The sequence below is a fragment of the Pelobates fuscus genome, chromosome 1, assembly GCF_036172605.1.
Source record: "Pelobates fuscus isolate aPelFus1 chromosome 1, aPelFus1.pri, whole genome shotgun sequence".
NCBI classification, from domain to species: Eukaryota; Metazoa; Chordata; class Amphibia; order Anura; family Pelobatidae; genus Pelobates; species Pelobates fuscus.
This window is the reverse complement of record NC_086317.1, coordinates 239,789,313-240,077,670: the sequence shown is the minus strand read 5'-3', so window position 1 is coordinate 240,077,670 and position 288,358 is coordinate 239,789,313. Positions and strand designations below refer to the sequence as shown.

General features: G+C 44.0%; 2 pseudogenes; both read left to right on the top strand.

Annotated features, from left to right (window-relative positions):
* The first annotated feature begins 107,172 nt into the window (after positions 1-107,172).
* LOC134611671 (antizyme inhibitor 2-like) lies at positions 107,173-172,181 on the top strand (annotated as a pseudogene).
* A 7,890-nt stretch (positions 172,182-180,071) lies between these two features.
* Positions 180,072-278,554, top strand: LOC134611678 (antizyme inhibitor 2-like; annotated as a pseudogene).
* The last annotated feature ends 9,804 nt before the right edge of the window (positions 278,555-288,358 follow it).

Genomic DNA, 288,358 nt, shown 5'->3' with positions numbered 1-288,358 from the left:
CGCCCGTCATGATCGTCGTTCTAGACACATGAGTGAGCAGACTGGTATCATTGTGCCCCGACCCGTGAGGTCCACGGCTCCAGTAGCTGACCTTTGGTCCGACCAGCCTGGTCCCCGGCCGCGGGTTACACGGTGGCCACACATGCCGCAGACCTCCCACAGGGCTCCTTGTGACCCGCCGAGGTCTCTGTGTTTGCTGTGCATCGCATCCCCTCTCCCCGCTTGCGATCACGGGGGAATCAGTGGGTTTGCATATGCGGCCCAGCCTCCAACTAGCGTACCCAGAGTACCCATGCGGTCCGGCTACCAGCGCGCCCCCCTCCCCCTTCCCCCCCAGCGAGAGAGGCACGGAGGGCTTTGGACACAGAATCGCCAACTGCCCCCCCCCACTTACACAAAGGGCACAGAGGCATCGCTGGCTCCCAACCCCCTGCCCTAATGGTGGGGACACGGAGAGCCCTTGCACCGTTTTTTTCCAGATCCCAAGACCCCTCCCCTAAGGTTGAGAGCCCAGAAGACCTTCGCGCCGGCCTCACCGGCTCCCAACCCCCTTCCCTGACAGTGGGGACACGGAGGTCCTTCTAGACCGCCCCGGCCACCCCCCCCCCCCACGGAGGTTCACACCGGCCTTGCCGCAATCGACCTCCCTCCCCCCTCCTATTGGTTGGGGAAACGGAGGCATGGCACAGGCGGCCCGACAGGCTCTTCCCTCCCCTCCCCCCCCCCCCCGACAGCCAGGTCACGAAAGGGGTTACTCAACTGTCCAAAGTACTCTCTTTCATGGTCTGCAGCTCCCTCCACAGGTGCAGGTCTGCTGTCGGCCGGCAAGCACGATCAAGTACAACACTGCAACCGCAAAGCAAGCTGTACACTCAAACGTCATTCTAACTCACATCACGCTCAGATATTCAAAATTGAATTACAAACATGTGGCTGGTTATAAAATAAGAATTATAATATGTGGCTGGTTTCATATAAGGTAGATAGATATATAGATAGATAGATATATAGTCCAGGTTGGTGCACAGCACTACGCCACCTGGTGGCCATGCTGCACTTAGCCTTCAAGTAACATCATACCCCTGCATATTTAATGTAAATTATAGCTTACAACCAATCTCTGCCTGCATCATTATGCAACGGCAGAAGGGCGATACACATGGGAACACCAAGCTCACCACTCTCAGCCATTTGCAGGCCTCATAGAGTGAGTGAGTATTAAATCGGCAAGGGGTTATCCAAGATGTATTAACACTGCCCCAGGTTCACCTATGGCTCCTTTTTTCTGTTTATGTTTAATCCATTGTCAGCGTTTAATAAATGTGGGTTTTAAAATTCGCCTGCCTATTGAAGTCTATGGCCGTTCGCCCGGTTCGCCCGTTCGCGAACGTTTGCGGAAATTCTACTGGTATAGTCAGGCAGTATGGGAAATAATTGTCCAGGTCAGAAGGTTGTATACTCATGCCAGTATTTTGTACCACAACTTATTCTGACGTGTTAAACTCAAGACGTCAAGCCTAGACAGACTTGGCCATCAGAACCTACATGACATACCAGGAATTCGGACGTCATCCAAAGATATAGGCCTTCCCCTTAGCAGGATCTCAGTCTACTGCAGAACAACCAAGCATACATATTTTATACAGGTACGTTTCTCCTGTTTCCTTAATCATTGATTTAATACAAAGATTCATTCCACAAAGACAAATTGGTACGGCCACCTAGGTATTTTCTGAAGAAGCCGTCGTCATGGTGTAACGCATCATCACGCATGCCAATGGAGGAAACCCCGCCCCCGGAAGCATTGAGTTGTACCAGCGACCTGATCCCGGCTTGTGTCAGGACTCTGGGACGTACTAGTGACTCTGCCCCCGTGAGGAATAAAGGAGAAGGGTCCTTTCAGTTTGGACGGCTGCTATTGAAACAAGGTTTCTTTTAACAAGATTTTTAAACAAGATTTTTTTGTGTGCAATAAAGTTGTTTTTATCTGGACTAACTTTGAAGCTTTGCCTGCATCTCCATTGGGATTATTATCAGAGGCCATTACAGTCAGAGCACTCATCTGCTCTGCGCTTGTGAGTGTACAATTTTATTCTTTTACAGTATACTCCTGTTTTAAATTTTATTACACTACATTCTCCTCCCTGTTTGTCCCCTCCCCCTCCCCCTTTTTTCTCCTTATTAAGATATTAGAATACCGTTGTTTCTGCCATTAGGAGACCAGCTATTGTGGTATAAGTATTATTTTTAAGTCATTTGCACGTTTGGCATATTTCACTTATGCACAGTGCACTTTTCCACTTAAATATATTTATTATTAAGGTGTGTATAATAGTGTGATATAAGGGTTATATTAATTGCTTGTAAAAAAAATATTTTATCACACTTGCACCTGTGAATATTGTATATTTAAAGACACAGCGCACGTCTTATAAATTTAAACAGTAGGGACTCACCGGTCACCAGTCTAACGAGTTTTTTCGCCACTTCGGCACTAGTTAAAACATCAGTATACACCCTTAAGAGAAACTCACAATTCCTACACATATATTTCACTATGTCCCAAGTTCCAGAAGAAAGAGATGACATTTCTATTCCAAAGTACTCCAACTAAGAATGCCACCCCTACAAACAAAGGGGACACAGGCAGTCCATCTTCAATTTGATCGTGGACCATCCCACAAATCACGGACGAATTACGGAGGGCAACATACCCTTACAGCTACTGCCCGCAAAATAGAACTATTCAGGCTAATGCAAGCAAATACAAAAAATCAGACACAAGGGAAGGCACAAATGGCACAAGCTATGCCAACTAGTATACCAGGACTGCCTCTATAGTAACATCCATGAGGCAGATGAACGATAGAATAGAGAGACTGGAAGCCCATAACTGTCCAGTCGTGACACCATAAACCACTCGCACTGATATTCCGGGCCCTCCCCATTCCCAACCCGGTAATCCTAACACGCCCATCATCTTAGGGCCTCAAGTCATTATCCCAACCGTATGGTACCGGCAAACCTAAAAAGACATCCTGGAGGTTAAAAACTTTAATTTCTTCTCGCTTCTCATTGCCTCCCAGGATGTCACAGAGTACCGCTCATACACCAGGGCGATAGCTCAGTGGTCCTTGAGGCCAGAGATACAAGACGAAAAAATTATTCATCAGTATAGTTGTAAACCTTCCTGGTCTGGTGTCAGTACAGACATTTCTGCATTCCACATGTCTCAGCCTATATTCTTGGTAATTATGTCCTGTACGTCTGCCCTCAGGTCATTGGACTCAGCTGGTATGTAGCATATTTAGTCGTTGCATTTTGGTACCTCTATCATGTTCCCCGTATAGACCCTTCAACCATCATATGTTACACTGCAGGTTACTGTACGATACCAGTATGACCATATTTCAATTATGGCTACGCTGTCATAACCAGTAGCTTTCAACTGATCCACAATTTAAAATAAACCACAAACCCCACCCCAATAAATTCCACTCAGACTTATGTTACCTCCCAGTACCACAGGAACTACAGTGGGCTGCGCTTAACCTCTTATGCATAGTCCTCACACAAGCCATCTATGGACCGTTGGCAACATAACTCAGGTAACCTTAGGGGACAAATACGTCCTATTTGCAATCCGCATTTGGGCACTAAGTTTACATACAGCTGAATAGGAATGTATGTGTAAAGTGCAGCTATCCCACAGATTTCTACCTGTAAATCAAGAAGTCTTATAGTATTATACTTCTGCTATATCTTGCACTGTCCACATACGGCCACGCAGTAGCTCTCCTCACGACTCTACCTACACGACCTACTCCTGGCCAAACACACAGAATGTAATTCCCTCATAACAGACCTCTCACTGTACTACTTCAGTCTAGCATATTGGCAATTTATGACGCGTGCAACACGCCACATACATACGTACTGTAGTTATAATGTGGGTCATTTAAGTTTCCCGCGGTCGACCTTACTAGCCAGCCACCACTGGTCTTACATAGTAAATTCCATACTGGACTATTCCCACATCACCACTGCGTATTAGACCAGTTCATATACATCATGGTATACTGTCCTTACCACTTTCCTGGCTATTTGACTGCTCTGGCAACCAAGGTACAAGTTACCACATTAACCATGCACGTGCAATGCCTATTGTACGGCCTTACCCAACATCCAGGCTGTTGAGTAATTCCAGCTTACAGGGGCAACCATGACCTTAGCATACCACAGCCAAATTTATTCAAAACCACACTTTATACGTTGCATACGACCCACAAAAGGGCTATCCACTATAGCATAATGGCAGCCCCTCATTCGGGCTATTACATACGGCATAGGAATTACAATTTTGACTTAAGTATGCAATTTTGTTACAAACTACCACAACAGGCCTCTACACATGGCCCTCACTAGGCCATCACTCTCACGTTACATACGACTCACGGCAAGCAATCCACTATAACTCAATTTCGGCCCACAGGTGGGCAGTTACATACGACCATGGTCTCGTTAGACCACTAAAATCCTCCCTATACGACCTGGCTCAGCATTTACAACTCCAGTCACAGACACTTACGTGAACTCCAATATTAGTTCCCGCTGGTATACTAGAAATGTCCCACATACTTCATACATATTTCAGGTTCTTCTAGTGGACGGACGCCCAGCGGGTACTCACCTAGGCACAATATATGTAGGTGTCTCTTCCCTATACACATGTATGTATGTATGTATGTATATGTCTTTAACTAGGGTCATCTACATATGTAGTCAACTCGATGCAGCGGCTTACACAGGGCTTGCTGCAATCCGAGGGGACAGTTGACTATGGGTTAGGTGGCTGGGGAAGTAAGCCAGATCGAAGGGTTCCTTAAGAACTCTGCACGCTTCAAGGCTATAAATCGTAGCCGCAGCAACAACATGGGCAAGCAGACCGGTTCGAGGTCTAGGACAATTTTATCAATTGGCCACATCATAAACAAGTCCGGTCTTGTATCCCTTATTATAAATTCATCAGACGACTAACGTAGGAGAAGCCTGTCACCAATTTTATCTGGTATGTTACCACATACCACAATACAGCTGCTGACCAGTTATCTAGTCTTCAGTTTCAGGCATTCAGGAGGTCCCTAACAACAACTGCCTCAAGGATAGCCACGATCGCTCCCCAGCTCCCAGCATACCTATGGAATAGAAGAGTTGCTAAATCACAGTAGGAATTCACACAGTTTGCCCTCAAAGAAAACACATACTGCTATGACAGAGCTCACTGCATACATCAAAGTTCATGTCAGATCACCACCTTACAAACTGTTTCAAGAATACAACGTTGGGGGCTTTCGCCACTTTTTGCCACATCAAAATAAGGTCACACAACACTATTAAGTTATATCTCCCGGGCATATATATATATATATATATATAGGAAACATGGGGGGATGGTTGCACTCACCTAAACATGCTTAAATGGGGTGCTGCTGGGGGCCATATTATACAATAAATACACAAGATCCAGCGCACTCTCCCATCCACCAAACAGCAACTTCAATGTCGACAGACTTTATTAGTCTGTAAAAGTTTTTTTTAAAAACACCTAATCTAGGCAAAAAAATGGGGATTTAGTTACATTATATGATCATACATTGCATAAGCCTGCCACAACGTCAATGTACCCCATCTTTGGCAGGTCCTACTCTCACAGTCTAATGTCTGCTCTTATGAGATTAACCACTTACTTGGGAAAAAATTCCATCTGAGGCTCTCTGCAGTACAAGGCTAAATAGGGACCTGAGATGAGGCACCTGTAACAGGGAGGGGTGCAGAACCAAGGAGTTGGCTAGACTCCCAAATATATATAGGAAACATGGGGGGATGGTTGCACTCACCTAAACATGCTTAAATGGGGTGCTGCTGGGGGCCATATTATACAATAAATACACACGATCCAGCGCACTCTCCCATCCACCAAACAGCAACTTCAATGTCGACAGACTTTATTAGTCTGTAAAAGTTTTTTTTAAAAACACCTAATCTAGGCAAAAAAATGGGGATTTAGTTACATTATATGATCATACATTGCATAAGCCTGCCACAACGTCAATGTACCCCATCTTTGGCAGGTCCTACTCTCACAGTCTAATGTCTGCTCTTATGAGATTAACCACTTACTTGGGAAAAAATTCCATCTGAGGCTCTCTGCAGTACAAGGCTAAATAGGGACCTGAGATGAGGCACCTGTAACAGGGAGGGGTGCAGAACCAAGGAGTTGGCTAGACTCCCAAATATATATAGGAAACATGGGGGGATGGTTGCACTCACCTAAACATGCTTAAATGGGGTGCTGCTGGGGGCCATATTATACAATAAATACACAAGATCCAGCGCACTCTCCCATCCACCAAACAGCAACTTCAATGTCGACAGACTTTATTAGTCTGTAAAAGTTTTTTTTAAAAACACCTAATCTAGGCAAAAAAGATGGGGTACATTGACGTTGTGGCAGGCTTATGCAATGTATGATCATATAATGTAACTAAATCCCCATTTTTTTGCCTAGATTAGGTGTTTTTAAAAAAAACTTTTACAGACTAATAAAGTCTGTCGACATTGAAGTTGCTGTTTGGTGGATGGGAGAGTGCGCTGGATCTTGTGTATTTATTGTATAATATGGCCCCCAGCAGCACCCCATTTAAGCATGTTTAGGTGAGTGCAACCATCCCCCCATGTTTCCTATATATATTTGGGAGTCTAGCCAACTCCTTGGTTCTGCACCCCTCCCTGTTACAGGTGCCTCATCTCAGGTCCCTATTTAGCCTTGTACTGCAGAGAGCCTCAGATGGAATTTTTTCCCAAGTAAGTGGTTAATCTCATAAGAGCAGACATTAGACTGTGAGAGTAGGACCTGCCAAAGATGGGGTACATTGACGTTGTGGCAGGCTTATGCAATGTATGATCATATAATGTAACTAAATCCCCATTTTTTTGCCTAGATTAGGTGTTTTTAAAAAAAAACTTTTACAGACTAATAAAGTCTGTCGACATTGAAGTTGCTGTTTGGTGGATGGGAGAGTGCGCTGGATCTTGTGTATTTATTGTATAATATGGCCCCCAGCAGCACCCCATTTAAGCATGTTTAGGTGAGTGCAACCATCCCCCCATGTTTCCTATATATATTTGGGAGTCTAGCCAACTCCTTGGTTCTGCACCCCTCCCTGTTACAGGTGCCTCATCTCAGGTCCCTATTTAGCCTTGTACTGCAGAGAGCCTCAGATGGAATTTTTTCCCAAGTAAGTGGTTAATCTCATAAGAGCAGACATTAGACTGTGAGAGTAGGACCTGCCAAAGATGGGGTACATTGACGTTGTGGCAGGCTTATGCAATGTATGATCATATAATGTAACTAAATCCCCATTTTTTGGCCTAGATTAGGTGTTTTTAAAAAAAACTTTTACAGACTAATAAAGTCTGTCGACATTGAAGTTGCTGTTTGGTGGATGGGAGAGTGCGCTGGATCTTGTGTATTTATTGTATAATATGGCCCCCAGCAGCACCCCATTTAAGCATGTTTAGGTGAGTGCAACCATCCCCCCATGTTTCCTATATATATTTGGGAGTCTAGCCAACTCCTTGGTTCTGCACCCCTCCCTGTTACAGGTGCCTCATCTCAGGTCCCTATTTAGCCTTGTACTGCAGAGAGCCTCAGATGGAATTTTTTCCCAAGTAAGTGGTTAATCTCATAAGAGCAGACATTAGACTGTGAGAGTAGGACCTGCCAAAGATGGGGTACATTGACGTTGTGGCAGGCTTATGCAATGTATGATCATATAATGTAACTAAATCCCCATTTTTTTGCCTAGATTAGGTGTTTTTAAAAAAAACTTTTACAGACTAATAAAGTCTGTCGACATTGAAGTTGCTGTTTGGTGGATGGGAGAGTGCGCTGGATCTTGTGTATTTATTGTATAATATGGCCCCCAGCAGCACCCCATTTAAGCATGTTTAGGTGAGTGCAACCATCCCCCCATGTTTCCTATATATATTTGGGAGTCTAGCCAACTCCTTGGTTCTGCACCCCTCCCTGTTACAGGTGCCTCATCTCAGGTCCCTATTTAGCCTTGTACTGCAGAGAGCCTCAGATGGAATTTTTTCCCAAGTAAGTGGTTAATCTCATAAGAGCAGACATTAGACTGTGAGAGTAGGACCTGCCAAAGATGGGGTACATTGACGTTGTGGCAGGCTTATGCAATGTATGATCATATAATGTAACTAAATCCCCATTTTTTTGCCTAGATTAGGTGTTTTTAAAAAAAACTTTTACAGACTAATAAAGTCTGTCGACATTGAAGTTGCTGTTTGGTGGATGGGAGAGTGCGCTGGATCTTGTGTATTTAATATATATATATATATATACATATATATATTTGTAGTCGGGCAATATGATAAGGTAACATAGCATATGATGACCAATAAACATATTTTAAATGACACCAGTCGGTTGTAGTGTGCCGGAACCGACAATGCAGTAGGCCTGTAATAAAAGAGGGCAAAAAGAAGTGTACCATTCAAAATGTATTCATATAAGAAACATTGTTTATTTGGACAAGTCACGAAAAGCTTGCCATAACTCTTTAACTGGGTTCGGAATATAAAGAGTATAAGCGGAAGATTTCCAGCATCCCATAGCATTGATGATATGAGCTGGAATGTGGTTGGAGGAAGCTGAAGATGCTGCCCCTATGCGGAAGGAATGTCCTGAGAAAAGGTTTGCATTTAGGACGAGCCTAGTTAACAGTAAGCGAACATAAAGCATGAATTTAGACGTAGTAAGGATGGAGCAGTGACGTTCTTATAATGGTTGGTGTTGTTGTTTTTGGAAAGTGTTAAAATAAGTGTCCAGAACTTTTACAGGGCACCATTTGTTGTGAGTAGGGAACAGAGGTATATTGACTGTATGTCCCATAGGGATAGTTTTAGACTGATGAAGTGATAGAACATAATTATCTAAGATTTTGTGGATATCAGCAGTTTTCATGTATCCTGTGGCAGTTATATTTCTAGCGGTAAATTCTTTTGGACGTAAAAACCCATAGAACGCTAGGTAGATGGTAGTTTTTATTACCATATTGGTCATGTATTGAAATAAATTTAAACAGAGAGAGCATGTCAGGTTGCTCACAAGTATGGATGGTAACTAGAGTTGAGCGAACACCTGGATGTTTGGGTCCGACGGGTTCGCCGAACTTTGAAAAAAAGTCCGGGTTCAGGCTCGAACTTGACCCCGAACCCGAACCCCGTTGAAGTCAATGGGGAGCTGAACTTTTAGCAACAAAAATGGCTCTAAAAAACTCCTGGAAAGAGCTATAGAGCTGCAAAAGGAAGTAAAATGGGGGTAAGAGTAGGACAAGTGCCCTGCAAACAAATGTGGATAGGGAAATCACTTAAAATAACATAAAAATTCAAAATACAGTTGAGCCATAAAATAGCAATAGATGGAATCTTTGATTTTAGCTTAGGAAGAACATAAATCAAAATTTAAAGCATGGCTGTCAGGAGGATCACCAGAATTATCCATTTGAGAGGGGGTTGGAGTGCAGGGTATTCTTTCATTGTTCAAACTGAGCTCAACTCCTGATGCATGGAGAAAAGGCCTTCACAAGTCTCTGCTAATGTGTACATAGTTTATACTAAGTGACCCATAGGTTGAGGAGGCTATGACCGTGGCGTTGTAGGTGGAAGCAGCGGTGGAGGAGGTAGCCAACAATTTATATATAAATAATTGTTTTATTTTTTTTAATTGGGGTAGCCCCCCAAATATTGTGACATATAAAAAAAATAAACATTTGCGGCCTGCGGTGCATTTCTTGCAGTCCTGATGCATGGAGAAATGTTCAACTCCCGATGCATGGAGAAAAGGCCTTCACAAGCCTCTGCTATTGTGTACATAGTTTATACTAAGTGACCCATAGGTTGAGGAGGCGGTGACCGTGGCGGTGGAAGCGGCGGTAGTAGCCAACACTGTTATATATATATCTCTTTTTTTATTTTAATTGGGGTAGCCAACAAAATATTGGGACGTATAAAAAAAGAAAACTGTTCCGCAGAGCGACTGACCCGTGCGTCCTGCATCTGAAACTCCACTATCTCCTGCTGCTGCTCGCACAGTCTTATGAGGCGGTGAGCGGGAAGGCCGAAGTTACGCTGCAGCGCAGACAGGCGAGCAGCAGCAGTTTGGGAACGCCAAAAGCGCACAGACGACCAGCACTTTTTGCAGCAGCTCTGCTATATCTGGGTATACACCGTGGCATCACAAGGGCCACCAGAACTGGCTCAACTCCCATCAAGCCAAGTTCCCGGAGGAGATCACCCAGCTCGTCATGCTAGAGCACTTTTTCAATGTGCTCCCCAACGAGAAGGCAACGACGCATTCGTATGTCCATCCATATCAACCTTCGATTCCATTGACTGCGCCTACCATGGTGACCACGGGTAACGGGGAATCAGGGTTCGATTCCGTACAGGGACCCTGACAAACAGCTACCACATGCAAGGAAGGCAGCAGGGGCGCAAATGACCCACTCCCGACGCGGGAAGGTAGTGACGACAAATAACAATACAGGACTCTTTAGAGGCCCTGTAATTGTAATCAGTTCACTTGAAATCCTTTAACTTTGATCAATTGGAGGGAAGTCTGGTGCAGAGCCATGCGCAGGGCCAGCCTTAGGCCTTTGGGCGCCCTGTGCAAGAAATCTTCACAGCGCCCCCCTTCCCGTCCCCCTCCCTCTGCCCATGCACCCTGTCACACACACACACAGGCAGACAGCCATACACACGCACACACACAAACACACGCAGGCAGTCACACACAGACAGCCACACACAAACACACACACACAGACATAGAATGTGACTGCAGATAAGAACCATTCGGCCCATCTAGTCTGCCCAGTCAGTCACACACAGGCAGACAGCCACACACACACACAGGCAGACAGCCACACACACACACACACACACAGGCAGACAGCCACACACACAGGCAGACAGCCACACACACACACACACACACACACAGGCAGACAGCCACACACACAGACAGGCAGACAGCCACACACACACACACACAGGCAGACAGACACACACACACAGGCAGACAGCCACACACACACAGGCAGGCAGCCACACACACACAGGCAGGCAGCCACACACACACAGGCAGGCAGCCACACACACACACAGGCAGGCAGCCACACACACAGGCAGGCAGCCACACACACACATGCAGGCAGGCAGGCATACAGACACACGCAGGCAGGCAGGCAGACAGACACACGCAGGCAGGCAGACAGACAGACACACGCAGGCAGGCAGAAAGACAGACACATGCAGGCAGGCAGACAGACACACGCAGGCAGGCAGACAGACAGACACACGCAGGCAGACAGACAGACACACGCAGGCAGCCAGACAGACAAACACACGCAGGTAGGCAGACAGACAGACACACGCAGGCAGACAGACAGACACACGCAGGCAGACAGACAGACAGACACATGCAGGCAGGCAGACAGACAGACAGACAGACACACGCAGGCAGACAGACAGACAGACACATGCAGGCAGGCAGACAGACGCAGACAGACAGACAGACAGACAGACGCAGGCAGGCAGACAGACAGACAGACACACGCAGGCAGGCAGACAGACACACGCAGGCAGGCAGACAGACACACACAGGCAGGCAGACAGACAGACAGACACACGCAGGCAGACAGACAGACAGACACACGCAGGCAGGCAGACAGACAGACACACGCAGGCAGACAGTCACACACACGCAGGCAGACAGTCACACACACACAGGCAGACAGTCACACACACGCAGGCAGACAGTCACATAGTTACCTCTGTTCCTTGTGGAGGCAGACATGCAGTGCAGCTCCTGGATTCTGGTTGTTGGGGGAAGCAGGGACTCCTTCCTGCTTCCCCTGCAGCAGTTAGACGGCATTTTAGCTCCGCCCCGCCGCATACTAAGCCCCGCCCCCGACACATTTTTTTATCCCGCCCATTTGTGAGCTGTGCGGCCGCAGACACACACACGCAGGCAGACAGACAGACAGACACACGCAGGCAGACAGACACACGCAGGCAGACAGACAGACACACGCAGGCAGACAGACAGACACACGCAGACAGACAGACGCAGGCAGGCAGACAGACAGACGCAGGCAGACAGCCACACATGCAGGCAGACAGCCACACACACAGGCAGGCAGCCACACACACAGGCAGGCAGCCACACATGCAGGCAGGCAGCCACACACGCAGGCAGTCACACACACACATGCAGGCAGTCACACAGACAGACACACGCAGGCAGGCAGACAGACAGACAGACACACGCAGGCAGGCAGACAGACAGACACACGCAGGCAGGCAGACAGACAGACACACACAGGCAGGCAGACAGACAGACACAGGCAGGCAGGCAGACAGACAGACAGACACACGCAGGCAGGCAGACAGACACACGCAGGCAGGCAGACAGACAGACAGACACACGCAGTCAGGCAGACAGACAGACACACGCAGGCAGGCAGACAGACACGCAGTCAGGCAGACAGACACACGCAGTCAGGCAGACAGACAGACACACGCAGTCAGGCAGACAGACAGACACACGCAGGCAGGCAGACAGACAGACACACGCAGGCAGGCAGACAGACAGACACGCAGGCAGGCAGACAGTCACACACACGCAGGCAGACAGTCACACACACGCAGGCAGGCAGACAGACAGACACACGCAGGCAGACAGTCAGTCACACACACGCATGCAGACAGACAGTCACACACATGCAGGCAGACAGTCACACACAGGCAGGCAGACAGTCACACACATGCAGGCAGACAGTCACACACACGCAGGCAGGCAGGCAGGCAGTCACACACACACAAGCAGACAATCACATAGTTACCTCTGTTTCTTGTGGAGGCAGACAGGCAGTGCAGCTCCTGGATTCTGGTTGTTGGGGGAAGCAGGGACGCCTTCCTGCTTCCCCTGCAGCAGTTAGACAACGTTTTAGCTCCGCCCCGCCGCATACTAAGCCCCGCCCCTGCCGCAAATTTTTTTTATCCCGCCCATTTGTGAGCTGTGCGGCCGCAGGGACACACACCAGCAGGCAGGCAGACAGACAGACGCAGGCAGGCAGTCAGACAGACGCAGGCAGGCAGACAGACAGATGCACGCAGGCAGACAGACAGATGCACGCAGGCAGACAGACAGACGCACGCAGGCAGGCAGACAGACGCAGGCAGGCAGACAGACAGACGCAGGCAGGCAGACAGACAGACGCAGGCAGGCAGACAGACAGACGCAGGCAGACAGACAGACAGACGCAGGCAGGCAGGCAGACAGACAGATGCAGGCAGACAGACAGACACAGGCAGACAGAGAGACGCAGGCAGGCAGACAGAAAGACACAGGCAGGCAGACAGAGAGACGCAGGCAGGCAGACAGACAGACGCAGGCAGGCAGACAGACAGACGCAGGCAGGCAGACAGACGCAGGCAGGCAGACAGACGCAGGCAGACAGACAGACAGACGCAGGCAGACAGACGCACGTAGGCAGACAGACACAGGCAGGCAGACAGACAGACGCAGGAAGGCAGACAGACGCAGGCAGGCAGACAGACAGATGCAGGCAGACAGACAGACACAGGCAGACAGAGAGACGCAGGCAGGCAGACAGAGAGACACAGGCAGGCAGACAGAGAGACGCAGGCAGGCAGACAGACAGACGCAGGCAGACAGACAGACGCAGGCAGGCAGACAGACAGACGCAGGCAGGCAGGCAGACAGACGCAGGCAGGCAGACAGACGCAGGCAGACAGACAGACAGACGCAGGCAGACAGACGCACGTAGGCAGACAGACACAGGCAGGCAGACAGACAGACGCAGGAAGGCAGACAGACGCAGGCAGGCAGACAGACAGATGCAGGCAGGCAGACAGACAGATGCAGGCAGGCAGACAGACAGACGCAGGCAGACAGACAGACAGACGCAGGCAGGCAGGCAGACAGACAGATGCAGGCAGGCAGACAGACACAGGCAGACAGACAGACGCAGGCAGGCAGACAGACAGACGCAGGCAGGCAGACAGAGAGACGCAGGCAGGCAGACAGACACACGCAGGCAGGCAGGCAGGCAGGCAGACAGACGCACGCAGGCAGGCAGACAGACACACGCACGCAGGCAGGCAGACAGACACATGCACGCAGGCAGGCAGACAGACACACGCAGGCAGGCAGACACACGCACGCAGGCAGGCAGACACGCACGCAGGCAGACAGACAGACGCAGGCAGACAGACACACGCAGGCAGGCAGACAGACGCACGCAGGCCGGCAGACACACGCAGGCAGGCAGACAGACAGACACACGCAGGCAGACAGACAGACGCAGGCAGGCAGACAGACAGATGCAGGCAGACAGACAGACAGACGCAGGCAGACAGACAGACAGACGCAGACAGACAGACAGACGCAGGCAGACAGGCAGACACATGCAGGCAGACAGACAGACACACGCAGGCAGGCATGTAGACAGACACACGCAGGCAGGCAGGCAGACGCACGCAGGCAGGCAGACAGACAGACACACACGCAGGCAGGCAGTCACACACACGCAGGCAGACAGTCACACACACGCAGGCAGACAGTCACATAGTTACCTCTGTTCCTTGTGGAGGCAGACAGGCAGTGCAGCTCCTGGATTCTGGTTGTTGCGGGAAGCAGGGACTCCTTCCTGATTCCCCTGCAGCAGTTAGATCGCATTTTAGCTCCGCCCCGCCGCATACTAAGCCCCGCCCCCGCCGCAAATTTTTTTTATCCCGCCCATTTGTGAGCTGTGCGGCCGCAGGGCGCCCCCTGCTCCATGGCGCCCTGTGCAGCCGCACAGCTCGCACACCCCTAAGGCCGGCCCTGCCCATGCGTGCTGTAGCTGAAACTCCACTATCGCCTGCTGCTGCTCAGACAGTCTCTCCAGCATGTGCAAGGTGGAGTTCCACCTTGTGGGCACGTCGCATATGAGGCAGTGAGCGGGAAGGCCAAAGTTACACTGCAGCGCAAAAAGGCGAGCAGCAGCAGGGTGAGAACGACGAAAGCACGCACAGCCGCTACTGTGAATGTCACATCCTGTTCCAAGTTGCAGATCAGTCTGGTGATGGCTTCTGGTATCCAGTACTCTTTTTACTGAAGCTGCATCAGGGTCCTGGTATGTGACCGCACAAATGCTGGTGCTCAACACCAGGGGGCATGCGTTTACCCTGCACCAGACCCTGTTAATCCATTCCACACTGTGACTCCTAACTTCAACATCAGGCATACTGGGTCCCAGTCGTCCGACCGCTGCCCAGACAGTGTCTGGGTCCCGGTCGCCGGACTGCGAATGGCTCGTTAAATCTTTTATCATTCTTTTTATAGCTTCAACTGCTACTTGGTTAACTGTGGGAATTCTAAAGCTAAAACATGCCGGCGAGCGATAGGGGACAGCCACTCTGCTTTTGCACCCTGCTCCCTCTTATGCTGTGCTAGTGCCTCTGTGCGACCAGCGCCTCTTCCTCCAAACTGCACATGTCACTCGCATTACCTGATTCTATGTGGGGTCTAGGACCTCATCATCCTCCACATCATCTTCTACCCACTCCTCAACCCTGCCCTCCTTGCCGGTATGCACACTGCAGAAAGCCACAGCAGTTGGCACCTGTGTTTTTCCAGCATGTAAAGTCTGCAAAGGACATATGGAAATTGTTTTAGAATTGTATCCAGGCAACAGTTTTCTCTATAAACTGACCTCTCAGTTTGACTTGTGAGGGTATTGCCCCAGAATTACCATATTGTTTAAGTACCTCTTAGCTATTGATAACTGGTTTAAATATAGCTTGTTATCTGGTAGTTTCTAGTGTAGAAAATATCAATCTGTTTTTAGGTGTGAAACAATATTACAAGTGACCGATGTAGTAAATTCGAATCAAAGTTACGCTTCGATTTGACTCTCAGATATGAAGTGCAGGCCCCAAAATGTACTATTTAGCAGATTAGCTGCAAAACAATTAGAATGTTTACCACTGCACTGTAAACACACTATTAGACACTTCTATTTGACTCTCAGATATGAAGAGCAGACCCTAAAATTTACTATTTAGCAGATTAGTAGCAAAACAATTAAAATGTTTACCACTGCGCTGTAAGCACACTATTAGATGCTTCTATTTGACTCTGAGATATGAAGCGCATCCCACTAATGTACTAGTTTGCAGAATTCTTTCCTAAGCTGTCCCTCACAGCTGCAGCATCCTCTCCCTACACTAATAAGAGCTCACGTGCGTGCAGCGCTACGCAACTCCAGCTTATATATAGAGACTGGGTCACATGCTGCACTGGCCAATCACAGCCATGCCATTAGTAGGCATGGCTGTGATGGCTTCTAAGCATATAGCACACAAGCCAAAAACACTTGTTGATTGGCTGCCTGCAGCCTTTGAAATGCGCCATTAAAACACCGAACTCCAACTCGAACATACAGTGATATGTCGGGTCCGGGGTCCAAAAAACGTAATGTTCGGTACGAACCCGAACTTTATAGTCCGGGTTCGCTCAACTCTTGTGGTAACCCCTACACAAAAGTACATAAATACAATGATTCAAGGGGAGACTGAGAGGGGAAACTATTGATACCTCCCACAACTACCCTTGACAAGGAGGAAAGCAACCCCTTAAGAAATAATATTATTAAAACATTACTTTTAATAAATTGTCTTAAAACCAAAGTCAGGGAGTGAAAAGTATAATAGTCCAAAAATCTATATAATAAATGTAGGTTAACAAAAAAAATACAGGCTTAAAATGAAAAAAAACTGTTGCTGAGTGTAAAAAAAAAAAAAGGGGGTGAGGGGGAGGCAAAAATTAAAAATCAACCTGTCTCTTTAGCCATGTCGGGGTGAGTAGGGATAAAGTCAAAAAGGGGTCAAATAAATCCTAATTAGCTTGAACCCTGTCGTGCCTTCGAAGGCATCATTTAAAAAATCTAGAACTCCACTAAATCTCCCCATACCCACAAGAGAACTTCCACATAAAAGGGGAAGTCCTACTCCCAACACCCTCAGTCACACTCAGGGCCGGCCTTAGGGGTGTGCGAGCTGTGCGGCCGCACAGGGCGCCATGGAGCAGGGGGCGCCATGCGGCCGCACAGCCGATTTAAAAAAAAAAAAAAAAAAAAAAAATTTTTTTTTAAATTTGCAGCTGGGGCGGAGCTTACCGTGCGGCGGGGGCGGAGCTAAAAGCGCCGGAAAACTGCTGCAGGGGAAGCAGGAAGGAGTCCCTGCTTCCCCACCAGGAGCTGCACTGTCTCCACAATTAACTCCACAGGTAACTGTGTGATTGTCATGTGAGTGTGACTCTCTGCCTATGTGTATGACTGTGTGTGTGTGTGTGTGTGTGTGTGTTACTGTCTGTGTGTGTGTGTGTGTGTATGACTGTCTGCCTCTGTGTCTGTGTGTATGACTGTCTGCCTCTGTGTGTGTGTCTGTGTGTATGACTGTCTGCCTCTGTGTGTATGACTATCTGCCTGTGTGTGTCTGTGTGTGTGTGTGTGTGTGTATGTGTATGACTGTCTGCGTGTGTGTGTGTGTATAACTGTCTGCCTCTGTGTGTATTACTGTCTGCCTCTGTGTGTTTGTCTGTGTGTATTACTGTCTGCCTCTGTGTGTGTGACTATCTGCCTGTGTGTTTGTCTGTGTGTGTGTGTGTGTATGACTGTCTGCGTGTGTGTGTGTGTGTGTGTATGACTGTCTGCGTGTGTGTGTATATGACTGTCTGCCACTGTGTGTCTGTGTGTATTACTGTCTGCCACTGTGTGTCTGTGTGTATTACTGTATGCCTCTGTGTGTTTGTCTGTGTGTATTACTGTCTGCCTCTGTGTGTGTGACTGTGTATGACTGCCTCTGTGTGTATGACTGCCTCTGTGTGTATGACTGTCTGCCTCTGTGTGTATGACTGTCTGCCTCTGTGTGTATGACTGTCTGCCTGTGTGTGTCTGTGTGTGTCTGTGTGTATGACTGTCTGCGTGTGTGTGTGTGTGTGTATGACTGTCTGCCTGTGTGTGTGTGTATGACTGTCTGCTTGTGCGTGTGTGGATGTCTTCCTGTGTGTGTATGGCCGTCTGACTCTGTGTGTGTGTGTGTGTCACATACAACCAATACACGCATATCACACACTGTTAATATACCCATTACAAATATCACACATAGCATACATATCACACACAGTCATCACACGTACTATTACATACACAGACAACACAAACATAACAGCATACATGGATGACGGGGGGGGGGGGGGGGCGCTGTGAAGATTTTTCGCACAGGGCGTCTAAATGCCTAAGGCCGGACCTGGTCACACTAATATTTAATTGTAGACAAAAATTAAAATAATAAATAAAATAGAAATCAATCTTAGCGAAGTGGCAAATCTTGTTGTAGTGAGGGTATTAAAGATAATCTCCCTAATTTGAGTGCCAAATTCTCCGCTAACTAATAGCCAGACGCGCGTTTCACCAAGTGCTGGCTCTTCCAGGGGAAAAGTTGTTATGAAAATCTGACGTTTAAATATCCCGCCCTTTGCAATGATTGGATGTTGGTTCAAATGCTCCATGCAATGGGTGGGACTGACCCTTAGATAATATTAACCCGTGGTATGCCTGTAAGAACTGAAGAAAACCTACGGCGTACATGTTTATTGAAAAATTGTTACATTCATCAGGAGTAAAATTAATTAATTAATCAGAGAAATGAGAAAAATTATAACACATGTCAGATTTATTGCGGTCATATTGACAATAAACGGGGTAATAGACCCCTAATGTAATAAAAGTAATTGTAGGAAACCTTGAATTCCTTAATGAATATTGCCTGCAGAAAAATTATTAGTGAGTACAATACCCACATGATATATAAACTATTGCCCCAGTGAATTACTTGTGAGGCAATACTAACCAGTGTTTGCAAGCTTACAATACACTTAAAATATAAATGTCAAGAGAAAAGGGTGAATGAGTCTGTGTGTTTTTGGCATGGTGAGGGCATAATCTCCAATCATTAACAATTGTATCAGTTTGCATTCCGCAGTGAGTGAATGACAGATTCACCAGCCTAACCGGCAACAAAGTATAGGCTTTGAAGGGCCAATGTATCTCAAAAATAATAAATAACTACAACCTATTACTTCACTGATATGTAATCAGTGTAAGATAATATAATGATAATAAATAAGTTACACAATCCAAAAGGACAATAAATTAAGAAGTAAATAATTTCCAGAGGAATAGAGGTTCCAATATATTGGAACGAATATCAATAATCTTATGGTTACGACTGTTAAAAGAAACAGGAATGGTTTGTTTAGTCATGAGTATAATGAATCCCTTCTTGCAGCCAGATGCCTAGAATAATCTGATTATCCAGATGTATAAAAAAAATATATATACACATATATATATATATATACACACACAAGTTGGTCCTAATAGCCGGTCAGGGTATAGCTTTGAATAGAGGAAAGAGAAGCTAAAATATACCCAAAGAGGGTGATAGTGCTACAGGAACAATTTCAAGACTACGAGTCAAAATATATATAGTGCCAATTATTTGAGATCTAAACCAGGACAGACATTAAATTACTATATCTCCAAGGGAACCCATATTTCGAAGGATATTTCTGAATACCCCATAAATGAAAAGGTACAACATTATAAGTGTATATAATGTATTACAGTCAACCTGGAAAACTTGTATCTCCTGTCATTCACTCACTGCGGAATGCAAATTGATCCAATTGTTAATGATTGGAGACTATGCCCTCACCGTGCTGAGAACGCACGGACTCATTCACCCTTTTCTCTTAACATTTATATTTTAAGTGTATTGTAAGATTACAAACACTGGTTAGTATTGTCTTACAAGTAATTCACTAGGGCAATAGTTTATATATCAAGTGGGTATTGTACTCACTAATAATAATTTTTCTGTAGGCAATATTCATTAAGGAATTCAAGATTTCCTACAATTACTTTTATTACATTAGGGGCCGATTACCCCGTTTATTGTCAATATGACCGCAATAAATCTGACATCTGGATGTGTTATAATTTTTTTTAATTTCTCTGATTAATTTTACTCATGATGAATGTAACAATTTTTCAATAAACATGTATGCCGTAGGTTTTCTTCAGTTCTTACAGGCATACCACAGGTTAATATTATCTAAGTGGCATCAGTCCCACCTATTGCATGGAGCATTTGAACCAACATCCAATCATTGCAAAGGGTGGGATATTTAAACGTCCGATTTTCATAACATCTTTTCCCCTGGAAGAGCCAGCACTTGGCGAAACGCGCGTCTGGCTATTAGTTAGCGGAGAATTTGGCACGCAGATTAGGGAGATTATCTTTAATACCCTCACTACAACAAGATTTTGTTGCGGTCGCCGGCCTGCCGAGTCACACAGCCGTGCCCGACCAGCACAGCCTCACCGACAACACGAGCTTACCTGCTCGTCGGCGAGCCGGCAACCGCTCCCCCAGGTCTTCCGGGCATCGCGCCCAAATCCAAGATGGCGCCGACCCCGTGGTCGCGTCCATCTCTAGCTCCGCCCCCGAAAATTATACTAACGTGTGCGTGACGTCACGACGTCAACGCACACGCACGTTTTGGGGTCAGAGGTCGCCCTCTGACCAATCAGAGCATAGAGAGGGATATTTAAATCCCTAACTCACCCCAGTACCTTGCCCTGTCGTGGTTTCCGTTTCCTGAGAGTGCTCTATATTCGTGTATCTGATTTCCTGGTATCCTGATCTTGGCTTTTCCCTGGTTATTCTAAATTCTGGTTTCCCTGACTTGGCTTGTGTTTACGGTATTGTGTATTTTCTGGCTTCCCTGACTTCAGCTTTCCCTTTGACCATTCTCTGTCTCTAGCGTATTAGTCCAGCCATTCTAAGGTCCGGTTTACGCTCTGTCCTTTTATTTCCCTTTCCTTGTATATGTTTACATAGTTTCTGCGTGCTGGACCACACTAGTAGTCGTGACAGATTTGCCACTTTGCTAAGATTGGTTTCTATTTTATTTATTCTTTTTTGTTTTGTCTACAATTAGATATTAGAGTGACTGAGGGTGTTGGGAGTAGGGCTACCCCTTTTATGTGGAAGTCCTCTTGTGGGTATGGGGGAGATTTAGTGGAGTTCTAGGTTTTTTTAATGGGTGCCTTAAAAATGCCATGGGTATTTTCTGTATGGTGTTTTGTGAGCTTGTACACTCTTAGGTGCTGCTCTACCTTTTTATTTTAGTATTTGTACTAAAATATTTTGCACTTTTAGCGCCTTTTTTGCTTGTTTTTTTTTTTGATAGTGTCATATTGTAAGTAAAATTCATCGGAGGGTATAAGGGAATTAAGGCTGGGAATAGTGGAGGAATGTGGTGCTGATAAGTCTATGATTAGTCTGGGTTTAAGTGAAGCATTCCCTGTGACAACCCCTATGGGGTTGGTTCTCCAAGATGTGAAAGGTGGGGAACTGAAAGGCCCTAACAAAAACCATTGATCTACTTCAGTCCTTATGAGTGCTCACACTAACTCTGGGTCTGTTAAAGTGGTTTGCAAATTGTTGCATTCCAGTATCACAGTTGGCAAGTGTACTAAACCCGTGTGGAACCCCTCAGACAGCCCTTCGATGATACATTTAACCAAATGCTGTGAGGGATGGTGTTGTAACAGTGCAGCCAATAACGTGACGTTGATGCAACTGTGGTAAGGTTTAGGAAAAACCTTATTCGGGCACATGGATTTTGCATGAGCCCGGAAACAATGAGAACAAACGTGTAACAACCTACATTAACTAAAACTACAAGTGCCGGCATTAAAATTGTTGCAAATTTGTGATTTGCCCAGGAAGACAATGTCCCTACCCAGCTTATCCTTCAGGATTCTGGTAGATCTTGCCGAGTTTGGGACAGTGACCCTGCTCAACTTCTGCCGTATTAGGGCAAAAGTTTGTACTGTGTGCCATAGATGCACAAACTGCACAAGCCGGAGTCCTGAGGCCTGCAAAATGTCTGCAGAATAACTCAATGTCCAGCTTACTCCATGTATGCTGTAATTGAACTGAGTCAGAGCTGCAGCCACTTTTGCAGAGAAGGAACGGTGGTAGTCATAAAAGGCAGTACTACCGTATTTGTGCCCCTGATCCACCAACTTGTGCATATAAACATCAAATTCCTCTCTTTTCTCAGGATAAACCGAGCAATATATATCCCAAAAATTCCCGAAACCCAATACAAATTCAGGAATGGATAATTTCTTATTTAACCTGGGATCTCTTGCCCTTAGTAGCACGGAAATGTCCCCATACGCAAATGTCCTGTTCTCAAGAACATCCTGAGAGGCAATGAGAAGTGAGACTAGGTTAATGTCCTTGCCTTCCAGAATGCCCTTTTTGAGATAGGCTGGGACCATGTGCGATGGGTTGATACTCTCAGGGACTTTTATTGATGCCAGAGTATTACCGGGCATGACAACCATTCCTGCGTCATTAGAAATAAGCAGGCCTGCAGGAACCTGGGAAGAAAACACTGCTTCTAATTTCTCCAGGCTGTCACTAATAGTACCAAATGGATGACATTAAAGACGTCATCATGGCATGAAGAGCCGGCATCTGAGACCCACTAGGCCCTTCCCCAGCATCAGAGTTGTCGGTATTAGTTTTTAACAGTCTAAACAACTCCGCTTTCCTAGCAGTAGCTGGGAAAGGAATGCATCTTCTCCGTAGATCAGCTGTGAGGCATGGGATAGTCCATGACCTCAGGGAAGATGGACTAGCCACATCAGCTCCTTGGGCGTGGGTACCGGATGTAGCGGGGGTGCTGGGAAGGGACAGCTCCTCAGGAACATCAGGAACTTGAGACATAACTGAAAAAATATATATGCCACTTGATTACTATTAGTGAGACAAAGTGACCGCGTACTGGCAGGCTAGCTAGATGTCAAGCGGCAAAGAATTCTGCTATCTTAACGTGACAGATGAGTCCCTACTAGTTGCCAAGCGGCCTGAGAGGCGCTAACTATGCATTGGCCCGAGGGGAGTTTGAGGCCACCGAAACGTTGTGGTGGGGTGTTGGCCTCTCGGTGGTAGCTAGAGCAAAAGATAGAATGAGAGTGACATGGAAGGCCCTCTCTATGCGACAATGCGAGGTGGCTAACTATGATTTGGGCCGAGGGAAGGATGGGTGTTGGCCTCGCGGGACCACTAGTTTATGGATTAAGACCGGAAAACAGAAACCTAGTTGGACAACCTAAATCTCGAAAAATAGCAAAGGTGCGGGGTTGTGAAATCGTACCTGATAAAGTTTGGGTCAGGACAAAATTCTATGCAGAAATATAGGAACAAGAGGGTGTCATTAGATACGTGCTGCAACCTATAGATAAGATGTTATGAGTATCTGTGCATATAGATTTATGTGAGTGGGCCAGATAGTGGGCCCGAACAATAAAAGGAAACCTACCAGAAACTATAGATGAGCAGTGAAAATATGACAGAGGCAGATGACGGAATTGTAGTGCTTGTAAATCAACCGTCTTGTTTAACCAAGGCACCTAAAGGAATGCGAGATGTTAATGCCAACTATAAAATAAAACTTTCAATGAGTACAACCTTAAACCAGATTATCAACCTAATAAGGCCAAGTATTGAAAAAGTTGGCACAAATTCTTAAGCTTAATTTTCCTGTAACAAAACCTGTGGAAACAACGTCATAACAAATGTCAGCTAAAAGATAATTAAACAGCCTAATTCAGTATATTTAAAATAGTCACAAATAATATCCATTTAAATATAAACTGTAATAACCTTTCTAACCGATAGGGGCATATGACTTAAAACCAGGCTAATCGACTGAATTCGTGAACTAACAAAAAATCAAACAAATAACTGCCGAAAGGGGGGAATCCCCTGTACAGAATGCTTTCACCATAATCGTTCGCCTGTTTCCTACTGATAGGAAAGGAAAGTTTGTATGAAAATGGCTGCTTAATGAAACATAAGAATGCAATGTGAGGGGAACGAAACGAATGACTGCGCTTGTGCGTTTGTAACCGAAACATATCTATATCAATGCATGACTTAAACAAATGAACCGTGCCGAAGCACCTAAAAAACAAACAAATGCCAAATCAAATGAACATATGAAGACATGAATGCCTTAAGGTAAGGGTCTTGACTTACGGTTAGAACCACGCGCCGTGCCGAGACCAGGCTCAGAGGAAGCCGGAAGGAAGCTGTCAGTTTGCAACTTTTTGATGAGCGGTCAGGTAAGTGTAGAACAGGAGCCAGGAACCAGGACCATGAGGGACAGCAGGTAAGAAACAAGATGGCGATTTGACCGGAAGTAATCCTCTCAACTCGTCAGACCAACAACGGTAAGGTGGGAGAGGATTGGCAGCTCTTTTAAGGGGGATTAAAGCCCCTCCCATAACTACAGGCCAAGGCCTTAAATAAATATCTAAATAAATTATATATATAGATATAGATATATATATATAGTGGAGAATGCCTTTAAATGTAATGAATAAAACAGTTACAGGACATCTTTTGATGATATACCTATAAGTCAGTCTCTTGATTGGTTGTTGTACTGGCAAGATGTTGTGCAGCAGCCTCATTCCTGCACTGGTGTATTACAGTGGTTGTGGTGCTCTCATCCATTTCAATGTCTCTTGCCCAAGTAGTTTATCTCTGCAGGCTTGTAATCAAGGCTGGCCTAATATATATGCAAGCTTGCTATATGGCAAGTGGACGCACTGTACTTGTGAAAACTGTGGGGGAAGCAGGAAGGAGTCCCTGCTCCACAGACACCTATACACATGGGACTGCAGTGCACCTGCCCCAACAGCCAGCCCATAATAGAAAGAGGTAACGGTGTGTCTGTGTGTGAAAGACTGTCTGTAACTCTGTATGTGACTGTGTGTGAAACTGTCTGTAACTGGATGTGTCTGTCTGTACCTCTGTGTGTGTGTGTGTGTGTGTGTGTGTGTGACAGAGACTGCATATAACTGTGTGTATGTGACTGTCTTCCTTTAACTGTGTGTGGTTGTCTGCCTGTAACTGTGTGTGATTGTCTGTCAGTTACAGGCAGAGAGTCACACACAGTTACAATGTGTGTCTGTCTGCATGTAACTGTATGTACAACTGTCTGTCTCTGACTGTGTGTGACTGCCTGTACGTGTGTGTGTGACTGACTACCTTTAACTATGTGTGTATATGTGGTTACCTTTAACCGGGTGTGACTGCCTGCACCTGTGTGCGTGTGTCACTGTTGGCCTGTCCCTGTGTGCATGACTATATACCTGTAACTGTGTGTTGGGACTGTGTGCATGTAGCTGCACAGTGTATGTAAATAACTGTGTGCATCTGAATGTGGAACTATATCCATGTGAATCTGCAAAAATACACACAGCTATACAGGGAGTGCAGAATTATTAGGCAAGTTGTATTTTTGAGGATTAATTTTATTATTGAACAACAACCATGTTCTCAATGAACCCAAAAAACTCATTAATATCAAAGCTGAATATTTTTGGAAGTAGTTTTTAGTTTGTTTTTAGTTATAGCTATTTTAGGGGGATATCTGTGTGTGCGGGTGACTATTACTGTGCATAATTATTAGGCAACTTAACAAAAAACAAATATATACCCATTTAAATTATTTATTTTTACCAGTGAAACCAATATAACATCTCAACATTCACAAATATACATTTCTGACATTCAAAAACATAACAAAAACAAATCAGTGACCAATATAGCCACCTTTCTTTGCAAGGACACTCAAAAGCCTGCCATCCATGGATTCTGTCAGTGTTTTGATCTGTTCACCATCAACAGTGCGTGCAGCAGCAACCACAGTGTAATGATATTGATGTTACAAAGTTTTGGAGTCCAGTAGCCAGATCAGAAATGTTTTCTGCCAGAGGTAGCCACTCGTTACCCAGGTGGTTGAGCCCCTGAGCCTTGAGTGGCCTTCTGGTCTTAAGCAGAGATGGGAGACTGGAACAGAGAGATGATAATCGTAGTGAGGCAAGCCGAGGTCAGTGGGAAGGAGAAGCAGCAAAGTCAAAACGGTCCAAAATCAGCAACAGCTAGGAGAAACAGGAACAAGCTTGATTAGAGAGTACAGGAACCACAATAATCTGGCAAAGGTACAGAGACAGGAAGTGGCTTTTATAGGCCAAGAACCAGACACATGACCAGACACAGCTGAAGAGACTTGTCACTGATACCAATGCTTTAGAGTCAAGGTTACCAGATCTCAGGTACATTTGCAAAAGGCAGGCTGGTTTACTGGTAAGGAAGAGGTTTAGCAGCATGGAAACCAGGGTTCGAAACCCAGCAGAGTCAGTTCCTCACATTACTCCCACCTCTACAGGCGCAGCCTCTGGATGCCCTATTTCCTGGTTTAGCAGGGTACTGTGCATGGAAAGACTGAAGAAGATCAGGAACATGAATATTTTCCACTGGTTCCCATGATCTATCTTCTTCACCATAGCCTTTCCAATGAACCAAATATTGAAGCTTGTTGCGGAATATCCTGGAGTCAAGAATTTTTTCCACCTCGTATTCATCTTCACCATCCACGAGGACTGGTGGTGGGGCAGGCAGGGCTCGACCAGGGAAAGTATTTTCATGAAAAGTTTTAAGCAGTGCAACGTGAAACACCGGATGTATTTTCATGGAATCTGGAAGTTGAAGACGGAAGGTGACAGAATTGATCTGAGCGATGATCTCAAAAGGTCCCATGAACTTTTGACCCAATTTATGAGAAGGAATCCTAAGCTTAAGATTCTTTGTTGACAGCCAAACCTTGTCACCAACATGATAAACTGGGGCCTCCTTTCTATGCCTATGTCAGGGTACCTGTAGTCTCTACCTCAGAGGAGGTGAGAGACTTAGACGTTTATCCTCCCAGAGGGGTTGTTTCTTCCGTTCCTCGCGGTTCTCTCGGCCATTTACAAGCCGACCGCGAGGGATCCACTTCCTTATATGACGCGACGCTCAGTAGTCGACGTCATGACGCCAACCCGGGTCGACCTGTCAGTCAAGTCCCGAGCACTAATCAGGACTCGTCGGGGGCGTGATTACCCTCTAGAATCAAGGTATAAAGTAAGGCTTTCGGCATCTGCTCATTGCCCTGTCGTGGTTCTAGCCTGTCTAGTCACTCAGTGCTCTTGTATTCTAGTTGTCTCTTTGGTTCTGACCCGGCTTGTTTGTACTACCCTGTTTATCTCTGTTACCCTTTGACTCGGCTTGTCTCTCGCTTACCTGTCCTCTCGTTCCCTCGACCTCGGCTTGTTCCTAGACCATTCTCTACTTACTCTTTACGTTAGTCCGGCCATTCTAAGGTCCAGTATACGTACCTACCACCTGTTTGTACTCTGCGTGTTGGATCCCTGTCCCGATCCTGACATTACGACAGGGCCAATGGATCCTGCAGGTACAAACACTCAGGTTGGTCCTTCTGACTCTAGGTTCGACGCCATGGATCACAGAATGGACCAGATGGCTCTAGCACTACAGGCGTTACTATCTCGTTCTAGTAATCAACCAGAGGAGATGCGTAATACTTCTATCTCTCCTGTGAGTTCAGGTCTAGAGGTAGCCACTGTAGGTGCTTCTTCCCGTATCACTCCACCTGTACGTTATGGTGGTTGTCCAGAGAAGTGTCGTGGTTTTTTAAACCAAATAGGTATCCATTTCGAATTACAACCCCGCTCCTATCCTACAGATAGGGCGAAGGTTGGATTTATTATCACATTACTTGTTGAGAAAGCTTTGAGATGGGCCAATCCATTGTGGGAAAATGATAATCCGTTAGTATATAATTATAATGCCTTTGTAGCTGCTTTCAGAAGAACTTTTGACCCTCCAGGTAGAAAGGTCAATGCAGCTAGATTACTGTTGCGCCTTAGACAAGAAAACCGAACACTTGTAGATTATGCACTAGAGTTCAGATCCTTGGCGGCAGAGGTTAAGTGGAATGAACAGGCTTATATAGATGTATTTTTAAACGGGTTATCAGACATAATCCTTGACGAGGTTGCTACTAGAGAGCTTCCTGAAAATTTGGAGGATTTAATTTCTTTTATTTCTCGCATTGACGAACGTTTAAGAGAGAGGCAGAACACTCGAGAGAGAAACCGTAGACCTTCCTGTAAACTAGCTCCTTCATTTCAAAGTTCTGAATCCACAACCTCACTTTTTCCAGAACCTATGCAGATAGGCAATACTCGCCTCTCAGAAGAGGAGAGACAGTACAGGAGAAGGGAGGGGTTGTGTATGTACTGTGGAGTCAGAGGTCATTTACGCCTAAATTGTCCTAATCGCTCGGGAAACGCTCGCACCTAAGTTTCTCTAGAGGACAGGCCTTGGGTGTTTCTATTTTGTCCTCTAATCTTAATTATAAAGATCACAGGCTTCTGCTACCCGTTTCTTTAATTTGGGAGAAGGGAGTACTAGAAACTATGGCATTGATAGATTCCGGAGCTGCTGAGAGCTTTATCGACCAAGTTTTTGTTACCAAACACGCTATCCCATCCCAGTTAAGGGAGACACCTTTGGCCGTTGAGGCCATAGATGGTAGACCTTTAGTTGAGCCTGTTATTTTCCGTGAAACCATACCCGTTAAATTAACTGTTGGTATCTTACACGAGGAAGACATATCTTTATTGCTTATTTTTTCTCCTTCTGTTCCCATAGTCCTGGGGTACCCTTGGTTAAAAAAAACATAACCCTATTATTGATTGGGAATTAGGGGAGATAATCTCATGGGGTCAGGGTTGTCAGGACAGGTGCTTACGGACAGTGTCACCGCTTTGCGCAGTTAACACACCGATTAATTCTACCTACTCTACAGAGGTACAAATACCGCCCCTGTACCTGGATTTAAAGGCAGTATTTGACAAAAAGAATGCTGATACTTTACCTCCACACAGGTCTTTTGATTGTAAGATTAATCTACTACCTGGTACTATGCCCCCCAGGGGTAATGTATATCCTTTGTCCACTAAAGAGAACTTAGTCTTAGAGGAGTATATTCGTGAGAACCTTGAAAAAGGATTCATTAGGAGATCCTCCTCTCCTGCCGGGGCTGGGTTTTTTTTTGTTAAAAAGAAGGATGGTACACTAAGACCTTGCATTGATTATCGAGGTATGAACAAAATAACCATTAGAAATGCCTACCCAATTCCTTTGATTACCGAGCTCTTTGATCGTCTAAAAGGCTCCAAGATTTTCACCAAGTTAGATCTCAGAGGGGCGTATAACTTGGTGAGAATTCAGCAGGGACACGAGTGGATGACGGCGTTCAATACCCGTTATGGGCACTATGAATACACAGTAATGCCTTTTGGCCTCTGTAATGCACCGGCAGTATTTCAGGACCTGATCAATGAAGTTCTTAGGGAATTTCAACATGACTGCGTTATTGTATATCTGGATGATATACTTATACACTCTAGAGAGATTGAGACTCACCACAGACAAGTCAGAAGGGTATTGCGCAAGCTTCTTCAACATGGCCTGTACTGCAAATTGGAGAAATGCAGCTTTGACCAATCCCAGATAAACTTTCTTGGTTATGTGATTTCTGGGGAAGGGTTTAAGATGGACCCGGATAAGCTCCAGTCCATTTTGGATTGGCCTTTACCCAGGGGCCTCAAGGCCATTCAGAGGTTTATTGGATTCTCCAACTATTATAGGCGCTTCATTAAGGGTTACTCTTCAATTATAGCTCCTATTACCAATATGACCAGACAGGGGGCTGACACTAAGAACTGGTCTACTGAAGCCCTTCTTGCCTTCAAAACACTCAAGGAACTGTTTGCTTCTGCACCAATTTTAGTTCACCCTGATACGACTCTGCCTTTCCTACTCGAGGTAGACGCCTCAGAGACCGGTATAGGTGCTATCCTGTCCCAAAGGTTAGGTGTGGATAAGCCCTTACATCCATGTGGTTTTTTTTCCAAGAAACTATCAGGCCCTGAGAGCAGATATGACATTGGTGACAGGGAACTACTAGCAGTTATCATGGCTTTAAAGGAGTGGAGACATTTATTGGAGGGCACCTTACATCCTGTTACTATTTTGACAGACCACAAGAACCTGTCCTATATTGGGGAGGCCAAGCGCTTGTCCTCCAGGCAAGCTCGTTGGTCTTTATTCCTCACGCATTTCAATTACGTGCTCACTTATAGACCTGGTTCTAAGAATTCTAAAGCCGATGCTTTGTCTCGACAATATGAACCTTCTGCGATATCTGAGCCGGTTTTGTCTTCTATAGTACCCAGGTGCAATATTATCGCCAACACGAGTCTTAAGATTCACTCTCCGTTGCTTGGTCAGATCATGAAGTTGCAGCATCTGGCGCCTAGACAGACTCCTGGGGCAAGGCATTTCGTTCCTCCTGAACTCCAACTGGAACTCTTACAGTGTTTTCACAACAGTAAGGCGGCTGGGCATCCGGGTATTCGCAAGACATGTTCCTTGACCTCTAAAGATTTCTGGTGGCCTTCTTTACGGAAGGATATTAGGGATTTCATCGGAGCATGTGAGGTCTGTATGAAGACTAAGCAACCTCATACGCTTCCATGTGGGTTGTTACATCCCTTGAACATTCCAGAGAGACCATGGTCCTGTTTGGCTATGGACTTCATTGTAGATTTGCCTGTTTCTAAAAAACAGACTGTGATCCTCACGGTGGTTGATAGGTTTACTAAGATGGCTCATTTCGTGCACTTAACTAAACTCCCGACTTCTCCTGAATTGGCGGAGATATTCGCGAGAGAGATTTTTCGCTTACATGGGATACCTTCCGAAATTGTTTCCGATAGAGGTTCCCAATTTGTTTCACGTTTTTGGAGATCCTTCTGTTCTCAACTAGGCATCAAATTGAATTTTTCTTCTGCCTATCACCCTCAGTCTAACGGAGCTGCTGAACGTACCAATCAAAAGATTGAACAATATTTGCGTTGTTTGTTTCTGAACACCAGGACGATTGGGTCGGTTTGATTCCTTTGGCGGAGTTTGCACACAATAATCTCGTTTGTGATTCTACTCGTTCCAGCCCCTTCTTCATGAATTATGGCTTTCATCCTTCCATTCTTCCCTCGGTTTCTCCTTCCCAAGGGGTACCGTCGGTTGATGTTCATGTTGCCAATTTGAGGAAGTTGTGGGATCAGACTCGACAAATTCTCCTACATAATTCCATGTTGTTCAAGAAACACGCTGATAAGCACAGAAGGGCGGCTCCGGTTTTTTTTTTTGGTTTTTTTTTTATTTAATAATTTTTATTGTTTTATAGTTTGAAAATAAACATACATTGTTAAAGCGAGTTTACAACATAGTAGAATATAACTTATACAGAGTCAGGATTAAACAAGTTGACAAAAGGTTACATTAAGGGTGAATCTAGTAACAATTACTGTATTTTTCTTATAGATTAGTGCAATTAGGGATTATAAAGTCTCTGGAGATTTAGTTCGATGTTTCTTCGTTTATCTTTGTATTACTTGTAGTTAAGTAGAGGTTCCATAGTTACATACCCATTATATATCAATATAATGCAATATGAATTGGAGTAGAGCAAGATAAGGTAATTAAAAATAAATTTATAAAAGTATGTAATGTTAAATAAAGGTAAATTAAAATAAATTAAAGTAAGCATAAGTAAGCAGAAGTGAGTGAAGGTAGAACAACGTAAATTAAAGTAAATAAAGGTAGATAGAGGGCTGTAAGACCAAGTTTTTACTTGAGGGAGTTACTGATGTGTGTTGTTAAGACTACAGAATAGTCTATTTGTTTATATGTTCAATAGCCTATGGTGTGCAGTTATTGTATTCATTCCAGGGGTTCCAGACCGCTCTGAATTTGTTAAGTTTCCCTAATTTGGGCGATGTAATTTCTTCCATTAGTTTGATCTCTTCAACCTTCTGAATCCACTCCCGTATCGTGGGAGGTTGAGGTTGTTTCCAGTATTTAGGGATGAGTTGGGTGGCTGCCATAGCTAAGTAACAGTACAGGGTGTGTTCTATCTTTGAGAGTTCTTGTGGTCTGAGAAGAAAGATGTAATATTCCTGTGAGCAGGTAAAGGTGTTTAGGTAAATTAGTTGGACAATTTTGTGAATTCTCTTCCAGAATTTCTGAATAATTGGGCATTGCCACCAGATGTGAGCATGGTGTGCATTTGGGTTTTGACATCTCCAACATAAGTCTGGTGAATTAATGTAGAATTTGTGGAGTTTAGCCGGAGTGTTGTGCCAGCGGGTTATTCTCTTGTAGTTACATTCTTGTGCATGAGTGGATATTGATGCCTTATGAATTGAGGTAAAGGCTTTTTTCCATTGGATACTTGTTAGAGTAGTTTGAAATTCATTTGACCATTTCAGGGTGAAGTTGAGAGGTTGTTGTGGAAGAATTTCTCTAAGTATAGAGTGGATAATTGATAAAGTTTTAATTCTTGGTGGGTGTTTAGAACACAGAAGTTCGAAATCTGTTAGAGGCCTATTTCCCATCGGTAAGAGAGATTTAGTATTAATGAAGTGTTTCATTTGGTCATAGGAAAATAGTTGGATTCCGGAGTATTTATCTGAGCCCGTAAGTTCTCGTAAGGTTTTTAGTTCGTTCTCCTTAATTACGTCGCTGAGTTGTAGAAATGGGCCTTTGAAGTGTAGGCCTAGTTGTACCCCTGCGTTGCCTTCCAGTAAGTAGGGGTTGTGAGATAACGGGTATATTGGTGGTGGATACGGTGCTATCTCTGTTTGTGTTCTTAGTTTGAGCCAAGTATGTAGGGTTGGGGAGATTGTTGGGTGTTTAATTAGTTTTCCCATTCTTTGGTTATCGATGAGGATCCAAGGAAGTATATAGAGCGGAATATCTGTGCAGCTATTTTCGAGTTCCACCCATTGTAGAGTGTTGGAGTTGTTCGTCCATTCGTATATCCTTTGTAAGTGGGTGGCTTTGTAGTAATTTTCAAGGTCTGGAAGGTTTAGGCCTCCTTGTTCGCGTTTCTTTATTAGAGTTTGGTAAGCCAGACGGGGGGAATTATGAGCCCAAATAAATTTCAGGAGTAATGATTTAAGTGTGGAAAAGAATTTATATGGTATGTGTAGTGGAATTGTTTGTAGCAGATATAGGATACGTGGGAGGATATTCATTTTGAAAATGTTAACTCTGGCTAGCAATCCAAAGCATGGCTTGTGCCATCTAGAAAAGTCTTTAGTGATAGAATCAATTAGAGGCGGGAAGTTTAAGGAGTAAGTGGAATCTAATTTTTTGGGTATGTGTACGCCTAGATATTTAATGGAGATAGGAGACCATTGAAAGGCAAATTTGGATTTGATCTCTTTACTCAATGTATCTGGTAGAGAGATTGGCATCAGATCGCATTTGTTGAGATTGGCTTGAAAAAATGAAATCTTCCCATAGAGTTGCATCTCGTTGATGATGATGGGAATGGTTCTATGTGGATCGGCCATTGTGAAGAGAAGATCATCTGCGAAAGCTGTGACTTTATAGGTTTGATTTTTGATCTGTATTCCCTTTATTAGGTTATTGTCACGGATGCCCTGGAGGAAGGGTTCAAGTACTAAAATAAATAAGAGTGGTGATAGGGGGCATCCTTGTCTTGTGCCATTTGAGATCGTTACTGAATTTGATAGCTGGCCGTTGATTCTCAGTTTCGCAGTGGGTTTTGAGTAGATGGTGTCTATCCATTCTGACCATCTAGGACCAAAGTTGAGAACATTCAGTGTGTGTTTTAGTAGCGACCAGTTGACTCTGTCAAAAGCCTTTTCTGCATCAATGGCTAAAAGTGCGCTTTTGATGTTATGAGTTTGGGCCCAGTGGATAATATTTATGATTTTCGTGGTATTATTTTTGGCCTCTCTTCCAAGTATAAAGCCCGCTTGATCTGGGTGTATTATTGTTGGCATAATTGGTTTGAGTCTTGTGGCCATGATTTTGGTCAGTATCTTCAGGTCTATATTGATAAGTGAAATAGGTCTGTAGTTCCCACAAAGAGTTTTATCTTTCCCAGGTTTGGGGATAATAGCGATAGTTGCTTCAAGTGCCGAGTTTGGGATAGAAGATGATAATTGAGACATATTGTAAGCTTTAACAAATGGTTGTGCTAATATGGACGATAGTTCTTTGTAGTATTTCCCGGTATATCCGTCGGGGCCCGGGCTTTTGCCCAATGGTAGGGATTTGACTGTCAGTCTGAATTCTTCTTCAGTTATTGGGCTATCTAGAAATGCAATTTCGTTTAAGGGAATCGTGCGTGTAATCCTAGGTTTAAGAAATTCTATTATTTCTTCAGAAGTTGGCTTAATATTAGTGAGATTATAAAGTTGAGTATAGAATTCGTGAAAAGCAGAAAGTATATCCGGCATGTGACAGGTTTTGGTTCCGTCCCGTTTCTTAATTTCAGAGATGAATGTCGATTGTCTTTCTAGTTGGATAGATTTGGATAAAAGTTTGCCTGCTTTGCCACTTTGGGAGTAATAGGTGCTTTTTGTTAAGGATAGTTTCCTTTTCGCTTGAAGCTGTAAGATAGATGCTAGTTCCGTTCTTTTGCCTAAGAGCTTTTTGTATTCATCTAGGGAAAGATTGGATTTATGTTTGCTTTCTAGGTTAGTGATGTCTCTTGTGAGATTTTCTATCTGTTTTTCCTTGTGTTTCTTGAGGGCAGCTGCTGATTTAATAAGTTCTCCTCGAAGAACTGCCTTGTGGGCTTCCCAAGTCATGATAGGAGTGGTGTCATTGGTGTTGTTTTCTGAGAAATAATTTGATGCCGCTTCTCGTAACTTGTTTAGAGTTGTTTTGTCATTAAGGAGTGTATCATTAAGTTTCCATTGGAAGAATGGAGTTGAATTGGTAGGTAGGGTGAGAGTAAGTGTCATGGGAGCATGGTCTGACCATGTAATTGGGCCATATTTGGCTTCTTTAATTAGTGGGAGATATCTATGTTGTAAAAAGATAGTGTCAATTCGTGAGTATGTGCCTGCAGGTGCGGAATAGAAGGAGTAGTCTTTTTCTGTGGGGTGGATGGATCTCCAACTGTCGTATAGTTGTGCCTCATATAAGGATTTTTTAATGAGGGAACGTGGTTGGGATTGATATTCTCTAGAACTTGAGGTGGTGTCTAGTGATTCATCTAACACTATATTCATGTCTCCTCCCATAATGAGGATTCCTTCTCGAAAAATTGAAAGTTTATGTAAGATTTTTTGGAGAGTGTGATTTTGTTTTTTATTGGGCAAGTAGATGTTGGCCAGTGTGATTTGTGTATTACCTATTTTGCCTTTGACGAATATATATCTTCCGGAATCTTCAACTAGTTGTTCTTGAAAGGAGAATTGTACGTGTTGACTTATGAGAATTGCCATTTCTTTAGATTTCGCTTCTGAAAAATGACTATAATATCCTAGAGGAAAATCCTTATTACGTAGTTTGGGAGCAGAGTCTTTTCTGAAGTGAGTTTCTTGTATAAAAACTACCTGTGCCTTATATCTTTTGAAATCAGTAAGAGCAAGGGATCTTTTTTCGGGAGAGTTCAAACCCCTAGCGTTTTGAGTGTGGATAGTGATAGTAGTCATATTCGCCTTGGATGATGAGATAAGGATAAATTGACTCGGTATTCTGGTTGATAAGGAAAGTTGAGTGAGCGAGTAGGAAATATAAGTAGGTCTGTATGATGTAGTATAATTTGATTTGATGAAGGACAGAGGTTGATGTTAGGCCTCCTTTGATGAGGAGACAGAAATGGTGTATGAAGAGGGATAGTTGTTTAGTTTTTTAGGATGGAGTATTAAAGTTAAGGGGTTTTGGGAAGTTAAGAGAGGGAGGTATTACTTGGCCTTACAGCACCTGTGGATAGATCTGAAGAGTCAGGTATTAATATAGAAGTTTTCAATTACAGTAATTAACTGGAATGGTTAAGTGGTATAACCAATTATCAATAGCAATGTAAACAACAATATCAAACAATGTATAAAAAATAATAAAACTTTTAACAATGGTTAGAGATATTGAGACCCTCTGGAGAAACAGAGGTTGAATAAGCCTGTCTAATCCTGGGTGGATTAAGAGTACTCGCTAGGTGTGATTGTCCTGAAACTATAGGTTCAGGGAGAAAGTGAAATGAGGGGGAGTGATTGAGAATAGGAAGAAGGGAGATAAAGATATATAGAGGTAGGAGAAGGAGGGAGTATGGTGAGAGGAGAAACAAAAAAGAGAAGAAAGAGTATGATAGACAGAGGATTTAGAATTTTTTCCCCTGAGGGAAATTCAGTTCTATATCGACGCTAAAGATAGAACCAGGTTTTTTTGGGGGTTGTGGACTGGATCTGAGGCTGGGGACTCAAGTTACAATCTCAGAGCTTAATAAGTAGTGATGGAGAAATTAGAAGGTGTCTAAATTGCCAGCATTATAGATGTGTGCAAGTAAGTTGAGGTGTCTGTTTAAGAGTGACACATTTTACATTCAGTAAGTTTTAACGAAATCTCTGGCTGGAGATTGGGGGTTTGGAGGTCGTATGTCTTTACTGATGTTTAGAGGTATTATTAAATAGGGAGAGTTGTCATGTTATGGTTTGTAAGTAGCTGGTGGAATAGTCTCGGTACAGCCAGGTAGTTTAGTACATATTTCGAAAATTATTTGTAATTATTGACACTTATGTTCGCCTCAATCGTGATTGAGTAGTAGTTATCTAGGAAGTTAAGGATGTTATTATATATCTATATAGGTAAAATTGCAGGAATGTATAAATGGGTTATATAATGACATTAGAATAAGAACATAGCGGATGTAAGAAGTTTGGTTTCTAAAATATATACATGTTACTTTTGTTAGCATTAGATTATATTAGTTACAGTCTATTAATACAAGATATGCAGGTTTAAACATGACTAACATTACTATTAAACTGTAATCAAGAGTTAATTATGTAAAGAATGCAAGCTTAATAAAATCGATATACGACCTGTTACAGTGGAGCTTTAACGAAAGTTCAGCATGGATTAAATAAATCAAAGGATGGATGAATGTTTGATTCCAATGAATTGGAGACTTATGAAAACGGCAGAGTAAGAGCAGATTTCACCAACTCAAGAGTTCATAAAAGTCTTGTGCGTAATTATCAACAGATCATCATGGGAGATTGTCTGTGGTGTTTTGCCTCTGCGGTGTGTTTTCGTTGAATTTTTGTTGCCTTTGGTTGGGAGACTGGAATCTTCGGTCTGTGCGTCTTTTCCTCGCTGGAGTAGCCCATCTTTGTCTCTGGGAGAGCGGCATCATGGAGTCTTGGTTAGGAGGTGGGTTATTCCAATTTACCACTGGTGTACTCGGTAAATCTAATGCTTGGAGGAATGGAGGTATATCAAAGAACGTTGAAATAGAGTGGATAGTACCTTTGTTAGATACTATCAGAGCAAAAGGGAATCCCCAACGGTATCTTATATTTCTCTTCTGTAATAGCTCTGTGATGGGTTTGAGGGCCCTACGCGCCTGGAGTGTGTACCACGATAGGTCTGGGTATATTTGGATCGTGCATCCGTGAAATAGAAGAGGTTGATTTGTGTCTCTTAGAGCTTTGATGATATTATCTTTGACGTTAAAGTAGTGTAGCCTACATATAATAACTCTCGGGCTATCTTGTGACAAGCTTCTAGGTCGTAGGGATCTATGGGCTCTATCAAATAGGATTGGATTGCCCGTGGGATCACCCAATATTAGATTAAAGAGCTCTGTGAGGAGTTCCATAATATTTTCCCCTTGCGTTTCTGGCATACCTCTAATCCGGAGGTTGTTTCTCCGACTTCTATTATCGAGATCATCGATGTGGCGTTGAGTAGAGGTCCAGTTCATTATTTGTGAGTCAAGTGTTGTCGCAATGTTTGTAATTTGCGTTTGCATCATGTCTCTTTCTTCTTCCAGGTCTGATACTCTAAGGTTTAGCTGTTGGACGTCGGTGCCCATCGCTTCCATTTTGGTTTGGAAGGACGCCTCCATTTTGTTGAACATGCGTTGAATATCAGCTATCGATGGTAAGTTTTTAACTACTCGTTTTAAATCTATGTTGTCTTGATCGTCGTGGTTGTCAGCTTGTTGAGAGCTTTCAGAGTAGCTGGGACTGCGTGGTGGCATAGAGTCTGAGCTAAGTTCCGTTTCTAGAGTACTCGAGGCCGCGGCTGGGGCCTCCGATGGACGGTCAGAGTTTTCCTTAAAATATCTGGTTAAGGAGCCCGATTTAGCTATCGGTGTTTTCCCTGATTGACCTTGACCATTCTGGTTTTTCCTTTGGTTACCCATCTTCTTCTATTTTCTCCGATTGCGGTGGATTGTAAATGAGTCCGGAGCAGGAGGATTAATGTGCGTCCATTAGGTTCGGCAGTCGGCCACGCCGGTTTTTGTTCCAGGTGATAGGGTATGGTTGAGTACTAGAAACATTCGTTTGAAGGTTCCTTCTATGAAATTCGCTCCTCGTTACATTGGCCCTTACAGGGTTCTGACTCGAATTAACCCAGTTGCGTATCGCCTAGCTCTTCCAGCTGCCTTACGCATTCCTAACTCCTTTCATGTTTCTTTACTGAAACCACTAGTCTGTAACAGATTTTCCTCCACTATATCCTCTCCTCGCTCTGTTCAGGTTGAGGGTCAGGAGGAGTATGAAATCAACTCCATCATCGATTCTCGAATCTCCCGGGGGAGGTTACAATATCTTATTGACTGGAAGGGATATGGTCCTGAGGAGAGGACTTGGGTACCTCAGGAGGATGTACATGCTCCTCGCCTCCGCAGGGCTTTTCACTCCCGTTTTCCATCTCGTCCCGGTTCCTTCCGCCCGGTGGGCGTTTCTGAGTGGGGGGGTACTGTCAGGGTACCTGTAGTCTCTACCTCAGAGGAGGTGAGAGACTTAGACGTTTATCCTCCCAGAGGGGTTGTTTCTTCCGTTCCTCGCGGTTCTCTCGGCCATTTACAAGCCGACCACGAGGGATCCACTTCCTTATATGACGCGACGCTCAGTAGTCGACGTCATGACGCCAACCCGGGTCGACCTGTCAGTCAAGTCCCGAGCACTAATCAGGACTCGTCGGGGGCGTGATTACCCTCTAGAATCAAGGTATAAAGTAAGGCTTTCGGCATCTGCTCATTGCCCTGTCGTGGTTCTAGCCTGTCTAGTCACTCAGTGCTCTTGTATTCTAGTTGTCTCTTTGGTTCTGACCCGGCTTGTTTGTACTACCCTGTTTATCTCTGTTACCCTTTGACTCGGTTTGTCTCTCGCTTACCTGTCCTCTCGTTCCCTCGACCTCGGCTTGTTCCTAGACCATTCTCTACTTACTCTTTACGTTAGTCCGGCCATTCTAAGGTCCGGTATACGTACCTACCACCTGTTTGTACTCTGCGTGTTGGATCCCTGTCCCGATCCTGACAGCCTATCAGCAGCTCTTTTGTAACATTCCTGAGCCTCCGAAAGAGTCTTCTTCAACAGTTCTTGGGAATCTCGTAAGGCGGTTAGCCGGTCAGTGACTGCAGGAATGGAAGTAGTAATTGGGAGACTCACTAGAAAGGGTGGATGGTAACCATAATTAGCAAAAAATGGGCTCAGAGAAGTGGAGCAGTGTTGGGCATTGTTATAGGCAAATTCCGCTGTGGGTAGAAAATCCAGCCAGTCATCCTGCAGGTAACTAATATAGCACCGCAAATATTGTTCTAAAGTCTGGTTGGTTCGCTCAGTCTGTCCATTACTTTGTGGATGAAAAGCTGACGACAGATTTACACTAATACCTAGAATAGAACAAAAATATTTCCAAAAATGAGATGTAAACTGCACTCCCCTGTCAGAAATTACTTCATCAGGCACTCCATGCAAGCGAAATATTTCCCGAATAACTAGGTCAGCAGTCTGTTTAGCTGAAGGGAGACCACGAGCTGGTATGAAATGACTCATCTTAGTTAACTGGTCCACAACAACAAGAATGGTAGTGTGTTCTTTAGAGGGAGGTAGTTCCACAATAAAGTCCATGGATATAGATCCCCAGGGACGATGAGGAATAGGAAGAGGCTGAAGCATGCCAACAGGGGATGAGCGAGGAGTCTTATGTCTGGCACATACATCACAAGAGGACACATACTTCTTAACATCCTCATAATATTTAGGCCACCAAAAGGATCGGGTAAGTAGTTCTTGTGTCTTTCGGATTCCTGGATGACCTGCTGGTTTTGAGTCATGGTAGAGACGTAAAACGTCCAGTCGCACTGATTCTGGAACAAACAGACGTTGTTGAAAAATCCAAAACCCATTAAGCATGGTCATATGAAGATCACGAGGAGGATCACGAAAAACTGGATCTTCAGCGTAGCCCTTTTTAATGCGAGACATTAGATCAGAAGGAAAGGTAACTCCTAAAAATCTACTCTCAGGCAAGATGGTGGCTTTGGTTACTGTAGTATGGAGGGGGTCAGCTATCCTAGACAAGGCATCTGCCTTGCCATTTCTGGAACCAGGGCGGTATGAAATCAAAAAATTAAACCTTGAGAAAAATAGGGACCAGCGTGCTTGTCTGGCTGACAGTCTCTTAGCTGATTGAATACATTCCAGATTTTTGTGATCTGTGAGGACAGTAATTGGATGGGTGGCTCCCTCCAAGAGATGTCTCCATTCGGCAAAGGCAGCTTTAATAGCCAAAAGTTCTTTATTCCCTATGTCATAATTTCTTTCTGCTGGTAACATCTGGCGGGAATAGAAGGCACATGGATGTAACAACATCTTAGGTCCAGTCCTTTGAGACAGTATAGCCCCAACAGCTGAATCAGAAGCATCTACCTCTACAGTAAATGGCAATTCTGGCTGAGGATGTACCAGGATAGGGGCAGATGTAAACAGAGTCTTTAATCTGGAAAATGCAGTGTCAGCCTTATCGGACCACTGAAAAGGAGTCCCTTTACGTGTAAGTTCAGTGATCGGTGTAATAACGGCAGAGAAATTCTTAATGAAACGCCTGTAAAAATTGGCAAACCCCACAAATCTCTGAATATCTTTTTCATTCTTGGGGATGGGCCAGTCCAGCACAGCTTTAATTTTACTTGCGTCCATACTTAAACCTTTAGGAGTTATTACATATCCCAGGAATTGAATTTCTGTTTGTTCAAACTCACATTTTTCCAGTTTAATGTATAGGTGGTGGGTACGAAGGCGCTCAAGAACAATGCAGACCTGTTTTCTGTGATTTTCAAGATTATCAGAAAATATCAGGATATCATCCAAATATGCCACAACAAACTGATCCAGGAGATCCCGTAGTACATCATTGATTAGATGCTGAAAAGTTGCAGGGGCATTACAAAGCCCAAATGGCATTACTAGATATTCGTAATGTCCGTACCTGGTTCTGAAAGCTGTTTTCCATTCATCATTTGGTCTTATGCGAACCAGATTATATGCCCCCCGTAGATCAAGCTTCGTAAATATTTTAGCTGAGCGAAGTCTCTCCAGAAGTTCAGGAATGAGAGGCAAGGAATAGTGTTTTTTAACAGTGATTTTATTAATGTCCCTGTAATCGACACATGGCCGTAGACTGCCATCTTTCTTTTCTACAAAGAATATAGGAGCTCCTGCTGGAGAAGTAGATGGTCGAATAAAGCCTTTGGCAAGATTTTCTTGTATGTATTCACGAAGTGCTTTCAATTCAGGCTCAGAAAGGGAGTATATGCTCCAGGTAGCAGCTCTATGGGGCAATCATAAGGCCTGTGAGGTGGAAGCTGATCAGCATTCTTCTTATCACAGACATCTGCAAAATCCCGATATTATAAGGAAGCTTAGTTAAGTTTGTATCAACCATTTCATTAATTGTTGTGGCAACAGGTGTTGCCTTAGAGGGTTGACAATTCATTAAGCAGTGTTCTGAAGGAAAGGACAAAGTTCTAGTCTTCCAATCAATCTGTGGGTTATGCAGAGCAAGCCAGGGTATACCCAAAATCACTGGAAACTGTGTTGAGGAAATTAGGTGGAAAGATATAGACTCATGGTGATTCACTTCCAGAATCAATTTTAAGGGCACAGTCTCATGTGTAACCGGGCCTGACGTAAGTGGAGAACCGTCTACTGTTTCCATTAACACGGGTGAAGATTTAGGGATAGACTGAATTTTATTTCCTGCTGCAAATTTAATATCCATAAAGTTTCCGCCTGCTCCAGAATCTATCATAGCTGTAGTTGAAATTTTATTATCACCATATTGCAAAGTGATAGGCACCACCAAATGAGGATGTTGAGTCATCATACCCTCTTCACCCTGAGCCAGAGAAAACAAGGGTTGTGTGACAGAATCCAGTTGGTCTGAAATCTGGGATTTAAACCATAAAAAGTAGGTGCGCAAAATACATATATCACTTCAACAAAAGAGTGTGCAAAACATGCAGATTTATCTTGCAATTAGCTGTAAAATCGCAGGTATATTCACATGTTGGGAAAACAGCATATATCAAGTGATTGGTGACAAAATCGTAGGTGTATATATATAATGGGAAAACACCATATATCAAGTGACTTGTGCAAGCAGGATACACACTGATCAAAGATAATACATAATTAATACTTGCACAGGTCTGCTTAGATGGTCCGATCTGAAAATATAAAAAGACACAGACCTAGTGCAGTATTGTGGAACAGATAAATACAGCTGAAAAGGAATATTCCAAACTCACAATTGTGGAGTGGTTGTAGTACCACTCCAGACTATCTGGCTCTGGGGGGATCAGTCCCCTGTGGTCGTGGGATCCGGTAGGTAGATAACTGGGAACAATCACTCGGTAGCCGGTCCGGTCAGAAGTAAAAATCCATTTTATTTCAACATAAAAATGTGTATAAAAATAACTTATAAAATATAAAATATAAAGTAAGTCTTTCTGTCGCTAGTGTGAGAGTTCAAAAGGTCCAGAGTTGCACTTTCCGAGTAAAACGAAAACGAAAGTAGTAGTTCTTTTACTCTGTCTCCCACGCTCCCAGCCAGCGAAGTTACTTCCGACTTCCGGTTTCCGGTATCACGCAACGCGTTTCGCCCCGCCTCTTGGGGCTTTCTCAAGCGTAAGATGTGAGTGGCTCCCAATGTCCTTTAAATAGTTTCTACCCAATTAGCCCAATTGGCATCTTTGCAAGCCTCAATACTTGAGCCTGTTATATCATACATATAGAGTGCAAGTGTATTTCAAAAAACCAACTACCAATGTATCTTTTAGTTTGGTTACAATTAGTTGTGGATACATACATATGCTAAAATGATATCTAAAAAATGTGGGAAGAAAATATATTAATACTTTAAAAAAATGTTTTATACTACAAACATATATATATAAAAATAAAAACAACGATAATACTTGAAACAAAATCAGAATGGCTTAGCATAATGTCTAAGTACATTTTAAATGAATACATCTTATAGAAAAAATGGAATTTATACATGAGCATAGGTAGAATAAAGACAGCCTGAAATATATTAAGCTATCATCAATTATTCAAAGCCTAAGAAAGGGGGGATATCTACTAAACACATACCCATCTAGACACATTATTATCTCTCTATTCAGAACTAAATAAATGCTAAATATTAGCCATACTGATCTTATGACCGGAATAACTGTCAGAGAGGGTTACACACTAGAGGAAATAAGAGGGTTAAACACTAGAGGAAGTAAGAGGGTAAAACACTAGAGAAAGTTAGAGGTAATTATACTGATCATCTGTCTCAAATATACTGATCCTATGTCCAAAATAACTGTCAGGGAAGGTTAAACCCTAGAGGGGGTTAGAAGGTTAAACTGTCAGAGAAGGTTAAACACTAGAGGGGGTTAGAAGGTTAAACACTAGAGGAAGTTAGAGGAAATTATACTGAACATATGTCCCAAATAACTGTCAGAGAAGGCTAAACACACCAGGAAATTAGAGGGTGAAACACTAGAGGGGGTTAGAGGAAATTAAAAAGGTCAAAATCGATATTCAGTCCCATAGGGGATAATGTGTCCATATAGTAGGCCCATTTCATCTCCTCCTGCCCGATTTTCTTAATGAAATCACCCCCTCTCCAATCTTTGTACACTCTTTTAATCCCTATAAACGAAAGGCCTACAGGGTCTTGGTTGTGCATCTCCTTAAAGTGATTGGAGACACTGTGGCTTGTGACCCCCTTCCGAATATTGTATACATGTTCACGTATTCTCACATAGAGAGGCCGTGTGGTTCTCCCAATATACTGCAGACCACAGGGACATTCTAAAAGATATATTACATCATTTGGTCTTATGCGAACCAGATTATATGCCCCCCGTAGATCAAGCTTCGTAAATATTTTAGCTGAGCGAAGTCTCTCCAGAAGTTCAGGAATGAGAGGCAAGGAATAGTGTTTTTTAACAGTGATTTTATTAATGTCCCTGTAATCGACACATGGCCGTAGACTGCCATCTTTCTTTTCTACAAAGAATATAGGAGCTCCTGCTGGAGAAGTAGATGGTCGAATAAAGCCTTTGGCAAGATTTTCTTGTATGTATTCACGAAGTGCTTTCAATTCAGGCTCAGAAAGGGAGTATATACGGCCAAATGGGATAGCAGCTCCAGGTAGCAGCTCTATGGGGCAATCATAAGGCCTGTGAGGTGGAAGCTGATCAGCATTCTTCTTATCACAGACATCTGCAAAATCCCGATATTATAAGGAAGCTTAGTTAAGTTTGTATCAACCATTTCATTAATTGTTGTGGCAACAGGTGTTGCCTTAGAGGGTTGACAATTCATTAAGCAGTGTTCTGAAGGAAAGGACAAAGTTCTAGTCTTCCAATCAATCTGTGGGTTATGCAGAGCAAGCCAGGGTATACCCAAAATCACTGGAAACTGTGTTGAGGAAATTAGGTGGAAAGATATAGACTCATGGTGATTCACTTCCAGAATCAATTTTAAGGGCACAGTCTCATGTGTAACCGGGCCTGACGTAAGTGGAGAACCGTCTACTGTTTCCATTAACACGGGTGAAGATTTAGGGATAGACTGAATTTTATTTCCTGCTGCAAATTTAATATCCATAAAGTTTCCGCCTGCTCCAGAATCTATCATAGCTGTAGTTGAAATTTTATTATCACCATATTGCAAAGTGATAGGCACCACCAAATGAGGATGTTGAGTCATCATACCCTCTTCACCCTGAGCCAGAGAAAACAAGGGTTGTGTGACAGAATCCAGTTGGTCTGAAATCTGGGATTGGTGTTGAATCTGTGCACCCTTAGCAGTCATAGCTATTGTTCTTTTAGACTTGCTAGGGCAATTGATGGCATAATGCCCTGCACTACCACAATACAGGCATAAATTGTGAGTGCGTCGCCACAGTTTTTCTTCATTGGATAATGACCCTCTTATTAGATCTACCTGCATAGCCTCAGGTTCAGAGTCTGTAGGTGTTTGTGGGGTCGGAGTAGAAATTCTTGAATAGAAAGTAGGAGTAGCACTTGGTTTAAAAGAGCCCTGTCTTTCCAATCTTCTTTCTGAAAGTCTCCGATCAATACGGATAGCCAACCGCACAAATGCATCAAACTCAACAGGAAGATCAACACGAGCTAGCTCATCTTTTATAGCTTCTGAGAGACCCCTTCTGAAGTTGAACCTCTGGGCTGATTGGTTCCAAGTAGTATCAGCAACCCACTGTCTGAATTCAGCAGCATATTCAGCCACAGAGCGCCTCCCTTGATGTAAATGAAGGAGAGTGGCTTCTGCTGTAGCACAGCGATTGGGGTCATCAAAAACTAGGCACATGGCCTCAAGAAAGTCTTTTAAATTTCCCAAGACTGGACTGTCCTGTTCCAGAAAAGGGGAGCCCCAAGCCAGGGCTTCATCTTTGAATAGGGAGAAAATAAATCCCACCTTCTCTCTTTCAGATGGAAAACGGTTAGGTAACATCATGAAATGCAAACGGCATTGATTTAGGAAACCCCTAAATTTTTTGCGGTCTCCTCCAAATTTTTCTGGTAGAGGCAAATGGGCATCTTGTGCAGATGTAACAGTAGTAGCAGCAGCAGCCGCAACATCATGTGCCCTGTAGCTGGTAAGCTCACTATGCATTGATCGAACTTCATTTTGCAGTTCAGCTACCTGATCTTGCAGCACTTGAATGGTCTGTGCCTGGGTCTGCATAGTTCTTGCATTATAAGCAACCTGCTGGGCCAATGCAGAATCTGATCCGACGGTCTCCATGAATGGGCCAGATTATTCTGTAATGATATTGATGTTACAAAGTTTTGGAGTCCAGTAGCCAGATCAGCAATGTTTTCTGCCAGAGGTAGCCACTCGTTACCCAGGTGGTTGAGCCCCTGAGCCTTGAGTGGCCTTCTGGTCTTAAGCAGAGATGGGAGACTGGAACAGAGAGATGATAATCGTAGTGAGGCAAGCCAAGGTCAGTGGGAAGGAGAAGCAGCAAAGTCAAAACGGTCCAAAATCAGCAACAGGTAGGAGAAACAGGAACAAGCTTGATTAGAGAGTACAGGAACCACAATAATCTGGCAAAGGTACAGAGACAGGAAGTGGCTTTTATAGGCCAAGAACCAGACACATGACCAGACACAGCTGAAGAGACTTGTCACTGATACCAATGCTTTAGAGTCAAGGTTACCAGATCTCAGGTACATTTGCAAAAGGCAGGCTGGTCTACTGGTAAGGAAGAGGTTTAGCAGCATGGAAACCAGGGTTCGAAACCCAGCAGAGTCAGTACCTCACACACAGCCTCCCAGACACTGTTCAGAGAGGTGTACTGTTTTCCCTCCTTGTAAATCTCACATTTGATGATGGACCACAGGCTCTCAATGGGGTTCAGATCAGGTGAACAAGGAGGCCATGTCATTAGATTTTCTTCTTTTATACCCTTTCTTGCCAGCCACGCTGTGGAGTACTTGGACGTGTGTGATGGAGCATTGTCCTGCATGAAAATCATGTTTTTCTTGAAGGATGCAGACTTCTTCCTGTACCACTGCTTGAAGAAGGTGTCTTCCAGAAACTGGGAGTTGAGCTTGACTCCATCCTCAACCCGAAAAGGCCCCACAAGCTCATCTTTGATGATACCAGCCCAAACCAGTACTCCACCTCCACCTTGCTGGCGTCTGAGTCGGACTGGAGCTCTCTGCCCTTTAACAATCCATGCATCTGGCCCATCAAGACTCACTCTCATTTCATCAGTCCATAAAACCTTAGAAAAATCAGTCTTGAGATATTTCTTGGCCCAGTCTTGACCTTTCAGCTTGTGTGTCTTGTTCAGTGGTGGTCGTCTTTCAGCCTTTCTTACCTTGGCCATGTCTCTGAGTATTGCACACCTTGTGCTTTCGGGCACTCCAGTGATGTTGCAGCTCTGAAATATGGCCAAACTGGTGGCAAGTGGCATCTTGGCAGCTGCACGCTTGACTTTTCTCAGTTCATGGGCAGTTATTTTGCGCCTTGGTTTCTCCACACGCTTCTTGCGACCCTGTTGACTATTTTGAATGAAACGCTTGATTGTTCGATGATCACGCTTCAGAAGCTTTGCAATTTTAAGAGTGCTGCATCCCTCTGCAAGATATCTCACTATTTTTGACTTTTCTGAGCCTGTCAAGTCCTTCTTTTGACCCATTTTGCCAAAGGAAAGGAAGTTGCCTAATAATTTTGCACACCTGATATAGGGTGTTGATGTCATTAGACCACACCCCTTCTCATTACAGAGATGCACATCAACTAATATGCTTAATTGGTAGTAGGCTTTCGAGCCTATACAGCTTGGAGTAAGACAACATGCATAAAGAGGATGATGTGGTCAAAATACTCATTTGCCTAATAATTCTGCACACAGTGTATTTACCTACAGATACATATAGGTGAGAAATACTCTTATAGGTATGCAGGGGGATAGCTATCAAAAAAGGTCCCTATGACTACCTAGGTACACCATAAACCAGAGGGTGCATCTACAATCAGTGAGAGGCAGGTGGAAAGAATCCATAAACGCAATGGAGGACAGGGACAAAGAGCAAAGGTAAAATATATATTTGCAGCTAATGCAAAGGTAAGCTATATTTACATATAGTACATATGAGTGGGGAATGATCCTACTACTCATAAAGGTATACACCTAAAACGGGCCCCTATAATTACCTCAGTGCACCATAAAGGAGAGAGACAGGTGGAAAAATCCCTAAAAGCCAAGGAGGATAGGGATAAAGAGCCAAGGTAAACTATAAGTTTACAGCTAATGCAAAGAGAAGATATATTTACCTACAGACAGGGGCGGACTGAGAGCCTTTGGGGCCCCCGGGCAAAATTACATCCCAGGCCCTTTGAATGCACAAATATATGTGCATTAAATATATGTTAAAGGATCACTATAGTGTTAGGAAAACAAAGCAGTTTTCCTGACACTATAGTGCCCTAAGGGTGCCCCCACCCTCAGGGTTCCCCTCCCGTTGCGCTGAAGGGGTTAAAACCTCTTCAGCAGCTTACCTTCATCCAGCACCGGGCTCCCTCGGTGCTGGTGACCTCTCCTCCCCCGCCAACGTTAGCTCCCGAGTGGAGCGAAATGCGCATGCATTCAAACAAGCGCGCATTCAAACAGTCCATAGGAAAGCATTTCTCAATGCTTTCCTATAGACGTTCTGCACGTCAGGATGATACCCACTAGAGGTTTGATTAACCCTGCTAAGTAAACATAGCAGTTTCTCTGAAACTGCTATGTTTACATCTGAAGGGTTGAAACCTGAGGGGCCTGGCACCCAGACCACTTCATTGAGCTGAAGTGGTCTGGGTGACTATAGTGTCCCTTTAAATATAACTCTCATATAATACAGCATTCCTTTGGATGTGTATATTGTGAGTCAATGTGAATGCACTTTGTATTTGAGTCCGTGTGAATGCACTTGTGCATGTCTGGATGACTACATGTGCTTTTTTGTATATAGTGTCAGTGTGAATGCATATGTGACAGAGGGTGTGAGGGAGAGGGTGACAGGTGGCAGAGTGTGGGAGGTGGTTACAGGTGGCAGAGTGAGGGGGTACCTGGAGGCAGAGTCAGGGAGGGAGGGGGTGACTAGTGACAGAGTAAGGGAGGGGGTGACTAGTGACAGAGTAAGGGAGGAAGGGGGTGACTAGAGTGAGGGGGTGACTAGTGACAGAGTGAGTGAGGGGGTGACTAGTGACAGAGTAAGGGAGGGAAGGGGTGACTAGTGACAGAGTGAGGGAGGGAGGGGGTGACTGTCACTAGTCACACCCTCCCTCTGTCCCTAGTCACCCCCTCCCTCCCTCGTCACCCCTCCCTCACTCTGTCACTAGTCACCCCCTCCCTCCCTCTGTCACTAGTCACCCCCTCCCTCCCTCTGTCACTAGTCACCCCATGCCTCCCTCACTCTGTCACTAGTCACCCCATGCCTCCCTCACTCTGTCACTAGTCATCCCCTCCCTCTATCACTAGTCACATCTTCCCCCTCCCTCACTGTAACTAGAGTGAGGGGGTGACTAGTGATGGAGGGAGGGGGTGACTAAGGACAGAGTGAGGGAGGAAAGGGGTGACTAGTGACAGAGAGAGGGGGTGACTAGTGACAGACGGAGGGAGGGGGTGACAAAGAGAGGGGTGACTAGTGACAGAGGGAGGGTGGGGGTGACACAGGGAGGGAGTGATTAGTGACACAGTGACACGGGAGGGAGTGATTAGTGACACAGTGACGGAGGGAGGGGTGACTAGTGGCCGTGAGGGAGGGGGTGACACAGTGACAGAGGGAGGGTTACTAGTGACAGAGTGGGGGTGACTAGTGACAGAGGGAGGGTGACCAGTGACAAAGGGAGGGGGTGACTAGTGACAGAGGGAGGGGGTGACTAGTGACAGGGGGGGGGTGACTAGTGACATAGGGAGGGTTACTAGTGACAGAGGGGGGGTGACTAGTGACAGAGGGAGGGGGTGACTAGTGACAGAGGGAGGGTGACTAGTGACAGAGGGAGGGTGACTAGTGACAGAGGGGGGTGACTAGTGACAGAGGGAGGGTGACTAGTGACAGAGGGGGGTTACTAGTGACAGAGGGGGGGTGACTAGTGACAGAGGGACGGGGTGACTAGTGACAGAGGGAGGGTGACTAGTGACAGAGGGAGGGGGTGACTAGTGACAGAGGGAGGGTTACTAGTGACAGAGGGGGGTGACTAGTGACAGAGGGAGGGGGTGACTAGTGACAGAGGGAGGGGGTGACTAGTGACAGAGGGAGGGTGACTAGTGACAGAGGGAGGGTGACTAGTGACAGAGGGGGGGTGTGACTAGTGACAGAGGGGGGGTGTGACTAGTGACAGAGGAAGGGTTACTAGTGACAGAGGGAGGGGGTGACTAGTGACAGAGGCAGGGGGTGACTAGTGACAGAGGGAGGGGGTGACTAGTGACAGAGGGAGGGTGACTAGTGACAGAGGGGGGGGGTGACTAGTGAAAGAGGGTGGGTGACTAGTGACAGAGGGAGGGTGACTAGTGACAGAGGGGGGGGTGACTAGTGACAGAGGGAGGGTTACTAGTGACAGAGTGGGGGTGACTAGTGACAGAGGGAGGGGTGACCAGTGACAGAGGGAGGGGTGACCAGTGACAGAGGGAGGGGTGACAGTGACAGAGGGAGGGGTGACAGTGACAGAGGGAGGGGGTGACTAGTGACAGAGGGAGGGGGTGACTAGTGACAGAGGGAGGGGGTGACTAGTGACAGAGGGAGGGTGACTAGTGACGGGGGGGTGACTAGTGACAGAGGGAGGGTTACTAGTGACAGAGGGAGGGTGACTAGTGACAGGGGGGGGGTGACTAGTGACAGAGGGAGGGGGTGACTAGTGACAGAGGGAGGGGGTGACTAGTGACAGAAGGAGGGTGACTAGTGACAGAGGGGGGGTGACTAGTGACAGAGGGAAGGTGACTAGTGACAGAGGGGAGGGGGTGACTAGTGACAGAGGGAGGGTTACTAGTGACAGAGGGGGGTGACTAGTGACAGAGGGGAGGGGGTGACTAGTGACAGAGGGAGGGTTACTAGTGACAGAGGGGGGTGACTAGTGCCAGAGGGAGGGTGACCAGTGACAGAGGGAGGGGGTGACTAGTGACAGAGGGAGGGGGTGACTAGTGACAAAGGGAGGGTGACTAGTGACAGGGGGGTGACTAGTGACAGAGGGAGGGTTACTAGTGACAGAGGGGGGTGACTAGTGCCAGAGGGAGGGTGACCAGTGACAGAGGGAGGGGGTGACTAGTGACAGAGGGAGGGGGTGACTAGTGACAGAGGGAGGGGGTGACTAGTGACAGAGGGAGGGTGACTAGTGACGGGGGGTGACTAGTGACAGAGGGAGGGTTACTAGTGACAGAGGGAGGGTGACTAGTGACAGAGGGGGGGTAGTGACAGAGGGAGGGGGTGACTAGTGACAGAGGGAGGGGGTGACTAGTGACAGAGGGAGGGGGTGACTAGTGACAGAGGGGGGTGACTAGTGACAGAGGGGGGGTGACTAGTGACAGAGGGGAGGGGGTGACTAGTGACAGAGGGAGGGTTACTAGTGACAGAGGGAGGGTTACTAGTGACAGAGGGAGGGTTACTAGTGACAGAGGGGGGTGACCAGTGACAGAGGGAGGGGGTGAATAGTGACAGAGGGAGGGTGACCAGTGACATAGGGAGGGAGGGGGGTGAGTAGTTCCTACCTTTCTCTCTGCTCCCTCTTCTCTCCCAGGCTGCTGCTCCTTGTCCTGCTGATCGCTCTGTGTGAGAGGAGAGTACAGGAAGTGATGTCACTTCCTGGTCCCGCCTCTCCCATCACACAGAGCCGCGTGGGACAGTGAGGAGACCTGGCAGAGAGCTGGTGAAGCTGCCAGGTCTCGGGTGAGGGTGAGAGGGGGGTGACTTACAAAGCGGTAGGTTGCTGGGGCCCTGTACTCCATCAGGGGCCCCAGCAACCTAATAAAGGAAAATATTTTTTTTTCGTTCCAGTTGGAGAGATCTCTGATCTCTCCAGCTGGAGCATGGCTGTGCTGCCGGGCCCCTGGCTGTCTCGGGCCCTCGGTCCATGACCGATATGCCCGAGTGGTCAGTCCGCCCCTGCCTACAGATATCTATGGACGGGGAATTATCCCACTATTCTTAAATGTGTACAGGGGAAAAGCTACCTAAAAAGGTCCCTATGACTACCTCAGTGCACCATAAAGTAGAGGGCAAATGAAACACAATTTAATATGAATACAATGTTAAAAAGTGATAAATTAAGACATTTTGTTGTTTTCCAAATTCTGTGTGTAATTTTAACTGGGATTTTCATAAAACTATCATAATACTTTTAGCTTTCATTGCAATAAAGCACATGTGTGTGCTGTGATGTCCCACGTGTACAACTATGCACCTCATGTACAGGTTTGATGGTGTTTTGGAAAGGGGTCAGGGTCAAATAAAGAGCTTGCCTGTTTCAGTTTTTACACATTGAAATTTACCAGATTGATTTGCTGGGCCTATGTTGCCTTTGAGACTGTATAGGAGCCCAGAAATAAAAATTACCTCCATCATGGCATCCCATTTGCAAAAGTAGACAACTTAGAGTATTCAAAATGGGGTATGCCCGGACTCATTTAGCAGCCACTTAGCCACAGACCCTGGCCAAATTTAGTGTTTGTTTTTTGCATTTTCCACACAAAAGCTGCAATATTACCGATGCTATCAACATTACACTTTTTACTTTTTACACTTTTTACTTTTTTACACTTTTTACTCATATTTGTGTTCAGCAATGTCTCATGAGTACAGTAACAGTAGAACCTCCATGTTCAGGTTTTATGGAGTTTTGGAAAGTTACAGAGTCAAATATAGGGCTTGCCCATTTCAGTACACCAGATTAGTTTGCTGGGCCTAAGTTGCATTTGACACCATATGGCAGCAGAAAAAAATGTGTGGGAGTAAAGTGTGTGTGTGAAAAGAGTGAAAGCAATGGAAAGTTTAGACAGACACTGGGAAAAGAGTGAATTGGCTAACAAAAAGTAAACTATATATTCACAGTTACATAAAGAACACAAACATTGCATATTGCATGTACTGTAGTATTCTGAATCTGATTAAAACATACCTCATATATGAAAAAACACTTGACATATGCATAGTCGCCTTTTTCGGCATATGCGGTATAAACATCCCCCCCAAAACCCAAGGATACTCGGACACCTTATGTTTGGGAAAATTATCACAGCTTTATTAATAAATACAATATATATTAATTATTAAAGGGCATTGTTAACATAACGTCTCAGCCCCAAATCTTTTAACAATTCAACCCTGACAATGACCCCCATAAACAACAATATTAACATATATTAACATAAATAACAACTTCTAACCACTTAAACCATTGCCATATGTATGCCAAGATACACCCTACAAACACCAGGTTCGGAACTACCGACGAGCTCGAATCAACCAAAATCTAACCAAACCTAATGGTTTTTAGCGAACTAAACTATGTTACACCTGTACAAACAACCTATACCCCAACTTGTTTATCTATCACCTGCTGCCGTGACCAAACGGGATCCAAAACCTACTTAAAGGGAGGGAGGGAGGGTGGGACAAAACAGGTGAGGGAGGATTAAATTAAGATGGCCCTTGATCTAAAATGGCCACTATATGTACTCCCATAATCTAGAACCCCACCCCCACATTCTATAGCCAAACCCCCACATTAACACCTCCTATGTCTGTCCCTAGCCTTGTCAAGGCCCATTCCCCTTAGCTGCGCTGCTCCATAGGCTACAATGTTCTAGACTACAGTGAAAACCCAAACTAATACAAATAATATTATTATAAGTATACCTAATAATACTAATAAAAGAGCTAAATATACAAAATATATATATATAGAAAAATGTTAAAGTATGTGAACCCTTTGGAATGATATGGATTTCTGCACAAATTGGTCATAAAATGTGATCTGATCATCATCTAAGTCACAACAATAGACAATCACAGTCTGCCTAAACTAATAACACACAAAGAATTAAATGTCGCCATGTTTTTATTGAACACACCATGTAAACATTCACAGTGCAGGTTTCTTGCAACTGTATCTAAATTTTGTCAAAATGATATGCAAATATTGCAAAAACCTATAATGCATCAAAAAAAATCTGAAAAGTATTCTACAAAATGTGAAAATACGATTAAAAAAATGTATACAAATACAATGTATGAACATAAGATAAAGATAAGATGTGATGCATTTCAAAAAATATACCCCCATAAAACGTCACGTGTATATGAAAAACATGTCAAACAAAAATAAATGAAAAAAACTATAAATATATAAAAACATAAGAAAAAAATATATAAATATATTTCATATATATGAAAAAAAATAATTGTATATATACACACAAGACAAACTATACTATGAAAAAATAATTAAAAAAAATATTCTTTATAAACATGGAATAAATTATATTCTTATGGAGTCCTTTAGGAGTGACTGTGTCCAAAAAATTGATCCAATAAGGTGTTGTAATAGTTTTTTTGATCTGCACCTCCTTAGGTCGATGGGGGGACATGATCAATGGCCATAAATCTCAAGGTGGACAGTTGATGTTGTGTCACATATTTTTTTCGCCAAGGGTTTAGCAGATTGCTGATCCCGAAAGGCTGTGGTAATTCCTGAGTGATGTCCTCAGATTCGATCTTGAAGAGTGAGGTGTGTCTTTTCGATGTGATTATCATGTGGCTGCATGCTACACATCCACTACATTTTAAAAATGCCTTCATCCCAACTGTGGGAGTTTTCTTATAACAATGTATGGGATCACTGCGTACTAGCAAATACCCAAGATTTGTATTTCTCTAACTCACTCGTGGGTAAATTCTTGTCAGAGCTTAGAATGTCCCAATGTTTATGAATAGATTTCTTGGTCTTCATTGTACCTGTGCGGAAAGGTAAAGGTACAAATGTCTTCTGGACTTTTTTTTTCTTTTTCTTAATGGGCCTCAGAAGACCACAGTCTGTTATATTTGAGGACCCTGAAAAACTATGATATTGGAAGGGAATCCTTTAAATGCTGCAGATGGAAATTGGTGTGTTGCAATCCATTTGTTTTTGGTGTAGTGTAATTTTCCATTAGTTTTATAGGTAGCAACATCAAGAAATTGGATCGAATACTGGTTCCAGGTAGACACCAATATATATATATATAATATAAATATAACAGTCTTGCACTCCAAATTGTAGGTGTACTTGACCAGTGCTTGTCAGCATAAATTCAAGAATTGTTGTCAAGATAGCACTCCAGGGACTTAGAAAATGAAATAAAACTTTTATTTGCTCAAAATTAAGAGATCAGTTTTTCAGTTTGTAATCCAAACTTTCATCAGTCCCCATTTTGGACTTTCATCAGGATCGAACGAACAAGGCATACATAAAGAGCATATTTAATTGCCTTACCGCAGGTGAAGTTTGTGTCCCCGCCAGCAACGGGACATGCGTGTGCATGCCCTGCCCCCATGTCCCGTGATGATGCACAGCGTATTGCCATAGCAATATGATTGCTATAGAAACCAAATGTAAATATAGTGAAAAGACCAAACTAGTGTCACCCGTTCTTATGGTGATCGGCAATGTAATAGGAAACCTATTCCTCATACAAACTATATAATCATTGAACAATAAATAAAAAAGTTATAAACTGCTGAGCTGCATAAAGAGTGGAGTATGGATAATAAAGATTGTATAAGAAAGTTAGTACAATAATGTGCATATAAGTGCAACATGGTCATGAAAAAAGGCAAAGTGCTGGTGCTATTGCTGTGTGTATATAAAAAAGTGCAGTCTCTGTGCTAATATGGTATAAGAAATGATTGATACCTGTGCCATAGTAAAGGAGTATACTAGTGCAATGTGTCTAAAATATGTATAGTGCACTCATAGTGTACAAAACACTACACTACTATAGCTCATAGACATTAATGTAATAAAACATTTGATTAAAAACAAATTCTGCGGGGGAGCTATAAAAAAATAGTGATATGATGTGGTTTCGTTCAATCCTCTGGGAGATACAGTATCCAACTCCAAAATCAAGAATGTCTCTCTTTTAAGTCAAATTTTTTCTCGGTCACCTCCTCAGCTGGGTTGCGGAATGTGGTATATACTGACAAACATCAATGATGTTAAGGAATGTTGGTACTCCAAGAAATAATTTGCAACAGGTTTATCGAAATAACCATCTCTATAAGTGGTTCTAATGCTGGACCTATAGTTTCTGATCCGTTCGCATAAAGGAGTCTCAGCTTTGTCAATATATGTTAACACGCATGGACAGGTAAGTTTGTATATTATGTAAGGGATCTTGCATGTAATGGTGTGTCTGAATATTTTCTATTCTTGTGTGGATGATTGAAGGTGCGAGATGGCACCATATGTAACACAATCTAAGCACCTCACGCTGCGTTGGTTTTGTATCCTTGTGTCTTGTTCATAGCTTTTCAGTGAATCAGTGTGTACTACTAAGTTCTAAAGCAATTCAAGGGTGGTTCTTTGAATACGTTGGGAACATTGTCATCACTGGAAAACATTTTCCAATTTTTCTGCACAATTGAAGAGACCTTTGGGGCAGACTGATTGTAGGTCATCAGAAAGACCATCCTTGGTGTCCTATTCGTCTCCCTTGTCGCACATGCACACTTTGCTTCCTCAAGCACTTTCAATAAGGTTTGACGTTTGTAACCACGTTCAAGGAATTTTTCAGTCATTTCTTGGAGCTGTTGCTCCATTATCATCTCATCCTAGTTATTCCGAATAACTTTTAAATTCTGTGCCTGGGTGTTACAGAAACACTAGTGCTAATTATGTACCTTTAAATTACTTGGGAACAGCATTGCAATATTTGAACTGGCACTTCGAATACCGCCGAAGTGCCGAAGCCGTCGAAGTACCTGAGGTAGTCGAAGCAGCCGCCATTACAGTCGAACACGTGGCGGCGGCCATTTTAATGCAGTCAAATGCGGTCATCGGTAACCAGTGTCTTCTCCGACACTTTGACACGAGCCGAAGTACGTTCGAATATTCGAACACCAGCTTCGGATGGAACTTTACCGATTTTCCGGCCGAACATCAACCGACCACACAGCCTGAATCTGTGGAACTGGTTCTGGACTTGCAAACAGGCGTGCGGTCGGTCCAAAAAGGACTTTTTAATATCTTTTGAACTACTGGACGGATTCGCACGAAATTTGAGTATGTTGTCCCCCACTGTATGTTGTTCACAAAAATACAAGTTTTATTAATGTGCTAGGTAAAATAAGAAAGTTATAAAAATGTATAAAAATGTATACGTTTTAGCTTGGAGATAATTGAGTAGATACAGTAGGAAACTCAATTATCTCCCAAGCAGAGGGGAGGGCATCAGGGGGCTGTACTATGCTGTTATTGGTTATTTTATACCTCCCCCTGGGAGGGGTCTGTGTGTACCTGATTGTAATAAAAAGCAGGCTGGGTGTTCCAGACCTCAGTTCTTACTTGACCCTCAAATCGCTGCTTTGACTCGTTTTGTGGGCAGAAAGGTATCCTAGCTATGCTATAGCTAGTGGGATGATTCTACACTTACAGGACTTGTATGGAATACTATGGAAATCAGCTCTCCCCTCTTCAGCAACTAGGAATCCAGACGACTAAACGGTCCAGCTCTCAGCAAGCCTAAGGGTAACCGTAACATTTGGTGGCAGCGGTGGGATGATTCTGGATGTCCTAGGAGAGGTACGGAACGGATGGAGAGCACCTACACGAAATTGAAGCGTACAACCCTGAAAGATTTACTGGAAAGCAGAGGAGGGTACGCCAGCAACCGGCCAAGGAGGGAACTAATCGCAGAATTGACAGAACTGGATCAAAGCTCCACAATGGCGGAAACACCAATCACGGATGATGATGAAAAGGCAAGAATTGTTCGGGGGAGGCTCCCCTTATACGGGCCAAACCCATCTATAGAACCAATACAGCGATTGATGGCGGAGGCAGACGAGGATATACAAAAGGCCCGAGCCTACAGAATTGAACTAACAAACGCACAACGCAATGCTGAAGCCCCGCAGGTAATCGTTCCTGTCGAAAATGCTGGGAAGCCCAAAATACCCTTTGCGGCATTCCGATCCTTCCTAGAGAGCGAGACAGGAATTGATGAATACTTAGCGGACTTCGAAAGGCAATGCGCCCTGCACCAGATTCCCACCAGAGAGTGGCCCACGATCCTGTCTGGGAAACTATCCGGGCGAGCCCTGGAAGCTTTTCGTACCTTGGGTGCTGAGGAAGTGACACAGTATGAACGAGTTAAAGAGACTCTGCTAAGACGATATGCGGTAACTCCCGACACGTATCGCCGGCAGTTTCGGGGCACGAAAAAGAAGCCTAACGATACCCATATGGAATGGGCGCACCGAATGCGGAGAGCGGCAAATCACTGGATGAGCGGAAGTAAAGCTGTGACGGGTGAGGAAATTTTACAATTGTTTCTCTTAGAACATTTTTATGATGGCATGGAACAACAGGGGAAGGAGTGGCTGCGAGACAGGCGACCTTCCACCCTAGAAGAAGCGGCCAAATTAGCTGATGAACACTATGATTCACGTATTCACGAGTCAAAGAACTACCGGGCTCCAGCACGGGTTGAGCCCAGAGAGGTTTACCGTGCACCTCCTCGTACGGAGTTCCGAGCCCCGGTACCCGCAGGGCCCCCCAGACACTCAGGGTCACACAATAACAATTTTGATCGTCCCAGACCCACTTGCCACCGATGCAAGCAACCAGGACATTTCATGGCTAACTGCCCTCTTAACACCCACCAGACGCCCAGGAATTACAATTACCCCTCTGGGCCATACCGTCCTGCCCGAGCCCTTTGTGTTAATCAAGAGGCCTCTATGGAGGAATATTTGGGGCCGCTTCACGAGGCAGACCCTGTATATGCTGCTTCGGATAACCGCCAGCACCATCGGCAGAAGGTTTGGCTCGAAGGGCGATCTACCGAGGGGTTGAGAGACACAGGGGCTACCATAACACTGGTACAGAGTCATTTGGTGCCAGAACACAAGCGGTCAGGGCAGATCGTGGCCGTCAGAGTGGCGGGAGGGGATGTGTACAAAGTTCCGACCGCTAGAGTACATCTTGATTGGGGAGCGGGAAAGGGGGCTGTGAACGTGGGTATAATGGACCATTTACCTGCTGAAGTACTACTGGGCAACGATTTGGGCCCCATGACTTCTGCCTATGCTCCAGCCTACAACAACGAGGCGAACCCAGTGACTACCCGAGCACAAGCCCGGACGGACCGAGAACCCTCACCAGTGCGGGAGACCCAGGTAAGACCAACCCCGACTTCTCTTGACCTGTTAGGCCCCATACCCTGGGACACCCCAGTTACTTTCGAGACCGAGTCTAAGACTGACCCGACGTTACAAAAATACCGGGAACGAGCAGAGACCGGGGGGAGCGGGGCAGACAACGAAACGTTTCTATGGGAAAAAGGGAAACTATACCGCTTGACAGAGAAAAAGGGACAACGTAGGCGACAGCTGGTCGTACCCCACAAATACCGTCGAGAAATCCTCAAAATAGGACACGACATCCCCTTGGCAGGTCACCTAGCTATAACACGTACGCTACACCGCATCACCCACACATTCTTCTGGCCAGGAGTACACGCTGATGTTAAGAATTACTGTAATACTTGCGATGCATGTCAACGAGTAGGAAGGCGAGGCGATCACCCTAAAGCCCATCTAGTCAATATGCCCATTGTAGAGGAACCCTTTAGCAGGGTTGCTATTGACCTAGTAGGACCCCTGGCCACCCCTAGTCCCTCCGGTAAGCGCTACATCCTTACCGTAGTAGACTACGCTACCAGGTACCCCGAGGCAGTCGCCCTATCCAACATCCAAGCGGATACGGTAGCGAATGCACTGGTACAAGTGTTCTCCCGGGTAGGATTTCCAAAAGAAATTCTGTCGGACCGAGGCACCCAATTTACAGCAGAATTGACCCAACAACTCTGGCAGGTTTGCAAAATTAAATCCCTCCTGAGCTCCCCCTATCACCCCCAAACGAACGGACTTTGTGAGAGGTTCAACGGAACCCTCAAACAAATGCTCAAAACGTTCACGCAGGAATACCGAGATTGGGAACGTTTCCTGCCGCATCTCCTATTTGCGTATCGGGAGGTGCCCCAGGAAACGACAGGGTTCTCTCCTTTTGAGTTGCTCTACGGACGAAAGGTACGGGGCCCCCTAAACCTGATCCGGGAGCACTGGGAGGGAGAGACGGAAACGGACGGTGTCCCCATTGTGCCATACGTGTTGGAACTCAGAGACCGCATGGAGCAGCTAGCCAAATCAGTGCAGGCTAACCTCCAGTCGGCCCAGAGAAGACAGAAAGTATGGTACGATAGGGGGGCCCGAAGGAGAATCTTTACCGTAGGACAAAAGGTGTTAGTACTTAAGCCGGTGAAGACAGACAAATTACAAGCATCATGGCAGGGCCCATACCAGATTGTAGAAAAAAGGGGCGACACCACTTATGTTATAGCTAGTTGTCACGACAACAACCTTAGGAAGACATTCCATGTAAACATGCTCAAAGAATACTTGGAGCGGCCCGAGAATGTGACCACCGTATGTTGCCCTCCCCAGGAAGACCCCGACAGTCTACCCATTCCCGACCTCCTAGAAAAGAGTCCCCCCCCCGGGGTAGTATCCCAGGTTCAGATAGGAGACCGACTGAGCCCCACTGAAAGGGAGCAGCTCAATATACTCCTCCAGTCCAAGCACCTCACCTTCTCTCAGAAACCAGGGTACACCACCTTAACCACCCACCAGGTCGATACCCCCGGACAAACACCCTTACGCCAACCCCCGTATCGCATCCCCGAGGCAGTTAGAACCGGAATGAAGAAAGAGATAGATGAGATGCTCCAACTCAGGGTGATTGAGCCCTCCGATAGTCCCTGGGCCTCCCCGGTTGTCCTGGTACCCAAGAAAGATGGGACAACCCGGTTCTGTGTAGACTATCGCTGCTTTGACTCGTTTTGTGGGCAGAAAGGTATCCTAGCTATGCTATAGCTAGTGGGATGATTCTACACTTACAGGACTCGTATGGAATACTATGGAAATCAGCTCTCCCCTCTTCAGCAACTAGGAATCCAGACGACTAAATGGTCCAGCTCTCAGCAAGCCTAAGGGTAACCGTAACACTGGGGTAATACGTTTTTTTTGTGCCAGAGGATGTGCACTATCAAAATGAAGTATGGTGTTCCGGTCAGTTGGTTTTGTAAAAAGACAAAACAAGACCTTGTGGTCTGTAACAGATTTCTAAATCAACCTATTGTACTTTATCAGTGTGACGAAGTGCCCTTTGCCACTTGTGCCTGGAGAGGACTAATTGCCAGCCTCTTGCCCTCTGACTATGGCCCTGGGGTGTATGGCCCTTTAAAAACAGTATTTGTGCTTATTGGATTTTGGGACACTTTTTCTGCTCCTTTGAATCCATGGGAAGCTGTGCCTCTCCCACTCCCCCGTTTCCTGTCCCATTGTTCTCCAGCAGGGCATTACCCCAGGGACACTGCCAGACCAGTTGGAACTGACTGCTTTGTCCCTCCTCGATCTCTCAACTAACTTTTAAACCACTGGAGGGAATGGTCTGATTTTTGAGTATGTTTGTATTTGGAGTATGCTGAAAATGTAAGAATTATGTGAATGTGATGTATACTTTTAAAGTTATGAATATTGTGTAAAACTGTGTATTTTCCTGCCTGTGATAATTACGTTAGCCTATTGTGTTCAGTAATTATATCACAGGCAGAGGGGAGGATTTTGCTGTAATGAATGGTAATAACTGTATTGTACGTGTTTGGCTGATACACAAGACCATGTGGGTGGTACTTTGTGTGTAAAAACTTGCATAAAAGAACGCCCTTTGTGTGCATTAAACAGATCTGCTTGACCCTTTCTTGAAGCCTTGGCTCATGCTTGGGGGATGGGATAACTACACTCTGGGGATTGCTATAATCACACTATACTCCCGAGGGTAAGCTCTTGTAAGAGCTGTTCTTGTTCCTGCTACGCTCTCTGGAAGAAGAGAGGTCTACCCACTGGAAGCTGGATCCTGGCCTTGGGTCCAGGGTGGGTGAAGGACGGCGAGACCCCGGCGCAACTGCATCGTTGGAAGTGGGGTCTGCAGTGCTGATGGTGTCAGTTGGAGTGCTTGGAGTCCTCGGCAAGCACTAGGAGCATCAATTGGTGGAGGTACTCGGTCAGAGTGCCAGCATTCCGTCACAATCAATACTCACATAACCTAATGGGTGTTGGAAGATAATTTATATATTCCACCATAGCATGAGCTTCAGATATGCTTCCCCTCTAAAAGATAAGTTGGCCATTGATATACCTGAAATAGCCTTGAATACAATGTTGGAATCATGATAGTTTAAACTCTTCTTCGAAAATATACATGTACGCATTAGCTTGCATGGGGGCCATTGCCACCCCCATAGATGTACCCGCAACCTGCAAGTACCATTGCTGTTCAAAGCAAAAGTTTTTGTTTTGTAATGTAAGTGCCAGAAGTTCTAGGGTGAATTCTATGTGGGGACACTCATATACTGCAGACTGTGTTAAAATGGTTCTCATGGCCACTATCGCTTGATTGTACGAGATGACTGGGTAGAGACTACTGACATTTATCGTAATAAGTATTGACAAAAGAATGGTGGGCACACCCGGTTGTCAGCCATATGCAATGGATTTAAGCGATTAATATACAGGTGAGGGTGCTCACTCAAAGCCCTATTTCCAAAAGGCTACTAATACAATAATATAATACTGAAAGAGGAGCACAACCAACTAAAATAGAAAACACTTTATTGTACAGGAACACAAGTAGCAGGTTTCACCACTATCCAAAATATACATTAAAGTATAAATATAGTCATACATATACAATCAATATGCAAGCTCTGACTAAAACAAAAAATGGAGATCAGGAATACACAATCTAGAATATGCAGACTAAGTGGTATTACCACAAATGCAAAAAAAGAATGGATACCTATATAGGAATGTTAACCAAAAAGTACATACCAGAACCAATAGAACCTGTTAAAGCAGATGAGAGGAGGGTGAAAAAGTCACAAAATAGCCCCCAACGTTCTGGCGCTGTACGCCTTTATCAAGGGAGCATGTGGTGAAAGAAACAATATCCCCTTTATATACCAAGACTTAATAACCAAATAAATGACACCTGAGTGATATGGGTGGCCACCCACAAACGATTGGAAACCTCACAGCCATAGTCACATGACAATGGTTGTCATGGCAACCAATAAATAGGAAATTAACTCATCACATTATAATGTACATAAAATAAAACTTCATTGAGCCCAAGCAAAATTATAAATAATGGAATGAAGATGTAGTATGGATTTAAACTCAAAGCAGTTTGTCAGCTCACACTCACTCTGCAATGAATAATGTCTCACAATAAAATTCATCAAAATTTAACGCCAAGGCATACAGACATCGGCACAGTACCTTAACCCCTTAACGCCGTTACGGCGTTTTATGCCGTCCCCGTTTAAATGGGCTTTAAAGCCGTTACGGCGTTCTATTGCAGCCCCAGGAGCCTCCAACTACTCACCTCCACCGCAATCCTCTTCGGGAGGACTGCCTGACAGCCCCTGACAGCCCTCCCCCGGCAAATCAGACCCCCGGGAGCCATGTGATCGCTGTCAAAGAGCGATTACATGGCCTCCTATAGCTGGCTGTGGATCTGCCAGCAGGCGGACTGTCTGATATGTACCCCTGCTGGTGGGAAAGTAAAGAAATTATAATTAAATATGTTTTAAAATAAATTAAAAGTATATATGTATGTGTGTGTATATATATATATATATATATATATATATATATATATATATATATATATTCTACTACCTAGGCAACCTGTTCAAAAACTGTTTGTAAAACCTCTTTATACTTTGACCTATTATTTAGATGCAGCTAGCACTTAGGCAACGTGTGTGACTTTTAACCGGCTAACTGCTGCCTGTCAGCAGTCCTTCACAGCTGAGCTACTACTTTGTGCTCTGCTGTGGTCAAGCATAAGATAACATCATTCAGTGCAGGCAGCCATTGTTACACTAGAATATACTGCTAGGTATCTTGCAGAAAAAACGGAGCCAGTTCAGCAACCCCTTATTTTACACTTTACTGCTTGACAGCAACCTTTAAATTTATTATCCATACGCTGCTATGATCTAGGCAGCTTTTGTGATATTTAACTGGCTAATCGCCGTCTGTCAGAAATCTGTCTCAGCTGAACTATTATCTTTGATCTTTCTCAGGTTAAGCACCATAGAACATGATCAATTGTTGTATGTGGAGTTAACCCATGTCGTTAGTTGTACTATCATGTAGGGATTTACTTATCCATAAATCTTTTAACTATTGACAGCACTGGTTTAGCAGTCGTCTTATCTCCCCCCTCTTGTTACACCTATTAGTGATATATAATACAGTATCACTTCTATTACTTTGGAATACACTGATGTTATATTGTAGCAAAACAGTATTGCTTCAGCATTAGTGTTATTATGTATACACTTTTACAGTTTATATAAGTAGTCAGAGTTTTACTCGCTGTATAGTCTCCACTCACTCCTGCTGTTCATATTATTTTTCTTGTCTATATTTTTATTCTAGATGTATTTATTAAAAGTTACTTTTTAAGCCTATAATCTTCTCAGCAAATCATACACAGGTAGAATGGCATTTTTTTTCTTTTTTTGTTTATTCTCTATGAAGCAAAGATTTTAATTTTTCAAACGCCTCTTTTGCTTCCTTAGGCCATGAATTGCAGTTAGCTCCTTTTCGGGTAAGGTTGGTGACAGAAGCAATAACAGATGAAAAACCCTTAATACATCTGCAGTAGTAATTTGCGAATCCTACAAAGTGTTGTAGAGCTTTAAGACCTTTGGGCAGCGGCCATTTCAACACTGCTTCCAGTTAACGTGGGTCCATTTTGAAAACAGAAGGGGATGTTACATATCCAAGGAATTGTATTTCAGTCTGGTCAAACTGGCACTTTTCAAGCTTACAATATAAGCCGTTCTCTAGCAGGGTTTTTAACACGATTTTCATATGTTCGTGGTGAGTATCCAGGTCTGGGGAATTGATAAGAATGTCATCTAGATACACCAGTACGAACATGTGGAGATATTCTCTAAGGACATCGTTTATAAAGTCCTGGAATACCGCTGGGGCAGAAACACAAACCCACGGTGAAGGCCCCAACAGAGAAGCCGCAGAAGCAACCAACGACACTATCAGCGGCTCGGAGGCGGGGACCGACACGCAGCAAGCCCAAGACAAGCCAAGGAGAGACCCAGCTCTGATCGCCGAAACACACTGCCTCTCTTCTGAACCTCAAAGCTTGGAAAGCCCCAGTACAGGCAGGGACTACGCTCTGCCGATACAAGGCATAGGGTGACTGGGGGCTGTGGTATGGGGACTGCAAGGGGTACCATCAGCCTTAGTGTGCTAGTTGCGGAAATAATGTTTTATTGTCTCCCTCCACCTCCCGCCCTACTTGCTCTCTGAGCCCAGCTAGGTCTGTTAGTGACTTACCCGATGCCCTATATTATTTTCTCTATAAGTGGTCTCCCAGGACCGGGATAGTGTACAAAACACTGGCTGAAACACACTAGGCCCCGATAACTACAGCCATCGGCTTTCTTGTTTTATTTTGCAGCAAATTATGAATATTCATACTTGTGCATTTGCCTGCAGGTCACTGCTAAGTTTACTTACACCCAAGTGTACCTACCCTCAGGCAGCTGCTGTCAATACCAAATGTAACACCTTACTCGAATCTTAAATCAACCAGCGTAATATTATATATGTCGCCCTGCTCTCCAGTATTGAGCATCCATGAGAGCAGCACCCATGACATGCAAGCAAAGTTAATGATCTTTTTTTAGTTAATCACACTTAATTACATCATCCTGTACACTTATGGTAAATGTACAGCTTAACTCTGCCAAGCTAAACAAGCTAATACCCTACACGACCAAGCTTGAAATTATCTAATTTGTTGTTTTCATTATTCAGAATGCATCTTAGTTTAAAACGTATAACATTCGTGATTCTTACAAAAATGTGCGCAGTTCTGCATAAGCCACCATTGTTCAGCTTAATGTCAAAACTTGTCTTGCTGTTGCTGTTGCTGTTGTGGCAAAGTGAGTGCCTGTAACTCACATCAAGCACGTCAAAAATAAAGAATACAAAAAAAATAGGAAATAAAAAGGATAGAATGTAAACCGGTCCTTAGAATGGCCGGACTAATATGTTAGAGACAGAGAATGGTCAAGGGATAGCCGAGGTCAAGGGAGCCAGAAATACACAAATACCATATAACAAGACAGGGGAACCAGAAATCAGCGTAGTCAGGAATAGCCAAGGTCAAAATACCGGAAATCACAATAACAGCAAGGAAAAATGCACTCTCGGGAACCAGGAAAGGAAACCATGACAGGGCAAGGTACTGAGGTTATTCAGGGATTTAAATATCCCTCTCTAGGCTGTAATTGGTCAGAGGGTGACCTCTGACCCCAGAACGTGCGTTGGCGCCGTGACGTCACACGCACGTTCGTATAACCCTGGGGGCGGAGCCATTGATGGCTGTGACCGCATGGTCGGCGCCATCTTTGTTTTGGGCACACTGCCCAGAGGACACGGAGGAGCGGTTCCCGGCTCACCGCTGAGCAGGTAAGCTCAGCTTGTCGGCGCGGTCGTGCCGGGTGGGCACAGACGCGCCATGCGGCGAGCCGGGAGCCGTGACACTGTTACTGCTTGAAGAACTCAAGCAACTGACGTCAGATGTGACCACACATGAAAAAAAAATGCATGAGTCTGCTCCCCACTACAAGAAGGGAAGAAAGGGGATTGTAGATACTTATCATAAGGTCGTCGTCCAGAAGGCGCTCCTCAGATGCCACTAGCAACCCAGGGTCTGCCTTAATTCTGGGAAAAAAGCTGGTGTTGACTTTTGCTCCTAAAAACTAGCACATCCTGAGAAGGTTCTGCCTATATGAACCTGGCTACATACGGCCGGACAGATGGCTCCTTGTTCTTCAAACCCTGCCAAATAATTTGGAGTTGAAAATGTTTCTCTTATTATTTTGGGTTTTATCTAAAGCCATAAATGTATGCACAAATGCTGCTAACTTCTTTACAAAGGAGTCACCAGCCAGTAGCCCTTTAGCTTGGGCACCTGGCTCATTAAGATATAAATTTGCTAGCTTGGGCAAAATGTTAAGCAATATGGACTTGCGGCACTCAGTAGCAAGCACGGTATTTACATTGCCGACTAGGAACATAATAGATTGGTTCAAGCCACGTATGATGTCTTGATCCAGATCCTGGTCATCCTCAACCACATCAAAAATTTTGTCAACAGGACATAAAATGTCAAAATCTTTTTCCTGACAGTCAGTAAAAAGTCCAAACCCTTCTTGGGTTTTCACTCAGTTTTCCCTAAAAATTGAAAGATCTTAGGAGCGACAACTGGCATTTTACACATATCATCAGTGACAGTGGGGCAAGAGCATTTAGACTGTAATTTGTTCCATGTAGCTTTGTCCAAGGATTTACAGACTCTGGAGGAAATGTATTTCGCCATGTGATCAGAAGGAAACCCTTCCACTGAACGCGGATGTCTAAATTCTTCCATATCAAACAGGGGTAAATCACGAGGATCCAACATTTTGGAATCATCCCCAGAGCCCGACACACTTACCTGCACCCTGCAAACCAGAGCTAGGAATGTGCTGTGAGAGGAGGTGGTCGCCTCTCTTTCTGCACCATCAGATTCTGGTTTAGACTGTATTTCCAAAGCGTCCATAACGGACTCATCAAACTCCACCCAATGTCGCTGAGATCAGACTCAGATGAATCTAGTTGGGGTCTTGCCTGTTTCCATAATCTGAATCGGAAGTATAATTGAGTTATAGAGCAGGAAAATATTCAAAACACATGAGTCCACCTCAGAATGGCTCAAAAGAAATAACATTAAGGTTTTGAAGTCCTGACTTGAAACCCAAATGAATTGCCGTGGCAGGTCATTACCAAGCAGTTCATGCTCAAATGTCACTAAACTACAGCAATTCTGCAAGGTATCATAAGTGGGCTGACATTTTTGCATGGTGATATGATAGACTGCTCTCCAATAAAAGGAAGCACATGACAAAACAAGCAGTGACTAGCAGGAGACATTTACTTTTTCACATGCGGCCAGTTGTGTTGGATATCTTTTATCCTTAGGTGAAGAAAATTGATCAAGATCCACTCCAGTTGTAAAAGAGGAAAAACTTTTCAAAGAATTGCTAATGTTTTGGTGTACATGTACTTATATATTACATATTTTTCTATTCATACATTTTGTTATTCTTTTGGTCTTTCTCCACTCTTCACGGTTCACCACAATAGTAGTGAACTGGTTACTGTAATAAGCTGAGTGTGTGCCTGCCCTGGCTATTTCAGTCATTTACAATACCAGCAGGGGGAGGGGGATTGTGGTAGTCAACAGTGAAGTTAGACATTTACTAGAAAAGCTCTGAAGTGACAAGGTGAGTTACAGGACACTGCTTAGAAAATTACAGGGCTCCTTTTTATGTGGGTGACATGTAATTGAAATGCTTAGGTGGTTGTTAAATATAAATCTGATCATTTTTATCCAAACAGCACAGTCATCATCAGGGCCGGATTAACATAGGGGCTGATGGAGCTGCAGCTCCAGGCCCAGGCCCATGGAATAGGCCCATTGAAAAAAAAAAAAATTTTTTTTTTTTTTTTACATTTTTTTTTTTTTACACACACACTACTCTTAGGTTTGCCACCTGACTGGTATTTTACTGGCACAGCCGGTATTTGAGACTGCCTGACCGTGCCGGTATTGCAGTAATACTAGCAATACAAATGCAGGTATTTTTCTCAGAATAAGTGGAGATTACTCTGCAATACCAGCACCGGCCAGTAGGGGTCACTGTGTGTGGACCCCTACAGGGATAGGAAGTTACAGCATATCCCCATAGACATATAATACCTAGACGCCGCATTGACCTCGGAGGGCCATGAAATGCGGGCGCCATTTTGGGCCGGTCACCCGGTGTGGTATTATATGTCTATGTATTAGGACTTCTGTCCCTAATTTTTTTAATTTACTTTGCCTTAGTGACAAATCTCACTTTAGTAAATAGTGATGTGATTGTTTGTTCTCCTATTCTCTTTATGCTATCTCCATGCGCAGGGCCGGATTAACATAGGGGCTGATGGAGCTGCAGCTCCAGGCCCAGGCCCATGGAATAGGCCCATTGAAAAAAAAAAAAATTTTTTTTTTTTTTTTAAATTTTTTTTTTTTTACACACACACTACTCTTAGGTTTGCCACCTGACTGGTATTTTACTGGCACAGCCGGTATTTGAGACTGCCTGACCGTGCCGGTATTGCAGTAATACTAGCAATACAAATGCAGGTATTTTTCTCAGAATAAGTGGAGATTACTCTGCAATACCAGCACCGGCCAGTAGGGGTCACTGTGTGTGGACCCCTACAGGGATAGGAAGTTACAGCATATCCCCATAGACATATAATACCTAGACGCCGCATTGACCTCGGAGGGCCATGAAATGCGGGCGCCATTTTGGGCCGGTCACCCGGTGTGGTATTATATGTCTATGTATTAGGACTTCTGTCCCTAATTTTTTTAATTTACTTTGCCTTAGTGACAAATCTCACTTTAGTAAATAGTGATGTGATTGTTTGTTCTCCTATTCTCTTTATGCTATCTCCATGCGGACTTCAAAGTGCAAAAGACAGAGCTCACAATAATAAAGAGTTGTAAATATCTAAATTTTATTCTGCACAGTTCCAAAATCCATATTAGTTAAAAATAGGTGAAAAGTAAATACATTACAAATCAGGCAAAGATCCAGTCCCAGTTTAAAACATGTATATTAAGATGATAGATTGTGGGGTTAGTTCACTAAACTTTTAATTTTAGCAAACCTAAATCCAAATGCAACGCATAGTTTCAATCTGGAAATTCAAATAATTTCAATGTATTGAGTAAACTTAGTCGATAACGTAAATAACCACAGAGGTCTTAAAGCAGCAAATGTCAGTTAATTTTATTTAATATCCCAGGATTAAACATCATGCTACTGGATCTATACACCCTCCAGGTGGATTTTAAGACTAACCATGTTTACTTTGAGGACCTTGCTTTGCAGATATTATATATATGTCTATGCTGCAGATCACACTGTGACCGATCCAAGATGGCGGCCCCGCGGCTCATCAGCGCCAACAGGAAGTAGCAGTCAATGCGGCGTCTAGTATTTTATGTCTATGCATATCCATGCCTCTCTGTACTACTCACTGATCCGTGGGGACCAGCAACACAGCACAGAGTCCAAACAGCAGCTCTACAGCTCAGATAAGTGAGGGATGGGGGGGAAAGGCAGCAGGGACACATGGGGACACTGACACACTGGGTGACTTGCGAGACTGAGACACTGAGAGCAATCCATCTATACAGCAGAATCAAACTGTGAGTAGTTTGTTGGTGATTTTACAGAATTTTCTCTGATGTCACTCCTTGTGATTATACAAAGGATTAAGGCTGGTATTTTGTTCCAAGAAAGGTGGCAACCTTAACTACTCTTCACATACTCTTGCTTAAAGTAGCACTATAGGGTCAGGAACACAATCATGTATTTCTGACCCTATTATGTTAAAACCACCACCCTGCCCCCTTCTTGCCTCCCTAAGTATAGTAAAATATAACTTGTATTCAAGTCTGCAGCTGCTGGCTCTGCCTCTGAACTGACTGTCTGCTGACATCATCAGAAGTGGTGGTCTGAGCAAATTACAATACTTCCCCATAGGATTGTCTGAGACTGTCAACTAGGCAGGTCAGGGGCAGAGCCAGCACAAGTCAAAGGCCTGGCCAATCAGCATCTCCACATGAAGATAAATTGAATCAATGCATCTCTATGAGGAAAGTTCAGTGTCTGCATGCCGAGGGTGGAGACACTGAATGGCAGTGCTGCACACTAGGCAGTACTGCCCCAGGAAGCACCTCTAGCAGCCATCTAAGGAGTGGTCAGTGGAGTTATTTTCTCTGAAAAGACAGTGTTTACTGCAAAAGGCCTGAATGGAATGATTCTACTTACCAGAACAAATACAATAAGCTGTAGCTGTTCTGGTTACTATAGTGTCCCTTTAAGTTTGGAAGCTTAAGAGGGATGTATCGGAACAAAACTTGTGTGGACTGGCTGACAATAAAATTAGTTTAGGTAATGCAGATGCTGGTCTCTCTAACACTGTGGCATGTCCCTATTCATCTACACTCACTACATACACCTTTTATCTGTCTCAGACTATATACCAGGAACTTCTGCCTGCTAGTAAGAAGGTAAGAAGACAAGTGGACCAGCGAGTGCTAGGGGACAGTCCTTAGAAAGCATTGAGTGAGCGCATCATTAGATGCATTTATGTCAAGCTCAGGGTGCTGCCTGCATAGTATGCCCTTAGTTGGACAGCCTGCATGATTGGTGGGCAGCCTGCCATGCATTCATGCCAGGCTGTCCTTCAAATTCTTTGGACAGGCATGCCCCCTTTTTGGGCATGTTCTCCCCTTTTGGCAGGTCTGGTCACATGATTCGCACCAGTGGCCACCCTTTTACCCCGCCCATTGACTGCCTGCTTCACTGGACACTGCTGTTAGGGTTATGGATTTAATTGAAAGATTAAAGATATAAATTAGAGAGAGATTAGCATAGAGTATGTGTTTTCTTATAGCTGCATCCTATGAGTTACCCTCCAGCACCATCTCCATCAGATACATGACGCTTGGGAGGTATGATTGTTTTAATGTTTTTGGTCGATAAGATTCCGTAATTAGGCCCATCATAATTGTCAGCACCAGGCCCAGTGTGCTCTTAATCCGGCCCTGGTCATCATATGTAAGCTTGGCCTTCAACACCTGAAAATGTACCAATATTATCTACCAGTTACAGTGCTAAGCAGTACACTGGCACTTTGTACACAGTAATACAATCGTTGATTGGGCTACAGATCTTGCAGGTATATGTAATGAATGAAAGCATAGGTTGGTCATCGACAGTCTACAGTTTTGTTTGATGTTAGCAAATGCTTATTGTGCCCAAATATTAGACCAGGTGTCCCAGTGGGAAGGGTTTCCCAAGTAAGTGGTTTAAGCTCATAAGAGCAGGCATTGGCGTTGTGGCAGGTTTATGCAATAAGTGATCATATGCTGCATCTAAATCTCCAGTATTTTTGCCTTAGTTAGGTGTGTTTTAAAATAAAAACTATTACATTTTATGAACTTGGTGTATAGAAGTAGGTGTAAAGCAGGGCCAGATTGGGAAAAAAATTACGAGAAATTCAGTTAGTCTGGTGTACAAAACTCTCTCGAGGATCTTGGAGGCAAATGGCAGTAGCGAGATAGGGCGGTAGTTGAATGGTGAGTTGGGGTCAAGGCTGGGCTTTTTCAGAATCAGGGTTACAGTTGCATGTTTGAAGGGTGAGGGAAATGTGCCAGAGGAAAGGGAGAGATTGACCATTTTAGTGAGAGGCAGAGCAAGAGAGGGAAACAAAGTGCGGATGAGATATAAAGGAATAGGATTGAGGGAACAGGTGGCAGGGGACCGGAGCAGAGCAGAAACCTCTGTGTGTGCTGGCAGCTCAATAGACTCCTATTGTAGCCATGTGTTTGCGTCTGTGAGTGTGTATATGAGTGTATGTGTGTCTTTATGTACGGGTGTGTGTGTATTTGTGTGTGTCTGTATGTATCTGCATGTGTATCTATTTGTCTACATGTGTGGGTGGGGCGGGGACGTGTGGGGTAGGAGAAAGATGTATGGGGGGGGGGCTAGGGCAATTTTGGCACTGGGGAAATGTGGTATTTAGTTACGCATCTGGCTTATACAGTCCCCCTGCTGGCAGCTCCATAGACTCCTATTGCGTCCATGTAATCATGGTGATGACATGGCCCTGGAGGGCCAGGGTGGCTGGAGCTGCTGTATAGGCAGGGACGGGCTGACAGCTTTCTGGGCCCCCGGGCAAAATTACATCCTGGGCCCTTCAAAGACCAAATATTAACTATTAAATAGGACACTATAGTCACCAGAACGACTACAGCTTAATATAGTTGTTCTAGTATCCACAGCCAATCCTTGCAGGCTCTTTTATGTAAACACTGCCTTTTCAGAGAAAAGGCAGGGTTTACATTACTGCCTAGGAACACCTTTAGTGGGAGGCACTGATGTTCAACGTCTCCACGCTCTGCCTGTAGACTTGAACACTTCCTATAGAGTTTCATTGATTCAATGCAACTCTATGAGGAGATGCTGATTAGTGCAGCGTTGTGTTTTGCTGCGCATGCGCAATTGCCACTCAATTCTCTCTTATAGGAAAGCATTGGATTGGCTGATATCATGCAATTTGGATGGAACCAGCTGCAACGAGATTGGCGTGGCACTGGAATAAAGGTGAGCAAAAACGCCTTTTACTTCTCTGATGGGGGGCTGGCCATCGAAATTATGTTTTCAAAACTATAGAAATACACATTTGTATTCCTGACACTATGTTAAATATAACTTTCAAAAAACACTGTCCGGATTATTCTCTTTAATTTGAATTGCTGGGAAAAGTTAATTTCAAATTATAGGCCTAAATAGTTGTATTAGAAAAATTCCCCAAGTCAATTTTGTTGCTCAATTTCATTATATAGGCATTCAATTTGTGTAGTGCCAGATAATGCAGACGTGTATGCAGCGTAAATGCATTGTTCTATGAGTGAGTAGAGCAGATATTTGTAAAAGCAGAAGTGTATTTGTATGCAATGTTTATGTGTGAATGTAAGGGTGTTATATGTTGAATGTGAATGCAGGAGTGTATTTTTGTGGAGGACTTGTGTGTGAACAAAGGGGAGTTTTGGTGTATAAATGCCAGTGTGCATTAGTGTGGTAAGTCTGCATATGAATGCCAGGATAGATTTATATGGATTGTCAGCATGTGAACGCAGTATGTTTGAGCAGTGTGTATGTGAATGCTGGAGTGTATTTGTATGTGTGCAGAGTGTAAGTGTGTGTGTGTGAATGAGGGATGTATCTAAAATCTGTGTCAGAGTATGCGGTTGTATTTGAAACTTGTATCAGTGTGTATGTGAATGAGGAGTACATCTGAAATCAGTGTCAGCATGTGTGTAATGAGGTATATTTATATGCTCCAAGTGTTTTTGTTGTCTTTTGACTCTCCATCTTCTTCGGAGTTTGTCTCGCTCGATCTTCACCAATCTGTATGTGTGTCTTCCCACTGACTCCCTCTTTTATATGTCACTCCTTGCCTCCCCTTTTGTTACTCTCTAACAACAGTTGTCACCCATCTGATCAATTTCTGTCCCCCTCACAACCCACTCAGTTGTGCCTGTGCTGCACCTAACACTTCTTCCCAAATAACCCACATTTGTCTTCCATCTCAATTAAAGGGACACTATAGGCACCCAGACCACTTCAGCTTATAGAAGTGGTCTGGGTGCACTGTCCCAGGTCCCTTGAAGGGATCCTATAGTGCCAGGAAAACAAACCCGGAATCCAAACGGACTTTTGGTCCATTATCTGACGCTGGACATCCTCACAGACCTCCAGTGTCAGATTTTCCCCATAGAAAAGCATTGAATGTTTTCCTGAGGGGAGGTTTAATGTGCATGGTCGCACGCGCATTAAACCTCCCCTCAGGAAAACATTAAATGCTTTTCTATGGGGAAAATCTGACAGTGGAGGTCTGTGAGGATGTCCAGCGTCAGATAATGGACCAAAAGTCCGTTTGGATTCCGGAAGCCCTCTAGTGGCTGGTAGACAGCCACTGAGGGCAGACTTAGAGCTGCAATGTAAACATTACAGTTCTATGGAACTGCAATGTTTTACATTGCAGCACTAAGTGCAATAGGGAGAGAGCACCCAGACCACTTTAATGAGCTATAGTGGTCTTGGTGCCTACAGTGTCCCTTTAAACATGTAAAGGTAATTATTGCAGTATTTAGGAAACTGCAATAATAACCTTTGAAGGTTAACTCCACCTGTAGTGTCTGTCTACTAGACAGCCACTAGAGGGACTTCCGGGTTGTTAGGCGTCTTTTGGTCGCCTGACACTGGACGTCCTTACTCTATGCATGAGGACATCCAGCAACATAAGAAACCCTATAGAAAAGCATTACACATGCTTTCCTATGGGGAAAGTACTAATGCGAGCACAGCCATTGCTGCACATGTGCCTTAGGTCTCAAGAGTGGAGGCGGAGCCTGAACTAGCGTCGAGTGACATAGGTGCTGGAATCAGGAAATTACAGGGTTGGAAACCTGGCACTAAAGTTTCCCTTTACATTTTTAACCCACCCCATTAATTTTTTTTTTTTTTTATTTCATCTTGATTCAATTTTATTCATGACACATTTAAATATTCATAAGCATAGGGAATACACTTAAACAGCAAAATAAGCATTATATAAAGGCTTGTACAAAAGGCAAGCAATCAATATCAGGTAATGACACCTTAGTTAAAGGGAAACTCCAGTGCCAGAAAAACGATCCGTTTTTCTTGCACTGGAGGGTCCCTCTCCCTCCCACCCACCAATCCCCGGTTACTGAAGGGGTGAAAACCCCTTCAGTCACTTACCTGGGACAGCGGCGATGTCCCTCGCCGCTGTCTCCGCCTCCGCGACGCTCCTCCTAGTGATTACGTCGGCCGGTGGGCGAGACTAATCTCGCTCACCGGCCGAGGAGACCTAATGCGCATGCGCGGAAATGCCGCGCATGCGCATTACGTCTCCCCATAGGAAAGCATTGAAAAATCATTTCAATGCTTTCCTATGGGGTTTTGAGCGACGCTGGAGGTCCTCACACAGCGTGCTGTGCTAGAAACTAGGAAGTGACCTCTAGTGGCTGTCTAATAGACAGCCACTAGAGGTGGAGTTAACCCTGCAATGTAAATATTGCAGTTTATGAAAAACTGCAATAATTACACTTGCAGGGTTAAGGGTAGTGGGAGTTGGCACCCAGACCACTCCAATGAGCAGAAGTGGTCTGGGTGCCTGGAGTGTCCCTTTAAATAATAATAAAAAAATCCCCTATAAGTGGAAAACTTACTAAACACAAAAAATACGAAAACATTAAGAAAAACAACAAAATAAATAAACAAAAAAAACAAACCCCTGAGGTGTCTCACCAACATCTTACCCACACCTCTATAAACCCCTGTGTGCCTCTGCCCTGTCTCACCCCTACATATGTTTCTGCACTTTTAACCCATAGCTTGCTTACCTGCACCAGCTTGGGAGGATCTGCTGTGCCAGGCTCCTGTTCTCAGTCTCCATCCATGCTGTGCTGTGAGTGCTCCGTGTGAGAGGGGAGCAGGGGGTGTGATGTCACTGCCTGCCCCCTTCCACCCTCACACTCAGCACTGAGCACTTGCTGGAGGGAGAGAGAGAGAGGAGACCTGGCAGTAAGAGCAGGTAAGCTGCCAGGTCTCACACTGAGTGGGGGAATTAATTTGCTGAGCGATATGTTGCAGAGCCCCCCTGTATCATCCTGGGCCCCTGCAACCTTCTTTCTCACAGTGGAGATCTCTGATCTCCACTTCAGAAAGGTGAATGCAGCCGGGCCCCTGACTGCCTCGGGCCCTCGGTCCATGACCGATCTGCCCGAGTGGTCAATCCGCCCCTGTGTATAGGGACTGCTGGGGTCTCCGGCAGTCCCCCCGACCATGATTGCCGTGGTTTACCGCGGCTCGCCGGTCCAATTAATATTAAAATACACTTTTATTAGGTGTATGTGTGTTTATGTGCATGTAAAAGGTAAAAGTACTTAGATTTTATATATATATATATATATATATATATATATATATATATATATATCCATGATTAAAGTAATTTTTATGTACTTTATACTTTTTTTTTTTTTTTTTACTTTTATTAACTTTTTAAACTTTTTTTCAGGCACTAGTCTGCCTGTCTGAGAGCTCCGGCAGGCCCCCTGCAGGCACTGCACAAGCAGGCTGTTCTGGCCATGTGATTGCGAGGACCACGCGATCACATGGCCTGGGAGGGCCGGATCGGGCAATGGGGGTCTGCCTGAGCTCCCACTAGCCTTAAAGCACAGTTTACTCCCACATACCTCTCCTTTCCTTTCAGTAACAGCTGCATTAGAATGTAAATAAACCAAATCATCTACAATAAAAATATCACAGATAGTGTAATAAAATGTAAACACTATATAATAAAAAGGTGGACTATTGCACTCGCAAACACTGGTAGTAAGCAGCAGTGGCGTCTCTAGGATTCATTTTTAGGGGGGGCACATGGTGGGCCAGGGACAAAAGTAGGGGGGCACATTTAACCCTGCCCTCACCACAGTTTAACCCCGCCCCTGCTGCATGTTAAGCCCCGCCCCGACACAATGTGTTTTTTTTTGTGTTTTTTTTTTTTTAATAATCCCTGGTGGAGAATTCATTATTTTCCACCAAGGATTATTTAAAAACAAACAGACTTCCCTTGATACAATCCATACACACATACACGCACACAGACTGCTGAGTCCATACACGCACACAGACTGCTGAGTCCATACACGCACACAGACTGCTGAGTCCATACACGCACACAGACTGCTGAGTCCATACACGCACACAGACTGCTGAGTCCATACACGCACACAGACTGCTGAGTCCACACACGCACACAGACTGCTGAGTCCATACACACACACACGCTTCCTCACTAGCAGACAGACAGAGACACACACACAAGCACATTAAGCCTACCTGTCACTGGAGCCTGTTGCCAGGGCCGTTTGAAGGGATTTGGGGGCCCCAAGCAAAATGGACATGGAGGCCCCCCCCAACACTCCCCACACATACGCAAAGCCTACAGGAACCACAGCATAGCCATACAGTTTAAGTTCACCCACACTTTATATAAATAAAAAAGGTTTACAGTGCAAATACTGCTGTTGTATATAATGTGCATAAAATTTGAACATTTTTCACAATTGAACATTTGCAAAAAACACCACTGTACCATAAAATCAAATATAAATTAAAAAAGTGCACAATAACTAAATCCCAACATACTAAAAACACACACACACATACATGCATACATACATACATACACGTTTTTCAGTTCTCACAAACGTGCAAATTATCTATAACTGCTGTGCACTTAGTGTGAAAGAGCTCCCTGTCCTGCCCCCTGTCCTAGAGAGCTCTCTTCTGTCCCTTAGAGCTCTGCCCTGCCTCTTGGTGGTCTTTCCTCTCCCCCCACCCTCCCCTACCAGTCTCTTCTCACCCTCCCCCCCCCTGTTGTCCTCATCTCCACTTCTCCTCACCCCCCTCCCTGTGTTCTTCTTACTCCTTCCCCCCTCCCTGTGTTCTTCTTACTCCTTCCCCCCTCCCTGTGTTCTTCTTACTCCTTCCCCCCTCCCTGTGTTCTTCTTACTCCTTCCCCCCTCCATGTGTTCTTCTTACTCCTTCCCCCTTCGCTGTGTTCTTCATACTCCACCCCCCTCCCTGTGTTCTTCTTACTCCTTCCCCCCTCGCTGTGTTCTTCTTACCCCCCGTGTTCTTCTTACTCCCCCCTCCCTGTGTTCTTCTTACTCCCCCCTCCCTGTGTTCTTCTTACTCCTTCCCCCCTCGCTGTGTTCTTCTTACCCCCGCGTGTTCTTCTTACTCCCCCCTCCCTGTGTTCTTCTTACTCCCCCCTCCCTGTGTTGTTCTTACTCCTCCCCCTCCCTGTGTTCTTCTTACTCCTCCCCCTCCCTGTGTTCTTCTTATTACTCCCCCCTCCCCCCCATGTTCTTCTTACTCCCCCCCCACCCTCCCTGTGTCCTTCTTACTCCCCCTACCTGTGTCCTTTTTACTCCCCCATGTTTTTTTACTACCCCCTATGTTTTTTTTACTCCCCCCTCCCCCTCCCTATGTTTTTTTTACTCCCCCTCCCTATGTTTTTTTACTCCCCCTCCCCATGTTTTTACTCCCCCCTCCCCCTCCCCCTCCCCCTCTGTTTTTTTACTCCCCCCTCCCCCTCCCTATGTTCTTCTTACTCCCCTCCCACCCTCCCTGTGTCCTTCTTACTCCCCCTACCTGTGTCCTTTTTACTCCCCCATGTTTTTTTACTCCCCCCTATGTTCTTTTTTACTCCCCCCTCCCCCTCCCTATGTTTTTTTTACTCCCCCTCCCTATGTTTTTTTTACTCCCCCTCCCCATGTTTTTTTTACTCCCCCTCTGCCTCCCTGTTTTTTTTACTCCCCCTCCCTATGTTCTTTTTTTTACTCACCCTCCCTATGTTTTTTTACTCCACCCCCTCCTTATGTTCTTTTTACTACCCCCCTCCCTCCCTCCCCATGTTTTTTTTTTACTCCCCCCTCTGCCTCCCTGTTTTTTTTACTCCCCCTCCCTATGTTCTTTTTTTTTTACTCCCCCTCCCTATGTTTTTTACTCCACCCCCTCCTTATGTTCTTTTTACTACCCCCCTCCCTCCCTCCCCATGTTTTTTTTACTCCCCCCTCTGCCTCCGTTTTTTTTACTCCCCCTCCCTATGTTCTTTTTTTTTTACTCCCCCTCCCTATGTTTTTTACTCCACCCCCTCCTTATGTTCTTTTTACTACCCCCCTCCCTCCCTCCCCATGTTTTTTTTACTCCCCCCTCTGCCTCCCTGTTTTTTTTACTCCCCCTCCCTATGTTCTTTTTTTTTTACTCCCCCTCCCTATGTTTTTTTACTCCACCCCCTCCTTATGTTCTTTTTACTACCCCCCTCCCTCCCTCCCTATGTTTTTTTTTACAACCACCCACCCCCTATGTTCCTCTCAGTTACCTCCCCTTTCCTGCTGCGTGGCCGAGCTCCTCTTCCTCCTGGCTGTCAGTCCGGCCGGGTACCGCGCGGTAGAGGAGATTCAGTTTCCTGTTCCCGGCCGGACTGAAAGGAAGTGAGCACTCAGTGTGCTCTTCCAGTCAGTCCGGCCGGGAACAGGAAACTGAATCTCCACTACCGCGCGGTACCTGGCCGGACTGACAGCCAGGAGGAAGAGGAGCTCGGCCACGCTACAGTGAAGGGGAGGCAACGAGAGAGGAGTGCGGACGGGGAAGGGGAGGGGACGAGAGAGCGCTCAGGCGGCTGCAGCCTTATAGGAAACACCGTCTCTGCTTGGGGCCCCGGGCCAGCTCGGGGCCCCAAGCAATTGCTTGGTTTGCCTGCCTGCTAGTGACGGGCCTGCCTGTTGCTGGTGATCAGGCAGCCATCTTCCATCCTTTCCAGCAGCAGCATGGGCTGCTGCTTAATGGTGGGGGCGCGGGGCTTTGTTTGGGGGAGGGGCCTGTGCTGGGGAAGCTGCTGGGTGTTGAAAACACCCAGCCAGCTGCTCAGTCCTGCATTACCTGGGCTGTAACAGGCTGTTAGAGTACGAGGGAATAGAATTTAAACACATAGCCAGCAAGTTGCTGGCATTTGGGGGGAGGCCAAAGGGGAGGCACAGCATGATGTAGGGGGGGCCATGGCCCCTTCTGGACCCCCTTTAGCGACGCCACTGGTAAGCAGGCAGAACAAATAATCACTGCGTCAGGGATCCATGAGTGTTCCAGCTCCCAATATTCTCAGTAGTACAGAAATGGGAATAAAGTGACAACTATAGGGAAAAACTGTATAATATTAAAAACAAGAACTTTAATAATATTGCACTCACAAATTTCCAAATGATTAAAGGCACATCTACAAGGTATGATTGTTCACAGCAAGGAAAACTTCTCCTACGCAATGTTCCCGATGATAAGGTCACTTGGGGAATCCCAGCATACAGCATAAACAATATAAAAAAAAATATATAAAATGTTGTCAACCCTACGCATTTTGTCCGCTATTGCGCGGACTTCCTCAGGGGTATTTCAGTAAATCTGCGGAAGAAACACCTTTTTTTATCATATGGAGTTTACGTTTTATTATACTCTATGTGATATTTATAATGTAGATTTTTGTGGTTTATATGCTTTTCAGAAGACATAGAGGAGTCTTTATATCTACAATAATTAAGTGGAAAGGGTAACATGTTTGATCAATTTTTTTACCCCCACTGCTTTCTTTCGTTTACAGTTTTTCTTTATTCTAGATACTTGTCTTTGTGCCCTAATGTAAAGATAAGCAGTAATTCCTAACAGAAATTATGTTAATTTTAGGACAAGACAAGTGACCAAGTGCTCTTCATTAATTCATTAATAAAGTTCATCAACAGCACTGCAACTCTAATACAGCTGTAAAAGTTACAGAACCACCTTCATGGATTCACATGTGTACCATTGCAAATTGTAGGCCAAATGTATTTACCTACGATCTAGTGAGTCTTTCTTTATAGTAAACGAGATAGCTATTTATACTAACTATCCACACAAAAGCTTTTCTGCCACTTTTATGCTTACTGAACTAAGAATTAACTGAATTTTGGGGGATTATTTCATTCAATTTTATCTTATATTTAAATTTTTTATTGGTTATAGTGTTTATATAACAATTATGATTTAAAAAAGTGTTATTTTTTTTGCTTGTACCAGACACATAATCTAGACAAGAAAATACCAATAAGCCAACACATTCATATTTTATTTTAGATTATTTTAATGTTTGAAAGACCGCCTTACAAAAAGTCACATAAGTTCAGGGAAACAATGTAACAAAGACTTGGTGTTCACATTGTTAATTTACACAACTGCTTAGAAATACTAGAACAGTAGAAGAGCATGTTGATAATTTTCATGAAGTACTTAGATTGGACCTGTGGCCTTACATGATAGTGAATGGGTTAGTGTTTGGTGGTATGCTTATGTTTATTTTATTTTTTCTAATGTTCTGTATCAAACTTTTGCTAATAAAGCTGTGTGCTCAAATGGATCCTAGCAGTATAATACCTTTTCAAGAAGGAACTAAATCTCCTGACTGTGATATATTACGCAAGGACATTGTGTACACGGTATTCTCATGATTGTTCACTATTCAGTTAATCAATACGGCCTAATCTCATTGCCATTGCCGACATGGCACATCCAAAGTTTTTGCAAACTCTTTTTTTTTTCTCTAATTTTTTTTCTCTAACATTTTTCTTGTGTAAAATGCTTGTTTCACCAACAGTATGTATTGTTCTTAGATAAGGATGCTTCCCATGTCTTTGTTTGGCTAAACATCCAGAAAAGTCACGGTCTAAAAAGTCTAATTTTGAGTAATAGCGCTTTTAAATAGAAAGCCGGAAGCAAATGCTATATTTTTATTGTTGGCCTAGATTTGCTATTTAATTTAGGAAACTGCCTTATTGCCAAATGTTCCTCAACTGTTGCTAGAGCACCCACACCTCTCTTATATGCAGATGTGCAACCTTTACTCCTTCCAAAATTCTAAGACCATTCCCATAACTTTTTTCCTTATATCCCCTGCCCTATCCTAAACCAGGTTACACTCCATCCTACAGTTGGTTTAAAACTGACCAATGGGAAGAGGCCACAGACAGCATCCACTATCGATGGGAGCACCTGCTACTTTGTTGACCATCCCGGCTGTAATCTAATGTCCCTTTTTAAAACGTAATTTTCCTTTTTGTTATGTGCTATTCTTTCAGAATAAAATGAGGAATTGAAAGAGTTAAATATATTTAGTGGTCTTTCACTAGGCTAATGCTTGCTCTAACCAGTTTACTGCTACGTAAGCTTCTTAGATAAGGGGGGGGGGGGGACTACAGTTTGTCAAATATGTAGAAACTTCTAGAACAAAATAAATTCCCCTTATTATGATAATAAAAATTACTCTGCCAAATGATTTGACAAAACATCTTAACCTGTTAGCTTAATTATGTACACCCCTTAAAGTCTCAAACTTTCTGTTAGCAAGCTTATATAAATCCTTGCTTTGTTATAAAAATTTGGAGTACTTATTCGGCTTACTTCATGATGGTCTGAGTTTGTTGCTCCACAAGCACTTGAGGGTTTGACCGGACCTCACCATAATAGAGGGAAAATCTGCAGCACAAGAAAAGTCTCCCCTGGTCAAGCAGAGGAGCCCCAACACCCATCTTCACCATTACGTAATTAATGATATCTGATTCCTCTTCTGTGTTTTCTAACAGTTTATCTTTTCACAATATTTTCAAAATAGATGTAGTTTCTTCTCTGTTTCTGTACAGGTTAATGTTCCTCTATGTTCTTCTTGCTCAGGGCAGGTTCTCATTTCTTTCATTCATCCATAAATGCCTGATTCTATCTCAATGTTTGCTTGGTGGGTACATCCGCTTCTATCCTTTGCGGCTGTAGATATCTCTTTTTTGGAGCTTACTCAGTTGTGGATGTTACTGCTTCTACATCCTTTTCTTCCTGTGCTACTCTGTTTGACATCTTCGTTCCATGGATTATGTTATGTGTCTTTAACATTAGACCTTCTTCTTATGCCTGTCACGGGTGGCGGTCCAAAGAGAGGGACCCCTGTATACCTGATGATGATATTAGTCTCAGACATCCTAAATCTGGATACGGAGGCTCTGAAGCAGATCTGTATCCAGTACTAGAAACAAGGCAAGACTAGAATAGGCACCAAACAAGAAAACAAAACGAGACTAGGATAACCCAGAAACGGAGCAGGACAGAAAGCAGAACCCAGAACAATGCATGAGGGAAACATGAACAGGACATAGACAGGGCAGGACAGGACAGGACAGGATTGTACATGAACTGGAGATACAAGACAAATTAAAACAAGACAGGAGATACAAGGCAAAACAAGAGGAGACATAACTAAGTACTATATATGTAATAAACATTGGAGATTTAGACATACATAAATGGCCAAGATGTATGCAGCGCACCACTGCGTCAAAGTACTCCAAGTACGGTGGGTCCTAACTGCCTAGATATGCATGACTAAATAAACAACAATAAAACACACACAGTACTTACCTGCAAAGAAAGGAGCAGAGGAAATGAGACCACTGCTTGCAGAAACAGACTGAAACAAAAAGTATTAATTGGCAAAGGAACAGGTGTGGCAGCAAAAAACAAATATTTAAAGGAATCCAGGAGACTGGGAATTCCAGGAACGAAAGGAATGAACCCAGAAAACCCAGCATAAAGAAAACCAGACATAGAATAGAAAACCAGAAAAACTAAACAAGAATTGTAAACAGAGTACTTGATATCAGAAGTCAAGACAGAAATGATACGCAACAGGAGCAGGATGTGACAATGCCTCTTTCTTTCTTTTTTTTTTTTGAGTGTTAAAACAGCAAAATGTGAAGCCTCCTGTTATGTAATAAAATTGTAGCTAGCTTTAGTGTACCTCTAATCTTAAATTCATTAATGACAGGAAGTGAATATTTTTCTTCCCTACTTTATTGTTTTGTTCTCTTTAGTTTATGCTATATATTTTTAATATACTTATTACAAAACTCTGTAAAGTAATACAATGTGGAATATAAAAACACCTACACACACACAAGTGTAATAAGACAGCAGTGGGGGAAAATAAGTATAAAATATATTACCCTTTTCCACAAATTAATTGTAGAAACAAAGACTCCTTTATGTCTTCATTAAACCATATAACCAAAAATTTACTATGCAAATATCACAAATAGTGTAATATAATAAACACTGTATAACAAATAATGGGCTATTGCACTCACAAACCTGTGAATCATGTAGCCCCAAGAAGAAAGCGCAGCTTAGCAGAGGGGGCCTTGACAGGGCTTGGAGGCGGGCTTGGGTGAAGCAGGGGCGGTGATTGACATATCAGGATTCTGGGTAGGCTGATATAAATGGCGGCCATTTTAATAACCCTCATTGCTAATTGACTTACCAGGCTGAATTGGTCCCTCCCTCCCTTTAATGTTGTTTTTTTTTATTCTGCCCACTTGGTCACAGCAGTGGGCCAGTGGAAGGAAAGTCAAGGGGGTAACGGGCCTGCTTAAGGAAGAGAAGAGCAAGATTAGTGAGTTGGCTGTTTTAATATGGACTGGTTACCTGTTGGTAAGATGTTGGTGGTTTCAAGAACCCAGGTGGTGAAGGGGTATCAAGGTATACCCCTGCCAGGATCGTGTGGAAAATGTTGGATCTTTATACTTTTGGATTGTTATACAATGTTATGTTAAATATGATGGGTCATTGCCTTGCGAATTCATATGTAGAAAAGTGATAATGTTGAATGTCTGAGGATTTGGGGGTGGGCAATGACTTTTTATGTTATTGGGGATCCATGGCAAAACTCCCATGGAAAATTACATAGTTGATGCAGAGTCTGGTTTTAATCCATAAAGGGCATACATCACCTAACATTCCTAAATTGTTTGGAATAACATGCTTTAAAACATCAGGTATGATGTTGTATCGATCAAGTAGTGTAAGGGTTATGCCCGCTTCACAGTGACAGACCAAACTCCCCGTTTAACGCACCGCAAACAGTCCATTTGCACAACCGCAAAATCCCCATTTGCACAAGGTTGGATACCAAGCTAGCCATGTCCCATTCCTTGTCCTCACTGATGTCATTGAAGGTCTCTCTTCCTCCACCCAGGAAGCGGGAGATGGAAAAAGATGCTTGGTCGGTCCTCCTACTTCAAATTTGGGGCACTGCGCGTGCAATCTAATGTGCCACCAGATAGGAGTGGTGTGTTAAGTAGTACTATTCTTATCTGTTTAATCCCTGTTACATCCCCCTCATCAGGCCTGTTTTAGTCGAATGTATCGCCCACTGTCAGTCCCTTCGGGATCCATCCCTCATTCATCTTAATAAAGGTGAGGTAATCTAGACTTTTTGACCTAGGCGACTTCTCTTCTCAGTGACAATACCTCCTGCTGCACTGAAGGTCCTTTATGACAGGACACTTGAAGCGGGGCAGGCCAGAAGTTCTATCGCAAATTGGGATAGCTCAGGCCACAGGTCAAGCCTGCACACCCAGTAGTCAAGGGGTTCATCGCTCCTCAGAGTGTCGATATCTGCAGTTAAGATGAGGTAGTCTGCTACCTGTCGGTCAAGTCGTTCTCTGGGGGTGGACCCCAAAGGGCTGTGGCGATGCGTAGGACTTAAAAAGCTCCGCATGTCCTCCATCAACAACACGTCTGTAAAGCATCCTGTCCTTGCCGGCGTGGTCGTGGGAGGAGGAGGATTACTTTCACCTCTTCCCCTGTTAGATTCCCGTTGTGCTATGACATCACCCTTATATGCTGTGTAAAGCATACTTTTTAATTGATTTTGGAACTGCTGCATCCTTTCCGACTTGCCGTAATTCGGTAACATTTCAGGCACCTTCTGCTTATACCGGGGGTCTTCTAGCGTGGACACCCAGTACAGGTCGTTCTCCTTCAGCCTTTTTATACGAGGGTCCCTCAACAGGCACGACAGCATGAAAGACCCCTTTTGCACAAGGTTGGATGCCGAGCTACTCATGTCATGTTACTCATCCTCAGTGATCTCTCTGAAGGTATGTTCTTCCCCCCAGCCACGTACAACACCACGGGTACCAGATAGGTGACAACGAGCACCCTGGGATGCCTGTTGTGGTTGGTCTTCCTCCTCCTCCTCAAAGCCACATTCCTCCTCTGACTCCTCTTCCTCACAATCCTCTTCCAGCGTTGCTGCAGGTCCAGCAAGCGATGCTGATAAGGCTGTTTCTGGTGGTGATGGTGACCAAAACTCTTGTATGGTATGATGTCGCTGATGGTGCCTTCGGTACGACTGACTAGGTTTGTCACCTCCTCAAAAGGACGCATGAGCCTACAGCCATTGCGCATGAGCGTCCAGTAACGTGGCAAAAAAATTCCCAGCTCCGCAGAGGCTGTACTAGCACCCCGGTCATACAAATAGCCGTCAACAGCTTTTTCTTGTTGGAGCAGGCGGTTGAACATTAGGAGTGTTGAATTCCAACGTGTCGGGCTGTCGCAAATCAAGCGCCTCACTGGCATGTTGTTTCGCCGCTGGATATCGGAAAAGTGCACCATGGCCGTGTAGGAACGCCTGAAATGGCCACACACCTTCCTGGCCTGCTTAAGGACGTTCTGTAAGCCTGGGTACTTATGCACAAAGCGTTGTACGATTTGATTACACACATCTGCCATCTGTACATGTGTCAACTTGCCCAACTTCAATGCCGCCAACAAATTTCTTCCGTTGTCTCAAACCACTTTGCCGATCTCCAGTTGGTGCGGAGTCAGCCACTGATCCACCTGTGCGTTCAGGGCGGACAGGAGTGCTGGTCCGGTGTGACTCTCTGCTTTCAGGTAAGTCAACCGCAAGACAGCGTAACACTGCCATATCCGGGATGTGGAACAGTACCTGGGGAGCTGGGGGGGTGCAGTTGATGTAGAACAAGACGCAGCAGCAGAAGAGGACTCAGCCGAGGAGGTTATGGAAGAGGATGGAGTAGGAGGAGTAGAGGAGGTGGCAGCAGGCCTGCCTGCAAGTCGTGGCGGTGTCACCAACTCCTCTGCAGAGCCACGCATTCCATGCTTGGCAGCCGTCAGCAGGTTTACCCAATGCACAGTGTAGGTGATATACCTGCCCTGACCATGCTTTGCAGACCAGGTATCAGTGGTCAGATGGACCCTTGCCCCAACACTGTGTGCCAGACATGCCATTACTTCCTTTTGCACAATCGAGTACAGGTTGGGGATTGCCTTTTGTGCAAAGAAATTTCGGTCGGGTACCTTCCACTGCGGTGTCCCAATAGCTAAAAAAATTTTGAACGCCTCAAACTCCACCAGTAAAAGCTGGCGGGCTAAGAGTTCAGTCAAGCCAGCTGTCAGATGCCGGGCAAGGGGGTGACTTTGTGACATTGGCTTCTTACGCCTTAAACATGTCCTTGACAGACACCTGACTGTGGGCAGATGAGAAGGAACTGCTCAAGGCGAGAGATGGAGGGGCGGATGGTTGAGAGGGGGCAAGGAGGACAGCAGTGGTTAACGTGGCTGAAGATGCTGGACCAGGAGGAGGATGGCGGCTTAGAGTAGGCGTGCTGCTTGTACTCATGTGTTGATCCCATAGGCGTTTGTGATGTGCGATCATGTGCCTTCGCAAAGCAGTTGTACCTAGGTGGGTGTTGGACTTCCCACGACTCAGTTTCTTTTGGCACAGGTTGCAAATGGCATCGCTGTTGTCAGAGGCAGACACACTAGAAAAATGCCACACTGCTGAGCTCTGCAATGACGGCATTCTGGTGGTGGCAACAGCATGCATTGATTGGTGTGCTGTCTGGCTGACCCCAGGTGCCGATGCATGCTGTCTGACTGTGCCACTAGCTCCTTGCGACGACCTCCCCCTGCTTCCAACTCGTCTCCTCCTCCTCCTCTCTGTCTCCCCATCTGAACTTCCCCCTGTTCTTCTTCTCTTCTAGCGGGCACCCACGTGACATCTACGGACGCATCGTCATCATCAACCGCTTCACTTGTATCTGACAACTCAGCAAAGGAAGCAGCAGTGGGTACAACATCATCATAATCACACCGTACGTGTGTAATGCTGCCTGACTGAGACATATCCCTGTTATCTACATCCTCTGGCAATAATGGTTGCGCATCACTCATTTCTTCCAACTGATGTGTAAATAACTCCTCTGACATACCAAGTGAAGCGGCTGTGGTGCTAGTGGTGGCGGCAGGCGGGCGAGTGGTAACTTGAGAGGTGCCCGAAGCTAAGCTGGAGGAGGATGGTGCATCGAGGTTCCGAGCGGAAGCTGTAGAAGATTGGGTGTCCTGTGTTTGCCAGTCAACTATGTCCTCAGAACTTTTCAAGTTCAGGGTACGTGGCCTCTGAACACTGGGCATTATTCTAGGGCCAAAGGGAATCACAGCACCACGACCACGACGGCCCCTGCGGGGTGACCTGCCTCTGCCTGTCATTTTTTTTTCGATTAGTGGTACTATGCATGCAAGCTACTGTGACAACAGATATGAGTGGCACTGGTGTGACACTGTGCCCTGGCAGGCCCTGAAACGCACACTAGTGAAGGAAACTGACTGCTATTATATTACAGTCCAAAAAGTTTTTTTTTTGTTAAATGCAAGCTATTGTGGCACCAGATATGAGTGGTTGCACTGGGCAAGTGGGCAGAGTATACGCTGTGAGCCTGACACACACGCTGGCAGACAACTAACTGCTATTCAATCTATTACAGTCAAAATTGTATTTTTTTATTTTTTTTTTAAATGTACACTACTGTTACACCAGATATGAGTTGCACTGGTGTGACACTGTGCCCTGGCAGGCCCTGAAATGCACACTCGTGAAGGAAACTGACTGCTATTATAATACATGAATGAGAGAATAAATAGTTGCGGCGCACTCAGACTACAAAGAGAACAAAGAAGGCTACTAAAATGCCTATCTAAGTATAAATATGGGGATTTGGTTCCACCATATGGCCATATGTTGTTAAGCCCACCACTACTTTGAAAGTACCCCATTATTGGTAGGTCCTACACTAAAATGTGGGGGGCAAATAAATAGTAATAGTATTAAAAATAAAAGTGTTAAATTAAATACTGGTAAGAGCATAGTGAGTATACAAACATAAGTGATGAAAGCAATTAAAAACAGTGTTAAAACTAAATAGTTAATGTGTTTGTGCTAAACTGGGTATACTCACTATTGCAAATAACTGTGCTAGCTGGAAAAAATAATAAAAGTGAACTGACTATTGATAAAATGCCTATCTAAGTATAAATATGGGGATTTGGTTAGTGGTGGGCTTAACAACATATGGCCATATGGTGGAACCAAATCCCCATATTTATACTTAGATAGGCATTTTAGTAGCCTTCTTTGTTCTCTTTGTAGTCTGAGTGCGCCACAACTATTTACTCTCATATTCATTAAGTTTTGGTCACAGCGGCAGCACCTTTCATACAAAAGTAGGTCTTGGGAGTGCCCCCTATCCTCTCTCTGTTCATATTATATTTGGAATCCAGACCAGATTCCTTAGGGGTTAAGCACCCCGCCCAGGCTCCCCCAGCTTCAGAGTCTCCTTTAGAGGTGGCCACAGGTGTGTGTATATATAGGAGGAGTTTATCAATAGTCAGTTCACTTTTATAATTTTTTCCAGTGAGGGGCTGGACGGGGTGCTTAACCCCTAAGGAATCTGGTCTGGATTCCAAATATAATCATGCAATTAACAAAAAAATTAAACAAAAATACATCAATACATTAATCCATAAATAGCTTACTTTTTAGTTTTTATTAATGGATTAGTGTAATGATGTTTTTTGTGTTTTATTGTTATTTGCCTGATTTGTGTTAATTACCAATGTAAACGAGATGTGTAAGTTAATAATTGGTTGACTATTTTGCACTGTTTGAAATATATACACTTATTTTGGCTATGTGGTGTTAGCTTGACCTCATAGTAGGTTGAAACGTTGCTGCTCCTTTTCTTATTCTATTAAAACTGCCTGCGGCTTCAGTGCCTGGAGCATTTCTTTTTTTTTTAATAAAAGTTTTTTATTCGTCTTCAAATAAGCATATACAAGTAGAATGCAGTGTACATCGAGAACATTTCTTCAGAAGTTACACAGTGTGGAAGCGGCAAGCAACTCAGTACATTTATAGGTTATCATGGTTACATAGAAACTGATGGTAATTGCAAATTACAGAAGGGCAATAATCAGTAGACTAATTTGTCCGTCAGTGGCATTACAGCGCCTATGTCTGGGTTACGGCCCATGTACCAGTATGGTATCTAATAATAATAATAATCGCGGTCGGGAAGTAGACTGGACATATTCTGGAACAAGTCCGGGAGAGGGGTCTTAGAACATTGTCAAATATATATACCGGTATATAGATAGGGTGGAAACGGAGGGGGAAGGGGAGGGGGGGAAGGGAAACAACGGTATAACCCGACAATACTTGGACAAATTGCGTAAGACCCAACAGTGTTGTGTGGTACGACCTGTTCGGAGCCGGTCTCATCACTTGTGTCATCTCTCTGAAATCATGCCCGAGACCAACTCTGTGGGGTCAAGTCTCTTATACGCCTGTTACCAGAAAATGGGGTTGGATGGATATGTCCCTTTAGCTCATCAGATAGCCTGTAAGCTCTTGGTAGTGGAAGGGATAGTCTTAGCATTTAAGTCCGATCCTGTGTCTGAGTCCAGGGCTGCCGTGTTTAGAAGGATGGGGTAGGGGTAGAGATTGTGGTCGGGCTTGCATCCATTGCAGAGAGCCCTCCTGCACGTCAAAATCTGTTATACCTTAATTCGGGAGTTTAAAGCTCCCGGCCGGGATGATTGTAGTTTTCTCCATGGTCTTGCGGCTGTCTTCTATTGGGTGAGAAGAATCTATTTTCCGGTCTCCTCTTTTTCAATGGGGTATAGGCTTGTTGTATCTGTGGGAGGGAGGTTCCTTCTGCACCTGAGGGTGACTGGTTCCAATCCATCACTTGCGTGTCAGGCAGATCTAGTGCCCTCAGAAATGGTTTGATATCTATATGTGAGGTTATAGATAGCGTAGATCCCTTGTGTGTCACTATTAGGGCAAATGGAAAACCCCCATCTGTATTTGATGTTGCGTTGACGTAACAATTCTGTTACTGGTTTCAGGTATCTCCTGGCTTGGAGTGTATACCAGGTTAAATCAGGATATATCTGCACTGGGGAACCATGAAACAGTAGTGGTTGGGTGGTGTCTCTAAGCGATCTAAGGATCTCGTCTTTGACCGTGAAGTAGTAGTCTACAAATAATATCTCTGGGGACGTCCTGGGTAGCACCCCGTGGACGAAGGGACCTGTGAGCCCTGTCTAGTAATACAGGATGGTCTCCCGGTTTGTTCAAAAGTAGGTTGAACAGTTCGGTAAGTATCGAGACAATGTCCTCCCCTTGGGTTTCTGGTAAGCCCCTCACTCGTAAATTGTTCCGCCTGCCCCTGTTATCAATGTCATCCACATATCTTTGGAATCCCATGAGAGCACTAGTTTGGGCCTCCAGTGATGAGGAAAGGTTGGTGATTTGGGCCTGTATTACGTCCCTCTCTTCCTCTAGGTCTGTAACCCTATGGGTAACCTGTTACACTTCAGCAACAATAGCTTCAATCTTGTGTTGAAAAGACGCCTCCAGCTTACTCAGCATAGCAGCTAAGTCTGCTTTCGATGGCAGGTTTCTAAATAGGTCCCTAATGTCTGCATCCCTCCTCGGATCTAGGGATCTGTTGGAGCTCTCTGGGAGTTCGCTGGGCTAGATGGCCCTATGTCGTTTTCGGATTCCATCGCGGCCATCTTGGATGCCTCTACTCTGGCCTCATGGTCTGTTGGTTCCCGGAAGAAACGGGTTAAGGAGGTCGGTTTTCGTACCGGGGTTTTCCCGGGCTTGTCGTGGTTACTCCCGTGACGTTTGGGGTTCCCCATGTTATCGTTTCGTCTCCGATTAGTGTGGTTTCACTGGCAGGTAGAACGGAGCTGGCTTAGTGCACGTCCATGCCGCTCGGTTGTTGGCCACGCCCCCCGCCTGGAGCATTTCTTGTGTTGTCTTATCATTGTGGGATTGCAGGCAGGGGTGGATCCAGAACCGAATCTCAGCAGTGTGTGTGGATGGGGGCAGTGTGTGTGCATGGGGCAGTATGTGTGTGTGTGAAGGGGCAGTGTATATGGGGTAGTGTGTGTGTGTGTGAAGGTTCAGGATGTATGTGTGTGGACAGTATGTGTGTTTTGGGGGGAGGGGGCAGTGTGTGAGAATGTGTAGCTTAAAGCAAATATAAAAAAAAATTTTTTTAAATAAAATAATACCAATAATTTTATATTCCCCCTGCCTTCTTATCTTTACTGAGGGAGGGGGCATATTTTTTGCAATCCCTTGTGGTCCTAGTGGGGAGTAAACTCTAGCCTGCAGCTCCTGAGGCTATAATTCACTCTCGCGAGATTCGGAGCGGCAACGATCTGTGCTTATGAGAGGAGGAACTGGATGAGCTGCACCTCCACTGTCCATTTTGAGATACGTTTTATGTGTTTTCTCTTCTGTTTCAGTCTGGTTTCTGGAAGTGGTTTGACCTATGAAGCGTTTGAACTGACTTCAAACCTTCTGTTAGTTTTACGGTTCCTGCCATTTCTTATTGTTACTTCTTGTTTGTTTTTTATGTTTATGCTAATCCATTGTAATTGTATTTTTGTTTCATACTTGCATCAAAAACCAAGAGGTGGCTTTGCTGTCAGTGGCTTATATTACCTCCTATTACTTTTCATTATACAACTTTTGATTGGTTGTTATGTTCTTATCTGTATTTTGCTGCTGTGGTGTTCAGTAAAGAAAGTAAAGCAAAATATTTGCCTCCTGTCAATAGAAATTCTCAGATTTTACTATTAGCATGACGTAAAGTCATGATTTTATTAAAGACACGGAGGCGAGTATTATGCATATCTCTTTCTTTATTACTCTCAGCAGCAAAGATAGAGAAATATAAATATATCAAAATGAAAGAAAAAACTGCATAGGCACACAGGCAACCAATCACAAAACAGAGGAAGTGACTATAAAAGGCCTGTGTCACCCACAATCCCCCTCTTTCTTGCGAACCGAAGACCAGGAAACATGAACCGACATCACACACCGGTAAGAACAGGAACGGCAACAAACCGAACTCCAAGCTACAAAAGAGAGAGAAATATGGTAAAATCTAAACTCCAAACTGAAACTCAAATAAATTCGTCAGGAGCAGTCTAGGAAACCAAACCTATAGTAGGAAAAATTACCATTAGAACCAAACCATGGAAAATTGAAACTTCTTTAGTAAATATACACAATAAATACATACAACAAACAGACTGGATTGCCACATACCTGTAAGTCCAACAGCATCTCATCCCAAACCCAACACCGGGAAGGTGGGCGTGAATAATACTCGCCTCCGTGTCTTTAATAAAATCATGACTTTACGTCATGCTAATAGTAAAATCTGAGAATTTTATTAAAGACACGGAGGCTCCTATTATGCAAGTTCAAAGCTGAGCCACCATATGAGATGCAATGTGATCAATCGGTCTGGAATATAGAGTCACGAAACTCAACACTCGCCACTGGAGAACAGCCCGTAGTGTATCCTCCAAACGACAACCGCCCTCCAAGGCCCCGTATGTCATACCCTCGTGTACCAAGTGGGATGCATCAGACGACATGTCGATACCAGCCAACATAGTAGTCAGGAAACCCATCTTGACAATGTAAGAGTGGACACCAGTAGGTGGGGAGCGTTGAAAGGAAAGAACAAAGTGCACGATCCGGAAAACGTAGTGGCTGTGTAACCTCCAGGTAAGTTCCCAGACACCCCACCGGCCATAGCGTCAAAAAACGTCCTGAACGTATGGTAAAAATGTATGCTCCAGTTGACTTAGTAAGGTGAATCCTCTACATAGATCATCTACGAAGGTTGTTGACCGACCAGGAAAAATCCCATACGTAAAAACCTCGTTAACGAGGTGTAAAGGCAAGATGGCAATAGATCCACCTCGAACTGCTTCCACAACCGTTACAAACTGAGAAAAAACGCCATAAACTCTTGAATAAACTTGAAGTCCAAGTGGACCTAGAAGTGTCCAGGTGGAACGTGTTCAGCTGTCACCGAGACCCTGAAGGCAAAAAAGCACCAGAATCAGTACGCTACGATTAGCCACGTGTGCGCCATGTGCCCCTTAGCTGGTCAATGGAACCCATCGCCGACATATAGCCCACTCAAAACATAACGTAGTCGTATGCGTGACCGGGGCAAAACCGCGAAAACAAAATGTTCCCGCCAAGATTTACAATAGTCAGAGTGCAACATCTTCTCGATTTTGGACCACTTGTCCCTGGGAGAAAAGATTCACGGCTCACAGAGGGTCCCGCTGATCCAGGTCTACCTATGAGCCAAGCCTTGAATCAGATAGATCCTGGAACCGTCGTCCAACTCCCGCCTTGCCTCATAACAGTGACCCGGACAGAGATAGGAATCCTACTGACTTGAAGGGGCTGAAAGTGAGGTGGTCCTGGAGACATAGCCTGGATGGAAGCCATTGGCAGGTCTGGCACCCTCACTAAATGCCCGACCACCAGGACCACTGTACTAAAAGTCTACATGACAAACTTCATAATGGTTTAGATCTCGGAGCCAGGAAGGAACGGGAACAATCTGATAGAGTTCCACCGTTAAACCTAAGAAAAAACTCCATCGACCGTGAGGACTACATAAAACTGGCTCCTAATCGCTCATTAATAAATGGAAAACCCGAAGCATCGTGATCGGACAGTTGACACGCAACCGTAACTGGTACCTGGACAGGGATATGACCAGGATGTCGTCCAGGTAGACATTCAGATGGGTACCCCTAGCACCTCCTGGTGGGACATCCAGAAGCCGATGAGAGACTTAACAGTAGCCCTAGCAAAAAACAATCTCGAACGTTTCCTTCGCCAGGCAAAACAGGGAACCCCCCCCCGTATTCCGTGTTCATAGTAACAATAACAAGATAGTCTGTCAATTCCAGATGGGCCAACCAAACCTACTCCTAGAAATGATCCCGGAGGCAATGGAAGCCCATCAGTTGAAATGGTGGTACCAAAGGGAAAACAAAGAGAGGTCGGGGAAGTAGAATGGGGCGAACCCCTCCCCACCGTTTAGGTACCAAGACTATACTGATCTGAAGATTGGTAACCCCAGGGTAACCCTCGAATCTTCCCTAAGGCGAGCAGGTCGTGGATCTCCGTGGAGAATCACGATACCTGTCCCCCTGACAGGCAAGTGCAATGGGGCCAAAATGCCAACAGGTCAAGACAGAAAAAACACTAGACGGTAGCTCCGTACCGCTCAGAAAAACTACTAAGGCAGCATCTTTAGCAGAAACTGGACCAAACCTGTCCGCCACCCGTCCATAAGGAGGAGGGGAACATAGGGTATCCACCAGAAGGGAGTAACCACGGGGTGGCAGGGGCTTAATATATTCTCCCCCTGGATGGGGAGGAGTGGAGTCTAGAGCTCGTGGAAATCCCGCATAGGGAGTAAGGAGCTTGGCATTCTCGGAACGAGTCCCGTAAATCACGGCCAGACGGGCGGCTCCCGTCACGCCCGGCCCCACCAAAACCATATCTAATTACTTGGGGCTTAGCAATCAACGTGAACGTCTTCACTTATGAAACCCCGGTTCCATGACAAAAAGTCTGCATCTGAACAGCCTCCCTTCAGCTTAGGGCCGGTGCGGAGATGGCCATATTCGGCAATCAGGGTGAACCTTCAAAGAATCGCCTTCTGGCGTCCGGTCGTTACGACCATAGAAAACTTGCCAATAGTGCCAACAGGTGATGCACCCGGGCGTTCATATTCACCGCCGTAGCGGAATCAAGTAGGACATACATTTGTACAGAAAAAAGGGAAGGGGGGCCCATCGCTCTCATAAGTAAATTCTGAAATTCTCCAGGGAGGAACCAAGAGGTATCAAAGTATCAGCCCGATTCGTTAAAGAAAACGGGGCGTACCCAGAGGACCCAAAAGGGGTCGTACCCCTAAAACCCGCCCGAGCGGGAGCACCTGATAGGGTAGTAGCCCCAGTAGGGGTCGCCATAGGAAGGCACCTATTCTACACCTACCATAACCACATAATCCTTCTCCTCACTCCGGTCGGTAACCGACCTCTCAGTACGGTGTCTAGTCCGTATCCACATTGGTCTTTTTAGCCCGACCAGGGGCTCTTATGCGCGGTGGGAGCGCGCCATCTTTGACCGCCTCAGCGAGTCCGTCATATCAGGCAGGATCTGCGTCAATGAGTGGGAGTTATGAGGTGATAATCCTCCGCCGTAGCCTTATGGGCCCCGGCGAGGCAGGGCAGCGGGGGGGGGGGGGGAGGGTCCCATACCCAGTAGAGCAGAGGTAGCCGCAGGGGGCATTAAGGGAGTTGCGTCAGAAATACTGGGAAAGCGAAGACGACTCAGCACCCAGGATAAAGATAAAAATTCATGGCATGGGATACGACATATAGGAGACTATTAATGTCTGACAGTCAGCTCTGCTGCCCCTGATGAAAAATCATGAAAAACGTCTCTCAGGCTCATCACCCTCAGCCATCATAGGGAGAGGGTTGTTATGTAAAACGAAAATGTATTGTCCATTAGATAAAAACAGATTTGAGAAACTGCAATAATATATAAAGGGAATACATAATCTTGAAATAAATAAAATAAATAGTCAGAAAGATCAGGTCCCTCTGGGACGTAAAACAACTAGTAGAGTAAAGGCCCATGTGATCTGGACACATTCATGCAATTCCCATCATTAAATATGGCAAAATACAAAGGCATAACAGGGAGGTAGTATGAGAAAACTGTAACAACACATTAAGAAAACCAAAAGCATAAACCTAGCAGGACAGGGAGAAAAGACCCATAGGAGAAAAGAAACGGTTAATTAGGCATAATAATAACATTAAACATAACATTAAACAGAGTACCTGAATGGTGGATTGCCCAGGAAAAGAAGAAACCTCAGAGGCCGACAGAGCAAGGGGAGGACGGCCGGGCAGGAGGAGAGGGAACCCAGGAAGCCTGCAGGAAGATCGCGGTAAAACCACGATCCAAGATGGCCGCCGCATGAGGTACAGGCACCTCGGGAGAAGCAGAAAGTGCAGGGGAGGGACGCGTGTATGGTACACATGCGGTCCGGTCCGACCCGACTGCACCCAGGGAGCCACTGTCGCGAGGAGCGGAGGCACGCAAACACCTCTCCAACTGCAGCACCCATGGCCACCCACCAGGAGGCCACCCAACGAGAAGAGGAGAGGGTAGGAGAGGGTGAGGACGGCGGGGAAAAACCGACCGGCCGGCAGGGGAGAAAAATTAAGCAGGGCACACCACGCAGGCACAGGAAGGGGCAAAGGTAAGCAGAAGCCCCAGAAAAAATATAAACACATAATAAACAACCAAAGAAATTCCATAAATAACACATTAGACAGAGAGTGAACAGAGAGTACTTATCTGGTCTGAGAGCAGCAAAGAAAGAGGGGGATTGTGGGTGACACAGGCCTTTTATAGTCACTTCCTCTGTTTTGTGATTGGTTGCCTGTGTGCCTATGCAGTTTTTTCTTTCATTTTGATATATTTATATTTCTCTATCTTTGCTGCTGAGAGTAATAAAGAAAGAGATATGCATAATAGGAGCCTCCGTGTCTTTAATAAAATTAAGATTATAGGTACACTAAAACTAGCATCATTTACAATAGTATTTTATTTCTTTTTTTATATATGGTTTTGTAGTTTGCAATAAATATCTTACTTCTAAGAAACACATTGTGTTTTCCCTAAAACATGACCTAGATTAAAGGGAAATATGTTTACAGGTATTGCAATGCAATCTGCTTTTTGTGAAATATGTTTAATTTATGCATACATTCTTTTATTTTCTTCTGTCTCCAATACAGCCTATAACACAAAACGGCATCAGGCACATTCTAGAAACCATTAGATTGTAACAATGCCAGGTTATATCCAGGAGTCTGATTTTATTATGTTGGAGGAAGGGTCTACTGCCAGAGACCTGATGGATAAAATGATTGAGGATTTCTCTCAGTCTGTAAGTATCAAGTTTATTTTGCCTAGCACACTTTCTATTTCAACCAGGATTAGTTGCTAGAGAAATGACCAGATTTGTTAAAATTGTGGGATAACTAGCTATAGCATGCTCAACATGGCACCAGCCTATACCTCTACCACTCCTGTCCTCTTTAAGTGTAATTTTTGGTGTTCTAGTTTATAAAAACATATTTTCATACTATAATAGTGAGCCACACTGTTAACATAACATTTGGCTTCATTTCTCATGGTAGTTCTATTTGAAATAGAAATGAACTGTACAATAAAGATGGTTTGCATCTTTCTCAAAAGGGAACAAATGTTCTCAGTGAGCAGTTCAGAGGGTTTACTAGGAAGTATTTAAACTAGGAGGGTTGTGGGGGGAACAAAAGGGTGATAAAACATTGATCCAATTGCCCCCCAAAACAAGGACAGAAAGTAACTGTAGCAAGTGTGTTAAAAAATGATAAGCTTAGAGTCATGTCTACAAATGCTCGCAGTTTAGGGAATAAGATCCATGAACTTTTGGCAATAAAGGCAACTGATAGTGTAGATTTAGTCGCTGTTACTGAGACATGGTACAATGAGAAAAATGACTGGGACATAGCAATACCAGGGTACTCTTTATATAGAAAAGACAGGGAAGGTAGGAAAAGGGGAGGGGTGGCCCTGTATGTGAAGGATAGCATAAAATCTAGCCTAATAAAAGTTAGTGGGGCAAACATAGAGTCAGTTTGGGTAACGTTAGAATTTGGTAATCACTCAGTAACTCATGTAGGTGTGATTTGTAGGCCCCCAGGACAAACAGAAGAATTAGATAATCTACTACTTGAGGAAATAGGTAAAATGACAATGAAGGAAGGAGTTATCATCATGGGTGACTTTAATCTTCCTGATGTGAACTGGAAAACCAAAATAGCTACTTGTGCCGGGAGCACACATATTCTAAAATCCCTACTAGGATTGTCTCTAAAACAAGTAATTGAGGAGCCAACTCGTAAGGAAGCCATATTAGATTTAGTGTTAACAAATAGAGATTTAGTATCAGATATTATTGTAGGTGAAAGTTTAGGATCTAGTGTTCACCAGTCAGTGTGGTTTAATATAAGAAAAGTGCCTGAGTTACAGCACACAAAAACAAGACAGACTTTTAGAAGGAGTCAGGCAACTAGAGCACAGTAAGCCTTACCTCAGTAATGGAAACCATGTTAAAGGATAGGATTGTTGAACATCTAAAATCACATGGATTTTAAGATCAGAGACAACATGGGTTTACTTCAGGGAGATCATGCCAAACTAATCTTATTGCTTTTTTTGATTGGGTAACTAGTGATGTCGCGAACACAACATTTTCGGTTCGCAAACGCGAACTTTCGCAAACGTTGGCGAACCGGCGAACCGCCATAGACTTCAATGGGCAGGCGAATTTTAAAACCCACAGGGACTCTTTCTGGCCACAATAGTGATGGAAAAGTTGTTTCAAGGGGACTAACACCTGGACTGTGGCATGCCGGAGGGGGATCCATGGCAAAACTCCCATGGGAAATTAACCAGTTGATGCAGAGTCTGGTTTTAATCCATAAAGGGCATAAATCACCTAACAATCCTAAATCACAATGGATATGGATTGACACCTGACATATGACATATTGACACCTTGACATATGGATTGACACCTGTCCTCAGAGACCCTGATACACACTGACACAGAGCAGAATAGAGACTGTTCCCCCTACATAGGGTCACTTGGCAGATCTGGATTGACACCTATCCTAAGGATCCCTGATACACACTGACACAGAGCAGAATAGGGACTGTTCCCCCTACATAGGGTCACTTGGCAGACATGGATTGACACCTGTCCTCAGGGACCCTGATACACACTGACACAGAGCAGAATAGGGACTGTTCCCCCTACATAGGGTCACTTGGCAGATATGGATTGACACCTGTCCTCAGAGACCCTGATACACACTGACACAGAACAGAATAGGGAATATTCACTAAATGCCAAACATTGTTATACAGGGGAATATTCAGTAAATAAGGATAAGGGGGGGCCTACTGTCCTCCCCCCGGCCCCCACCCCTGCGCGTTGAATTGGGGCCATAAATCACAATGGGGAGGACCTACTGTCCTCCCGCCCGCCCCCACCCGTGAGCGGTGGGTGGGGGCCATAAAAATAATGAGGGGGGGACCTACTGTATGATGTTGTATCGATCAGGTAGTGTAAGGGTTACGCCCGCTTCACAGTGACAGACCAAACTCCCTGTTTAACGCACCGCAAACAGTCAATTTGCACAACCGCAAACTCCCCATTTGCACAAGGTTGGATACCAAGCTAGCCATGTCCGTTCCTTGTCCTCACTGATGTCATTGAAGGTCTCTTCCTCCACTCAGCCACGTACAACACCAAGGGTCCCTGAAAGTATGCTAATAAACTGAATAAAGAAAAAAATCTCCCAAGAAGGAGATCTAAAACTGGCATAGGAAAAGGTTAGACAACTATAATAAAGTGATACCTACAAATCCTAGTGAGCATAGGTGTATAATAGAGGGAGAAAGGGAAAGCAGAGTAATGCTTCCTAATACCGTGGTTAGTACCCTTTGTTAAAGTAAATTGAGTAATGGACAAAAGTCTTTATTGTATCATTTATAAATAACAAAGGGATACTATACTGATTCCCCTATAGTGGCTAATTGTGTAATAATGGTAATACTATTACCTATTATATAATATTGGCAGGGGCAAGGGAATTCCCTCTAAATAGATGGATGGAGAAGTATGGAGACCGGAGTGATAAAGTGTCAATAAGGTGATATAAAGTTAAATGTATCACAGACACACAGCCACCCTTTCTCTTAGCTAGTTTCCAGAAATGCTGGATAGGTAAATAGGTAGAGAGGTCTAAGAAGAATCCTCTAAACTAGCCCTAATCTCCTTAAACACCTTCAAGGGTGTTCTAAGCTAAAGCTCAATCTAAACGTTTAGATGACTGCCTGATTTCCCATCACAGATGCTGGCTAGGAATAACAGTGTGCAAGACAAAGAGTGGGTCTAAGTGCCCATAGTGCAGTAAAGTATCCCTAGTGAAGTGAAAAAGAGAATAACGAGCTGGCGCCCAAGAGAATAACGAGCTGGCGCCCTTTCAGGGGACGTGTATATGGCATCGATTTTAAGAACCGGGAGATGGAAAAAGATGCTTGGTCGGTCCTCCTACTTCAAATTTGGGGCACTGCGCGTGCAATCTAATGTGCCACCAGATAGGAGTGGTGTGTTAAGTAGTACTATTCCTATCAGTTTAATCCCTGTTATGTGCCTTTTTTTTGGTTTGGTTTTTGAAGCCACAGTGCAGCACCAGAGGCCCGAAAAATTAGGCATGTACACATGCCTGAACAATTAGGTATTGTTACTGTAGCAGCGGCCAGAAAAATTGATGTTTGTTTCCCAGGCAGAAAGTGCCCTAAAACATTGCGGATGGAACCCTAGTTGGTGGCGGAGAAGTCACGCAAGTCAACCGGCATTCAGAGCTAAAATACAGCAGCGTGTGGACTATTTTTAGCCCAAGGCAGCTCATCTCATCAGGCCTTTTTTAGTCGAATGTATCGCCCACTGTCAGTCCCTTCGGGATCCATCCCTCATTCATCTTAATAAAGGTGAGGTAATCTAGACTTTTTTGACCTAGGCGACTTCTCTTCTCAGTGACAATACCTCCTGCTGCACTGAAGGTCCTTTCTGACAGGACACTTGAAGCGGGGCAGGCCAGAAGTTCTATCACAAATTGGGATAGCTCAGGCCACAGGTCAAGCCTGCACACCCAGTAGTCAAGGGGTTCATCGCTCCTCAGAGTGTCGATATCTGCAGTTAAGGCGAGGTAGTCTGCTACCTGCCGGTCAAGTCATTCTCTGAGGGTGGATCCCGAAGGGCTGTGGCGATGCGTAGGACTTAATAAGCTCCGCATGTCCTCCATCAACACATATTTAAAGCGTCCTGTCCTTGCCAGCATGGTCGTGGGAGGAGGAGGATGACTTTCACCTCTTCCCCTGTTAGATTCCCGTTGTGCTGTGACATCACCCTTATACGCTGTGTAAAGCATACTTTTTAATTTATTTTGCAAATGCTGCATCCTTTCCGACTTGTTGTAATTTGGTAACATTTCAGCCACTTTCTGCTTATAACGGGGGTCCAATAGTGTGGAACCCAGTACAGGTCGTTCTCCTTCAGCCTTTTTATACGAGGGTCCCTCAACAGGCACGACAGCATGAATGACCCCATTTGCACAAGGTTGGATGCCGAGCTACTCATGTCCCGTTCCTCCTCCTCAGTGATCTCAATGAAGGTATGTTCTTCTCCCCCAGCCACGTACAACACCACGGGTACCAGATAGGTTACAATGAGCACCCTGGGATGCCTGTTGTGGTTGGTCTTCCTCCTCCTCCTCAAAGCCACATTCCTCCTCTGACTCCTCTTCCTCACAATCCTCTTCCAGCATTGCCGCAGGTCCAGCAAGCGATGCTGATAAGGCTGTTTCTGGTGGTGATGGTGACCTCAACTCTTCCTCTTCCTCTTCACGCTCATCTACGGCCTGATCCAGCACTCTTCGCAGGGCACGCTCCAGGAAGAAAACAAATGGTATGATGTCGCTGATGGTGCCTTTGGTGCGACTGACTAGGTTTGTCACCTCCTCAAAAGGACACATGAGCCTACAGGCATTGCGCATGAGCGTCCAGTAACGAGGCAAATAAATTCCCAGCTCCCCAGAGGCTGTACTAGAGTCATACAAATATTCATTAACGGCTTTTTCTTGTTGGAGCAGGCGGTCGAACATTAGGAGTGTTGAATTCCAACGTGTCGGGCTGTCGCAAATCAAGCGTCTCACTGGCATGTTGTTTCACCGCTGAATATCTGCAAAGTGCGCCATGGCCGTGTAGGAACGCCTGAAATGGCCACACACCTTCCTGGCCTGCTTCAGGACGTCCTGTAAGCCTGTGTACTTATGCACAAAGCATTGTACGATCAGATTACACACATGTGCCATGCACAGCACATGTGTCAACTTGCCCAACTTCAATGCCGCCAACAAATTTCTTCCGTTGTCTCAAACCACTTTGCCGATATCCAGTTGCTGCGGAGTCAGCCACTTTTCCACCTGTGCGTTCAGGGCGGATGGGAGTGCTTGTCCGGTGTGACTCTCTGCTTTCAAGCAAGTCAAACCCAAGACGGCGTGACACTGCCAGATCCGGGATGTGGAATACTACCTGGGGAGCTGGGGGGGTGCCGTTGATGTGGAGCAAGACGCAGCAGCAGAAGAGGACTCAGCCGAGGAGGTTATGGAAGAGGATGGAGTAGGAGGAGTAGAGGAGGTGGCAGCAGGCCTGCCTGCAAGTCGTGGCGGTGTCACCAACTCCTCTGCAGAGCCACGCATTCCATGCTTGGCAGCCGTCAGCAGGTTTACCCAATGCGCAGTGTAGGTGATATACCTGCCCTGACCATGCTTTGCAGACCAGGTATCAGTGGTCAGATGGACCCTTGCCCCAACACTGTGTGCCAGACATGCCATTACTTCCTTTTGCACAATCGAGTACAGGTTGGGGATTGCCTTTTGTGCAAAGAAATTTTGGTCGGGTACCTTCCACTGCGGTGTCCCAATAGCTACAAATTTTTTGAACGCCTCAAACTCCACCAGCTTGTATGGTAAAAGCTGGCGGGCTAAGAGTTCAGTCAAGCCAGCTGTCAGAGGCCGGGCAAGGGGGTGACTTTGTGACATTGGCTTCTTACGCTCAAACATGTCCTTGACAGACACCTGACTGTGGGCAGATGAGCAGGAACTGCTCAAGGCGAGAGACGAAGGGGCGGATGGTTGAGAGGGGGCAAGGAGGACAGCAATGGTTGACGTGGCTGAAGATGCTGGACCAGGAGGAGGATGGCGGCTTTGAGTTTGTGTGCTGCTTGTACTCATGTGTTGATCCCATAGGCATTTGTGATGTGCGATCATGTGCCTTCGCAAAGCAGTTAAACCTAGGTGGGTGTTGGACTTCCCACGACTCAGTTTCTTTTGGCACAGGTTGCAAATGGCATCGCTGTTGTCAGAGGCAGACACACAAAAAAAATGCCACACTGCTGAGCTCTGCAACGACGGCATTCTGATGATGGTGACAGCATGCGTTGATTGGCGTGCTGTCTGGCTGACCCTGGGTGTCGATGCATGCTGTCTGACTGTGCCAATAGCTCTTTGCAACGACCTCCCCCTGTTTCCAACTCGTCTCCTCCTCCTCCTCTCTGTCTCCCCATCTGAACTTTCCCCCTGTTCTTCTTCTCTTCTAGCGGGCACCCACGTGACATCCACGGACGCATCGTCATCATCAACCGCTTCACTTGTATCTGACAACTCAGCAAAGGAAGCAGCAGTGGGTACAACATCATCATCATCACACTGTACGTGTGTAATGCTGCCTGCCTGAGACATATTACTGTTATCTACATCCTCTGGCAATAATGGTCATCACTCATTTCTTCAAACGGATGTGTAAATAACTCCTCTGACAGATGAAGTGAAGCGGCTGTGGTGCTAGTGTCTGTGGTGGTGGCAGGCGGGTGAGTGGTATCTTGAGAGGTGCCCGAAGCTAAGCTGGAGGAGGATGGTGCGTCAAGGCTCCGAGCCGAAGTTGCAGAAGATTGAGTATCCTGTGTTAGCCAGTCAACTGTCCTCAGAACTTTTCAAGTTCAGGGTACGTGGCCTCTGAAAATTGGGCATTATTCTAGGGCAAAAGGGAATCACAGCACCACGACCACGACAGTCCCTGCTGGGTGGCCTGCCTTTTGGATTAGTGGTACTATGCGTGCAAGCTACTGTGAGACCAGATATGAGTGGCAATGTGCACTGGCAGAGGTTGGCAGATTACACGCTGTAGGCCTGACACCCGCTTGAAGACAACTAACTGCTATTCAATCTATAACAGTGAAAAAAAGTGTTTTGTTTTTAAATGTCAAATATCCACTGTGAGCCTGACACAGAAGCTGGCAGACAACTAACTGCTATTCAAGCAGTGAAAATAAAAAAAATATTTTTAAATGTCAAGCTTAAGCTATTGTGACACCAGATATGAGTGGTGGCACTGGGCAAGTGGGCACTGTATCCACCCTGAGCCTGAATCAGAAGCTGGCAGGCAGGCAACTGCAATTACATTACACAGAAGAAAAAAAAAAAAAAAAAAGAAGCAGACTGATGTTCTAGCCCTAAAAAGGGCTTTTTGGGGTGCTGTTCTTACAGCAGAGATCAGATGAGTCCTTCAGGACTGTAGTGGACACTAAATACCCTAGCCTAGCTATTTCCCTATCTAATGAGCAGCAGCTACACTTTCCCTCCTCTCACTAAGAATGCAGCTTCAGAATGAATCTAAAATGGATGCTGGGAGGGAGGTGGGAGGGTCTGGAAGGGGGGGTCTGCTGCTAATTTGCTGGAATGTGTCTGCTGACCGTGAGGCACAGGGTCAAAGTTTGCTCAATGATGACAAATAGGGGGCGGATCGAACCGCGCATGTGTTCGCCCACCGTGGGCGAACAGTTCGGTACATCACTACTAGTGATGTGCTGTGAGAGGAGGTGGTCTAGACTGGTCAGATTCTGGTTTAGACTGGTTTTCCAAAGCGTCCATAACAGACTCATCAAACTTCTCCCAATGTTGCTGAGATCAGACTCAGATGAATCTAATTGGGGTCTTGCCTGTTTCCATAATCTGAATCTGAAGTATAATTGAGTTATGGAGCAGGACAATTGTTCAAAACACATGAGTCCACCTCAGAATGGCTCAAAATAAATAACATTAAGGTTTTTAAGTGACCTAATCAAAGTCCTGACTTGAAACCCAAATGAATTGCCGTGGCAGGTCATTACCAAGCAGTTCATGCTCAAATGTCACTGAACTACAGCAATTCTGCAAAGTATCGTAAGTGGGCTGACATTTTTGCATGGTAATATGAAAGACAGCTCTCCAATAAAAGGAAGCACATGGTGCTTCTAAAATTGAGACAAGCAGTGACTTTCAGGAGGCATTTACTTTTTCACATGCGGCCAGTTGTATTGGATATCTTTTATCCTTAGGTGAAGAAAATTGTTCAAGATCCACTCCATGTAAGAAATGAACAAAAATAGGAAAGACATAAAAGAGGAAAAACTTTTCAAAGAATTGCTAATATTTTGGTGTCTTTCTCAGTAGTGTTCACCACAATGGTAGTGAAATGGTTACTGTAATAAGCTGAGTGTGTGCCTGCCCTGGCTATTTCAGTCATTTACAGTAACAGCAGGGGGAGGGGGATTGTGGTAGTCAACAGTGAAGTTAGACATTTACTAGAACAGCTCTGAAGTGACAAGGTGAGTTACAGGACACTGCTTAGAAAATTACAGGGCTCATTTTTATGTGGGTGACATGTAATTGAAATGCTTAGGTGGTTGTTAAATATAAATCTGATCATTTTTATCCAAGCAATAAAGTCATCATATGTAAGCTTGGCCTTCAACACCTGAAATGTACCAATATGATCTACCAGTTACAGTGCTAAGCAGTACACTGGCACTTTGTACACAGTAATACAATCGTTGATTGGGCTACAGATCTTGCAGGTATATGTAATGAATGAAAGCATAGGTTGGTCATCGACAGTATACAGTTTTGTTTGATGTTAGCAAATGCTTATTGTGCCTAGATATTAGACCAGGTGTCCCAGTAGGAAGGATTTCCCAAGTAAGTGGTTTAATCTCATAAGAGCAGGCATTGGCGCTGTGGCAGTTTATGCAATAAGTGATCATATGCTGCAACTAAATATCCAGTATTTTTGCCTTAGGTTTTTTTTTTAAATAAAAACTATTACATTTTGTGAGCTTGGTGTATAGAAGTAGATGTAAAGCAGGGCCGGACTGGGAAAATAATTTGGCCTGGGCATTTTTAAATTATAGCAGCCCACTGAAAAGGGGCAGGGGCCATATAGGGTGTGTATTGTCATCCCCAATGACAAGCACACCCCATCTCAAAGTGATGGGTCAATGCTCTTCCAGGGAAGACCATGCACAGAGCTCTGCTGAAGAGCTCTAACATGAGAAAAAGGCCCTGTATTTGTTCTGCACAGTGCAAGCAAATTTAATAATATGCTTGCACTGTGTTTGCTTGAAACTTGTCTCTGATGTCTCCATAAATGGGATACCAGGAGACAAAAATCCAGGAAAGAGTACTGTGCATGTGTTTGGTGCCTGCTTATGGAATTGCGTGTGTGTAGAGTGAGCTGATTGTGGTGTGATTTTGTGTTAATAGGTTGGTTTCATTCATGTTGAGTTTGTGATCCAGAGTGCGTATGTCAGAAATGTAGTGTGTGTTTGTGTGTGTACGTGTAGGGGATCTAGTGTGTGTTTGAAGGACCCAGACTGTGTATAGGAGATCTAGTGAGTGTGTGTGTGTGTGTGTAGAGGATTCAGAGTGTATATAGGGATCTTTACATGTGCACAGTCGTTATTCGGCATGTGCTTAACCTTTACTTAAATAACACTCGGACACCAATTTATTCTGTTGGAGTATAAAGTCCACAGCTTTATTAATTATTAAATATTTAAATTAACAATTTGGGTCATTGTCAACAGTAATAACTTTGTTCCGCTCTATCCCGCACAATACCCCTGACAATGACCCTACCAAAGAACAATACTAAACATTATAAATAATACATAACGTATAACACACGGCCTACCAAAGAGGCCCCACATCCATTTGTCTAACTGCAGGGGTGTACCCAGACACCCCTACACCCCTTGGTTCGTAGCCACCGAGGGGCTCAAACCTACCAAACACTTTAACTCCGCATACTCCAGCTTAGACCTTGGCATAACAATTTCCTAACCCACCAAAATTCCTTTTTAACCAAGCCCTTTTTCCGTCACAGCGCATGACTTGACACCCTTAAGATCATGTGCGACCCCCACCACACCTAAACAGGGCTTGAGCTATACCTTCCTGGAAGCCTAAGTTAAGAAGATCACAACCCACGTCAGACAGGTGCACTCCATCTGGTCTAAAATATCCAGGTAACCTCTCCAATTCCCGGTGTCGTACCACTACACCCCCTAACCTGCGAAAAAAAACAGCCATGGTCTTATTAACCTTACCCCGGCATCGGGCTACCACAGCTGTGTCCCTGGCATGCCTCCAACTTAAACGAGGCACCACCTCAGACCACACCACTGTCATGCCAGGAACCAGCCCCCACAGCCGATCCACATCCCTCTTCATTCGCCTAACCAGTTCACGTAGCGGAACCAACCCCAAGTCGTTACCCCCGCCGTGAACCACTACCTCATACAGCAAAGCCCCCTTTGCCACCTTATGAAATAATTCCATACTTATGTGCTGCCAATCAAAACCCCAATATCCAAACCAAGATAACGCCACCCGCTCCATAGGAAAACCCAGCTGTGTTCCGTTCCTTCTAATTGCGGCCCTCTTCTGAGCCCAATAAATGTACGAATGTCCAATTATCCATGCCGTCCGACCTGCAAGAGACAAAACAGTGATAAAGCAGCGCACTCCCCCTGGGCCGCTGTTCCCCAACTTCCTCCGATTCACACCAGCTTGGCCGGCCGCACGTATGAGCGGAACCGTAGCGATTCCCACCGTCAAATACGCTTAATCTGCTCCTCCCCTAAACCCAAGCGTGCAGCTTCCGTGGCAGCCCCAATACGGAATGAATGCGTTCCAAATTGCATGGGCTCTAGGCCCATCTTCTGTAACCCCAACTGAAATACCCTTGTGAACTGAAAGCGCGACAGTGCTGTGCCATCAGCGTGAATAAAGAAACATCCCTTGACCTCTGGCCGGAGCTCCATTAACCCAGCCCCACAAGCAACTGGGCACAACCCAGACCCTGGTAATTCAAACAGCATAACCGAACAACCCTTCCCAAAGACGTCGGTCTTCGAGCGAACCAGCCTTATCCGTACCCTGTCCGTACCCACCGCCACGTCTTCCAATCTCAACCCGCCAACCCCCTGCTTTGTTGGTGCTAACCAATTCCCCTATCCGAAACGCCCCCAAAAAGGCCCAAACGAACACTGCCGTAAACAACCCAAACCTTCCAAACCTTGACATATGATGACTAAGTGCCCGGTGCCAGCAAATTTTTTATACACTCTCTAAGCAGTATGTCCCAAGCTGCCACATCTCCTCCGGACAGGCTTGCCCCGTTGCCCTTGCCTCTGGTGCCGCTTCCCAAAAACGGTCCCTCTGAAAACGAGACAGCGCATCAGCCACTACATTCGTCAGTCCCAGAATGTGCCTAGCCCATACACAACAGTACCAACTGCCTCAGTAACCATACTACCGGCAGCGATGATATTGACAAACCATTAATTGCCTGCACTACTGCCATATTATCCGAGTAGAACACCACTCTCTTGTTGGCTAGCTCCAGCCCCCACAAGGCCACTGCCACCACTACTGGAAAAAACTCTAAAAACGCCAGGTTCCTAATTAGCGGGCTCACCTTACAGGCCTCCGGCCACTCCTCCGTGCACCATTGTCCCGCCAGGAATGCCCCAAACCCGACGCTACCTGATGCATCTGTGAACAACCCCACATCCTCCGATGACCCCACTGGTTCCCAATAAAACACCCTTCCATTAAAATCCTGCAGAAAACGCGCCCAGACCCTCAAGTCCGCTTTCATCTCCGCTGACACTCTGATATAATGAGACGGTTGCCTCACCCCGCTTGTCGCGCGTGCTAGTTACCTGCAGAAGACCTTCCCCATGGGAATCCACCGGCATGCGAAATTAAAGCTCCCCACCAATGACTGAAGCCCCCACAACGTTACCTTTTTTGCTCTCCCGACCATGTCCACCAGTTGCCGGAGGACGAGCAGCTTATCCGAGGGCAACCTGCATTCTCCGAGCACCGAGTCGATTTCCAACCCTAAAAAGCTGAGGCACGTGGTGGGCCCCACCGTTTTGTCCGCTGCCAGTGGCACCCCACCCACTGAAAGACCTGCAATACTTGGCTGCAGCGCTCCGTTCCCGGCGGGTCGACGCACAAGAAATCGTCAAAGTAGTGTACCACCGCACCCCCGGCCGACTCCCGCCGCACCACCCATTCCAAAAAGGTACTAAAATAGGCACATGAGATAGCGCAGCCCATAGGCAGACATAGGTCCACAAAGAACTCCCCCTCGAAATAACACCCCAAGAGGTGATGACAATCCAGGCGTATGGGAAGCAGCCTAAACGCCTTCCACATCCACTTTCGCCATCAGCGCCCCGTGACCTGCTCTCCAAACCAACTTGACAGCATTGTCGAATGATGTGTAGGATACAGAACACAGGGCCGCGTCGATATCATCATTTACCGATGCCCCTTTTGGGTACGATAAATGATGTATCAGGCGGACTTTGCTTGTTTCCTTCTTGGGGACCACCCAAAGTGGAGACACCCTCAACTCCCGCCATTCTCCCCAATTGTACCTCTTTGTGCAACTTCTCCCGAACCACCCCAGGATGCTCCAGCATCGACTTAAGATTCCCGCACAACATACCCGGACCCTTATCCTTGAATGGAATCACGAATCCCTCTGTGAACCCCTGCCATAAGAATCTAGCCACCTCTTGGTTAGCGTATTGCTTTAGCTAAGGCAGCATCGCGCCTACCTTCACCGGCGATGCCCCCCGCCACAGTTGCGGTGGCTGTTGTCCTGGTGGTTCCCCCTCCTGCGTTGGGTTTTCCTTTCTTGAAGCATCTGGAGACTCCATGATTACCGCCGCAACCAGAGCACTCATGCTTGAAAAGTACCCCACTTGCACTGACTCTCATTGAAGAGGCAGCAAAACTCCTTCTTCTGTCCTGCCGACTCGTTCCCGCTCGGGCCCGCGCCGGCCGCACCGAGAAAGGGGGCACTTTTCTGCGCCATCATCAGCCTCATCCACAATGGCAGATCCATCTGGTCCCACCGCATAGACGGATTTGCTGCCACCATGCAAGTCCCCCGTAGGTTCTGTAGGCATCCCCTATTCCGTCTAAATAACAAAAGAGCTGCGAGCAGCGCTCCGGGCACTTTTCCCCGATCACGCTTGCCAATATGCAAAAGGCCCTTAGCCAGTTCCCGAATGTCTTGGGTATCTTCCGATACCTCCGCCTCTTCTCCTCTTCCTCTTTCTTTGCATCCTTCTTGTCCTCTTCTTTTAAGTCTAAAAACTCCTCATGGGGAAGAAGGGAAAATATTTCCACAAATTCCTCTTTTCCCATCCTATCCTTAACCTCCGCCTTCAAGTGACACCCCAGCGGCCCTGCAAAGGAAACATGCACGTTCTGCCGCGCTGCATCCGATATGTCCCCGCACCGGTCCACCAGCTCACCTGCGCTGTCCGTCTTTCCCGTGACTGTGTCTGAGGCACCCTCACTTGCAACCCACTCGTTGCCGCCCCTGTGGGTCTAATCCCCGTAACCAGACCGCCGTCCACAGTCCACACCCTCCCGAATTGTGTAGCCAACCCCGTAACCCCCGACTATGACTCCAACAGCAACTTTAAACACCCTAACAGATTCCCTGAGTGTGGTGCAGGTGTTGACTCACCGTCTGAGCCCCCGGCCGCGGATGGCCATGGAGGCGCTGTCCTTCCGACCGCCTCGACCGGCTCCAGAGTATCCAGGGGACGCTGACTCCTGCCCGCCTGGCCATGTCTAGATCTTGTAGGTGTCCCACTCCGCGACCTGCAAGGAGAAGGTGACCTGGGTAGTCTGTTCGATCGCAGCCTCACCCGCCCTTCATTTCTGCGCTCTGACCCGTCATTCCAACTCCCGCTCCTATTCACAGCCTGACCCTCCCGGCCGCTTCTGCTCCTTCTCTGCCCTGCATATCCCCTGTCAGACGACCCTGACTCACTGCGACGGTACCTCCTCCTCTTGTCCCTGGAAGTGGACCTCCTCCTACTGTCACGGCTCCACGCTGGACTCCTATCCCTGCTCCTGCATCTCTCCGCGGATCCACCAATGCTGCCGTGCCTGTCCCTCTCACTGCGCTGTCTACCTCTATCGCCCCTTCTGCTGTGGCTCCTCCTATCCCGCTGATCCTGGGAGCGACCCCTGAAGGCCTCCCGTGCACAGCCGACCCGTGAATCCTCATCCTCATGGCCTTGACCCTGCTTCCGCCCTGCATGTGCCATGCCTGTATTCCAACTCGCCTGGGCCCATTCCATCCCTCCACTCCTGAATGATGGCGCTCTGCTCCCTCACCCCTCCGCTGGACCTGGACACACTCCCACTCCTGTGACTCCCCTCCACTTCACCGCCCTCAGCTCCTGCAAGGGCCACCCTTTCCTGTGTCCTCGCTGCTGTCTGCGCTCCTACCCGACGCATTACTGTGTGTCCTTCTCCCCCTCCGGTCCTCCGTTTGGGAGCCACTACGCGGGATCCAGCAGCCACGGGAGGCCTCTTCTCTTCTCGACCTCCGGCTTCCTCCTGCCTTCCAGACCCTCCAGCCACGTCTCCTGCCCGCACTGATGGGCTTCTCTGCCTCTGCACCGCTGGTGCCGCTCCCAGGCTGAGCCACTGGGGCGGCCTTGCTCTTTTCACCGGCCTCCGATCCGCAGCTGCGTTGGGGGTTGCAGATGTGCTCGGGACCCCCAGTTGCTCCTGCAACCACACCATGCCTTTCTCCCTGACCACCGACCGGACGCCTGCCAGGATTTCTTCGAGGGAAGCCATGACCTGTAAAAGAAGAAGAGAAAGAGAGCCACGCTGACCTGAAACAACTCACAGGTAAGTGCAGCTCAAATTAAAATGGACCCTAACTAAGATGGCTGCTATTTAACTTCCTATACCCCCTCCCCATTCATTAACTTAAGCCAACCCCTTGACCTACAATTCACCCGCCAACTCTCTGGCCCTGTCAAGGCCCACTCCTCCCCTGCGTTGCTCTGTGGGCTTCAAGTGTGTGTATATGTGTAGATGATCCAGAGTTGAGTAAGGGATCTAGTGTGTGTCTGGCATTTAATGTGTGTAGGGCTGCAGTATGTGTGTGAGGGGTTCTGTAGTATATACACATAAGTATTGTGTGTGTGTGTGAGTGGTGCAGTGTGTTTTGGGGGTGGTGTGTGTGTGTGAGAGGTGTGCAGTGTGTGTGTGAAGGGTGTAATGTGTATTTGTGATGAGTATAGTGTGAGTGTGAGGAGTGCAGTGTGTGTGTGTGAATGCTGTGTGTGAGGTGTGCAGTGTGTGTGTTGCATGGCTCTGTGTGTGTGTGTGTGTGTGTGTGTGTGTGAGTGAGGGTGCTGTGTGTGTGTGTGGGTGCTGTGTGTGCTAGGTTGCTATGTGAGGGTGGTGTGTGTAAGGGTGCTATGTGTGTGTGAGGGTGCTGTGTGTGAGGTGTGCAGTGTGTGTGTGATGGTGCTGTGTGTGTTAGGGTGCTGTTTGAGGGTGGTGTGTGTGTGTGTGAGTGAGGGTGCTGTGTGTGTTAGTCTGCTGTGTGAGGGGAATGTGTGTGTGTTAGGGTGCTGTGTGTGTTTGGAGGGATTGCGTGCTTGGGGAGGCATGTTTTTTTAATAATATGTATTTTTTTTTTAGTTTTTTTTAATAATAAAAAAGCAAACAAACAGGCATTGTATCCCCCCTTCCTTCTTACCTTCAGCCTGGGAGGGGGGATCGTGCTGCCATCCCTGGTGGTCCTAGTGGTAAGTGACCTCTAGTTTACTGTGAACTAAGTTTACTGTCGCAAGACTCGGAGCGTTGCCATGGCAATGCTCCGGATCTCGAGAGAGGAACCCGACGGAGCTGCACGATAGTCCTCCAGGTCCTCTCCACATGAAATTGCCTGTGTGCCGGTGAAGGAGATCTTTGATCTCCCCACAGGCCCGTCATGGAACACAGCGGGGCCGGTGCTCGGATAGTGCTGGCCCTGCATGGACCAGCCGGGGAGGTCCTGTGACCTCTACTTGCCGGCCTCAGCCATTGGCCATCGCGGCACACCGCATTTGCCCGCGTACAGTTAGTAAGTGCCCTGGAATTTGTATGTTGTATGAATTGACCCCAGCATGGGGGGTGGGGGATAAGGACTTGCTAGCAGTTCAGTTCATATGCTTTCTTGAAGAAGATAGTTTTCAATGATTTTTGAATGAGTGGAGACTGGGTGAAATTCTTAAGGAGAAGGGAAGGGAGTTCCACAGAGGAAGTGCAACCCTGGAAAAGTCTTGGAGGCGAGCATGAGATGTGGGAGTACGGACAGAGGATATACATCTCTGGCAGAGCGTAGGGGCCTTGATGGGACATACTTGTGTATTAGGGAGGATAGGTAGGTTGGAGCAGCATTATGTAGGGACTTGTAAGCAAGCACCAGAATTTTAAATTGAGCCCTAAATCTAACTGGAAACCAATGCAGGGACTGACAGAACGGGGAGGCGTGGGAGATGCGAGCGGACAGGAAAATGTGCCTTGCCGCTACATTCATTATAGATTGCAATGGTGCAATCTGGGAACACGTAAGACCACTGAGAAGAGTATTGCAATAGTCCAGGCGAGAGAGAACAAGAGCATGGACCATCACCTTAGCCGCATCCGGGGTTAAATAGGGGTGGATGTGCGCTATGTTTTTGAGATGGAAGCGACAGGATTTGGCGATTGATTGGACATGAGGGGTGAAGGAGAGGTTGGAGTCAAAAAGAACACCCAGACAGCGAGCCTACGAGGTAGAGGTGATGGTAGCGCCGTTGACTTGGAGGGAGACAGACATAGGAGTAGTAACACTTGAGGGAGAAAAGACCAGAAGTTCTGTTTTGGACAGGTTGAGTTTAAGGAAGTGAGAAGCCATCCAGTTCGAAATCGAGGAGAGGCAGTCAGAGACACGAGTCAAGATGGGCGGAGAAAGATCTGGAGAGGACCAGTAGATTTGCGTGTCATCCGCATAGAAATGATAACGGAAGCCAATGGAGCTGATGAATTTACCAAGGGAGGCAGTGTAGATAGAAAACAGTAGGGGGCCAAGGACAGAACCTTGGGAGACGCCGACACAGAGTGGTTGAGGGGGAAGAGGCAGAGTGTCTGCATGTGTATCTATTTGTCATGTGTGTGTGGGGCGAGGACGTGTAGGGTAGGAGATAGATGTATGGGGGGCCCCAGGGCAATTTTCGCACCGGGCAACGTGGTTTTTAGTTACGCATCTGGCTCAGATAGTCCCCCTGCTGGCAGCTACATAGACTCCTATTGCGGCCATGTGATCATGGTGATCACATGGCCCTGGAAGGCCGGGTGACCGGAGCTGCTGCATAGGGACTGCTGGGGTCTCTGGCAGTCCCCCGGACCGTGACCACCGTGGTTCACCGCGGATCGCCAGTCCAATTAATATTAAAATACACTTTTAAAAGAGGTGTATGTGTGTTTATGTGCATGTAAAAGTACTTAGATCATATATATGTATCCATGATTTAAGTAATTTTTATGTACTTTATACATTTTTATTTAACTTTTGAAACTTTTTTTCAGGCACTAGGCTGCCTGTCTGAGAGCTCAGGCAGGCCCCCTCTGCAGGCACTGCACAAGCAGGCTGTTCCGGCCATGTGATCGCAAGGACCCCACGATCACATGGCCCGGGTGTCAGGGTACCTGCGGTCTCTACCTCTGAAAGAGGTAGAGACTTAGCTGTTCCTCCATCCAGACGGCCTGATGGCTCCCTTCCCCACGGTCTATCCGGCCATGCAAGGCCGGCCGCGAGGGAGTGACTGCCTTTTACAGCATCTAGGCAGGAAGTTGTCATCAGGACACTCCTCCGGAACGACCTGTCACTCAATTGCTGCAGGACCAATCAGGACGCCTCGGAGGCTTGGTTACTGCTCTGAACAGGGTATTTAACAGAGCTTCGTTTATTAGCTCATTGCCCTGTCGTGGTTCTAGCTTGTTCTAGTCACTCAGTGCTTGTGTATTCTATTATCCCTTTTGGTTTTGACCCGGCTTGTTTACCTTACTCTGCTTATCTCTGTTACCCTTGATTCGGCTTGTCTCTCGCTTACCTGTCTTCTGTTACCCTCGACCTCGGCTTGTCTTTGACCATTCTATACTGTACTACTTACGTTAGTCCGGCCATTCTAAGGTCCGGTATACGTATCTGGCTACTGTTTGTACTCTGCGTGTTGGATCCCTGTCCCGATCCTAACACCGGGAGGGCCGGATCGGGCAGTGGGGTCTGCCTGAGCTCCCAGGATCGCGATCGCTGACGGGGAATGCCAGGGATTAGGTAAGTCCCGATTTACTAGATGACCTACCAAGTACGTCCGCGGTCTTTAACAACTGCTTTTTGGCGGACGAACCTGGTATGTCATCGGTCGGGAAGGGGTTAATGGTCCTGTTTTAGTACCCTTGTATCCCAAATTTGGAGACACCAGGGAATTGTGCCCAGGCAGCGCAGCAGGCAGTAAAAACATGCACGGAGCACTTAAGCAGTGCTTTCTGCATGGTCCTGAAGGCTGGTGGCAGGGTAGAGAACATCTATTTTCTGAATGGGTCCACCCATTTTCTGGGAACGTCTGCCTACTATGGGTGTTGCTAATGACCTTGGATGCATTACTGATGACACTCCCTCAGGGCCCCACCAACTCTGTCCAAATTCTCCCCCCCCCCCCAGTTGTTGGGATGAATGCCTAAGAAGAAGAGAAAGAGAGGGGCTACTCATACTGAGGACGCCTACTGGCACTTTTCAAGTGAAAATGCTATTTTTACATGTAGAGCAATGGATAAGTCACTGCTTTAGATCTGGGAAACCCATGTTTCTAGTCAGACCACATGACCATTAAGTGTCCTTGGGCATTCCCAGTTCACAGTCTGCTAGGGGTGGAGCTTTAGGAAGGGATTACCAAATTGTGTTATTTTTTTTGAAAGAGTAAAGGCCAACCCTCAGACTGAATAAGGAGGGGGGAACATGACTGCTGGCCGGAGTAGTTGTCATGGTAACACAAAATTGTTACAAGTTATGTTACAGGAGCTAAGTGCAAGGAACTCTGGGAGTACTCACCATTCTGCTATAGCACAGCCGAGGGATCCTGGTGGTGCTTTTTCTGTGTGCAGTTTCCCTGTCAGAAATATTTATTAGTTAATTCTCATTTTACAATATTCCTAGTTATTGTATCCACTCTGCAATGGCTGGTGAAGCTAATATGTCTAGGGAGACTCTACTTACCCTGCTGCAGTCCTTCCATAGGACCCATGGAGCTGATTCCTATGCCTCTTTGCTGGAGGGGGTCCTTCCCGATCCTGAGCCCATGGTACCGGTGACTGAAGTGGATTCCCCTCGTGCTGGTAGGCGTACACGTTGTTCCAGGCCTCCTTCCAGACTGTCTCCAAGTCCTGTGAGGCGTCCTAGGGCTGCACCTGTGGCTTCCAGGAGTCAGGAACCGAGCGATGCTGGTTTGCGGCATGACTCAATGAAATCCGGTGGCAGAAGGAAAGCTGGTAGAGGTTCCAGGCATCGGGGTTCCAGGCAGGTGATTTCTTTCCAAGATGGCTGTCCCAATCGTCAAGATGGCGCTGGAGGGCTGGAGAGGTCTCGTAGCCCGTGCTCTTCTCTTCCGGTTTCACAGGAAGTGACGGAGGGGTGTGCGGCCGCACACTCTAATCGGCGAACTGGAGTTCGGCAAAGTCAACGGGGCGCGTACATGACGTCCGTTCGGGAGTCTTCACGTACGTCACATGCCCTGGTTGTAGACGCAAGTAGACGAACGGATGGTGTTCGGGCGTTGGAGGTTCCCGAACGGGTAAGGTCGGAACGTGTTCGGGAGTTTCAAAGTCCCGAACGAGCTGGTCGTCAGGAGGTTCGGGAGATTGTCAGTGACGAACGGAGCCGAACAGAAGGTGTTCGTGAGTTGGTTCATGCCGAACGCAGACAAATGGATGGCATTCGTGAACTGGATTCTGTTTGTTTGACGAACTTCAGTGAATCAGACAGGGATTCGCTTGATGGGGCCCATTCGGGGGCGGAACGGGGAAGATCTACAGGAGTGCACTGGTTGGCTACTCCTCACCAACAGGATTCACCAACAGATTTACATCCAGATCAACTTAGACCCCAGGTTTCGGATGAGAAAACCCGCCGAATGTCTGCGACAAGTGCAAGTCAGCCGGGTGAAAGGAATACTATGCTCAGGTCGGTGATTCAGAGGATTGATGGGCCGAACTCTCTGCTTCAGGCTCGTGAGTATGATTGCGCTCGCCCTTGGCAATCGGCACAGCCACAGTCAGGGTCGCAAAGCGAAATCTTAGATTTGCTTGAAGCTGTACTAGATAGATTGTCCTCTGGCTCAGCGCAGGCAGTTAGCAGCGGACCATTAGTGACTCAAGCTAATTTGTGTTCTTTAGGCTCAGAGTTCAGTTTGCGAGTTGTTTCTGTTAGGCCTTCATGTTTCAGCAGAGGTTAAGGAGAAACTAATTAAGGGTGAATTTGTTGACCTTCTGTCCCTGGTTCCTTTGGATAAGGAAACAGTGGACATACCGCGTTGCGGCGATTTAGTAGAGGGCAATAAGGGTAAGCAGCTCCCCCGTTCTTTTGGTAATTGGCTTCAGGGCTTTGCTACCTTTACTAGCATTTTATCCAGTAAATTCCCAGAAAAGGCCTCTTCTTTATTTGCTTATTTGGACTTAATATGGGGGGCCTATAAGATATACGGGGGTCAATGTTGGTTCAAATATGACTAACAATTCAGGCAATTCAGACCCCTGCTGGAGGGTCGGCGGGACAGAAAAAAGGCATTTGCTGGCTCTTCAACGAGAGCCATTGCAGATGGTACAGTAGCTGCCGTTTTAAGCACGAGTGCTCCCAGTGTGGAGGAGAACATCCAGCGGGGAAAACTGTTGCCTAGAGTGGCCCCCAAGGATGACTTTCCTAGGCGTGAGGACCCCTGTGAAGGTGGAAAGACTCCGTCCATGGCTCGTGCGGTATCATAAACACAGAGAAGCAGAGGTTCTTTGGGAGGGTTTCACAGTAGGTTTCATTATTCCATTTACCGAATCTTCGGAGACTACGTTTGCGCCTAATTTAGTGTCGGTTAGAGGTAAAGAGGATATTTTAGCAGACAAATTGAATATAGAAGTTAGTTTAGGTCAGATGGCCGGCCTGTTTTCTGTTCCTCCTTTTCATAATTTAAGGGTGTCGCCTTTGGGGTTAGTTCCTAAAAAAGATCTGGGTTCTTACAGGTTGATTCATCACCTTTCCTTCCCCATGGGGTCCTCAGTCAATGATGGCATATCCAAGGATGATTGTCGAGTTCGATATGCCTCCTTTGATAAAGCTTTAGAATTGGTTCGTCTAGCTGGGCAAGGGGCCCTGCTGGCGAAATCTGATGTCCAGTCTGCTTTTCGTCTGTTACCCGTTCATCCGGATTGTTTCCACCTATTAGGTTGCCAGTTTCAAGGTGATTTCTTCTATGACATGTGTCTGCCCATGGGTTGTGCCATTTCTTGTTATTACTTTGAGTTGTTTAGTTCTTTTCTGGAATGGGTGGTGTCCCGGGTGTTGGATAGTATCTCTCTTCTTCATTACCTAGACGATTTCTTGTTTGTTGGTCCTGCGGACTCTACAGCCTGCCTCTCCCTGTTAGTTCACTTTCAGGATGTCATGAGGGATTTGGGAGTTCCGGTTGCGGAAGATAAAACGGAGGGCCCTAGCACAGTTATTTCCTTTTTGGGTATCGAGATCGATTCTGTTCTACGCGAATTTCGTCTTCCGATAAGCAAGGTAAGGATATTGTCATCTATGGTGAACTTGGTTAAGGGTTCTCGTAAAGTCCAGCTTAAACCGCTTCAATCTCTTCTGGGACATTTAAATTTTGCATGTCGAGTCATGCCGATGGGCCGGGTCTTTAGTCGTCATCTCTCCTTGGCAACGGTGGGTATTCGGCTTCCTTTCCACTTCATACGCATAACGCGTAGTTTAAAAGCTGATTTGAGCGTGTGGAGTGAATTTCTAGCAGGGTACAATGGTCACACATATTGGCGTAGCGAATCGGTCTCTAACTTGTCCCTCGAGCTCTTTACGGATGCTTCTGGGTCTATTGGGTTCGGTGCATATTTCCAGGGTCACTGGTGTGCAGGTCGATGGCCCGCGGATTGGTGTGATGGGACTTTGCTCCGTAACTTAACCTTCTTGGAGTTATTTCCTATCGTTATAGCGGTGGAACTGTGGGGTTCGGTTTTCGCTATTACTCAGGTCTTGTTCTGGACGGATAACATGAGTGTAGTTCATGTGGTAAATTGCTTATCGTCAGGGTCCCCTCCAGTCTTAGCTCTCTTGAGGCACTTAGTTTTGCGATGTCTAGAATTCAATATATTGTTTCGCGCTGTTCATGTCCCTAGAGTTAATAATTCAATTGCGGATTCCTTATCGCGACTGCAGTGGGATCGTTTTCGGGAGTTAGCTCCGGGAGCCGACGGGACGGGTTTGCTGTGTCCAACCTGCTTATGGAACCTCGATTTCGGAATCGAGGGGAACTGTTCCAGGGATCTTTGGCTTCGTCCTCTTGGCAGGTGTATGGATCGATATGGGAGCTCTGGTTTTCTGCTTCGTCTGTGGAGTTTGACTTGGAGTCATCGACTGGTAGGTTGTGCGCTACTCTATATTTTCTGTCCACCTTGCGTTCCGCGCAGGGCCAGATTAAGAGCCCAGTGGGCCTGGAGCTGACAATTATGATGGGCCTAATTACAGAATCTTATCGACCAAAAACACTAAAACAACCATACCTCCCAAGCTTCATGTATCTGATGGAGATGGTGTTGGAGGGAAACTCAAAGGATGCAGAAAACACATACTCTATGCTAATTTGAGTCTAATTTATGCTTTCATATTTCAAGTAAATCCATACCCCTTAACAGCAGTGTCCAGTGAAGCAGGAAGTCAATGGGCAGGGAAAAAGGGTGTGCCACTGGCGCGAGTCATGTGATCAGACCTCCCAAAAAGGGTTAACATGCCCAAAAAGGGGGCATGTTTGTCCAAATAATTGGAATCCTATGGGGAAGCATTGTAATTTGCTCAGACCACCACCTCTGATGATGTCAGCAGACAGTCAGTTCAGAGGCAGAGTAGGCAGCTGCAGACTTGAGTACAGGTAAGATTGTACTATATTTAGGGAGGCAAGAGGGGGTCAGGGGGGCTAGATGGTGTTTTTTACATAATAGGCTCAGAAATACATGATTGTGTCTCTGACCCTATACTGTTCCCTTAAGCAAGAGTATGTGAAGAGTAGTTAGGGTTGCCACCTTTCTTGGAAAAAAATACCGGCCTTAATTATGTGCATAATTAATTAGTTATGCATGACATCACATGATGTAAATCACAAGGAGTGACATAAAAGAAAATTCTGTAAAATCATCAACAAACTACTCAGTTTGATTCTTCTGTATAGATGAATTGCTCCCAATGTCTCAGTCTCCCAGGTCACCCAGTGTCACTATGTATTACAGTGTCAGTGTCCCCATGTCACCCAGTCCCCCAGTCTCCCAGTGTTTCAGTGTCCCCATTTCTCCAAGTGTCCCCATGTCTCAGTGTGTCCCCATGTCACTAGGATACTTGGGGACACAGTGAGACATGGGGACACCGAGAGACCAGGGGACACTGGGAGCACTGAGACACTTGGGGCACTGAGAGACCTGGAGACACTGGGAGCACTGAGACACTTGGGGACACTGGGAGACATGGGGGCACTTGTGAATACAGACATGGGGACACTGGAAGACATGGGGACACTGACATTTGGGGATGCTGGGAGAAATGGGGACACAGACACTGGGAGACAAGGGGACACTGAAACATTTGGGACACTAGGGACACTGGGAGTCATGGGAACTCTGGGAGACATGGAAACTTGGGAGACATGGGGGCACTGGGAGACATGGGGGCACAGACACTTGGGGACACTGTGAGACATGGGGACGATTGTGGACATAGACATGGGGACACTGGGAAACATGGGGACACAGACATTTGGGGACACTGGGAGACATGGGGACACAGACATTTGGGGACACTGGGAGACATGGGGACACTGAGGACACTGGCTGGGAGACATGGGGACTCTGAGAGACATGGGGACACAGACACTGGGAGACTAGGGGAAACTGGGAGCCATGGGGACACTGAGCCACTAGGGGCACTGTGTCACTAGTGTCTCCTTGTCCCAATGTCCCTATTTCTCACAGCGTCCCCATGTCTCCCAGTGTTCCCAAGTATCTGTATCCTCAGGTCTCCCAGTGTCCCTTAGTGTCTGTGTCCCCATCTGTCCCCTAGTGTCTGTGTCCCCATGTCTCCCTGCTGCCTTTCCCCCATCCCTCACTTACCTGAGCTGTAGAGCTGCTGTCTTGACTCTTTGTGCTGTGTAGCTGCTCACCCAAGGATCAGTGAGTAGTAGAGAGAGGCAGGGATATAATGTAACTTCCTATCCCTGCTTCTCTCCACACACAATGACCCCTACAGGCCGGTGCTGGTATTGCAGAGTAATCTCCGTTTATACTGACAAAAAATACCTGCATTTGTATTACTGCAATACCGGCATGGCCAAGCAGCCTCAAATACTGGCTGTGCCAGTAAAATGCCAGTCAGGTGACAAACCTAAGATTAGTGTGTAAACATTTTTTTTTTATTATTTTTTTTATAATGGGCATATTCCATGGGCCTGGGCCTGGGCCTGGAGCTGCAGCTCCATCAGCCCCTATGTTAATCCGGCCCTGGTTCCACGGGAGCTTCAGTGGCTTAGGTGGAACGGAGTTCATGAGAATGGATTGGTACTCGCGCGCGCAGTTTGCTAGTGTTTTCAAGTTAGCGCTTCGCGCTCTGGGCATTCAGGATAATGGTTATTCCCCCCATTCGTTCTGCATAGGTGCAGCGATTCAGGCTAGCAGACTAGGCTTTACGGATGCCGCTATACAGAGTTTGGGTCGGTGGGACTCTCAGAGGTTTTGATTATATGTGCGCCCGCATCTATTGTAAGGCACTAAGGGGGGGTCTGTTAACTTCCTTTTCTGTTTTCCAGGACCGGTTTGTTTTCTTTGGATACTAGGGCACTCATCTGTTTACTGGGCAGCCCGGCAGGCAGAGGAGAGATCATACGGCAGAAATCTGGAATTTTCATACGATCAGGTCAGAGTAAAATGGAGAGCGATAAGGGGTCTCAGATGGCATCAGGTTTGCCCGTAATGCGTTGCTCTTAGGCGTTTTGTGTCAGGCCCAGTGACTTTACTCATCCATGCAGGTGGCAATGATGCAGGATGTGGTAGAACAGTGGACTTAATCCACGCCATTAAGCATGACTTGGCGCGTTGCTTTGCCGTATTTCCTCATTTGGTCTTTGTAACGGACCGTTTCAGCAGACAAGGGGTTAAAATCATTTAGGCGATAATCCCCTTTTCACAGACAGGCACAGCTACTGCAGAACACCAAACACCTCGAACTGGATACAAAATAGCACTCCAAACTGGAACCTCACGAATAGCTGCTAGCAGACGAACAGGAAAAGCATACATCAGCTTACACTTCTGGCAATCAGTCTCCAACAGCATACAGTGAATCCCCCCAAGAACGAGACAAGGCTCCGTGTTGAGGGTCAAGCAGTGGTCTCAGGTGCTGGCACACCCAGCCTGGTTTTTATTACAGTTGTTGCAAATACAGGTCCGCCCACAGGGAGGTATAAAAACAACCAATCACATCACAGTTACATCCCACATATTCCCTCCCCTTATCCTGAGGGGAAACTCAATTACACATGGTTCATTTTAAAGCAGTGTGGAGAAATCTACACCTAACGTTGTTTAACATAGCCTGTAACTTACTAATCGGATGATCATATAGTAACTACTTAGCTAAGCATATATAGCCCAGCTATAAAACGTTTTATACACATGTACCAAGCCTAGACTAAGCCTGTTATATCTATCTAAACAAGAGCACCTTAATTCTTGGCGCATCTACTACATTTAATCCTTGTTAGCAAGCATGCCATTAGTTTAAATACTGCTACCATCTTGTGTATTAACTCTTGGTTGTTTATCAAACTTGTTCTGTTATCTTTTTCTTGTTTCAACACACTAGGCACAAAGCCATTTGTCCTCGACTCAAGATGTTTTAGCATGACCTATACCCCTACCTTTCCCTAAACCACGCTATCAATCGGTGGGCAAAGCGACTGTTCCTTCTAGGTGGTTAAGAAGTATACGATATAAACCTGTTTGTTTATTCGCTTTAAAAAAAAAAAAGTGCAATGTCTCTGATGCCATGTAAACATATGTGAATGTCAATCGATCTGCACCAGCTATTGTGGCATTGCAAATCGCATGTTTTATCTCTGCACGAACAAAATAAAGAATAAAAAAAAAAGACAGATTTCAAATCTGTCCTGTTACAGCAAGTTTGCACATGCCTATTCTCCTTTAAAAAGGCATTTCAGGGGACCCCATTAAATTGCCATTTCTGCAGCAGAGCCAGTTGCCCACAAGTGGAGGCATGCTATTGGCCTCTCTATTCAGGAGCCATCATTGGCTCAGTTGAATTTGGGGAAACCACTGGAAGCATCTGTTGTGTATGGCTATTTCACTTGCTTTTTTTTTATTTGCTCATTGCGAACAGCTGAAAGTCTACATTTTGACAATAAACCTGATTTGCAATGGGCGTTGAATAATTATGATTACAACTTTATATATTGTGATCTAACCCTTAGTTAGTGCTCTTTCCACTTCTACCGCTCCTTGTTACTGTCTTTTTAGACATTTTCTTGATGCCTCTATATATGTCCTAATAGTATGTCCCTTTTCCCTATTGCCTCTCTTTTACTCTCTCTGTGATTGGCTAATAACATGTTGGTGGTGTTTTAGCTGCATTTCTGAACTTACAGAGCTCCTTAAGTATTTTTACACTGCATTATGCTGCTAAGCACAAGGAAAAGCCCCCATAAATATTACTTCATTGCTTTAACCCCTTAAGGACCAAACTTCTGGAATAAAAGGGAATCGTGACATGTCACACATGTCAAATGTCCTTAAGGGGTTAAACTTCTAAGCACAGTAGTGAGCCTCCATGCAGTCACACTTTTACATTTTTTGCCTTTTTCAGTCTTACCCTGGATTTTTGTGCTATATTTGGTTCCCTTTAGCCACTCTGCTTGTTTGTCTCTGTCCTGCACTCTGCAGTTGGCTTTGCTATTCTGGCATTATTTGGCACAATTCTCAGAGCTTTTTGGGAAAGTTGCTGAACCTGTTTTCAGGAATTTATTTTTCCCCTTAGTCTCCAGGATACTGTCTCCTTTGGCCTGACATAAGCACCTGGCGGCCATCTTGGATTTTGGCATAGTTTGGGAAGTCCAGTTTCAAAGTCTTTTGGTGGCCGTTCCTTGCGGCTGATGGAATTTCCTTCTCCTGGATTTGTCACTTGGTATCGGCCTTTGCCAATATGTTTACTGTTATTTCTGCAGGGTAACATCTATGCACGTATGCATTTATGCTCTTTTGCATATGTACCCTAATTGATTCTTACTATCTCTCAGTATAAGCTACATACTGGCTCCTCCCATGGAAACATGTATCCGGCAAGAGTAGAGGTCACAAAAAACACCTCCTGAGGCACCTTGAGATGAAGAGGAACTGGTAGATTTGGATGTCTGTGATAGAGAACAGGTCCAATTGGGAAAGGACCATAGCAAAGGTTCATAGTCCCGCAAATCCATGTGTAAAGCCCCAGTCAAGAAGGAGAAACAAGTGGACGATCAGGAGAGGACATCCCTCCTGCTTCTCTCTTAAGATGACAATCTTCCTCCTTCCCAGTGGCGTACATACTGGGGTCGCGACTGCGACCGGGCCCGGCCCACCGGTATGTATGCCAGTGTGGCCAGCCTCTTCTCCAGGGGGGCCCAGGAGCTGGCCACCTCAGGGCCCCCTGAGGCTGGCCCTGGTGTCACCGGGCTGGCTGGCGCGCGCGCGAGGGAGCATTCACCCCGGAGCGCTCTCTGCCCAGCTCCCTCGCGCACCGCGCATGACGTCATCTTCCGGCTCCGGCATCAGTACGCGGTGCACGAGGGAGCTGAACAGGGAGCAATCAGGGGAGAGTGCTCCCTTGCACGCCTGCCAGCCAGCCAGCCCGGTGACCAGCAACACCCCTGGACCCCAGGGAATCCCCTCAGCTCTCCCAAAGGTAGGGAGGCTGGGGGAGTAAATGTTTTTTTAAAAATGTGTGTGTTAGTGTTAGAGTGTGTGTGTATGTGCTAGTGTTAGAGTGTGTATGTGTGTTTTAGTGTTAGTGTGTGTGTGTGTGTGTGTGTGTGTTTTAGTGTTAGTGTGTGTGTGTTAGTGTTAGTGTGTGTGTGTTAGTGTTAGAGTGTGTCAGTGAGTGTGTTACTGTGTGTGTCTGTTACTGAGTGTGTTAGTTTGTGTGAGTCTGTTTGGTGTCTGTTAGTGAGTGTGTATGTGTCTGTCTGTCAGTGAGTGTGTATGTATGTCTGTCAGTAAATGTGTATGTCTGTTAGCTAGTGTGCATGTGTCTGTTCATGAGTGTGTGTGTGTGTCTGTTAGCTAGTGTGTATGCGTCTGTTCGTGAGAGTGTGTGTCTTCAGCACTTACCTTTCTCCAGCGCCGGACTCCCTTGGCGCTGGCGATCTCTCCGCCCCGATCCGCCTCTCAGCTCCAAATGCGCATGCGCGGCAAGAGCTGCGCGCGCATTCAAACCGCCAATAGGAAAGCATTACTCAATGCTTTCCTATGGACGTTCAGCATCTTCTCACTGTGATTTTCACAGTGAGAATCGCGGAAGCTCCTCTAGCAGCTGTCAATGAGACAGCCACTAGAGGCTGGTGTAACGGCACCCCCAGGCATAAAAGGGGTTAAAGTCGTTTAGTAGATATTCCCCTTCCAGAAATACAGGCAGCTACTGTAGACACCAATCCACCGAACCGGAGAAGCATCCGAATGCTCCCAAACATAGGAATGCTGTAAACAGCCGAATAGGAAAAACCATACGAAAGGTTTACACTCCTAGCAGTCGAACTGGAACAGCATACAATAAATCCCCCCGCCAAGGACAAGACAAGGCTCCGTGTTGAGGGTCAAACAGGAACAGCCTGAGCTGTGTCTTTATTGGCCTTATATACACATTTTACAGACAAAGTCCCACCCACAGGGTTTTGTGGAACATCCAATCAAAACATACAACACCGATAAACACTCCCACAATGACATAAGAATCCCTCCTCTATATCCTGGAAATAATTGGGAAGTAATCCAATTATCTCCAAGGACAGAGGCAAAACTCCATTAAGCACATGGCAGTAAAAAGACAGTAAAATACAATAAAATACACAAGGTTACATTTATTACATAAAATACAGACATGCCACATATCCCCAGATAGCTTAGGTCTGAGCGCACATTTTTACTGAATGACGCTCAGACCACACACATACAGTTCAATTGCCATGGAGCCAAAGTCTTTTATTACATGAATAGGCTCCATGGCATAGCTATCTGGGTTAAATGAGTTCATTCAGTAAATCTGTAAATGAACTGGCCGCTTGTGAGCTGCAGGCTGCTGCCATCCATTGTTCAGTATGCGTAGCCGTGGCCACCCAGTATAGTCAATTAAGCTGCGGTTAACTGCAGCTACTGGGTGGTCAATTGACGGCACACGCTCGTTAAGCCGTGGCTAACCGCAGCTTCTGGGTGGTCAATTGGCGGTGCTCGCCGGCTTCTGGACGGCCAATTAACGGCGCCTGCCAGCTAACCGCGGCTCCTGGGAGGCCAATAGATGGCTGTTTGTTCGGTAGATAGAATCTACCGAACGCCCGGGCAGAAATACATGAATAGACCTTTCTGCATAGGAAAATAACGTATTTAAATGCCGGTCCATAGTCAAAAGGCAGCAGGCAGGCAACCAGGCTCCTCCAATGCACAGTGGCGAGATTGGTCTCGTCACAGCTTGATTAACCCTCAGTGAAACATAGCAGTTTCTCTGAAACTGCTATGTTTTCAGCTGCAGGGTTAAAACTAGAGGGACCTGGCACCCAGACCACTTCATTGAGCTGATGTGATCTGGGTGTCTGTAGTGGTCCTTTAATAACCCCTTAAGGACCAAACTTCTGGAGTAAAAGGGAATCACGACATGTCACACATGTCATGTGTCCTTAAGGGGTTAAGTGTATGTGTATCTGCATGCACTGGCGTGCATACCGCGGTCGCAGGGGTCGCAGCCCTTTGACACCTGCGTCCCCTGCAACCAGGTGCCCGCCGCCATGTGTTGTGCAGAGTAAGTGTGGGGGGGGAGGGGCCCACGGTTCAGTTTTCGCCCCGGGGCCCCATGGGTTGTGTGTATGCCACTGCTCCTTCCACACTATCTGTCACTGAGGAGTGGCCAGCCGAACACGATTAAGGGAAATTAAGAAATGAAGAAGCATGATAATGGCGGGGAATAAGTTAATATCTATTTGCTCTGTTGCAATGCAATAGTTAAATATCACAGTTTAATCTGTCTAAAACAGAGATGTTTCTTATCTCAAGGTTGTCCTTCTAGCCTTAAAGAACAGTTTACTCCTACATACCCCTCCTTTCCTTTCAGTAACAGCTGCATTACAATGTAAATAAACCCAAAAAATCTACAATACAAAATATCACATATAGTTTAATAAAATGTAAACACCACAGGGCCGCCATCAGGGGGTGACAAAGATGACGGTTGTCACGGGCCCGGCGGCCCTGGGGGGCCCGGACTGCTCTGGCAGTCCTGGGCCCCACTTTCCCTCTCTGCACACATAGATAGCGAATATCGCGATCTATGTGTGCAGCCGCGGGCACCCGGCTCCCTGTTACCGCAGAGGGGGCCCAGGCAGCACACAGCCTCTTCTCTTCTCCTCTCTGCTAATAACTCTCGAGAGACCCGGTTGCCATGGCAATGCTCCGCGGGTCTCGCGAGAGTTATTGGAGGAGAGAAGAGAAGAGGCTGTGTGCTGTTTGGGCCCCCTCTGCGGTAACAGGGAGCCGGGGGCCCGCGGCTGCACACATAGATAGCGATATTCGCTATCTATGTGTGCAGAGAGGGAAAGTGGGGCCCAGGACTGCCAGTGCATTCCGGGCCCCCCATGACCGCCGGGCCCGTGACAACCGTCATCTTTGTCACCCCCTGATGGAATCTCCCCCCTCCCTGGACAAAGGTAAGCAGGGAGAGTGGAGAAACAATTTAAATTTTTTTTATTTTTTTTTAGTTATGTTAAAATGCCCCTTCCTCCCCCTCCCCCTCTCCCCGGATTGCACATTTACACACACTCTGCATTCACTACACTAACACACACTCTGCATCCGCTACACACTAACACATCCTCTGCATGCACTACACATTAACACACTGCATTCACTACACTAACACACACTCTGCATCCGCTACACACTAACACACTCTCTGCATTCACTACACATTAACACACACTCTGCATTCACTGCACTAACACACACTACATTCATTACACTGACAAACTCTGCATTCATTACACACTAACACACACTGTGCATTCATCACACACTAACACACACTCTGCATTCACTAAACTATGCACACTCTCTGGATTCACTATACTGACACACACTCTGCGTTAACTGTACACACAGCATCCACTACACAAACATCCTGTATTCACAGTACACACACTACATCCACCACAAATTGAAACACTCTGCATTCACTATACACAGACATTGCGTCTAATACACACACTACATCCACTACAGACACTGCATCCACTAAACACATTTCATCTAGTACATACAAACACTACATCCACTACACAAACACACACACTACATCACTGTACACACACTACATCCACTACTCAAACACTCTCTGCATTCACTACACATTAACACTCTGCATTCACTACACTAACACACACTCTGCATCCGCTACACACTAACACATCCTCTGCATTCACTACACATTAACACACTGCATTCACTACACTAACACACACTCTGCATCCGCTACACATTAACACACACTCTGCATTCACTACACATTAACACACACTCTACATTCACTACACATTTGCACACACTCTACATTCACTACACATTTACACACACTCTGCATTCACTGCACTAACACACACTACATTCATTACACTGACACACTCTGCATTCATTACACTGACACACTCTGCATTCATTACACAGTAACACACACTCTGCATTCATTACACACTAACACACACTCTGCATTCATTACACACTAACACACACTCTGCATTCACTAAACTATGCACACTCTCTGGATTCACTATACTGACACACACTCTGCGTTAACTGTACACACAGCATCCACTACACAAACATCCTGTATTCACAGTACACACACTACATCCACCACAAATTGAAACACTCTGCATTCACTATACACAGACATTGCGTCTAATACACACACTACATCCACTACAGACACTGCATCCACTAAACACATTTCATCTAGTACATACAAACACTACATCCACTACACAAACACACACTACATCACTGTACACACACTACATCCACTACTCAAACACACTCTGCGTTCACTATACACACTGCATCCGCTACACAAACACACACTCTGCATTCACTGCACAAACAGTATCTAATACACACAAACACTACATCCATTACACACATTCTAATTCACTTCCACTATACACACCACATTCAGTCCCGCATCATTGTCAGCGGAATAGGTAGGGGGTGGGCGGGCCCGGGAGGGAGGGGGCGGGGGTTGGGGGGGCCCAGACCATGTGCTTTGTCAGGGGCCCCAAAATTTCTGATGGCAGCCCTGAAACACCATATAATAAAAAAGGTGAACTATTGCACTTACAAACACTGGTAGTAAGCAGGCAGAACAAATAATCACTGTGTTAGGGATCCATGAGTGTTCCAGCTCCCAATATTCTCAGTAGTACATAAATGGGTATAAAGTGGCAACTATAGAGCAAAGCTGTATAATATTAAAAACAAGAACTTTAATATTGCACTCACAAATTTCCAAATGATTAAAGGCACATCTACAACATATGCTTGTTCACAGCAAGGAAAACTTCTCCTATGCAATGTTCCCGATGATAAAGTCACTTGGGGAATCCCAGCATACAGCATAAAAACAATCTAAAATGTTGTCAACCCTATGCGTTTCGTCCACTGTTGCGCAGACTTCCTCAGGGGTATTTCGGTAAATCTGCGGATGAAACACCTTTTTTATTATATGGTGTTTACATTTTATTATACTATATGTGATATTTATATTGTAGATTTTTGTGGTTTATATGCTTTTCAGAAGACATAGAGGAGTCTTTATATCTACAATAATCAAGTGGAAAGGGTAACATGTTTGATCAATTTTTTTTTTACCCCCACTGCTATCTGATCTCTTTTGTGGTGTGTAATTTTGTTTTATGCATTAGAATGTAACAAGGTTTATAAAAAGTGTATGCGAGATGAGAATGCAATACGATATGCTATGCATCTATTAAGACAATCAATAATGAAGACTTAACCACACTAACTTCTTCTGTACTAATCTGCATCTCCTAAGATAACTGCTAATTAACTTTATTACGGGAAAATAAATCTCTGAACTAATTTAAAAGAATCTGATTTTTTATGGACTGTAAAATTTTGGTGGCATTCTTCTTTCGTTGAAAGTTTTTTTGTTTTTTTTTACATACCGTACTTGTCTTTGTGCCCTAGTGTATAGATAAGCAGTAATTCCTAACATAAATTATGTTACTTTTAGGTGAAGGAGATATGTATGTTTCTAATGAAACCCTTAGTTAGTTTTTTTTTCTCAACATTGGTAAAAACTGTACAGTCAACCCTTGACAAGAGACCAAGTGCTCTTCATTAATCCATTAATAAAGTTCATCAACAGCACTGCAACCCTAATACAGCTGTAAAAGTTACAGAACCACCTTCATGGATTCACATTTGTACCATTGCAAATTGTAGGCCAAATGTATTTACCTACGATCTAGTGAGTCTTTCTTTATAGTAAACGAGATAGCTATTTATACTAACTATCCACACAAAAGCTTTTCTGCCACCTTTATGCTTACTGAACTAAGAATTAACTGAATTTTGGGGGATTATTTAATTAATTTTAATCTCCTATTTTACATTTTTATTGGTTATTAAGTGAGTGTAATGACATCTAGCATTATGTGTTTATATAACAATTAGGATTAGGAAAGTGTTGTTTTTTTGTGCTTGTACCAGACAAATAATCTAGACAAGAAAATACCAATAAGCCAACACATTCATATTTTATTTTGGATTTTGAAAATAGTTCGTTTTTTTCTAAATGTTTGTTAAGACCGCCTTACAAAAAGTCACATAAATTCAGGGAAACAATATAACAAAGACTTGGTGTTCACATTGTTAATTTGCACAACTGCTTAGAAATACTAGAACAGTAGAAGAGCATATTGATAATTTTCATGAAGTACTTAGATTGGACCTGTGGCCTTACCGGATAGTGAATGGGTTAGTGTTTGGTGGTATGCTTATATTTATTCTATTAATTCTAATGTTCTATCTCAAACTTTTGCTAATAAAGCTGTGTGCTCAAATGGATCCTAGCAGTATAATACCTCTTCAAGAAGGAACTAAATCTCCTGTCTGTGCTATCTCATGCAAGGACATTGTGTACACGGTATTCTCATGATTGTCTACTATCCAGTTCATCAATATGGCCTAATCTCATTGACATTGCCGACATGGCGCATCCAAAGTTTTTGCAAACTCTTTTTATCTCACATTTGTTTTATCTAACATTTTTCTTTTCCCTGTGTAAAATGCTTGTTTCACCAACAGTATGTATTGTTCTTAGATAAGGATGCTTCCCATGTCTTTGTTTGGCTCAACATCCAGAAAAGTCACGGTCTAAAAAGTCTAAATTTGAGTAGCGCTTTGAAATAGAAAGTTGGAAGCAAATGCTATATCATTATTGTGGGCTTAGATTTGCTATTTAAATTAGGAAAGTGCCTTATTACCAAATGTACCTCAACTGTTGCTAGAGCACCCACACCTCTCTTATATGCAGATGTGCAACCTCTACTCCTCCCAAAATCCTAAGACCTGAGAGAGGTAATCATATATTAAAGACCATTCCCATAACTTTTTTCCTTATATCCCCTGCCCTATCCTATACCAGGTTACACTCCATCCTACAGTTGGTTTTAAACTGACCAATGGGAAGAGGCCACAGACAGCATCCACTATCATTGGGACCACCTGCTACTTTGTTGACCTTCCTGGTTGTAATCTGATGTCCCTTTTTCAAACTTAGTTTTCCTTTTTGTTATGTGCTATTCTTTCAGAATAAAACAAGGGATTGAAAGAGTTAAATGTATTTAGTGGTCTTTCACTAGGCTAATGCTTGCTCTGACCAGCTCTGACCAGTGTATTGCTACATAAGCTTCTTAGAAAAGGGGGAAAAAAACAGCAGTTTGTCAAATATGTAGAAACTTCTAGCAGGAGGAAAATAAATTCCCCTTATTATAATAATAAAAATTGCTCTGCCATATGATCTCACAAAACATCTTAACCTGTTAGCTTAATTATGTAAACCCCTATTGCTTAATTATGTACACCCATTAAAGTCTGAAACTTTCTGTTAGCAAGCTTATATAAATCCTTGCTTTGTTATAAAAATTTGGAGTACTTATTCGGCTTACTTCATGATGGTCTGAGTTTGTTGCTCCACAAGTTCTTGAGGGTTTGACTGGACCTCACCAGAATAGAGGGAAACTGTGCAGCACAAGAAAAGTCTCCGCTGGTCAAGCAGAGGAGCCCCAACACCCATCTTCACCATTACGTAAACAATGATATCTGATTCTTCTTCTGTGTTTTTTAATAGTTTATTTTTCACAATATTTTTAAACTATGTGTAGTTTCTTCTCTGTTTCGGTACAGGTTAATGTTCCTCTATGTTCTTTTTGCTCAGGGCAGGTTCTCATTTCTTACATGCATCCATAAATGCCTGCTTCTATGTCAATGTTTGCTTGGTGGGTACATCCGCTTCTATCCTTTGCGGATGTAGATATCTCTATTTTGGAGTTCCCTCAGTTCTGGGTGCTGCTGCTTCTACAGCCTTTTCTTCCAGTGCTTCTCTCTTTGACATCTTCGTTCCATGGATTATGTTTTGTGTCTTTAACGTTAGACCTTCTTCTTATGCCCGTCATGGGTGGTGGTCCGAAGAAGGACCCCTGTTTGCTTGATGATGATAATGATGATAGGAGTCTCAGCGTAGAAATTGACAATCAGGGCCTGGTGCAGGGTAACCACAAACGGCTGCTTTCCTCCTGCAGTCACAAGATCCGTCTGAGTAGGAGTCTCCTACTCCCCCCCACACCCCCAGACCAGTGTGGGTTATCCCGGTCCCGTCGTCCCAAACTGCCGCAGCCTAACCCGTCCCAGGGGACCCTGTACTACTCCTGAGCAGATCGGGAGAGGAGGGAACCAAGACTGCAGACGTACAAGGCTCCTACACACGCGGCCTAACCCGGCTACAGCATGGCACAGCAGACCCCAGCACTACAGCACCAGACACTCTTGACGCGATATTTGAAAGGTTCTGGCCGAAGCTGTTAGACCACGAACAATGAGCAAAGGCCCTGCAGCTGTCACCTATGGGAACATAAGAAGGCGGCACCAGGAGGATTGGGAAACCTCTCAAGGGAGCAAACTTGTCCCCAGCTTCCACAACAAGCACACGCTGCCCACCTGGACTGAGAGCAAAGAAGGTTTCGACCAGAAGGTACCGGCCACACACATGGAGGGCTAAGAGACACAATTAGGGTCCCACATTGCCAACAAGCAGCGCCCACCGTACCATCCCTGATGGGAAGACCCTGGACCTCACAGGACTCCAGGTTCATGTTACAAGGGTACCGGCTCTTCCACAACCCTGGGGCTGGAGTGGCGCCACTGCTCCCCAATGCGGACTGAGTCCTAAAGCGAGAAGCGACCCCCGCATGGGCATTGGATGACTGTCCAGAGTACCAGCTGGAGGGGCTAGCTTGATTTCCCACAGCCCATGACCGCCTTCACCATGCAGGACTCTATTACCAAACCCTCTCGCAGACGACGTCGTATCGGACGGCATATCCTCGCAACCTCTCTAATGACCTAACCTGATATGTATATTGCCTCACATAGCCAGCACACTGGATACTAACTGGGAATCTGGTGTTTGGTTCCGGTACAGCAAGCACCCTGGCTCAGATTGATGGGAGGGAGTGCAGTTCCACACACACTTCAAAAAAATAGCCAGCACCCTGGGCCTGATATCTTTCACTCTCTTACTCTGAGCTACAAAACTCGTCACAGAATGCAACACACACTTGCCTTCCTCCACTATTTAGACAGGATGACACAGTGTACCACAAGCTTATTCCTGTTATTGTATATGTTACTATATACCTATCTGATTATACACCCAGCTAGCATGTTATACATTTCAATCTGCATCAGTAAACCTAACATAGTCTTAATGTCTGTAACGTGTTTCCTTCATTCTGGCCACCAAACATTGAATATGTATGCATCTTTCAATATGCTCCGTGGTAGACTGACAATAAACCTATGATTTCCAAAGTTCACCTGCAAGTCTAATCTCTCATATCCCAGACTGCAATGTTGTGTCTAATACATAGACGTGTTTGCTAAGAAATCCATTCTAGCATTATTGCATAGTTACTCAGGTGGGGTCTGTTGAGCTATAAGCATCATGCCTAGTATAACTCACAGTTAAACCACTATTAGCCTTTTGTTGCTCCTGCGGCATGACACTGCATAGTCTAACCTGCTAAATTGGCAAACATAGCTTACTCTTGCAATAGTTAACTCCTGACTATTAACTCCTTAAAAACTGTGCAAGTTAAAAAAGAAGATAAACATACCAAATATATAGTTAGTAAAAAGCAGAGACACAACCCAGCAGCACAAAAGCAACAAAGGTAAATTTCTATGGTTTAACACTATTATTATGCTACTACATTTCTAGATCGTATAAGTCTCATAACTTAACTTACATTTTAAGCTCAGATAGGTGAAGCTAGCTTGTTTTATCACTTCTGAATGATATCACCCTGTCCAGGCATCTATCCACAGTTTAAATCACTCATTGAAAGTTTATGGCTAATCAACTTTATCTTGTTTTACTTTACTTAAAGAAACACTATATTCACCTAAATTACTTTAGCTAAATAAAGCAGTTTTAGTGTATAGAATAGATCATTCCCCTGCAATTTCCCTGCTCAATTCACTGCCATTTAGGAGTTAAATCACTTTGTTTCTGTTAATGCAGCCCTAGCCACAGGCTAGGTGGCTATGATTGACAGAGCCTGCATGAAAAAAAAAAACTGGTTTCACTTTCAAACAGATGTAATTTACCTTAAATAATTGTATCTCAATCTCTAAATTGAACTTTTATCACATACAGGAGGCTCTTGCAGGGTCTAGCAAGCTATTAACATAGCAGGGGATAAGAAAATCTTAATTAAACAGAACTTGCAATAAAGAAAGCCTAAATAGGGCTCTCTTTACAGGAAGTGTTTATGGAAGGCTGTGCAAGTCACATGCAGGGAGGTGTGACTAGGGTTCATAAACAAAGGGATTTAACTCCTAAATGGCAGAGGATTGAGCAGTGAGGCTGCAGGGGCATGTTCTATACACCAAAACTGCTTCATTAAGCTAAAGTTGTTCAGGTGACTATAGTGTCCCTTTAATTTTACTCCACTGTCCATTTTGAGATACGTTTTATGTGTTTTCTCTTCCGTTTTAGTCTGGTTTCTGGAAGTGGTTTGACCTATGAAGCGTTTGAACTGACTTCAAACCTTCTGTTAGTTTTACGGTTCCTGCCATTTCTTACTGTTACTTCTTGTTTGTTTTTTATGTTTATGCTAATCCATTGTAATTGTATTTTTGTTTCATACTTGCATCAAAAACCAGGAGGTGGCTTTGCTGTCAGTGGCTTATATTACCTCCTATTACTTTTCATTATACGACTTTTGATTGGTTGTTATGTTCTTATCTGTTTCTTTGCTGCTGTGGAGTTCAGTAAAGAAAGTAAAGCAAAATATTTGCCTCTTGTCATTAATAGAAATTAAGATTATAGGTACCCTAAAACTAGCATAATTTACAATAGTATTTTATTTCGTTTTTCATATATGGTTTTGTAGTTTGTAATAAATATCTTACTTCTAAGAAACACATTATGTTTTCCCTAAAACATGACCTAGATTAAAGGGAAATATGTTTACAGGTATTGCAATGCAATCTGCTTTTTGTGAAATATGTTTAATTTATGCATACATTATTTTATTTTCTTCTGTCTCCAATACAGCCTATAACACAAAACGGCATCAGGCACATTCTAGAAACCATTAGATTGTAACAATGCCAGGTTATATCCAGGAGTCTGATTTTATTATGTTGGAGGAAGGGTCTACTGCCAGAGACCTGATGGATAAAATGATTGAAGATTTCTCTCGGTCTGTAAGTATCAATTTTATTTTGCTTAGCACACTTTCTATTTCAAAAAGGATTAGTTGCTAGAGAAATGACCAGATTTGTTAAAATTGTGGGATACTAGCTATAGCATGCTCAACATGGCACCAGCCTATACCTCATCCACTCATGTCCTCTTTAAGAATAATTTTTGGTGTTCTAGTTTATAAAAACATATATTTTTATACTATAATAGTGAGCCACACTGTTAAAATAACATTTGGCTTCATTTCTCATGATAGCTCTATTTGGAATAAAAAAAAAACTGTACATTAAAGATGGTTTGCATCTTTCTCAAAAGGGAACAAATGTTCTCAGTGAGCAGTTTATAGGACAGAAAGTAACTGTAGCGAGTGTGTTAAAAAATGATAAGCTTAGAGTCATGTCTTCAAATGCTCGCAGGGAATAAGATCCATGAACTTGTGGCAATAATGGCAGCTGACAATGTATATTTAGTCGCTGACAATGTATATTTAGTCGCTGTTACTGAGACATGGTACAATGAGAAAAATGACTGGGACATAGCAATACCAGGGTACTCTTTATATAGAAAAGACAGGGAAGGCAAGAAAGGGGGAGGGGTGGCACTGTATGTGAAGGATAGCATAAAATCTAGCCTAATAAAAGTTAGCGAGCCGAACATAGAGTCAGTTTGGGTTACGTTAGAATTTTGGAATCACACAGTAACTCGTGTAGGTGTGATTTATAGGCCCCCAGGACAAATAGAAGAGTTAGATAATCTAATACTTGAGGAAATAGGTAAAATGACATTAAAGGGGGGAGTTATCATCATGGGTGACTTTAATCTTCCTGATGTAAACTGGAAAACCAAAATAGCTGCTTGTGCCAGGTGCCCACATATTCTAAACTCCCTACTAGGATTGTCTCTAAAACAAGTCATTGAGGAGACAACTCGTAAGAAAGCCATACTAAATTTAGTGTTAACAAATTGAGATTTAGTATCAGATATTATCGTAGTTGAAAGTTTAGGATCTAGTGTTCACCAGTCAGTTTAATATAAGAATAGTGACAGAGTTACACCACACAAAAACAAAAGACAGACTTTTAGAAGGAGTCAGGCAACTATAGCACAGTAAGCCTTACTTCAGTAAAGGAAACCATGTTAAAGGATAGGATTGTTGAACATCTAAAAACACATGGATTTTAAGATCAGAGACAACATGGGTTTACTTCAGGGAGATCATGCCAAACTAATCTTATTGCTTTTTTTGATTGGGTAACTAAAATAATAGATCAGGGTGGTGCAGTAGACATTGCTTACCTAGATTTCACTAAGGCTTTTGACACTGTCGCACATAGAAGGATCATCAATAAACTACAATCTTTAAGTTTGGATTCCAATATTGTTGAATATGTTAGGCAGCGGCTGAGTGACAGGCAACAGAGGGTTGTAGTCAGTGTAATGTATTTGAAGCAAGGTCTAGTTACCAGTGGGGTACCTCAGGAACCCATTCTCTTTAACCCTTTAACGCTGTTACAGCGTTCTATGCCACATTAAATGGGCTTTAAAGCCGTTGTGGAGGCATAGAATGCCATAACAGCTTTAGGCCCGGGAGCCGCCGGACTACTCACCCACCCAGCGATCCGCTTCGGGAGGCAGCCCTCCCACAACAAATCAGGCCCCCGAGGGCCATGTGATTGCTGTCAAAGAGCGATCACATGACTGCAATAGCTGCCCATAGACCTGCCTGCAAGGGAAGTGTATTTTATATTAATATAATTACATATATTAGTGTTAAAATACACTAAGAATGAAGTTACATATATATAAGATATATACATATTATATTTATTATACGACATCCAAGAGAAATGCACTCAGAGGGCTTGTAGTCGACTACAAGCCCTCTGAGTGCATTTCTCTGGGACGTTGTATTGGGGCACAAAATAGCACGAGGCAAGAACAGGACAGGAATGTGAGTGCAAAGCCCGTGTTGGTTATATATTATACATAGATATATATTTTATATATCTATATACGTATAATTACAATAATAAATAAATACGATAATTAAATAAATGTAAAAAGTTAAAATAAATTATATATACACATATGTAATTTCATTCTAACTGCATTTTGGTATTAATATATATAGGTAACAAAATACAATTAGAATGACATTCTATATATATCTATATATATCTATATCAGTGAAAGTGAAGTTTTTTGCATTTTTTTTACACAGAAATGGAACTTACACTGACGATATTATTGTTGTAATACGTTTTACTGTTTTGAAACACCATGTACAGGTTTTATGGACAGGTTTTTACTTAAAAATGTAAGTTTAATGACAAGGAAGTTTCCACTCAAGCCTATTGGTTACTTAATCCACCAATCAGAGTGGTATGAGTCAAATTACACAGCGTGGGAAAATTCCACAGAACTTTCCCACGCTGTGTAAAATGACACAGAGCACTCTGATTGGGTGGCTTGAAATCCACCCAATCAGAGTGCTCTGTGTCATTTTATACAGCGTGGGAAAGTTCTTTGGAATTTTCCCACGCTGTGTAAAATGACACAGAGCACTCTGATTGGCTTAAACCAAACAATCAGAGTGTTCTAAGCCTAATTGCAGGGTGTGGCAAGGCTTTATAAGCCTTGACCTGCCCTGCGGTGCTCTGTACGCGGTGTGCCCTCGAAGGGTGAAGAAGGATTATTTTTTTTTGCACTCGTTTTTTTTTTTTGCGACGGTTATATTGGCTTTTTATTTGGCCTTTTTGGGGGCTGAAGAAAGAAGATTTTAGAAAAAAGAAGACATCTAATGGTAAGTTTATTTTGATTTATTTACAGGTTTTTAGCTTTATTGACTCCGCCCTCATAATTTTTAGGGTGAGGGGGGTAGGTAGGGGGACCATTTTTTTGGGGGGGGGAGGATGTGACTAGGGGTTTGGGGACCCCTAGTCACCTGGGCGTGACTTTTTTTTAGAGCCCCCACCCGCCGCTCAGGGGTGGGGGCCGGGGGGAGGACATTAGGTCCCCCATTGGTATTTAGGGCCCCCACCCGCCGCTCATTGGTGGGGGCCGGGGGGGAGGACATTAGGTCCCCCCATTGGTATTTAGGGCCCCCACCCGCCGCTCATGGGTGGGGGCCGGGGGTAGGACATTAGGTCCCCCCCTATTGGTATTTAGGGCCCCCACCCGCCGCTCATTGGTGGGGGCCGGGGGGGAGGACATTAGGTCCCCCACCTATTGGTATTTAGGGCCCCCACCCGCCGCTCAGGGGTGGGGGCCAGGGGGAGGACAATAGGTCCCCCCATTGGTATTTAGGGCCCCCACCCGCCGCTCAGGGGTGGGGGCCAGGGGGAGGACAATAGGTCCCCCCATTGGTATTTAGGGCTCCCACCCGCCGCTCATGGGTGGGGGCCGGGGGGAAAGACATTAGGTCCCCCCTATTGGTATTTAGGGCCCCCACCCGCCGCTCAGGGGTGGAGGCCAGGGGGAAGGACATTAGGTCCCCCCCCCAATTTGTGTTTAGGGCCCCCACCCCCCACCGCTCAGGGGTGGGGGCCAGGTGGGAGGACATTAGGTCCCCCCTTATTCTTGTTTAGGGCCCCCACCCACCGCTCAGGTGGGTGGGGGCCCATCACTATTGTGGCCAGAAAGAGTCCCTGTGGGTTTTAGAATTTGCCTGCCTATTGAAGTCTATGGCGGTTCTCTGGGTTCGCCTGTTCGCGAACATTTGTGGAAGTTCGCGTTCGCCGTTCGCGAACGGCAAATTTCATGTTCACAACATCACAAGTCACAAACATAAAACATGCATTTTCATAATCAGCATACGAGAAATAAACACATACTCAAAAATCAGGGCAATCGGTTCAGGGGTTAAAAAGTTATATGGACGTCCTTTAGGACCGACCGCAAGCACATTTTCATGCCCAAAACAGTTCCATAGATTTGGGCTGTGTGGTCAGTCTATTTCAGGATGAATCTGGCTGGATTTCAGGCTGAATCTTCGAACGGGACTTAGTCTCTGCGGCTGCAAAATCAACGTGGGAGAAGGTAAAGCTTAGCGGTGTTCGCGGAACTGTGTAGCCGATTTCAGTTCCATGAATTTGGCTACACATACCGCTGCCCGCATGGAAGGAACCAAGATGGCCGCCGCCACTTGATCGTTTTTCGAATGGCGGCCACTTCAACTACTTCGACACTTCGACGGCATTCGAAGTGCCAATTTAAAAGTACAAACCCTTTCTCTGGGAGATAAAGGGCCAGCAGCAGCACACCAAATATCCATTAAGCCCAAAACTTGTAATTAAAGGGCCACATCTTCCCGGGCCATAGTCAGAAGGCAAGAGGCGGGCAAGCAGCCCCCTCCAAGGACACGTGGCGAGGTCGGTTTCGCCAAACGTGGGGAGATTATTTCATTAGCCCCTCAACAGAAAAAAACTCAGGGAAGTCAAAATACACTCACTACAGAGATCAGGACTCTCAAAAATATCCATAAACGCAATTCCCAACTGAGCGCGTACACAGCTCTCATAGCCAAGTAGACAGCCACTAGAGGTGGAGTTAACCTTGCAAGGTAATTATTGCAGTTTATAAAAAACTCCAATAATTACACTTGCAGGGTTAAGAGTAGTGGGAGTTGGCACCCAGACCACTCCAATGGGTAGAAGTGGTCTGGATGCCTGGAGTGTCCCTTTAAGATCCTTTAACATTTTATCCTGCGATCCATGAACCAGTTTACTAGCCCTTCTCTGAACTCTTTCGAAAGTATCGATATCCTTCTGAAGATACAGTCTCCAGTACTGCATACAATACTCCAAGTGAGGTCTCAACAGTGTTCTGTAAAATGGCATGAGCACTTCCCTCTTTCTACTGCTAATACCTCTCGCTATGCAACCAAGCATTCTGCTAGCATTTCCTGTTGCTCTATTACATTGTCTTGTGCTTTTTCCTTAATCCCTATGTATATTTAGACAAATGGAGGTCATTTAGTTGCTCCAATGGCCATTGGAGGGATGCCCGCCTGCCAACGTCAAGGCAGACCCCCCCTAAGCGGGTCCTAACACTGACCCTTCTTCCTGCTTCACTATATATTGGGGCTGATGTGTGTTGTAGTCCTTGCTGCTTAAGCGCAGGACTTCTCTTTTTGTATTTGTATTTACTTTGTATCACACAGCCTGGTTACAATGCTGCTACCCATCCCATGTGTTCCCTATTAAGGGTTAATAAGTAAAGGGGTGTATATAAAAAATACCCCTTTCTGTCTCATTAGAGATATCTTTGCCAGAAGCTCAAGGAAGCAGGCTGAAGGGTCAGTGTTAGGACCCGCTTAGGGGGGGTCTGCCTTGACGTTGGCAGGCGGGCATCCCTCCAATGGCCATTGGAGCAACTAAATGACCTCCATTTGTCTAAATATACATAGGGATTAAGGAAAAAGCGCAAGTAACATTTTCTTTTCTTTGGTTTTTACTATATATTGGGGCTGATGTGTGTTGTAGTCCTTGCTGCTTAAGCGCAGGACTTCTCTTTTTGTATTTGTATTTACTTTGTATCACACAGCCTGGTTACAATGCTGCTACCCATCCCATGTGTTCCCTATTAAGGGTTAATAAGTAAAGGGGTGTATATAAAAAATACCCCTTTCTGTCTCATTAGAGATATCTTTGCCAGAAGCTCAAGGAAGCAGGCTGAAGGGTCAGTGTTAGGACCCGCTTAGGGGGGGTCTGCCTTGATGTTGGCAGGCGGGCATCCCTCCAATGGCCATTGGAGCAACTAAATGACCTCCATTTGTCTAAATATACATAGGGATTAAGGAAAAAGCGCAAGTAACATTTTCTTTTCTTTGGTTTTTACTATATATTGGGGCTGATGTGTGTTGTAGTCCTTGCTGCTTAAGCGCAGGACTTCTCTTTTTGTATTTGTATTTACTTTGTATCACACAGCCTGGTTACAATGCTGCTACCCATCCCATGTGTTCCCTATTAAGGGTTAATAAGTAAAGGGGTGTATATAAAAAATACCCCTTTCTGTCTCATTAGAGATATCTTTGCCAGAAGCTCAAGGAAGCAGGCTGAAGGGTCAGTGTTAGGACCCGCTTAGGGGGGGTCTGCCTTGATGTTGGCAGGCGGGCATCCCTCCAATGGCCATTGGAGCAACTAAATGACCTCCATTTGTCTAAATATACATAGGGATTAAGGAAAAAGCGCAAGTAACATTTTCTTTTCTTTGGTTTTTACTATATATTGGGGCTGATGTGTGTTGTAGTCCTTGCTGCTTAAGCGCAGGACTTCTCTTTTTGTATTGCTATTACATTGTCTGCCTACCTTTAAGTCATCTGAAATAATTACTCCTATATCCCTTACCTCAGAAGTTAGTAGTGTATCAAATATTCAATACTCTGCCCTTGGGTTTTCACGCCCAAAATGCATTATCTTGCACTTATCCAAATGTCAATTGCCACAGATTACAAACATGTGTTCCTGACATTATAGTCATGACGTGGCTGTTTAGGTGATTAGCCCCCCTCCGATCTCAGATGTCTCACCGTGGCTGGCCCAGTCTGACTCCACCTCCATAAAGGAATTAGTAAAGCCCCTCTAAAAGGGACTTGAAGATGGGAGAATCCCTAGTCTTAATATTGGCCGTATCAAAATAGAAGAAGGCTATACATCTGTGCTTAAGTCATCAATTTAAGTAAGAATTTACAAAAGCCCTACATTAAAATGCATTCTATACATTCTATATCCAATGGTGAGGGAAAGTATAGAGAAAATCAAAGTTTGTCCAGGGTAATTTAGAAAGCTGGAGGATAATTATCCACTATATGTAAAACCTGTGGTATCTCTTGACACAATTGAATCAAAGTTTCCACTAGTCAAAGGTTACATAAATAGCAACCAAAAGTTAGATAAGTAACAAAACAATTTATACTTGAACTAAATAGGGAGAAATACATTTTAAGTCATAAGAGAGATAACATGACCTGATGGATATAACACTATATAAGTGAAATAATTCAGCAAAGGAGCTCAATATGTACTCCCTAAACAAATAGGGAAAAGGGGAGAGGATAGGAGTACCTCGGAGGAATAAATGGTGCTACACTAAATGATAGCCATAGGTATCTAATGGTAAGTGCCCCCATGTGGACAAATAAGTAACAAAACATTTATTCAAAGACAATCATGTCATCTTCTTCTGGTACATCGTCATAGCTCTCTAAATGCAGAATTCCGACCTGAGTTTCTTGCGACTCCATTTTTTGTAAAAGTTTTGACCCCGATCTCTCATGTCCAGCAATATAGTTACATAGTTACATAGCTGAAAAGAGACTTGCGTCCATCAAGTTCAGCCTTCCTCACATATGCTTTTGCTGTTGATCCAAAAGAAGGCAAAAAACCCAGTCTGAAGCGCATCCAATTTTGCAACAAACTAGGAAAAAATTCCTTCTTGACCCCAAAATAGCAGTCAGATGTCTCCTTGGATCAAGCAGCTATTAGCCCACTAATTCGAAATTGTATCCCTGTATGTTATGTTTTTGCAAGTATTTATCCAATTGCAATTTAAACATCTGTATAGACTCTGACAAAACCACCTCTTCCGGCAATGAATTCCATATCCTTGAGCCCGAGTGCCCAAACCGCAATACATGCCAACTTTTTTTTCCTTAAAGTGCCAACACGGCAATTGCGTGTGTGTGTGTGTGGGGGGGGGGGGGGTGCGTGTGTGTGGTGGAGGGTGCGTGTTGAATGTGTAAATGAGGGGTGCTGTGTGTGTATGAGGGGTGCTGTGTGTGTGTATGAGGGGTGCTGTGTGTGTGTATGAGGGGTGCTGTGTGTGTGTGGGGGGGGGTGCTGTGTGTGTGTGGGGGGGTGCTGTGTGTGTGTGGGGGGGTGCTGTGTGTGTGTGGGGGGGGGGTGCTGTGTGTGTGGGGGGGGGTGCTGTGTGTGTGTGGGGGGGTGCTGTGTGTGTGTGGGGGGTGCTGTGTGTGTGTGTGGGGTGCTGTGTGTGTGTGGGGTGCTGTGTGTGTGTGGGGTGCTGTGTGTGGGGGGTGCTGTGTGTGTGGGGGGTGCTGTGTGTGTGTGGGGGGTGGTGTGTGTGTGTGGGGGGGTGCTGTGTGTGTGGGGGGTGCTGTGTGTGTGTGGGGGGGGTGCTGTGTGTGTGTGGGGGGTGCTGTGTGTGTGTGGGGTGCTGTGTGTGTGTGGGGTGCTGTGTGTGTGCGGGGTGCTGTGTGTGTGTGGGGTGCTGTGTGTGTGTGTGGGGGGGTGCTGTGTGTGTGTGGGGGGGTGCTGTGTGTGGGGGGGGTGCTGTGTGTGGGGGGTGCTGTGTGTGGGGGGTGCTGTGTGTGGGGGGAGTGCTGGGTGTTTGGGGGTGTGCTGTGTGTGTGTTTGGGGGTGTGCTGTGTGTGTGTTTGGGGGGGTGCTGTGTGTGTGTGTGGGGGGGGGTGCTGTATGTGTGTGAGAGGGGTGCTGTATGTGTGTGAGGGGTGCTGTATGTGTGTGAGAGGGGTGCTGTGCTGTGGGGGGTAAGGGGTACTGTGTGGGGGGTAGGTGTACTGTGTGTGGGGGAGTAGGGGTACTGTTGTGGGGGAGTAGGGGTACTGCTGGGGGGTAGGGGTACTGCTGGGGGGGTAGGGGTACTGCTGGGGGGTAGGGGTACTTCTGGGGGGGTAGGGGTGCTGCTGGGGGGTGGGGTGGGGTGGTGCTGTGGTGGGTAGGGGTGCTGCTGGGGGGGTGGAGTGTTGCTGTGGTGGGGAGGGATGGTGCTGTGGTGGGTAGGGGTGGTGCTGGGGGGTGGGGTGCTGCTGGGGGGGTGGGGTGGTGCTGGGGGGGTGGGGTGGTGCTGGGGGGGTGGGGTGCTGCTGGGGGGGTAGGGTGCTGCTGGGGGGGTGGGGTGGTGCTGGGGGGGTGGGGTGGTGCTAGGGGGTGGGGTGCTGCTGGGGGTGGGGTGGTGCTGGGGGGGTACGGTGCTGCTGGGGGGGTGGGGTGGTGCTGGGGGTTGGGGTGGTGCTGGGGGGTAGGGTGCTGCTGGGGGGGTGGGGTGGTGCTGGGGGGGTAGGGGTGGTGCTGGGGGGGTAGGGGTGGTGCTGTGGTGGGTCGGGTGCTTGGGGGGTAGGGTGCTGCTGTGGGGGTAGGGGTGGTGCTGGGGGGGGTAGGGTGGTGCTGTGGGGGTGGGGTGGTGCTGGGGGGGTAGGGGTGGTGCTGGGGGGGTAGGGTGGTGCTGTGGGGGGTAGGGTGGTGCTGTGGGGGGTAGGGTGGTGCTGTGGGGGGTAGGGTGCTGCTGTGGGGGGTAGGGGTGGTGCTGGGGGGGTATGGGTGGTGCTGTGGTGGGTAGGGTGCTGTGGGGGTTGGGTGCTGCTGGGGGGGGTGGGTAGGGTGCTGTGGTGGGTAGGGGTGGTGCTGTGGGGGGTAGGGGTGGTGCTGTGGTGGGTAGGGGTGGTGCTGGGGGGGTAGGGTGGTGCTGGGGGGGGTAGAGGTGGTGCTGGGGGGGTAGGGTGCTGCTGTGGGGGGTAGGGGTGGTGCTGGGGGGGTAGGGGTGGTGCTGTGGTGGGTAGGGTGCTGGGGGGTAGGGGTGGTGCTGGGGGGTGGGGTGCTGCAGGGGGGGTAAGGGTACTTCTGGGGGGGTAGGGGTGGTGCTGTGGTGGGTAGGGTGCTGTGGTGGGTAGGGGTGGTGCATTTATAAATATGTTAAATAGAAGCGGTCCCAAAACAGAACCCTGAGGGACACCACTTACCACTTTTGTCCAGTTTGAAAATTTACCATTTATGACAACTCGCTGTACTCTATCCTTAAGCCAATGTTCTACCCAAGAACAAGAATATTCATCTAGACCAATTTCTTTTAGTTTGAAGACTAACCTATTGTGAGGAACCGTATCAAATGCCTTGTCAAAATCCAAGTAGATCACATCCACTGCAACACCCTGATCTATATTTCTACTTAATAATATACTAATATAGCTCTCCTTAAATGAGTACTTCTTGTCCATGTAGCCTGCTCGTAGTGCATTAGCTACACAGCTGCACAGCCGCACCGGTCTAGGACCCGCGGTCTCTGGGTGACCAGCAGGAGCGGAACACACAGCATAGCGCTCCCCTCCAGCCGGTCACTGTGTGTAGCGTGGCTGGGCGGAAAACGGTCTGTAAGGAAGTGCTCACTGAGAGAGCCCTTCCTGTCAGATTAGGTACTGTGCGCAATGAGCAGGTTAAGAAGGGAGGGGGAGATAATCATTAAGGGACAGAGGAGGTGGAGATAATCATGTAGGGACTGGGAAGGGGGAATCTAATCATGGAGGGAATGGGAAGGGTAGATAATCAGGGAGGAGCTGGGGAGCGGGTAGAGACACATGGAGGGGCAAGGGAGGGGAGCTGGTAGAGAAACATGGAGGGGTTGAAAGAGCTGGGGAGTGAGACATGTAGAGGGGCTGGGGCATTGAGAAAGGTGAGGGAGTGGATGGAAGAATGAGACATGTGGAGGGACTAAGGGGGGGAGAATGAGACACGTAGAGTGGCTAAGGGTGGGAATAAGACAGGTGTAGGGGCTATGGGGGTAAGAAAAACGTGGGACACATGGGGCGGGGGCCCGGGCCAATTTAAAGTGTCGCAACTATCCTGCCTGATGAACAGACGCCACTTTCTGTGTTCTTATTAAGTATATTTTCATCATGTGTTCCATCGTATATTTTGCCTTTTCTAAGGAGGAAAGAGATGCTTTTCTTGTTGCTGACCTAGGAGTAGTGGTAAAGAAGCACTTGGATTTCATAAAATTGATGCCACGTGTGAAGCCATTCTATGCCGTGAAGTGTAACAGCAGCAGAGTTGTGGTGAAGTTGCTTGCTGACCTAGGAGCTGGATTTGATTGTGCCAGTAAGGTAATGATGTGTTGTTATGGGATGTTTATGGTAGACTTGTGCATGGCGAGATAATTAAATTCACCCAATCATTTTTCTCAAAAATAGAACATTCTTCAGGACATATGGCAGTTTGATTCAGCAGAGTTTCCAGTATAAGGATCCCATTTCAGGAAGCAAATCAAAAGAGCTTGAAAATGGGCCTATCAATATACTGGAAAATGTATTTATTAAATGTAATTATTATGCATATATTTTGCAGTACACTGTAAGCTTTTCCCCGCCAGTTGGTTCACAGAGCAAGTGTGAAATAATAAGAGTAAAAGCTATAAAAAGAGGAAGATCTCCACCATTTTTCAATCTATTTTTTCTGTGCGGTGGGCTGAATAACAAACCATGAATCCAAATAACCATGTTAGGCTATTCTTGGTTCGTGATTCGTTTGGTTTGTAATTCAGGTACAATGGGGCTCTAAATTTTGGAACTCGACTGATCTCCCGATCGGCCAAATTTGGGAAAATTGCAGTTCAGACCTAAATTAATTTGGACACATACCAGGAATTGATAATATACTACCTGCTTTACCCTCTTTTCTGCAGCCTGAGATTGAATTTGTGCAGGAAATTGGAGTAAAGCCGGAACAAATTATCTATGCAAACCCCTGTAAGCAGATCTCTCAGATCAAGTTTGCAGCCACGAGTGGGGTTCAGATGATGACGTTTGATAATGAAGAGGAGCTGGTCAAGGTCTCACAGAGCCATCCTAATGCTAAGTATGAATTTATATAAGGTGTAGTTAGAACTGTGGATATGACTTTAAAGTCTTTAATCCAGTAATGAAACAATCTAACAATGATTACTGTATTTACAGAATGGTTTTACGTATAACAACAGATGACTCAAAGTCTACTATATGTCTGAGTGTGAAATTTGGGGCATCTTTAAATGTTTGCAGACACTTACTGGAAATGGCTATGAAACTTAATGTAGAGGTCATTGGTGTAAGGTGAGTGTCCAAAACTTGTGCATGCAAGTTACATCCTATATTATAAAAATACCTGCAAGAGGGAGGCCTTCATTCTCACTTTTTAGACTAAATAACCAAACTGGAAGCATATCTGACATGGAGATTTTTTCCAAATTCTATTATTTTGGCCTTATATTTGAAATTAATTTAGAACTCTTCACAATTCTCACTTTAATAAATAAAACTGTTTTTTTTTTATGCAACCTCCCCTCACTGTGATTCACACAACGCCCATGAAAAAAAAAATAAACACCTACATTTTTTTGAAGCACAATGTGCTTAGTTTACTTTTTATATTCTTATCTCTTGCTCTGTTAACCCCTTCAGGACAGAGTCAATAGTGCACGTTCTGATCAAAACAAAACGTAAACAAAAACTGGAATTTGCACTACATGTCTGTTCACCCGTAGTTCCCCTCTTTCATATTATATGCACCCACACTTATTATATATCATTTTGTTCAGGAGCTTTAAATTATCATTAACTATTCATATATGGAACATAATTTATTATGAATAAAATTTTAACAAATGTGAGAAAATAAGATTTTTTTTTAATTTGTATTTCCATCTGACATTTTAGCTGTGAATGTCATAATACTGTCATAATGTCATAATACGGTTTTACTGCAAAAAAATGCACATATTTGTAATCAGCGATATCTCACGAGTACAACAGGTTTTATGGTGTTTTGGAAAGTTACAGGGTCAAATATAGAACATTCCATTTTCAAATGGAAATTTGCCAGATTAGTAATGTTACCTTTGAGACAGTGTGGTAGCCTAGGAATGAGAATTACCCCATAATGGCATACCATTTGAAAAAGTAGACAACCAAAGGTATTGAAAGTGGGGTATGTGTAGTCTTTTTTAGTAGCCACTTAGTCACAAACACTGGCCAAATTTAGCCATAAATATAAATATTTGTTTTTGTTTGAAAAAAGCAAAAAATGAATATTTGGCCAGTGTTTGTGACTAAGTGGCTACTAAGAAAGACTGGACATACCCCACTTGCAATACCTTGGGTTGTCTACTTTTGCAAATGGTATGCCATCATGGGGGTAATTCTCATTCCTGGGCTACCATACGCTCTCAAAGGCAACATAACCAATTTGGCAAATTTCAATGTCAAAAAAATGAAATGCAAGCCTTATATGTGACTTATATGTGACTTATATGTAACCTGCACATGGGGGCTACTGTTATTCTCAGGAGACTTCACTAAATACAAATATTAGTGTTTTAAAACAGTAAAACATATTACAAGAATAATATAGTCCATAAAAGTGCCGTTTGTTTGTAAAAAATGCAAAAAACTTCACTTTTACTTAAAATATCATCATTGTAATACAATTTAGCAGTTTGAAACACTAATATTTGAGTTCAGCGAAGTCTCCCGAGTAAAACAGTACCCCTCATGTACAGGTTTTATGGTGTCTTGGAGAGTTACAGGGTCAAATATAGTGCTTGCGAATTAAATTCTCTGCACTTTCTCCCTGTGTTGTCAGGCATGTCAATCAAATTTTAATTAATCAAATCACCTAATTATGTTAAAAGATCACTTAAATATACATGTAGAATTGTAATATATATGCATTTATAGGTATTTAAATTCTACGTGTATAACTACGGTAATGTAATCTTTTATGTAATTATATGTATTTATCTATCTCTCTCTCTCTCTATATATATATTTGCGGTTATTTGCATTTTATATATAGATAGATATATATAGAATGTCATTCTAAGTGTATTTTGTTACCAATATATATATATATATATTAATAACAAAATACAGTTAGAATGAAATTACTTATGAATATATAATTTATATAAAATTTTGTTTCAATATTTTATTTATTAATTTTATTATTTAATTTATTCATTATTGTAATTATACGTATTTATATACCGTATATACTCGAGTACAAATCGTGTTTTTCAGCACATTTTTTGTGCTGAAAAACCCCAACTCGACTTATACTCGAGTCAATGTCTGTATTATGACAATTTACATTGCCATAATACAGATAATGGGGCTGTGTAGGAGGCGTTTACCTACCTCTCCTGCAGCTCCTGTCAGCTCCTTTATCCTCCACGCTGGTCCGGTCAGCTCCCCTGTCAGCTCCCAGTGTAAGTCTCGCGAGAGCCGCGGGGTCATAGTACGGCCGCGAGACTTACACTGGGACTTGCAAAGGGAGCTGACCGGACCGGCGCGGAGGAGAAAGGAGCTGACAGGAGCTGCAGGAGAGGTAAGTAAGAGCTTCCTGCCAGCCCCCCTCCACTGAACTTCCAATGCCACTGGACCACCAGGGAGTGAGAGACCCCCTCCCTGCCATGTATCAAGCAGGGAGGGGGGACGAAAAATAATAATATTTAAAAAATAATAATAAAAAAATAATATAACAAAAAACAATTATTAAAATAATAATAAAAAAAATAATAAAAATGCCCACCCCCCACCAAGGCTCTGCAACACATACACAAACACACACTGCATCACACACACACACACTGCACTCATACACACACACTGCATTCATACACACACTGCATTCATACACACACACTGCATTCATACACACACACTGCATTCATACACACACACTGCATTCATACACACACACTGCATTCATACACACACACTGCATTCATACACACACACTGCATTCATACACACACACTGCATTCATACACACACACTGCATTCATACACACACACTGCATTCATTATATACACACACTGTAAATAAATATTCAATTAATATAATTTTTTTAGGATCTAATTTTATTTAGAAATTTACCAGTAGCTGCTGCATTTCCCACCCTAGTCTTATACTCAAATCAATACGTTTTCCCAGTTGTGGGGGGTAAAATTAGGGGCCTCGGCTTATATTCGGGTCGGCTTATACTCGAGTATATACAGTATATATAATATATGTGTATATATCTATTATATATATATAATAGATATATATTATATATATGTAACGTCATTCTAAGTGTATTTTAATACTGATATATGTACTTATATCAATATTAAAATACACTTTGTATGACGTTACATATATATAATATGTATATTTATTATATATACATATATTATATATATATAAATATATTTCTATTTTATTTTAAACATGTTTAACCCCTTCAGGACCGGACTATTTTTGTGATGTTTGTACGTTAAGGACCAGAGCTATTTTAACACTTTTGAGGTGTTTGTGTTTAACTGTAATTTTCCGCTCTCTCATTTACTGTTCCCATACAAATTATATATTGTGTTTTCAGGACAAAAAGGGCTTTCTTTACATACTATTATTTTTATCATGTCATATAATTTAATTAAAAAATAATAATAAAATATGGTGAAAAATTAAAAAAACGTTTTACTTAAAAAATCTTTTACTCATCTACAAAATCGAATGAAACAAACTGCTAAATAGATTCAAAATGTTCTCCTGAGTTTAAAAACACCCAATGTTTATGTGTTTTTTTGCTTTTATTTGCAAGTTATAGGGCTATAGGTACAAGTAGGAAATTGCTGTTTCAAAATGTACATTTTTCAAATGTATCAATAGTGACATTGTAACACTGTTATGTCATAAATCTCCAAAAAAAAAACACCCAACATGTATATATTTTTCTTAAACTAGATAACCCAGGGTATTCATCTAAGAATATTTTGATACTTTCTATGCAGCCATTTTACCACAAACCTTTGTCAAACTTTGCAAAGGTAGTTTATTTTTTGTTTATTTTCTTCACATAAATTGCAATTCAGATATAAATTCACAGATTCTGTTAGGTGTCACTACCAAACAACACCCCAATATGTGTTCAGCAACATCTCCTGAGTACAGGGATACCCCCCATGTATAGGTGTGTCGGGTTGTCGGGGTGCTAAAAGGCCACATTTGGCAGGTGCGCATATCAGTTTCCCAGCTTGGAAATTTGACATGTAGTCAACCTGCATGCATGTCCTATTTGGGACATTTTTGAAGCCGGCCAATGTATTTTACCCACATAAAACCATATATTTTTGAAACGTAGACACCCTAGGGTATTTCACATGGTGGTATTTTAACACTTTCCATGCACTAATTCTACCACCAGGCTTTGTCAAACATTGAGTTAGTAAATATTTTTCAGTTTTTTTCACACACATTGTACTTTAGGCATGAATTAACAGATCCTGTTATGTGTCACTGCCAAACAACACCCCAATATGTGTTCAACAACATCTCCCGAGTACAGGGATACCCCCCATGTATAGGTGTGTTGGGTTGTTTGGGGGCTAAAAGGCCACATTTTGCAGGTGCGCATATCAGTTTCCCAGCTTGGAATTTTGACATGTAGTCAACCTGCATGCATGTCCTATTTGGGACATTTTTGAAGCCGGCCAATGTATTTTACCCCCATCAAACCATATATTTTTGAAAAGTAGACACCCTATGGTATTTCACATGGTGGTATTTTTACACTTTCCATGCATTAATTCTGCCACCAGGCTTTGTCAAACATTGAGTTAGTAAATTGTTTTCAGTTTTTTTCACACACATTGTACTTTAGGCATGAATTAACAGATCCTGCTATGTGTCACTGCCAAACAACACCCCAATATGTGTTCAGCAACATCTCCCGAGTACAGGGATACCCCCCATGTATAGGTGTGTTGGGTTGTTTGGGGGCTAAGAGGCCACATTTTGCAGGTGCGCATATCAGTTTCCCAGCTTGGAATTTTGACATGTAGTCAACCTGCATGCATGTCCTATTTGGGACATTTTTGAAGCCGGCCAATGTAGTTTACCCCCATCAAACCATATATTTTTGAAAAGTAGACACCCTAGGATATTTCACATGGTGGTATTTTTACACTTTCCATGCACTAATTCTACCACCAGGCTTTGTCAAACATTGAGTTAGTTAATTTTTTTCATTTTTTTCCCCACACACATTGTACTTTAGGCATGAATTAACAGATCCTGTTATGTGTCACTGCCAAACACTGCCCAATATGTTCAGAAACATCTCTAGAGTACAGTGATACCCCCCCATGTATAGGGTTGCTGGGTTGTTTGGGGGCCAAAAGGCAACAATCAGAACTTGTACATGTCAGTTTTTCAACTTGATATATAGGTATGCTTGGTCTATCTTCAGTTTGACATATTTTTGCACCCCCCAGTTAATGTTACCATCATGACAGTATATATAGTATATATTTTTATAAAGTAGACATCAAAGGTTATAGAGGATGGGGTGTTTTGACGTCTTTCCCCCAACCATTTTGCCCCCCAAAGAAAGTGTAGTGGTAATTTTTTTATTCTGGTTTTTATGCACACGTCATCTGGTTTTGGCCAGCTGGTTATGTGTTACTGCCAGAAAACTTGTTAGGCCAAATGTGCAGGTAGCAAATGTACATTTAGCAGCAATCTTTAAACTGACTCCTGCAAATAGAATCTAACTGGAGATTTGGGGGAAGGAAACTGACTAACAAAAAATGGCTGCTTTACAAAGAAACAAAAAATAAAATAAAAATTCAGGAACACTTCTTACAACTGTTCTGTGTGGTACAGCTTGAAAAATGTTCCTACACACAGTCCTGGTTTTGAAGGGCAATCAGGACAGTGAAAAGGGGTGTCTGTCCTTTTCCCGTTTTTAAAACAGACCCGGCAACGTTTCTGGGGGGGGGGGGGGAGGGGAGGTTTCTAGCAGTTGGCGGTAACTTAAAAATAAAATGTCTGGACTCAGCTTGCACCGTTGTTGGAACTTGTCCATCTCCATAAATTGTTAAAGAAATTATTTTCAACTGAAATTGGAGAAAGGTGGTTTTTCCTGGATGATTTTTTTTAAAAAGCAAAAATTAGTTGTGGGTTTCTATTTGCATCAGATAGCCACCTTTTTATACCATGCTTTGGTTTTTCGTAAAATAAGATATGGCTGCATCAGCTGATCAGCCAAATCAACACCCCCCACCTACTTATTATACGCCCTGATGCAAACCGGTTTGGACTCTACTCTGCCCCGGACAGAGACGTCGGACATGCGTTCGTCATGGATGGTGGTGAGCATGTGGACATCCTTCCTGTCCCTAAATTTTAGTGCAAGCACTTCAGCTTTGCGAAGTGCTTTACATTCACCTTTTTTTTAATTTTGCATCTATGAGAGATCGTGGAAAGTCTTTGGAATTTTTTCTGGCAGTGCCGCAGGCCAGTTTCTGTAAACCATAAAGTGTTTTAAACAGACGGACACTACTATAAAAATTATCCACATAAAGGTGGTAACCTTTATTAAACAAGGGGTTTAGTAGGTCCCATACAAGTTTCCCACTTGTCCCCAGGGAGTCAGGACAGCCAGGAGGGTCCAGTTGACCATCTTTCCCCTCATATACACAAAAGGCAAATGTGTATCCACTTTCGCTCTCGCACAGTTTGTAGAGTTTTATGCCATACCTAGAGCGCTTTGAGGGGATGTATTGTCTGAACCCTAACCTCCCTTTGTATTTCATTAGAGATTCATCTATGGATAAATTTTGTTGGGGGGTATAAACATTCGAAAATTTGTCCTGAAAATGGTCTATCAGTGGGCGTATTTTATAAAGCCTATCGTATTGGGGGTGATCTCTAGGGTGACAGAGGGTATTGTCACTGAAATTTAAAAATCTCAGCAGTAACTCGTATCTGGCTCTAGGCATGGTTTGGGAGAATACTGGACTAGACATTATTGGGTTGGTGCTCCAGTATGAGCGAATCGATGGCTTCTTTATAATCCCCATGAGCATTGTAAGAGCCCAGAATTTGTTAAGCTCTGGGACATCTGTGGGATGCCAATCATGCTCCCTGACTGTATAGCTACCTGGATTGTTATCAATACATTGGGTAGCATACAAGTTAGTCTTGGAAGCAATCTCCTCCCAGATGGCAGGGGCGTACCTAGAGCATTTGGCACCCGGGGCGGACCCTGAGTGTGGCACCCCCCCATAATAAAAATGTAAGAAAACACCCACATTTTTTTCAATGTTTTCAATAATACTTATTGAACACATTTATAAACTGCTTGTAAAATTTGTAAAATGCGCCAGTTTTGTAGAAGGGGGAAGACCAGTGCTTTTGTAGAAAGGGGCTGGTGAGAACCTTCTAGAAAACTCCTGCCCTGCCCCTTTCTACAAAGCCCCTTGTCTCGCCCTTCATATAAAAACCCTGCACCCCGATCACATAAATTTCATACACTCCCTACACATAAAAACCCTGCACCCCAATCACATAAATGTCATTCACTCCCTACACATAAAAATCCTGCACACCCCCTTAATAAAAAACCCTGCACACCCCCTTAATAAAAAACAAAAACGTGCACAACCCCTCTTAATAACAAAAAACCTGCACACACCCCTTATAAAAACCCTGCACACCCCCTTAACAAAAAAACAAAAATCTGCAGTGCACATCCTCCCTTAATAAATAGAATACTGCAACCCCCTTAATAAAAAAAAACCTGCACCCCCATTATTTAAACCTCCCCTTTAATTCTTTAATCCACAGCCCCCTTTAATTAATCCACACCCCCCCTTAATTAATACACCCCCCTTAATTAATCCACACCCCCTTAATTAATCCACACACCCCTTAATACACCCCCCTTAATTAATACACCCCCCTTAATTAATCCACACCCCCTTAATGAATCCACCCCCCTTGATTAATCCTCACTGCCCCTTAATTAATACACCCCTTAATTAATCCTCACTCCCCTTAATTAATACACTCCCCTTAATTAATCCACACCCCCCCTTAATTAATACACCCCCCTTAATTAATCCACACCCCCCCTTAATTAATACACCCCCTTAATTAATCCTCACTGCCCCTTAATTAATACACCCCCCTTAATTAATCCTCACTCCCCCTTAATTAATACAACCCCCTTAATTAATCCACACCCCCCTTAATTAATTCACCCCCTTAATTAATCCTCACACGCCCCTTAATTAATCCACACACCCTTAATACACCCCCTTAATTAATACTCACCCCATTAATTAATACACCCCCCTTAATTAATCCTCACTCCCCCTTAATTAATACACCCCCCTTAATTAATCCACACCCCCCTTAATTAATACACCCCCTTAATTAATACACCCCCCTAAATTAATACACCCCCTTAATTAATCCTCACTCCCCCTTAATTAATACACCCCCTTAATTAATCCTCACACCCCCCTTAATTAATCCACACCCCCTTAATACACCCCCTTAATTAATACTCACCCCCATTAATTAATACACTCCCCCCTTAATTAATACACCCCCTTAATTAATCCACACACCCCTTAATTAATACACCCCCTTAATTAATCCTCACACCCCCCTTAATTAATCCACACCCCCTTAATACACCCCCTTAATTAATACTCACCCCCATTAATTAATACAGCCCCCTTAATTAATCCACCCCCCCCTTAATTAATACACCCCCTTAATTAATCCTCACACCCCCCTTAATTAATCCACACCCCCTTAATTAATACTCACCCCCATTAATTAATACACCCCCCCTTAATTAATACACCCCCCTTAATACAGCCCCCTTAATTAATCCACACACCCTTAATTAATCCTCACACCCCCCTTAATTAATCCACACCCCCTTAATTAATACTCACCCCCATTAATTAATACTCACCGCCATTAATTAATACACCCCCCTTAATTAATCCTCACCCCTTTAATTAAACCTCCCTCCCCTTCTTTAATTAATCCATTATCCACCCCCCCTTTAATTAATTTAGCCCCATCACATAAAATGACTACTCACATTTTGATGATGCCTTGACCGCCTGAATATCCATGAAGGCGGGCTGACGGGCTGCGCACGACGTCATCATGTTGCGCGACGTTGCGGCCCGCAACACTCCTCCCCCTTCTCCTTGAATTAAGTCCCGCCGGGCGCAAAGGTGCTGCGGCTGTGCGCAACCGCCGCAGCGTAATGATGGGGGGTTGACACATGACACTGGACGTCATGGCACCCCCCCTAGTCAGTGGCACCCAGGGCGGGCCGCCCCCCCCCCCTTAGTACGCCACTGCCAGATGGTATCCCCTAAAAATAGTTCTACATACTGCCTTGGGGAGAAGCCATCCACATTAACATTAATGCCTGCGTTGGCACTAAAAGGGGGGACGTTGGGCTCGGCTAACTGTGGAGGTACCCAGTCCTCCTCCACATTCGGCGTAGCAGAGAAAGCACAGCTTCTTTCTTCAGCCGGCTCACACACAGATGACATGTCGTCTTGACTAGACGTGTCAGAAAACTGACCTGGGTCAAAATCTGACGCAGTGTCAGTGGCGTCAGAGTCTGACGCCAATAAGGCATATGCCTCCTGCAAGTTATACATACGCTGCATGTTTTACACATGACTAAAACAAATTACAAACACACAAAAAAAATGTATAATTTTTTTTTATAATTTTTTTTTTTACTAAAACAGACTAAACAGCAATCCCTAAACTAACTCCTGTCACAAAAATCTAATGGAGATTTGGGGGAACGAAACTGACTGACCAAGACAGACCAAGACACAGATTTTTAAAACAAATGTAACCCTTTAAGGGCAAAAAACAAAACACAGACACTACAAATGCACTGCTGTAACAGATCTGGCAGGGAAGGGGTTAAAACAGATTTTTTTTATTCACTTTAGATACTGTATAAAGCTCTGGAACACTTCTGCTGCAACAAACTAACACGATCTCTGTCTCTCTCGCCTCACAAAACGCTACAGAGGAGAGAGGGGCAGAGATCACTGTCAAAGTGAGTGTTTGTAACACCCACTTTGACAGCAGCCAATTGTGAGCGATCGCGGATCGCTCACATGCTGCAATTGGCTGTTACTATCTGCCTGGGATGTCTGGCAGATAGTAACAGCGTTATACTGGCGGGAGCGATCTTTGATCGCTTCCCGCAGCCCGTTTTTCGCTATGACGGTTCAGGACCGTCAGCGGTCCAAACGCACATTTTACCGATGACGGTCCTGAACCGTCAGCGGTCCTGAAGGGGTTAATAATTTTTTTTACTACTTCCCATCAGCAGGGGGACTGTCTGACATTTTAGACAGTCCCCCTGCTGGCAGATCCACAGCCAGCTATAGGGGGCCATGTGATCGCTCTTTGAGAGCGATCATATGGCCCCCGGGGGCTTTTGTTCCTGTGGGAGGGCTGCCTGGGCTGTGAGGCAATCCTCCCGAAGCAGAGCGCCGGGTAGGTAAGTATCCCGGGTGCTCCAGGGGCTTCAGCCGTTACGGCTTTCTATGCCGCCGCAACGGCTTTAAAGCCCAATCAAAGCGGGACGGCATAGAACGCTGTAACGGCGTTAATGGGTTAATTCACGTTTAACCCCTTAAGGACACATGACATGTGTGACATGTCATGATTCCCCTTTATTACAGAAGTTTGGTCCTTAAGGGGTTAAGCACACACATGAGGCAGCTGCAGGCTGTAGCAGGCAATTAACAGAACAGGTAACATTTTTTTGAAAAAATTGGACATAAAGTCACTCAAGGTTATTCCCTAAAGTGGGAAATCAAAGTGAATTAATAGTAATTTTCAAATATAAAGCTAAATAATAAACTGGAAACATAACTGAATTATAGATTTTTTTTTCTATTTAATCTATTTTGACCTTACATTTGACATTTACTTTGATTTCTCACTTTAGTTAATAACCCTGACTGTGTAATAAGAGAAACTAAACATTTACAGGGCTATTTTAAGTATTCAATGTACATTTCACATTTAAGTTCAAAATAGCCAAACTCTAAGTTGGCTATGCTAAAGTTAATTTCCATGATGTGAATTGTTCATTTTAGAGACACGTGCACTTTATTTATATGTGTATTTCTTTTTAACTAATCTCTCTGGCATTTTGCCTTTGTATTGATGTTTGATATGCTTTAAAGGGACACCCTACTGCCCAAATACAAAAATAATAAATATCACTGTTTAGTAGATATACCCCAAATGAAAATATGCATACATTTAATTATGCTTTTTTATTGAGGGTATATCCAACAAAAGCTTGCACAAGCGGCAGTTCTCTTTTCTGCTGCATTTACAAGCCCTCCCCTTCTAACTATGTCCCAATTTTCTGTCTGTCCTATCACAGACTTCCCAATGCATCTCAATTTGAAGTATTTCTGAGCAATTGCTTGTCTCTTGAGTTTAGCTCCACTGAGTAAACCAAACCAGGAAGTAACAAGACTGATAATCACATATAATGTATTTTAGTGTCCCTCTAAGATGTTCTTTTGTGTTTAACTCATTCACTGCTGTGACGCAGAGCTTACCATTTAACATCATCACTCAAGGCAACTTTGATTTCAGCCTGCTGTGTATCCCATCAGTCCTGAAATAGATAGAACCCTCGGGAGATATATATATACACTGAACAAAATTATAAATGCAACATTTGTTTTTACCCCCATTTTTCATGAGCTGAACTCTAAGATCTAAGACTTTTTCTTTGTACACAAAAGGCCTATTTCTCTCAAATATAGTTCACAAATCTGTCTAAATCTGTGTTAGGGAGCACTTCTTCTTTGCTGAGATAATCCATCTACCTCACAGGTGTGGGATTTCAAGATGCGGATTAGACAGCATGACTATTGCACAGGTGTGCCTTAAAGGACCACTATAGTGCCAGGAAAACATACTCGTTTTCCTGGCACTATAGTGCCCTGAGGGTGCCCCCACCCTCAGGGTCCCCCTACCGCCCGACTCTGGAAAGGGGAAAAGGGGTAAAACTTACCTTTTTCCAGTGCTGCCTCCGATCCTCCTCCATTCCGCCCCGTCGGCTGAATGCGCACGCGCGGCAAGAGCTGCGCGCGCATTCAGCCGGTCGCATAGGAAAGCATTTACAATGCTTTCCTATGGACGCTTGCGTGCTCTCACTGTGATTTTCACCTCCAAGATCGTCTGAGACCAGCCAACCGGACAGCTGCTGCAACAATCGGTTTGCATAACCAAAGAATTTCTGCACAAACTGTCAGAAACCATCTCAGAGAAGCTCATCTGCATGCTTGTCGTCCTCATCAGGGTCTCGACCTGACTGCAGTTTGTCATCGTAACCTCATGAAAAATGGGGGCAAAAACAAAAGTGTTGCGTTTATAATTTTGTTCAGTGTATATATATGTTATAGGACCTCGCGATCACATGGCCCAGGAGGGCCGGATCGGCAGCAGGGAGACTGCCTGGGATGCCAGGCAAGTCCCCCAATCGCGATTGCCAGCAAGCAAATAAGTGCATAGGACGTCGAGGTCTGTCGAATGTTAAAAGTCACAGTCGAAATTTATTGGTCACAGTCGATAAAGTTCAACTACAGCCGATACATAATACTGTAAACACATATTTAACCCCTTAAGGATGGCGGGCATGCTATGCCAGCCTTGGGTATCCGACTCTAAATGCCGGCGGGCAGCATAGTACGTCCCTGGATTGACAGGTAGTCCACCTGCTGCCTGTAATAAAGTAAAATAAAGTTTTAAAATAGTTTAAAATAAAATAATATATAATTAGATTATATATATATATATATATATATATATATATATATATATATACACACACACTTACATATTTATATATATATATATATATATATATATACACACACTTACACATACATACAAATACACTAAGTGCATTTTAATAATATATATATATATATATATATATATAAAATTAGTTTTTTGCATTTTTCACACAAATTTTAACGCTAACTTTGGCCAGTGTTTGTGACTAAGTGACTACTAAAAAAGACTGGACATACCCCATTTGTAATACCTTGGGTTGTCTACTATTGCAAATGGTATGCCATACCGGGGCAATTCTCATTCCTGGGCTACCATACTCTCTCAAAGGCAAAGTAACCAATCTGGCGAATTTCAATGTAAAAAAAACTGAAAAATGCAACATGCTGTATTTGACCAAATTATATATAATAAGTGTGGGTGCACTTAATATGAAAGAGGTGAATTACGGTTGAACAGACATATAGTCAAGTTTTATTTTTTCAAAACGTGTACATTTGGCTCAGTCCTTAAGGCAGGCTTCCCCAAAACTCCAGCCCTCCAGATGTTGCTGAACTACAAGTCCCATGATTCTCAGCCTATCTATGTCATTCATAGAATCATGGGAGTTGTAGTTCAGCAACATCTAGAGGGCTGTAGTTTGAGGAAGCCTGCCTTAAGGGGTTAAACGCACATATGTCATTACTCTGAGGACCTGATCAATGAATTTCAAATATTATCTGCAGATATTCTCTGACCAATGAAATTTAGATATACTGCAGCCACTATAGCATCAGGTAACTCTTGTGCACACTACATAACTCTAATCCTGCAATGTCACCTTTAAAGCTATCAGTATCTTCTGGTGAGAGTGTTAGGGAGGATTTAACAGGGAGGGAGTGGAGTTCGAGTGACACACGGGATAAACACAGCAATGTGGCAGGGCACCGGCAAGGACAGAACAGGAGGCACATCTCTCCACAATGTTCAAGATCCTCTGAAAAGGAAGAACATCATCCAGGAGTCAATCTAACCTAACAGCCAGGACCCAAGTTTTCCTTTGAAGAGAACTGCACACTGGTGGCTGTTGTGAGAGTGCATGGAGTCCTATTTTTGCATCGATGAAGTACTCTACCTGGGAGAAAATGAGGGAAATCGTGGCTGCAGTTGGAGTATAAGCTACACAGGTACAATGCCATGCTCCAAATATCACTGTACAATTACGATTTATTTAGTGCCAACATATTGTACAGCGCTGAACAATAGCTACAAACATGTTGGAAATTAAACTGTCTGTTCAGTAAAAAGTTAAATTGAATTGAATTTGCAAGAGAATTCCAAGTGAATTGCAAAACCTAAGCCAAAGTAGCTGGTCTAGAAAACCAGCTAAATAGGAGATTTTTCCAGCTCAGCTATTTGTGTTTAGATGTTGCCATTTCCTTGGAATTTGCTTGCAAATTCACCTCTATTCCCTTTAAAGTGAATAGATTTTTAAATGTAAAATATATAAGCACACAATTTATTAGACATGTGCATTTGTTTTCCTACTAATTGAATTTCAGCTGAATTTTGCCAGAATTCCAGAACACAGAAGCTTACAAATTCCAAATTCGACATCTAAAATACCCAAACACAAACGTTTTCTGAACTAAATGATCCAACATTTTTTTGGATCCATTTTTTTTCTTAAGAATAGCAAAATAGGGACGTATCTATTAAGTAACCGGAACAGCAAAATAATAGCAATCACACGTAAGCATCGGATACCAAACTAGGGAGCTATCTACTAAACAGATGAAAGCTAAACATAGAAAAGACCCTTTTTAAACTTGCTCTTTCAGTTATTTAGTAGATTAGTCCTTAATTTGACACCCTTGATATGTATTCCTAATGTTACAGTGTTCCTTTAAGGTGCTACTGCTGAACAATGTGAAAGTGAAGAGACAATGTCTGACAGCTCTCCAAAACTCCAGAGTTTGAATACATCTCTGTACTGTGTTCAATGCAGTCTCTGATATGCATCCACTGGCTCAATCCATGCTTTGAATCACTCCCTCTTACCTTGCCAACAGTTCTCCACTGCAGTCCAGGCAGGCACTGTAAGTACTGATCCACAGCCATGTAGGACTTTGTCTGATACTCTGCATATAGAAACCAAACTAAACTGTTTAGTAGTGACCTCAAATAGTAGTGTCTTACCTTCAGCACTGCAGTTCTTGCTGGCTAGTTTTCCAACGAGTCTCACCCAGTTATTTAGCTGGAAATATAATGTACTTAAACTGGAGTGTTACTGGTAAGTGATGAGGGTTCTAAATCATAACATTTATTTGTTTTAATTAAATATTAATTTATATAATAAACAAAAACAAATGGGCTACTCTGTGACACTATAAGTAATAACCTTAATATATTATTGATACAATATGGGTATATGGGGCAAAATTCAACATGTTTGGGACAAAGTTTACAGAGAAGGGCAAGATCAAATTTCAGGGGTGGAGCGTAGCACACCACCATCTAAAAACGTTACCAGCCGCCAATGCTTATCAAAATCAAATAAGTCCTGTTTAGCTTAGTTAAGTCTACTCACAAAAATAGGAATTAAATGGAATTTGTAAGGGAATTTTAACATCTAGGCCAAAGTAGCCAAACCTTGAAAAAAATTTCAGCTGCTACTTTTACCTAGATTTTGTAATTCATAGGCCTATTTGTTGTTAGTGCATTCACCAGATTGCGGTAAAATCATTATTTAAATGCTTTATTGGTGTATATATAGATCACAAATAATCAATATAAAAAACCAAAACACATCAAATCTAACATCATGCGTCATTACTGCTAAGTAAACTGTTTATGATTTAGTTACACATATAAAATATACTTCAATTATGTACAAAACACGTGTTCCATGATACAAGGGGGCATTGTACATTTTAAAGCAATCTAACATAAACCAATACACGTTTTCTTACGCATTAACATCCACTCATCAAATGGTAGATAGGTCAACGCAATATATATATATATATATATATATATATATAATCAGTGTTGTCAGGTGTGCAAGCATACTGGCATATATACACGCAAGCATTAGTATGTTGAACTATAGCATTATCAGCCATGCTGCAATAATTCATTGTGAATCCTTTTATAAGCCTTTTTTTTTTTTTTTTTTAAACTGCTACATATCTCACTACATACAATTGCATATACATACATCAGGGTCACTATGTCATGTGCATAACCTATTTAGCCAGTGTTATGTGTTAATTTATATCTAGATCAAACCGGCAGCACAATATAGATTTAATCAACATTGCTATAACTCTTCAGATAGCAATACATTCTATTTTTTACTAGAGTTACAAATGACATACGGTACATAAAACCATGCAATGACATAAAACCATGCACTGTGTGTTAATAAAGGATAGCACTGACAAAGTTACATGCCATTTCTCTACAACATGTCCACAAATACATTTCTTTGCACACAACTAACATTCCCTGTTCCGTCTGTTTCAGGTGAATGTGGCCAGTCTGCTGGCTGAGGAGAGATCAGGACAGCCCGCATCACTTACCTGTCCTAACATCACTTGGAAGGCAGTCAGTTTGAGGCCGAGCTATATCCTGCACAATCCACCATGTCTTGCTGCTGCCCATGCACTGCCAATTGATTTTTAGTTTTTCTTTGTATTTTTTAAGCAGCAACATATTCAGCGATTCTGTATATTTTTAAACAATACTTACTAAGTGGTCTGGGTGCCAGGTCCCTCAGGTTTTAACCCTTACATGTAAACATAGCAGTTTCAGAGAAACTGCTATGTTTACATAGCAGGGTTAATCCAACCTCTAGTGGCTGTCTTCCTGACAGCCACTAGAGGCGCTTCTGCAACGCTGGATGCGAAATCCGAATCCAACGTGCAGAACGTCCATAGGAAAGCATTGCCGCGCATGCGCATTCTGCTCCACTCAGGAGCTGACGTCGGCAGGGGAGGAGAGGACACAAGCGCCGAGGGAGCTGGATTAAGGTAAACAGCTGAAGGGGTTTTTGGGTCCCCCAAGGATTGTATAGTGTCAGGAAAACGGGTTTGTTTTCCTGACACTGGTGATCCTTTAAGGTTACTGAGGCAATGTTCCAGCATTCTGGTGGAGGTGGACTGAGAAATTCCTCTCACAATCCTCAGGCCTGTGGAAATTGCCAGATGCAAGGAAATGTATGCAACTTAACACACCACACCATCCTCTGGGACAATGGCTCCCAGTCATTCTTAAGAATGTCATACAATCTCAAGAGAATTTTATTATGTATCTTGATGGGTGACATGTGTGCGTTCTTCAAATAGAAATTTAGCATTTTTACTTTTATGTGTGTATAAGCAATGTATTGTATACATTATTATTTTCTAAATGTTTGTAACATTATGATTCTCATAGTTGCACATGTGTGGATATAGATGTTTTTATATTTGTTTTGCACCTAATTTGTAATGCTGCATTAATTAGTGTTCTAAAATTGGCAATATTCTAATGTCATCACTAACATGCATTGCACCTGCCATGTTCAGCATCATATTGATTTTGATTACTGAGCATGACCGGTATTTTATTAAGAGTGAATAGTTGCCCAATCATTATTTTTTACATTATAATGAGCAGCTAGCTTGAGTAGCTAATTGAAGAGAACAGCTGCTAGTTGCTCACTGTTTAGTTGAATGCCCGCCAAGTGCACTTGCTGCTAAGTTAATATGCTCACTGTTTACTTGACAAACTCACTGTTTAATTCACATGTCAATGCTGTTTAGTTGACAAGCTCACGGATTAATTGGCAAGCCCACTGTTTAATTTATATGCCCACTTTGTAATTAACAGACTCAATGTTTAATTGACATGCCCACTTTTTAATTGACATGCCCACTGTTTAGCTAATAAGTTAACTGTCTAGTTCACATGCTTAGTGCCTAGTTGATATGCCCATGCTGTTTAGTAGAGTTTTCATGTTTTAATGCATGAAAACCAATTTATCAACATTTTTTTACTATCAAATTCGATAATCCCATTCCAAAGTCGATAAATGCCTGATAAATAGTATTGAATTGTCTAATATGATCATTTTAGTGAAAAATATATTGTTGATATGCAATATTTTTTTTTCAATTGATAATATTCAAGTTGATAAGCCTAATCTTTTTTTATTAAATCGATCCGAGACGTTAAAAGACTTATCTGGAACCTTTAAACTGCTGACAACATCAGCTGAAATTTAATTGGGGCCTTATTGGGAGTTTCACTCTGCTGCCTCTTTAATTCAGCTTGCTTCCTGGGCCTGTAACTCACTAATTCTGGACAGCACCGAATCATGTTCCAGTTTTGCCCTAACCCCTAATCCCTTAACTATACTACCCTAACACTAAACAGTAATCCTTACACTACCTTAACTCTTACACTAGACAAAACTCATAACCGCTAACAATAACACTAACTTGAACCCTATTCCCAATACTAACCTCAACCTCAATACCCTAAGGTTAAGGGCCTAAACAAATCTAAAAATTAAATGTATTCTAAAAAAATACAAAACAGTGACGATTGTGTTGGGAAATACTGCCATCATGTGGATTATTATGAAATCTGCAGAACCCCTTAGATAGAATTGTTATGGAAAATGTAAAGCAATGTGAGCAGGATATTACTTCACTGCAGAGGGCTTTAGTTAGATTGGGAGGCTACAAACTCAAATGGGTGATACAAATTTAATGTAGATGATAGCATTATACAATTATATTTAAGGCGAATACAAACAATTGTCTGAAAATCTATTTATAAATAGGACTATTTATAGGACATGAGGTCACTCATCTAGACTGGAAGAAAGGAGATTTAGTCTAGGCAAAGGAAATGTTTTATTTGCAATAAGAACAATAAGGATGTGTAATTCTGTGCCTGAAGAGGAGCTTTCATCCGAGTCTGTGTAGATATTTAAACTGCAACTGGATGAGTAATCTGAATGTTCCTCTCCTGGTTAAATACTTTGTTAGTATTATTAATATATCATTTTTAATAGGCAGGGTATCAGTTCTTGATCCAAGGAGAGATCTGACTGCAATTCTGGGGTCAAGAAGGAATTTGTTCCTAGTATGTTGCAAAATTGGAAAGCACATCAAACTGTTGATTTCATTTTCTTTTGGATCAACAAGAAGAACAAATGTGAGAAAGGCTGAACTTGTTTTTTTCAGCTATGTAGCTATATAATAACAATATTTAGAATTACAGTCAGTAACTACTAATGCAAAGTAGGATTTATAGTGCAGGTTTAGATCTCATTGTAATTCTCTTTGCACAGTTTTCATGTGGGTAGTGGATGCAATGATCCAAATACATTTGCTCAGTCCATCGCAGATGCCCGTTCGGTTTTTGAAATGGCATCAGAGTTTGGGCACAATATGAGACTGCTGGATATCGGAGGAGGCTTTCCTGGTACAGACAACTCTGAAATCAAATTTGAGGAGGTGAATATAGTTTGAAGATCATTTTTGAGGTTTGGGCCAGCTAGGTTACGAGAATCTAAGCCTAAAATGTTTCTCTATATAAGTTTGCAGCTGTAGTGAATTCTGCACTGGACCTGTATTTCCCAGAAAGCTCTGCTGTGGATATAATTGCTGAACCAGGGAAGTATTATGTGGAGTCTGCATTCTCTCTGGCTGTTAACATCATTGCCAAGAAAGAAGTACGGTTGGTACAATCTGGATCAGATGGTATGTGCTCTATATTTCTCCAGTGGCTGAGAAGATATTAATGCATTCACTATACTGATTATGTTTATCAAAAGAATAACATTATTTCCAAAAAATAAAATAATAAAAACAGATTGGCACCCTGGAGTCAGTGGTGCTGGTATCCAAGAGTAATCCTTAAACTCCCAAATAACAAAATACAACAAAAAACACCCAAAAACAATAATACAATAATATATACTGCACACCCAAAAAAGAACATACATTGGCTATGCAAATATATTGTATATTAGTATCAATGACGTTTACAAAATAATGATGCAGAGATCAGTGCTTAGTTCAAAGACCACTCTGCTGATGTATGAAATAAAATCTCTACTAAAAAGAAAAATGGGAACAATGAGATATAACAATAAACCAACTTGACAGCAGGTCACATGCACAAAGTACAGGGTATTCATTGTAAATGTTTTTTTGGTGCTGAGGAAAACAGGGTATTTATAGTGAGCACCCTAGTATCAAGTTCTGTTTTGTCTCTATTGACTGATATGTGTGTCCTTCAACGTTAGTAATAGTTTCCATAGAAACGGTACTTATTAGAGCAATAGTAAACAGGAGTTATTTGGACCAGACCAAAATGTGTGTCTGTGAAACATATGTTATAAGGAAATTCTGGTATTTTTAGTAGAGTTTATATTATTGTATTTTTTCCAGCAGCAGAGTGGTCTCTGGACAAAGCATTCATCTATACATCATTATTTTGTAAACTTTGACACCAATTAACTATATTTGCAAATCACATTTCTGTACTGTGTGTGTGTTATCGATTGTTTGATTTTTGTTGTATAAAATGATTTATATCTGTAGAACATCTTTGACATAATCTACTTTTTTTCTCTTTTTAAGGTGAGGAAAGTGGTCCTATCAAAAATGTGTTGTATTACGTTAACGATGGAATCTATGGATCATTCAGCTGCAAACTCTATAATCATGCTCATCCAAAGCCTGTCCTGCACAAGGTATAAATCTCCCTCTATATAGGCTGATTTTGCTATAAAAAATAGACTGACATTCTGACATGTAACGCTGACTATATAATCACTCTTTCATTGCTCTACACGGTCCTCTACCAACTCACAACACACGGATGCTGATCACACCCCACACACATGTCACATGTCACATCCTATGATAAAACCACGCTAACAAAGCCCCTGAATAACACTGCAACAAACACAACCCCACTCCTACACAACATGTTGAAGGCAACACTTCCTAAGGTTATTTGTTTTCTGTTATTGTTCTTCTTTGACTATAAAAAAATTAAACCAACCAACACAACAGTAAGGAAAACCTCAACAAAATAACTCTCGACTTTCTTTTCCTATCTGTAATATATAATTGACATATGTACTATCATATTTTTGCATAGGCCTAAAAATGTTATAGCAAAAAAAAAAAAAACTGATCAATAGGATCTATATATTTGTTTTCTGTTGTTTGTAAAGTTCTGATTAGGTTATTTATATATATATATATATGGTATTATGTTGCTTGCTCTTCAAGTTGTGTAGGTTTGTTTATATTTCTATGGTTTTCACTACATGCTTAAGGATAAGTTGGCAAAGGCTAGTCCTTGTTCAAAAAATAAAGTATTGTGTGTTAGTTCCATATGAAAAAAAAAAATAGACTGAATTCAAACTGCTGCTGATTGCGACTCTTACCCTACTCATCCACTTATTTACATAGCATTATGATTCTAGTAAAAAAAGAAATCGGTGGTTAAGAATTGCCTATCCCTTTTCTATTACATTCCCATCAGTAAATATGATTTAAATGCAATTAAGTTTCCTGGAGAGCTAGTTCAATAGTAGTTTCTAATAGTAAGGTTCTGTCATGTGGCAATAAAAAAAGATGAGTCAAAATACAAAATCAGACAAACAAATATAGTACAATGTCATCAAAACAGATGATGCTGCAACAATAATGCCACAATAATAGCTGTTCTCTTATTTTGAATTGTGTTTTGTGATGTTACACAGTGCATACTGTTGCTGATCACCATACTTTGTGTGTTCTTTTTACAGAAGCCTTCCCCAGATCAGCCCATCTATAGCAGTAGCCTTTGGGGACCAACCTGTGATGGTTTAGATCGGATTGCTGAACATCTCAACCTGCCTGAACTGTATGTTGGGGACTGGCTTTTATTTAACAACATGGGAGCCTATACAGTGGCAACCTCTTGTTCTTTCAATGGCTTTCTTCCACCGCAGATCCACTCTGCTATGTCACGCCAAACCTGGTAAGAACGTTATTTTTATATTACATTATTTTTCTGCTTTAATATTGTTTTCTTTCTTTAAGGAAATAAATACTGAATACAATACTTCCTTTACCGCTTTATAACAATAATATGTATTGTTGGTATTTTATTTCCTGCCTATCACAGGGAAGACGTACAGCTGTTGAGAAGAGGAATAGAGCAAGCTGTAACGAGAGAGAAACTGCCCGTATCACCGTGTTTTGTGGATGGAAACTAGCAGACCCCATGTGCTTGATTATTTTACTCCTGCTGGCATTATCTAAATTCCCAAGTGTGACTTAATAAATATTTTCTGGAAAGGATAAGTGTGTATTCCTAACATATTCCCAACAAGAAAAAAAAAACAAACAAAAAAAAACACATATATACACTATTAGAGTTCCAATATTATAATTTCATGGAATCTGCCATTTGTATATTCCTAAATCTGAATCTAAAAAAAAAAATAACCACCTTATTGTCTGTAGTAAACCATAAAACAATCTTACATGAATGGATTTACTTATATGTGTGACAGGTGCAGTGTGTGTATAAGTGGTGCAGTCAGTAGCGTACACACAATCCATGGGGCCCCGGTGCAAAACTGATCCATGGGGCCCCCCATCCCCACCCGCCATCCCCCCAACCCAACCCCCCCGCCACCGCCACCCCATACAGACACACACAGAGATACACACAGACACACATACATACATGCAGACACATACATACAGACACACAGACACACACATACATAGACACACACACAGAAAGACACATACATAGAGACACACACACACAGACACATAAATACAGACACATACAGACAGACACACATACATAGACACACACACACATACAGACACATACACAGAGACACACACAGTTACATACAGACACATACATAGACACACACACATACACACATACACTAACACACACGCAAAATATTTTAGTCACCCTCCTATTAGGGGCATCATTACTCTCTGGTGCGCATGCGCACCTTTGCCGCACATGCGCAGATACTTCAGAGGGTGGCATTCATGTCTCGACTAGGAAGCACCTCTAGTGGCCATCTGAATGTCCACTAGAGGTATTCCTCAGCAGTAATGTAAATACTGCCTTTTTACAAAATGGCAGTGCTTACATTAAAAAGCCTGCAAAGACATGCTATAGACACCAGAACTACTACGTTTAGCTGTTGTGGTTCTGGTGACTATAGTGTCCCTTGAATATAGAGAGGAAAAAAGAATCATCACAAATGTAAGAAATAAAATGTCTGTATCATTATTCTAAAAATTATAAAAAAAAAATAAAAAAATTTAGCACAACATATGACACATATGACACAAACATTTTGTACTTTGCAGATTACTTTTTATATTTTTGTATACATATACAGATTGTTTAATACTGCCACTGACTTAGGGTGACCACATTTCCTAACTGCCATTCAGTGACACTGTCAGAAATGCATTTCATACATTTTACTACCCGTCTCTACCCCTTCCATTTATATTAGAACCCCACCTACCCCCTTCCATGAATATTAGAACCACCCCTACCTCTCCCATGAATATTAGAACCACCCCTACCCCTTCCATGCACAAAAGAACCCCACCTACCCCTTCCAAGCATATTAACCCCCCTACCCCTTCCATGCATATTAGAACCCACCCTACCCCTTCCATTCATATTAGTACTCCCCTAACCCCTTCCAATAATTTTTATACCTCCCCCCTCCTCCCATCCATATTAGTAGCCCCCATAAACCCTTCCAATTATTTTTCTACATCCCCCTATCCTTATTAGTAGCCCCCCTAACCCTTTCCAATTATTTTTCTACCTACCTCTCCCCCCATCCATATTAGTAGCCCCCTTAAACCATTCCAATTATTTTTCTACCTTTGTCCCCCCTTTTACCTGACATAGCAGGGGGACCTCTGGACGTCCGGCAGGCGCAGTGTCAGACTGAGCGCCGGGTAGTCATGTGACACCCGGCCAGGGCCGGTGCAAGGATTGTTGCTGACCTAGGCAAAAGTTAAGTTTGCCGCCCCCCCATGTGACATCACAATGCCCCACCCATATGATCTGCCATGTTAACTAACGCCAGTGCTGGAGTGCCACCGTGTTTACATTAAAAGGCCTGCAGGGACAGGCTATAGACACCAGAACCACTACATTAAGCTGCAGTGGTTCTGGGGACTATAGTGTTTCTTTAATGTGAGGTAAATTAGAGATTAGTGCCACGATTAATATGCTAGATTGCCTACTTACAACCAGATGAGGATGATGATGGGCTCTAGCTGCAGTCTGGCTCCACTGGTCGGGAAGCAGCTGCATTTTTTGGGGCCCTTTACACAGCTCAAGGTCTGGGTCCCAGGGTCCACCTTCATGTTCCACCAATGAGTTTGTTCACAGGGGGTGGAGTGTGTAGGGGATGTCCTGATATGTGTGTAAGGAACGCATTGTGTGAATCTGTGTTTGTATGTGTAAGGGCTGCAAGGTGTGTTTCTGTGTATGTACAGGATGCAGTGTGTGCGTGTGTAAGGGGTGTATTGAGTGTGTGTAAGGGGTGCATTGTGTGTGTGTGATGGATGTCAATCTCTCCCCCCTCCCTTGTCACTCTCTTCTCCCCCCTCTCCCTCCCTTGTCACTCTCTTCTCACCCCCTCCCTCCCTTGTCACCCTCTTCTCACCCCTCTCCCTCCCTTGTCACTCTTCTCCAACCCCTCCCTCCCTTGTCACATTCTTCTCCCCCCCTTGTCACATTCTTCTCCCCCTCCCTTATCACTCTCTTCTCCCCCCTCCCTTGTCACTCTCTTCTCCCCCCTCCCTTGTCACTCTTCTACCCCCCTCCTTGTCACTCTCTTCTACCCCCCTCCTTGTCACTCTCTTCTCCCCCCGTTGTCACTCTCTTCTCCCCTCCCCCTCCCCACTCTCATTCCCCCTCCCTCGTCAATTCCCCTCCCTGTCAATTTCTTTCTCTCCACCCTCCCTGTCAATTCCTTTCTCTCCCCTCTCCCTGTCAATTTCTTTCTCCCCCCCATCCCTGTCAATTTCTTCCTCCCCCCCATCCCTGTCAATTTCTTTCTCCCACCTCCATCCCTGTCAATTTCTTTCTCCCACCTCCATCCCTGTCAATTTCTTTCTCCCACCTCCATCCCTGTCAATTTCTTTCTCCCACCTCCATCCCTGTCAATTTCTTTCTCCCACCTCCATCCCTGTCAATTTCTTTCTCCCACCTCCATCCCTGTCAATTTCTTTCTCCCACCTCCATCCCTGTCAATTTCTTTCTCCCACCTCCATCCCTGTCAATTTCTTTCTCCCACCTCCATCCCTGTCAATTTCTTTCTCCCACCTCCATCCCTGTCAATTTCTTTCTCCCACCTCCATCCCTGTCAATTTCTTTCTCCCACCTCCATCCCTGTCAATTTCTTTCTCCCACCTCCATCCCTGTCAATTTCTTTCTCCCACCTCCATCCCTGTCAATTTCTTTCTCCCACCTCCATCCCTGTCAATTTCTTTCTCCCACCTCCATCCCTGTCAATTTCTTTCTCCCACCTCCATCCCTGTCAATTTCTTTCTCCCACCTCCATCCCTGTCAATTTCTTTCTCCCACCTCCATCCCTGTCAATTTCTTTCTCCCACCTCCATCCCTGTCAATTTCTTTCTCCCACCTCCATCCCTGTCAATTTCTTTCTCCCACCTCCATCCCTGTCAATTTCTTTCTCCCACCTCCATCCCTGTCAATTTCTTTCTCCCACCTCCATCCCTGTCAATTTCTTTCTCCCACCTCCATCCCTGTCAATTTCTTTCTCCCACCTCCATCCCTGTCAATTTCTTTCTCCCACCTCCATCCCTGTCAATTTCTTTCTCCCACCTCCATCCCTGTCAATTTCTTTCTCCCACCTCCATCCCTGTCAATTTCTTTCTCCCACCTCCATCCCTGTCAATTTCTTTCTCCCACCTCCATCCCTGTCAATTTCTTTCTCCCACCTCCATCCCTGTCAATTTCTTTCTCCCACCTCCATCCCTGTCAATTTCTTTCTCCCACCTCCATCCCTGTCAATTTCTTTCTCCCACCTCCATCCCTGTCAATTTCTTTCTCCCACCTCCATCCCTGTCAATTTCTTTCTCCCACCTCCATCCCTGTCAATTTCTTTCTCCCACCTCCATCCCTGTCAATTTCTTTCTCCCACCTCCATCCCTGTCAATTTCTTTCTCCCACCTCCATCCCTGTCAATTTCTTTCTCCCACCTCCATCCCTGTCAATTTCTTTCTCCCACCTCCATCCCTGTCAATTTCTTTCTCCCACCTCCATCCCTGTCAATTTCTTTCTCCCACCTCCATCCCTGTCAATTTCTTTCTCCCACCTCCATCCCTGTCAATTTCTTTCTCCCACCTCCATCCCTGTCAATTTCTTTCTCCCACCTCCATCCCTGTCAATTTCTTTCTCCCACCTCCATCCCTGTCAATTTCTTTCTCCCACCTCCATCCCTGTCAATTTCTTTCTCCCACCTCCATCCCTGTCAATTTCTTTCTCCCACCTCCATCCCTGTCAATTTCTTTCTCCCACCTCCATCCCTGTCAATTTCTTTCTCCCACCTCCATCCCTGTCAATTTCTTTCTCCCACCCCATCTCAATTTCTTCCTCCCCCCTTCAATTTCTTCCTCCCCCCCTTCAATTTCTTCCTCCCCCCTCCCCCTGTCAATTTCTTCCTCCCCCTCCCTCCCCCCCTGTCAATTTCTTCCTCCCCACCGTCAATTTATCCCCCGACACTCCCTTACCTCTGTTGTAGCGTGGCCGAGCCCTGTATGGTCCGCGGGTACAGGGAGATTTTGTTTCCTGTACCCGGCCGGACTAAAAGGAAGTGCACACTGAATGTGCACTACATTCAGTGTGCACTTCCTGTTAGTCCGGCTGGGTACAGGAGACAGATGCTCCCTGTACCCGCGGACCATACAGGGCTCGGCCACGCTACAGTGAGGGAGTGACAGGAGGGAGCGCTGAGCACTTCCCTCCTTTCAGCCCCTCTCCTCATGCTGCGCCCCATCCCCCACAGTTCCTATGCCCATGCTCTCCCTACACCTCCTCCTCCGAGGAAGGCATGGATGCTCTGGATAAAATTCTTCACACAGCGGGCCACATATCCACATCGCTAGCAGGGGACCTATCGGCTCTGGCTACAAAAGGAGACATACAAGCCCACCTGAATAACACACAGGCCTTCTTCAATGCGGACCTCGACATTATCCGCGAGGACATCGCTGCGGTCACGGCCCGAGTAGGGGCAACAGAAGAACACCTCTCCACAGTAACTCACCAACAAGACAACAACAATGAGAAAATTCGCACTCTACAAGCTGCCAACAGGGCCCTACAGATAAAACTGGACAACATGGAGGACGCTCGAAGACGCAACAACCTCAAAATAAGAGGTATTGCTGAAACGGTCGATGACCAAGAGATGCCACAATTCCTAAGGCGCCTCTTCACCTCCCTTATGCCGCAATGTTCAGCGAAAAATCTACAAATGGACAGCTGTTTTTGATTAGCACAGTCCAACAGGGCTCCGGCTGGATGTCCGCGATGTCCTAGTACGCTTCGTACTGACCCGAGATAGAGTGGCTGTCAAAGAGGCAGTAAGAAACAAGACGCCTTATGGCTTCGAAGACATGCAACTAATATTTCTGCAGGATTTATGCCGCTCAACACTACAATGGAGGGAACCCTTCAAAGAAGTCACACAGACCCTAGACGGCCGCACCTACCCACTCACCTCTGTGGACGACACCGAGGAGTTTCTCAAGAAACTGGGCATATCCCCATCCACAGGCTCAGGAAGCGGGCCACGTAGCACATGGGACATTGCCAAGGTGGTACCCTTCACCCCAAGAGCCGCTGCTGACACCGGCTGAGGGCGGACCGAAATCCCAGACGTGGGCTCTAATCGGGCCTTAAATAACACTCCAGCTACCAGTTTAATTTTTCAGTTTAATTTTTATTGTGTATGATGTGTTGGTCTACCCATAACATATAAAGCAAAGCGAAGACAATATTTTAATGTCTACCCCCCCCCCCCCCCCCCCCACACTGCTCAGGGGTTATTGAGCTGAACCTCTTACGCTGAGGTCCTACTACACTTACCACAGAACAGAAATATGCTTAAATCTCAGATCTCTAGTACTGTGGTATAAGAGACCTACGTATTTTATAGCCTTCACACACTGCCCTCACTCTACATTTAACCAGTGCCTCCTCTAAATTGAATAGCTGATTCAAAGTTATAGCTGGTTGGCATGTGGAGAGTTGGCAAATGCAGACATGCAGTAACTCATAGCATTAGTACAATAACAACCTCGCATTGAGAGACGCACCTTACACGAACACATCACGGAAACGCTGTTAAATCTCTTATATTTTATCTTTCTAATGCATTTTTCTTTTCTTAACTTATGTCTACTGACACCCACGGCTAACACTTATGTCCAAATATAAAAATGTGCAATGTACGCCAATGTCATGCCTTAGTTACTTGATGTTAAATGTTGACTTGTGAGCACATGCTGTTGGGGCATGTCAAAAGTATTTTGTTACCATTATTACTTTATGCACGCAAAAATAAAGAATTGAAATTATAAAAAAAAAAAATTGAGCATTGTGTCCCAGGGCTCATTGTTAAGGGAGAAGAATAAGTTTACTCTCACAGAGTATAACGGAGTCGCTAGAGACCATGGGGTGTATTTACAATATTGGGCTCTCACTTGGTCCCAAGTTGGGCTGGTAGTCTTGATATGTAAGTGAGTATTGTCCCCATGAAAGCTCCCCTGTCGTAGTCTACTAAATGGGGAATTCCAATGACACATTCCTCTATATTGTTTTGAATCAAGTTAAGGACTATTCTAGACTTCTTTCAATTCCAAATGAAAGCTACTAAACTCTTTTCAATTCCGTTTCTTTTCACGATTAGGCGTGCCGGGAAGCCCCACTTATAAGGTATCTCTGCCGCTCGCAGAGCGCTGGTTATCGGCATAAAGCTTCTTCTGGCAGTTAACATGTGGGCCGAGAGGTCTGTGAATAGATGAATTTTGCTAAATTCTTCAGGGAGGGTAGAGCGTTTTCTGGAAGCTGACATTATAATGTCCTTTGTGGTGTAATAGTGAACCCTCGTTATGGTATCCCTTGGTGCTGACGGCGGAAGATGTCTGGGCCTAGGCAGCCTGTGGGTTCTGTCCAATAGTAGTGCGGAGTCTGAGAGATCTGGGGCCAGCAGGCGAAAAATCTGGCGGACATAATCTCCCAATTAATTTGGGCCTACACCTTCCGGTATGCCTCTTATGCGGGCATTGTTCCTTCTGTCCCTGTCCTCGTGTTCGGCAATTTTGGTAAAGATTAAATTGATCTTGGTTTCCATGGTGTCAAAGGCTGTCACAACGTTATTGTGTGTGGTGATGATTTCCTCGGTTTTATGTTCGAGGTAATCCGTACGTTCCCTAGTGCTTTAACCTCTGCTCTGATTTCTTTAGACAGCTGGCAAAATCTGCTCGCTGGGACGCTTGTAGTCCATTGAGCATTTTCTGAATCGCTGATTCCATGGCAGGGAGATCCCTGTGAGAGATAGAGGTGATATCGCTCCGTCTGGAGCTCGAGGCCGGTGAGGTAGGCCTCTCGGCGCCATCTTGCGTGCGTCGAGGTGGTGAGGCCATGGCCGAAATTTGTAGAGTAGGAGCTTCTTTCGCTTTTGCTCTCTTAGTGAGGCGTTGTGCCATGATGCCTTGATAGTAGTTAGGCTTACTGCTTGTGGAGAAGAGGGTGATCTCTCTCTGAACGCTGGGGTAATCGCTGTTTTGCAGGGTCACTAACGGAGCTGATCGTTCACACGTCCATTCTTCTGAACGGTCAGGCCACGCCCCCGTGTTGGATATCTTTTATCCTTAGGTGAAGAAAATTGATCAAGATCCACTCCATGTAAGAAATGAACAAAAATAGGAAAGTCATAAAAGAGGAAAAACTATTTTCAAAGAATTGCTAATATTTTGAGGTGCATGTACTTATATATTACATATTTTTCTATTCATATATTTTGTTATTCTTTTGGTCTTTCTCGGTACTGTTCACCACAATAGTAGTGAAATGGTTACTGTAATAAGCTGAGTGTGTGCCTGCCCTGGCTATTTCAGTCTTTTACAATACCAGCAGGGGGAGGGGGATTGTGGTAGTCAACAGTGAAGTTAGACATTTACTAGAAAAGCTCTGAAGTGACAAGGTGAGTTACAGGACACTGCTTAGAAAATTACAGGGCTCCTTTTTATGTGGGTGACATGTAATTGTGGTTGTTAAATATAAATCTGATCATTTTTATCCAAACAGCACAGTCATCATATGTAAGCTTGGCCTTCAACACCTGAAAATGTACCAATATTATCTACCAGTTACAGTGCTAAGCAGTACACTGGCACTTTGTACACAGTAATACAATTGTTGATTGGGCTACAGATCTTGCAGGTATATGTAATGAATGAAAGCATAGGTTGGTCATTGACAGTCTACAGTTTTGTTTGATGTTAGCAAATGCTTATTGTGCCCAGATATTAAACCAGGTGTTCCAGTAGGAAAGATTTCCCAAGTAAGTGGTTTAATCTCATAAGAGCAGGCATTGGCGCTGTGGCAGTTTATGCAATAAGTGATCATATGCTGCAACTAAATCTCCAGTATTTTTGCCTTAGTTAGGTGTTTTTTAAAATAAAAACTATTATATTTTGTGAGCTTAGTGTATAGAAGTAAATGTAAAGCAGGGCCGGACTGGGAAAAAAAATTGTAGCAGCCCACTGAAAAGGGGCAGGGGCCATATAGAGTGTGTTTTGTCATCCCCAATGACAAGCACACCACATCTCAAAGTGATGGGTCAATGCTTTTCCAGGGAAGACCATGCACAGAGCTCTGCTGAAGAGCTCTAACATGAGAAAAAGGCCCTGTATTTGTTCTGCACAGCGCAAGCAAATTTAATAATATGCTTGCACTGTGTTTGCTTGAAACTTGTCTCTGATGTCTCCATAAATGGGATACCAGAAGACAAAAATCCAGGAAAGAGTACTGTGCGTGTGTTTGGTGCCTGCTTATGGGATTGCGTGTGTGTAGAGTGAGCTGGTTGTGGTGTGATTTTGTGTTAATAGGTTGGTTTCTGTCATGTTGAGTTTGTGGTGTAATGTAATGTGTGTGTGTGTCTAGGTGCTGTAGAGAGTGTATGTTTAGGGGGCATAGTGTGTATGGGGGATGTAGCGAGTGTGTGCATACAGGCTGTAGTGTGTGTGTGTATAGGTCAGTGATGGCGAACCTTTTTGAGCCCGAGTGCCCAAACTGCAATACATGCCAACTTTTATTTTCCTTAAAGTGCCAACACGGCAATTAAACCTGAATACTGAGGTTTAAGTTTAGAAAAAACAACTCGTACTGTTGTCCGAACTAATTAACAACTTTTAAATAATGATATAAATAGATACAATTAGGCTTATATTTATTAGTATCTCCAACAAATGCAATACATACACACACAGACTGCTGAATACATACACACAGACTGCTGAATACATACACACAGTCTGCTGAATACACACACACAAGACTGCTGAATACAGAGACTGATGAATACATACACAGACAGACTGCTGAATATACGCACACACAGACTGCTGAATACACGCACACACACAGACTGCTGAATACACACACATACTGCATTGAGGGGTGTAGTGTATGTGTTTGTGTGAGGGTTGCTGTGTGTGGGGTGTGTGTGTGGGGGGGTTTTGTGTGTGTGTGTGGGTGGGGTGCTGTGTATGTGTGTGTGTGGGGTGCTGTGTGTGACGGGTGCTGTGTGTGTGGGGTGCTGTGTGTGACGGGTGCTGTGTGTGTGGGGTGCTGTGTGTGACGGGTGCTGTGTGTGTGGGGTGCTGTGTGTGTGTGTGTGTGTGTGTGTGAGGGGTGCTGTTTGTGTGTGTGTGAGGAGGTGCTGTATGTGTGTGTGTATGAGGGGTGCTGTGTGTGTGAGAGGGGTGCTGTGCTGTGTGGGGGGTAGGGGTGCTGGGTGGGTCCCCTGTCCTCCCACGCGATGCTGTGTGGAGCATTGCATTAATGGCGAACCTATGGCCGTGTGCCCACAGAGAGGGCCCGGCGTGCCACCTGTGGCACGCGTGCCATAGGTTCGCCATCACTGGTATAGGTGATGTAGTGTGTGTAGGGGTTGTAGAGAATGTGTGTTTAGGGAATGTAGTATGTGTTTGCTTACAAGGAATCTAGTGTGTGGATAAGGGATCCAGAGTGCGTATGTCAGAAATGTAGTGTGTGTGTGTGTGTGTGTGTACGTGTAGGGGATCTAGTGTGTGTTTGAAGGACCCAGACTGTGTATATGAGATCTAGTGTGTGTGTGTGTGTGTGTGTAGAGGATTCAGAGTGTATATAGGGATCTAGTGTGTGTATATGTGTAGATTATCCAGAGTTGAGTAAGGGATCTAGTGTGTGTTTGGCATTGAATGTGTTTAGGGGTGCAGTATGTGTGTGAGGGGTTCTGTAGTATATATACATATATGTTTGGAAGTATTGTGTGTGTGTGAGTGGTGCAGTGTGTTTGGGGGCTGCTGTGTGTGTGTGAGAGTTGTGCAGTGTCGGTGTGAAGGGTGTAGTATATATGTGTGAGGGGATGTAATGTGTATTTGTGAGGAGTATAGTGTGAGCGTGAGGAGTGCAGTGTGTGTGTGTGTGTGTGTGGATGCTGTGTGTGAGGTGTGCAGTGTGTGTTACAGGGCTGTGTGTGCGTGTGAGTGAGGGTGCTGTGTGTGCGTGTGGGTGCTGTGTGTACTAGGTTGCTATGTGAGGGTGGTGTGTGTAAGGGTGCTATGTGTGTGTGAGAGTGCTGTGTGTGAGGTGTGCAGTGTGTGTGTGATGGTGCTGTGTTTGTTAGGGTGCTTTGTGAGGGTGCTGTGTGTGTTAGGCTGCTGTGTGAGGGGAATGTGTGTGTGTTAGGGTGCTGTGTGTGTGTTTGGAGGGATTGCGTGCATGGGGAGGCATGTTTTTTTAATAATATGTATTTTTTTTTTATAATAAAAAAGCAAACAAATAGACATTGTATCCCCCCTCCCTTCTTACCTTTATCCTGGGAGGGGGGATCGTGCTGCCATCCCTGGTGGTCCCAGTGGTAAGTGAACTCTAGAGTTTACTGTCGCGAGACTCGGAGCGTTGCCATGGCAATGCTCCGGATCTCCAATGGGAGGAACCCGACAGAGCAGCAAGATAGTCCTCCCGGTCCTCTCCACATGAAATTGCCTGTGTGCCGGTGAATGAGATCTTAGATCTCCCCACAGGCCCGTCATGGAACACAGCAGGGCCGGTGCTCGGATAGTGCTGGCCCTGCATGGACCAGCCAGAAAGGTCCTGTGACCTCTACTTGCCGTCCTCAGCCATTGGCCATCGCGGCACACCACATTTGCCCGTGTACAGTTAGTAAGTGCCCTGGAATTTGTATGTTGTATGAATTGACCACAGCAGCACACCTATAATGTATGCATGTTCAGGTGAGTGCAGCCATCTTACTTTCATATGTAAATATATTTAGGGTTAACACAATGAGGGAGTTTAAGCATGCGTGGGATAGGCATAAGGCTATACTAGATATAAGATAAGGCCAGGGAATAATTAAAGGTATTTTGAAATATTGGGCAGACTAGATGGGCCGAATGGTTCTTATCTGCCGTCACATTCTATGTTTCTATGTTTCTATATTACCTCCATGCTTTTTGCAATAATTTAACAAGAAATTGTTCATTACTACAATGACAGTTACTAAAGTTAGCCATTACTGACTGTTTATATGCTACAAATGAGCTGCTTCAAAAGTTTTTGCATCCTCTATAGAGATTGAATGGAGTTGGTAAACACCAAGCTACATGTGGTTTCCATGGAAACACAGTCCTATTTTTTTTAGTAGCAAACATCTACTGGCCTTATGGTTTTATTTACAAAAGCATAATGGCTGCTGTTTTCCCACAAGCATAAAAACAAGCCTTTATCTACTGATTGAAATTTAAGCACTTGGGATTAGGGAACCAAGATCTTATGGTTTGGACAGTTGGGGTTTATAGGCTCAGTCTAGCATCTATCTGTCTGTCTGTCTACCTATCTATATGGGATCAAGTTATCTGCCATACCCTGTCCCATTCATAAGAAGCTAGTGGGCTTGAGCACTCTCTAGCCTACCTTATTGTCATGGTTTATATCCTATCACGCAGAGTGTAGAACAGCAACGGACAAAACAAGGAAAGAACGTATAACTGGTCCTTAGAATGGCCGGACTTATTATTGTTGATATTAATTTTGTATTATTTATATAGCGCCATCAGATTCCGTAGCGCTGTACAATGGATGGACTGGGAGGAGAGGGAGTGGGGTATAGTTACACAAAGGGTAAGAGGGGTGGAGAGGGAGTGGGGTATAGTGACACAAAGGGTAAAAGTAGGGGTACGAAGTAGGTTGTTAGAAAAGTATTCATTGAGGGCTTAGTAGGTAATTTTTGACAGTTGCAGGAGAGGAGTCATGGGGTGTGGGGGGGATAAAGACTTGCTAACAGTTTAATTGATATGCTTTCTTGAAGAAGAGAGTTTTCAATGATTTTTTGAATGAGTGGAGACTGGGTGAAATTCCTAAGGAGAAGGGAGTTCCACAGAGGAAGTGCAGCCCTGGAAAAGTCTTGGAGGCCAGCATCAGATGTGGGAGTATGGACAGAGGATATACGTAGGTCTTTGGTAGAGCGTAGGGGTCTTGACGGGACATACTTGTGTATTAGGGAGGATAGGTAGGTTGGAGCAGCATTATGTAGGGACTTGTAATCAAGCACCAGAATTTTAAATTGAGCCCTAAATCCAACTGGAAGCCAATGCAGGGACTGACAGAGCGGGAAGGCGTGGGAGATGCGAGCGGACAGGAAAATGTGCCTTGCCGCTGCATTCATTATAGATTGCAACAGTGCAATCTGGGAACACGTAAGACCACTGAGAAGAGTATTGCAATAGTCCAGGTCGAGAGAGAACAAGAGCATGGACCATCACATTAGCCGCATCCGGGGTTAAAAAAGGGCGGATGCGCGCTATGTTTTTGAGATGGAAGCGACATGATTTGGCGATTGATTGGACATGAGGGGTGAAGGAGAAGTTGGAGTCAAAAAGAACACCCAGACAGAGAGCCTACGAGGTAGCGCCATTGACTTGGAGGGAGACAGACATGGGAGTAGTAACACTTGAGGGAGGAAAGACCAGAAGTTCTGTTTTGGACAGGTTGAGTTTAAGGAAGTGAGCAGCCATCCAGTTCTAAATCGAGGAGAGGCAGTCAGAGACACGAGTCAAGATGGGCGGAGAGAGATCTGGAGAGGACTGGTAGATTTACGTGTCATCCGCATAGAAATGATAACGGAAGCCAAAGGAGCTGATGAATTTACCAAGGGAGGCAGTGTAGATAGAAAACAGTAGGGGGCCAAGGACAGAACCTTGGGAGACGCCGACACAGAGTGGTTGAGTGGGAAGAGGCAGAGTGTCTGCATGTGTATCTATTTGTCATGTGTGGGTGGGGCGAGGACGTGTGGGGTAGGAGATAGATGTATGGGGGGCCCCAGGGCAATTTTCACCCTGGGCGACATTATTTTTAGTTATGCATCTGGCTCAGACAGTCCCCCTGCTGGCAGCTCCATAGACTCCTATTGGTGATCACATGGCCCTGGAAAGCCGGGTGGCCAGAGCAGCTGCATAGGGACTGCTGGGGTCTCTGGCAATCCCCCCGACCGTGACCGCCGTGGTTCACCACTGATCGCTGGTCCAATTAATATTAAAATACACTTTTAATAAAGGTGTATGTGTGTTTATGTGCATGTAAAAGTACTTAGATCATATATATGTATCCATGATTTAAGTCATTTTTATGTACTTTATACATTTTTATTTAACTTTTGAAACTTTTTTCAGGCACTAGGCTGCCTGTCTGACAGCTCAGGCAGGCCCCCTGCAGGCACTGCACAAGCAGGCTGTTCTGGCCATCTGATCACAAGGACCCCGCGATCACATGGCCCGGGGGGGCCGGATTGAGGTCTGCCTGAGCTCCCAGGATCGTGATCGCTGACGGGGAATGCCAGGGATCAGGTAAGTCCTGATTTACTAGATGACCTACCAAGTAAGTCCGCGGTCTTTAACAACTGTTTTTTGGCGGACGGACCTGGTATGTCATCGGTCCACGAAGGGGTTAATGGTCCTGTTTTAGTACCCTTGTATCCCAAATTTGGAGACACCAGGGAATTGTGCCCAGGCAGCGCAGCAGGCAGTAAAAAAACATGCAGGGAGCACTTAAGCAGTGCTTTCTGCATGGTCCTGAAGGCTGGTGGCAGGGTAGACAACATCTATTTTCTGGATGGGTCCACCCATTTTCTGGGAAAGCCTGCTAACTATGGGTGTTGCTAATGACCTTGGATGCATTACTGATGACACTTCCTCAGGGCCCCACCCACCCTGTCCAAATTCTCCCCACCCAGTTGTTGGGATGAATGCCTAAGAAGAAGAGAAAGAGAGGGGCTACTCATACTGAGGACGCCTACTGGCACTTTTCAAGTGAAAATGCTATTTTTACATGTAGAGCAATGGATAAGTCACTGCTTTAGATCTGGGAAACCCATGTTCCTAGTCAGACCACATGACCATTAAGTGTCCGTGGGCATTCCCAGTACACACTCTGCTAGGGGTGGAGCTTTAGGAAGGGATTACCAAATTGTGTTTTGGTTCAAGCCCCTGCTATTTCTTTAAATTTAGCAATGCCCCTGCTTGGTATTTTTCAGTATTGTTCAACATTCCTCATTTTGCTTCAGATTCAAAATATTTGAAATAGCAGAGCCTATAACAGAGTTGTATTCTATAATTCTATCAGTACTCCTTTTTTAGCATATTAATCTCTTACGACACTGTGAATGTTTACATGGTGTGTTCAATAAAAACATGGCAACATTTCATTCTTTGTGTGTTATTAGTTTAAGCAGACTGTGATTGTCTATTGTTGTGACTTAGATGATGATCAAATCACATTTTATGACCAATTTGTGCAGAAATCCATATCATTCCAAAGGGTTCACATACTTTTTCTTGCAACTGATGTCTCTGATAGAGAACAGGTCCAGTTGGGAATGGACCACAGCAAAGGTTCATAGTCCCGCAAATCCACGTGTAAAGCCCCAGTCAAGAAGGAAAAACAAGTGGACTTCAGATGACAATCTTCTTCCTTCCACACTATCTGTCACTGAGGAGTGGCCAGCCGAACACGATTAAGGAAAATTAAGAAATGAAGAAGCATGATAATGGCATGGAATAGGTTAATATCTATTTGCTCTTTTCCAATGCAATAGTTAAATATTCCAGTTTATTCTGGCTAAAACAGAGATGTTTCTTATCTCTTGTATTCAAGGTTGTCCTGCTAGCCTTAAAGCACAGTTTACTCACCCATACCCCCTCCCTTCCTTTCAGTAACAGCTACATTAGAATGTAAATAAACCCAAAAAAATCTATAATACATAATATCACATATAGTGTAATAAAATGTAAACACCATATAATAAAAAAGGTGGACTATTGCACTTACAAACACTGGTAGTAAGCAGGCAGAACAAATAATCACTGCGTCAGGGATCCATGAGTGTTCCAGCTCCCAATATTCTCAGTAGTACATAAATGGGAATAAAGTGGCAACTATAGTGCAAAGCTGTATAATATTAAAAACAAGAACTTTAATAATAAGAACTTTAATAATATTGCACTCACAAATTTCCAAATGATTAAAGGCACATCCACAATATATAAAAGATAAAACAGAAGAAAGGACACAGTGGCACTAATCTTAATAAAATCTGGTGCAGCTAAAACCACCTAAGTGTAATGTGATATAATACAGTGATTTGCGCACATAGAAGAAAATGTGAATTTTACCTTACACACAGGGTATTCTTAGGTATTCACACTATAAATAGTTTGTAACACCTATATACAGATAAATAAAATACACATAGTGTAAACTGTATAAAACAAATAATGTTTTAAAAGAGAGTATTTCTTCAAACTCACAATTTTCAGGGCCCATTCAAAGTTGGCTCTAAACTTCATCTCATCCTTGAGACATCCAATAGTGGTAAAACTTATACATCCACAGGAACTTAGGACTGGCAGATTGCAGCAATACCCCAAAGTCCAAGGCAGGTATGTATAAAAAAAATTTGTATTTCAAACAAAAAGTATTTTAAAATAAAAGGTATATATATATATATATATATATATATATATATTTATATATAAGGCTTGGCCTGGAATTGTGGGAGGTACAACTTGCCCTATATAAACGCAATACAATCCTACTACCTGTCAGCGACGATCCCGGAAGTGCTTAGGTTCGTCCGGTTCACAGCCCGATACTGTTTCCCGCCCGGCAGTCCTCTTGAAAATTTCTCTGCTCGGAGTTTCGTGAGCATCTAAACATAATTTCATCAGTCGAACGGCTAACAGTAAGTTACGAGCTGATCTCAGCAAGATATCGGTCTGACTTGCCCGAGCACATTACCTTACATGTGTGGCATATACTTATACGCAATCGGCTTAAAAATTGCTTTTTCGTCAGCTGCTGCGGTTTCCCGCCGGTCTGTACCAGGCTTACAGCTTACCTTTTCTAATAAGAGTTACGGACGAACTTAGTCGTTGCCGGGAGTCAGGCAGCTCCGTTTATACCGACTCGACTGTCAGCACGCATAGTAGCAACTTGTATTCCCCATTCTTAAGTCATGATAACGGCCGGTTAGGAACTTTCGTTGATAAGTCACTTTCCGTTTTGCTAGCTTTTAATTGTAAGGTCGGCATGCTTTAATTATGGGCATTACACTTACCATTACTCTTACGTGCGATCCTAGTCAGTGGTTCCGGGCTGTGTTCGGCTAGGTGATCCATAGCTCTGCTTTTCCCCGCTTGCAGGCTGGTTTTCTGTCAGCGTGTAATTCAGTCAGTGAGTTTGTGGCTATGTTATATATGTATTAATATATTGTGGCTATGTTATATATGTGGCTTGTGGCTATGTTATATATGTATTAATTTTCATTCTTTTGAAGGCTTGTATAACTTTCAATGAAATTTCCATATTATATATTGTTTAAGAACTGTTTTAATTGCCAGTAGGGTTATAAACTGTATCATATTTAACCTGCTACTCGGGTCACTCGCACGCCAGTAATAGACACGTTATTGTTAAATCCTGTAAGTTAAATCATTTAATTATTATAGGTTAAATTTTATGTATCCTGACTTTGTTTCCCCGCTCTGCCGGTAATCAGTTAAGACATCTCTAACATGATACTCGGTTAATTAATTCTTTTAGGATTAATACTTATAATAATAATAATAATAATAATAATATTAATAATTTCCATCAACCATTTCGTGTTAAACTTCGTTACCCCTCCGCAAACTATAATTTTTCGTGGGGTGTAAACGCTCATTGGTTCAAAGGCTTAATATATATATATATATGTGTATTTATATGCGGGTTCTTTACTCAGTACCTTTAACTGGGGTACTCAAAGTGCCCATGGTTAACTACGGACAGTTATTTTACAGTCTCGCGCTGTTCATATTTATTACTACTTTATACTAGTTTGTTAAATGACGTTGTTTATATGTTTTTCCCCTCCATTTAATAAACAATATGTACGACACAGTGTACAAGCGGAACCTTTCACTAAAAGCAACTAATACTTGGTTAAAGTGCTGGCTTTCTCCCGCCAAGTCTTCTCTAAAGCATTTTTACGCATACGGTTAGTATACAACTTTTGTTGGGAATAAATAGTACGTTTCTACAGCTGCTCCCAGGCTTAGGTCGTAATTTAAATTTGTAAAATGTTCTAGGTTCAAGTAAGAATTTTGTTAACTACTTCAGGATACGTCAGCCAAGTCATTTATCAGGTATGTATACGGTTCAAACACAAACTAGGTTACCCTTTAATCCCTCGCCAAATTAGGAAATCCCATAAGCCTCTTCGCCTAGCAGTCTAGTGGTCCCGCAAGGCATACCGACTACCGCTTCATTCAGAGGTTCAGGCTAATCGTCGCATTTCATAGTTAGAGCCTTGCATCAAGTCATAGTTAGGGCCTCACCCGTCATGGCCATTCGTTATTACTCTGTTAACCGTCACCGAGAGGCCAACACCCCGCCACCCACCTCAGTGGCACAAAGGCCCCACGAGCCAAATCACAGAGATGTCATCTGTACAGCTTTCCCACTACGGAAAGAGGAGCTTGACTTATATCTTCATAAAGTGATTGAGTTAGCATACAAGTACGGCGGCTATGCATTTTATGACTATCACAAGTCATTTTCTTCAAGATCCGCTGCTTCTCTCTCCCAATACAATACGATTACTGATTGGGCACAGCTAGACACAGAGTTGTTCCTGATGCATTTTGCTGGTCTTAAAACCCCGTCCTGCGCTATATGCTCATCTGCTGCTCATTCAGTTAACTTCTGTCCAGAAAACGTAGCGACCCCTTCTACCAGTAACGCAAATTCTGGTTATCAATCTAACACTTCACAGAGGGAAGTGAGAGACAAACTGGGTAGGCCTATTGTTTTTCTAGGTAAAGCTCAAGTCTGCAACAATTTTAATGCAGGTGGTTGCAGTCATAGTGTGTGTAGGCTGTTACACGTATGCTCAATATGTTTTAGAGCACATGCCAAAACAATGTGCCCCAACAGGCTGTGCCCTAACAAATCTGCCACGTCAATAAACGTACCTAAGTTGCAATGCTACCTGTCTAAGCATCCTTCTGTTCATTTGGTTGATTTTCTCACGGCAGGGTTTACTAATGGGTTCCACACAGGCTTCGTGTCACTCCCCACAGGGGTTTTAGAATGCCCCAACTTACAGTCGGCACTCACAGACCCAGACAGTATACGTGAACTGTTACACAAAGAAATATCAAATGGTTTTATGATAGTGTCAGGATCGGGACAGGGATCCAACACGCAGAGTACGAACAGGAGATATGTACGTATACCGGACCTTAGAATGGCCGGACTAACGTACGGAGAAAGCAGAGAATAGTCAGAGACAAGCCGGGGTCGAGGGAACGAGAGGACAGGTAAGCGAGAGACAGGCCGAGGTCAAAGGACACGAGAGGTAAACAGGAACGATAGTACAAGCCGAGTCAAAACCAGATAGCACGATAAACATAAGAGCACTGAGGGACCAGACAAGCTAGAACCACGACAGGGCAATGAACCATTACCCACATCCCGCTTTTATACCCTGGTTCTCTAAACCATGGCTCCGCCCTTGCCGAGCCCTGATTCGTTGTTCCGAACCAGATTGACAGGTCGGGATGTGATTGCCGTCATGACGTCGGCTCCTGAGCGTCGTGTCATAAAAGGGAGTGGGGTTCTCGCGGCCGGCGTGGGAATGACTATGAGAGCTGTGAGGATTAGATGAATCAGCCCCGCTGAGAGAACGGACGTCGGGAAGTCTAACCTCCTCCGAGGTAGAGACTTCAGGTACCCTGACAGTACCCCCCCCTTCAGAAACGCCCACAGGGCGGAAGGAACCGGGACGAGAAGGAAAGCGAGCATGAAAAGCCCTGAGAAGGCGAGGAGCATGCACATCCTCCTGGGCCACCCAAGACCTCTCTTCAGGACCATATCCTTTCCAGTCCACAAGATATTGCACCTTCCCCCGAGAAATCCGAGAATTGAGAATGGAATTGATCTCATACTCCTCCTGACCCTCAACCTGGACAGGACGAGGGGACGGCACAGTGGAGGAAAATCTGTTACATACCAAAGGCTTCAATAAAGAAACATGAAAGGAGTTCGGGATGCGTAAAGCAGGCGGAAGAGCCAGACGATATGCAACAGGATTTATCCGAGACAGAACCCTGTAAGGACCTATGAAACGAGGAGCAAATTTCATGTAAGGAACTTTCAAGCGGATGTTTCTGGTACTCAACCATACCCTATCGCCCGGAGAGAATACAGGAGCCACCCTTCTGCGTTTGTCAGCGTGTTGTTTGGACAACATGGAATTATGAACAAGGATTTGTCGAGTCTGATCCCACAACTTTCTCAGATTGGCAACATGAATATCAACCGACGGTATCCCCTGGGAGGGGGAGGCCGACGGAAGAACGGAAGGATGGAAGCCATAATTCATGAAAAAGGGGCTAGAACGAGTAGAATCGCAAACACTGTTGTTGTGCGCAAACTCCGCCCAAGGAATCAGACCGACCCAATCGTCCTGGTGTTCAGAAACAAAACAACGCAAGAACTGTTCAACCTTTTGGTTGGTGCGCTCGGCAGCCCCATTGGACTGGGGATGATAGGCAGAGGAAAATTTTAATTTGATACCAAGCTGGGAACAGAAGGATCTCCAAAACCGGGAAACAAATTGGGAACCTCTATCAGAAACGATTTCAGAAGGAATCCCATGTAAACGAAAAATCTCCCTCGCGAAAATTTCTGCCAATTCGGGAGAAGAGGGTACAAAATGAGCCATTTTGGTAAACCTGTCAATTACTGTGAGGATAACCGTATGTCTTTTAGAAACCGGTAAATCAACGATGAAGTCCATAGCCAGACAGGACCATGGTTTCACAGGAATTTCTAGGGGTTGCAAAAGTCCACATGGAAGCGTATGAGGTTGTTTGGTCCTCATACAGACATCACATGCCCCGACGAATTCCTTAAGATCCTTACGTAATGAAGGCCACCAGAAATCTTTAGAAATCAGAGAACATGACTTGCGTATGCCAGGATGTCCGGCAAATTTACTGTTATGAAAACATTGCATAAGTTCCAGTTGGAGTTTAGGAGGCACGAAGTAACGGTCCCCGGAATAGGTCCGGGTGCCAGATGTTGTAACTTCTTGATCTCCTCCAGCAACGGAGAGTGAATCTTAATGCTAGTGCTGGCAATAATATTACGTTTAGGAACTATAGAAGAAAAAAAACATTTCAGGCATAGTAGAAGGTTCATGTTGGCGGGACCATGCATCGGCCTTAGAATTCTTAGAACCAGGTCTATAAGTGAGAACATAGTTGAAATGAGTAAGGAACAAAGACCAACGAGCCTGCCTGGCAGATAATCGCTTGGCTTCCCCTATATATGACAAATTCTTGTGATCCGTCAAAATAGTAACCGGGTGTAAAGTCCCTTCCAACAAGTGTCTCCACTCCTTTAAAGCCAAAATTACCGCTAACAGTTCCCTGTCACCAATATCATACCTGCTCTCAGGCCCAGACAATTTCCTAGAAAAAAAACCACATGGATGCAGTGGTTTATTCAAACTTAACCTTTGGGACAGAATAGCGCCTACACCTGTCTCTGAGGCGTCTACCTCGAGTAAGAAAGGCAAAGATGTGTCTGGATGAACTAATATTGGTGCTGAGGCAAACTGTTCCTTGAGAGTACTGAAAGCAACAAGCGCTTCTGGAGACCATGTCTTAGTATCAGCACCCTGTTTAGTCATGTTAGTAATAGGAGAGATAATAGACGAGTATCCCTTAATGAAGCGCCTATAGTAATTCGAGAAACCGATGAATCTCTGAATGGCCTTGAGTCCCTTGGGCAATGGCCAATCCAAGATAGATTGGAGTTTAACAGGGTCCATCTTAAAGCCCTCTCCAGAAATAACGTAACCAAGAAAATTTACCTTAGATTGGTCAAAGCTATACTTCTCCAATTTGCAGTACAACCCATGCTGTAGAAGTTTATGTAATACCCTTCTGACTTGTTTGTGATGAGTTTCAGGCTCTTTAGAATGTATTAGTATATCATCCAAATAAACTATGACACATTCCTGTTGAAATTCCCTAAGAACCTCATTAATCAAGTCCTGGAATACAGCAGGAGCATTGCAAAGCCCAAAGGGCATTACCGTGTACTCATAGTGGCCATACCGGGTATTGAAAGCCGTTTTCCATTCATCACCCTGCTGAATTCTCACCAAGTTATAAGCTCCCCTCAGGTCTAACTTGGTAAAAATCTTAGAACCTTTCAGGCGATCAAATAGCTCAGTAATCAGGGGAATCGGATAAGCATTTCTGATTGTTATCTTGTTCAAGCCCCGATAATCGATGCAAGGCCGTAGTGTGCCGTCTTTTTTATCTACGAAAAAGAAACCGGCTCCGGCTGGAGAAGAGGACCTCCTAATAATGCCTTTGTCTAGATTCTCCTGAATGTACTCCTCTAAGACTAAGTTCTCCTTAGCGGATAGAGGATATACATTACCCCTCGGGGGCATAGTACCAGGCAGGAGATTAATCTTACAATCAAAGGACCTGTGTGGAGGTAAAGTATCAGCCTCTTATCAAAGACTGCCTTTAAATCCTGATACTGGGAAGGTATCTGTAAATCTGTGGGCTTGTTAGAGTTGCTAGGTGTGTCCACTAGGCACAACGGTGAGACTTTCTGTACACAACCTTTCTGGCAACCCTGACCCCAAGAGACTATTTCACCTTGTTCCCAATCAATAGTAGGGTTATGCTTTTTAAGCCAGGGATACCCCAAAACTATAGAAACTGAAGGGGATGAGATAAGCATGAAAGAAATCTCCTCCTCGTGTAAAATACCAATGGTTAGTTTAACTGGTAAAGTTTCACGAGAAACAACTGGCTCTAACAACGGTCTACCATCTATGGCCTCAACGGCCAGGGGAGTCTCTCTTAACTGAGATGGGATAGCATGTTTCTTGACAAAAGTTTGATCAATAAAGCTTTCAGCTGCTCCGGAATCTATTAATGCCATAGCTTTAAGTGCTCCCTTTTCCCAAGTTAAAGAAACCTGTACTAGTAGCCTATGATCCCTGTAATCATATGTAGAGCGTTTCCCGGACGGTTAGGGCAATTAAGGCGTAGGTGACCTCCTACTCCACAATACATACACCGACCCTCCCTTTTCCTATTTTGTCTTTCATTCTCTGAAAGGTGAGTGTTACCAATCTGCATAGGTTCTGGGAGAGCTAGAATAGTAGATTCAGAATTCTGAAATGCGGGAGTTAGTCTTAAGGAAGGTCTATAACCAAAATCACGAGTGTTCTGCCTCTGTCTCATGCGTTCATCTATACGAGAAATAAATGAAATTAATTCCTCTAAATTTTCAGGAAGATCCCTAGTGGCAACCTCGTCTAGGATCGCATCTGACAATCCGTTCAGAAATACGTCCATATAGGCTTGTTCATTCCACTTGACCTCTGCCGCCAAGGATCTGAACTCTAGCGCATAATCCACAAGGGTTAGACTATGCTGTCTAAGACGTAATAGTGCTCTAGCAGCACTGGCCTTTCTCCCTGGAGGATCAAAAGTCCTCCAAAACGTAGTAAGGAACGCATTATAGTTATAGACTACTGGGTTATCATTTTCCCACAGAGGGTTAGCCCATCTAAGAGCTTTGTCAATGAGTAGCGATATTATGAATCCAACCTTCGCCCTGTCAGTAGGATAGGCGCGGGGTTGTAATTCAAAATGAATTCCTATCTGGTTTAGGAAACCACGACAAGTATCTGGAGCACCGCCATACCGTAAAGGGGAAGTAACACGGGAAGAAATTCCCCCTGTGGCTACCTCTAGGCCTGTGTTAGCAAGAGAGATAGATGGAGTACGAATCTCCTCTGCTTGATTACTCGGATGGGATAGTAATGCTTGCAGCGCCAGAGCCATTTGGTCCATTCTATGGTCCATGGCTTCGAACCAAGCTGAGCGTTTGTACCTGCAGGATCCATGGCCCTGTCGTAATGTCAGGATCGGGACAGGGATCCAACACGCAGAGTACGAACAGGAGAGATGTACGTATACCGGACCTTAGAATGGCCGGACTAACGTACGGAGAAAGCAGAGAATAGTCAGAGACAAGCCGGGGTCGAGGGAACGAGAGGACAGGTAAGCGAGAGACAGGCCGAGGTCAAAGGACACGAGAGGTAAACAGGAACGATAGTACAAGCCGAGTCAAAACCAGATAGCACGATAAACATAAGAGCACTGAGGGACCAGACAAGCTAGAACCACGACAGGGCAATGAACCATTACCCACATCCCGCTTTTATACCCTGGTTCTCTAAACCATGGCTCCGCCCTTGCCGAGCCCTGATTCGTTGTTCCGAACCAGATTGACAGGTCGGGATGTGATTGCCGTCATGACGTTGGCTCCTGAGCGTCGTGTCATAAAAGGGAGTGTGGTTCTCGCGGCCGGCGTGGGAATGACTATGAGAGCTGTGAGGATTAGATGAATCAGCCCCGCTGAGAGAACGGACGTCGGGAAGTCTAACCTCCTCCGAGGTAGAGACTTCAGGTACCCTGACAGATAGGCCCATTCTCTACTCCTCCTTTCACTTCCTGGAGGACAAACCCACTAGGTATCGCCACAGGCAAATATAACAACAAAAAGCGACTGATTATTGACTTCTCCGCTCCACACTCGTCCCCAACTCCTAGCCTTAATGCTCTGATTCTTTCAGAGGACTTTTCCCTGCAAGACGCCAGGATTGACGATGCCATCCAAGCAATAATTCATGCCGGGAGGGCGGCTTGGTTAAAAGTAAATCAGACATCACAAACGCCTTTAAACTGCTTCCCATCCACCAGTCACTCTGGCATCTGCACGGAGTTAAGTGGGAAGGAAGCTACTATTTCGCCACGAGACTGACCTTCGGATCCAAAAGTAGACCCAAGCTATTTGATATATTTGCCGAAACTTTAACCTGGCTCCTACTCAACTCATGCAGATGTCCAGTAGTCATTCACTACCTAGACGACTTCCTAACCATCGAACCTCACCAACACACACCCCACAGCCTACTGATACCGGAGAAACTGACGGAAGCCAAGCACAGAGAGATGGACACAGGTTTCTTCAGGAAGGAAGAGATTCTTTATTCGGTTCACCGATCGGGACTCAGAGGGACTAATGTCACCAAAATACAACAAGTTCTGAGCCCCGGACAATAGTGTAGGCTCCTTATATAAGCATGTAACTCCACCCATAAGTAGCTCCACCCACACATTCTCTTACCCAATCAATCGAATAAGAACTAACTTCCTGTTTGACCGCATGGCTTGCCCAGCACAATGGAGGAGGGGAATACTACATCCGGTATTCTCGCACATGCTCCGTACACTACTGATTGTATCTTTGCCACGTGCAACCAACCGACCGATACACCAGTATATGCACGTACACATGCCACGTGGTAATCTCGGCCTACTAAATTTATTTTTACCGAGATTCCACCACATTCCCCCCTTTGATGCCTCTGATATTTTCACAATTACGGAGGCATCACTTATCCTTAGTTTGCATATACCTCAGGTTGCCATGAACCAGACCAGACTTTGCGACTAATGACGTGAATCCCTCAACATTCTTCTTCCTGCACTAGTTCTCCCTGATCTAGAGCCTCATATCTATATATGGCCATTATCTGTGCACCAGCCTTTCTTTCTGCTATATTTTCTATAATGCCCTGCACAGACCTAACTACCAAAGGAACAAGACATGGTAGGAGAAGACACAGCATTAAGATTAGCATGACTCCACCTACCAACGCCTTAAGTCCTCCAAACTGCTCATACCAATTACCAAACCAACTACTTGGATTATACCCTTTCCATACCTGAGTAGGCACATGCGCTAGTTTAACCATATGGCTAGTAAGCTCAGCTATTGCTTGCCCTTCATCATCTATTTGAAGACAGCAATTGCTTAGGTTAAACTTCCCACATACACCTCCCTCTCCTGCCAATAGATAATCCAAAGCTAATCTATTTTGCTGTCCTCATCCCAGTATTATGCTTCGCTAGGAGATTGAGCGCTTGTGATGTCTCATTGGTAATTATCTCAACCACTGCCTGTAACCTTATAATGCGGTTGAGCATATATATTGGGGTTCTATATCCGAAAGTACCATCTTCTGCCCAAGTGGCTGGCCCATAATAATCTATGATACGCTGGGGAGGCCATTCATTATCTTCCCAGGTACCTATCTCTAGGGGTCCCCTTTTCTTCCTATGATTCACATCATATACTTTAACTCCCAAAGTCTCTCCTGTTTCAATAGGCAACAAGAAGAAGGATGGTTTGAGCATACCTAACACACATGCCCCTTCCCAGTCCTGTGGTAACTCCGAATAGGCCTTCTTACCACAGATCCAGTACAAATTTGCTGGGGCTTTCCAACTAGATGTGATAGATAGATCAAACCACACGTCCTTTAAATTGGCATAACTTGCAAACGGGTTAGGTGGTTCTGAGACATTTGAAGCCGACCACCAGGTTGTATTCTTTGTAGTATCATCATAAACTTTTTGCCCTAGACAAGTTAGTTCTCCTACAGATGTGTTAAACATTATTCCTTTTCTTGCTATGCAAACATAACCCATGATGGAGGTCTTTAATCGCCACTCAGATTTACCTCTAACACTCATTTGATAATCGGCTTGAGAAGATATTATTTGTTCAATTGTCTCAGAACCGGACATTACCTCCTTTGCTTTCCAGGGCCATTGGTCTCCCATGTTAGTACCTCCACATACATAGCAGTTGGTCACATTAAGACTACCAGCAATACTTTCAGCTAAATCTATAAACAGGTTTTTAGCATTATGGGGGATCTTATTTTCTACACTCATCTCTTCATAAAAATGGAAAACCTGATGAGTTTGGGATGCTACGGTATCGATCTCTATCCCTATAAATAATATTGTCCCAGGATCTAAACCCGTCCCATATATCTGGAACCCAAATAAGTTACCAAACCTATCTAAAAATTGTTCAGGATTATTAATAAGTATATGGACTGGGTTACACTCCATAGACTTACAATACGGTTTGGTAGGCAACTTAGTAACAATCATATCCTTATCTACTGTCTGTCCCCAAGTTGCCCACCCCACACAAGACCAATATGGGCAATAATTATAATCCCTATCTGGGCATTTTGGACTTACGTACTTATTTTTACTACTGGGACAAATATACTTATCGTTAGACCCATACGTTCTCTCCCATTTAAGATCCCCACATACATTCCACGGCTTTCTACCACTTGATATCGCTCTACATGCATCAAATAGCAGAACCCCGAAGAATGTACGGTTTCTAATACTGTTTTATTTATTAGGGTCCCCTGTGGATCTCCATTCCGGAGGGTCAACCAAATTGTACGGGGTTGATACTCTGGATTGAAGCACTTAGGTTCTCATACTCCTAAATGGCATACACTATATTCTATACCTAAGTATCTACACCTAGACACATATCCTTTACACTCATATTGTGAATGCCAAATTAGGGTCTGGGAAATATGATTACCTGTTATAGTAGTCTTAATGCAAACCTCCCAGCTAGGTGTGTCGGTACCTCTACCTTCCTGAATATTTAAAAACACAAAAATACACATTATCAAAAACACTTCTTTCGACGTCTTCATCCTCAGTTTTCGTCCGTGCGATGGCACCTCAGCTTCCAGGGGGTAAGGGCTGCAAGGAATGGAGTTCTGCAGGTCCTCTCTTCCCTTCACAGAGGTCCCTTCGAGACACCCTGGCTATGTCACGTGGGTGAGTGGTCTGGCTTTATTATGGCCGTCAAAACACTCACTTACTGATCTCTTTAAACACACTTGTAATCCCAATATCTCCTCGTCACTCCGACTGAGTCGTGCGCTTTAACCGGATCTTGCAGGGATTCTCTGGATCTGGTGTAGCTTGCCAAGAATCTACTGCTGCTGGTTTAACCCTGGAGTGATGAATCCACGGAGTCACTTCAGCCACCTTTATTGCTGTAGGGGTAGACAAAAGAACAACATAAGGACCCCTCCACTTAGGCCCTAACGGTATACTGTTCCACTCTTTAATCCACACTTGATCTCCTGGATGATAGCTATGAACAGGGGGATAAATATTCACAGGTAATCTATCTTGTACCCATTTCTGTACCTCCTCCATAGTTTTACCCAACTCTACAACCTGCTGCCGGGTAATTCCTTCTCCCAACTGACTCAAATCCCCCCTTAAGTTACCAAGTACGGGAGGTGGACGCCCATACATGATTTCAAAAGGTGAGAGACCCATCCTTACAAATACGTAACAGAGCTATAGGCAAAAGAACATTCCACTTAAGCTGAGTCTCTTGACACATCTTTGCCAACTGGTTCTTAATAGTTCTATTCATTCTTTCTACTTTACCAGAGCTCTGAGGTCTATATGCCGTATGAAGCTTCCACTTAATACCAAGCATATGAGTCAGTTGTTGTAGGCACTGATGAACAAAGGCTGGACCAATTTCCGATCCTATAGAGCATGGTAGTCCATATCGGGGTATTATTTCTCGCAACAGGAATCGTACATCTTCTCCTGCTTTCTCTGTACGAGTAGGACATGCTTCTACCCAGCCTGAATAGGTACACACAACTACTAGTAGGTAGCGATGTCCACCGGATTTAGGCATTACTGTATAGTCTATTTGAAGATCGGACATAGGGAGTCCCCCCATATACTGGACTCCCGGTGGTATCACTGGTCCTTGCCTTGCGTTGTTCTTAGCACATATTACACATCTTCGTACAATGGCTTGAGTCAAGTTGGACAATCTTGGTATGTAGAAATGTTTTCTGAGAGATTCTTCCATACTATCTCTTCCAGAATGTGTCCCGTTGTGATAGTTCTGGACAATTTCTACAGCTAGTGATGCTGGAATAACTATTCTTCCATCTTCTAACTGATACCATTTGTTCTCCAGGTACTTCCCAGCTTCAGTCTTTAACCACTCTTCTTCTTGAGCTGTATAAACTGGAGTCCATTGAGACAGTGGAGTCGGTATAAGTGCAGCTATATGTTCCACATATTCCTGTCTTCCTGATTCAGCGGCACGCTTAGCTGCATTATCTGCCATCCGATTTCCTTTGGTTACATCACCATCTCCTTTCAGATGCGCCCGACAATGTATAATACCAACTTCTTTCGGTTCCCACACGGCTTCCAGTAGTTGTAATATTTCCGCTGTGTACTTAATTTCTTTACCCTCTGAATTCAATAGTCCTCTTTCTTTATACAAAGCTCCGTGGGCATGAGTGGTTTAAAACGCATACTTGGAGTCCGTGTAGATGTTCACTCTTAAACCTTCAGCCAATTGTAACGCTCGTGTTAGTGCAATTAGTTCTGCCTTCTGTGCCGATGTTCCTTTTGACAATGGCCGAGCTTCTATCACCTTGTCTATGGTTGTTACTGCATATCCTGCATAGCGAATCCCTTCTTTCACATAACTACTGCCGTCCGTATAGTACTGGACATCAGGGTTCTGGATGGGAAAGTCACGAAGATCTGGTGTACTTGAAAATACTTCATCCATCACCTCCAGGCAATCATGTTGACTTTCAGTAGGTTGTGGCAAAAGGGTAGCTGGATTTAAGGTGTTAACAGTCTCTAAATGCACTCTTGGGTTTTCACACAACATAGCTTGATACTTAGTTATGCGGCTGTTACTAAACCAATGATTGCCTTTATAGTCTAGCAACGTCTGTACTGCGTGCGGGACCCGTACATAGAGTTCTTGACCCAGAGTGAGTTTATCGGCTTCAGCTACCAGCAGGGCGGCGGCAGCTACGGCTCTTAGACAAGGTGGAAGACCACTGGCCACTGCATCCAGTTGTTTTGACATATATGCAACAGGTCTTTGCCATGATCCCAAGTACTGTGTCAATACTCCCACAGCCATTCTTCTTTGCTCGTGTACATATAAGTAGAATGGACGTGTATGATCAGGTAGACCTAATGCTGGGGCACTCATCAAAGCCTTCTTCACATCTTCAAATGCCTTTTGCTGTTCAGGGGTCCACAGGAAGGGATCGTGTTCTGTACCTTTTATAGCTGCATAAAGAGGTTTCGCCAATATTGCATAACTGGGAATCCATATCCTACAGAAGCCTGCTGCCCCCAAGAATTCCCGCACTTGTCTTCTATTCTTGGGTATTGGTATTTGGCATACAGCTTCTTTTCTCTCTGGCCCCATTATTCTTTGACCTTCAGAGATATGGAATCCCAGATACTTGACAGTTGGCTGACACAACTGAGCTTTCTTCCTGGACACCTTGTATCCTGCCTTCCAGAGAATGTGTAGTAGATCATGTGTTGCTTGCTGACATATTTCTCTAGTAACTGCCGCTATCAACAAATCATCTACATATTGCAATAGTACACACTCTCCTGGGATGGACTTGAAATCCAGTAAGTCTTGACTTAAAGCTGATCCAAATAGGGTGGGTGAATTTTTAAACCCTTGGGGCAGTCTTGTCCAAGTCATCTGGCGTTTTGAGCCCGTTACAGCATTTTCCCATTGGAATGCGAAGATACACTGGCTTTCTGCAGCAATTCGAAGGCAAAAGAAGGCATCTTTGAGATCTAAGACAGTGAAATAGGTAGCCCCGCCCGGAATTAAAGCAAGCAGGTTATATGGATTGGGCACAACTGGGTGTATACTTACGACCGCATCATTGACTGCTCTCAAGTCCTGCACAGGGCGATACTCATCTGTACCGGGCTTTTGAACAGGCAGCAATGGGGTGTTCCAGGGGGAAGTACAGAATTTTAGGATACCATACCTTATGAACTTATCCAAATATGATTGTATATTCTTCTTGGCCTTTTGTGGGATATGATATTGCCTTAAGCTCACTGGATAGACCCCAAGTTTCAGTTCGATTCGAATTGGTGGGATATTGCGAGCAAGTCCTGGTGGGTTGTTCTCTGCCCACACTCCTGGTATATTAAACAAGGATTCATCACTCTTAGGATTTTGGCTTGTCAACGCTGTATAAAGTCGCCACTCTTCTTCCTTTGGTACAGATATTGTCATTATACCTGAAGGTCCATTGAACTTTAAAGATGTTGTTCCATTTGGTAGAAACGTTATCTGCGCTTGTAGTTTTGACAACAAATCACGTCCTAGCAGTTGGACTAGACATTCAGGCATATAAAGGAATTTATGTTTTACTACGTGGCCTCCCAATGTACAGAGTCGACTTTTAAGAACCGGTTTAGCAGCACTCCTTCCAGTTGCTCCTATTACAGTGATAGTTCTTCCAGATGGAGGAGCAACTAGTTCAGTCACCACCGAATGTTCAGCACCAGTATCGATCATGAACGCACTCCTTTTTCCCCCTATTGATACATCGACCATAGGCTCCGCTCGGCCAAGGGGGATAGAGCCCGGTCGGTATCAATAGTCCTCCATGACCGTGTCAGCCAATCCTACAAAGTCCCTATCTTCTCTATCGCGGGATCTCTGCGCTGCTGGATAATACCTGTCTTCTCTAACACTTCCTCTATTGCTACCATTATTCCCTCCAGGACCTCCTCTACCTCTCGCTCTGCCTCTATAATTACCATATCCTGCCCTAGGTCTGTCTCTCTCATACTGTTCCCTTTGTGGACACTCACTTCTCCAATGCCCTTCTTCCCTACAGTACGCACACTGATTCCTACTCAGGGGTTCCCTATTCCACTTACTATCGCCTTTATCTGTTCCCCTATATACTTCCTTTTCCCTTCTATCTACGCCTGCGATTGCTACTGCTAGCATATCTGCCTTTCTACGCATCTTGCGCTCTTCCTCTTTCATCGTCTCTGTTTCCCTGTTCATATACACTTTATTCGCTACCTCCATTAGTTGGGTTATGGACATCCCTACGAACCCTTCTAACTTTTGTAGCTTGCGCTTTATATCTCCGTAGGCTTGGCTGGCAAAGGCAGAGTTAACCATCCAGGAATTCTCAGGGGCCTCCGGATTAAAGGGGGTATACAAGCGGTATGCCTCCAATAATCGGTCATAAAAGACACTGGGCGATTCATCACATTTCTGCAATACCTCAGCCGTCTTAGACATGTTAATCGCCTTCTTTACTCCAGCTTTCATGCCAGCAATAATAGCGTCCCTATAAGCTTTTAAATGAACCATGTCTGCGCCATTGACATTCCAATTTGGATCGGTGTTTGGATAATGGGCTGTGGCCCATGCTGCTGGGTTGGCCTGATTTTGTGTACGGGCCTCTTCTTCCAGCGCTTTAATTGCTGCTTGATTTATCCTAGTCCTTTCCTCGTTATTAAACAATGTCATTAATAATTGCTGGCAATCAGCCCAAGTGGGATTGTGTGTCTGGACTATTGAGGTAAACAAATCCGTCATGGCTTGAGGCTTTTCGGTGTAAGTGGAGTTATGGGTCTTCCAATTAAAGAGATCGGTAGTCGTAAAAGGGACATAAACGAAGACTGGATCAGCGTATTGTATCTGGCCATCATCGTTAATGTGTGTCGGGCCAGGAGTCAATCGAAGTGGCATTTGATAATGTCGGGGTTGGAGAGTACCGGTCAGTTGTCGGGTTAATATGGGGCTTCGTAGAGATGCGTCAGTTAGGGGTTCCGGTCGAGAGGTAGTAAGACAAGGGGATGGGGAAGCTTTACTATGGGGAAGGTTGGTGAGTAAAATATTCCGGGCCGGGCTAGGGGGAGCCTGACCGGAAGCTAGATATGGCGGCAAATCTGGGTATGTGAAGTTAACGGAAGCAGGTATCGGAAGGGAAGGGTTTGAAACAAGAGGGCTGGGCTCTGAGCTAGAGGAGGAAGTAGGTGGGGACAACGGGGCAAGGGGAGGAGCGTTTCCAGCAGCACTTCCTCTTCCGGTGGAGGAGGAGTAAGGGGGCGGCATAGGGATCTCAGACTCAGGGGGCGTGTCCAAAATGGGCGTAATTACGGCCTTAGTGGACAAGCGAGTCCTGGCCACCATGAGGCGACATTGTTCCTCGTGGCATACTCGGATCCATTTTGGCGAGTCTTTTACGGCCTGCCTCCAACAATCAATATAGGGAAACTGGCCGTAAAGTTCAGGCCTACCTGATACAGCCACGTGTACACGCTGTACCAGATTAGGATCCAAACTGCCACGTGGTGGCCATGCGGCAACCAAAGTAGGTCATTCCCTACTACACAATGTAATCAAGCGTGCTGGAGACATCTTTACCCCAAAATCACATACTGTATATCCCTTTTTAAAATTCTTTATCATACATCCTAAGGGATCCAAAATCGTCGAATCTGACTCGCCCATACTTAACAATGGAGCGTCGTTTCCAACAGAAACTATACAAACACTCTACCAACGGTCACACCCATTCCCTCGGCAACAGCACCACGTGGTACAGTTACTAAGTGAAACGCACACAACAAAACACTCAGGAAATTCCCGTACACACACAGCTGTTACACCAGTCACTAAGTAACTAATACTGTGCCCTTTGGCGAAACTATACGGTCACCCACGCTATAATTCCCTATATTTGAATTACCCGTCTATAACATACCCCAGTAACATCGTCTTTACAAACAGTAGTTACAGTACGGTTAGCATAGGTTAAAGTACAATTTAAAGTCACAGTACAATTAGTAGTGGTTATGGTGTTAAACATGCAACATAGACGACAATTATTAGTTCTTATTTACAGTGTCAGTAATTATACATGGTTATGGTACCGTGCGCTATAATACAATTACACACTATTCACACTCTCGCTAGACGGCAGAGCTCACGCTATCTAGCAAGATATACACGCTACTACAACAATCTTTAACACATATACAATTCCCAACTAATCTATTGGCCAGTACCTTGATGGACTACCTAAAACTATCTACATACGTTTTGGTTAGCCACACTGCCCAAGCACCACATATAGCGAACTAGAGGGCAGAATTTACAACAGCACCCTTTTAGTCTATTTACTCTATCAAAAATCTAGTGGGTTCCAAATTTACACGCCTTCCCACTTAGCCAAGATAGGTTGAGATCTAGCGGACCGAATTTACACAGACGCCGCTTAGTCTCCCGGTCCCTCCGACCTAGCGAACAAAATATACACCCTAGAACGCTAGTCTAGACAAGACACCGGTGTCCGGCTAGGGCTATTTACACCAGAACCCCGCCTGACTCCAAACCAAAATTAAACGGGCTGACTACAGGGCGTTTAATTGAGCGATGCGCCTTCACTTCTTCCCTCCACTGGAGGGGGCAGATTCCAAATAACCCCTTATGGGCCTACCTCACAATCGGTATCCAATACCCCTAGTGGGTCCGCCGTCTAAAAAGGCGGGCGTCTTACCTCCTCGTTCCTGAACCTGAGTTCACACTCATCAACGGGGACACCCCAGCACTTACTACGTAGAGGCCGATGATCTCCTGGACAACAAACCAGTGGCGCCGAGACGAAGGGAGGTCCACGCAGAAGTTCAGGGGTGCAGCCGTAGAGAACGTGGGCAAAGATAGACCGTCTCACGCCTCTGCTTTTCAGCTACCGTTGAACGATGAGCTTCCTGGCCAATGCACCAAATGATACCGGAGAAACTGACGGAAGCCAAGCACAGAGAGATGGACACAGGTTTCTTCAGGAAGGAAGAGATTCTTTATTCGGTTCACCGATCGGGACTCAGAGGGACTAATGTCACCAAAATACAACAAGTTCTGAGCCCCGGACAATAGTGTAGGCTCCTTATATAAGCATGTAACTCCACCCATAAGTAGCTCCACCCACACATTCTCTTACCCAATCAATCGAATAAGAACTAACTTCCTGTTTGACCGCATGGCTTGCCCAGCACAATGGAGGAGGGGAATACTACATCCGGTATTCTCGCACATGCTCCGTACACTACTGATTGTATCTTTGCCACGTGCAACCAACCGACCGATACACCAGTATATGCACGTACACATGCCACGTGGTAATCTCGGCCTACTAAATTTATTTTTACCGAGATTCCACCACACTACAGCACATGCTCACTCTTTTCAAAGATTTAGGAGTCCCCGTTGCACAAGACAAAACTGAAGGTCCCAACATGGCAATCACATTCCTGGGTATTACACTCGATTCAGTTTCTATGCAAGCCAGCCTGCCTCAAGAGAAAGTAGACCGGATACTTTCTTACATAAACACTTGCACGTCACAAGGCACTTGCACTAGGAAACAACTACAATCACTACTCGGTTCACTAAACTTTGCCATGAGAATTATTCCTCAGGGTAGATCCTTCATATCCTGAATCCTCTCTCTGTTACACGGCCTACCCGACAACGACTCCACGACTTCCCTTAACGATTCAGCTAGAGCTGATCTGCAAATGTGGCAGCTATTCCTATCTTCTTGGAATGGCAGGTCGCTGTTTGTTCCACCCATATCTGACGATTCCCCTGTAATTTGGACCGATGCTTCAGGTGCGTTAGGGTATGCAGTCATTTTCGGTGATGAGTGGCTATATGACTCTTGGCCAGTTGAGACCACCTCTCTCGAAAATTTCAATAACACCTCCGCTCTTTTGGAAATGTATCCTATTGTAGCGGCCGCACACGTCTGGGGTAAAGAATGGAGTGGTCAGTCAGTCAGGTGTTTTTCAGATAACGTAGCTACCTGTGATATAGTGAACAAAGGCCGCTCTCAGTCACTAACAATTATGAAATTAATAAGGAGACTGACCTGGCTGGCGGCTAACCTGCTATTCTGTATAACATGTTTTCACGTCCCGGGTGTTCAAAATAACGCTGCTGATGCTCTTTCACGTTTAAATTTGCAGGAATTTTTCAAGTATCACCCAACAGCAAACCCACAACCCAGGGCGGCACCAAGCTTCCCAGAACTAATTATGATATAAGTTCTCTCTTACAGCATAGTACATTTCTTGCTCAGGCAGGCCTGTCAACTAACACAAGGAAAGCCTACTCTAGAGCTTACAAATTGTTTAAAGATGTTGTTTGTGATTATCACATAATAAATGTTTTTTCTGTTGAAACTGTTGTTGCATTCACATCTTTTTGCCATATTTCTCTTAAATTAGCATACAACACTATCAAACTCTACTTAACAGGCATACAACACTACATGTTAACCAACCATCCCAACAAAACTCAATTTCTAACGTCTTACCCAGTTAAAAGCATATTAAGAGGTGTTCACAGATTATCAGCACACAATCCCATCAAAAGACTTCCCATAGACAGTAAACTATTTAAAAGTATCTCCGATATTCTCGACACAACCCCTTTTGAACACACCACAAACCTAATTATAAAATCAGCAGCTTACTTGGCTTTCTACGGGTTTTTGAGACCTAAAGAGTTCTCAGTGGAAAAAGCAACCGATTCTGAGCTTTGCCTCCAAAAGAAACACCTACACAAAGAACAAGACCACTATGTCTTATCCATTTCCCATACTAAAACTAGCCAAACAGGTCCTCCGGTAGAAATTAAATACTATCCTACCTTTACCAAATGGTGTCCTGTACCACTTTTAGATAGTCTAGTGATGTCCCAAATCACTTCCAACCCAGCTAGTCCACTGATGGCCATTCAAGGGAAGCCCCTAACAACCAAACAATTTATGTATTACATTCGTACTCTATTACTCAGGCTTGGACATAACCCACACGCATTCACGGGTCATTCCTTTCGCATTGGTGCCGCTTCAGCTGCCTCAGGTAACCACGTACCGACACACATCATTAAAAACATGGGAAGATGGAAGTCATCTGCATACAATAGGTACATTCCTAACCCTGAAAATGAAATAAGAATGGCTTTCCATAATATGTCTAAATAATGTTTGTATTTAAATAAACTTGTATGAATTATCAGAAATCGCTTCTAATCATTTTTGCCCTCTTTTACAGGCCTAACCTCACGTCAGTTTCGGCACACCTCAACTGACTTGCTAGATCTAATACTGCTTCTTTTTCCATTGTCTAACGTCCTCGTAATGTGCCGTACACAAATATATATATATATGTATATATATATATATATATATATATAATTACACAAAATAAAAATATAACCAGCACAACGCGTTTCAACCGCTCAATAGGTCTTTCTCAAGTGCATATAATTTCATACTGGGCTTAGAAGCCCTTATATATACAAAACAAACAAATAATATAATTAGTAATAGTAAATACCTGTGAAAAAAATCCCACCCATATCCAAATATGGTCATAGCCGGAAGTGTCACGCCAACCTCAAAATGGCCGCACCTCCGACTATGTACCTCTATCTCCAGCCCTCCCCAACATGACCGACATCACAGTCAGCCACAATAGATCATAAAGTTCCAATTAATTGATCCTTCGGTCCTGTTGCTGTTGCGTCATTTCTTTTAGTGACGTCATGGTACATTCCGATTCGTCACTTCCGGTCACATGTGTTGCTATGTTTCTTCCAGTCTATTGCAGCTTCCCAGTTAATTCCAGCGCATATGTGTCCATCATTAGAAAGGGCAATTTGCCAATAGTTTATAAGTTTATATTGCATAACGGCAGAAGGGCAGAAATTAGAGGAAGAGAAAAATATATATATAAAAAGCGGAAAAACAAAGATATTAATATCCACTTTTATATTATATGTACAATGTTTAAAATTTAATAAATATGAACATCAAATCTGTATGTATTCAAAAGCAAAAACATGCAAATAGAAGGAAAGAAGAAAGGGGGTGGATTAAAACCAGGGTGAATATACAAATATCAAGGAGATTTCCAAAATAATATAAAACACCTCTATTAGTATGATTCTACAGTCTTCATCTAAAAAAAAACATAATTAAAAATACTAATCCTAAAAGAATATATATAAAAACCTTCATAAAATGTGATTTATCTCAAAATCAATATTGAGACCCAAGGGTGATAAAGTGCGCATTTCAAAAATCCATTTTACTCCTTGGGTACTCAATTTTTTGGGGAGATCCCCTCCTCTCCAATGGGACTCTATTTTGTCTATAGCAAAGAAATTAAAAAATCTAGGGTCTGAATTATGTTTCTCCAGAAAGTGCTTAGACACACTGTGGTTTGTAAAGCCTTTTTAATATTTCTAACATGCTCGCTTATCCGTACTTTCAGTGGCCTCGATGTTTTACCCACATATTGAAGGCCACATGTACAATTTAGTAGGTATATGAAATTTTTTGAATGGCATGTAATCATAGGCTTGATTTTAAATTCTTTTTTAGTGCTAAAAGATTTAAAAACCATTACCGTATATACTCGAGTATAAGCCGAGTTTTTCAGCCCATTTTTTGGGCTGAAAAACCCCAACTCGGCTTATACTCGAGTCAAGGTCTGTATTATGGCAATTTGCATTGCCATAATACAGACTGGGGGGAGAGGGGGGCTGGCAGAGCTGTAACTTACCTGTTCTGCAGCTCCTGTCAGCTCTCTCCTCCTCCGCGCCGTCCGTTCAGCACCTCAGTCAGCTCCCAGTGTAAATCTCGCGAGAGCCGCGGCTCTCGCGAGACTTACAGTGTAAGCTGACAGAAGAGCAGAACGGACGGCGCAGAGGAGGAGAGAGCTGACAGGAGCTGCAGGACAGGTAAGTTACAGCTCTGCCAGCCCCCCTCTCCCCCCCACTGAACTGCCACTGGACCACCAGGGAAGGAGAGCCCCCCTCCCTGCCATATATCAAGCAGGGAGGGGGGACGAAAAAAAAAATATAAATAAAATAAGAAATAATAATAAAAATAAAAATAAAATTAATAACAAAAAAAAGGGGTATAAGGACCACTATGGGAGGGGGGGGGGGGTATAAGGACCACTATTGGAGGGTGGGGGTGGGTTAAGGACCACTATGGGAGGGAGGGGGGGGGATAAGGACCACTATGGGAGGGAGGGGGGGGGATAAGGACCACTATGGGAGGGAGGGGGGGATAAGGACCACTATGGGAGGGAGGGGGGGATAAGGACCACTATGGGAGGGAGGGGGTATAAGGACCACTATGGGAGGGAGGGGGGGTATAAGGACCACTATGGGAGGGAGGGGGTGGGATAAGGACCACTATGGGAGGGAGGGGGGGTATATGGACCACTATGGGAGGGAGGGGGTATATGGACCACTATGGGAGGGATGGGGGGGGGATAAGGAACACTATGGGAGGGAGAAGGGGGATAAGGACCACTATGAGAGGGAGGGGGTGGGATAAGGACCACTATGGGAGGGGAGGGGGAAGTAAGGACCACTAGGGGAGGGGAGGGGGAAGTAAGGACCACTAGGGGAGGGGTGAATCAGGACCACTGGGGGGGGGTGAAGGAACACGGGGGTGGGGAGGTAAGGACCACTGAGGGAGGAGGAGGGGAAGTCAGGACATATGGGGGGGGAGGGGGCGGCAAAAAATTTTTTGCCTACGGCGGCAAATATCCTTGCACCGGCCCTGCACACACTGCATTCACACACTGCATTCATACACACACACACTGTAAATAAATATTCAATTAATATATTTTTTTTAGGATCTAATTTTATTTAGAAATTTACCAGTAGCTGCTGCATTTCCCACCCTAGTCTTATACTCGAGTCAATAAGTTTTCCCAGTTTTTTGGGATAAAATTAGGGGCCTCGGCTTATATTCGGGTCGGCTTATACTCGAGTATATACGGTACATTTTTTTCCTTCTTATCTGTACTTTTACACGCATTGCACATCCCACAGTGATAAAAACCTTGTTGCTTCTTCAACCAATTTGTTAAAAAAATTACTATCATTTTGAGGTGTTTGTTCTAAAAAAACTTCTAGTTAAAATTTGCTTAAAATTCCTTGCTCCTCTAAAAATAAATTTGGGTTTTGAACCTAAAAAATCCTGTATTTCCTCATCCTGATTTAGGATGTCCCAATTTTTATTTATAAACTTTTTAATCGCACCTACATTGCTCGAGTAATTAAAAATACAAGGGATCTGTTTTTCAACAAATTTTTTAATTTCTTTGCTATAGACAAAATAGAGTCCCATTGGAGAGGAGGGGATCTCCCCAAAAAATTAAGTACCCAAGAAGTAAAGTGGATTTTTGAAAGGCGCACTTTATCACCCTTGGGTCTCAATATTAATTTTGAGAATAATAGCATTTTATGAAGGTTTTTATATATATTCTTTTAGGATTAGTATTTTTAATTATGTTTTTGTAGATGAAGACTGTAGAACCATACTAATAGAGGTGTTTTATATTATTTTGAAAATCTCCTTGATATTTGTATATTCACCCTGGGTTTTAATCCACCCCCTTTCTTCTTTCCTTCTATTTGCATGTTTTTGCTTTTAAATACATAGAGATTTGATGTTTATATTTTTTACATTTTAAACATTGTACATATAATATAAAAGTGGATATTAATATCTTTGTTTTTCCGCTTTTTATATACATTTTCTCTCTTCCTCTGATTTCTGCCCTTCTGCCGTTATGCAATTTAAACTATTGGCAAATTGCCCTTTCTAATGATGGACACACATGTGCCGGAATTAACTGGGAAGCTGCAATAGACCGGAAGAAACATCGCAACACATGTGACCGGAAGTGACGAATCAGAATGTACCATGACGTCACTAAAAGAAATGACGCGACGGCAACAGGACCGAAGGATCAATGAATTGGAACTTTATGATCTATTGTGGCTGCCTGTGATGTCGGACATGTTGGGGAGGGCTGGAGATAGAGGTACATAGCCGGAGGTGCGGCCATTTTGAGGTTGGCGTGACACTTCCGGCTATGACCATATTTGGATATGGGTGGGAATTTTTTCACAGGTATTTACTATTACTAATTATATTATTTGTTTGTTTTGTATATATAAGGGCTTCTAAGCCCAGTATGAAATTATATGCACTTGAGAAAGACCTATTGAGAGGTTGAAACGCGTTGTGCTGGTTATATTTTTATTTTGTGTGTGTATATATATATATATATATATATATATATATATATATACACACACACACACACACCTTTTATTTTAAAATACTTTGTTTGAAATACAAATTTTTTTTATGCATACCTGCCTTGGACTTTGGGGTATTGCTGCAATCTGCCAGTCCTAAGTTCCTGTGGATGTATACGTTTTACCACTATTGGATGTCTCAAGGATGAGATGATAAGCGCTATAAGTTTAGAGCCAACTTTGAATGGGCTCTGAAAATTGTTTGAAGAAAATACTCTTTTAAAACATTATTTGTTTTATACAGTTTACACCATGTGTATTTCATTTATCTGTATATAGGTGTTACAAACTATTTATAGTGTGAATACCTAAGAATACCCTGTGTGTAAGGTAAAATTCACATTTTCTTCTGTGTGCGCAAATCACTTTATTTTTCTGATTATATCCACAATATATGCTTGTTCACAGCAAGGAAAACCTCTCCTATGCAATGTTCCCGATGATAAGGTCACTTGGGGAATCCCAGCATACAACATAAACAATATAAAAATATATATATATATATAAAATGTTGTCAACCCTATGTGTTTCGTCCGCTGTTGCGCTGACTTCCTCAAGGGTATTTCGGTAAATCTGCGGAAGAAACCTTTATTATATGGTGCTTACATTTTATTATAGTATATGTGCTATTTATAGTGTAGATTTTTGTGGTTTATGTGCTTTTCAGAAAACAGAGGAGTCTTTATATTTACAATAATCAAGTGGAAAGGGTAACATGTTTGATCAATTTTTTTTTTACCCCCACTGCTATCTGATCACTATTGGTGTGTGTTATTTTGTTTTATGCATTAGAATGTAACAAGGTTTGTAAAAAGTGTATTGTGAGTGTATGTGAGATGAGAATGCAATAAGATATGCTATGCATCTATTAAGACAATCAATAATGAAGACTTAACCATGCTGACTGCTTCTGTACTGGCCTGCATCTCCTAAGATAACTGCTAATTAACTTTATTACGGGAAAATAATTATCTGAACTAATTTAAAAGAATCTGAATTTGTATGGACTGACATTTTGGTGGCATTCTTCTTTCGTTTAAAGTATTTTTTTTAGATACTTGTCTTTGTTCCCTAGTGTATAGATAATGTGGGGATATTTATGGGATAATAATAGTAAGCAGTCGAGAATTGCCCACTATTTCAATTCTCAGATCCCAAAGATAGTTATCGTGTAAGTGAAATGTATTCCATATAAATAAAATCACAATTTGTTATAAAAATAGATACCATTTATTGTGACAATTTAAATAATAATATGTAACATGCGTGATAATAATCAATGAATATTCAGTATAACATGAGTATGCAATACAAATGGCAATACATTCCAATGGTTAACACAGCAACTGTCAAGACAATGATTTATGATGGGCTTCACAGAGACAGAAATTGAAAGTTTCACACAGCTTGCAGCCTAAGGCCATAAAAACTTTAGCTAACAGTTAGAATAACCCTTCCAATGCTGGCTAGACCTCCTAGGTAATTAAGATCTATTCTCATGTAATTTTAAATAAAACAACATTTAAACCAGCTCATTAGTCATTTCCTGGAACCATCCAATAAGAGTAATCTACCATGTTCTATAAGCAGAATTTTAACTTGCCTAAATAGATATTTTATCTTATTTTAGAGCAAATCAATACACCTGGATAAATATCACGATATGCTAACATGTGATAAATCACATAAATACAGAATTGCAGAATGGAATGGTTATAACTATATACTTCTTAGTTAACTAAGATTTCTAAATATCGAAATCGGATCGTGATTTATCCAGTCATATATCATGCTATTAGAAAAATTTTAATTAATTTAGATTAATTAAATGAAACCAGTATAATTACCAGTTGAAGAGATGTTCTCATCAGATGTTCTCAGGTAGCTAAGTGTCAAGGAATGTTTCTTATGGGTCTCTTTCTCGCTCTGACTCACTTGCTTCTTACTTCTTGCTTTGTCCCGGACTGCTCACCCCTTTGCTTCTCCCCCCCTTCCTGTTGTCTTAACTTTTAAAGGGAAAATTATCTGTTTGTCACTAGGTGATAGACCAATAGAAAACTGGAGGTGTGGTTACCTTCCAGATAGCAATTTAAGTATTTGATCTATAGAGGGCAGTCTCGTCCCACTAAACATACCTATCCAGGAAAGAGTTAACTTTTCTTGGTGGCTATTTTGACGTCATTTAGCTTATCTTTATGGTTATCTATAACTTAAGTTTTCTGTCAGTTCAAAGAGTTTCTTTGGGCTTTCTTCAGACTATGTGTCTGGCAAATTCTGCTATAATTTCTAATATGATACTTATAAACTAACTATGACCTCTAAATTACAATGGGATCTTATACAACATCGAAAGTAAAATTAAATTATTTAATCTTCTTTGTCACAAATGTCTGGGTTTAGAATTTATTCTATTCCATTAGCATTTAGACAGTCTGTCCATCCCCCGTTCTCATTTCTTATCACTTGATTTGTATATACAAACATTCCTAAGCTCCCAGCTCAGTAGTTGGCGTTACAGAAAGGATAGAAATCTTGTGTCTTTTGTTAGCTTGAAAATAACAAAATGGAGTCTGCTCTGTTCAGAGTGACCCTGACCATATACATTTGAATTTCTATCATAGCACAAAATGTCTGGCGATATAAATACCCTGACATAACCCCCCTTTAGTCCATTTCATAGCAAAAATTAATTTAGCTTATGAATAAGCACTATGGTAGTTACCAGACATATTGTGCAATCACATCATTTCTAACATAGGCCCGTGCGTGGAACAAACATTTTTGTATATTTTTGTACCCGTAAGAGTTTTGAACTTTACACTTAGTACAATCAACCATAATATCATTAATATCATTGTACACCCAATAACAATTTTAACATGGATGAACCAGTCAACACGAGCAATAAGGTCAGTATCTAGCTCAGAGTACTTAAATGTGTCCACAGAAATGTTATCTTTTCTGATTGACATTTGGATAGTGTGGTTGGGCTTATGGTCCAGCAAGAACTTTAGATTAGGATCTAGAGGGATATCTAGATTCTGGAAGGGATCCACCATCTCAATAGCACTTTCGATGACGTCAGTGTACACCGGGTATAGCATAACGTCACCGATGGTGATACGAGAGTCGTGGGGTACCTTGATCAGTGATACAGGTGCTGGTAAGGCATTTACTTTAAAGACACGTGCTTACCAACCATTTATCTTTTACTAAGATAGCATTACTGTCGGTTTTTGACATAGTTACTTGACATGTTTCAGAGCCATGTTTAAGGTACTCGATCCCACACAAAGCATTGGTAGAATCGTACACAAAAGGTTTTCCATCACATTGGAAATTATTGTCTTTGAATTTTTCACAGTCATTCAAAATGGGTATTGAATACCAATCTGGTATCCACGGTTGAGAAGCCAAAACATCTGGGGTTTGGACTTTTATATGGATATTTTCCTTCCATGTACCGACGTTGTAAATTGTTTTCATTTGAAAAATGTTTTTGGGAGTTACATATGGTATGGCCAAAAAAAAATCAAATCTCCATACGTTCCGGGTCAATTAAGAGAGGTATAGCGCTCCCCATTTCAAAGGCCAGATTTAATTGCATAGGCTCAGTTGTTTCTCCATCCACATTGGCAAGCATCGCATGAACAATATCCTTGGATACAAAATACAGAGGTATGCGTCCCCCTGCCAATTCGATCATTCCAGTTTGCACTTCGTCAAGAAAAGCAAGTGTGTGGAACAATATTGGGTCATGCAGAAATAGAAGTTAACGCTTAAATAAGTCATGACTTTGGTGCAACTCAGCGGATTTGGCAATTAACTCCGAATGCAAATTTGTTGCAACAACTGTGTCTTGCACAATAGTTAACACGTCTTGGAGAAGTGTTCTTTGCTGGTTTATCACCTGATGAATATCGTTAATGTGTTGCTTTAGCGCATAGATTTCCATATCCAGCTTTTGGACAGTAATAGAGTTGGCTGCAGACATTCCAGTTGCGACAACTGCACCGACAGTGGCACAAACTAATGCAACAATTATGGAGGTGAGGAACCTTTTGGGTCGGTTGCTCATCGAAATAGAACTGGATACAAATGGTTTCCGGGCTTGCTCCAAGATGTTTCGCACACGGTCCTGTGCTCTTTGGAGGTGCATCTGGTACCAAGTCTGTAACTCAGGAAGCTGCATCGATGAAATGTTGTATGCCTTCTCGATGGAAATCTTGGGGTCCAAGCGGACGAACACACATCGGGTCAGGATCCTCTTCTCTGTCAAGATGAACCCTGGTGTCTCTTGAATCAAGATGCCGGTGGATGGTCCCATCTCTGCGATCGGGTTGGTCCGTAGCTCTTGGCACAGGAGCACGACGATCCAGAAACACGCCACATCCTTCTTGGACATCTTTCGATAGTCACGGATCAGGAACTCGTTTCAGACTTATCTACTAATGATTCAAGGTTTGTTAAGCATACAAACTTATAACAGTATGAGATCACTTGGCCTAGGACAACACATTATTACGATTCATCAATATATGTATTCTCTCTAATTCTATTTTTATAACTTCATCCCTCACTACATTTATTACTGACTCCTCAGCAATATGCCTATAGCAGTTAAACAAGCTAGTAACCTGCTTAGAAAATGTAGTTATTTGATGGCAAGGAAATGGTTAATGACATGAACGTACATGAGATCATAGCACATCACAACATTTCACATCATACGATACCACGTGAATCAAGCATGCATCCAGGTTAGTCGTTCACCCTTCTGCATCCGAATCCACACCTATAATCCTTAATTGAGATTTAGGATGACAAGCACGCAACTGGTTAATGTGAACCCATTTTTCAATAAAATCACCATCCTTAGGAATTTTTATTTTGTATGCTACTGGGGAAATTTTGTCAATGATGACATATGGCCCTTTCCAAGAAGGTAAAAATGTATTTTCCTTGACTTGATTTCGCGCAAAGTTATACAGATAGACTTGATCCGTTATCTCATATTCCTTTTTCGCGGTTTTTAAATCGTGGTAGGTCTTAACCCCTGTCGCTGCTTTTTCTAGATTCTTTTGGGCAAAAGCAAACGCATGCTGTAAATGCTTGCGCAAATCTTCGATATACTGATGCGTAGTGGCAGCATTGATCAAGTTATGAGCCGAAGTACGATATAGTAAATGCTGTGGTAAAACCATATTTCTTCCTGTCATCAATTCAAAAGGTGACAATTTGGTAGCAGTGCTAGGTGTAGCTCTAATCGCCATTAAAACTAGGGGCAATTTAATGTCCCAGTCTTTACCAGACTCCTTAACATACTTCTTCAGAATATTAACGAGATAGGTTATAGGTTATATCGCTCTACCCCCCCCCCTCCCCCACCCCCCCGCTAGACGCAGCGCGGTATGCAATATGTAGCTTTCGTTTAACACCTAGAATGTTCCACATCTCAACCATTACTTCACTGGTAAAATGATTACCTCTGTCTGACTCAATTCTTTGAGGCAGACCAAATCTGGAAAAGACATGGTTAATCAACAAAGTGGCGCACACGGTACTCGTGTTCTCTTTCAAGGCAAACACTCTATCCACTTTGTGTACATACATGTAACGGTTAACATGTATTTGTTACCTCTTGAAGATCTTGTTACAAGACCTATAAAGTCAATTTGAATATCAGACCAGGGTAATGACACCCCCCCTCTTCTGAAGTGGTGCACGATGGGTTGGACCATGGGGTTGATATTGCGGACAAATCAAGCATCCCTGACAGTATGTCTTAACATCTCTTAACATGTGTGGGCAATATGCATAATCATGCAATATCTCATATGTGATCTTATCACCACGATGCCCAGATGTAGGTGCATCATGTGCGTGTTGGAGCATTAACCCTCGGTATACAGTTGGGACTACCCATTGTTGAATACCATGTTTAGAATTTCTGACCAGCAACCCATCCATGATACTAAATTGGACTTTATATCTCATCAAGATTTGTAAATCTTCATTATCTTTGCAATCCTCATCTGTGATGGGATTGGCAGTAGGGTCTTCTAAATGTTTATATAATATGCCTATGACAGGATCGTTCTTCTGACTGGTAATCAGGTCCTCACTAGGAGCTTCTTGACTCCATTGCACGACATTTAAGTCGGCATTATCTTTAGCCTGTTGTTCAACGTGAATTGAACCCATAAGATCATCAATGTTTAGGGTTTCACCATTGAATGCTGCTTGTTTTGCCAGTGAATCGGCCAAGTCATTACCATCCTTTTCAATACCTTCTATTTTAGAATGGCTTTTGGTTTTCTTCCAATATATGGTTAAACCATTTTCCTTAACCAGTTCATCAATTTTACAAAACAATTTCCCATGTTTAACAGGTTTGTTATTGCTTTTCAGCATTTGGTTACGTTTCCAGCTAGGCAGATATTCGACGAAACTGTTGCGAACATAGTTGGAATCAGTTATGATAACAAATTCTGTGATACCATATTCTATTGCCATTTGGATGGTCTTATATACTGCACAGAGTTCGGCTATCTGACTGCTTTTGGGACCAATACTGTATCCTATAGATACATTGGGATAATCACCTATCCAGGCGATTCCGATACCTGCAACTAACTTCTGTTCAGCACCAACGATGTGGTGATATGAACCACCATCAATGTATACCCACGGTAGTGGTCGACAGTATTCCTCATCATAAACTTTATAAGGGGATAGCAATTGCTCTTCTAGGAAGTCATCTCCGGTGTCATTATCATCCAGAGATGGAGTAGTACAGTCATGTAATTCTGCTAAACCTTGGGCAACTGGGCTTCTCTTATTATGTTTATAAGGGACTTCTAACGACCATCCCTGTAATGATAGAGTCCATGCAGTAATCCGACTGTTAGAGAGATTACCATCTCTGATTCTTTCACTCTGCAGATACTGTAGAGGTTGGTGAGCTGTTTCTACAATTATTTTCTCACCTTGGATATAGCTACGGAAATGTTGTAGTGCCCAAACAGTCGACAATAACACCTTCTCACACGTGTTGAATTTAACTTCAACAGGTGACAAAGTCTTGCTAGCATATGCAATAACTTTGTTTAAACTGCTTCTGATACAGAACAGCACTAATGCTTAAATCGGTATATCCTGTCTCCAGATAGAAGGGTTTACCCCCCTCTGGGTATGCTAAACAGGGTGCCTGAGTGAGCTTCCTCCTCAATGCACTTACCGCTTGGTCCTGAGGCTCCCCCCAGTTCCAGTTAGTTTCCTTTTTAAGCAGGTGTAAGAGTGGTTTCGTTATTTGTGCATAGTTATCTATAAACTTACGGGAGTAGTTAGTCATACCAAGGAACGATCTTAATTCCCTGATGTTCGAAGGTGTTTTAGCCTTAAGTACGGCTTCAACCTTCTTCCTCTGGGGATTTAATCCTTCAGAAGTTACCTCATGTCCGAGGAAATTGACATGGGTGCGACACCATTGCGCCTTTTGTAAAGACAGTTTAATCCCTGCCTCTCTTAACTGAGTGAGAACATGTCTAATCTCTATGATATGCTTATCAAAGGAAGTGCTTTTCAGCAAGACATCGTTGACATATGATAACGTTCCTCTCTCGAGTGCGTCAGGCATAGCTTTATGCATGAACACAGCGAATTCATGACCAGAGTTTATGTAACTGAAGGGCATACGGGTCCAGGTATACTGCTGCTTTCCAATTTGTATTGGTCTTCATCATGGACTGGTACAGTCCAATATCCCTGCGCACAGTCAATGTCAGTGAATATTTTGGATCCCTGTATTTGTACCAAACATTGGTCTATGTATGGCTCTGGCCAACCAGACATATAGACGCGTTTATTTAGCTGTAGTAAGTCAGCGCATAAACGCCATTGTCCATTAGGTTTCAGAATCCCGAAGATCGGATTATTATACGAACTCTGCACCAGACGTATAATGCCCCTTTCCTTTAAATTGTGAATGATGTCTTGTAGACCATCATATGATGCTAATGGGAGTCTATATTGTTTGATAAATACAGGTGGTAAATTTGATCAGTTTGTATTCTGGCTACGTGGAGGTTAGTTAACCCACAGTCGTAGGAATCTTTGGCAAAAATATCTTGGAATTCCAAAAGGATTTCCTTTAGCTGCTGTCGCTCAGCATCGTTGGAGCAACCGTCAGCTAAAGATATTTGCTCTTCTAGCCTTTCCTGAAATCCTGGAACGATTTCAGGCTGGCCTATCTCATAAGCTTCTTCAAGCCTAGAAGTTAGGTCAGTTCGGGGTTGACTTAACTTTTCTCTTTGGTCGAGATACTCTTGTGATTCCTGCTCATTGAGCGGATGATCGAAGGGGATTGATGCTTCTTCGATTTTACACAAGCCTTCTTCGACGTTGAAGGGATATACAGATAGGATAGTGAATAATCCTTCTGGGGAGGAATGGAATATTTGATCGAAAATTTCGTCCTCAGTTAAGTATTCTTCAGGGATGAGGCCTATAATTTGGTTTTGGAAACCTAATGTATAGTACTCAGCATCCAATGCTAGACCTAATAATGTTCCTTTTGGTAAAGTAACACTATTGGGTGTAACATTGTTGACCATTATATAGGTGGGATTCTTACCAATACTTACCATTGGTGTATGCATTACCATCATCCCTAATTGTTGTATCCTGTTTGATAAACAGATTAGGGCATCAGAGTTTTCTAATCTCTGACCCCCCTTGACCTGTAGGGGTAAAAGAAAGTTATTTGTTCCTTGTGGAATGGTTATGTCATCAGGTACTTGGATACTTACCGCATATGGTAGTATTTGTCCTGATTTCAGGGCGGTTTCCTCGTGAAGGTATCCACAAGGATTACCTTTTAACCTTGTCCACAAGTTGGAATTAATCAGGTCAAGGTGTATGGCAAAGCGATATGTGACATCATGGCCGATGTAAACCTGATAGCGAGGTTCGTCTATCACTAGGAATAAATGTTTAACTGTCTTATTTCCAATGGAAATAGATAGTAAACATTTTGCTATCACATTGTGACTCTCTGATTCGCCATATAAGTTCTGGATCCACCTGTCATGTGGGGAAGCGTACCTGATCATTTTAGGATTAGCGATTTGCTTTAACAGACTTCTGCTAATATAGCTGTTCTCACTCTTTAAGTCCAGCTTTGCATTCCTATTTCTTCCTAAGTCATTTATCTCAATAGGAAAGAATAAGTTGTCATTAACCCTTTCAATTCTGGCAAGGAATTGAGCATGACCTGCCAGATCGACAGATTCAACATAGTCCCTGTGGAGAGAAATGGTTAAAACATCACCTTCTAGAGAGACATTCTGGATCCTCTCTGGAGCAATTCTTACGGAATGCTTATCTACAGGTGCGATTGCATCAATCACCTGTAGGATAGTCACGTTAGGTGACTGACTATTCCTAAAATGTACCTCTATCGAGTCAGGTCTTTCTTCTATCACATGGCAGTTACGATCAGATTGTACATTTGATTTCTCATAGGTTATAGGAATCTTAGCTTGCGACCATATAATTCCATTCACACAGTCAATAATTGTGTTAAGTCTTCTGAGTATGTCTATACCCAGAATCAGTCGGTTATAGGGGAGATCTACCACTATCACCGGGTGTCTAAAGGTTTTCTTACCTATTTTAAACTTTAACCAGGTTTTGCCAATAACATTAAGGGCATTTCCTCCTACACTCAACAGAGCATTGGGGAAATCTCTTAGCTTCGGCTTATCCGTTGCTAAGTCCATTACCTGCTGGAAGTAGGTATTGGATAAGATAGTGGCTTGTGAACCAGTATCTATTAACCCTTTGAAAAACTGGGGTAGCGAATCCTGTATTTCTACAGACATGTAGTACCTTCCTTCATGTTCTTCTAATTCACATAAGAATTTAGAATGTGTCATATTACTTGTTTTCCATACATTACCGGTCACAGCAGTAGTTTCTACCTGTACTGAGGAATGCTCAGTCTTACCCACAGGCCCATCCTTTTTAGGAATATCTTGAACTGTCAAGCGGGAACTAGTGGTCGGCATCTCATCAGTTAACCCTTTCAGGGCTGGATACTGGAAACTAGTGGCTGCTGGGGCTACTTTAGCCTTTGGCTGAAATGAAAAAACAGAGGAACACGTTGCGCCTCCTTCACCCCGAAGTGAAGTGACGGGGTAGGCAATAGGTTTCCTAACACAACTATCGTTTATTTGACTGTTAGTACCTGGAAAGGAAACAGGGTTAGGTATTACATCTATTGACAACCTAGCCTGTTTAGTCACTGTAGCTATATTTGCTGCGGCACTTGTTGCTGCTGCAGTTACACAGGCGGCTCTGCAATTGGAGCTGTCCCTAAAAAAGGATTATTGGCAAATACTTGGTCAATCTTTGTCATTTCCTCCATTCATTTGCCCATCTGGTCTGTCAATTGACCAACCTGACGACGCAAATTATTTCCCCCATTGCCGTTTTGTCTTTTGCTTATTAGAATTTGTCTGGGATGGCTGAGACTGTTGGGAGTTATTGGAAGCAGATTGGTTGTTTCTGTTTCCATATCTCCTATTTCCCTGAGGATTCCTTCTCCATTGGGAATTGCCTTGGTTCTTATTAACCCAGGGGCGTTTATTGCCATTGGTATTGGATTTTTCAGAGTTATCAGAGGAATTTGCAGAATTGCATCTGGCGTTTTCCTGTTTTTGAGGTTTTGGTGTTTTCAAAACCTCAGAATAGGTCCTCTTTTTCTGTTGGGTTTCTAAACCTAACTGAATTTTAGTCTCTGACACCATTTTATCACCAGGTTTCTTAACCTTTGGCTGATTCTCGTCATGTGCATGGTGTATAGTATACAATTTCATGCAGTGACTGACAAGCCATTCTAACGGTAACTTACAATCGTAATCTCTTGCAAGATTCATTTGTATGTTTACTGGCATGGCGTGAAAATACAGATCTTTGAAGTATGTACTTTCATACCTGGGTTTTCTTTGGGCCACGGAGTATGCATTTTTAAGAATTATTAAAAATTCTCTGGGGCTTTGATCTGGACGGCACTTTAAGTTATAAAGCGCCTTCTTAGCAGAAGCAATGGTTTTATACTTACCATATTCCATGATTATTTCATATTTCATCTTGGACCAGGACATTACCTGTATAGCTTGAAGACTTTCAAGATAAACACGGCACATTGAATCAAAGGTCCATGTGATGAACCATTTCTTATGGATGTCATCATACATGCCCAATGAATTCATTGCTCTATCATAATTTTCCAGATGTTCAGATATGTTTCCTGAACCTCTAGAAAATTGTGGGACAGTCTCTCTAAGGAATTTAATAACCTTTGGCGTTTCATAAACAGGCATCGTTAATTTACGATCTCTGTTTCTGTTTTCCCTGTGTCTGGGTAAACGTCTATGCGATCTGTCTGCTGAAGAGGAATTAGACCCGTACAACAGTGCAGATGGCATATCAGTCACATGGCCTTCAGAGTGGACAGTGCAATCACTTTCACTCCCATCACTCTGAGCTTCTTGTTCACTGTCACAATTCTAATCAGCATCAGAATCCTGCCAGTGTACAGAACCATGTCTGTTTTCATTCCTATCACCTTGATAGGACAGTCTTTTCAAAGTGTTCTGCCCAAGATTGCCAAGATTGTTTGGCAATGCCAGGAGATGGAGAATTCTGTTTCACAGGCGATATTTCTGAATTACTCACGTCTTTACTTTGAGACTGTTTTATGAAAACCTGGTCTGGTGTGGGAAAATCATAACAAGGAGGTGATTTACAGATAGTCTTTTCTTGCCTTTTTGTGCAACTTTTTGGCACAGAATGATGGCTGCTAACTTCACTGTCTGATTTCTGACTCTCCTCTTCATACTCATCCAATTGCATTTTAAGCTGACTTATTTCCTGTGCATATTTATCCGTCAAAGCTTTCATTTCTTTTTCATGATCAGCCTGACAAGTTTTATGCTCAGCAAGTAAATCTTGGTATTTCCCATCTTGAATGCCCAATTGTTCACTGTACGTGTCCAATTTGGTATTCAATACCTTGTTTTCATCGAACACCTTAAGAAGTGCTGTCAAAGAAAGGCCAAGAGTGTATTATGAACGCCATTTTCCTTTCTATGTTCTTTTGTCCAGCAATTTCTTTAAGATATGTTATTATGTGTTCATCACTTAGAATGGTGTGTTTAGCTTCCCATTCTATGCCTTTCAACCAAACCTCATAGCTTGAATCATTTTTCATATGTTTATGAATATGGACTAAAGCATTTTTTCTTAGGTCTTCAATTATTTCAGTATTATCTGATACAGATGCGTCGCTGCCGCTGGCCATATTTTTATACACTGATTTAATCAGGGGTGGGGGCTGGGGGGAGGACTATAGGTAACCCCCCATTGGTATTTAGGGCCCCCGCAGCTCAAGGGTGGGGGCCGTGGGGAGGACATTAGGTGCCCCCCTATTGGTATTTAGGGCCCCCACCTGCCGCTCAGGGGTGGGAGGCCAGGGGGAGGACAATAGGTCCCCTTCCCTATTGGTATTTAGGGCCCCCACACGCCGCTCAGGGGTGGGTCTGGGGGGGAGGACAATAGGTTCCCCCCATTGGTATTTAGGGCCCCCACCCGCCGCTCAGGGGTGGGAGGCCGGGGGGAGGACAATAGGTCCCCTTCCCTATTGGTATTTAGGGCCCCCACCAGCCGCTCAGGGGTGGGTCCGGGGGGGGGGGGGGAGGAGGACAATAGGTTCCCCCCATTGGTATTTAGGGCCCCCACCCGCCGCTTAGGGGTGGGGGCCAGGGGGGAGGACATTAGGTCCCCCCCCTTATTCTTGTTTAGGGCCCCCACTCACCGCTCAGGTGGGTGGGGGCCCATCACTATTGTGGCCAGAAAGAGTCCCTGTGGGTTTTAAAATTCGCCTGCTACTGAAGTCTATGGCGGATCGCCGGGTTCGCCCGTTCGTGAACATTTGCGGAAGAACGCGTTCGCCGTTTGCGAACGGAAATTTTCATGTTCGCGACATCACTAATAATATGTAACATGTGTGACAGTCAGTGAATATTTAGGTATAACATAAGCATACAATATGGCAATGGTTCCAACACATACAGATGGCTAACAGCCAGCTGTCAACAAGATTTACAACAGGACACTGTTTAGAAACCCATTTTACACAGAAAGCAGAACTTAACAGCACAGCTATAACAATAAACTTTGTCTGTTAGTCAAATCACACTAAATTAACCCTTCCACTGCTGGCTTCAATCCTCAGGCAAGATATCCTATTATGTTGCAACTTTACAATTAAAGTCATGTTCATACTTTGACCATTCCTAGGACCATCCAATAAGAATAAGAATAAGATTTTCTCATTTGCCGAATTTTAACTTTCCTAAATAAGATTCACTATCTTATATGAAAACAAGTTAATATTTCTGGATAAAAAATTTCGGCATGCTAACATATTGGCAAATTTACCGTTAATATATCGTTGTCTTTATTCCACCTGCAGGAATGGAATTGTTATAACCATATATTTCGTAGCTAATTATGATTTCTAATAATTGAAATCTGACCAATATTTATCCAGATATATATTCCTGCTATTAGTAAAAATGTATTAATTTCATTTAATTAAATAAAACCAGCATAATTACCAGTTAGGTTGTAGATTTTCTCTCAGATGTGCAGATATGTCCCAGGATATTTTGAATGCAAGTATGATGGGGATTGTATGGAAAATAGTTCTGGAGTTGTTAGTTAAAAAAAAAAAAAATAGTAAAAATTAATGCGTCCAAGAGAGTGTTGTTTCTTGAGTACAGTCCAAGAGTCAGGATATGTTTCAAAGAGTTTGAATGTGGTTCAAAGAGTGCGAATGTCCCAAAGAGCTGAATCTCCCAAAAGCGGAATCTTTGGAATGTCCATCTCTTCCCTTTGTCCTTACTTTTTAAAGGGAAAAACTCTCTGCACGTCACTAGTTGATAGGACCAATAGGTAACTCTAGGTTTGTCTTCCCTACAGACTATCATCTAGGTTTTGGTCAGTAGATGGTGCAATTACATTACAGAAAATTTCTGTCAGGGGATCCATTTGCCTTTTTGCATAATGGGTTAACTGAAATTGGTGATGCGTTCTCATTTTCGGTTCTTTATGGCTACTATAAATCTAAATTCCTGCCAATTTCAAAGGCTTTGTTTCACTCTTACCCAGACGTAGCATTGGGCATATACCTTTAAATCTAGCTTTCTGGCATGTCTAAACTCTTCTTCACCTCTTGCTTACAATGGAACTTTGTAAGATTCCATTAGTTTTTTTTTTTTAGAAAGTAAAATTAATTACTTAGTGTTATCTGTCATCGGTGTCTGGTTTTCTTGTGTGAAACTGTGTTTAAGATTATTTATACTCCTCTAACAGTAGTAAATATGATTTTCTTCATTGATATTTATCCATGAATAGTCTATATTATTAACATAATTCTAATTTTATATGATTAATATAATAATAGTAAATTATAAGTGGATAGTGTGTATATGTATATATATGTATACATTTGTCTCTGGGTTGTTTGCAGTATTTCATCGCTGTTAGACATCACGCCTTATCTCAGGTTTTATCTCTAATGTTTACATTAGTGCATTCCTTAGCTCAGATGTGAATGAATAGATTTACAGAGAGTAAATACAAAATGGAGTCACCTCTGTTCTGAGAGTGACTGGCAGTATAAACTTTTAATTTCAGTTTTAACACAAAATGTCTGCCGATATAAATATACTGATAAGATTATGCTATATATTTTTAATAATTATTACAAAACTCTGTAAGTAATACAATGTGGAATATAAAAATACTGACACACACAAGTGTAATAAGACAGCAGTAGGGGGAAATGAGTACAACATATATTACCCTTTTCCACAAATTAATTGTAGAAACAAAGACTCATTTATGTCTTCATTAAACCATATTACCAAAAATCTACAATGCAAATATCACAAATAGTGTAATATAATAAAATCACCGTATAACAAATAATGGGCTATTGCACTCACAGACCTGTGAATCACATTGTATTACACTCACAAACTTAAGTTGCTAGCAGGAAGAACAGATGATCACTGTAATTTTATTTACTTTTACATGTTGGGAGTTGGAGCACAGAAGATTCCTATTACAGTGATCATTTGTTCTGCCTGCTAGCAACTTGAGTTTGTGTTAATTACCAATGTAAATGAGATATGCACAAGTTAATAATTGGTTGACCATTTTGCACTATATATATATATATATATATATATATATATATATATATATATATATTACTCTTATTTTGGCTATGTGGTGTTAGCTTGACAAAGACCTCATAGTAGGTCGAAACATTGCTGCTCCTTTTCTTGTTCTATTAAAACTGCCTGTGGCTTGAATACCTTGAGTGCCTGGAGCATTTCTTGTGTTGTCTTATCATTGTGGGATTGCAGACAGGGGTGGATCCAGAACCGAATCTCGGGAGGGGCATTTGGAGATTATTAACAGGCACAATAATCACTACAGCTCTCTGTAATGGTTATGGTTACAGGAGTGCCGTGGCGCCCTCCCAGAGTAAGCAGTCAAACCGTTTAAGAACCATTTGACAACTTACCTGGGGTCTACCAAATAGGGCCTGTAGGGGCAGTAATGTGTGTGTGAGGGGTGAAGTGTGTGTGAGAGATGCAGTGTGTGAGCGGTGAAGTGTGTGTGTGTGGGGGGGGAGGGCAGTGTTAGTATGGAGGGCAGTGTGTGTGCATGATTTAGTGTTAACAAATGGAGATTTGGTATCCAATATTACTGTAGGTGAAAATTTAGGATCCAGTGATCATCAGTCAGTGTGGTTTAATATAAGAACAGTGACACCACACAAAAACAAAAGTTTTAGGCTTTAGAAAAACAGACTTTTCTAAAATTAGAATATGTATAAAGGAGTCATTATCAGACTGGAGCAATTTAAATGGAGTCCAAGATAAATGGGATTATGGGAAATGGGAAAAGATGCACTACTGAAGGCAACAGAAAATTGCATTAGGTTTGTCAGTAAAAGCAAAAAAATCAAGAAACCACTGTGGTACTTCGCAGATGTGGCCAAAATAGTAAAAAACTCAAAGTTAGCATTTAGTAATTATAAAAAAAAACAGGAAGAAGACAGAATGATCTATAAGATTTGGCAGAAAGAGGCAAGTTATAAGATCTTCCAAATCACACACAGAAGAGAAAATAGCACAGTCAGTAAAAAAGGGGGACAAAACTTTTTTTAGATACATAAATGAGAAAAGAAAAGTAAAACAAGGATCAGTTAGATTAAAAACAAAAGAAGGAAGGTATGTAGAAGAGGATAAAGGTCTAGCTGACTGCCTCAATGAATATTTGTGTTCTGTATTTACAGATGAAAATGAAGGAGACGGACCTCGGTTAAGAAAAAGGATAAATTAGTTTACAGAGGAAGAGGTTCTATTTCAACTGTCAAAAGTAAAGACAAATAAGTCAATGGGACCTGATGGAATACACCCAAAGCTATTAAAAGAGCTTAGTGGTGTACTAGCAAAAGCATTAACAGATTTATTTAACCAATCATTGCTAACAGTAGTAGTCCCAGAAGATTGGAAGTTGGCGAATGTTGTGCCCATTCACAAGAAAGGTAATAGGGAGGAGTCGGGCAACTATAGGCCAGTAAGCCTTACTTCAGTAGTGGGGAAAGTGATGGAAACCATGTTAGGATAGGATAGGATTGTTGAACATCTAAAAACACATGGATTTCAAGATCAGAGACAACATGGGTTTACTTCAGGGAGATCATGCCAAACTAATCTTATTGATCTTTTTGATTGGGTAACTAAAATAATAGATCAGGGTGGTGCAGTAGACATTGCTTAGATTTCAGTAAGGCTTTTGACACTGTTGCACATAGAAGGCGTATCAATAAACTGCAATCTTTAAGTTTGGATTCCAATATTGTTGAATGGGTGAGGCAGTGGCTGAGTGACAGGCAACAGAGGGTTGTAGTCAATGGAGTATATTCGAAGCTTGGGCTTGTCACCGGTGGGGTACCTCAGGGATCTGTACTTGGACCCATTCTCTTTAATATATTATTAGTGATATTGCAGAAGGTCTTGATGGTAAGGTATGTCTCTTTGCTGATGATACTAAGATATGTAACAGGGTTGATGTTCCAGGAGGGATAAGCCAAATGGCTAATGATTTAGGTAAACTAGAAAAATGGTCAGAGTTGTGGCAACTGACATATAATGTGGATAAGTGCAAGATAATGCATCTTGGACGTAAAAACCCAAGGGCAGAGTACAGAATATTTGATAGAGTCCTAACCTCAACATCTGAGGAAAGGGATTTAGGGGTGATTATTTCTGATGACTTAAAGGTAGGCAGACAATGTAATAGAGCAACAGGAAATGCTAGCAGAATGCTTGGTTGTATAGGGAGAGGTATTAGCAGTAGAAAGAGGGAAGTGCTCATGCCATTGTACAGAACACTGGTGAGACCTCACTTGGAGTATTGTACGCAGTACTGGAGACCGTATCTTCAGAAGGATATTAGAGTTCAGAGAAGGGCTACTAAACTGGTTCATGGATTGCAGGATAAAACTTACCAGGAAAGATTAAAGGATCTTAACATGTATAGCTTGGAGGAAAGACGAGACGGGGGGGAATATGATGAGAAACATTTAAATACATAAAGGGAATCAACACAGTAAAGGAGGAGACTATATTTAAAAGAAGAAAAACTACCAAAACAAGAGGACATAGTCTTAAATGAAAGGGACAAAGGTTTAAAAATAATATCAGGAAGTATTACTTTACTGAGAGGGTAGTGGATGAATGGAATAACCTTCCAGCTGAAGTGGTAGAGGTTAACATAGTAAAGGAGTTTAAGCATGCGTGGGATAGGCATAAGGCTATCCTAACTATTAGATAAGGCCAGGGACCAATGAAAGTATTTAGAAAATTGGGCAGACTAGATGGGCCGAATGGTTCTTATCTGCCGTCACATTCTGTGTTTCTATGTTTCTATGTGAGGGGGCAGTGTGTCTGTGTGTGTGTGTGAGGGGTGCAGTGTGTGTTTGTGTGTGAAAGGGGCAGTGTGTGTGTATGGGGGCAGTATCTGTGTGTATTGGGGCAGTGTTTGTGTTTGGGGGCAGCATAGTGCCTTGCATAAGTATTCTCCCCCTTTGGCATTTTTCGTGTTTTGTTGCCTCACAACCTGGAATTAACATGGATTGTTTGAGGATTTGCATCATTTAATTTACAGAACATGCCCACAACTTTGAAGATGTTTTTTTTTTTATTGTGAAACAAACAACAAATAGGACAAAATAACAGAAAAGGTAAATTTGCATAACTATTCACCCCCCCCCCCCTAAAGTCAATACTTTGTAGAGCCACTTTTTTGCCGAAAAGTTCAATTTTAGTCTCATCAGACCAGAGCACCTTCCTCCATACAATTTGGAAGTCTCCCACATGCCTTTTTGCAAACTCAAGACGTGCCATTTTGTTTTTTGCTGAAAGTAATGGCTTTCTTCTGGCCACTCTGCCATGAAGCCCAACTTTATGGAGCGTACGGCTTATTGTCGTCATATGTACAGATACTCCAGTTTCTGCTGTGGAACTCTGCAGCTCCTCTAGGGTTACCTTAGGTCTCTGTACTGCCTCTCTGATTACTACCCTCATTGCCCAGTCTGTGAGTTTTGGTGGGCGGACGTTTCTTGGCAGGTTTTTCTGTTGAGCCATGTTCTTTCCATTTGCTTATGATAGATTTGGATATTTTTTCATAACCTAACCCTGACTTGAACTTCTCAACAACATTGTCCTTTACTTGTTTGGAGAGTTCCTTGGTCTTCATGGCAGTGTTTGGTTAGTGGTGCCTCTTGCTTAGGTGTTGCAGCCTCTGGGACCTTTCAAAAAAGGTGTGTATATGTAATGACAGATCATGTGACACTTAGATTGCACACAGGTGGGCACAGGGGTCAAGTCCTGGGGAAAAAAGTGTGGGAACTCACCCAAGATTCCCGCCCCCCCTTAAAAAAAAATAAATTAAAAAATACACTACTATGCATATAGTGCAGTGCAGAGTGTGTATAGTGAATGTAGTGTGTTTGTAGTGAGTGCAGAGTGTGTATAATGAATGTAGTGTTTGTAGTGAGTGCAGTGTGTATAATACATGTAGTGTGTTTGTAGTGAGTGCAGAGTGTGTATATTTAATGTAGTGTTTGTAGTGAGTGCAGAGTATGTATAATGTATGCAGAGTGTGTATAGTGAATGTAGTGTGTGTGTAGTGAATGTAGTGTTTGTAGTGAGTGCAGTGTGTATATTACATGTAGTGTTTGTAGTGAATGCAGAGTGTGTATAATGAATGTAGTGTGTGTAGTGAGTGCAGTGTGTATAATAAATGCAGTGTGTGTAGTGAGTGCAGTGTGTATAATGAATGTAGTGTGTTTGTAGTGAGTGCAGAGTGAGTATAGTGAATGCAGTGTGATTGTAGTGAGTGCAGAGTGTGTATAGTGAATGTAGTGTGATTGTAGTGAGTGAAGAGTGTGTATAATGAAAGCAGTGTGTGTGTGTAGTGAGTTCAGTATGTGTATAGTGAATGTAATGTGTTTGTAGTGAGTGTAGTTTGTATAATAAATGTAGTGTGTTTGTAATGAGTGCAGAGTGTGTATAATGAATGTAGTGTGTTTGTAGTAAGTGCAGTGTGTGCGCTGGATGAAGTGTGCGTGCGCTGGATGAAGTGTGCGTGCGCTGGATGAAGTGTGCGTGCGTGCGCTGGATGAAGTGTGCGTGCGCTGGATGAAGTGTGCGTGCGTGCGCTGGATGAAGTGTGCGTGCGTGCGCTGGATGAAGTGTGCGTGCGTGCGCTGGATGAAGTGTGCGTGCGTGCGCTGGATGAAGTGTGCGTGCGTGCGCTGGATGAAGTGTGTGTGTGTGCGTGCGCAATGAAGTGTGTGTGTGAGCTGGATGAAGTGTGTGTGTGTGCGCTGGATGATGTGTGTGTGTGTGCGCGCTGGATGATGTGTGTGTGTGAACTGGATGAAGTGTGTGTGAACTGGATGAAGTGTGTGTGTGCGCGCTGGATGATGTGTGTGTGAACTGGATGAAGTGTGTGCGCGCTGGATGATGTGTGTGTGTGCTGGATTATGTGTGCGTGCGCTGGATTATGTGTGCGTGCGCTGGATTATGTGTGCGTGCGCTGGATTGTGTGTGCGTGTGCTGGATTATGTGTGTGCGTGTGCTGGATTATGTGTGTGCGTGTGCTGGATTATGTGTGTGCGTGTGCTGGATTATGTGTGTGCGTGTGTGCTGGATTATGTGTGTGTGTGTGTGTGTGCTGGATTATGTGTGTGTGTGTGCTGGATTATGTGTGTGTGTGTGCTGGATTATGTGTGTGTGTGCTGGATTATGTGTGTGTGTGTGCTGGATTATGTGTGTGTGTGCTGGATTATGTGTGTGTGTGCTGGATGATGGGGGGAAGCATTTGTTTTTTAAACCTTATGTGTGTTTTTGTTTTATTCCCCCCTCCCTGCTTCTTACCTTGTCAGGGAGGGGGGGAGATCGCCGGGTGGTCCAGTGGAGGGAAGCAGCTGTTGCATACAGGGGCCCTCACACGCTGTGTTTCCTCTCCAGCACTAATTCTCGCGAGACTTGCCTGCGCGGAGCGTTGCCATGGTAACCCGTGGCAACGCTCTTACAGCCGCGGGTATCGCGAGAATTAGTGCTGGAGAGGAAACACAGCGTGTGAGGGCTCCTGTGTGCAGGTAGCAGGGCAGGTCCTGCAGGATCACTAGCGGGAACGGCGTTCCTGCTTTGGAAAAAGTGCAGGAACGCCGTTCCCGTGCGTTCCTGCAGGACTCGAGCCCTGGGTGGGCATTATTTCACTAATTATGTGACTTCTGAAGGTAATTGGTTGCACCAGAGCTTTTTATGGGCTTCATAACAAAGGGGGTGAATGCATACGCACATGCCAATTTTCTGTTTTCTATTTCTAAAAAATTGTTTTATGTATATATTTTTCTCATTTCACTTCACCAACTTAGACTATTGTGTTCTGATCCATCACATAAAATTCAGACTAATAAAATTTGAACTTCAGGCTGTAATGGAAAAAAATAGGTCAAATGTCAAAAGAGAGTGAATACTTTTACAAGGCACTGTATGTGTGTGTGCGTGAGGGGGCAGTACGTGTGTGTGCGCATGGAGGCCGTATGTGTGTGTGTGTGTGTGTGAGGGGGGAGTGTGCGTATGGATGGCAGTGTTAGTATGGTTGGCAACGTCCATTTGGAGGGCAGTGTGTGGGTGTCAGGGTTGCAGTGTGTGCATGGGAGAGCAGTACGTGTGTGTCGGGGGATGCAATGTGTGTATGGAGTGCAGTGTGTGTGAGGGGTGCAGTTTGTGTGTGTGTTTATGGGGCAGTATGCGTGTGTGTGTGTGTGTGAAGGGGGGTGTTTGAGTGTATGGGGGCAGTGTGTGTGCATGGGGGCAGTGTGTGTGGGGGGGAAGTGTGTATGGGGCAGTATGTGTGCGTGTATTGGGGCAGTGTGTGTGTGTGTGTGTGTGAGAAAGGGGCAGTGTGGGTGTATGTGAGGGGGCAGTGTGTGTGTGTGTGTGTGTGTGTGTGTGCGCGTGTGAAGGGTCAGTATATATGTGTGGGGGAGGCATTGTGTGTTTTGGGGGAGGGGCAGTATGTGTGTGTGGGGGAGGCACTGTGTGTTTTGGGGGAGGGGGCAGAGTGTGAGAATATGTAGCTTAAAGCAAATATAAAAATATATTTTTAATTAAAATAATACAAATCATTTATATTTACCCCCCCCTTCTTATCTTTACTGACGAAGGGGGCATATTTCCTGCAATCCCTGGTGGTCCTAGGGGTGAATCCCTGGCAGTCCTATGGGGGAGTAAACTCTAGACTGCAGCTCCTGAGGCTAGAGTTCACTCTTGCGAGATTCGGAGCAGCAACAATCCGTGCTCGTGAGAGGAGTAACTGGATGAGCTGCAGGCTGAGCTCCCGGGAAGCTAATCCATTGTAATTGTATTTTTATTTCATACTTGCATCAAAAACCAGGAGGTGGCTTTGCGGTCAGTGGCTTATATTACCTCTTATTACTTTTCATTATACGACTTTTGATTGGTTGTTATGTTCTTATCTGTTTCTTTGCTGCTGTGGCGTTCAGTAAAGAAAGTAAAGCAAAATATTTGCCTCTTGTCATTAATAGAAATTAAGATTATATGTACACTAAAAATAGCATAATTTGCAATAGTATTTTTTTTTTTATTATATATGGTGTTGTAGTTTGCAATAAATATCTTACTTCTAAGAAACACATTATGTTTTCCCTAAAACATGACCTAGATTGAAGGGAAATATGTTTACAGGTATTGCAATGCAATCTGCTTTTTGTGAAATATGTTTAATTTATGCATACATTCTTTTATTTTCTTCTGTCTCCAATACAGCCTATAACACAAAACGGCATCAGGCACATTCTAGAAACCATTAGATTGTAACAATGCCAGGTTATATCCAGGAGTCTGATTTTATTATGTTGGAGGAAGGGTCTACTGCCAGAGACCTGATGGATAAAATGATTGAAGATTTCTCTCAGTCTGTAAGTATCAAGTTTATTTTGCCTAGCACACTTTCTCATTCAACCAGGATTAGTTGCTAGAGAAATGACCAGATGTGTTAAAATTGTGGGATAACTAGCTATAGCATGCTCAACATGGCACCAGCCTATACCCCTTCCAGTCCTGTCCTCTTTAAGTGTAATTTTTGGTGTTCTAGTTTATAAAAACATATATTTTTATACTATATTAGTGAGCCACACTGTTAAAATAACATTTGGCTTAATTTCTCATGATAGCTCTATTAGGAACAGAAATGAACTGTACAAAAAAGGTTGGTTTACATCTTTCTCAATAGGGAACAAATGTTCTCAGTGAGCAGTTTAAAGGACTACTATAGGCACCCAGACCACTTCAGCTCAATGAAGTGGTCTGGGTGCCAGGTCCATCTAGGGTTAACCCTGCCTGCTGTAAACATAGCAGTTTTAGAGAACAGCCACTCATTGGCAACCACTAGAGGCGCTTCCGCTCTTCTCACTGTGATTTTCACAGTGAGAAGACGCCAGCATCCATAGGAAAGCATCGAGACTGCACGAGGCAAGAACAGGAATGTGAGTGCAAAGCCCGTGTTGGATATATATTATACATAGATATATATTTTATATACCTATATACATATAATTACAATAATAAATACAATAATTATTATTATTTTTTTAAATTAAAATAAATTATATATACATATGTAATTTCATTCTAACTGCATTTTGATATTAAAATATATAGAGGACAAAATACAATTAGAATGACATTCTATTTATATCTATATATTGATATTGTCAGTGAAAGTGACGTATTTTTTTTTTTTTACCCAGAAACGGAACTTACACTGACTATATTATTGTTGTAATACGTTTTACTGTTTTGAAACACCATGTACAGGTTTTATGTACAGGTTTTTACTTGAAAATGTACGTTTAATGACAAGGAAGTTTCCACTCAAGCCTATAAGTAAACCAATTGAGACCAGTTGAACAATTCACCTGGCACCTCCCCCAAAGCCGCTAGGATTTAACCCCTTAAGGACCAAACTTCTGGAATAAAAGGGAATCATGACATGTCACACATGTCGTGTGTCCTTAAGGGGTTAAATTGAAGAAGGTTTTGCAGGAAGCAATGGTAATGTGACCGTCCATTCAAAAAAAGTTCTCATTTTGATTGAATCTTATAGGCAAACTAAATAGAACAGTTTTTTTTTAGTTTTTTTAATGGTTTGTTTCTTTTTTTAACAATTTTTTTTATTAATAAATGCACACCCAGTATAATATTTCCTTGGCCCTCTACTAATAATGCTGGAAGTATAAATCAACCAACAGCAAGTTAATAAGCACATAAAATGTTGACAACAAATTTGCAAACCCAGTTCAATCTAGTCTGGACACTCATTAACCCCTTAAGGATGGCGGGCGTTCTATGCTGTCCTGGCAGGGCTGGTCCTGAACGCCACAGGGCAGCATAGAACATCCCTGTCGTCTTTTGTACTCACTGGGTCCCCACCGATCCCGCACTGGCGGTCCTAATCCTGGGGATTGCATGGGAGCTCATTATTGTAAATTTATTTTAATATATATAAAAAAAAGTTTAAAAAATAAATAAATTTAAAAAAGATATACCTGTTTAATTTCCTTCTAACTGTATTTTGATATTTATTTATTATGTGTGTGTGTATATATATATATATATATTTGTGTTAAGGGCTCATGATAGTACAGAAGATACAAACACTGATAAGTGTAGGATGGTATTAAAAGAGCAAGTCGGTTGTGGTGTGCCGGAACCAACGATGAGGTAGGCCTGTAAATAAAGAGGGCCCACCAAGAAGAAATGTAAAGAGAAAAGGAGTTAATAATGAGGAGTGGGTGGGAGGGTGATGCAGCGCTGACCTCGAACGATATGGAGCCAGGTAAGGGGTGTCCCTTAAGTAGGGAAGAGTTGTGTCATACGCCCCTCCCACAATTACAGGCCAAAAGGCCTTAATACTTGTGTTAAGGGCTCATGATAGTACAGAAGATACAAACACTGATAAGTGTAGGATGGTATTAAAAGAGCAAGTCGGTTGTGGTGTGCCGGAACCGACGATGAGGTAGGCCTGTAAATAAAGAGGGCAAAAGTAGAAAATCAAATTTATTACATACCAGCAATATACATACTTTAACCAGACATGTCTTGAAAGGCATTTCTTACTTCTTGTACCGGGTTAGGTATGTATCTAGAGTAAGCCGATGATTTCCAGCGCTCTTGTGACTTGATAACATGAACTGGAATGTTTGCACTGGATGCTGTGGAGGCCGCTCCTATGCGGAAGGAGTGGCCCGAATAGTTAGCTGATTTGAGGCCCAGCTGTGTAAGTAAAGACCTGACGTGTGTCATAAAGGTGGTGGTAGTGAGTACCGAACCTTGTAGACTGAAAGTGGTTGAGATGGTGGTTTGTTGTTATGCTGGGTATATGAGTCCAGTAGTTTGACGGGGCTCCACCTGTTGTGAGTAGGATAGTACTTAACCTCTACTGAAAGTGCATGTTGACTGGTTTTGGAGTGAGGCAGAGTCAAGATATAATAGTCCATGTGTTTTGTTAAGTGTGAATGAAGTAGGATGTGAGTGGACTGTGTTGTGCTGATTGCGGTAAATTCTCTTGGTCTCAAGAAACCATAAACAAGGCTACGTATATGGCGGTTTTAACGATGAGGTTTGTGTTGTTGGCAAAGGGTTTAAATCTAGTGAATTGTATAAGTCTTTAAAAATATGGAAATCTATGGGTAGCCTCTGGGCCGTACGTGGGGGTTCGGATCTCTGAATACCCCTAAGGATGCTCTTAATTGGTAGGAGGACACTTGATTTGTCTGGTTGTAAAGTTAGCATGTGATGTTGGATGCCTGTCAGATATGGTTTGATTGTGTTGTATGATAGTTTGAGTTTGAGGTGGCAAAAAGAAGCAAAGCCCAACCAGGATGTCACGATGAAAGGTTGTAAGATGTTGTGTTCAGAAAGGAATCTTTAAATCAAATGAAAGCTCTATCGTAAGTTTCCCGGGTATTAGTAGACAGTGCTAATTGGGACAATGTTCTGCTATGTTGCATAATAGCATCTAGTCCATTACTAGATGGTGGAATAGTGGGGTGTTCGTGGCTGTGAGTGCGGCTGACTGGAGTATTTGACGAAAAGCCTGGAAATTAAAGCGAGACAAATTGTCAGCAGCAGTGTTACATACACCTGGAACATGAATACAAAACGAGAAAATTATGACATGCAGCCAGCCAAGTGAGTTTCCTCAAGAATCTCATAATAGTCAGTGATTTGGATCGGCCTTGTTTATAATGTGACAAGTTACTTGGTTGTCTGAGTAGCAACGTACAGACGAACCTGCCCATAAATGCACCCATGCCACGGCAACCGTCACGATGGGATATATCTCAAACAGAGCTGAGGTAGTGGAAAACCCTCCAGGTCCTGAACTTCTGAAGGCCAGCTGCCCCAAAGCCATTCGTTCCTGAAAAATTGCTGCAAAACCTGTGGTAGACGCCGCGTCTGACCAAATGGTAGGTGAGGAGTCAGACAATTTTGGAAGGAACATGCTTTTACCATTCAAGGTGGTTAAAAATTTTCTCCACATAATTACGCCTGCCGTGGCTTGGGTATCCAGGGGTGTCCATCATGTCTAAAAGTGGGAAACATGTAAAGGAGTTGTGAGATGAAAGCCCGGCCTTGAGGTATGATGCGAATGGCAAAATTCAGTGACCCAAGCAGAGACTGTAATTCTTGTGGTTGCAAGTACCGAGTTGTATGTAGAGATTATGTTGATCAGAATGTTTTCTACCTTGGGCGTGGCAGGCTAGCTTGCATGGTGGCTGAGTCTAGTATGATACCCAGGAATGTGATGAAGGTATCTGGTCCTTCAGTCTTGGTGGAGGAGACTGGGACACCCACCTGTTCGAATAGACTGATGGTTTCTTTTAGGCTACTGGGAGGGGAAATATTCTCCTCGATCAGTAAGAAATCATCCAGATAATGTATAACTGTAGGGCATCTGGCTATATTTAATAAAACCAGCATAGGGTTTCGGCGAATACATCGAAAATGGCCGGACTACTTTGGAACCTAAATGTTAAACGTGAGCAAAATAGTAGTTCCCTGCCCACTTGATACCATGCAGGTGACACAGTGTAGGGTGGATAGGCAGTAACTTGAAAGCATTGTGATATCAGTCTTACTGAGCCATGCTCCGGCCCCTGCCTGCATGATAGCCGTAATGGCGTGATCTATGGTGGAATATTGCAGTGAAAATTCCTCAGAGGGTATGAGGGAGTTCAGACTAGGAGTGGCAGAGGTGTGAGGTGTTGATAGATCAATGATAAGTCTCTGTTTGTGAGAAGATTTCCCCGTGACAATACCGATGGGGTTTGTCCGCTATGTGGTGAATGGAGGGGACTGGAAGGGCCCCCATAGGAAGTCCTCTGCCACTTCCTGGCTATGAGTGTCTCCACCGCTGTAGGGTTTGTTGTTCGGATGTAAATTAGGACATTCCAGGATTCCGGAAGGCATGTGTATGAGGCCTGTGTGAATCCTTCTGATAGACCCGAGATAATGAATTCAACCAAATGTCTAGATGGATGATGTGGCAGTAATGTCGTAAGTACAGAAATGTTTATTGATGTTAAGTATAGTTTTGGGATACATTTTATTTGGACACAGATTTAGCATGTGCCCTGAAACAGATGGCTGGAGAAAGTGATTGCAACTCAACCAGTGCTGGAGGGGTCGCAGCGGCCGACCCAGCCATGGTAAGGGGTGTAGTGACCGATTCCCCAGGGGTGATACTGGCAGGCTAACTAGGCCTGAAAGGCGAAAAATGAATCTTGTTTTGTGACAGGTGAGGCCCTGCTAGTTGCCAAGTGGCTATGAGAGGCTCTGTCTATGAGTTGGCGCGAGGGGTTATTGAGGCCACCCGTCGTAGTGGCAGGAATCGTAGGCCTCTCGTGATAGTAAAAGAAAACAGGGGGAGGGAGTGACAGGTGAGGCCCTCTCTATAATATTGCGAGGCGGCTAACTCACGTGTGGCCCGATGGCGTTTGCCTCTGAAACGTTGAGGCGGGGTGTTGGCCTCGCGGACCACTAAAAGATAGGCAGAAATGCCAAGAAGGGAGGTACCTATTTGGGCCTATACCCCTAACTTGCCAGTACTCTATGGCCTAGAAGAATGAAACGTATGTGAACTACAACGTGAGCAGGCTTACGTACCTGGTAGTATGTATGCAGTTTTGAGATTCGACAGGTATGAAAACCTGGATAAACCTAAAAAGGGATAGAGTGAGAATGGATCCTGTGAGACCTGTGTAATCTGTATAGGCTGGGATTAGGGCTTCTAGCAGTATGTGTGGGAGGTGTAAAATCTATGAATATGATAGTGACATGACTGCCCATGCTTGGTGACAAGCGTTACGCTGAGTCCGATACCTGGCAGCAGGGGATTGGCCGTGTAATGTGTATATATGGAAGGTGATCAGATGATATGCATGTCACTAAACTGATCTGGGAATGCAAGGGACTTTTTAATGTGAAGTGACAATATGCAGAATCATAAATGTTGCTGTAAAGTGACGTATGAATGTATGAACCAGAACGTGTGATTCAAAAACCGAAAGTCTTGTGAGACGTATATGCCGTGTTCTTGAATACTCGTGTTACGTCGTCTGAGTGTGTCAAGAAAAGGCCTGAGTTTGTAAATGCCATGTGAAATGACAATCTATGCAGAAAATGTTGTAACGTGACGTATGAGTGGTTGAACCAATGCGTGTGATTCAACCCGAAACCCTCTGTGGAAGGTAGGACCGTGTTCTTATATACTCGTGGTATATCGTATGAGCATGATAAGAAATGGCCTGAATAGTTAGTGCCATGTAATCGTAATGTACATGGTTGTAATAACATCATATCTCCATTATACTCTTTGAAAATAGGACCGTGTCCTTGAACTCGTGGTATGTCGTACGAGCATGACAGAAAAAGGAGCCGTAATGTAGGCTAACCATAACAGTAATATACATGTAATATCTGCATTGTAAAATAAAATAACTATTATTATTAAAACCATATATATAATAAGCAAACTGAAACAAAATAGACAACCTAAGATCGTGTAAAATAAGTAGTTGAAAGTTTAACCGATTACTGTGCAGGAAACGTATGATTGGTTGGATCAGTACGTGTGATTCAACCCGAGTATGCATGAAAAGGAATTAAATCCTTGTGTCATGGTTAACAACAAAGAAATGAGGCCTGTAACGTAGGCTGATTTAATTGTAATGAAATGGATAATTATATATATATAAAAAAAAAAAAAAAACTCCAGTAAGAGTGGGAGTCCAATGTCTATACAGAAATGTTAGCTGGTTTCATACCCTGATGTAATAAGTAATACCTTAAAAATAGCATGAAAATGGTCTGTCTATTTAACCAAGCAACTTCTTAACCAAATGTAAATACATGAAATGATGAAATGTAACTCACGAAAAAGATCTATGTGACTACATAGCAGAATAACCAAATCCTAGTATGAAGGGAAACAGAAGTTAGCATGAATAGCTTAACCGTATGCATTTTAATGCGAACAGCAATCGTGCATAGAATATACTATGAATAAGTGCCGACCAGAAAACACAAACCGAAATGACAATCGTTTAAATGAAGCAAGGTTGGTTTTTACATGAAATGCAATAATGTCTGAGAAGCCTGTAGTACACTGAATGACCGGTAGGGGTCAGTGTGTAGGCGAAAATGCAGTGGTTCGATGGTTTGTACATGAAATGCAATAATGTCTGAGAAGCCTGTAGTACACCAAATGACCGGTAGGGGTCAGTGTGTAGGCAAAAATGCAGTGGTTCGTTGGTTTGTACATGAAATGTGATAATGTCTAAGAAGCCTGTAGTACACCCAAAGACCGGTAGGGGGTTTAAACGAATGATATGCATGAACATGCAATGGTTTTAGAACAGACTTAGACAAAATGCAGCCGTAAAGTGAGGACCTGACCCGTGCATGGTGCCGTGGGACTGATGCCTGGCATAACGGGTAGGTTGACTTACAGTTTGTGAGTCACTTGGACACCATCCACGGCGATGGATTGAAGAAAGAAGGTGGTAGGCCGGAAAAGCCTGTGGCTGGATTCCTGACACAGCTCTGCTTAAAAAACCTCATGGAGTAATCAGGTAAAATGGCGTCTGGATGACCCGGAAGTGGAAATGATGCAGCACTGACCTCGAACGATATGGAGCCAGGTAAGGGGTGTCCCTTAAGTAGGGAAGAGGTGTGTCATACGCCCCTCCCACAATTACAGGCCAAAAGGCCTTAATACATATATATATACAAGATTAAAAAGATCCATGTTTCAGTCCACCTCTGAGACTTTCTTCAGGCTTAAAAAAACAACATATATCATAGAGCTCAATAAACTCAGTATATATATATATATATATATATATATATATATATATATAAAGGAAACATGGGGGTATGGTTGCACTCACCTAAACATGCTTAAATGGGGTGCTGCTGGGGGCCATATTATACAATAAACAATACACAAGATCCAGCGCACTCTCCTATCTACTAAACAGCAACTTCAATGTTGACAGATTTTATTAGTTTGTAAAAGTTTTTTTTAAAAACACCTAATCTAGGCAAAAAAATGGGGATTTAGTTACATTATATGATCATACATTGCATAAGCCTGCCACAACGTCAATGTACCCCATCTTTGGCAGGTCCTACTCTCACAGTCTAATGTCTGCTCTTATGAGATTAACCACTTACTTGGGAAAAAATTCCATCTGAGGCTCTCTGCAGTACAAGGCTAATGTAACTAAATCCCCTGCAGTGCAGTTTTTAATGTGGGGCAAACTGGGCCGCTGCAAAAGGCCAGTTACTCTTGGTGGGCCCAAAGCAGCTGCTACATGGGCCCCGCTGCCCTCAATGATTTTTTTCTCACGGGCCCACCGACGCAATCGGCGGCCCACCCACAAAGGAGGCCCACCGAGTAGCCCATCCACTAAGGGCCACCCGGTGGGCATTTGTAGCCGGGAGAGGCACACCCCAACTTCCTACAGCCTCGGCCTCCAGACTGGACACTGGGGAAACTGGTCTTTACAGAGTTAAGGGTGGAGGCAAATTCTTGGAGAGAAGTCTTAATACAATCACTATCTTAAAATGTCACCATCTTAAAATGTCAGCCAACTGCCGAGCCGCATGGACGTGTGCTAGCTGAGCTCCAGCAACTCGAGTAGCAAATCCTCCAAAATCAAGCACAAAAAATATGGGACACCCTAAACGATCCGCCGCAGGGCATCAACCCTCAGGCAAGACCCCAGCGGAAAAATCAGGGGCTCTTACCAAATATTTCAGACATACAACGGAGCATCAATCTGATCTGTTAGGCCCCAATATGGCGCCGGACTCACCTCATCCATGCTCCTCTCCATTTAGCCTGTCAGGGTCTAAAGTCTCCAATATCGCTGCTGACCCGGACATTAGAGACATACTACGTGCGCTCCCTCGAAGCAAGATATTGCACACATGCTCAATAAATTTGAGACATCATTCCAATCCAAACTGGACACTATAGGGGCTGACATTAAGTCAATGAGAAGCAGAGTCTGCTCCCTGGAAGATGACAGAAACACCATACATGCACAGCTTCGGGACTCTGTGGAAGCACAAAATACTCACTTCTCAGACCTGCAATGATCTCTTGATGACCTGGACAACAGGGGTAGGTGAAACAACCTGAGGGTTTAAGGTCTTCCTGAAAACGACCAGGGAAACTTACCATCGATGACAATCGGTCCAACTACCCAGCGGCAGATTGTTTTACAGGGAGAGGAGACAACCAGTCTCTTTCCCCAGCGGCAGTGCAAGTTACTGGGAGTGGGGACAGCCGGTCCCACTCCCCAGCGACAGGAGTTATCCCCTAGAGAGGAGAATTGTGCCTTCCATCCCCAGCGACAACCAGCAGGACCCTGGATTTAAAAATGGGAGCTTGTGGCTGGATGCCCTCTGGACAACTGAACCTTTTGGGAAAGCTCACCAGACTAACACAGACCCATACCGACTGGAGGTCTGGAGTCTGGTTATGGAATTTGACCACAAATACATTTGGGAATGGTGTTTAATTAAGAGTATATACATTTAATTTTTCTCCAGTTAACATCTACAAACAGAGGTTTTCCTCTTGTAGTAGGAGTTACCACAAATTCCATAGACGAATAGGGGTTAATTCCCAAGACACAACTGGAGTGTCTCTTTGGTGTTTTAGTCTCAGAGCAGAGGATTCTGCATCTAGCAGAACTCCCTACTCTGAATACTTTCCCTCTTTCTGGAGTCTGGTTAGTCTCCCCAGGAGGGGGAAGATATATGATAAACATACATTTGCCACGGACTCCTGGAGGAGTGTATGTCTGTGTGTATGTATGTCTGTGTGTATGTCTGTATGTATGTCTGTGTGTATGTCTATATGTATGTCTGTGTGTATCTCTGTGTGTATGTCTGTATGTATGTCTGTGTGTATGTCTGTATGTGTATGTGTGTGTATGTGTGTGTATGTATGTCTGTGTGTATGTCTGTATGTATGTCTGTGTGTATGTCTGTATGTGTATGTATGTCAGTATGTATGTATGTGTATGTATGTATGTGTATGTATGTCTGTGTGTATGTATGTATATATCTGTCAGTATGCATGTATGTCTGTGAGTGTGTATGTCAGTATGCCATTATGTATGTATGTATGTCTGTTTGTATATCTGTATGTCAGTTTGTATGTATGTCTGTTTGTCAGTGTGTGAGTATGTATGTACGTCAGTGTGTGTGTCTGTATATCAGTGTGTGTGTGTGTGTATCTGTATCTGTGTATGTGTCTATATGTGTGTGTGTCTGTTAGTATGTGTGTTTTTCTGTGTCTGTGTCCTTTTGTGTCTGTGTGGGTGTATTCCTGTGGGTGGGATTTGGAGGCGGGGCTTGTAGGCAGGCACACAGGGGCCCAGACCTTGAGCTGTGTTAGGGGCCCCACAATTTCTGATGGCAGCCCTGGAGGTGGAGGTACCCAGCCGGGGTACAGGGAGCTTCGCTATATTCACACCGTCACACAAATGTGACTTGGTATTGCCTCACTGTATTGATTTCATTGTACAGTTGCACGATTAATGAGATTTAATATGATAATTGACTCAATGTATGGAAATAGTCTTCCTTTCCTCTTACTCTCTGTCTCTCTACTCTCCTAATACAATTCTTTAAAAAAACAAAAACAAAAAAAACTACCCTCCTTCTCTCCCTCTTTATCCCCTTCCCCCACAATGTTATAGGATAATTTAGCAACCTTTTTTAATATTGTATTCAATTACAATTGTCTATGCTGGAATATATATACTCTCCCCACACACTTCAAAAAAGATGCAGCACCCACGCTCCGTAACAGCAGATATCCAATTGTATATTTTAGCAACTACAACAGAGCCAAAGCCAAGGGAGTGGCAATATTGATCTTCGCTCACATACCCTTTACATACACAGCTCACAAATCATATGATGCTGGTAGACTACTGATGGTCAAAGGCCAAATAGGCCAAAACACAGTCATGCTAGTTAACACATACCTCCTGAACAGACACCAATGAAAAACACTCAAGAAACACCTGAAAGCCATAGTAGAATTTGTGGAGGGAATCCTAATCCTGGGAGGAGATTTCAACATTTCACTAGACTCAACTCTTGATACAACATCCCGTAGATCCACCTACCAAACACCCTCACGCAAACAACTATATGACTGTTCACAACTATATGACTGCTGGCGTACCACCCACCCTAATGCAAAGGACTTTTCCTCCCACACAGATTTCTGCACCTGATCCAATCCAGTCACTATGGCAAAATCACGTGGTCGGACCATGTGCCCCTGTCTCTTGTCAGACATCCTTACAGAACTATTTTAATGAAAACACAACTCAGACTTCCACTCACCCAGTCACGTGGGAATCACATATATGTGTACTACGTGGGGAGATTATTGCATTAGCCCCTCAACAGAAAAAACTCAGGGAAGGCAAAATACACTCACTACAGAGATCAGGACTCTCAAAAATATCCATAAACACAATTCTCAACTGAGTGCGTACACAGCTCTCATAGCCAAACGCTCTGAAATAAAAGAACTACTAAATGCCTGAATTAAGAGAACATTCTTACTCACTAAACACTCATATTATTCTCAGGGTGGGAAATGTGGTCGCCTACTTAAAATTCTCTAAAACAACCAAGACAGATGACCTTTATTTCTAAAATGATACCCTGACAGGCGACCTGTCCTCAGGGCCGTCTTTAACATTAAATGGACCCTGGGCAAGCATTTGCTTGGGCCTCCTGGATCCTGCCTCCCACTCACACTTGCACCCCCTGGCATTCGATCATGCCCTCCACCCCAACACAGTGGCAGAATGAATGTAGAGAGAGATCTGGTGCAAGAAAGATTTTGGGCCTCCCCTCTAGCTCAAGAGTGGAGAAAAGATCCTCATCTGTCGTACAACTCCCACAATGCTATGCCAGCTAGGGATCTACAATTTGGACATTCGAGGAGGGCTGTATTTGATAGCAGTGTTTGTGCATTTGAATGTGAGCATGTTTTTGATAGAGTATGTGTGTATGTAGGGTGTAGTATCAGTGTTTGATTGAAGGGGTGTGTTTCTATATACTTTTTGCGTTTGAATTCAGGGGTGTATTCGCATGTAATGTTTGTGTTTGCATATTGTGTTTGATTGCTGGGGTGTATGCACATGCATTCTATACATTCACAGATCTACATACACATTACTGTATACACCACTGCCTCCTCCCCAGCGACACTCTGTTACTTTGAGGAAGTGGTCTGACATCACTTCCTCCCAGCAGGCAGAAAGACAAGGCCAGGTCTGGAGCACACTTAAAGGGCCAGGGGCCCCTGATTACATCACCTGCTGCAGCCAGTGGGCTGTCAGGTCCTAGTTGCAGGCAGGGGGCCCAAGAGGCAGCTGCTCTGGGCCCCCCAGGAATAATTGGTCCCAGGGGCAGCTGCCCTGTTTGCCCATTGTTAACGACGGCCCTGCCTGTCCTAAAAACTTCTAGATATTCTGACATCATTTCAAACCTTCTATACAAATCTATGGACCCTCTGGACACTGTAACCCCCTCCACCCTCTACACAGTCATACTCCCACACACTGCCCTTACACAGTTACCCTCCTACACACTGCCTCTCACGCTGATACAGATACACAGATTACACATAAACGCACAGATAATACACACACACATACACGCAAACAGATAACAAATGCACACACACAGATAATACATACAAAGATCCTATTACATGTTTTTTTGCCACCCCCTGCTACCATACCTTTTTGGTGCAGAAGGGTGGCTTCCCTGGAGTTCAGTGGGATCTGGATGAGTCTGGTGTGAGTCTAGTCCAGGCTCTATCTCCTCTCTATTGTCCTCCCATTTTACAATCTATCTTACGGCCTGTTCTTAAACTGGGAAGAAGTGGTGTGTATTCACTTCCTCCCAGCACAGTGGTTTCACACAGACCAGTGCTGTTAAAGGACATCTTCGGTGCCTTACTCGAAGATGGCTATTGGGTGGCCTTAGGTGCATGGGCCACCGTAAGGGCCCCCTGAGCTAGCATGGCCGGTGCAACCCCACCTGCTGCACCAGCAGTAGTTCTGACACTACTGTCTCACTAAGCAAAATCCTGTCACACTCATCCTCTATTACTATGTCATACGCATACTCCTTCACCCAGCAACACTAATCCTATCACATTAACCCCTCAAGTTCTGTCACTCATTGCTGAATGCATATAGAGACTGCTGAATACACACAGACTGCTATACACACACACACACACACACACACACACTGCTGAATACACATACATAGACTGCAGAATACACACACACGCACACACATACTGCTGAATACATACAGAGACTGCTGAATACACACACACAGACTGCTAAATACATGCAGACTGCTGAATACATATAGACTGCTGAATACACACATACAGAGAGACTGCTACACACACACAGACTGCTGAATACACACACACACACACACAGACTGCTGAATACACACACAGACTGCTGAAAACACACACAAACACTGCTGAATATACAACACAGGCTGCTGAACACACACAGATACAGACTGCTGAACACACACACACATACTGATGAATACATACAAACTGCTGCATAAACACACATACAACCACACACACGTGTACCTGCTCTCATTTCTCAGGTCCTGCTGCCATGCTTCCCCTGATCTTGTAGCTACTGCTTAAAGGGACACTATAGTCACTACAACAACTGCAGGTTAATGTAGTTGTTCTGGTGAGTATAATCATTGCCTTCAGGCATTTTGTTTATTCAAACACTGCATTTTCAGAGAAAAGGCAGTATTAACATTGCCCCTAGGGACACCTCCAAGTGGCCACTCCTCACATGGCCAGTGGAGATGCTAATACCTCTCCCTATACAACCAAGCATTCTGCTAGCATTTCCTGCTGCTCCATTATATTGTCTGCCTACCTTTAAGTCATCAGAAATAATAACCGCTAAATCCCTTTCCTCAGATGTTGAGGTTAGTAGTGTATCAAATATTCTATACTCTGAATTTGGGTTTTCACACCCAAGATGCATTATCTTGCACTTGTCAGTTGCCACAGAATACAAACATGTATTCCTGACATCATAGTCATGACGTGGCTGTTTAGGTGATCGGTCCCCTCCGATCTCCGATGTCTCACCGTGGCTGGCCCAGTCTGGCTCCGCCTCCATAAAGGAAATAGTAAAACCCCTCTAAAATGGACTTGAAGATGGGATAAGTGTAAAGTGACATATCTCCTAGTCTAGGGAATATCAACAAGATACTGGTAAAATAGAGAAAATCTAAAATAGAGAAAAAAAGTGTGCCCATGGTAATTTAGAAAACTGGAGGATAATTATCCACTGTATGTAAAACCCTTGGTATCTCTTGACACAATTGAATCAAAGTTTCCACTAGTCAAAGGTTACATAAATAGCAACCAAAAGTTAGATAAGTAACAACCCAATTTACACTTGAACTAAATATGGAGAAAGGGATTTTAAGTCATAAGAGAGATAACATGACCTGATGGATATAACACTATATAAGTGAAAGAATACAGCAAAGGAGCTCAATATGTACTCCCTAAACAAATAGGGGAAAGGGGAGAGGATAGGGGTACCTCGGAGGAATAAATGGTGCTACACTAAATGATAGCCATAGGTATCTAATGGTAAGTGCCCCCAGGTGGACAAATACATACGAAGATTCCCCGAAAATAAGACGGGGTCTTATATCAATTTTTGCTTCAAAAAACACAATAGGGCTTCTTTTTAGGGGATGTCTTATTTTTAATGTACAGTACAACAATAAATGTACAACAAAACATTTATTCAAAGACAATAATGAGAAAGGTGAGGGAGTGGATGGAAGAATGAGACATGTGGAGGGACTAAGGGGGGGAGAATGAGACACGTAGACGGGCTAAGGGTGGGAATAAGACACATGGAGGGGCTAAGGAGGGAATAAGATGGGTGGGTGGGTGGGCTAAGGGGGGTAATGAAACTCATGGGGGGGGGAGGGGGGCTGGGGCAATTTAAAGTGTCGCAACTCTCCTGCCTGATAACCCAAGCTACTTTCTGTGTTCTTTTTAAGTAGATTTTCATCATGTGTTTAATGGTATATTTTACCTTTTCTTAGGAGGAAAGAGATGCTTTTCTTGTTGCTGACCTAGGAGTAGTGGTAAAGAAGCACTTGGATTTCATAAAATTGATGCCACGTGTGAAGCCATTCTATGCCGTGAAGTGTAACAGCAGCAGAGTTGTGGTGAAGTTGCTTGCTGACCTAGGAGCTGGATTTGATTGTGCCAGTAAGGTAATGATGTGTTGTTATGGGATGTTTATGGTAGACTTGTGCATGGCAAGATAATTAAATTCACCCAATCATTTTTCTCAAAAATAGAACATTCTTCAGGACATATGGCAGTTTGATTCGGCAGAGATTCCAGTATCAGGATCCCATTTCAGGAAGCAAATCAAAAGAGCTTAAAAATGGACCAATCAATATACTGCAAAATGTATATGTAATATAATATTATGCATATATTTTGCAGTACACTGTAAGCTTTTCCCCGCCATTTGGTTCACAGAGCAAGTGTGAAATAATACAAGTAACAGCTATTAAAAGAGGAAGAGCTCCCCCATTGTTTAATATATTTGTTCTGTGCTGTTGGCTGAATAACAAACCATGAATCCAAATAACCATGTTAAGCTAATGCGCCTCTTCTTTGGTTCGTGATTCATTTGGTTTGTAATTCAGGTACATTGTGGCTTGCAATTTTAGAACTCGACTGATCTCCTGATCGGCCAAATTTGGGCGAATTGCAGTTCAGACCCAAATTAATTTGGACACATACCAGGAATTGATAATATACTGCCTACTTTACCCACTTTTTTGCAGCCTGAGATTGAATTTGTGCAGGAAATTGGAGTAAAGCCGGAACAAATTATCTATGCAAACCCCTGTAAGCAGATCTCTCAGATCAAGTTTGCAGCCACGAGTGGGGTTCAGATGATGACGTTTGATAATGAAGAGGAGCTGGTCAAGGTCTCACAGAGCCATCCTAATGCTAAGTATGAATTTATATAAGGTGTAGTTAGAACTGTAGATATGACTTTAAAGTCTTTAATCCAGTAATGAAACAATCTAACAATGATTACTGTATTTACAGAATGGTTTTACGTATAACAACAGATGACTCAAAGTCTACTATATGTCTGAGTGTGAAATTTGGGGCATCTTTAAATGTTTGCAGACACTTACTGGAAATGGCTATGAAACTTAATGTAGAGGTCATTGGTGTAAGGTGAGTGTCCAAAACTTGTGCATGCAAGTTACATCCTATATTATAAAAATACCTGCAAGAGGGAGGCCTTCATTCTCACTTTTTAGACTAAATAACCAAACTGGAAGCATATCTGACATGGAGATTTTTTCCGAATTCTATTATTTTGGTATTACATTGGAAATGAATTTAGAATTCTTCACAATTCTCACTTTAGAAAATAACTTTTTTATGCAGCTTTAGGCAAACCTCCCCTCACTGTGATTCACACAACGCCCATGAAAAAAAACAACACATTTTTGAAGCACAGTGTGCTTAGTTTACTTTTTATATTCTTATCTCTTGCTTTGTCAATTCACGTTTAAGCACACACATGAGGCAGCTGCAGGCTGTTGCAGGCAATTAACAGAGCAAGTAACAAAATGTTTTAAATTAAAGGACCACTATAGGCACCCAGACCACTTCAGCTTAATGAAGTGGTCTGGGTGCCTGGTCCAGCTAGGTTTAACCCTTTTTTTATATAAACATAGCAGTTTCAGAGAAACTCATTGACAGAAATCTCATTGACAGCCGCTAGAGGCGCTTGCGTGCTTCTCACTGTAAAAATCACAGTGAGAAGACGCCAGCGTCCATAGGAAAAATGCTTTCCTATGAGGCTGGCTGAATGCGCGCGCGGCTCCTGCCGCACATGCGCATTCAGCCGAGGAGGCGGAGAGGAGGAGGAGAGCTCCTCGCCCGGCGCTGGAATAAGAGGTAAGTTTAACCCCTTCCACTCCATCCAGCCGGGCGGGAGGGGGACCCTGAGGGTGGGGGCACCCTCAGGGCACTATAGTGCCAGGAAAACGAGTATGTTTTCCTTGGCACTATAGTGGTCCTTTAAACATAAACACACTTAGGGTTATTCCCTAAAGTGGGAAATCAAAGTGAATTAATTGTAATTTTCAAATGTAAAGCTAAATAATGAACTGGAAACATAACTGAATTATAGATTTTTTTTCCATTTCATCTATTTTGACCTTACATTTGACATTTACTTTGATTTCTCACTTTAGTTAATAACCCTGACTGTGTAATAAGAGAAACTAAACATTTACAGGGCTATTTACTAAAGTAAGTATTCAATGTAAATTTCACATTTAAGTTCAAAATAGCCAAACTCTAAGTTGGCTATGCTAACGTTAATTTCCATGATGTGAATTGTTCATTTTAAAGACACGCGCACTTTATTTATATGTGTATTTCTTTTTAACTAATCTCTCTGGCATTTTGCCTTTGCATTGATCTTTGATATGATTTAAAGGGACACCCTACTGCCCAAATACAAAAATAATAAATATCACTGTTTAGCAGATATACCCAAATGAAAACATGCATACATTTAATTAGGCTTTTTTATTGAGGATATATCAAACAAAAGCTTGCACAAGCGGCAGTTCTCTTTTCTGCTGCATTTACAAGCCCTCCCCTTCTAACTATGTCCCAATTTTCTATGTCTGTCCTATCACAGACTTCCCATTGCAGCTCAATTTGAAGTATTTCTAAACAATTGCTTGTCTCTTGAGTTTAGCTCCACTGAGTAAACCAAACCAGGAAGTAACAAGACTGATAATCTGATTCACAGTTTAGGAATGTAACAAGGCTAATTTGCAAAAGTGCCAGTTTCTATCGAAATCTGCACTTTTCGAAAAGTGAAAAAGAGGACATACTCTTCACATATAATTAGGCATGTGCATGGGTAAAATTTTCGGTTCGGTTCGGCATTCCGAAATTCGGGACTTCCGCAATTCGGGACTTCGGTACTTCGACACTTTGACACTTCAGAACTTTGGCAACTTCGGAACTTCAGAATTTCGGAACTTCGGCATTTCGGAAATTCGGGACTTCGGCACTTCTCTTCCCACGGTATTAGGGAGTTATCTACCAAAAGGTTGAAAGACCTAAATTGGTCTTTCAGCCAAATTTACTAATACTAAGTAAAAATTACTTAGTATTAGTAAATTTTGCCCCTACTCGCTATACCGCGAGTAGGGGCATGTCTATTAAACTGCTAAATAAAAAGGGCCTATACACACACACACTTGCATATATATACACATACATACACATACACTGTCTAAGTGTATTTTAATATTAATATATATATAATTAGTTTTTTGCATATTTCACACACAAACAAATATTAACGCTAACTTTGGCCAGTGTTTGGGACTAAATGGCTACTAAAAAAGACTGGACATACCCCATTTGCAATACCTTGGATTGTCTACTATTGCAAATGGTATGCCATCCTGGGGGTATCTCTCATTCCTGGGCTACCATACACTCTCAAAGGCAACGTAACCAATCTGGCGAATTTCAATGTGAAAAAACTGAAAAATTTAACATGCTATATTTGACCCTGTAACTTCCCAAAACACCAAAAAACATGGATATATTCCCATTAAATTATATTTCACAGCTAAATATTTGATGTTAAATGAAAGCCCTATTTCTCCTGAATAAAATGATCTATAATAAGTGTGGGTGCACATAATATGAAAGAACTGAATTATGGTTGAACAGACATATAGTCAAATTCCAAGTTTTATTTTGATCAAAACGTGTACATTTGGCTCAGTCCTTAAGGCAGGCTTCCCCAAACTCCTGCCCTCCAGATGTTGCTGAACTACAAGTCCCATGATTCTCAGCCTATCTATGTCATTCCTAGAATCATGGGAGTTATAGTTCAGCAACATCTAGAGGGCTGTAGTTTGAGGAAGCCTGCCTTAAGGGGTTAAACGCACATATGTCATTACTCTGAGGACCTGATCAATGAATTTCAAATATTATCTGCAGATATTCTCTGACCAATGAAATTTAGATATACTGCAGCCACTATAGCATCAGGTAACTCTTGTGCACACTGCATAACTCTAATCCTGCAATGTCACCTTTAAAGCTATCAGTATCTTCTGGTGAGAGTGTTAGGGAGGATTTAACAGGGAGGGAGAGGAGTTCCAGTGACACACGGGATAAACACAGCAATGTGGCAGGGCACCGGCAAGGACAGAACAGGAGGCACATCTCTCCACAATGTTCAAGATCCTCTGAAAAGGAAGAACATCATCCAGGAGTCAATCTAACCTAACAGCCAGGACCCAAGTTTTCCTTTGAAGAGAACTGCACACTGGTGGCTGTTGTGAGAGTGCATGGAGTCCTATTTTTGCATCGATGAAGTACTCTACCTGGGAGAAAATGAGGGAAATCGTGGCTGCAGTTGGAGCATAAGCTACACAGGTACAATGCCATGCTCCAAATATCACTGTACAATTACAATGATTTATTTAGTGCCAACATATTGTACAGCGCTGAACAATAGCTACAAACATGTTAGAAATTAAACTGTCTGTTCAGTAAAAAGTTAAATTGAATTGAATTTGCAAGAGAATTCCAAGTGAATTGCAAAACCTAAGCCAAAGTAGCTGGTCTAGAAAACCAGCTAAATAGGAGATTTTTCCAGCTCAGCTATTTGTGTTTAGATGTTGCCATTTCCTTGGAATTTGCTTGCAAATTCACCTCTATTCCCTTTAACCCCTCAAGGACCAAACTTCTGGACTAAAAGGGAATCATGACATGTCACACATGTCATGTGTCCTTAAGGGGTTAAAGTGAATAGATTCTTAAAGCGGCACTGTCATGCCGAACTTACCTTTCCTCAATCTCTTCCTCTTCTCCCCCTCTCTCGGGATCTGTTCTTCTTTTCTTCCATTCTTCTTTAGTTTTCTTTAAAATCATAAGACAAAGTAGGGACTCTGTCTTATGGAGGATTCCTCCGCTTGACCAGCTCTGACCAGCGGAGGAGCAAAGTGTGCTTCATTTCCGCTGGTCAGAGCAATTTTCCCATGATCCCTAGCTTTCCTCCCAGTTCCCACAATACTTCCTGTCAGTATTGCCGAAAGTCCTGTCACTTAGACAGAACGCCGGCAAAACTGCCGAATTGCATCCTAACAGAATGAGCACTGTTTCTCCATTGGTGTTAGGATGCAATTCGGTACTTTGTTCGTATCGGAATTTCATTCTAATGAATGAAACTCCGATCTTATTCATTGCTGTGGCTGCATCTTGCAGCCGCTTAGTAGATAACTCCCTAATTCCCACGGTATCAGGGAGTTATCTACTAAAAGGCTGAAAGACCTGAATTGGTCTTGAAGCCAAATGTACTAATACTAAGTAAAGATTACTTAGTATTAGTAAATAATATGCCCCTACTCGCTATACCGCGAGTAGGGGCATGTCTAGTAAGCAGTGAGCAGCCTGTGGCTGCTCACTGTAAAAAAAACAAAAAAACACCTAATAACCCCCCCCCCCCCGCGCGGGGGTTAAAGATGGGGGGGGACCTACTGTCCTCCCCCCCTGGCCCCCACCCCTGCGCGGTGGGTGGGGGCCCTAATAAAATAATAAGGGGGGGGACCTACTGTCCTCCCCCCCTGGCCCCCACCCCTGCGCTGTGGGTGGGGGCCCTAATAAAATAATAAGGGGGGGGACCTACTGTCCTCCCCCCCTGGCCCCCACCCCTGCGCTGTGGGTGGGGGCCCTAATAAAATAATAAGGGGGGGGACCTACTGTCCTCCCCCCCTGGCCCCCACCCCTGCGCGGTGGGTGGGGGCCCTAATAAAATAATAAGGGGGGGGACCTACTGTCCTCCCCCCCTGGCCCCCACCCCTGCGCGGTGGGTGGGGGCCCTAATAAAATAATAAGGGGGGGGGACCTACTGTCCTCCCCCCCTGGCCCCCACCCCTGCGCTGTGGGTGGGGGCCCTAATAAAATAATAAGGGGGGGGACCTACTGTCCTCCCCCCTGGCCCCCACCCCTGCGCGGTGGGTGGGGGCCCTAATAAAATAATAAGGGGGGGGACCTACTGTCCTCCCCCCCTGGCCCCCACCCCTGCGTGGTGGGTGGGGGCCCTAATAAAATAATAAGGGGGGGGGGCCTACTGTCCTCCCCCCCTGGCCCCCACCCCTGCGCTGTGGGTGGGGGCCCTAATAAAATAATAAGGGGGGGGACCTACTGTCCTCCCCCCCTGGCCCCCACCCCTGCGCGGTGGGTGGGGGCCCTAATAAAATAATAAGGGGGGGGACCTACTGTCCTCCCCCCCTGGCCCCCACCCCTGCGCGGTGGGTGGGGGCCCTAATAAAATAATAAGGGGGGGGGACCTACTGTCCTCCCCCCCTGGCCCCCACCCCTGCGCTGTGGGTGGGGGCCCTAATAAAATAATAAGGGGGGGGACCTACTGTCCTCCCCCCTGGCCCCCACCCCTGCGCGGTGGGTGGGGGCCCTAATAAAATAATAAGGGGGGGGACCTACTGTCCTCCCCCCCTGGCCCCCACCCCTGCGTGGTGGGTGGGGGCCCTAATAAAATAATAAGGGGGGGGGGCCTACTGTCCTCCCCCCCTGGCCCCCACCCCTGCGCTGTGGGTGGGGGCCCTAATAAAATAATAAGGGGGGGGACCTACTGTCCTCCCCCCCTGACCCCCACCCCTGCGCGGTGGGTGGGGGCCCTAATAAAATAATAGGGGGGGGACCTACTGTCCTCCCCCCCTGGCCCCCACCCCTGCGTGGTGGGTGGGGGCCCTAATAAAATAATAAGGGGGGGGGGCCTACTGTCCTCCCCCTCTGGCCCCCACCCCTGCGCTGTGGGTGGGGGCCCTAATAAAATAATAAGGGGGGGGACCTACTGTCCTCCCCCCCTGGCCCCCACCCCTGCGCGGTGGGTGGGGGCCCTAATAAAATAATAGGGGGGGGACCTACTGTCCTCCCCCCCTGGCCCCCACCCCTGAGCGGTGGGTGGGGGCCCTAAATGAACCCCCCCCCCATCAAGGTGACTAGGGGTCCCAAGCCCCTAGTCACCCCCCCCACCCAAAACATTCTATCCCCTACCTACCCCCCTCACCCTAAAAATAGTGAGGGGGGAATAAAATAACTAACCTGTAAAAAAAAAAAATTAAACTTACCATTTGACGTCTTCTTTTTTCTAAATTCTTCTTTCTTCAGCCCCCAAAAAAGCCAAATAAAAATCCATCATACCCGTCGCACTTTAAAAAAAAAACAAAAAAAAAACCGAGCGCAAAAAAAAATTAATCCATGTTCACCCATGGAGGGCACGCCGCGTACTGAGCTCCGCAGGGCAGATCAAGGCTTATATAGCCTTGCCCCGCCCTGCAATTAGGCTTAGAACACACTGATTGGTTGGTTTAAGCCAATCAGAGTGCTCTGTGTCATTTTACACAGCGTGGGAAAATTCAAAAGAACTTTCCCACGCTGTGTAAAATGACAGATCACTGTGATTGGATGGTTTTCAAGCCATCCAATCACAGTGCTCTGTGTCATTTTACAAGCGTGGGAAAATTCCAAAGAACTTTCCCACGCTTGTAAAATGACACAGAGCACTGTGATAGGATGGTTTTCAAGCCATCCAATCACAGTGCTCTGTGTCATTTTACAAGCGTGGGAAAATTCCAAAGAACTTTCCCACGCTTGTAAAATGACACAGAGCACTGTGATAGGATGGTTTTCAAGCCATCCAATCACAGTGCTCTGTGTCATTTTACAAGCGTGGGAAAATTCCAAAGAACTTTCCCAAGCTTGTAAAATTACACAGAGCACTGTGATTGGATGGCTTGAAAACCATCCTATCACAGTGCTCTGTGTCATTTTACAAGCGTGGGAAAGTTCTTTGGAATTTTCCCACGCTTGTAAAATGACACAGAGCACTCTGATTGGCTTAAACCAACCAATCAGTGTGTTCTAAGCCTAATTGCAGGGCGGGGCAAGGCTATATAAGCCTTGACCCGCCCTGCGGAGCTCAGTACGCGGCGTGCCCTCCATGGGTGAACATGGATTAATTTTTTTTTTGCGCTCGTTTTTTTTTTTTTTTTTTTTAAAGTGCGACGGGTATGATGGATTTTTATTTGGCCTTTTTGGGGGCTGAAGAAAGAAGAATTTAGAAAAAAGAAGACGTCAAATGGTAAGTTTAATTATTTTTTTTACAGGTTAGTTATTTTATTCCCCCCTCACTATTTTTAGGGTGAGGGGGGTAGGTAGGGGTTAGAATGTTTTGGGGTGGGGGGGTGACTAGGGGCTTGGGACCCCTAGTCACCTTGATGGGGGGGGGGGTTCATTTAGGGCCCCCACCCACCGCTCAGGGGTGGGGGCCAGGGGGGAGGACAGTAGGTCCCCCCCCTTACTGTTTTATTAGGGCCCCCACCCACCGCGCAGGGGTGGGGGCCAGGGGGGAGGACAGTAGGTCCCCCCCCATATCTTTATTTAGGGCCCCCACCCACCGCTCAGGGGTGGGGGCCGGGGGGGAGGACAGTAGGTCCCCCCCCCTTATTATTTTATTAGGGCCCCCACCCACCGCGCAGGGGTGGGGGCCGGGGGGGAGGACAGTAGGTCCCCCCCCCTTATTATTTTATTAGGGCCCCCACCCACCGCGCAGGGGTGGGGGCCGGGGGGGAGGACAGTAGGTCCCCCCCCATATCTTTATTTAGGGCCCCCACCCACCGCTCAGGGGGGGGGGCCAGGGGGGGGAGGACAGTAGGTCCCCCCCCCCTTATTGTTTTATTAGGGCCCCCACCCACCGCGCAGGGGTGGGGGCCGGGGGGGGGAGGACAGTAGGTCCCCCCCCCTTATTGTTTTATTAGGGCCCCCACCCACCGCGCAGGAGTGGGGGCCGGGGGGAGGACAGTAGGTCCCCCCCCCCTTATTGTTTTATTAGGGCCCCCACCCACCGCGCAGGGGTGGGGGCCGGGGGGGAGGACAGTAGGTCCCCCCCCCTTATTATTTTATTAGTGCCCCCACCCACCGCGCAGGGGTGGGGGCCAGGGGGGAGGACAGTAGGTACCCCCCCCCCTTATTACCATTTATGTTTTTACAGTGAGCAGCCACAGGCTGCTCACTGTTTAGTGGACATGCCCCTACTCGCGGTATAGCGAGTAGGGGCATTGGGGAGATTTTAATCTCCCTTGTGCTATTATGGGGGTCATATTGACCCCCATAGAGTGAGGGGGGGACCTGGGGGGCTTATGAAGTGGTGGGGAGCACAGCTCCCCACCGCTTCTGTCTTTACATATTACAAGGAGGGAGCTGCACGTCGGTAGCTCCCTCCTTGTAATAAACTGATCGAACAAACGAACACTGATACTCAGTGTCAGTTTGTTCGTCTGATTTTTTCTATTCATTCATTCGTCTGTCTGATGAATGAATGAATAGGTGAAATTCCCGTTCGCATGTCCAGGTGTTTCACTGGGCATGTGCGGGAATCTCACAGTCTGTGTAGTGTGGGTAGATGACGTGTCCCATAGGGACTTCACCTACCCACACAAAGATGGCGGCGCCCTGAATAAAGATCGGGGCAGAAGATACAGATTTAAAAATAGGTAATCTGGGGGGCTTAGGGGCATTTGGGGGTGACTAGGGGGGCAATTGGATGTAGTGGAGGCGGGAGGGGGGTTAAAAAAAAAACGTGATTCGGCATGACAGTGCCGCTTTAAGTGTAAAATATATAAGCACACAATCTATTAGACATGTGCATTTGTTTTCCTATTAATTGAATTTCAGCTTAAATTTGCCAGAACTATGCAACACAGAAGCTTACAAATTCCAAATTCGACATCTAAAATTACAAAACATGAACGTTTTCTGAACTAAATGATCCAACATTTTTTGTTTTCTTAAGAATAGCAAAATAGGGGCGTATCTATTAAGTAACCGGAACAGCAAAATAATAGCAATCACACGTAAGCATCGGATACCAAACTAGGGAGCTATCTACTAAACAGATGAAAGCTGTTTTGAAAGACCCTCTTTCAGTTACTAGATTAGTCCTTAATTTGATACCCTTGATATGTATTCCTAATGTTACAGTGTTCCTTTAAGGTGCTACTGCTGAACAATGTGAAAGTGAAGAGACAATGTCTGACAGCTCTCCAAAACTCCAGAGTTTGAATACATCTCTGTACTGTGTTCAATGCAGTCTCTGATATGCATCCACTGGCTCAATCCATGCTTTGAATCACACCCTCTTACCTTGCCAACAGTTCTCCACTGCAGTCCAGGCAGGCACTGTAAGTACTGATCCACAGCCATGTAGGACTTTGTCTGATACTCTGCATATAGAAACCAAACTAAACTGTTTAGTAGTGACCTCAAATAGTAGTGTCTTACCTTCAGCACTGCAGTTCTTGCTGGCTAGTTTTCCAACGAGTCTCACCCAGTTATTTAGCTGTAAATATAATGTACTTAAACTGGAGTGTTACTGGTAAGTGATGAGGGTTCTAAATCATAACATTTATTTGTTTTAATTAAATATTAATTTATATAATAAACAAAAACAAATGGGCTACTCGGTGACACTATAAGTAATAACCTTAATATATTATTGATACAATATGGGTATATGGGGCAAAATTCAACATGTTTGGGACAAAGTTTACAGAGAAGGACAAGATCAAATTTCAGGGGTGGAGCGTAGCACACCACCATCTAAAAACGTTACCAGCCGCCAATGCTTATCAAAATCAAATAAGTCCTGTTTAGCTTAGTTAAGTCTACTCACAAAAATAGGAATTAAATGGAATTTGTAAGGGAATTTTAACATCTAGGCCAAAGTAGCCAAACCTTGAAAAAAATTTCAGCTGCTACTTTTACCTAGATTTTGTAATTCATAGGCCTATTTGTTGTTAGTGCATTCACCAGATTGCGGTAAAATCATTATTTAAATGCTTTATTGGTGTATATATAGATCACAAATAATCAATATAAAAAACCAAAACACATCAAATCTAACATCATGCGTCATTACTGCTAAGTAAACTGTTTATGATTTAGTTACACATATAAAATATACTTAGGTTCAATTATGTACAAAACACGTGTTCCATGATACAAGGGGGCATTGTACATTTTAAAGCAATCTAACATAAACCAATACACGTTTTCTTACGCATTAACATCCACTCATCAAATGGTAGATAGGTCAACGCAATATATATATATATATATATATATATATATATATATATATATAAAATCAGTGTTGTCAGGTGTGCAAGCATACTGGCATATATACACGCAAGCATTAGTATGTTGAACTATAGCATTATCAGCCATGCTGCAATAATTCATTGTGAATCCTTTTATAAGCCTTTTTTTTTTTTTTTTTTTTTAAACTGCTACATATCTCACTACATACAATTGCATATACATACATCAGGGTCACTATGTCATGTGCATAACCTATTTAGCCAGTGTTATGTGTTAATTTATATCTAGATCAAACCGGCAGCACAATATAGATTTAATCAACATTGCTATAACTCTTCAAATAGCAATACATTCTATTTTTTACTAGAGTTACAAATGACATAATCCTTTTAACATAAAACCATGCACTGTGTGTTAATAAAAGGATAGCACTGACAAAGTTACATGCCATTTCTCTACAACATGTCCACAAATAAATTTCTTTGCACACAACTAACATTCCCTGTCCCGTCTGTTTCAGGTGAATGTGGCCAGTCTGCTGACTGAGGAGAGATCAGGACAGCCCGCATCACTTACCTGTCCTTACATCACTTGGAAAGCAGTCAGTTTGAGGCCGAGCTATATCCTGCACAATCCACCATGTCTTGCTGCTGCCCATGCACTGCCAATTGATTTTTTGTTTTTCTTTGTATTTTTTAAGCGGCAACATATTCAGCGATTCTGTATATTTTTAAACAATACTTACTATATTTTGGGGAACAAACAAAAATAGAGTATTATAAGTACAGTGGCCTGCTCTTGATGTACCTCCTGATGTTTTTATTTAATATTTCTCAAAGTTGCTTCATTCATACATAGTGATATTAAATCAATATCACAGTATAGCAGTTTAAATGGAAATGCTTTTTATTACTGCTCAATATACCTGGTGTTTCCGAGTAAACGCTATTTTTGGTTTGACTTGCCAGCCACTCATTAATCCGCACCTACAAGTAGAGTACCCCTTTCCGTGGTAGTCCCCTCTTCACCGTAAGCCAGCCTTCACTGGTTGTGAGAATGGAAATGAGCATCTGACTTTGATCCTTAAGGTTACTGAGGCAATGTCCCAGCATTCTGGTGGAGGTGGACTGAGAAATTCCACTTACAATCCTCAGTCCTGTGGAAATTGCCAGATGCAAGGAAATGTATGCAACTTAACACACCGCACCATCCTCTGGGACAATGGCTCCCAGTCATTCTTAAGAATGTCATACAATCTCAAGAGAATTTTATTATGTATCTTGATGGGTGACATGTGTGCGTTCTTCAAATAGAAATTTAGTATTTTTACTTTTATGTGTGTATGAGCAATGAATTGTATAAATTATTATTTTCTAAATGTTTGTAACATTATGATTCTCATAGTTGCACATGTGTGCATATAGATGTTTTTATATTTGTTTTGCACCTAATTTTTAATGCTGCATTAATTAGTGTTCTAAAATTGGCAATATTCTAATGTCATCACTAACATGCATTGCACCTGCCATGTTCAGCATCATATTGATTTTGATTACTGAGCATGACCGGTATTTTATTAAGAGTGAATAGTTGCCCAATCATTATTTTTTTAATTAAAGTGAGCAGCTAGCATGAGTAGCTAATTGAAGTGAACAGCTGCTAGTTGCTCACTGTGTAGTTGAATGCCCGCCATTTAGTTTCCATGTCATTGCTGCTAAGTTAATATGCTCACTGTTTACTTGACAAACTCACTGTTTAATTCACATGTCAATGCTGTTTAGCTGACATGCTCACAGATTAATTGGCACGCCCACTGTTTAATTGATATGCCCACTTTGTAGTTAACTGGCTCAATGTTTAATTCACATGCCCACTGTTTAGTTGACAAGACCACTTTTTAATTGACATGCCCACTGTTTATCTGATAAGCTAACTGTCTAGTTAACATGCTTAGTGTCTAGTTGATATGCCCATGCTGTTTAGTAGAGTTTTCATGTTTTAATGCATAAAACCAATTTATCAACAGTTTTTTTACTATCAAATTTGATAATCTCATTTCAAGGTCGATAAATGCCTGATAAATAGTATTGAATTGTCTTATCTGATCATTTTAGTGAAAAGTATATTATTGATCTTCAATATATATATATTTTTTTTTGTAAATATGATTTTTATTGAATGAAAGGTTCACAGTGAGACTCACAGGTCTCCAATTGCATTTGTATCAGGTGGTCAGTACACAACATGTGTCAGGGCAAGATAAAGGAATAACATTGGATAAATCACAAACAGTTGGGCGCGCAGGCCCTCAGTATCGTTGGACTCGCAGGTCCCCAATAGGTTTCTCTAAGTCATCAGATTATAAGTTAAATGTTCGCTTCCACTATGTCATTTTTGTTGTCGTAGCTTCGTTCTGTCAGCACAATATTTCTTCGAGATATTACGGTCCTGTCTGGATTCGCAAGTCCCAAATTGCAGTTAAGTGTTGTATCTAGTTCACAGCATGTGTAGGAGAAAAACAGAGAGCATACATTCGGGCACGTACGCCCACATTATTAATGGAATCATAGGTCCCTGTTTGACACAAGGTATCCCTTCACAGCCAGTTGGTTCTGTAAACAGCTACATAGCGTACCATGTGTCTTATCTGTGTCTAGCATAGTTTTAGTGGCAATTTCAGATTATGATGAACATGGTATTATAGTGAAGTGCGTATTATCTATATTGTGGGACAGGTTGACCTTTCAAGTCGTCTGTGGTGTCTGTCGTCAGCTCATCAATGTTATTTGAGCCTATACTGCTTCGTTCCGTGACTGTCATCTGGAACGTGTGGTTACGCTATCTGAGATTGTTCACTTTTCCGTGTCCGTGAATCCCCACCTCTCTAGTAGGTGACCACGGAATAAGACGGGGTTGGGGGGGGGGGTAGGTACAGGTAAGGAAGGAGGGATGGGTCAGTCCTCAGTCCCTGAGTCAGTGAGTTGTGTGTCCCTAGGTATGTGCGCAGTCAGCAGTGTCTGAAAGTCGGGTTTAGCGGTTGTCAGTATCCAGTGGGTCCATATATCGAGGTACGTCTGTTGTTGTGGGCCAGCCGCGTGCATGGTAAGATCCTCTATGGCTCTGAGGTCTTCCATTTGGGTGAAACATTTGTGTATGGATGGGGTTTCTTTTGTCTTCCAGAACTGTGGGACTGTCTGTTTTGCAACGTTGAGGATTCGAATCGTGAGTGATTTTTTATATTTGGATATCGGGGATGGAGTGCATGGCTGCCGGTTCCAGTGGTGGTGGGTTATCTGAGAATCGGGACAGTATTGTGTGAATAGCGCGCCAGAAAGGCTGTATGAGGTCGCAGTCCCACCATATGTGTAGGAGAGTACCTATTGTCTTGTCACATCTCCAGCAGAGACGAGTCTCGTTGGTGTGTATGTGGTGTGCCGTGGCTGGCGTGTAATACCACCGTGTAAGTAACTTGTAAGCCGTCTCTTGGCTTTTGCTAAAAACCGAACAATGATGTATGATATTGCACATCTTTTCCCATTCTTGGGTGCTGAAAGTTTGGTTTAAGGATTCCTCCCATTGCCCCATAAATTTAGGCAGTTCCCCTGGGGTTTGTGACTGGAGGAGGGAGTATAGGTGTGACACCCCGTGTGGTAGTGGATCTGGGTCTGTGCATAACCTTTCGAAAGCAGTGAGGTCCCTGGTCAGAGCTACTCCTTGCGGGAGGAGTCTCACATAGCTGCGCAATTGTTCGTACCTAAACTGTATGAGGAAGGGTTGAGGGTTCTCCCCACACATCTCTGTCAGGCCTTTCAGTCCTCGTCTGGTGCAAACGTGTCTCAGTCGTGGTAGAGGGTCTCCCACCAGGGCCCGAAGGGCTCGCGGGTCTAGACCCGGCGGGAAATCTATGTTGTGTGTGAGAGGTAGCAGTGGGGATGGATATGTGGAGAGGGCATGTCGGCCTATGCTCCTCCGCCACACCGTCAGCGTGGCTTTGGTGTAGGCTGAGTATCTTCCCTCCCCCCCTGCCCCTCTCGTGGGTAGCCACGGGAGAAGGGTGGCGGGCACGCCCGCCATGTCCTCCTCCGCCGTTTTCCAGAGCTTGGTGAACCCCATTTTGGACCACTCCATAATGCGCTGTAGGTGACATGCTTTATAATATAGTGTGAAGTCTGGCAGGGCTAGTCCCCCTTTGTCTTTGGGTTGTGTGAGTAATGCGTATCTTAATCTGGGTCTCCTGCCATCCCACACATACGCCCCCATTGCTCCCCTAAGTGTCTTGAAGAAGGAGGTTGGGATCACTATGGGTAGGGCCTGGAAGAGGTATAGCAACCGCGGCAAAAAATTCATTTTTCCACTTGTACTCTACCCAGCCAGGATATGTGGGGGAAGGCCCACTCTCTTAGTTCTTTCTGGAACTGGAGTAGTAGTGGGGCGAAGTTTGCCGCGTACAGGTTCGCTGCTTTCGTCGTTAACCAGGTGCCAAGGTATCTAATTTTGTCTGGGGCCCATTGGAATGTATGGCTCTGTTTTAGTTGGGCGGCCCTCTGTGTGGGCAGGTTAATATTTAGGATACAAGATTTTGAGAAGTTGATTTTCAGTCCCGATATTAGCCCATACGTGTGAAATGCCTGTAATAGGTTCGGTAGAGAGACCTCTGGATGAGTTATAAAGAACAGTAGGTCATCCGCATATGCGGCTATTTTGTGATGTGTATCTCCTGCATGTATTCCCTTGATGTCGGGGTGGTGTCTGATAGTGTTCAGGAAGGGTTCCAGGGCCAGAACAAACAACAATGGGGACAGAGGACAACCCTGTCGTGTGCCATTATAGATTGGGAAGGCTTCCGTAAGTGCCCCGTTTACCAGGACATGTGCCGTCGGTTGGGAGTACAGGGCTTTGATCCAGCCCTGGAGGTGTGGTCCCATTCCCATGTGTGCCAATGTCTGGAACATATACTCCCAGCAGACCCGGTCAAAGGCCTTCTCCGCGTCCGTGGACAGCAGGAGAAGGCCCCTGTCTACCCCTGTCGACCTATGCATGAGTGTGAGGGCTCGGATCGTATTATCTCTGGCTTCTCGTCCCATTACAAACCCCACCTTGTCCGCGTGGACCAGTCTGGGTATGTGCGTCTGGAGTCTGGTCGCCAGGACTTTTGCCAGCATTTTGAGGTCGTTATTGATGAGGGAGATAGGGCGGTAGCTCCCACATTGTTCCCTATCCTTGCCCTCTTTAGGGATTATGGTAATGTGCGCCGTCAATGTTTGCTTGGGAATGTCGTGTCCCTCCCTGATTGCGTTGAACATGGCCAGTAACGGGGGGTATAGAACATCTGCATATCTCTTATAATATTTAATGGGTAGTCCGTCTGGGCCTGGGCTCTTCCCCGTTTTAGAGTGTTTGATCGCTAGAGCTAACTCCTCTATGGTAATGGGTTCCTCTAGTTGGTCCACCGCCGTTGTCGGTAAACTAGGGAGTGCATGGGATTGGAGGTAGTCGTCTATGGAGGAGCGGAGCTTGTGAGCGTGTGTAGTTGATTGTGGTCTCGGTATGGAATACAACTCTGCATAGTATGCTCGAATGACCTCTTGTATCTTTGTGGGGTGCCTGTGTAAGGTCCCGCCCTTGTCTCGTATGCGGTCGATGTAGGTGGCCTGACGTTTTTTATTGATCATGCGTGCTAGGAGCTTCCCACTTTTATTTCCGTTTATGGCAAAGAATGCCCTATGGCGCAGAGCCTCTCTATGGTGTTGAGAGTGTATTAGTGCAGTCAGTTCTCTCCGTAGGGAGAGGAGCGTTGCCTGATGTGTGGGGAGTTGGAGGCGTTTATTGAGGGCGTCTAGGTGTTGTATTTCTGTCAGTATTGTGGCCATCCGCGCCTCCCTCTGTCTCTTCAGAAGTGTGCTTTTTTGTATGAAATGTCCTCTGACCACACTCTTGTGTGCTTCCCACCTTATGGTAGGGGAGGTCTGATCGTTATTGTGTGTGAAGTAGTCTTGTAATGTCGTTTCTATCTCTGTTGCTACCTCATGATTAGCAAGTAAGGCTTCGGTCAGTCTCCACTTGGATATCTTTGGCCGGAATAGGTGGGATTTCAGAGTGATGGTCACCGGTGCGTGGTCTGACCACGACGCGGTACCCTGTTCGGCTCTGAGTACTAACGGAAGGTGGTACTGTGTCATGAAGAGGTAGTCGATTCGGGTGTACGAGTTGTGGGGGTGGGAGTAAAAGGTATAATCCCTTTCGTCTGGATGTAACGCCCTCCAGCTGTCTACCAGTTGTGCCTTGGCCAATAAAGTTCTGATCGCCGTGATATGTTGTGTAGGGATGTGGGAGTGTCCTAGGGAGGAATCCCATTTAGGGTCCAGGGCCACATTTAAGTCTCCCCCTAGTACCATGACGCCCTCTGTGATGCGCTATAAAGCGATATTGGTTGCGATTTGGGACATATATGTTAGCAAATTTGTATACTGTGCCAGCTATCTCCCCTTTAATAAACGTGTAGCGGCCTTCTGGGTCCGTCAGTACTCCTGACTCTTTAAACGGGATGTGTTTGTGGATGAGAATTGCTGTACCTCTAGATTTGCCTCCCTTGAAGTCGCTGTAGTAGCCTATAGGGTAGTGGTGGTTAGTCAGTGTGGGTCTTGACCCTTCTCTGAAATGTGTCTCCTGGAGGAATACTATCGATGCCTTGTGGGTTAGGAACTCTCTCATGGCTCCTGACCGTTTTTCAGGTTTATTAAGGCCTCTGGCGTTAATGGAGAGTATTGTGATGGGTGCTGGGGCAATAGACATGGTCAGTGTCTCACAGTTGGTTGTGTTTGTGGTCTGTCACGTCAGTCAAGGGATCCTAGGTTAGGACGGGGATAGGGTATAGGAAAGTGTGGGGTAGCCGGGAGAGGGAAGGTCTGGGGCCGTATTATACAGTCCCGATGAAACAATCGCTGTGTGTAGCGATTTCGGAGAAGAGCGTCGGGGGGCAGTAAATCCCCCTCTCCACTAAAGGGGTGGAGGGGTACCGCTCACCTGAGTCTTGTCGCTCGCTCCAGTAGGGCCGTCGAAGGAGTCCAAGAATTCCTAAGTGGGCAAAGCCCAGGGGACCAAGTGCGCTCGCAAATCGGTCGTCGCTGTCAGGATCGGGACAGGGATCCAACACGCAGAGTACAAACAGTAGCCAGATACGTATACCGGACCTTAGAATGGCCGGACTAACGTAAGTAGTACAGTATAGAATGGTCAAAGACAAGCCGAGGTCGAGGGTAACAGAAGACAGGTAAGCGAGAGACAAGCCGAATCAAGGGTAACAGAGATAAGCAGAGTAAGGTAAACAAGCCGGGTCAAAACCAAAAGGGATAATAGAATACACAAGCACTGAGTGACTAGAACAAGCTAGAACCACGACAGGGCAATGAGCTAATGAAAGAAGCTCTGTTAAATACCCTGTTCAGAGCAGTAACCACGCCTCCGAGGCGTCCTGATTGGTCCTGCAGCAATTGAGTGACAGGTCGTTCCGGAGGAGTGTCCTGATGACAACTTCCTGCCTAGATGCTGTAAAAGGCAGTCACTCCCTCGCGGCCGGCCTTGCATGACCGGATAGACCGTGGGAAAGGGAGCCATCAGGCCGTCTGGATGGAGGAACAGCTAAGTCTCTACCTCTTTCGGAGGTAGAGACCGCAGGTACCCTGACAGTCACAGACCACCGTGGTCTCTCGGGGCTCCACCCAGTCAGGAACTTCCATCTCCCCGACTTGTGGCTCGATCTATCTAGAATGTAGCATATGTGTTAACCTCACCAAAAAGTAACAGTAATTAAACATGGTATTCAGCCATAACATATACAGTATAACATAACATAACTCCCCTATGTGCCTTGTCTGAGTAGTCCAGTGACAGGCTTGCCTCCCCACCCCTTCCCTCCCCCCTTCCCCTTTTTCTATCCTACCTCCCTCCTCCCCCGGGCTTCGAATGTCAATTTGTGGCATAAGTGTCTTACCCCCGATTATAATCCATGATCTACTCTTAAGATAGTTTTGGACCTTGCCCGCCCTCCTCCCCTCTTCTAGCGAGAGGCCCGGCGTGGTTCTTACCCCCCTCCATTGTTTTGGGGGGTTCCAGATATCCCCTCTGGGTCCTAGTTCCCCTATCACCACCCACCCTCACCCCTCCCTCCTGATCCTTGCCCAGGCAGTACTTGCTGTGGAGAGGGGGTAGATGAACGTTCAGTCTGTGGTAGTGTGCCAGTGGTGTGTCCTTAGTTTCAAGGGCATGCATGCCCGCTTTATCCGGAGGAGGTGAGGGAGAGAAGAAGATGTAAGTTACAGGATCAGGGTGTCACTGGAGTCAAAAAGTAAAGAAAGTTTGTGGGAGGTCCCAACATGTCCGTACAGTCAAAGTTATTTACTGAAGCTGGTATTCGCCTGATAGTCTTTCTTGCTGGGGGTATGATCCCAAGAATGAGGAGACCTGCGGTGTTCAGTTAGGCGTCCCTGCCGGTCTGATCGTTTGTGTGCGGGGGGGTCTCATTCGTTGAGGCCTGGGGCCTGTGCCCTGCTGCTTGGGGCCAAAGGCGTAAAAATTCAGTGGATTTGGCCATTGCAGCGACTCTGGTGGCAGGTGGAACTCCCTCTGGAGTGCCGCGGCGTCTTCTTCACTTAGGACCGTAAAGGGGCCGTTGTTGCGACTTGTAGGCCCGTGGGGAAGCACCAACGGTACCTCATGTTGGCTGCTTGTAGTTGTCTGGTTAGGGGTTTCATCGCCCTCCTGAATGTTAGGGTTGCAGGGGATAAATCTGGAAACAGGTGTATCTCTGAGCCCTCTAGTAATATTTTGTCAGCGCCCCTGGCCTTGCGGAGGATCTCCTCCTTCAGGGGAAAGCTCTCCAGACAGCAGATGAGGTCCCTGGCTGGGCCTTCTGGGGGTCCCTGAGGCCTCAGTGCGCGATGTGCTCGCACAAAGTTTATAGGTGTCTGGAGTGGCCGGACAAGTTGTTTATTGAATAACTCTGATAACGTGGTCTGTATTGGTGTTCTCCTGTCCAGCTCCTCAGGTACCCCTCTTAAGCGTATATTTTGTCTCCTTCCCCTGTTGTCTAAATCCTCTATGTGTAATGCCATTTGCTGCAGTATCTTGTTGTGAGTTTGCAGTCTGTCTGTGTTCGCCGTTTGAGCTGCAGCCATGTGGTCGCTGTCTGCTTCTAGCTGGGCCACTTTCTGGCTGAGGCCTTGAATCTCTTCACGCAGTGCATGTAGTTCAGAGGTTATGGAATTGCGGAGTTCGGCGTTCGCCATTTTCAGGTCTGTCTTTGTGGGTAATTGCTGCAGCAGTGAGATCAGCTCTGGTGTGAATGTGGGGGAGACCTCATGTGTCAGTTCCCCCTGCGGTGATCGCGGGCGGGAAAGGCCTGAGGCCGTGGAGTCACTCGAGGCCTGTTGATCCAGGTCCGCCTGTGGCACCAAAAAGTGCTTCACGGATGGGGTTGGGTTGCCTTTCGGAGTGTCCACTGGCCGCTGGGCACTTGATGTGCGGTGAGTTTTCCCCATTTTAAGCTTTAGGCTGTGCTGTCGGTGAGGTGTTGTGCTGAGCCTGCGGGGAGCTCACGGATTAGGCTGCCATCTTCTCGGACCTCCAAGCCACGCCCCCCAATATATTTTTTTAAATTGATAATATTCGAGTTGATAAGCCTAACCTTTTTTTATTAAATTGATCTGAGCCGTTAAAAAGGCTTATCTGGAACCTTTAAACTGCTGACAACATCAGCTGATATTCAATCGGGGCATTTTTGGGAGTTTCACTCTGCTGCCTTTTTAATTCAGCTTGCCTCCTGGGACTGTAACTCTCACTAATTCTGGACAGCACCGAATCATGTTCCAGTGTTGCCCTAACCCCTAATCCCTGCACTATACTACGCTAACAGTAATCTTTACACTACCTTAACTCTTACACTACACAAAACCCATAACCGCTAACACTAACACTAACTTGAACCCTAGCCCCAATACTAACTTCAACCTCAATACCCTAAAGTTAAGGGCCTAAACTCAATCTAAAAAACGAAATGTATTATATAAAAAATACAAAACAGTGACGTTTGTTTTGGGAAATACTACCATCATGTGGATTATTATTATATCTGCAGAACCCCTTCAATAGAATTGTTATGGAAAATGTAAAGCAATGTGAGCAGGATATTACTTTACTCCAGAGGGATTTAGATTGATTGGGAGACTACAAACTCAAATGGGAGATGAAATTTAATGTCAATGATAGCATTATACAATTATATTTAGGGTGAATACAAACCATTGTCTGAAAATCTATTTATAAACAGGACTATTTATAGGACATGAGGTCACTCATCTAGACTGGAAGAAAGGAGATTTAGTCTAGGCAAAGGAAAAGAACAATAAGGATGTGTAATTCTGTGCCGGAAGAGGAGCTTTCATCAGAATCTGATTAGAAGTTTAAACTGCAACTGGATGAATACTTACAAAAACATAATATTCGGGATACATCCCCAGGATGTACTTGAACACCAGAGTAATCTGAATGTACCTTTCCTGGTTAAATACTTTGTTACTATTATTAATATATAATTTTTAATAGGCAGGGTATCAGTTATTGATCCAAGGAGAGATCTGACTGCAATTCTGGGGTCAAGAAGGAATTTGTTCCTAGTATGTTGCAAAATTGGAAAGCACATCACACTGTTGATTTCATTTTCTTTTGGATTAACAAGAAGGAAAAATGTGAGAAAGGCTGAACTTGTTTTTTTCAGCTATGTAGCTATATAATAACAATATTTATAATTACAGTAAGTAACTACTAATGCAAAGTAGGATTTATAGTGCAGGTTTAGATCTCATTGTAATTCTCTTTGCACAGTTTTCATGTGGGTAGTGGATGCAATGATCCAAATACATTTGCTCAGTCCATCGCAGATGCCCGTTCGGTTTTTGAAATGGCATCAGAGTTTGGGCACAATATGAGACTGCTGGATATCGGAGGAGGCTTTCCTGGTACAGACAACTCTGAAATCAAATTTGAAGAGGTGAATATAGTTTGAAGATAATTTTTGAGGTTTGGGCCAGCTAGGTTATGAGACTCTAAGCCTAAACTTTTTCTCTATATAAGTTTGCAGCTGTAGTAAATTCTGCACTGGACCTGTATTTCCCAGAAAGCTCTGCTGTGGATATAATTGCTGAGCCAGGGAGGTATTATGTGGAGTCTGCATTCTCTCTGGCTGTTAACCTCATTGCCAAGAAGGAAGTACAGTTGGTCCAATCTGGATCAGATGGTATGTGCTCTATATTTCTCCAGTGGCTGAGAAGATATAAATGCATCCACAATACTGATTATGTTTAGCAAAAGAATACAATTATTTACAAAAAATAAAATAATAAAAACAGATTGGCACCCTGGAGTCAGTGGTGCTGGCATCCAAGAGTAATCCCTAAACTCCCCCCCAAAAAAACATACATTGGTTATGCAAATATATCGTTTATTAGTATCAATGACATTTACAAAATAATGATGCAGAGATCAGTGCTTAGTTCAAAGACCACTTTGCTGATGTACGAAATACCAGAAGATAAAATCTCTACTAAAAAGAAAAATGGGAACAATGAGATATGCCAATAAACCAACTTGACAGCAGGTCACATACAAAAAGTACAGGGTATTCATTGTAAATGTTTGTTGGCGCTGAGGGGACAGGGTATTCATAGTAAGCACCCTAGTATCAAGTTCTGTGTTGTTATTCACTGATATGTGTGCCCTTCAACTTTAGTAATTTTTTCCACAGAAACGGTACTCATTAGAGCAGGGCTTCCCAAACTTTTATGGCCCGAGACCCACTTTTCAAAATGGTAATTTTTCGAGACCCACTTGCTTTTTTTAATGCATATTTGAAAAAGTGAACACCAAGACAATCCGCTTTAGAGGCATACAATTGGCACACCATAGCAATCCGCTTTAGATGTAACCCATGGCAATTGCTTTTAGAGGCATAAATCTGGCACACCATGGCAAACAGCTTAAGAGGCATACAATTGGCACACTATAGCAATCCGCTTTAGAGGCATACAGTTGGCATACCATGGCAATCAGCTTTAGAGGCTTACAATTGGCACACCATGGCAATCAGCTTTACAGGCATACAATTGGAACATTATGGCAGCTTTAGATGCATAAAATTGGTACATTATGGCAATCAGTTTTACATGTATAAACTTGGCACATCATGGCAACTTTAGGTGCATAAAATTGGCACACCCGTGCAATCAGTTTTAGAGGCTTACAAATGGAACACTATGGCAACCAGGTTTAGAGGCATACAATTGGAACATCAGGGCAGCTTTAAATACATAAACTTGGCACACCATGGCAATCAGCTTTAGATGCATAAACTTGGCACACCATGGCAATCAGCTTTAGATGCATACACTTGGCATATCATGGCAATCACTTTTAGATGCACAAACTTGGCACATCATGGCAATCCGCTTCAGAGGCATACAATTGGCAAACAGTCAGATGCATTAAATTGGCACTCCAAAGCAATCAGCTTTAAAAGCATACAATTGGCACACCATGGCAATCAGCTTTAGATGCATAAAATTGGCATATCATGGCAGTTTTAGAGGCATAATTTGGCATATCATGGCAGTTTTAGATGCATAATGTTGATATATCATGGCAGTTTTAGAGGCTGAAACTTTGCATATCATGGCAATCAGTTTTAGAGGCATACAACTGCTTACTCACAGACTCAGTCAGAATCAGACGTTGTGTCCTGCTCATCCAGGCCCCTCACATTGATTATCCCAGTGGTGGAACTAATGTAGAGAGAGCCCTGGTGCAAGTATGCTTTCTGGGGCCCCCTCTAGTGCAATTGTGGCCAAAAGGTAGATCTCCACCTGTCGGAGAACTTCAACAATGCTATGCCTGCTGGGAATCTACCATTTGTCCATCGTTGCAGGGTTATATTTGTGAGCAGTGTTTGAGCGTTTAAATGTAAGCATGTTTGTGTATTAAAGGACCACTATAGTGCCAGGAAAACAAACTATAGTGCCCCCACCCTCAGGGTCCCATTCCCGCCAGGCTGAAGGGAGAGAAAGGGGGTTAAAAACTCACCTTTCTCCAGCGCCGGGCTCCCTTGGCGCTGGGGACTCTCCTCCTTTAGCCGTCATCGGCTGAATGCGCATGCGCGGCAAGAGCCGTGCGCGCATATAGCCAGTCCATAGGAAAGCATTTTCAATGCTTTCCTATGGACGCTGGTGTCTTCTCACTGTGAAAATCACAGTAAGAAGCGCTGAAGCGCCTCTAGCAGCTGTCAATGAGTCAGCCACTAGAGGCTGGATTAACCCATTTGTAAACATAGCAATTTATCTGAAACTGCTATGTTTACAGCAGGCAGGGTTAATCCTAGATGGACCTGGCACCCAGACCACTTAATTAAGCTGAAGTGGTCCTTTAAGTATGTGTGTGCATGTATGGGAGTGTTTGTATGTACTGTTGCCATTGGAATGTAGTGGTGTACTTGTTTGTAATGTTTGCGTCTGAACGCAGGGGTGTTTGAATGTAGTGCTGGACTTTAAATGTAGGTGTGCTTTTTGTGTGTATTGTCGGTGTTTGAATGAAGGGGTGTTCGTATATCATTTTGGTGTTTTAATACATGGGTGTGTTTGTATGTAATGTTTGCGTTTGATTGCAGTGCGTGTGTAGTGGATGCAGTGTGTGTATATTGTGTATATAAAATATACATATACACAATGTGTGTTTGGATGTAAGCATGTTTTTTGCATAGAGTATGTGTGCAGTGTATACACATACAGAGACACACAAATACACACATACAGAGACACACACATACACATACTGACACAGCGATACACACACAATGACACTTATTTTCCTACACACAGATACACATACACTCATGTAAACAGATACACACTGACACACAAATACACACACACTGACACAAAAGGAGACTCATACACATACACGCAGAGACAGGTGAGGGTGACCGTGTGGTAGGGAGTGTGTGTGCAGGTAACAGTGTAGGGGGGCAGGGTGAAAAAGGGTTACAGTGGGCGGCGGGCAGGGGGAGAAAGTGTTACAGTGGGTGGGCAGGGGAGAGAAAGGGCTATAGTGTAGGAGGCAGGGGGAGAAAGGGCTACAGTGTAGGGGGCAGGGGGAGAAAGGGCTACAGTGTAGGGGGCAGGGGGAGAAAGGGCTACAGTGGGGGCAGAGGGGGCTACAGTGGGGGGGGCAGGGGGAGAGAGGGCTACAGTGGGGGGCAGGGGGAGAGAGGGCTACAGGGCGGGGCAGGGGGAGAGAGGGCTACAGGGCGGGGCAGGGGGAGAGAGGGCTACAGTGGGGGGCAGGGGGAGAGAGGGCTACAGTGGGGGGGGGCAGGGGGAGAGAAGGCTACAGTGGGGGGGCAGGAAGAAAATGGGTTACAGTGGGGGAGCAGGGAGAGCAGGCGTTACAGTGTGGGGGGGCAGGGGTTACAGTGGGGAGAGGGAGGCAGGGAGTGAAGGGGTTACAGGGAGGGGAAGGGGCAGGGAGTGAAGGGGTTACAGGGTGGGGAGGGGGCAGGGGCAGGGAGTGAAGGGGTTACAGGGTGGGGAGGGGGGCAGTGAGTGAAGGGGTTACAGGGTGGGGAGGGGGCAGGGAGTGAAGGGGTTACAGGGTGGAGAGGGGGCAGAGAGTGAAGGGGTTACAGGGTGGGGAGGGGGCAGGGAGTGAAGGGGTTACAGGGTGGGGAGGGGGCAGGGAGTGAAGGGGTTACAGTTGGGGGGGGCAGGGAGTGAAGGGGTTACAGGGTGGGGAGGGGGGCAGGGAGTGAAGGGGTTACAGGGTGGGGAGGGGGCAGGGAGTGAAGGGGTTACAGGGTGGGGAGGGGGCAGGGAGTGAAGGGGTTACAGGGTGGGGAGGGGAAGGGGCAGGGAGTGAAGGGGTTACAGGGTGGGGAGGGGTTACAGTTGGGGGGGCAGGGAGTGAAGGGGTTACAGGGTGGGGAGGGGGGCAGGGAGTGAAGGGGTTACAGTTGGGGGGGGCAGGGAGTGAAGGGGTTACAGGGTGGGGAGGGGGGCAGGGAGTGAAGGGGTTACAGGGTGGGGAGGGGGGCAGTGAGTGAAGGGGTTACAGGGTGGGGAGGGGGCAGGGAGTGAAGGGGTTACAGGGTGGGGAGGGGGGCAGGGAGTGAAGGGGTTACAGGGTGGGGAGGGGGGCAGTGAGTGAAGGGGTTACAGTTGGGGGGGGCAGGGAGTTAAGGGGTTACAGGGTGGGGAGGGGGCAGGGAGTGAAGGGGTTACAGGGTGGGGAGGGGAAGGGGCAGGGAGTGAAGGGGTTACAGTTTGGGGGGGGGGTAGGGAGAAAATTATTTACATTAGGGGTCAGGATTTGGGGGCTGTGTCCTACCTTAATTTAATTCCCTGGTGGTCCAGTGTCTCCCTGGTGGTCCAGTGGGGTAACTCTCCGGTCTGCAGCTCCGCCGGGTGCAGAGCTGCAGACAGTGTAATAAAAATCTCGCGAGCTCCCTGAGTGTTGCCATGGTAACGCTCTGGGAGCTCGCGAGACTTCTATCACACAGTCTGCAGCTCTGCACCCGGCGGAGCTGCAGACCGGAGCTGCTGGGCAGATTGATTGGAGGGAGCCCGGCGGCATACAGGGCAGGCCGCCGGGCTCCCTCCTGGTGTCAGTCTGCCTGACTGCCGGCGGCCCTGGATGTGTGGGTCAGCGCGACCCACTGGGAATCGCCCTGCGACCCACCAGTGGGTCGCGACCCACACTTTGGGAACTGCTGCATTAGAGCAATAGTAAATAGTAAAGGAGTTATTTGGACCAGACCAAATGTGTGTCTGTAAAAAATATGTTATAAGGAAATTCTGGTATTTTTAGTAGAGATTGTCTTCTGGTATTTCTTCCACCAGCAGAGTGGTCTCTGGACAAAGCAGTCATCTATGATTTTTGTTGTGTAAAATTATTTATATCTGTAGAACATCTTTGACATAATCTACTTTTTTTTCTTTTTAAGGTGAAGAAAGTGGTCCTATCAAAAATGTATTGTATTACGTTAATGATGGAATCTATGGATCATTCAGCTGCAAACTCTATAAACATGCTCATCCAAAGCCTGCCCTGCACAAGGTATAAATCTCCCTCTATTAGGCTGATTTTGCTTTAAAAAAGACTGAATCCCAACTGCTGCTGATTGCGACTCTTATCCTACTCATCCACTTATTTACATAGCATTATGATTCTCGTAAAAAAAAAGAAAAAGGTGGTTAAGAATTGACTATCCCTTCTCTTTTACATTCCCATCATTAATTATGATTTAAGTGCAATGAAGTTTCCTGGAGAGCTAGTTCAATAGTAGGTTCTAATAGTAAGGTTCTGTCAGGTGGCAATACAAAAAGATGACTCACAATACAAAATCAGACAAACAAATATAGTACAATGTCATCAACAGATCAACAGATCAACAGACACATCAACAGATGTTGGTGCAACAATAATGCAACAATAATAGCTGTTCTCTTATTTTGAATTGTGTTTTGTGATGTTACACAGTGCATACTGTTGCTGATCACCATACTTTGTGTGTTCTTTTTACAGAAGCCTTCCCCAGATCAGCCCATCTATAGCAGTAGCCTTTGGGGACCAACCTGTGATGGTTTAGATCAGATTGCTAAACATCTCAACCTGCCTGAACTGTATGTTGGGGACTGGCTTTTATTTAACAACATGGGAGCCTATACAGTGGCAACCTCTTGTTCTTTCAATGGCTTTCTTCCACCTCAAATCCACTCTGCTATGTCACGCCAAACCTGGTAAGAATGTTATTTTTATATTACATTATTTTTCTGCTTTAATATTGTATTCTTTCTATAAGGAAATAAACATTGAATACAATACTTCCTTTACCGCTTTATAACAATAATATGTATTGTTGGTATTTTATTTCCTGCCTATCACAGGGAAGACGTACAGCTGTTGAGAAGAGGAATAGAGCAAGCTGAAACGAGAGAGAAACTGCCCGTATCACCGTGTTTTGTGGATGGCAACTAGCAGACCCCATGTGCTTGATTATTTTACTCCTGCTGGCATTATCTAAATTCCCAAGTGTGACTTAATAAATATTTTCTGGAAAGGATAAGTGTGTATTCCTCACATATTCCCAACAAGAAAAAAAAAAAAAACACATTTATACACTATTAGAGTTCCAATATGATAATTTCATGGAATCTGCCATTTTCATATTCCTAAATCTGAATATAAAAAAAAAAAAACAAAAACACCTTATTGTCTGTAGTAAACCACAAAACAATCTTAAATGAAAGGATTCACTTATATGTGTGACAGGTGCAGTGCGTGTGAGGGATGAAGTGTATGTTTAAGGGGTGAAGTATGTGTGTGATGGTTCCAGTGCGTTTGAGTGTGGGGTGCAGTGTGTGCGATGGGTGCAGTATGAGTGGTAAAGTGTGTGTGGGTGAGTGCAGTATGTGAATGTGCAAGAAGTTAGTGTCTGAGGGAAAATGGGGGCAGATTTGAAGCAAATATATAGAAGGGTTTAAAATATATATATATATATATATATATATATATATATATATGTTGGTGGAAGGCCATTTGGCCTGAATTTGTGGGAGGAGTTATGACCCTTTATAAACCCTACCCCCCTTTCACCATAGTTAACTGCATTTCCGATCAGCTGTTCCCGCCAAGTCCTGCTTCGAGCAAACAGTCTCCCTCCAGCAGCACCTACCGCAAACTTCCGGGCTCATCCACCAGCTGCCCTGTGGTATTCCCTACTCGTTACCTGGCTGTCGAGCTTCCGGTCACAAGACCGGCACGCAAACGTAAGCATCAACGTGGGAAATAGAGTTCGGCTATTTCCCACGTCGGGCCTAAAAACGCGGGGATAGGCTCCCTAGATATATTTATAACAAAAGGCGTAGCGCTACATACAATTTGAAATATGTTCAAACTCTTTAGTTGTCACTCCCGAACAAAATTCACTGAGTCAATGGTATAAGAACCGTATTCTGAAAGAGAGATTAAATGCTCATAGTGCAAAACTGCAAGTAAAAATTATTACAATTATAACTCTATATAAGGAACCACTCACATATTACTGAGCTTACAGCCAAGCTCAGGGATATACGCTCTCAGGTCCGTAAAGGCGACCTTTCCCCTTCTTGTGTCCGAAAAACGTATCTCACGCTGTGGCTAGAGCTCAAGCAGAAATATATATGGTGCAATATAGTCTGGAATCCGTATTGGTATAAAAAATATATGTATTTATACTCACAAGTATGGAGCCACTCGTATAGGCTCTTTAACAGCGCGTTGTGTAGTTAAGGACTACACACCTATATAGCAGGAACCAATAGCCCAATATAAGAAATCCAAATTTTTATTACGGTATTCTGAATTTAAAATTCTAATGGCCAATTAGAATATATAAAAACACTTATACTTCAAAAACAATTAAAAACAGAATTATATTTAAAAAAGGGCATAAAGGTGATAGTATAGTCCCCAGGACGCATTTCGCCAAAATTCTGTCGGCTTCCTCAGCTAGGTAAAAATCACAATACAATCCTCCTTCTATCAGGAGTCCTGATATTATACCTTGTCCATAATTTTGAGCGCGGCGTTCAGCTGTCTTTTGGCGCTCTGGTATTCCTTCTTTCTCGGCCGGCACCGAATGCGTTCCAAGCCTCCCTCTCATTGCGGTTCACTTCCGCGTATGACGTCATCAAAATTTAACTCTATGAGTCCTGCGGTCTCCCCAAACCTCGGTCTCCCATATCGAGTGTTTGTTTGTGTCCATAACATAATTGCAGGGGCAAAAAGGATAATTTAAGAGCAAGAAAAAAGTATCATAAAAAGTCTTCATAACAACCAAGTCTCCCCCTTATAAAGGCACTGTAAAAAGGATATATGCCACATTTTCGACCATAATATATAATAATAATGCGCTGTGAGAAAACTGTATGTCACAATTCTAACCATAAAATCCGAAAGTAATTGTAATATACTGCTAAGCACAGGAGTGAGCCTTCACAAAAAATTCTGCATTGGTTTACAGTGCTATACAAAAAGGTGAAACCCCATAAATATTTCTTCTTTGCTTTAGATTGCTAAGCACAGCGGGCAGCCCTCATAAATATTTATGAATTGCATTATACTGCAAACAGAGGTGAGCCCACACATTGTGGCTACAATTATTAATACGTTAGCATGGGTCAGAGTATTTTGTTCTGTGTCATTGTACTTTGGGCATTAATCATGTTCTGTCATATTTTTTCTGCTAATTTATTAATGTTTTGCCCTCTTCCTCTCCCAGTTTTTACATGTTTTCCTTTTTCGCCTTTTCAGTCTTAACTTAGTTTGCCTATCTTTGGTTCCATTTGGCCACTCTTCTTGTTGTTACCTGTACTGCCGTCTGCGGTTGGCTTTGGCATTCTGGCATAATTTGGCACATTTTAGAGCTGTCTGGGGAGGTTGCTGGGCCTGCTATTTTTTTTTCTTTACCCCAGGGACCGCAGGAGATGATCTCCTTCAGCCTGACATGAGTATACGGTGGCCATGTTGGAGTTCGGAGTCATTTGTTTAGTTTCATTTCAGAACCCTGTGGTGGCCCTTCCTTATGGCTGATGGTGTTTTCTTCTTCTGGCTGTCCTTTTGTCACTAGGTATCTGCCAGTGCCGATATGTTCACTGTTATTTCTGCAATTATTTGAAAATGATTAATACTGTCATTGCGCACTGGGTGAGCCCCTGTAGTTAGTCTGGGGTAAACCCCTTTTCTCCCACAGTTTACACTGTTAATGGCCTGCATTACACTCTGCCTCATATCTGGGGGTGAGCCCCACTTATATGTATCTGTGTGTATGTTTATGCTAATTTTCTTTACATGGTCTTGGATTGTTTTCCCTGTGGCTGCTTTCAGACACTTAATACTACTAGACTGCCTTCACTGTCATTGGCTTGTATCATCAGTGACCTAGCCTCCCTAGTGCATCTACTGCCAGAAGGATTGACTTCTGTGCTGTGCCATTGCTGGGTAATCCTCAGATTAGCTTCCACCTTATATTTTCTGGGTAAGCCCCCCAGACCGCCCTAATGAGTAAATCCTAGTTTTTCCAACTAACATTTATTCTGGGTAAACCCCAGTTTTATGATGCAGGTTCAGGGAAACTGCTTTGCTCTTACTCATCTATTCCTTTTTGCATATGTATGAATTGAGTCTCACTATTTTTCAGTATAGGCTATGTGGTGGACAGTGCCGCCATCAGGGGGTGACAACCATGATGGTTGTCACGGGCCCAGCGGCCCTGGGGGGCCTGGACTGCTCTGGCAGTCCTGGGCCCCACTTTCTTTCTCTGCACACATAGATAGCGAATATCACTATCTATGTGTGCAGCCGCGGGCCAACCCCTCCCTGTTACCGCAGAGGGGGCCCAGGCAGCACACAGCCTCTTCTCTTCTCTCTTCTAATAACTCTCGCGAGACCCGGTTACCATGACAACGCTCCGCAGGTCTCGCGAGAGTTATTAGAAGAGAGGAGAAGCTGTGTGCTGCCTGGGCCCCCTCTGCGGTAACAGGGAGCCGGGGGGCCCCCATGCTACCGGACCACCAGGGTTCATGGAATCTCCTCCCTCCCTGGACACAGGTAAGCAGGGAGGAGGGAGAAACATTTAATTCATTTAATACAAAATTAATGGGAAAATGCCCCTTCCTCCCCCTACCCAGATTGCACATTTACACACACACTGCATACACTAACACAACACACACTCTACATACACTAACACCACACACACTCTGCATACACTAACACAACACACACTCTACATACACTAACATAGCACACAATCTGCATACACTAACACAACACACACACTGCATACACTAACACAACACACACTGCATACACTAACACCACACACACTCTGCATACACTAACACAGCACACACTCTGCATACACTAACACAACACACACTCTACATACACTAATACAACACACACATTGCATACACTAACACAGCACACACTCTGCATACACTAACACAACACACACACTGCATACACTAACACAACACACACTCTACATACACTAACACAGCACACACTCTGCATACACTAACACAACACACACTCTGCATACACTAACACAGCACACACTCTGCATACACTAACACAGCACACACTCTGCATACACTAACACAACACACACACACTGCATACATTAACACAACACACACTGCATACACTAACACAACACACACTCTGTCTGCATACACTGACACAACACACACACTGCATACACTAACACAACACACACTCTGCATACACTAACACAACACACACACTGCATACACTAACACAACACACACTCTACATACACTAACACAACACACACTCTGCATACACTAACACAACACACACACTGCATACACTAACACAACACACACTCTACATTCACTAACACAACACACACTCCACATACACTAACACAACACACACACTGCATACACTAACACAACACACACACACTGCATACACTAATACAACACACACTGCATACACCAACACACACACTGCATACACTAACACACACTGCATACACTAATACACTAATACAATACACACACTTCATACACTAATACAACATACACTCTGCATACACTACACACTAACACACTCACTGCATCCACTGTACTGACACACACTCTGCATTCGCTACACATGAACACACTCTGCATTCACTACACTAACACACACTCTACATCCGCTACACTAACACACACTCTGCATCTGCTACACACTAACACACTCTCTGCATTCACTACACATTAACACTCTGCATTCACTACACTAACACACACTCTGCATCCGCTACACACTAACACACTATCTGCATTCACTACACATTAACACACACTCTGCATTCACTACAAATTTACACACACTCTGCATTCACTAAACTATGCACACACTCTGGATTCACTATACTGACACACACTCTGCATTCACTACACTAACATACACTCTGCATTAACTGTACACACAGCACCCACTACACAAACATCCTGTATTCACAGTACACACACTACATCCACCACAAATTGAAACACTCTGCATTCACTATACACAGACACTGTGTCTAATACACACACTACATCCACTCCAGACACTGCATCCACTAAACACATTTCAACTAGTACATACAAACACTACATCCACTACACAAACACACATTACATCACTGTACACACACTACATCCACTACTCAAATACACTCTGCGTTCACTATACACACTGCATCCGCTACACAAACACGCACTCTGCATTCACTGCACAAACAGAATCTAATACACACAAACACTACATCCATTACACACATTCTAATTCACTTCCACTATACACACCACATTCAGTCCTGCATCAGGGTGTGGGCGGGCCCGGGAGGGAGGGAAAATTTCTGATGGCGGCCCTGGTGGTGGATGACTCCTAGGTGAAAGAAGTGTCACCACCAAGGAGTCCTTTACCCCTTAGTGAAAAGCTCCCGAGTGATTATAGCCCATCTCTAGTTATTAGCCAAGGCTTTATATAAGGGTAAACCAAGTACACTTTATTGGAGTGACAGTCACCTTTTTATACAGACTTCCCCAATAGGGGGTCATCTGGAAAACAATAGTCTTTCGCAATAAGTGTGTTATGGTACTTTTTCAGTAAACCAAAATGTTTAAGTGTCTATCTGTTCCTGTCCAAATTAAAGAGAATTGGATTGCGTATATACGCTGAAGTAATTCAGTCTGACACACGGAGTTCAGGTTAAAATAACTTCGAGGAAATTTATTGGCAAGTGCAGAATCAGCGGGCGCGCAGGCCCTTTTAAGAGACATTTTCGTCATCATTGATTATCAAGATATCAGTGAATAAACATCATTAATTGGATTAATTGTTAAGTGTCTGGGTTAGTGTCCACCTATCAATATAATTAATTGGATCAAAAGCTAAGTGGTTAGTTCCGTGTCCACCCACCAAGAGGTGGTACTTTTTCGGACACGGGTGGGGGACAAGGGGTCTTGAGCGTCATTTTACTCGGTCGGTGATGTCAAATCTCGTGGTTAGGTGCAAGGTCTCTTATGAATAGAACATTTCATTACTACTGTGTTCTCATGGCCTTTAAATTATATTATGTTGCGAGTTAGGGGAAATTCAACAGTTCCTGGGTTAGTCATATCCTTATGGAGAATACAGTCCTTGTCTATTGTATTAGATGTGCTGAGAAATACTGTCATGTAATGTAGTTTTCATATGAAGAAGTCAGGTTATGAGGACAAAATGGAGGATTTGTCACAGTATCAGGTTAATACAGAGTTAGAGCAGCAATTCAATATAAATACAATAAGATTTTTTAATAATTCTACATCAGTCCCCCCTATGAAATGTTAGATTCTAAGAGATAAAAACTTTATTTGTTAATACCAGAAGACGTGTTAGCCCAAAGGCACAGAAACCCCGTGGCCGCTAGCTAGGTGTTAATGCAAAGTGCAAGTCTGTCCCTAGATCTGACCCTAATAGGCTAACCATCCGTCAGTATGGCTCTCGAACGCTTCACACCCAAGGGTATCCCATGGCAGCTAACCCACCACTTCTCCACATGGGGCCTTTACCATTCACCGACAGATGCTGTCCCTAAGGTGGTCCCTTCCTAGAACTCTCGCACTTTATCATCAAAAGGGATGGATTGCAGCGGCAAACAGGGTGTGTTAAGATCCTGGAAATCTTGGTCATCAACATCAAGTAGTGTGAAAGTGGGTGCCGCTTGGTCAATAGTCTTCGTGAGAGCTTTCCTCAGGCAGGGGAAGACACAACAAAAGAGAAGAGCAAAGATAAAAAGAGAAATTAGTATTGCCATACCAATATGCATTAAAGCCTTTTTCCAACCCGTCATCCAACCAAACCATCTGTCCCAGGGATCTTTTATCCCAGAATTCCTTTTTAATTCTTCTGAGAGGTCATTTAATTTTGCTATGGCTAATGTAACTTTACCATTAGGACCTGTGTTTTCTGGGATGTAGGTACAACATGTCATGGTGTCGGGCAAAATTTTACATACCCCTCCTTTTTCGGCTAGGATCATATCCAGGGCTATTCTATTTTGGAAGGCCATTTGGGATGTTGCCTGCAACTGTTCGGCTAATCCCTGGAGGGCTTCTCTGGTGTAATTAACGAAACGCTGTTGATTGTAATAAATGTAGTTTATCCAATTTAAGTTCTTGTTTGCAGTAACTATGGTAAAAATTGATTCAAATCCTGCAGCAACTTCATCTCTTGCTTTAAATTCATTGGGTACCCCCCTAGGCACCCCAATGGCATCAATGTAAATGTGAGGGTCAAAACTTCCTTTTACTGGGGCTTCACGCTTGGCCTTAGTGTGGCTGGACTCATGGGTGTTGGTGTGTGTGTCAGAAATAATATGTATAGGCATAATGGCCTTGGTCAATGTACACTCCCCCCACCACTCTGTGTCCATTCTGGATCTTAACTGTAAATCCCCACACAACCAGTAAATATCTCCCAGTGACCTAGTGTGCTGCTGCAGCAAACGTACAGGAACAGTTCTATATGTATTACAATAACCTGCGGGAAAGTTACCCACAAATTTACCAATCCCATCATGTTTGACATAGCAAGTGTAATTACCTTTATATACGGTAACACCATGAGGAGGTCTTACATTTTTGGCTATAAGAGGATACTCCGCTGTCCATGCTTGACACTGAGACCTGTTGAAATTATATTGGTAGGCAAAAAGACTTAAAATGCAATTTTCTTCATTTACTGGCAGGGTTAAAGGTACAGTGCCCAGATGAGGCCGGGCACCACCACACACATAGCATGCGGTTCGGTTATGTTTGTTGGCATTATATTTCATCCATTCTAACCATAGGTTAACATCATTAAAACCTGTTTCAGCGGCCATAGTATCTTCAAAGGTGGGGTTAGCAATGGCCATCATGTCCTTAAAGGACTGGATGTGTGGTTTTAATGGGTTTGTGACCATATGAGTAGCTCCTCGCCACTCAGGGGAATTACACATATCTTTAAGGTAGAAATGCCCTAATTTAGTATAGGAACCCTTTTTCCAGTACATTCCCAATACATACTGGTCTGCATCTGTTGGGCTTGGATGCTCAACATTAAGAATTAATTTCATTGGTGTGCCTCCTCCAGGCTTTCTCAGAGTCATTCTTTGAAGGAGGGACCTACCATGATCATCTACTTTAGATAAGGCACTTTTTGGCTTGTAGCCCCAGGAAGGCCCGGCATTCCATCCCGCCGCCCCCCAATGGCCACAATCATGCCCCCATTGTTTGTCAACTACACAAACATATGGATCTTTTACATGAGGGATATCTCTATAGATGTTCTGGATTTGTGTTGTAGTGAATGGGCATTCTACGATGTCACAATAATCAAAGGTATAGGTAGCCACACGGGTACATGATGAATTATACCAGAAGGTGTACCCACTAGCATCTTTAGTGATGGCTACTTGCTGGGCCTTAATTAAACTAATTAAGGAGACGATGTACCAGAGGTACATGGTTGTGCGGTATCTGCTTCCTCTGGGGCAGGAGACTTCTTGCAGTGGGAAGCGTGGATCCAATGTGGCCTGCCGGCCAATTTGACGGAAGTTGCGGTGATCAGGAGAACTTGGAATGGCCCGTCAAATCTTGGTTCCAGGGAGCTTTTCCGCACGAACTTCTTAACCAGAACCCAATCTCCGGGAAGCAGGTTATGGGTACCTGTGTTCAGATCAGGATCTGGAATTGAAGAGAAAACTTGGGCATGTATTTTGTTCAAGGCACTTGCAAGTTCAGTTACATAGTCTACTAAAACATCTGATTGAAGCTGTAACTGCTGTGGATAATAACAACCTAGCCTGGGTGCTGTCCCAAATAGAATTTCATATGGGGATAACGAGTGTTTCCCTCTAGGTGTGTGCCTAACGCTGAACAAAGCTATTGACAGACTTTCTGGCCAGGGCATTTTTGTTTCTTGTGACATTTTTAACATTCTGGCTTTTAGAGTGCCATTCATGCGCTCTACTTTACCACTACTTTGTGGGTGGTAAGGGGTGTGGAAGGCTAGGGTCACTCCCAGAGCAGTCCAAATTTCTTTAGTCACTGTTGCTGTAAAGGCTGGGCCTTGATCACTTTCAATGACTTCTGGAAGTCCAAATCTACATACAATGTCTGTAAGTAGGCGTCTTGCGGTTGTTTTTGCAGTGATATTGGCTACAGGGTAGGCTTCTGGCCAGCCTGAGAACATATCCACCATTACTAGTGCATATTCATGAGACCCACTCTTGGGCATTTGGATATGATCAATTTGAATTCTCTGGAATGGGTACATGGGTTTTGCTAGGTGCTTTGCAGGCACCTTGATTGGTCTTCCTGGATTACATTTTGCACAAATGACACAGGCCCTGCAGAAGCTGTTGATCAGGGTTGTGATTCCAGGTGCTTCATAATATTTTTGAATGAGGGCGGCCATTAGGTCTTTTGACAGATGTGCAGGCCCATGGGCCCATTGGACAACTGCTGGGTATAAGTTTCTTGGAAGGCAAAATTTAGAATTGTTGTAGTAAATTCCGTCCTTTTGGACAGCTCCTTTCTTCTTCCATTTCTGGATTTCTTCAGGGGTAATCATAGCTTGTTGTTCTCGTAGAATTCTTAGGTCAGTAGGAAGAGTTTGTAAGGTAAAGATAGGAACTTCTTCTTCTTGACCGGACACTTCTTCATCCACTTCCTGCAAATCTCTGGCTGCTTGCTTAGCAGCCTGATCAGCCAAATGGTTGCCCTTTGCTTCATCTGAATCCAATTTCCCATGTGCCTTTACTTTCAAAACGGCCACTTCTTCAGGGAGTAGGAGG